At 37.9% G+C, this 226,853-nt stretch overlaps 48 protein-coding genes across 48 annotated transcripts; 27 read left to right on the plus strand and 21 right to left on the minus strand.

The window, feature by feature from the left end:
• Window positions 1-2,786: 2,786 nt before the first annotated feature.
• Window positions 2,787-6,469, plus strand: EAF02_002367 (uncharacterized protein). The gene is made up of 2 exons (XM_038898415.1): window positions 2,787-4,480; window positions 4,541-6,469. Exons 1-2 carry the CDS (start codon window positions 3,870-3,872, stop codon window positions 5,961-5,963), a joined length of 2,034 nt encoding a protein of 677 aa, XP_038762107.1. The 5' UTR covers window positions 2,787-3,869; the 3' UTR covers window positions 5,964-6,469.
• EAF02_002368 (uncharacterized protein) lies at window positions 3,506-3,700 on the minus strand (the record flags this gene model as incomplete). The annotated part of the gene is made up of 1 exon (XM_038898416.1): window positions 3,506-3,700. The coding sequence occupies one exon, from the start codon at window positions 3,698-3,700 to the stop codon at window positions 3,506-3,508; it is 195 nt and encodes a 64-aa protein (XP_038762108.1).
• Window positions 6,470-8,129: 1,660 nt separating the features above from the next.
• EAF02_002369 (uncharacterized protein) lies at window positions 8,130-10,939 on the minus strand (the record flags this gene model as incomplete). The annotated part of the gene is made up of 3 exons (XM_038898417.1): window positions 8,130-10,297; window positions 10,348-10,806; window positions 10,900-10,939. The coding sequence occupies 3 exons, from the start codon at window positions 10,937-10,939 to the stop codon at window positions 8,619-8,621; spliced, it is 2,178 nt and encodes a 725-aa protein (XP_038762109.1). The 3' UTR covers window positions 8,130-8,618.
• Window positions 10,940-11,463: 524 nt separating this feature from the next.
• On the plus strand, window positions 11,464-13,662 carry EAF02_002370 (uncharacterized protein; the record flags this gene model as incomplete). Its single annotated transcript, XM_038898418.1, has 3 exons — window positions 11,464-11,688; window positions 11,742-13,114; window positions 13,256-13,662. The coding sequence occupies 3 exons, from the start codon at window positions 11,464-11,466 to the stop codon at window positions 13,587-13,589; spliced, it is 1,932 nt and encodes a 643-aa protein (XP_038762110.1). The 3' UTR covers window positions 13,590-13,662.
• A 1,246-nt stretch (window positions 13,663-14,908) lies between these two features.
• EAF02_002371 (uncharacterized protein) lies at window positions 14,909-18,688 on the minus strand (the record flags this gene model as incomplete). Its single annotated transcript, XM_038898419.1, has 4 exons — window positions 14,909-17,823; window positions 17,906-18,239; window positions 18,291-18,603; window positions 18,654-18,688. 4 exons carry the CDS (start codon window positions 18,686-18,688, stop codon window positions 14,909-14,911), a joined length of 3,597 nt encoding a protein of 1,198 aa, XP_038762111.1.
• A 1,147-nt stretch (window positions 18,689-19,835) lies between these two features.
• EAF02_002372 (uncharacterized protein) lies at window positions 19,836-20,540 on the plus strand (the record flags this gene model as incomplete). The annotated part of the gene is made up of 3 exons (XM_038898420.1): window positions 19,836-19,948; window positions 20,023-20,300; window positions 20,353-20,540. The coding sequence occupies 3 exons, from the start codon at window positions 19,836-19,838 to the stop codon at window positions 20,538-20,540; spliced, it is 579 nt and encodes a 192-aa protein (XP_038762112.1).
• Window positions 20,541-20,993: 453 nt separating this feature from the next.
• Window positions 20,994-21,721, plus strand: EAF02_002373 (uncharacterized protein; the record flags this gene model as incomplete). Its single annotated transcript, XM_038898421.1, has 3 exons — window positions 20,994-21,106; window positions 21,171-21,454; window positions 21,527-21,721. The coding sequence occupies 3 exons, from the start codon at window positions 20,994-20,996 to the stop codon at window positions 21,715-21,717; spliced, it is 588 nt and encodes a 195-aa protein (XP_038762113.1). The 3' UTR covers window positions 21,718-21,721.
• Window positions 21,722-23,427: 1,706 nt separating this feature from the next.
• On the plus strand, window positions 23,428-24,393 carry EAF02_002374 (uncharacterized protein; the record flags this gene model as incomplete). The annotated part of the gene is made up of 1 exon (XM_038898422.1): window positions 23,428-24,393. The coding sequence occupies one exon, from the start codon at window positions 23,428-23,430 to the stop codon at window positions 24,391-24,393; it is 966 nt and encodes a 321-aa protein (XP_038762114.1).
• A 1,398-nt stretch (window positions 24,394-25,791) lies between these two features.
• On the minus strand, window positions 25,792-26,780 carry EAF02_002375 (uncharacterized protein). The gene is made up of 2 exons (XM_038898423.1): window positions 26,387-26,780; window positions 25,792-26,335 (listed from the first exon to the last, which is right to left on the minus strand). Exons 1-2 carry the CDS (start codon window positions 26,478-26,480, stop codon window positions 25,998-26,000), a joined length of 432 nt encoding a protein of 143 aa, XP_038762115.1. The 5' UTR covers window positions 26,481-26,780; the 3' UTR covers window positions 25,792-25,997.
• Window positions 26,781-27,899: 1,119 nt separating this feature from the next.
• Window positions 27,900-28,478, minus strand: EAF02_002376 (uncharacterized protein; the record flags this gene model as incomplete). Its single annotated transcript, XM_038898424.1, has 2 exons — window positions 27,900-28,113; window positions 28,165-28,478. The coding sequence occupies 2 exons, from the start codon at window positions 28,476-28,478 to the stop codon at window positions 27,900-27,902; spliced, it is 528 nt and encodes a 175-aa protein (XP_038762116.1).
• A 984-nt stretch (window positions 28,479-29,462) lies between these two features.
• EAF02_002377 (uncharacterized protein) lies at window positions 29,463-33,959 on the minus strand (the record flags this gene model as incomplete). Its single annotated transcript, XM_038898425.1, has 3 exons — window positions 29,463-32,719; window positions 32,767-33,761; window positions 33,817-33,959. 3 exons carry the CDS (start codon window positions 33,957-33,959, stop codon window positions 29,463-29,465), a joined length of 4,395 nt encoding a protein of 1,464 aa, XP_038762117.1.
• A 432-nt stretch (window positions 33,960-34,391) lies between these two features.
• EAF02_002378 (uncharacterized protein) lies at window positions 34,392-35,645 on the plus strand. Its single transcript, XM_038898426.1, has 5 exons — window positions 34,392-34,670; window positions 34,739-34,815; window positions 34,871-34,959; window positions 35,015-35,146; window positions 35,221-35,645. The coding sequence occupies exons 2-5, from the start codon at window positions 34,760-34,762 to the stop codon at window positions 35,394-35,396; spliced, it is 453 nt and encodes a 150-aa protein (XP_038762118.1). The 5' UTR covers window positions 34,392-34,670; window positions 34,739-34,759; the 3' UTR covers window positions 35,397-35,645.
• A 2,181-nt stretch (window positions 35,646-37,826) lies between these two features.
• On the plus strand, window positions 37,827-40,223 carry EAF02_002379 (uncharacterized protein). Its single transcript, XM_038898427.1, has 6 exons — window positions 37,827-38,150; window positions 38,204-38,282; window positions 38,332-38,547; window positions 38,594-38,973; window positions 39,032-39,497; window positions 39,577-40,223. Exons 1-6 carry the CDS (start codon window positions 37,941-37,943, stop codon window positions 40,017-40,019), a joined length of 1,794 nt encoding a protein of 597 aa, XP_038762119.1. The 5' UTR covers window positions 37,827-37,940; the 3' UTR covers window positions 40,020-40,223.
• Window positions 40,224-40,621: 398 nt separating this feature from the next.
• On the minus strand, window positions 40,622-40,876 carry EAF02_002380 (uncharacterized protein; the record flags this gene model as incomplete). Its single annotated transcript, XM_038898428.1, has 1 exon — window positions 40,622-40,876. One exon carries the CDS (start codon window positions 40,874-40,876, stop codon window positions 40,622-40,624), a length of 255 nt encoding a protein of 84 aa, XP_038762120.1.
• An 879-nt stretch (window positions 40,877-41,755) lies between these two features.
• Window positions 41,756-43,620, minus strand: EAF02_002381 (uncharacterized protein; the record flags this gene model as incomplete). The annotated part of the gene is made up of 2 exons (XM_038898429.1): window positions 41,756-42,541; window positions 42,607-43,620. 2 exons carry the CDS (start codon window positions 43,618-43,620, stop codon window positions 41,756-41,758), a joined length of 1,800 nt encoding a protein of 599 aa, XP_038762121.1.
• Window positions 43,621-44,524: 904 nt separating this feature from the next.
• Window positions 44,525-45,101, minus strand: EAF02_002382 (uncharacterized protein; the record flags this gene model as incomplete). The annotated part of the gene is made up of 2 exons (XM_038898430.1): window positions 44,525-44,938; window positions 45,069-45,101. The coding sequence occupies 2 exons, from the start codon at window positions 45,099-45,101 to the stop codon at window positions 44,525-44,527; spliced, it is 447 nt and encodes a 148-aa protein (XP_038762122.1).
• Window positions 45,102-45,429: 328 nt separating this feature from the next.
• EAF02_002383 (uncharacterized protein) lies at window positions 45,430-47,123 on the plus strand (the record flags this gene model as incomplete). Its single annotated transcript, XM_038898431.1, has 3 exons — window positions 45,430-46,233; window positions 46,283-46,661; window positions 46,720-47,123. 3 exons carry the CDS (start codon window positions 45,430-45,432, stop codon window positions 47,121-47,123), a joined length of 1,587 nt encoding a protein of 528 aa, XP_038762123.1.
• Window positions 47,124-47,604: 481 nt separating this feature from the next.
• On the plus strand, window positions 47,605-48,838 carry EAF02_002384 (uncharacterized protein; the record flags this gene model as incomplete). Its single annotated transcript, XM_038898432.1, has 4 exons — window positions 47,605-47,705; window positions 47,744-47,788; window positions 47,842-48,357; window positions 48,418-48,838. 4 exons carry the CDS (start codon window positions 47,605-47,607, stop codon window positions 48,836-48,838), a joined length of 1,083 nt encoding a protein of 360 aa, XP_038762124.1.
• Window positions 48,839-49,276: 438 nt separating this feature from the next.
• On the minus strand, window positions 49,277-50,079 carry EAF02_002385 (uncharacterized protein; the record flags this gene model as incomplete). Its single annotated transcript, XM_038898433.1, has 3 exons — window positions 49,277-49,366; window positions 49,429-49,608; window positions 49,663-50,079. 3 exons carry the CDS (start codon window positions 50,077-50,079, stop codon window positions 49,277-49,279), a joined length of 687 nt encoding a protein of 228 aa, XP_038762125.1.
• A 2,807-nt stretch (window positions 50,080-52,886) lies between these two features.
• EAF02_002386 (uncharacterized protein) lies at window positions 52,887-54,000 on the plus strand (the record flags this gene model as incomplete). The annotated part of the gene is made up of 3 exons (XM_038898434.1): window positions 52,887-52,914; window positions 52,972-53,069; window positions 53,170-54,000. The coding sequence occupies 3 exons, from the start codon at window positions 52,887-52,889 to the stop codon at window positions 53,998-54,000; spliced, it is 957 nt and encodes a 318-aa protein (XP_038762126.1).
• A 974-nt stretch (window positions 54,001-54,974) lies between these two features.
• EAF02_002387 (uncharacterized protein) lies at window positions 54,975-56,312 on the minus strand (the record flags this gene model as incomplete). Its single annotated transcript, XM_038898435.1, has 1 exon — window positions 54,975-56,312. The coding sequence occupies one exon, from the start codon at window positions 56,310-56,312 to the stop codon at window positions 54,975-54,977; it is 1,338 nt and encodes a 445-aa protein (XP_038762127.1).
• Window positions 56,313-56,762: 450 nt separating this feature from the next.
• EAF02_002388 (uncharacterized protein) lies at window positions 56,763-57,668 on the minus strand (the record flags this gene model as incomplete). Its single annotated transcript, XM_038898436.1, has 4 exons — window positions 56,763-56,859; window positions 56,917-57,308; window positions 57,376-57,429; window positions 57,483-57,668. 4 exons carry the CDS (start codon window positions 57,666-57,668, stop codon window positions 56,763-56,765), a joined length of 729 nt encoding a protein of 242 aa, XP_038762128.1.
• Window positions 57,669-58,348: 680 nt separating this feature from the next.
• On the plus strand, window positions 58,349-59,872 carry EAF02_002389 (uncharacterized protein; the record flags this gene model as incomplete). Its single annotated transcript, XM_038898437.1, has 1 exon — window positions 58,349-59,872. The coding sequence occupies one exon, from the start codon at window positions 58,349-58,351 to the stop codon at window positions 59,870-59,872; it is 1,524 nt and encodes a 507-aa protein (XP_038762129.1).
• Window positions 59,873-60,126: 254 nt separating this feature from the next.
• Window positions 60,127-61,930, minus strand: EAF02_002390 (uncharacterized protein). Its single transcript, XM_038898438.1, has 2 exons — window positions 61,711-61,930; window positions 60,127-61,658 (listed from the first exon to the last, which is right to left on the minus strand). The coding sequence occupies exons 1-2, from the start codon at window positions 61,800-61,802 to the stop codon at window positions 60,404-60,406; spliced, it is 1,347 nt and encodes a 448-aa protein (XP_038762130.1). The 5' UTR covers window positions 61,803-61,930; the 3' UTR covers window positions 60,127-60,403.
• Window positions 61,931-62,065: 135 nt separating this feature from the next.
• EAF02_002391 (uncharacterized protein) lies at window positions 62,066-62,898 on the plus strand. The gene is made up of 3 exons (XM_038898439.1): window positions 62,066-62,202; window positions 62,289-62,615; window positions 62,676-62,898. The coding sequence occupies exons 1-3, from the start codon at window positions 62,191-62,193 to the stop codon at window positions 62,760-62,762; spliced, it is 426 nt and encodes a 141-aa protein (XP_038762131.1). The 5' UTR covers window positions 62,066-62,190; the 3' UTR covers window positions 62,763-62,898.
• Window positions 62,899-64,056: 1,158 nt separating this feature from the next.
• Window positions 64,057-67,885, plus strand: EAF02_002392 (uncharacterized protein; the record flags this gene model as incomplete). Its single annotated transcript, XM_038898440.1, has 8 exons — window positions 64,057-64,165; window positions 64,259-64,292; window positions 64,342-64,601; window positions 64,679-65,651; window positions 65,704-66,336; window positions 66,397-66,477; window positions 66,542-67,663; window positions 67,716-67,885. 8 exons carry the CDS (start codon window positions 64,057-64,059, stop codon window positions 67,795-67,797), a joined length of 3,294 nt encoding a protein of 1,097 aa, XP_038762132.1. The 3' UTR covers window positions 67,798-67,885.
• Window positions 67,886-70,120: 2,235 nt separating this feature from the next.
• Window positions 70,121-71,384, plus strand: EAF02_002393 (uncharacterized protein; the record flags this gene model as incomplete). The annotated part of the gene is made up of 4 exons (XM_038898441.1): window positions 70,121-70,195; window positions 70,243-70,721; window positions 70,791-71,104; window positions 71,157-71,384. The coding sequence occupies 4 exons, from the start codon at window positions 70,121-70,123 to the stop codon at window positions 71,291-71,293; spliced, it is 1,005 nt and encodes a 334-aa protein (XP_038762133.1). The 3' UTR covers window positions 71,294-71,384.
• A 934-nt stretch (window positions 71,385-72,318) lies between these two features.
• EAF02_002394 (uncharacterized protein) lies at window positions 72,319-73,447 on the plus strand (the record flags this gene model as incomplete). The annotated part of the gene is given in 3 exon segments (XM_038898442.1): window positions 72,319-72,791; window positions 72,952-73,033; window positions 73,052-73,447. 3 exon segments carry the CDS (start codon window positions 72,319-72,321, stop codon window positions 73,445-73,447), a joined length of 951 nt encoding a protein of 316 aa, XP_038762134.1.
• Window positions 73,448-75,809: 2,362 nt separating this feature from the next.
• Window positions 75,810-76,161, plus strand: EAF02_002395 (uncharacterized protein; the record flags this gene model as incomplete). The annotated part of the gene is made up of 3 exons (XM_038898443.1): window positions 75,810-75,938; window positions 75,995-76,060; window positions 76,117-76,161. 3 exons carry the CDS (start codon window positions 75,810-75,812, stop codon window positions 76,159-76,161), a joined length of 240 nt encoding a protein of 79 aa, XP_038762135.1.
• Window positions 76,162-76,718: 557 nt separating this feature from the next.
• On the plus strand, window positions 76,719-78,602 carry EAF02_002396 (uncharacterized protein; the record flags this gene model as incomplete). Its single annotated transcript, XM_038898444.1, has 6 exons — window positions 76,719-77,163; window positions 77,226-77,548; window positions 77,606-77,935; window positions 77,987-78,037; window positions 78,087-78,167; window positions 78,216-78,602. The coding sequence occupies 6 exons, from the start codon at window positions 76,719-76,721 to the stop codon at window positions 78,600-78,602; spliced, it is 1,617 nt and encodes a 538-aa protein (XP_038762136.1).
• Window positions 78,603-79,650: 1,048 nt separating this feature from the next.
• EAF02_002397 (uncharacterized protein) lies at window positions 79,651-81,837 on the plus strand (the record flags this gene model as incomplete). Its single annotated transcript, XM_038898445.1, has 3 exons — window positions 79,651-79,734; window positions 79,796-80,605; window positions 80,653-81,837. The coding sequence occupies 3 exons, from the start codon at window positions 79,651-79,653 to the stop codon at window positions 81,835-81,837; spliced, it is 2,079 nt and encodes a 692-aa protein (XP_038762137.1).
• A 1,283-nt stretch (window positions 81,838-83,120) lies between these two features.
• On the minus strand, window positions 83,121-83,950 carry EAF02_002398 (uncharacterized protein; the record flags this gene model as incomplete). The annotated part of the gene is made up of 6 exons (XM_038898446.1): window positions 83,121-83,170; window positions 83,245-83,526; window positions 83,583-83,708; window positions 83,762-83,777; window positions 83,840-83,896; window positions 83,948-83,950. 6 exons carry the CDS (start codon window positions 83,948-83,950, stop codon window positions 83,121-83,123), a joined length of 534 nt encoding a protein of 177 aa, XP_038762138.1.
• Window positions 83,951-84,810: 860 nt separating this feature from the next.
• On the minus strand, window positions 84,811-86,573 carry EAF02_002399 (uncharacterized protein; the record flags this gene model as incomplete). The annotated part of the gene is made up of 3 exons (XM_038898447.1): window positions 84,811-85,424; window positions 85,474-86,251; window positions 86,307-86,573. The coding sequence occupies 3 exons, from the start codon at window positions 86,571-86,573 to the stop codon at window positions 84,811-84,813; spliced, it is 1,659 nt and encodes a 552-aa protein (XP_038762139.1).
• A 517-nt stretch (window positions 86,574-87,090) lies between these two features.
• EAF02_002400 (uncharacterized protein) lies at window positions 87,091-89,271 on the minus strand (the record flags this gene model as incomplete). The annotated part of the gene is made up of 2 exons (XM_038898448.1): window positions 87,091-87,200; window positions 87,363-89,271. The coding sequence occupies 2 exons, from the start codon at window positions 89,269-89,271 to the stop codon at window positions 87,091-87,093; spliced, it is 2,019 nt and encodes a 672-aa protein (XP_038762140.1).
• Window positions 89,272-91,460: 2,189 nt separating this feature from the next.
• EAF02_002401 (uncharacterized protein) lies at window positions 91,461-92,392 on the minus strand (the record flags this gene model as incomplete). Its single annotated transcript, XM_038898449.1, has 2 exons — window positions 91,461-92,239; window positions 92,290-92,392. 2 exons carry the CDS (start codon window positions 92,390-92,392, stop codon window positions 91,461-91,463), a joined length of 882 nt encoding a protein of 293 aa, XP_038762141.1.
• A 1,547-nt stretch (window positions 92,393-93,939) lies between these two features.
• EAF02_002402 (uncharacterized protein) lies at window positions 93,940-96,025 on the plus strand (the record flags this gene model as incomplete). The annotated part of the gene is made up of 7 exons (XM_038898450.1): window positions 93,940-94,124; window positions 94,173-94,582; window positions 94,635-95,060; window positions 95,103-95,333; window positions 95,392-95,646; window positions 95,696-95,813; window positions 95,878-96,025. 7 exons carry the CDS (start codon window positions 93,940-93,942, stop codon window positions 96,023-96,025), a joined length of 1,773 nt encoding a protein of 590 aa, XP_038762142.1.
• A 689-nt stretch (window positions 96,026-96,714) lies between these two features.
• On the plus strand, window positions 96,715-97,397 carry EAF02_002403 (uncharacterized protein; the record flags this gene model as incomplete). The annotated part of the gene is made up of 2 exons (XM_038898451.1): window positions 96,715-97,005; window positions 97,053-97,397. 2 exons carry the CDS (start codon window positions 96,715-96,717, stop codon window positions 97,395-97,397), a joined length of 636 nt encoding a protein of 211 aa, XP_038762143.1.
• A 38-nt stretch (window positions 97,398-97,435) lies between these two features.
• On the plus strand, window positions 97,436-98,249 carry EAF02_002404 (uncharacterized protein; the record flags this gene model as incomplete). The annotated part of the gene is made up of 4 exons (XM_038898452.1): window positions 97,436-97,569; window positions 97,620-97,794; window positions 97,962-98,075; window positions 98,112-98,249. 4 exons carry the CDS (start codon window positions 97,436-97,438, stop codon window positions 98,247-98,249), a joined length of 561 nt encoding a protein of 186 aa, XP_038762144.1.
• Window positions 98,250-100,953: 2,704 nt separating this feature from the next.
• Window positions 100,954-103,820, minus strand: EAF02_002405 (uncharacterized protein; the record flags this gene model as incomplete). Its single annotated transcript, XM_038898453.1, has 5 exons — window positions 100,954-102,095; window positions 102,144-102,336; window positions 102,423-102,430; window positions 102,482-103,370; window positions 103,422-103,820. The coding sequence occupies 5 exons, from the start codon at window positions 103,818-103,820 to the stop codon at window positions 100,954-100,956; spliced, it is 2,631 nt and encodes an 876-aa protein (XP_038762145.1).
• A 54,009-nt stretch (window positions 103,821-157,829) lies between these two features.
• Window positions 157,830-159,307, plus strand: EAF02_002406 (uncharacterized protein; the record flags this gene model as incomplete). The annotated part of the gene is made up of 2 exons (XM_038898454.1): window positions 157,830-158,311; window positions 158,365-159,307. 2 exons carry the CDS (start codon window positions 157,830-157,832, stop codon window positions 159,305-159,307), a joined length of 1,425 nt encoding a protein of 474 aa, XP_038762146.1.
• A 1,051-nt stretch (window positions 159,308-160,358) lies between these two features.
• EAF02_002407 (uncharacterized protein) lies at window positions 160,359-162,936 on the minus strand. The gene is made up of 10 exons (XM_038898455.1): window positions 162,273-162,936; window positions 161,812-162,212; window positions 161,663-161,762; window positions 161,506-161,614; window positions 161,256-161,453; window positions 161,082-161,197; window positions 160,874-161,032; window positions 160,727-160,821; window positions 160,590-160,670; window positions 160,359-160,535 (listed from the first exon to the last, which is right to left on the minus strand). The coding sequence occupies exons 1-10, from the start codon at window positions 162,716-162,718 to the stop codon at window positions 160,444-160,446; spliced, it is 1,797 nt and encodes a 598-aa protein (XP_038762147.1). The 5' UTR covers window positions 162,719-162,936; the 3' UTR covers window positions 160,359-160,443.
• A 1,403-nt stretch (window positions 162,937-164,339) lies between these two features.
• EAF02_002408 (uncharacterized protein) lies at window positions 164,340-165,213 on the minus strand (the record flags this gene model as incomplete). Its single annotated transcript, XM_038898456.1, has 2 exons — window positions 164,340-164,402; window positions 164,452-165,213. 2 exons carry the CDS (start codon window positions 165,211-165,213, stop codon window positions 164,340-164,342), a joined length of 825 nt encoding a protein of 274 aa, XP_038762148.1.
• Window positions 165,214-167,395: 2,182 nt separating this feature from the next.
• EAF02_002409 (uncharacterized protein) lies at window positions 167,396-169,658 on the plus strand (the record flags this gene model as incomplete). The annotated part of the gene is made up of 3 exons (XM_038898457.1): window positions 167,396-167,518; window positions 167,607-169,301; window positions 169,414-169,658. 2 exons carry the CDS (start codon window positions 167,396-167,398, stop codon window positions 169,107-169,109), a joined length of 1,626 nt encoding a protein of 541 aa, XP_038762149.1. The 3' UTR covers window positions 169,110-169,301; window positions 169,414-169,658.
• An 852-nt stretch (window positions 169,659-170,510) lies between these two features.
• On the minus strand, window positions 170,511-171,548 carry EAF02_002410 (uncharacterized protein; the record flags this gene model as incomplete). Its single annotated transcript, XM_038898458.1, has 1 exon — window positions 170,511-171,548. The coding sequence occupies one exon, from the start codon at window positions 171,546-171,548 to the stop codon at window positions 170,511-170,513; it is 1,038 nt and encodes a 345-aa protein (XP_038762150.1).
• An 823-nt stretch (window positions 171,549-172,371) lies between these two features.
• On the plus strand, window positions 172,372-175,091 carry EAF02_002411 (uncharacterized protein; the record flags this gene model as incomplete). The annotated part of the gene is made up of 4 exons (XM_038898459.1): window positions 172,372-173,056; window positions 173,101-173,525; window positions 173,576-174,189; window positions 174,237-175,091. 4 exons carry the CDS (start codon window positions 172,372-172,374, stop codon window positions 174,598-174,600), a joined length of 2,088 nt encoding a protein of 695 aa, XP_038762151.1. The 3' UTR covers window positions 174,601-175,091.
• A 127-nt stretch (window positions 175,092-175,218) lies between these two features.
• On the plus strand, window positions 175,219-177,457 carry EAF02_002412 (uncharacterized protein). Its single transcript, XM_038898460.1, has 3 exons — window positions 175,219-176,199; window positions 176,257-176,421; window positions 176,627-177,457. Exons 1-3 carry the CDS (start codon window positions 176,157-176,159, stop codon window positions 176,683-176,685), a joined length of 267 nt encoding a protein of 88 aa, XP_038762152.1. The 5' UTR covers window positions 175,219-176,156; the 3' UTR covers window positions 176,686-177,457.
• Window positions 177,458-213,957: 36,500 nt separating this feature from the next.
• Window positions 213,958-214,656, plus strand: EAF02_002413 (uncharacterized protein; the record flags this gene model as incomplete). The annotated part of the gene is made up of 1 exon (XM_038898461.1): window positions 213,958-214,656. One exon carries the CDS (start codon window positions 213,958-213,960, stop codon window positions 214,654-214,656), a length of 699 nt encoding a protein of 232 aa, XP_038762153.1.
• A 77-nt stretch (window positions 214,657-214,733) lies between these two features.
• On the plus strand, window positions 214,734-215,375 carry EAF02_002414 (uncharacterized protein; the record flags this gene model as incomplete). Its single annotated transcript, XM_038898462.1, has 1 exon — window positions 214,734-215,375. One exon carries the CDS (start codon window positions 214,734-214,736, stop codon window positions 215,373-215,375), a length of 642 nt encoding a protein of 213 aa, XP_038762154.1.
• Between the last annotated feature and the right edge of the window lie 11,478 nt (window positions 215,376-226,853).

Below are 226,853 nucleotides of genomic sequence, written 5' to 3' on the forward strand. Positions count from 1 at the left end.
TCCTTGAACTATCAGAAATGGAGGTATAGTATCCCCCTCACTATTGCTGTATATGATCGCTGTAGCTCATTTTCGATTGCCTGGCTGTATAGCTTTATTTCTATTGTATTTCTCAGTATTAGTAACAACTATACTAGTATTTATCATTCCTATTATAAAGTCTATTTCATCGAAGTTCTATAAATCGCAATCGAGAATACTATATTTCGCTTGCATATTCGATATAAATCGGAACCAGTTTTCAATAAGTATAGGATCTTTATAGAGAGCTTTTTGAAAGTCATAAACATATTTAAAATACATCTTTAGTTTTATATGATATTTGATAAATCAATAAGCCTAGAGCTTTCTAACTCTTTTTGTACTTCGAGATTCAAGAATATGATTTGCTATATCTTTCACTCCCTTTTATTTAAATACAAAACCTCTCAAATCTATATCAATTATATATTGAATAATGATTTCCTTTTCTAATTCCAAGAGATTTTGAGATTTAGGTTGAATTTCTATATAAGGAGGCATACTGTCAATTCTATGTTGTAATATTGATCATGGGATATTATATAATATTGCAACCTTTCAAATACTTAGCTTCTTATCTTTCTGAATAGCTACAATAACAAGTAATATACGGGCTTCTTTATTATTCAAATTCATCATAGATTATTGATAAAACGCATATTGAAATGAGGGAGTCGAATTAAGGTGAAAGTGGGCCACCCACTGATATGGGCCATGCACTGATAAACCACGTTAGTATGTATAGGTATTGTATGATGTGATGTGATGTGATGTGAAGTGGAAAGAGTAGAGTTTCGGGATGGTGGTCGGGATGGATTTCGGGATGAATGAGAATATGAAGGGGAACTCGGGATGGAAAGATGATGGATGTATTTCTATGTAATGAAGAAGAGGAGTCATTGTAGGTGAATGGTATGACTAATAATTTGAATCTGGATGACTTGATTCGATATGAATACCTAGTAGAATTCGACAATAGTTGATGACTAATTATTAAGGTACTCTGAATGAAGCGGTCATACTATCATTTCTGTTGAATTGGATAGGTAGGTACTAGTTATGAGAATCATAGATTAGAAAATGGTAACTCATTTTTCTTTTCTTTTCTTTTCTCCTCGTATGAAAAACATACATTGACGTGTCTTGACATGCCTTGACGTAAAAAAAAGCAATCGAAAGGAGCTGGGAGAAGAGCTACCTAGTAGTAACCTAGTTCCCGATGAAAGTTGATCCGTAATGAAATCATCGACTAAGAGAAAGCTTCCACATCGAACTAATGCAAGATACCGATGTCACGATCTGGAACGGTGTTGCATGAATATGCTGTACTCCACCGTCTTGCAGATGTTGAGTGATCACCTGAGGATGAATCTTCTTTTGCAGTCTCTAGGGAAGCAGTAGGTACCTATATCTCACCGAATGGGATGGACAGATCTGTAGGAGTTCGGAAAGAGATTAACGAGATTGTTGAGGGTTCGTATCGATTCTTCCATGATGGTGGGAAAGCTCAAGTGATCTGTTTACGATGTTTATCATGGTGGTACGGTGTAACGCCCATCGATGCATGTAGGAGTGAGGGATATGTAGGTGGGAGAAAAGTGTGATTTGGGTTGGAACGCTTTCCGAGCTGGTCAAGTAAGGGATGGTGGGATGGAGATATCGTGGCTCTGTATATGTCCCGACTTTAGATCTGGTGGTGTGTATTGGTACTTTTCGATGGATCGGGAATTGAAGGAAAGAGATTGGGAAGATGTTGGGTGGGTAGGTGGGTAGATAAGACAGGTTGGGATCTGATAGATGGGATCTGATGGATCTGATGAGATACTGTACGGGAATTGTAGTGAAGGATATCTGCAAGAGATATCTTGATCCGACTGGATGTGAATTATGAGGTGGTGTAGGTTTACCAAAGATATTTGATGTATATTATGAAGCGGTGCATATCTATGAGAAGTCTTGATATATATTACGAGGTAGTGAAATTATAAGATAGTGTAAATCTATATATTAGGTAGGAAGTAAGATACTGAGATACGGAGTAGTAAAGTAGTTGATAGGTAGGTAAATAGCTAGTAGTGTAAGAAGATTGATTGATGATTACCTGGTATATATTTATTTAGTATGTATCTATCTAGGTGGGTGTAATTGAAGAGAAAAGAGTCGAGGTTGATATAAAAAAAGAGTGAAGGTTGATATAAAAAAAGAGTCAAGGTTGATATAAAAAAGAGTGAAGATTGATACGAAAGAAGAGTATAAAGATTCCCAGGTGATATGAGAAAACAAAAACACAAAACTTATCTCTAAAGCAGCACCCACAAAATATCAAGCGGCATCCCCCCCAACAGCATTCAAGTGATTTGATTGATCACAGCAAGAATTCCATTGAAAAAGCTGGGATCGGATTTAACCGAATCTGGTAAGGCTGGTTCCTGCACACGATGAATAAAGTGGGGCGATCTTAACACTACCACCATAGCTTTGAGCATCGTCTTTTGACAAGCAAACACCAACCTCCATCGATCATTTTAGCACCAAATGCACGGCAACTCTCCCTCTTTTTCACAGGAACATCGGATGATTTTAAGTGGCGGATGAGATAAAAAAGAGGCAAAAGAGGCAAAAGAGGCAAAAGAGGTAAAAGAGGTAAAAGAGGTAAAAGAGGTAAAAGAGGTAAGATGTCATTAATACTACTTAGGTACTATGACTTTCCTCTCTATCATGAATTGAAGGAAAGAAAGAAAGAAAGAAAGAGTTCGTGATGGGGGAAAGAATGATTGAAGCCATGGATGGATATGAATGAGTGGATGAATGGATGATTGAATGAATGAATGAATGAATGTGATTGTTCATTCTGGGTGTACAAACAAAACAATCCTTCAAATCCCATCCATCTTCATCGATACATCCATCCATCCATCCATCCATCCATCCACCAATCCATCCAAAAGCAAAAGTATATATCGTTGGTTCAGCAACATATGCATGCGTCAACACAACATCAACTTCAACACGACACGACACTACACCACCTACGGGGTACACGACATTTACCACTTCCATATTCTCCCTTCTCCTCCAACTCACCCAAGCAATTTCGACCCAATAAATGTTCTCCAGAAGAAGAAAAAATTCCAATCGAATCGGGTCCAGATGAGTTGATCCAAAATAACTACCCGTAAATAGAGTACTAGGTACCGTGCCGGTGCTTCAAAAACTGAAAACCTAACCAACTTTCTTCTCTTACTTTCACCATTTTCTTCTTGTTTCCATGAACTTTGATTGACACAGACAGTTCTCGATACTTCTTAACCTACCTATCCCAGATTTATCATGGTATGGTGGATTGATTTGATGTGATTGGAATTGTCCTGAAAAACTATTATTCATTCATTACTTGATACTTCCCTTTCATTCCAAATCATTGTCCGTTGGTTGATTTTGATTGACGGATCATTCATTTCATCTCATCTTCGGCGAGATCCAATCAAGTCTCACATTCGGTCTCGGTTGACCTTTCTTCTCCATCCATCCATCCTCCTTTTCCCTCCCAGACCAGCCTACTTCTCCCTCTTCCAACTTGCAATTCACTCCATTGTCTTACTCTTTCCCACTGCGACTGATACTCTTGACTCTGTTCTATCCGAGTAGAATCACTGCTTTCACGACTTCTCGTCGACATTTTAAACTTTGGTCCGTCAAAAATTCAATCTCCATCAGAAAACCCCACTACTGCCCTAGAGCTTCTGCAAGACATATCCCAAACGCTTGATTTGTCCTTGAGTCAGGACCGGTGGGGTGAATCTTTCTGATCTCATACTACTGGGCGGCCCTTCTCCCCGGATCTTTCCATGATTCGCCTCTGTTCCACTACTAAATCAATTCTTGTTTTGACTACCTCTTCCATCTCTCTCAAACAAAGACATCAACGAATTGCCACAATTGCAAAGATGTCGCATTCCAACGTCTTGATTTATCTCATGCGCCGGGACCTGCGAGTGGGCGATAACCCTATCCTTCATTCTCTCATTGATAACAAGGATCATGGATTCACACATCTTCTCCCACTCTATGTTTTTGCCGCACAACAAATCGAAGTCTCTGGATTTATCACCCAAGATGGAAGTAAGAGTCCTTACCCAGAGGCCAGAAGTCAAATCGGCGCATTCTGGAGATGTGGTCCCCACAGAGCGAAGTTCCTAGCGGAAAGTGTGTGGGATCTGAAGGGTGGTCTCGAGAAGATTGGGAGTGGATTGGCTATCCGGGTGGGTATGGTCGATGAAGTGGTGAAAGATTTAATTGAAGGATTTGAAAAAACAGGCGGCAGCAAGGTTTCTGCAGTGTGGATGACTTCCGAGGAAGGAGTAGAAGAGAAACGAGAAGAGCGCTCAACAAAGAACCTATGCGATGAGGCCGGTGTTGACTTCAAATTGTGGCGAGATGAGAAATATTTAATTGATGAGTATGTTTTCACACCCATCATCCATTTCAACCCCCCCAAAATTTACTGATTTAAATTTAGTCGAGATATTCCATTTGAGGATCCAAAAGATCTTCCCGATGTGTATACGACTTATCGCAAGAGTGTTGAACCCCTTCGCGAAGCGCCTCGTCCAACTTTACCAAAACCTGAGAAGAATTCATTGCCACCCTTCCCTACTGATGTTCCACCCCAACATGCTCCATTCACGATTCCGACAAGTTACGAGGAGATCGAGAGTGCACTTCTCAAGCCAATCAATGCGCAACCTCTAATCAAAAATCCTCCATCCTACCCGGAGAATTCACTATCGGTACATCCTTTTACAGGTGGTGAATCTCATGCGCTGGAACGACTCGACCATTTGATTACTTCTGGCTCCATTAACGCTTATAAATCTAGTCGCAATGGGCTTATGGGTACTGATTTCTCTACAAAACTCTCAGCATACCTTGCTCTTGGTTCAATTACCTCACGTCAGATTCATTCTTCCATGTCTCTCTTTGAGAATGGTTCCGATTCTGACAATCGGTACAAAGATCTCGAGGGGTATGGCAAGGGTGAAAATGAAGGCACTTATGGTGTACGATTCGAACTTCTCTGGAGAGATTACATGCGTCTCTGCACTCGTAAATTTGGACCAAAGCTTTTCCAATTGGGTGGATTTAAGGAGGAAGAAAATGCCCATTCAAAGTGGAGTCGGCTAGATTCACCAAGAGATGGTGTTACAAAAGAGCAAATACAAGAGATTATTGAGAGATTTCTTAACGGTACAACTGGAATGGGATTCATTGATGCTTCTCAGAGAGAATGTTATCATACGGGTTATACCAGCAACCGCGCTCGTCAAAATGTCGCTTCATTCCTCGCGAAACATCTTTACATTGATTGGAGAATTGGCGCCGAGTGGTACGAATCTATGTTGGTTGATTATGATGTTAGCTCAAATTGGGGTAATTGGCAATACGTTGCCGGGGTTGGGAATGATCCTCGAGGCAATGATCGGATTTTCAACCCTGTCAAACAAGCTTTTGATTACGACCCCAAGGCTGAATATGTTCTGGCTTGGGTTGATGAGTTACGCGGCGTGGATGAACTAGGTCAAATATTCCAGGCTTGGACTATCAACGACCAAGAGAAGAAAGAAGAGTTGGGAATTGCAGATACTGAGATGGTGACGAATCCATTAAAGAGAATTGACTTTAAGATCAATAGAGGTAGAGGTGGGGGAGGTGGTAGAGGTGGTGGCAGAGGTAGACCACCATATAGACCACATGGTGGAGATAGATGGATGGGTAGAAGATCTGGTCCTGGGGACCAAGGACGAGGTGGGTTCCAGAGTGGAAGAGGAGACCGAGGTTTCCATCAAGCTCGAAGATTGTATAGAGGCGGTAGAGGTTCCGGAAGCGAATTGAGAACTGGAATGATGGACAAGGAGAGAGAGGCTGCTGTGAATAATGAGTAAGACCGACGGTTCACATTATGGCGTACGTCTATAATTGCGCAGCGAGACACGGACATGGACACGATTACGAATACGATCACGGATACACGAAGACATAGATATGACAACGTAATAAATGGATGTCATTGAGTTGACAGTGGTAATTATGGTTGAGAATTTTGGTAAATACGGTCGGTGGCTATGGCTTATACCTTGGGACGGTGAATAATGGTTACGGAGATATTTGCAATTATGGCTTTCGCTTATAATATGATCTGGCTGAGCTGCATAGGAGGATGGATTTAAAAAAAATAATGAGTGGTTCAGATAGGCGGATCATATACACATGAGTCGCGAACAATTCGGATACGTTTTGATTTCATTGTGCATGCTTGCTCTTGATAATATTGAATTTTAGGTAGTATAATAAAGAAAGAAGAAGAGAAATAAATACATTAGCAGTATCGCTCCTCTATATATCCAACCACTTTAGTAAATGAAAATTATATTGGTTTTCTAATCTCTGCGAATTTGGTCTGCTCTGCTCTACCGAATGATACTTCTTCTTACAATATCTCTACCTCTTTGATCTTTATTTCTGGAATGTTGATTTGTACTCTTGATTGTTATGAATGTTGAATGTTGAATGTTGAATCGCGAATGGCGAATGTGGAATAGCGAATATCGGTTTTTGATATCGATGTATTTAGTATTTCGAAAAGAAAAGGAGGAAATGATTCGATGGTTACTATACCTTAATTTATTTTATGTTATATTTGACATTATATTTTGTATTTGACTTCACACTTTACATTTACATTTACATTTTATACTTTATATTTCGCATTCCATATTTATATTCTATATTTCGCATTTTATATTCTATATTCTATATTTATACTTTATATTTATTAACTTGATAGCTTTAGAAATCAGTAATCTATAATTAACAATTTAAGATTACAGCTCATCTAACTCGTATGTCTATCTCACTTTGTATAAATTATTGAGAGAAATTATTGAGAGAAATTATTCAGATAAGATCTAATCCTATCTAGATACCTATCTAGGTATCTAGATATATATTTATATCCAAAAAGTAAAAGATAGTTTGATGTTGATATTGATATTCATTTCAAACTTCAATCAAAATTTCACATCAGACTATACCCCGCCCTACGAGAATATACTATACAAAAACACACCAAATCATACTATACTCCCCTCATACTCCCCTCTACTTCCCTACACTTCATATCACTTGACCCCACGCCCACCAGTAACTATACTGCAGCCCCTCTCCCTCTCTCCCTCTCTCCCTCTCTCCCTCTCTCCCTCTCTCCCTCTCTCCCTCTCTCCCTCTCTCCCTCTCTCCCTCTCTCCTCTCTCCCTCTCTCCCTCTCTCCCTCTCTCCCTCTCTCCCATACACTCAACCACCCAATCACAATATACAATTAACACACATCTACAGAAAACTCAATTTCGAAGCCCACCCCCAATACAAAAACACAAAATACATATATATATATAAATACACATACAAAAACACACATATAAATACACATACAAAACACACATATAAAAACATAATATACAAAAACATGTATACAAAAACATGTATATAAAAACATATATACCAAAAACATGTATACAAAAACATGTATATAAAAACATATATATAAAAACATATATATAAAAACATATATATATAAATATACACATATAAGAACACATACTACCCAGCCCATTACATCTACCCCTCATATACACTACACCGCATTTCAAACCTCAATCTCAATCTCAATCTCAATCTCAATTTCAAAAGACTAGAATATTATACCTAATACCTATATCCATCACAATAAACAATAAACAATCGACTATTGTAAAAAGACAGTAATACCTCCCTACCTCCCTCCCTATCTACCTACCTACCTACCTCCCTACCTACCTACCGACCAAGAATCCACGGAATCATACCAGAGTCCGGGATGAGCCAGAAACGAGCAAATTGCAATTGTTTTTCCACATAAATCAGCACTTCAGCTACTCGAACTCGGGTAAATCATCGTATATAGCGCATTTGAATTCATACCTATATCAAAAAGAAAAAAATTAGTGGGGCTTTACTTAGGCGAGGAAAGCAAAGGGGCCTCTACAGCAGGGACAATCACATACTGGTCTTCTTGCGACAATTTTCATATGTTACATGTATAATATTTGTGGAACCTGCATACCCGAAGACCTATACTATCTATTTCATGTATATGATTCTCTTCCCCTTTCTCTCCCTTCGCTCATCTCCTTCCCCGGCCCTAAAAGGACCAACTCAAGTACCCAATCATTATCCAATCCCAATTCAATCTTACCCCACCCAACCAATCCGACCGAGCGTAGTACTAACATCCTGTGCACTTGATACAGTACAAAAAACTATGTAGAAAAAATAAGTCATCCCCAGAAATCCCAACGCCAAATCAGTATACCACTTCAATCGCCAAACTAAACCATGATATGCCAAATCACTCCTCGCGAGCCATGTTTACAAAAAAACAAAAGAAAGCTAGTCATAGCGTGTGTTTCGTTATCATGACCACCACTTGATTGCCAATTTTGTTTCCCCATAGCCCCTTCATACCCGCATAGAACAAACACCAAATGCAACCCGAAATCAAATTATCTCGAACGCCCTGCAGCCCCTGTATATCTGTTTCTGATCAAGAAGGGACTTGGCATTTCATCCCTGTCAGGGTTCCACACCGTTGGCTCCATATCTCCAATGCTTCCTCCACTACCCCTCATTCTTCCTTCGCCCTTTTCCTTTTCTACCATTCTCACCCCGAATGATCTTCCCTTTCCACTGGGGCTCATTTCAACTGGTCTACCCCCAGCACGAGCTTGTGCTAATTCGACTAGAGTTCGTCCAATTGTTGGTGCACTTCCCGTCTTTGTATTATTCTTCATCGCCTGTTTGTGTAGGTCTGATTCAGATTTCTTTGTCAAACTCGACTTTCGTGTGGGACTTGCTGCCGCATCATTGCCCGACAAACTAGTCATGCTTGGTATTCTCGACAGTCTCTTAGTTACTGGGCTTTGTGCTTCCTTCTTACTAACCAATCCACCTTGATTTTTGGTTGCCAAAAAATTTGGTTGAGTATTCAACTTTTGTAATGGTGCTGTACGCTGTGAGATGAGATGTGGTCTCGCAGCACCCTTAGCAAATGGGTTGTTTTTAGATTTAGGTCGTGTAGGAGAAGGCACTGGAAGATCATCCTCATCTTCAGAATCAGAATCTAATAGAAGAGGTTGTAAGCGAACCTCGGCATTTGCGTTTGCAGCAGCAAAAATGTTTCGGTTAGTGCCAGGAGCTTTGGTTGCATTGTTCCGGCGTGGAGATAATGACAAGGAGGCAATAGAAATTGGCGATGGATCGGCCATCTCAATGTCCATGGGAGTGCCATGCACATTGAACATGGTTTGCGCTCGAGAAAATGGTGTTCTGGTGGATTTCTTGAATGGTTTACTGGGCTCCGGTGACATGGTGTGATCGGTAAAGTCTGTGGTCGATGAAAAGTCATCACCTGTGCTACCAACAGATGATCTTGGGTCGTCCAATGAGCTTGGCGAGGGACACAGCTCTTTAGCGGTCAGAGAGCTCGAGCTAGTATCGTTATCTGGATTCGATGATCGAGAGCTGTTGGCGGATCTTTGTAGCTCTTCTTCAACGCGGATTCGGACCTCTTCTTCAAATCGTTTCTGTAGATTCTCAACCTCTATTTGTACCAAACGATTGATCTCCAATTGTGCCTTGACTTCCCATTCTCTTCGCAATGATGAATCAATCTCGGCACGCATAGCTGCTTTCTGAGCCTCGAGCTTTTCTGTCCTTTCTTCAATCTCCTTGAATTGTTTAGCCGCCATTTCTTCTTTCGTCCTCAAAAGTCGACCGAGCTCAACAACCTCTTTCTCTTTCCTCATCAACTTTACGACAGGAAGATTAAGCAATGTAACGGTGTCGACTCGTCGATCGGGGTTGACTCTAAGGCAGTCCTTGATTACAGATGCAAGTTCTGGCGAATATATATTTGGTATTGGTGTGACTTTGCCCTCTTTAATCTTCTGCACAAGTTGAAAGTGGGATTTCGCGTTAAATGGAACTTCTCGTGTGCAGAGCTCGTACATAATGCAACCTAAAGACCAAATATCTGACTTTAACGTATATCGTTCTGCGGCGCAGATTTCTGGGGACATGTAGAATGGAGTTCCAACATATGTAGAAGCAAAATCGTGAGATTCCATCAATTTCGAAAGACCAAAATCTCCAAGCTTCACCGAGTTGCCTTCACCAAGGAAGACTATAAGATTTAGCATAAGAAACATAATTGTATATGCCTAGGATACTCACTGTTTTCGGGCTTCAAGTCTCGGTGTAGAATCATGACACCAGGCGCAGGCTTCTGTGGTTTTGCGGTATTTCCCAATCCCATAACATTGCTCCCAACTTCTGGTGGATCGACTCCATAGTGACATCTATACAATGCTGAAACCAATTGTGCGAATATGCTCCAAACGAAACCCTCTTCAGCATACTTGTTTTTTGCTTGTAAATCCTTTATAATTCTACCAAGATCCCCATTGCCACAGTATTCCATATACAAATGAAGGTCTTGACTGGACTTTAGATGCTCTCGATGATAGTATCCGACGATGTTTGGATGTTTAAGTGAGGAAAGAATGGCAAATTCGGCTTGTAGTTGTTCTCGTTCTTTTTGTGACATCCGCATGTAGTTAATCTCCTTCCTACATAAGATTTCTCCATTATTCTTTCTTCGGACCTTTCGAATGATACCAAAAGAGCCATGTCCTACAGAATAGATAGAGTATATTAGTTTTGTCTCACTTAAGAGTTGGCGCAACGAGTAATAAATCCAATATGAACCACGTTCTGCAGACTTACCTATCTTCTCCAAAACTTCGTACTTGCTTTCTTCTGTCATGATTCCGAAAGTATTATATTTAAGGGAGGGAAGATCTTTGCATTGATCTAAATAAAGAAAGCAATTAACATTAGTATTGTTGTAATTTATTCGAGGTTGGCGATGTTTTGTCGTTTTATTCAAAGTTGATGAAGATGGATTGTGAATTAATTCATTCAGGTTGGTGTTTACTTTTTGGTTGCCCTTCCAACCGTTTGACTATTTGATACCAAACTAGAATTGGACGTCACCCGGGGAAATTTTGATAATGCCAGAAGGCGGTGAAGGTTCGAAATTTGGATGACGGTTGAAACATCTAACTCCGATCCCTTATCCGGATTTCTTTTATCGATAAGCTTTCTTCCCCCTCCATGTGCTTGTGTCAAAATCGGCAGCTTCTCAACCTTGCCACAATTTTGTATCTTTATCTGTTTTATTATTATTATCACTACTGGGTCCATATCCTTTGCCATTCACTATCGATTATTCATTGCTCACTACTCCCATATCTTCTACTTCATACTCTTTGCACACATACCTTCAGAATGGTAAAACGGAAAGATGAGCTCGAAGTTCAACTGAAGGATGAGCACCAGCTGATCAAGGAAGGACTTTTGAGAGACGAAAGTCCCCTTGATACTAGTCCCGAATTCCAAGAGCTTTGCGTTGCTTGTCGAATTGGTGATGTTAAGAGGGTTCAGCAAGCAATTACTACTCCTGGAATCAATATCAATGCTAGAGATCCCTTTGATTATACGCCATTGATCTTGGTAAGCCTTATGTTATTCCTAATGCCAATTGGCCTCGCTGACAAACTATCAAGGCAAGTCTTTGTGGACACTACAATGTTGTTCAACTACTTCTCGAAGCTGGAGCTCTCTGCGAGCGCGATACATTCCAAGGAGAGAGATGTTTATACAATGCATTAAACGATCGGATTCGAAACCTTCTATTAAAGTACGAATATTCGAAGTCTAGGGACCCATTACAATCATTTGCTTCTCACATCACTTCTCTCCTTACTAGGCAGACTCCTGAAACTTCAGACATAATACTCAGTGCTGGATCAGAATCATGGAATTTACACAAGATGATACTTTCTGCCCGGTCACCATATATGCAAAGAAAGCTTTCTGCTGCCCCAGAAACCAAGTCATGGAAATTAGAACCTTCCATTCCCCCAGAATGTTTCCAGGTTGCTTTTCGATATTTATACATGGGTGAAGTGCCATCAGATCTTGGTCTTAGGTCTAGCAGCTCTGTGGACGATGTGCTCAAAGGGATTGATAAAATCAGCAAACAGCTTGAGATTGAATCCCTCTGGGAAGGGCTCTTGAGTGGGCGTGATAGGAGAATAGCTCGACAACGGTATCAAGATGAAGTTTTACGAGCAAGAAATCAGATGGAGTCTTGGTATCGAGGTAATGTTTTGAAGCATAAGATACACATCGATACCGTGAAGGCCAAGGATGTGAAGTGGACTAGGAATAATTCCATTTTTGCAGACGTTCTGTTACAGGCAAACGAAAACGTAGTTTCCGATGAGGCTTTGAGTTCAAGGCCAGAAACGCCAACACCTAACACAACTGTTTCCTCAAATGGTATTCCTATTGGCCCCTCGAGCTCACTGCCCCAAGAGACATCAACCGCCAATTCATCTCAGAAATCTATACTCTATCCTGCGCACCGCGCTATGCTTATACGATCAGAATACTTCCAAACGATGTTTAGTTCCTCGTTTCAAGAAGCGCAAGTTACTGATTATTTGCAAATCATCTATGTCGACTGCCCCCCTGCTGTACTAGAGCTTATCCTCGACTTTCTTTACACCGAGAATGTTGATATTCCTCTTGATCTCGCTATAGACGTTCTTCTTGCAGCAGACATGCTCTTCATTGAGAAACTCAAAACCAAAGCTGCAGTAGTAATTAGTACTCTCGGAAATGGTTCGAGCACACTCGCTGATCGCACACACACCGACAGTGATGAATTAGATGTGGAATTAATCAACCCTTATGATGTTATGAGAGCTGGATGGTTGACAAGAGTCCAAAGACTAGAGGAATTTTGTGCTAGGTACATGGCATATAGGTTGGAGGACTATATTGACGAGCCAGAGTTTGAGGAGTTGATTAAAGAGAGTGCTGCTAGAATTGAAAAGAGACAGGAGACTGACACTATTGAATTACTCGATGAGTATGTTACCCCAATTCCTCTTCTCCTTACCTTTAAGAATGTGGCTTTTGTTTAGAGAACATAAGAAAGCCTTGGGAGAAATTTGAGGGCTTGCATCCGATTGAAACACTGTCTATGGTATAATAACTGACATTTCTCTAGTATTCGCTTTTACCTATCCGAACGCTTCAGGCTCCGATTTGAAGACTCGGGCCTTGAAGATATGATGGATGAGAATATAAATGAGAACGGCGAAGAAAACGGAGATGAAAAGGGATTAATCGACGATGATAAATCTGCGAATGCTGTGAAGTCTAGCACAGTGGTTGATATAAACTCAACCCAATCCCCTGCCCTCGATCCAATGATGAATGGTCAAATACGGACTCTCAATGGTGAGATTGCAGGTGACGAGTTTGCCGCAGATGCTATAAACTACCAAACGTTACTTGGAAAGATAGACAACTTGTTAGAAAGATTAAAGTTAGATGCTTAGACTCTGTACGAGGAATTGGATATTATTTTTCGTATTTAAGCGAAGTTTGTATTTTAGAAAATATATTTATACTTATGTCCTCACATTTTTCACCCTTTGCGTTAGGACCAAAATTACAATCATGTTTGTCCTTGCATTTGACATCGAATATTAATTATCTTTTGGAGAGAAAGAATGCATCTTGTTCACCGCAATTTCTCATCAGCATCGCGCCTTATCCATACCCCTCCATCCTCACCTCATATATGGTCACTCTCATCACATAGGCACTAGATCTCCTGATCCTCAACTTCACCCTGCGCAATAGTATCTAATGCTATTCAAACATTGGACTCCGAATTAACTCTAATCTAAATATTGAGACTATATCGTCTCAAAGCTTCAGACTCTGTATATTTACCATATAAGTGATACTAACATTACCTGGATAACACGGCAAATGCACCGTACAATCTCTGTGCATTATATATAAAAACACGAAACATCCCAATTCTACGATTTATCCATAACGGCAGATAGTTATTTTTGAACATTTCTTTTGTCGTTTATCAATAAACGTTATATTGTATCGAAGCTGACTCTCCTTTCCCCCTCGCGTATCCACGATTTGCCCCACATTATCAATCAATATAAGGACATCTGCGGTCTGGATGAATGGGAATGGAATTCAGTCTAATACCAACCAAAAAGGACAGGAATGGTGTCTCAAACAGTTCCCCGTTTGAGAGAGCAAGAGAATACACTTTCTGATTTGCTCGAAGCTGCTGTCAATTTGGCCTTTTCATCACTTACCTATGGTTGAGTGGTACTTTGAAAGGTCGCCTATTAAATCAAAAGGATTCGATTCCGAGCTAAATTTACTCCAGGCTATTTCACTGAATGGCTAACTTGACTGGTATGTAGTACTGATTCTAGAGTATTCACCGTCTATTTGAGCCTTCAATCACTCGTAAATGAACAAATATCCCTCATTTTCATCAATTGTGATTATAAAGAGATAGTCTAATAATAGAAAGATTCCCTATTTTCCTGGGTTCTGTATTGCGAACTGATAAAACCTATAGCCTTACGCAAACCAGCGAATTAACCGGCCATACAACTTAGTTCAGTCTTTAGCGATCCTTCTCCTGATTGTACGCGCAACAGGTTATCGAGCGATCTAGCTTGGTAGACCAGATGTGAAAGCTTTTAACGTTTGAACATTGTGAATTTCTGGATATGATGCAACGCCCTGGAAAAATATTCAAGTCTGAAACAATTTAAATGATCCAGAGGATCCCAATATGAACACTCTTCCATTGTCCGACTGCAAACCCCAACTACTGCGCGCTTTCAAGCGTAGTTTCGAGCGCAGTTTCCGACATTTCTGTTTCCATTTCTCGAGCCAATAACATCTCCATTATCTCCTTGCCGTGCTTTACGTTACCCGCCACGAACCGAATCACTTCATTGTCAATCTTAACTGAATTGTACTCTAAAAACGCCTCTATCATTTCTCCATCCCAGGTGGACAATGCAAGGTTGATTACATCTGGAGCTATTTTCGTACGCGCTTTAAGTAACCATAGGATGTCATCTCGGCGGAAATCCACAGGTCGACCCAGAACAAGTGTCTTCCAATTGATCACTCTCTGCATACCTAAGATGTCTTCCATATGGATCGCTTCATCGAACAAACCACGATAATGTGAATACACATGCTTATTATAATCATCATAATGTGAATACACATGCTTATTATAATCATCATAATGTAAATACAGAAACTTATTATGATCAACGATCGAATTATTTTCATGTATGGACATGTATAAAAATGCCTCCGTTAAATGATGCATGAAAATGTTCTTATCATAAATTTCATGTCGAAAGGTCATTGCGAGTAGTTGAATCGATACGATCCAAGGGTCCCTAGCAGCTCGCATAATCCTGCTGTGGTGAGGCTCCATCGTATCCAAAATGACTTTAGCGATGGCAGCAACCTTGTTTTGTTTTGCAGACGATGTATCGTTTTCAACAGCGTCGAGAGGGGCAAAAGCATTCGCAATATTCAAGCTCACCATATCGAGGGGCTCCAGAATTAAAAAGCTGCATTCATTACATAATCCGATGCACTCATCGGAGGATTTAAATAGTGTTGATGTTATGTCGGCGTCGTTATTCTGAAGCATGAGTAGCGATGTGGGTCGCATCACTATTCGGGGTTCCGAGTGGTCCACGCACATCGTATCTTCTTTCGTTCGAATCTCCATTATTGTTTGGGCTGCCCGCCTGCTCCCGTTGTAGGATGCAATATAGTATGCAGAAGTCCAGTACAACTTATGGTTGAGCTTCATTGGCAGTATAGACGTCGTTATCTTGTGTAGTAGATTGATAGCCATCGAACTATCAAAATATGCTGAAGTTTGGACACAATTGAGACCCATCGAGTTTTTCTCAGTGAAAACGTATTGGGGATTTGCATGAGAAAGAAGCCGACTGACAATCTCATTGAGATCATACTTACAGACCAGAAAAACAGTCCAAATCAACAACGTCATAGTTCTATCCTTGATCCATGAGGGGCGCAAATGTGATTCATTTCCCTGCAGGTAAGAATCGAGCCTAGATTTGGCGAACCCAGAATTTCTCGATTCAAAAGGAGAAATTAGAAAGTCTACGAGTAACTCTCCTAAAGCACCCTCACGTCTTGCACTGGGAGCTGATTTCGCATAATTACCCCAAAAACATACTGCGTGGTTCCTAAACGTAGGCCGTTCTTGTGATTCTGACATGATATAAGTTAAACATGCTTCCGCGGCCATCAGATTTGTATCTTCAGCTGAGTATCCGGGCTGGGACTCAAGGTATTCCCGCACCGATAAATGAGCAAACTGAAACTTATCCGTCTCTTTATTATAAACTACTAAGTTGAAGCAGATGCTTAAGATTTCGTCATTTGATAATAGTGGGTGGCCTGCGTTATTCACAAAAATGGCTTGCGGGAAGGTTTTAGAGTTCAGAGCTTCGCGGGAGCAAAGAAGCCATTTTAATGCACGCGACGCTAACAGTGGGTTAGGATATTCGGCTTGCATGATCTGTGATATCACCACACCATATGACTTTCCCAATTCTTGCGGTAGGTGGTCGAGTGCATGATGCACGTTGGCTTCCGTTTTAACCCGATATGGATCACAAAGGCTGTCAATGTGCATGCTTGCTAGTCGAAACATGCCATTAGCTTTCTCTATCAACTTGTCAATGATGATGTTCTCCAAGTGACTTGAGACACGCCCGCAGAGAAGCTTATCTTCTCGAATTGCCTCCTTAATACGCGATTTGATGAACAATATGATATCCGCAGTATTGTCAGTCGCATGAATGTATAGGTTCGGGGAACGAGCTAGATGGTGAACGATGTCATGGTCATCTCTGCTACTGACAAAAACTTTGACGATATTGTTTGACTTCGTGATGATCTTTTGCAGGCCGAGAAGCAAATCATTTCTTTTAATAGGATCGCATTCGTCAAGTCCATCAATGACTATGGTTGCAGGATTGGATTCTAACAATTCTAGAATAATGTTAACCGTTTCTTCGAGACTGAGCCTCTCCGGTTTTCGTCCTCGGGCTTCCTTCTTCCGAGCAAGATATTGTTTTGACACAGGTTCCCTTATTGGGGTCTCTGCATCTAATGAGCACAACTGCTCTAGTATGTTTCTTAGTATTTCTGTTGGATTAGCCCTTTCAGGTTCATTAACAGTTCGAACACAATAGAAGTATGCAATAGGTGCAGAGCTTTGATGCTGTTGGGCTCGACTTTGGAGATATTCGATAACATGGCATACAAGCATGCTCTTCCCACTGCCGGGGATTCCATGGAGCCACAAGATGGAAGATGTACTAGCCTCCATCCATTCCTTGAATTCCTTCTTTCTCAACAGCCAATTGCAAGAACCAGATAATAAGCTCCGCGATTTTTCCCTGTGGTGGCTAGAGCTTGGTATCATTGTAAGCCACTCAAAAACCTTTACTCGCTCCTTTTCCTCTAGATTATCTTTTACACTAGATAGATCTTCAGCAATGCGCTGCACGGGATCCTTGAGATCGTTCAAGGCTTTGACCAAATGGTGTTCGATTTTGTTCCACTTGAGTTCTGCAGATGACATATCTTGTTGAATGGTCTGTGTGAGATTGTGCAATTGTCCAAGACGTTGTCCCAAGTCACTTCCCAGTAGATTCGTTGATGAAATCCCTTGCTGAAGGCTTTGTATTGATGTATGGCATACATCCATACATAGATTGTGTGAGAGCATTCATGTTTCTGTCAATCTTACCAAGGGATTCATCAGAGACGAGGCGCGTATATTTCTCAACTTCCAGTTCGTTTTGCTTGATGCTCGATATGAATTTATGTGTTGATTCTTCTGGACGAAAGAAGCTATGCGCAATTTTCTTCAGAATATGAGGCTCGAAGTATGCATGCGCTTGGAAAAGGTAGTCCAAAATGGCAGTATATAGCTTAACAATCGCATCGGCCAGAAGAGACTTCGCGCGCGATGCTTTCTGTAGGTGGAGATACTCCACGATCTCATACCGTGCTAGAAGATTGACAACAATCTCCATGCCTTCAAGGATAGCACCATTTGAGTTGATATCGCTAATAGCAGCCTGCGATGCAATTAATAACCAAATTTTAAATCACAGCGGTACATCATATACCTGCAATAGAAACCTGACAGCAGCCCATGGTAAACTCGCATGGATTGGATCATATTGCACAACAATATCCCCAATAGACTTGAACTTTTCAATCCAAATTGCAAGCTTAACAAAGATGTCGCGAATAATGATCACTTGACCATTTTTCTTTTTCCACTTCCATTTCCTTTCTTGAGCCTTGAGTTCCTGCTTTTGCACCAAATCCAAAATTTCTACCAAGATTTGTCGCCTTTCTAAGCCCGCAGCGACGAGTGCTGAGATATTTGTGAACTGGACTTGTTTAAGAGCCTCATTCCACAGGTCCTCAGATTGTCTGTCACGTCAGTAGATGTCTCTCAATGGGAGATGCAATAATTGCCTTACGTTTTGACATAAGGTGCAGCTCCAGGTGTGGTCATTTTGACTATGGTTTTGATGTTCTTCGGCGAATAATCTCCCTGGAATCAAGTCCGTTGAGGCTCTGCCCATCAGAATTTAGCAGTGCGGTATTGACTTCCACAAAACTCGATCTTTACTTAGCAATCAAATGTTGTGATTCAATGATTATGAAGCGGAAATGAACGAGCATCACTTCCTGGCATCAGAAAAATTCGGTGTGTGAGCTAGATTTAATTTTGCAAGAAGATGCCGATGAATTTCTGCATGTCAGCTCTACACAGCCTCCCAAAAGCAAGTACCTAAGTATGCCTCGGGGAGCCGCCCCTATGAAAGGTCACCAATGAAAGAGGTTTGGCTGAATTGAAGACCGGTATGTATGAAGCATTTATATCAGCCCCAATCGTTCATGTAGGGATGGTGGCCACCCATTTTTATACCTTTTCATTGGGCCGATTGCGGTTTATCAAGCAAGATCATCTGCGACGTGTAAGTTGCAATGCAATATAGCATTCTACATTGTGGAATCGTCAACATGTATGAATGAGGATGGACATGCTTATACTTAGCATTCAAAGCATCTCATGTGAGGGAGAGAAGAGAAAGAAATTTTAGGTAGACAGTGGGTAATTAATTACATGGTTGGAAATATTTTAGTGTTCCTTCACTAAATTTAATAAAATACATAGCAGGCTCTACATAAGCGACAAAACAGGCGGAAATTGAGTATCTTTTCGAAGAACTTTTTTAATGGATTATAAATTCATTTCAAATTAAATAATGAAATTTTTCTAAAAAAGCAAACGAAAATCTGAGTCTTCTTTGCATTGATATTCGATGTTTTTATTGTTTAATATTATATCAAGAGGAAATCTTGGTTATTGAAATTCTTTCGAATGGTGGTCAATTCCCGCCTGTTATTTCGTTGATGTAGAGGCGGGGTAGGCCGTGTTCAAAGCTTATCTATCAACTCCGCTGTTGATGTTCTATATGCCACTATATCCTCGGAATCTCCGAATTGTGTACGGAGTAATCAAAAGTTAAGGTTTTTGTTGGTGACTCAGAATTCACTATGACTCGATTCCGAGCGCCGTTAATACAAAGGGTTTAATCTCTCTTATATATAGCGACCGGCGCCATGGAGCCATTCGATTTACCTTCAGGATATCAATGGCACAATACGCAGCTCAATCTGAGCGTCTTTGGCTAGAGCCATTGACCGTAGAGGAACATCTCGATGGCTATCACAAAATGATCTCTGATCCGCGAGCTGCTTCATGGACGTAAGATGAACCCTTTCGATTTTGCCCACTCTTGACCTCCAAGATGGATATGTCTAACTCTCAACTCAACTTAGAAAACCAAGCGAGTCCATCGAGGAGAGTAAAGCATACATGATTGAAAGAATACCGAACCCGGAAAAGCCGTGGATTGAGAACTATGCAATTTTACTTCGGCCGACAACACCTACCCCTGCCGATCAAAAGCCTGAGCTCATTGGCGCAATTGGAGTGATAAGATTCCAGGCTGGGCACGGCGCGGAAATTGGTTATGGTATACATGCTGGTTATCATGGTACAGGCTTTGCTACAGAAGCTATGAAGCTATTTATGGGGCTTTACTGGAGTAAAGAGAGTATGTGAAATCGACTCCAGTTATGCTCTTTAGTTCTCTAACCGGAATACAGGAGAGGGAGATTGGAACACATTAGTGGCGGCTATAGACCCCGAGAACGTTGCCAGTCAGAGAGTAGTAAAGAAGGTAGGTTTTAGGGAAGGAGACTTGGAAGATGAGGAACACGAAATGTGGGTTGATGGGGGAAAGGAGAAGAAACCTGTGAGGCACAGAGAATGGTTGCTGTCGAGACCAGTGTGAATATTATTCTACCATTCACCGGTAGACGTGCTGGTTTACAAAGCTTTCCTCAACCACCAAAAAATCGTGTTAATCAATTGACCGTTGAAGTCGACTATTCGCAACTAATTATTCTTCACTGTTTCGTTTACGTTGAATAATCTCAGAAAGTCTATGCTATCCATATTCAACGTTTGCCGTCATTGTTCTTTGATACCAAGGTACACTAGCGTGACTGGTATCTAACCCCCAACTTCACCAAGGTGGGATTACAAGGGTGTAAAACCTGCTGACTGAAACAACCAATCAGGTAGGTACTTTTCATTACATGAGTCACTGCGCAAGTGGTATGTGCATCTCATATCAAACGAATATACAACCCTTTTCGCTGTTCATAAGACAAAGATTGAGAGACTCCCCATTGATATATTTCTTCTTACTTCACTATCCGTACCACTATCAATTATAAGAATCATGTCGTCACACACAATAAAATCTGACCGTCTAACCCTTGAACCTATTAATCTGGACAAGCACCTCCATGGCTGTCACAAGATTCTATCCGAGCCTCGTATCGCGGAATGGTCGTAAGGCTCCCAAGTTAAGCTGTGGAAGTCTAAAGTGAACCCCGACCTTACATGACTTTTGTAGTACCCGAGCACCGAATACTCAACTCGAGCAGACAAAAGAAAGGATCTTGGAAAGTATGTCCAGCGTCCAATTTCCTATGTGGGCAATCATGGCCCCGACTACATCGTCCGTTCCAGTGTCCGTGGCGGATGAGAGAGAAGGGCAAGAGATGGAAATGATTGGTATCATCGGAATATCCCATAAACCGGAGAACGTGGGGTATAAGATTCATCCAGACCATTGGGGTAAGGGGTATATGACAGAAGCGTTGAGATTGTTTGTAGAGATGTTCTGGACTCTTGAAGGTTTGTCACATTTGCTTGTTAGAATTTTGAGACTAGAGCATTGCAATGAAGCCAGGACTGAAATTAATCTAGAAAAGAAGTCCTTGCCGCAAATTATAGCGGCTTATACTCCTGGTAATGATGCCAGTGCCAGAGTGCTCGAGAAAGTGGGTTTCAAGACTGGGAAACTACTTCGTGGAGAGATTGAGTTATGGTTTAATCGTGGTAAAAATCGGAAAAGCGATATTCAATGCATGTACATAGATCGTCCTGGGTCTAATTAATAATTAAATGGTCAACAACTCCTCCCTTCTCTATATTCAAGTCTTTGGTGTCTTCAACTTGATGTTCGGATCGATTTCAAGTATATGGTGGCCATTCAAGTTTCACATCAGCAAGCTGTCCGTACTTTCTACTATCGAACCAAACAGGGCTCATAACACATGATATGTACTTCTATGCATACTATAAAATAATCTCATTACTTCGACATTATTCTGATGCCTTTGCAATCCATTCCTGGACATGATGGATGATATGATAATCATGCAGAAATAATATATCGCTATCATCTGTCTCAAATAACATCATCTCAAATCTTGGTACAAGCTTTGTTGTCGCAAAGTATAGCTTGGCGCGTGCAAGCTCGATTCCTAAACATTCACGACCGCTTTTGCCAAAGGCGAATTGGAATTTGTATCACTCGCAATTCTCTTCCCGCAAATAGTGTTCTGAATCGAGTTCAAAAGGATCTGGAAAAACATTTTGAGCGGTTCGAACACCGAGAATAGTTGTGCTGCTCTGAGTACATGGAGGAATGATGTAGGCCTGCCCGCATGCTTGCCCGACGCGGAGCTGACGTATTGCAAAGGAGCGTAAGTTAGCTTTTCTTGGGCAGTACATGCTCTTCTAGCTACGACTCTGAATGATAGGCGATTTCTCTCTTCAATCACTGCTCATAGATAAGGGAGTTGTTCCAAGTGAAGAATATTACATTGTGTGAGGAACAGGCTTAGAGCATCGCACCTTCTCTTATTAGGGTCATAGCTTGCTATTATGCCCACACCACCTCCTAGTGGAAGATTAGACAGCTAGTATTCATAGTTGTCCCTATGAGACGTTATTCATGCATATACTCTGTACAACATCCTGTGTGTGGAGCTCGTCTGGAATGACACAAATGATGAGGCCTGATCCGTGCTGTTACATTACCAAACGAACTCAACGGCATGATTGAAAAACTACCATATTACTCGTAGGGATCTTAGATCTTGAAAACATATATTTCCTGATGAATAACATGAAAGTAGAACTCATACCACCAAGCAATCGCAGGAAGCTTTGATCCCGGTATATATACTAGGAGATAAAGATGAAATCGACCAAAAAGACTCACCATTAGCAAACATCAATGATAGGACGACTACCGTCTCGATGCCTTTGATGGACGCCATCTGCTTGGTCTTATAGCTCAGAAGCGCAAAACCATTTCTATCCTTTCCAAAACTTTGTCTCAAGATAGATATGCAGATGATGATGATAAACTCAAATGTGCAATATGAGAATGCAAATCAAGATCCAAAGAGACAATGCATTGATAAAAGAAAAGTAGAAACATAAATTCCATCTTTTTGCAACGTAACACTCATCCAACTGTTGGAGAACTAACGCCGCTCAAGAGTTTGGCATCGTGGTTGAGATTACCCATCGAGAGAGAACAACGTTTCGTCGAATTAGAGCTAGCCCAACTACCTTCTTTTGTATTTTGATTGTCTTTTCGATGGCTTGACTTGACCAAATCGTAGAATATAGGCACAGCAGGCCCTAAAGACGGAGACCTTGATGTACAATGTCATGCCTTGTATATGAGGCAAAATAGCGGCATGGCGTCGGAAACTAGACCGAGGCACTTGATTAATTTGAAGCTTCCAAAATTGTATGGAGTTCAATAGTAGAGAGATCAAGGCATTCTTTTTGTAATAAATTGGCACAAAATGACTGCCAGACTGCCAATTCAAGCATTGCGTTCATACAAAAGTATTCTTCAACAACCACCGCACTTTTCTCAAACATATCGACATCCGTTCCGATCACAATCTCTCTCAAAATGGTCAACGCGAGCATATTCAACACCTCCACCACCACAGCCTATAAATCATAACATTAATGCCACCACCGAGCCTTCATCTCAATCATTACCCCAACACCGAGATCTGCGATCTCAATTCTCTTCTGGATCCGTCGCGCCAATAGCCTCACCTTCATCTCCCAAACGAAAACGATCCCTCCGTCCCACAATCTATGCCTCTCTTTTCCTCCTAATCGGACTCACAGCTGGACAATATGTCTCGCTTGTCCTATCTCCCCCTGCACTCCCCGAACCTTCTTCTCCCTCAGACGAACTCATGACCTCTTGGTTACACGCGCAGGCCTCAAAGATCCCACTGGTACAATCCCTAACTGAGGATCCCGTTTGGCAATCTTGGGATGCCTATTCCACATTCACACCCGAAGAACGTCCGCACCGACTTACTACTGGTCCATTGGGAGGATCTAGATCGATAGGCGGTTACCAACGAGTATTTTACAATTCTACCACAGGAGAGTTCATATCGATTGTATACTTAGGAGGGGCATTAGGAGGATGGCCCGGTGTGGTGCATGGAGGTCTTATAGCGACGATTATGGATGAATCACTGGGGAGATGTGCGATCAGACAATTGGCCGCGGGGACAGGTGTCACTGCTCAATTGTCGTTAAAATATTTGAAGCCAAGTGTGACCAATGCATTCTACGTAGTGAGATGCACACCAGTCATAGGAGAGGAGGGAGGTGGAGAAAGAAAGAGATGGGTAGAAGGACGTCTGGAAACATTAGAAGGGAGAGTTTGTGTAGAGGCAAAGGGACTATTTGTCGCGCCGAAGAATTATAAAACGAGGGTAATCACGGCGGGCTTTTAAGAAGCTCCCGGAATGTGGAATCTTTAGATGGAATGAAGGGTGTTCATGAGCACTGACTGGCTACGCTTAGAAGCAACCACAGGTTGCCAGAATTCGAACCAATTCATCGAAATGTTGAAGGTATTCTCGAGGCCCATTTTAAAATACTTGTAGGTCGGAATTGGTGATAAGTAACACCAAACTACCAAGCAATATGAAGACCCCACAAAAGATCCAGTTTCTTCGCTTTACCGAATTGTTCTATTCCTCTAAGAGGGAATGGTCTTGTACTCTTATATACTAGATTGCTGGTAAGTTTATCACTGATCAATAAGAATGCCTGTCACATTCGTCGATTAGTCAATTCATAACCGATTTTTTATTCTCTACACTATTCACTCGTGCCCAAACTCGTGTGCTATTTCAGTGATATTGGCGAAGCGGAATCTCTTTACGACTACTGAAAGGGCTATCTTTTCCAATTAAGAGTTTTCCTCCCACAATATAAACTTCAAATACATTGTCGTCGAGAAACTCGGGTATTTGCGGGGGGGTTCTACTGCAACGCTTGACATAAGTATCCACAAGAAGCGGGTACATTTAACTCTATTCGAACGTCCAGCTGTGTATGACCAATGAAATCTATAGCAATCTGGATCGTTAGGTAATTTGCTATCCAAATCTTCAAAGCCCCCAAGACAACTCATCATGATAGCGATCACAAACTAAAGAATGGTATGAAGAATCCTCGGGAAAAGACCCAGATAATTAATCTATACCTGGACACCTTCGAATTCAAATCTATCCATGATGCTAACAATAGCCACATTTGTCTTGTTATGGAGGGATCCGGGACATTTTCTCGAGAATATGTGTTCATCCTCATACATCGATAGAAGATGGTCCAAAACTCTCAGGCCATCTCCCAGAACAATCATACAAATAGATATATTTGTCTACCTCGGTTGAAACCAAATTGAAGCTTGATGTCATTGAAATTCTTCAGGTTCCAGTGCGCAAGGCCGTACCTTCACATATGCCTACAAGTATTGCAAGACAGTTCATCCACCACTGAGTCTAATATCTGTGGTTTAATGTGTCTAGTAAGCACCACATTCATCGTGCCCTGGAGGAAGTAGTCAGATTTGTGAAATTATGACATCAGGGGAGCTTCCATTTGGGACGAGGATGTTTTGGTAACCTCTACTGGGATTTCATGTAGAGGTGGAGAAGTAGATTAGGATGTGGAGGACTTTGTATGGAGCAGCGACACTTAGAACGTACAATATAGAAGATTGGGAAAATTGAGTTTCGCTTTCATCATCTCACAAAGTGCACATTTTCTAGTGCAAATACTCACGAAGTCAAATGTCAGTATATTTGCAGGCCATATCGGTTGCATCAACCAGGAAAAAAATGCCTGTGTTATGGCCAAGAGTTTTTATTTGGTAGTGGATGTTGCCTTGTAAAAGGTTATATGATAAAGAATGTGATTGGAGCTCCCTTTCATCGACGAAGACTTACTCGAGGACATGAAGCCTGCTTCCATTAATGATTGCCAGGTGACATCACAGTCTGTCCTCAGAAACTTTCATCTTCCAAAAGTCTTCCTCTCAAACTCTGAATTACTTTGCACCCTCCAATGCTCCAAAGACGCTTGCCAAACTAGAGTTGGACGCCACTCCCGGTGGTAAATTCGCATTGCCTGTGCTGTTCGACTTTTTTGCTCCACCTGTGCTATTTCCACCAGATGCACCATTCAATGATCCAATAAGCGCGGCCAAGCCGTCGGTTCCGTTTTTGTTGCCACCATTACCGGTCTGTCCTCCTGCACCTTGTTGCGGCTGATTATTAGCACTCGGTGCCACGTTGATGCCGCTCCCCCCTCCGACATTTGTAGAGCCATCGGGCTTTTTCGTTATTCCCGCTTCCCCGCCAAGATTGGTTGATCCATCGGCACCAACTTTACCGGCTATTAGCATCGTGTCGTCGAAATTGGAGAGACCGCACTAACCTGTGATACCAGCTGATTCCCGTTGCACAGCCGGGTTGGGAAGCGAATGGATGCCAGCAACCAAAAGAGAGATGAAGACAGTAGAGAACTTCATGATTGAGAATTATAATGATTATAAGTAAGTAGGTATGCCAAAGAAAGACGGTTAGCCAAGTCTATTGGCAATGAAATAACGTATCAAAAAAGCTTATTAAATGAGTGTTTTGATGAAAATTGTACTTAGAAATGAACCAGTCATCCAAAAAAAATTAAAGAGAGAGAACCAAGAACTGTCCAAGAAATACAGATCTTGGGGAGAAGTTCTGTGATCATATATCAAACTCGACTTCTAAAAATAGCCATCGAAATTCAAACCCACCATTCTTCGCCTTGCCGATCTAGACTTCTGGAGTAGTTTAGTTCGCAAAATAATCCCAATTATAACATTTGGCAGATGCAAAGCTTTCTGACAGGGTTCCAGGACGTAATAATAGACGGAACGTCTGTATTTTGTGGCTTGCCAAGATGTGTTTAGAAACATGAAGTGTAGTCGATTAGGTTCAGCCAAGACCAAAAGAGAGCACCTGGTGCACGTGATTTCATGCGATAAATATCAGAACTTGTCAACTTCCAATCATGATACTATCGAGCTACCTAGATACATCAAAGGCCTACGCAGGCGTCTTAATTCTCGATTAAGTTCTCGGTTCTCCTTATCTCGATTTGTCTATCGTACCTCAAACTTCCTGCTCCAATCTTATGAGCGAGCGGAGCAAGGACAATCACATAAATGAATTTCAAAGCCACTGCCATGTCGTAAGATATAAATAAAAATAACAAGATTGTTGTGAAATACGACATCCAGAAGTCAGCACTTACCGATGAAGAAGATCGCCGGAGGGTTTTTAACCGAAACTTTGCGAGCAAGTGAGGAGATCGATTGTCCTCAAGCTGCGTAGCATAGCGTCCAGTATCCACGCCACTAGCGACAAAGAACGAAACAAATGTACTTTTATTACAATCTTAATATTGCCTCAAAGCCTTGTTCCATATTCTTTTTACCAGTCTTCAACCGCCTAGGTAACATACTTCCAAGTTCCTCATGCTTAGTAAGATGCTAAAGGGCAACATCAGGAAACTGCTTCGACACAACAGAGCTAGAGGACTCGGTGTGATTTCATGTCCGTCCAATTTTCCTGCTCCCATCCTCTCTAAAAATACCGTGAACTGGCATAACGAGCATCTACTTCAATTCGATTTTCTCAACAGTATGCAGCCTGGGTCATGCTTTGTGGCAAAGAACCCCGTGAAGAACCCCCATGGAACCAAGCAACTATGACAGAATTCAAAGCCAATCTAGCACCGTTTGAAGCTGGGAATAATTAGCACGTTGCAACTGCATCAAGATGATCTATTTGCTGACTTACAGTTCCTAAAAGTACATGTGACGCTTAGACATCCCCCTCTCCTCTCGATCCTCGCATGGCATTTCGGGCAAGCTACTGTTATCTTCTCGATTTTCTTTTGTGACTCTTCATCCTTTTTCAGAGGTGAGGTCGAATTGCTTGCAGGTTAGACCATTGTGCCATGGAGTTTGGTGATGCACACAAGTCAAGGCTTTGCAGCTCCCACAGATCATTTCCGGATCATCCCCCTCGCGAATTTGACCAGATCCACAATTTGGGGCTAAACACCAAAAGAAATTCGGATCTGATCGTAGATGACTTTGCAATGCAAGGTCGCAATATCTGGAAGTTTTATTATTATCGGTAAGAACCACAAAGAAAAGCTAAACTTACGTTGTAAACATCGTCTTCGTACAATATATTTCTATGAACCACTGCTCTAACTCCTGTGAGCAGATTGGACAAGTGAGGATATGCGATCCTTCACTCATAGTGAACCCCATGCTTTCTTGCAAACAAAGCAAGCATACCTCCGTGAGATAATCGCATTCTACTGTTATTGGTCCAGGTTTGTTGTCTTCCAAAGCTTCTTCGCCGAAAAAATCCAAACATACTTCGCACTTCTGGCGTGATCTCTTCTCTTCTTGCTTCTCCTGAACCTCGGATGCCTCAATTTTCTGTTCACTTCTTGAATTCATAGAATCCATTTCGTGTCTATTCCCATGTAGAAGTATTTTGACTGTCATGAGGGGAAGGAATAAGGCTTAAATAACCATATTCAAAAACCTCATGCAAACTACCGTACTAGACTCCCGTACAAGACCGACCTCCCGTACCTGTCGGTCTTGGATCTCGACGAAGAGATACATGGCGTCACGCGTTGGAATCTCATCGCGTAATGAATGAATTTCCGGATTTACCTGTCGCATAGTTAAAAAACTGAGTGAAAATCCAACAGTTTGAAATTCTTACCATCAAATATCAATTTTTTTGCAGATGATAACCCAACGGTATATACCAAAAACTCGATATGTATAGAATTCTGAGTACAGAATACCGGCAGGCTTTGGATCGGAGTGCACATGAATAGACACATGAATACAGTAGTGTGAACATCATGGGGTTAACCAAAATGTTAGGTTTAGCATTTAACATTCCGAGAAGTTCTGGGGTATTCGAGAGTGAGGAATTCGAGGGACAAATGATCAAGCATCAAAGGGTTCGTTGAGTAAAAAAGAAAAAGAAAAGACATTAAAGAAAAACCAATCAGTTGATCTATCTTCATTATTACCGTGTTGGTTAATTGCTCTCCTGTGCGATTCAGAGGTGACGGCCAGTCCAAGCTGCTACGATGTCAATTTCGTCAGAGACTAAAGGCACTTGTAGACCTTTGCCCGATATCTGCAGCCCTAATATGGTGAAGTTAGAAAAAACTGGAATTGGCACTGCTTGGGTACGCAATTCGAAAGAGGACACTGATCATTGGAGATCAATGCATCATATTATTATAGAACACTATTATTACATATAAACAGAAGGTCATTTCAAAGCCCATCTAGCCTCACATTGCTATCCTGGGACGCCAAATCCATCAATTCCAATCACAGTTTGACCAAAATTGCAATTCACAAAATACCGTGCCATCAATTAAATCCGTTCGTTGCAGATCAATTCCAATCATCGTGATGATGTTAAGCAAGAAATGAGAAACTTTCCTCCTTTCTCAGACTACTCGGTTTCTTCTTAACGTTCCAATCGCTACTTCTAACTTGTTCAACTCGCTTAGTCAACGTAGAAGGAGTCCGGCCTAGGTCTCCCAAAGGAAGGTTAACATTTTCCCAATCGTCTTTTTCCTCCACTGGTACATCCCATTCTTCAACATCTTCCTTGTTGTCAAGTGCTTTTTTCCGCTCCAATGCGCGCATGAACTCAATCATGACACCGAGACTTTCTATCAGTCCCATACTAGCTTTATCTCCACAATCGCAATCACATCCACCAGGACATTCGCTGTTACCGGAGGATCTATACTCAATTAAACAATGCTGATGTGTTGCACAGCCGCATGATAAGCATGGTAGGAATACCGCGCTAATAGGTTCTGTGCAAATTGTGCAACAAAGTTGGCGCTGAACAGTCTTACAACGATCACATCGTCCGGCAGCACCGCCGATAGAACTTAAATGGAGGGGATCCAGACGTGCTTCGTGCTTGAGACAATAACCCGCAATGTCTAGACCTTGATCAGTCGATGAGGCATGGATATCCTTTTTACCCAGAACTATTTGAGATGGAGGCGATGCCTCGTGGATCACAGTATGGCTATCATTAGACATTATCGAAGCAGCGAATGACTTATTGTCGGGAATATCCATCTCAGAAGTATGACTCCTTAGTCCATCATACTTTAAGATTTCTAATCTAGCCAAAGGGAGCCCCCAACAATAAAGCAGTTCGGCGTAGGCTTGACGATAGCTCATGTGACGAGCCGTGTGGTTACTATCCAAAAGTGTCGTCCCCATGCATCCTTCATCGTCAAACCCATTTTGATTTTCCAATGTCATCTTGATCCCGATACAAACCTTTGGTTTGAGTTCATCCATTGTGCTTTCATCATCCGAAAACGCCATTTGTTCGTTACCAACTCGTTCTTTTACGCTGCCGAGTACTGTTGTATTTCCCCAAGTAATAGCACTAGGAGCCAAGCTCAACATGTGTTCAACTGGGCTAGGTCGTTTCCGACTTGGTGGTGGGTTTGGTGGTGAAGATGACGCAGTCATAGAAAATGGACGCGAAAAGTTTGCAGCAAAACTTGATGCAAGACTCGAATTTCCACGTCGGAAGGTTCTCGGGTTTTCTGGAGAAGTCGACAGACTTTGAGTATGTTGAGGAAGATTTTCCGAGCTTCCCCTATTTGACCTTAGAGGGGGGGTTTCACCACAAGAATACGATGCCGAAGCAGGGTCACTGCCCCAAGCGCCGGTAGAAGATCCCATAGACCCAAAGATTCCAGAGGGCGTGTTGACTAATTTTGGTGTTGATACAGCAGAATCTACTGGAGTCTTTTGATACATACTCCAAGCTGCGCCGTTATTTGGGAAATAATCAACAGAAAACGCAGGTGTTTTCATAGAAAGAGGTGTCTGCGGCTGAGACATGCCAGCACCGGCATTTATCGCATGCGATGGTGCACCAGAAAGAATCGGCTCGCTAAATACACAAGATAGCATTGCAAGCATTTGAATGTCACGAAGCTCTTCAAAGTGCGCGAAGAGGTCTCCAATCAATTGCTTGGCAAGAGGACTGCTTCCCCACTTGACTCTACCAGAGAAGCTGCCACGTCTACGGTGCTTATCGTGAGATACATCGATACCACTGTCTGAGCCGCTATCACGACGATGTCTCTTTGCCATGCTCTCAGCTATTACTAGCACAGGCTCACGGCGTTGGCTTTGTTCGAGAACTTCCAGAGGTATATCATTGTGTAGCAGCATAGCAGCATATCTCCATACATCAGCCAATTTAGAGTGACCGTACTTGTCAGCAATACTTGCATTATGTTCGCAAAGATACGGACCGTTACCAAAGATGGTATATTCCTCTGCAAGGTAAACCTTTGCAGGAAGAAGATCATTTACATCACACAATGATATGATGTTCTTGGGCTTCACAGATCGTACCCTACTAAAGCCAGCTCCGGTGGCTGTATTGGTTCCAGTTCCTGTACCGATTCCGGTTCCGGTTCCACCGGACCTTTGGGACATTATCGTTGGCGATCCTCTCAGAGGAAATCGACGATTCGATCGACGCCAGTACTCTCTCATTGCAGGATATCTAGTAATACGGAATTGCGAAGAATCAGTATCGCTGCTGTTTGAAGAATCATATTCGTCTGATACCTCAGAATCGGCTTTACTATCTTCAGTCATTGACGTAGCCTTAATGCGTGGTTGGGGTGAACTGTTGTTTGCCAATCTACCAAAGGCATCAAAATTAGGTTCGCCTCTCGGTCGGGAATTTCTGGAGTCGGTGATTTTCTCGAGCAAAGACTTCACTTTATCTTCTTTTGGTGGAAAGAAACAAACAAGCTTGCCGTTCATTGCAAATCGAGCACCGCAAAGTCTAGGTAGTGGTACATTGACATTTCGTGGTATGCTGATCGTTTCCGCCGTAACACTGGAATCCAGCTCTTGAGACATCATTGCCGAAGCACCTGGAGGAATATCACTATCCTCTTCATCACTTGAGCTTTCGTCCGCAAGACCATCCAAATCGTCATCGTCTAAATCATCTATGTCATGAAAAAATATAGTACTAGTCTCAAGATCAACCTCGCCAAGCAAATAACATAGAGCAGCTTCCAGACAACCTTGCTTACGACTTAAAAAACTTGCTGCAATTTGGTGTACTTCTTTTCTAAGTTTATTGTAGGTTTCATCGGGCATAAGGGACGTTCTGCCAAGTGTAAAGGTGGGGGCTTTGGTCTCCGGATACTGGTCAGGAAAGGTGATTGTTGTCTTGATATAAATTGGTGTACCATTTTCACCCCATGGTCCATTCATGGAAACAACGACTGTCCTTTTATCCATATCAACGCCATCAAATGTAATTTTTGGAAGCTGGTCATTGATGCGTATAATCTCATCGTGCAAAGTCTCCGGCTCGTCCCAATCACCATCCTCTTCGAATTCAGGACTCAGCAAAGATAATCTTCTCGACAATGATCGCTTACGCCGCATTGATCCGTTATCAGGTTTCGAGAACTTGATTCCGCTCATCCAGCCAATCTGAGACTGATTTAGGTCTTCTTGCTTCGCTGCCTTTTCCTTTCCTCGCATGGCAGGGGCGCGGATTGCGGTATGAGTACGGGATGTGTGAGGCAAGGTCATCTTTTTCATCCCAACACTAAACGAACTCAACTTAAGACCAGAACTACCAGGTCGAGGACCTGTAATTGTGGCGGTCTTTTATCGCCTGCAGATGTTTCCGTAGTACGAAAGGTTTTGTAGACTGCTCCTTTACGTGTGAGATTGAGCTTTCCGTGTACTTTTTTCCCTTTTACATAACCAACTCCCTCAAGTGTGTCATGGTCTACATGTTGCATTTTCAATTGGTTGTCCTCGCCCCACGAAACTAGCTGAAATTCTCTATTGTCTTCTCCCTCGTCTGTGATGCTTCCACGACTTCGCCAGAGAAATTCTTTGACTTTTGAATTTCCATGCCCTGGAAAGGTAATAACTGCTTCCGTGATAGTGTCGGTAGAGTTATCACCCGTGATACGCCGGTCATAGAGATGAAGGTCTCCGGGAGTGTCCTGGGGCATAGCTAAGATTCCCCAACCAAAAGGTGTGTGTCGAGCTCTCCAGACTGGGAATCCAGTATGTATAGTGCGCTCTGGGATATCGGATTCGTTCTCATAATCCCAAAATTTAATTGTTCTATCCAAAGAGCAAGTGACTAAGCTTGAGGCACGGGTACGATTCCAATCAATGCCATATATTTTTGATTCATGTGCATTAATGGACCTTAACGGAACAGCGCCTTTCCTGTCATCCCAGATCCGTAACCATCGGTCATGCGATGAAGCTAAGATATGCGAATCCTGACGGCTCCATTTAACCTGTGTTGCACCAGCAAACCAATCACAAAAGCTCAGAACAGGTTGCCGTGGTCTACGTAGATCCCAACAATGTACATATCCATCAACAGCACATGTTGCCAGGATATCAGGATGATATGCCGAGAAATTTATGTCGGTAATAGCTCTTGTGTGCCCATGGAGTGTGTGTTCAATTGCGCCATGAGAAGCGTCCTCCTGCATGTTCAAATTCCAGACAAGAGCCTTCTGATTGGCAGTGCTAACCACCCAGTAGTCGCGAACTGCGAAAGGGCACCATTGAACGTCAGCCACAAGCCATGGTAGGCCATGTCGAAGATGTCGCGGGGGATTGAGAGGGGAATCAAGATCAATTATGTCTAAGCCATCGGTTCTGGACAAGAGAAAAATCTTAGCATATCACGAAATGCGATTTCTGAAGTACTCACGAGGCTAAAGCAACGTCGCGTCCGGAAGGAGATATAGTAGCGGATCCGACTTTTCGGTCTACATGAATAGACACATCTGCATCAAATGTAGTGCTATCAAAAGCCGACCTAATGGTCTTCCCCTTTCTCGACTCTTCCATCATCTTGGTGCTAAAGTTTTCGCATTCTCCAAATCAATACAATCACTTCGTACGGGAATGACTACGGGACGAATTTGATGATCGAGGTATGTAAACTTAAAAAGTGCTATCTAATTTGGGTATAGACATTCTGCAATCCTTGAACGAACCTAACCGCATACAGTTTTGGGAGAGAAGATCAAAACGATATTGTTTGGCTATGACGATTAACGGGCATGAAGATCTCTAAGTTGTTTCAATGGCAGGTTTGGATGACGATAATAAGGCAAGAGTTTGGTATATACTTATTAGTAACTGGAGATGTGAAACTGTCGCAGTTAGTGCTACATACAAGGTGGTACTAGCGTTAACCTTAAACGGGAGTTGCCGTTCAAGCCTTTCTATCAGCCTTGTGCATGGGCTGTGCTGTTTTAAGAGATTGATAGGTACATCAAGATAGCATCAAATTTTTGAAAAGGCCTCTTCTTTCTTCCTTTCTTTATCTATCGCCCTAAACTCAGCAAACCAATCTCACGGTGACTTTTTTACTGCGAATCATTCCGTAGACCCTTCAATAGTTCGTTCAACTTTTTCCACGCCCACATCTGTGGTTTCCGAGACGTCCAGAACAATTTCCCTTGATAAAGTACCCCACTACCCGATCTGAACGATACGGTACCTCTAAGGTTATCTTATCAACATCACGAGCACGAAAAAACCCCTACCTTTATTGGTGTATGTTGAGCCTTGGACTCGATAACTGCTAAAAGAGTAATTCAACTAAGTGCAAGTTCAACGGACAGTCAAGACAGAACCCTATCGACATGGCGGCTTTACCAAAACGGATCATTAAGGAGACGGAGAGATTGATGCAAGAGCCGTATGTGAATCTTTTGTGTTGGATCGTGCATGCTGTAACTAATGAAAACATACAGTGTTCCAGGTATCAACGCAGTTCCCCATGAGGACAACTTAAGATATTTTGACGTCTCGATACACGGCCCATCCTCTTCTCCATATGAAGGTCGCTACACTACGGACAAGTTTTAGCACTTTCAGTAGGCTAATGTGATTTACAGGCGGTATTTTCAAGCTGGAGTTGTTTTTACCAGATGACTATCCGATGACTCCTCCAAAGATTAGATTCCTTACAAAGATCTACCACCCAAATATTGATAAGCTCGGCAGAATTTGTTTAGACGTTCTCAAAGGTATGTAGCCTCATTTTCATGTCCCATGTCATGACTTTGCCTCACATTCAGTCGACTGACTCCGACTTGTTCAGGTAACTGGTCTCCTGCACTCCAGATCCGAACAATCCTCCTCTCGATCCAAGCTCTTCTCGGGGCTCCCAACCCGGACGATCCATTAGCTCCAGAAGTAGCAAAGAGATGGAAAGAGGACGAGCCGGCCGCAATTGCGACTGCTAGAGAATGGACAAAGACTCATGCTATGGCTTAGATCTGATCTAGTCTCATAGTAGTGAATATTCATACACGAATTATGGTTTAAATGAAAGGATGCGAGAGGTTTTCAGTATGGAAAGGCACTATTGCTGTGCGAGATGGCGTGGATACAGCGCTGAAACGATTAAGCGGTTTTTGGTAGAAAAAAATATCTCAAGACATTGCGCAAGCCCTTTTTGTGATTCTATTAGCATAGTTGAGCCAATTTCAATCAATGAGGTTTTGCCTTTTTTTCGTTACTAAGGGTCTCCATAGTCCATTCTTTTCCAGGGCTCAATTTTCGATCAGATTTTCGAGATATTTGAGATGGAAACCCAGCTAAGTTATCCCTCGTTTGAGATTCTATCTCTGTTCCGACAAATTCCCCAGTGGGAAAGGAGGTTATCAAACCACGAAAAACATATGACTGATTCAGGATTTTGCCAATCTATCCCCTCTGATTAGTATCAACTTCTAGATATCTGACAAGGCATCAATCAGTTGTTTGTCAGAACAGTGCTAAGATTACATTTTATCGAGATATATGATGGAAATTGGTGCCATCCAAAGCAGCGGATTTTTATCCGATCAACGTACGTGACCAAACACTAAGCCCTGAATACAAGTCTAGTTCCCTTTTATGACCAAACAACAAAACACGCGTCGCTAAGCTTATATGGTTTGAGGCGACTGGTTGGCTTGTTAGCAAAGATTGGATCATTGAAGGTTTCGACCAACTGTTCAATACCTCGGTGCCCGAGGTTGGACTATAGCACTGATTCGCGGTTTATGGTCGCCAAAAACAACTCGGGACATGAAATTGACAAATGGTTGGGTAGAGTGACAATTTTTGCAATGCAAGTCATTTAGGCTAACACGTAAAATCTATCCTGGGTTACTGTCAACATGTACCTATCGACGGTCACCATGTACATGCACCAAACGCTCAACCCCTCGAAGAATCTATCAAGTATGCAGTACTTGGAAGGGAGACTGGACCTCTATCATCAAGAGATTTTGAGGATGCTAAAACTGGTAAGGAGTACAAAACCAACCACGCATCACGCGGAATAGGTATTGATGAGGCTATATCAATTGCGAATTGCATGCGTTCTTCAAATACTGTGCTGTACAATTGACGCGAAATAGCCGGATTGACATTTGGGCAAAGCCGAGAACCCATCGACAAAGTAGACACGGTCAATACAAGAATGATCTACTACGTATTCACGCAGACGATTCGAGCAAAACAGCATCGTATTCATTTGTCCAAGTACAGAATTCGGACGTTTCTATTTTCCCCAGGTTCCCCATCTTCGATAAACGACTAACCTGGCACCCAAGACTTTAGTGTTATTTTCCAATCCACTTTAGGCTTACATGTAACATGCCAGTCTTTACCCCGCGAAATTCCACATTTTCGACCGAGGAGTTTTCAAGGAACGGCTGATGATCCGTTGCATCATCATTAAATCTTCCTATTTTTGGATCCCTTTCTTCGATAGCCGATTGTCATTTCTGTGGCTGCGGGCACTTGTAATTCTGTCGAAAAATGAGAGAAAAGAACATTTCCAGCAGGCTACGAGCTTGTAAGCGACGGTCAGAAGACTTGACCAAAACTCCATGTCAAAACACATATCTTTCGTATCCATCTCAAGATTCAGCCAAGTTTGTATCGAAGCCTTTTCGAGACCCTTCTCCGGGATGTAACTCCTTCAACTTCACTACCCCAGATCAATTGATGACGATGCGTGGTTACATTGAGTTCAATTGGTGCATAGCTTCTTCACTCCCCTTGTCAGAGAGCAAGGGCCCCTTATCAACACATGGGCCACCAATCCAACGAATCTTACTCCATACATTATTGCAGAAATCTAGCCCAACAATCTGGTCAATTCAATATCGCAGCATGTAGGTAGTGTATGATTTGGAAAGAAAGGCACAGGAACTCAAAAATATCCTTGCGGTGTACAACCTTCGTTGTTAGTGTTCCGTCGGACCCGTTTATGATGGTGGGAACGATTTTGATTCAATTCGTTGGTTCGTTCGATCACCATGAGAAAAGGCCGCTAGGAAGGCCAAGAGGGAAGTCCCTCCTCTTCATTTTCGAAAGGAATGCATTTTATAAATTACAGGCACAGAATTGATGGGGAGCTTGAAAATTTATACCTCGGTGGGTTGCTAAAGAGGAAAGGTCTCAATTCAGATCGCTCGACTAAGGTCGATAGTACAAACCATCAAATGCGCCAATAAATGTACCGGTCAAATGAGGATCTTCTCGAGATTGGGGAAAACGCCACTGAGCTAGCTTGGAAAACCACATTTGACAAGGGTATTATCGAATAGTGGTCATGCACCTAACAAAGTATATGAATGCGTCTTGAGATATATGGAGATTAGCATGGCCCCTAGGGATAAGAAGGTAAAGATGCCCATGGTTTTTCTTCCAATTGCTCCAGACTTCTTCAATTCTGTTCCCTACATAAATCTTTCATTCTCACTGTAGGACCGTACAACCAGTCTTAACATCTCTCTTCTTTCTTTTCAATCCGATTATAATATGGCTAAAGAAGATTCTTCTCCTCCGCTTCAGTCGGACAATTCAATGTCAGGCTCACTCGATAAGGACATTGGCCCTCTTGGGGCCAATACAGCAGACCACGTGGAAGTTGTCCGTACTGTTTCCAGAGTCCCAGGAAATGCGCATTACTACGAGAAAGATGGCGTACGAACATACGGAGACGGTGAAGACCATGATCGTGAACCACCGGTAGGCATGCAGAAGATGTGTTCCAAGATCTGTGGCTAAACAGTGCTCCATAGATGACCATGAATCGAATGATGTCTTTAGTTGCAATGGCTTTCTTATGGACAGGTTCCCAGATACCAGTATATCTTTTCGGTAAGTTATTATGTTACATCAAAATCAGTTTCGATCTGATAGTATTTAGGTGGTATTCCACCATATATCTACGGCGATTTGGGGGGGTCAGACAGGTGGACTTGGTTTGTGTTATCCAATCTACTCGCTTTGGCAGCGGTTTGTCCATTTGTGGGAGCTTTGTCAGATCTATTTGGCAGAAGGTACATTGCCATCTTTGGTGCTGGTTTGATTGTCATTGGAATGATTGTTTGTTCCACAGCACACTCCATGAACGTTTTCATTGGTAGGTTTTGTGCCAAAATCACATCACAATATACTAATCATTCCAGGTGGTATGGCCCTTGCAGGCGCAGGCGCTGGCATAAACGAATTAACAGCACTTGCTGCGACCTCCGAACTTGCACCAACAGCAAAGCGTGGAAAATATGTCGCCGTTCTAATCTTCACTATTCTACCATTTACCCCATCCGTACTCTGGGGTCAGTTAATCGCATCGCATTCGAGCTGGAGATATGTGGGACTGTTCTGTGGCCTCTGGGCATTTATGGGGCTCGTTATAACCGCAATTTTTTACTTTCCACCCCCCCGAGTTAATTCTGACGGCCTCTCACGCAAAGAGATTATATCTCAAATTGACTTTGTCGGCGGGTTCCTCTCGATTGTTGGTCTGATTCTTTTCGTCGCTGGTCTTCTATGGGGTGGATATCAGGTAAGTAATCCTATCTTAACTTTTGCAAACTAGGAAAAAGCTCACCAACGAAATCCAGTATCCTTGGGCATCTGCACATGTTCTTGTTCCACTCATCCTCGGTGTTGTATTCATCGTCGCCTTCTGTTTCTGGGAGGTCTATGGCGCTAAACATCCCATGTTTCCTGCTCGACTCCGAAAAGAACCGCGTATCTTGGCTCTCACCCTCGTCATCACCTTTATCTCGGGTGCAAACTTCTTCTCTGTTCTTCTTTTCTGGCCCACACAAGCTTTCAATGTCTACGGACATGACCCAATTGGTGTCGGAATTCGAGGTCTTCCTGTTGGCTTTTCCATTCTCGTCGGAGCATGCGTTGTTCTTTGGCTCTTATCTGTCTTCCGCGGAGGAAACCGTATGCTCATGATTATCTCATCTTGCATGATGACCGCAGGATGCGGTGCCCTTGCTGCTGCTGACCGCAATAACATCAACGCGGTATATGGTATTCTCGTCGTAGCTGGCCTTGGAATTGGTGGTATCGTAGGTGCGTATTCGGCTTTCACGCTCAATCTCCCCAAAAGAAATTTCACCGCATGATTACTGACTTTCCAATTTGAATGTAGTTCCCGCCTCAATCATCACCACTATTATTTGTCCCGACGACTTGATCGCCACAATCGCAGCACTTACGCTCGCTATTCGTGTTGTGGGTGGAGCGATTGGTTACACAACCTATTATAACGTCTTTCTGACCAAATTCATTCCCGAACTTTCCGTCAAAATTGCTCTTGCTTGCTACAAGAATGATATTATCGACTTGGAAATCATCAGCCATATTGCGGAATTGACCGGCGCAAGTCTTCTAGACGAAATCTTGCCGCTGGTGGGTAACAATGTTACTATCTGGAATGAAGTCGTGCTTGCAGGTCAAGAAGCTTATGCTACCGCATACCCATGGGTATACTACGTCAGTATTGCTTTTGGAGCAGTTTCAATTCTTGCAAGTATTGGGTTGGGTGATATTAGTAAATACATGGATGATCACGTCGCAGTTGTCATGCATTAATCTTTTCAACGATGTATTATATGAGAGGTATATCCGGTTGATCAAGTGAGCGCCGGTATAGAACTTGAGTAGAGGGGGAAAAGCAGCATGCAAATGAGGTGTCAAGAACCTATTTGTATATAGCAATCAGGGCATTAATAGTGTCCATATCATGACTTAACGGAAACGATTCAATTAGATAGTAAATTTAAACGATAAACATTCAGAACTTCTTCTCCTTTCCTCCCAAGCGAGGGAATCATGTAGAGTCTTCAACGCGATTGATTCGCATCCCATCATTTTTATCTCGCTACCTCTACACCTTAATCATCCTTCAATAACTCCACTATTGTACAAGCACCTAAATAGGTATTCAATTACCAAATCCGAAAAAAACAAACAGTCACGTGTCCTAAGTGTTGGTCTCCAACACACCACCTTCACTCTCTCTATTCACTCCACATCTAAATATCAATTTCTCTTACAAATTCCAAGAGATAAACCTCTCAGATGAAACATACATGAGGCAACACTCTCCCATTCCTTTCATTTTCTCAATATGCACAAGAAGCTCAAGTGTGTGCTTAGCGCTGACTTGTGGCGACTTGTTGGAATTTTTGTATCTAGGTAGGAGTTGGTGGGATTAGGTAGGCAGACTTTGAATGTTGAAGGGTGAAAGAGTTGGTGAGATTGGGAGGGAGGTTGGGGCTTGGGGAGTTGTGTTGTGTGGATTTTTGTTGGCTTGAGAGGTGAGGGGAGGAAGTTTCTGTGTTGTGGGTTTGTGGAGTTGAGTTAGTCAGAGTGATTGTAGCCTTGGGATGTGGAGAGGATAGGGCTGGAGAGTGGCCGTCAATTTGACTTGTAAGTTGGAACGTCATTTTGTATCTGGAAATTTGGAATTTAGTGTAACATGGTCGATTCAAGAGATTTTGTAATATATATTTTTTGGGGGGGGGGGGAGGGATAGATGGTGAATTGTTGGAAATCATTGCTTTGAAAAATCTGAGAAACTCTCTTTTAGTATTTGGATCTTCAAAATGGCTTATCCTCAAGATATCTTTTTAGGAACTTTTCGTTGTATGATTTTATATAGACGTCATCTCATATTGCTGTTCGGTTAAGTCTTGTGCAGATGGTCAATTTAAGATCTCTGGTCCTTTGGAGAGAAAATCGGAAGTTTCTGGCCGTATGATACCTATATGAAGTATGCTTTTTGGGGATGATTTAGATATGATATTAAATTATTAACATGCTATAAATCTTCCGCTTGTGGAAAAAAACAAGATATATTCATGCAAAGCCACAAATATCTGTAGATCGTAGAGTTCTCACATCCTCTTCTTGAGCAAGGCAGTCAAATAATTATTTACATGGTCCGCGCTTGCGAAATGCAACATAAACTTATTAGGCACACTCAAGTTGCCTATTTGTACTACCAACTTTATGGGGCCGCGGCGTCGAATCCTGGGCGCGGCAGTGTTCTTTGGCGCCGGGAGATAGTTACGAGAAAAAGAAAAGAAAAAGGTGCCTAAACACACCCTGCCTGTGAATCAGATCTGCAACAAAATGTAAATGGTGTTTGGGTATCACGAGGTGGATTTTGTAAAGATAATTTGTGATCAGTGTATATTTTGTAGGCATTATTCAGGACCCCGTCGCCTATCTGTTTTGGTTCATTGCGTGGAGTCTACTTCTCATCCTCGATTACTAGCTGGTAACTTCTGTACATCCGTCCATATTCGTTGTTGTGTGCTACATCAACGTCCCCCAAGTTGTTCCACGTAGTACTTGTACTTAACAACCTCATACCTCACAAACTCACCACTCTTCATCCTTACCCCTAGCATCACTTTCCTGAATCTGTCAGATTCAACCGCAACTCCACCTACATGACCATTGATATGTGAGCCGCGTATAGATTTCGAGTCCCTATAAGACTCTAATTGTTCCCTGCTGAAGCACCTCAGTTCTTCATTCAATAGATCAGCTGATAGATCAGAGCCTTTCATATGGTTATCGTTGATACCATCGAGAACGAGGAGAAACTTCATTCCTAAATCTTTGTGCTCGAATCCTCTGTGGGCCATAGGATTGAAGAATTGATGGTTAGTAGAATTCTGATGGGCCTGAAAATAATCCCACATGTGAGGAAATGAGACGATGCATTTGACTTTGACCCAGCCAGTACATAGATTCACTTCTTCGGGAGAAGTTATATGTGATGCTTTAAACCATGATGCTGTATGTTCTCCCAGTTTTTGGAACTTATATATGGGCTTGGTTCTTCCGAGGGGATCATCTACGCCTGTAGTGAGGAAGTGAAGATTCTCAGCATGTTTTGATTCTTCGATGATGTAGAGCGAGAGCGAAGATGTTTGCGGAATAACTTCTAAGCAGAATTTGCGGAAACAAATCTTCGTGATAGGTGCCCTGTCGAGAGCATCTTGAACAGTCATTGGGACGCTTTGTCTTTTGGAATCGAGAGGCTGAAATAGTGGCCTTGGTATGGCGGAAGGCTTGGAGGAATCGGTCCAAAGATAGGCCTACACCATGATCAGTATGGATAACACTAAATCTAATTGAATTTCATTATAAGCATATGACTTACACATGTGGGAATCTGTCCGATTTTGATAAACAACCTGTAAAAACACGTTGTGTTATAACCTAGGTCCGATATCAATCTTGACGTTGTACGCGCTATATCCTTTGGTGGCACCCCATCCTGAGGGTTTGCTATCTGCATCCACTTTGACTGGATGGATGTTATACCTTCACCAGCTCTAACAAAAGACATCAGCTTTGCTAGCTCACCGTTGTATAATGAAGGTAGACACCCTTCAGTTGCTAAAAAGGAGTACTTAGCAATCAGGATCTTTCGAGCTTCTGGTTTGAGATTGTCCCGCACTTTGATAGCAGTGGAAACGTTCTTTAGCCACGAAATCCATGGCTGATATAATTTGGCATGAGGTAAAATATCGTTCATTAAAATTGCGTGTGTCTGAGAGATTGTCTTCTCGTTATTGTCCGCTAGTATTCTTTCTAGAACTTCCGCGAGATGCTCCGATTCCGTTGGCCCACCGTAAGCTCGAACATGACCCAGAACACTAACGTCCATGTGATCGTAAGTATCAAAACTTCCAGATTTGCGTGCGTAGTAGGTTAACCATTGTTGAGCAGTCTCGAGGTGACTCCCGAATTCTTCTCCGAGTGGGCGCCCCACAAATAACTTCCTTACATTGGCTACTGCTTGTCTGTAATAATCCGGGACGATGTCTTCGCCTGGCCAGATAAATGGCACAAGTGTTCCATCGTCTGCGAGATAGCAAAGATTGCCGAAATCTCTGATGAACGTCTCGCATATTTCGCAGGACATCATTCGACGCTTATTGGGTAAGCCGCGGGAAAACATTTCGTAGATGATGTTCATTCCAAAGTCCCTGCCTGTTGGATCTGACTGTCTAAGATCCGCATGGAATAGGGGCCCTCCTCTATTTCTTTCGTTTCGGGTGACGGTCAGCTGCATTGCTGCTACGAGAGGTTGGATTGCGCGATCATCTGCGCTCAGTTCGGAGATATGATATCCATCTGGGAGATCTATGATCTCAAACTCTTCCTCCATCTTGAAACAGTTTCCTATCTGTACTATCATGCATTTCTTTGATTTGGGATAGCATGGAGACCCTTTAATAGATTTAATTCTTGAAAGACGCCATGATACAGCCAGCAAAGGGTGTGCCGTAGAGAGCTGCTCTACGGTTCTATCACACTTGACACAACAAACATCTTTTCAATGTTGATGTTTTAGCCCATAATGAATATACAGGAGCAGTACAAATACACTTGTATTCAGGTTTGAAAGGATTCTCGAGACTACCACAATCAAGAAACTTCTTTTTGCGGTCTCAAAGTTGGTCCTTCGCCCACACAAGCGAAGTATATCGCACTCCAAGTTGACCACACATCCATCTCAGCTTATTATTTTGACATGACAAATATACAAACATGTATAGTATCATATATACCTATTCGATTGCTATTAATCCCTCTCTTATTGCGAGTCTTGCAATGAGTAAGTAAACGTAAGAATGATAGCAACTCAAAAGCACGTGTCAGTAACGTGATCGGGTACAGAATGTTTCCTCAATCATAACAATCTCGGCTACTGAAGAAATTATTAGTGGTCCACAGCTACTCTTTCGATCTATCGATGTTTTATTGCTGTTGATTGGTGTCAAAACAGTGATTTGAAAGATAGTCTCTTGGAACATGTACTGAACATACAGCCCCTTGAAAGCAGAAGCCATTCACATCATTTCCACGTGCGATCCCCGTATTTTAGTGGAGTCGCGGATGTGGAACGGAATATACCCTAAATGAAATTTGTGATATCTCGTGCATTTATTATTATTATTTCATCTAAATATATAATCTCGATTATGGTTAAGGTTAAAGTTATGGGCAATGATAATTTGTTCTCGCACGAGAGAATCGAACCCACCCGGGGACCTCGGGGACTTCCAATGTTAATGTGCTGCGAAGAAGCCAAGAAATTTCGAGACGATCTTTTTTGACAGCCAAAATAAGCTTACAACGTTGGAACTTAGCAGAAGTGGCAAATATATCATATATTTAGGTAACTTCCCAGTCTGAGGAATGCGGGCGACTGAATGCAGGTAATCAGATCCAAATGGATTAATAAAGTGCTCTGCGACTCTCGAGTTAACGATTTGTCCTGCCGGTACAGGGGTTTTGACCGGATACGGCGTCAAACTTTCTTCGTTGAAAGCTTGAAGCATGGCAAGTAAGCATTCCCGGCGCTTAAAATTGTGAATTACGCTCAATTGACCCAACGATCTGTGATTCCCCATATCCACTTTACCGGATGCAGTGCGTGATGGCTTGAAACCACTACGGGTCGTAGCACTAAAGTCATCCCACTGTTGAAGTTTGAATAACTAGCATACCTCATTTTCCAGCAGGCGAAATTAATTTGGCATGGCTAAATCATTCAATGGCCTCAATTGTCAGTGCCATGTCCAGAATTGTTGATTTTCCTCCTAAAAGAACACGGAGCCGAGTTCCCATCACCATTTCGATCATTGTTGCATGCTCCTAGCCAAGACCTTTTTTCTTGAACTAAACCATAGGAGTCTTTGGGGTCCGTAAGACTTCTTGGAACATCTCGTTTATTTTTTTTACGAGTATCCTTGGAGAGGTCCACATATGATCCAAGCTGTTGAGAAGCGCTCAAACTGATCAGCTGTGTGGGTCGTTGATGGGGAACGGATATCAAGGATATCACGGTCGTTCGCCCTTCTCATCGTATCCTCGCTTCTGAGCTTTGTCGAAGGAAGTCGTTTTATGAATACCTCCCCTTCCCTTTTCTTCGGAAGTACCCATACAAAGTTTCAACTTACGTGATGACCTGATGTCTGGACACAGCGAGTTGGAGGTTGTTAATCAACCTTTCGAATACTATGGTCCACAGCAGCATGATAAATTTAGTCCCGTTGTTGACGGCAGCAGGCAAATAGATGAGAATGGGCGCCCATACTATCAAGAAGAGACGAAGTTCATAGGAATGCCGGTGTTTCCTGCGGAACTTCCATTCGATAATTATAACCAGTCCCCAATCGCACTGTCGCACAGGACATCGTCAAATCTATCGGCCCAACAATATAGCGCTTGCTCGGAGGCTCCATCATCACCGGCACTACACAATGCACCTCTGATCAAACAGCCAGTGTCGACGGAGAAAGAGGCAATAGTGTATACCGAGGATACGCAGAAGAAACGAAAAGTATGGAAGTGGTATATCTTAGCCGGTGTCATTGGATTGATCGTAATCATAGCGGCAGTGGTTGGAGGAGTTGTTGCATCTAAGAAGAAGAACGTAGCTACTGTCGATGAAACATCTGGTAGTACAGAATCTTCTAATAGCTCATCATCCACGCCTTCGTCGACGAATCCATCGACAAGCAACTCACCCACTTCAACGAACACTGCATCATTGGCGAGCTCTACTATTGCTCCATTCCAAAGAAATGTTGCCGCAATATCCTACGAGTCCAACAACGTCAATAACACTAGAGTGTATTATCAAGACAATCAAGGAAACATACTGGAAGCACATAATAATGCATCGAGTGGGAACTGGTCGACAAGTCATGTTGTTACCGCCAGAAATGGTTCATCGTTTGCTGCCGCTGTAACGATGCCTCAAAACGATTTTGTAGGTTGTCATATTTCCGGCAATAAAGTATCTACTAACAGGAATACAGGAGATCACTCTATTGTACTCAGATTCTGACAATCTTCTTCACGACATCATATATAATGTCGCTTCAGATTCATGGAGTGAAGGAACCTTGTCTTCCGAGAAGTACATAGTGTCCGAGAATGCAAGTGTTGCGGTGATGTACTGGCAATGCAGATTATGCAGCAATACCACCATCATCGCTTTTCAAGATGCGAACAACAAAATGCAGGTTGGAAATCTGACTGCCTCGGGCTGGGATTTGACCCAGATCATGGTTGACGTTGTAGATAACACTGGTCTTGCCTTGCAGCCATTTTACCGTCTAGGCGAAGCAGATCAGATAAACTTGTACTACCAAAATCCAAGTAGCGTCATGACTATTTCAGCTTGGGAGTATCCCAGTAAGTTTTTTATTTTTAGAATTGTTTCCATACATTTCAGGCTAACGAGACCCTTTAGCTCAAGCTTGGAAGTTAGATGCCGCATCGTACTATTCCTTCACATTCAACATGCCAATCGCGGCATCTGCATCTTACTCACATGTTGACTGGACTGGCGACGTGAAAACCGGTTTCGAAAGCTGGGGGGAAACACTCGTACTATCGCGTACTGGTATTAAAACAAACACGTATTCAGGGGCTATTAATACTTGGTCGGCGATGGGGTCTCATCCATCAGCGATGGCAAACTCGACACAAAATCCAAAAGTATTCAAATCCATAGCAGTCACAGCGATTGGAGCTGCGTTTGCGGTTGTGGAAATTGATGGGAAAGCAGATGAGATCGAAGCGTACCAAGTGAAAGATGACGCGATAAACTGGGATACGGCTGGGACCGTCGATATTGGCGATATCTGGGGGTAAATGAAAAAATATATATATAATGTATGTGTTTATGGAATTATGGATTCTTGTACATAAATTAAATTCGAGGGTTCGGTGCCCCTTTCTTTCTTTCGCTATTATCGCCTTGGATTTCCATGTTAATGGTTTGATGTCCATTTCTTTCTTGATTTTCGATGTCTGTACAGGAGAATCGCAATCATGAATGAATGGTCGTATCCTGGGGTGAGCTGATTCCTTCGTTCGCCTCACCGAATCCATAAGCTGCATCATACCCTTGCAATCACCTACCAACTCGATAACGCCCTTTTTAGCAGACCTCGTAGCTTTAAAGCAGCGTAAAAAAGCTCTCTCACCAATATATGTTTATGGCTTATCCTCAGCAAGACCCTACGCCAAAATTTACCTCATTTTCTCTTGAAATCTATCCCGCTTCGAATTTTCATCGCCGCTCTTTCAGAACTTCAATATCATCCGCCCTTTTCGACGCCTTGCAAACAAAATGGACGGCAGCTACCACCTAACACCCGAGAACATCACCGCCGAAGCTTGGCAAGAATGGGTTGATTGGGCTTTCGCGAATCCAGTTGACATGGGCACAGAGTGAGTGGCTTAAAAAAAAAGCTAACTCATAGAAAAAGGGCGATCCCGAATGTAAAGAAGGCTGAATTGACGCACTATCTACTGTATGTACAAATTCCTTCTTGGCATATAGTATGGCTTTGCTCACAAACAATAGCCAATGTGGTTACGGAGCCGGGCTCACATACCCCAACACAACCTGCGCTACTTGCTCATCAGAACTCGACACATCAGGACTTACACTTTACACAACAACCCAGGAAATCTTTTGTACTAAAAGCAAGGCCCTCAATCATCCACCACTATCCTGTGTGCAAGGCTGTGCGTTAAAGTTTCATACATTGGAAAATCTCAGGGAGCATTGCAGAATTACCAATCATGAAGCTCTCTGCTGCCCCTTCCCAGGATGTATCGTTGCATGGAATGCTTCTTCCCATGGTGAACATCACCTGAAGAAATGCCACGGAGCAATACAACTCGCATGCCACCAGTGTGGGGGCGTATTTAAAAATATGGGCCATCTCGACCACCATGCCTATCGTAGCGGACATTCTGCATATATTTGTCGATATCCTGATTGCGAATCGACAGCTGGGAGACTCAGTGACTTGATTCGGCACCAAGCACGTCACGAGGAAGATGTTCCCCGCCATCCATGCCCCCATTGTTCTACGTAAGTACTCTCGTATATTTGAGTTGCGAGATGGTTGGATTTGTTAATTAACACGTTTAGATATCGAGGCAATGACGGGTTCAAGAGGAAGGATCACCTCAAGCAGCACATCGGAAATTATCACAAGATTGAGATCCGCCATACTGGCCTCATATTTCATTCTCCATTTCTCTGCAAACATGTCAATTGTCAGAGCCCTGCTGCGATTCGTACTCAAGATCTTAGATCTCTCACCGACCTCACCCAGCACATGCTTGTCGAGCATAACTCCTCTGCATTTATCTGCGATAGACTGTCCTGCGATCGGGTAGGACTAAACGGTTTCAACACAAATACGCTTCTTCGGGATCATATCAAGAAGGATCACCCCTCACCATTCCAGTGCACTCACCCCGGATGTGATCGGGTCGGTTCCAAAGGCTGGCTTCGAGAGAGAGACCAGAAGAAGCATATGTTCCAGAAGCACGGAATCAGTGTCTGAATGTGATGATGGAGGGGTCAGCCTGTCTTCTTACTCTTAACACCACTCGCATGTCAACGGCTGTCTGGGAATCTTTTTTTAATGTTCGTCTTTGTCTTGTTGTTCGATTTGTTACTCACTTGAGTCTCTGTTTGGTCTCTCATATCATGTCTATTTCATTACATTTGAACTTGCGTAACTCTTTCAATAAATCAATACACAAAAACAGAGGAGTGATTTCTGACTTAGCAAAGAAAGGAGGGAGAAGGACAGGGAATTTGAAGTGTTTTTCTTATTGTATTTCCTTGTGCTCTTTGTCTTTTTTATGGCTCTATTATGTTACGTTGTCTTTTGTCGTTGAATTATGGCCTATTAGATATAGATAGAATACAGTGACCTTTACAATTACCACAGCTTTCCTTAATTACTGAGCACTAAAGCACTCTTATACTGTATCATCTAATCGTTCAAGTTCATGCCGCACACCATTCTCAGAACCTTGCACTCACTCTTGTGACCTTGTTCATTCCACCCTTTAGTTTGACATTCCTGTATTCATAGTCAGCCCATCATCCACTCAGAAACTGATCTCCCCAGACATGAAAACATACCTTGCCACAATACCAAACTTCGCTGCAACCTTTACATCTCGAAAGCTGCTCCTCACTATCTTTCCTCTCACATGATTGACATGTCACCAGAACCCCTCGGCTGTCTTCTTCAGTACTTTCACGAGCTTTAATAAACCTCTCACTCATTCCTAACAGTTTATCCAAAGAGGATGGTATGATCTGCGATTCTTCATCAGCCTTGAATCAGGTCTGAAGAACGCAAAAATAACTCACAGTAAGATCACTCCACCCACACCTGATATACCCCTGTTTTCCTTCTCTGACCCCATGCCTCCTCGGATTCGGCACTACAACTGTGTGTCCTTTCTTCAATTTCTTGATATCAAAATCATTTCCATCTCCACTCATGCTCCCGTTTCCACTTCCCTCCAATTGCGCAGGCGTCAATGGCGACTGGAGAATAATCGTTAGCGCGAACGACGCGCTAGCAGAATCTGTACATATAAAAGTTGGTGTGGTGGAAAGCGTCATATTCTGGTAAATGGTTGCTAAAAGATATGTTTTTCGGGGGGTCCCGGGTGAAGTCTCATTAGGAGATGCAGTGGAGGAGGGATCGGCGGTGGGGTTGAGAGGACAGGTGGAGAACGTTAGGAAGGCGGGGGAGAGGAGGTTGGGGAAGTCGGGGGACATTTCGAGGAGAATTGATGTCGGGACGTGATTGTCGAATTGAATTCGTGAATAGTGAAGTTGGGATGCGAGGGAGTTTTCGAAATTGATAACAGCGAGACGACTGATGAGAATTTTGGGATGAAACACACCATGAAACGTGCTGATATGAAGGAGCTCAACCCTCAGGTATTTTGGCAAGTCATTCGATTTTTCTTGTTCGATTGATTGAAGATCTGTTACAGATGCTCAATCTAACCACCGACACGAGAAGACTGGACGAATAGTATCTCGTATCAACGATGATTGAAAAGATCATTCTCTTCACATGCTAATCACGTGTAGTACTGAAGATCGTTATCATGAAATGGAGTGGATAGGTTTTGATTTGACATGCAAAGCAAGTCAAATCCAGTAAGTTGAGTTGTTCAATGTAACGGGGGTGGTAGATCCCTCCCGTTTTACGACTGGGCGGAAAACATCTCTCCACCTTACTAACAATATGGCCACTCATCATTCCACCACGGAGACTCACCGGTAATCACCAAATTTTCGGTGGAGCAGCGGATCGAGTCAGTCGTCATACATGCATAACCATGATAATGACAGTGTACGACCCAGTTCTGATATTTGAGAATCAATCCCACTCACGTTTCTACAATCAATTCCGACGAAGTTGTTTCCAAGAATCAAAAAAGAGATATCAATATGTCTGCCGATTCAATCACCTCTACCCGAAGCGGGATCCCTCCCATCCTCAAATGCCCATACGAGATTAGGCTAATGATCTACCGAATCCTAATTCCTTCAATTGACCCTTCGGCAGACTTCGACTGGACATCGGCTTGGGATCCAAACCACCCGAAATCTCGCTGCGAAGAGCATAAACTCTACTCACCGCCGATCCTTCACACAAACCAAATGATTTATCGAGAAGTCTTGAACGAACTTTACTGTTTCCTACCTTATCGGACATCAATCAGCAATTATGGTATTCGATTCTTGGGCTACACATTCATCAAGCCGCCCCCAGCTTTTCAATACGTACACACCCTGGATCTCACGATTCAAATCAACAGCTACTCTCACTCAAAGATTGCCAACATCTTAAAATCTTGTGTGGAGACTAGCTGCGCAAACGGACACTTACGTCGATTACAAATTGGTCTCTCCTTTAGCTTACAATGTTTTCAATCGAATAGGGGGAATTCGAGTGATCTTCGAAAAATGTTGGAGAAGAATCTCTATCCATTACGGAGGAACCTTCGTCGCCTAAATCAATTCGTCATCAGGAGAGTATCGGATAAAGACATTTCAAGTTCCAATCGAAGTGTTTCGGGTTCGTTTCTGGTACAGAGAGAAGAGTTCTTGGATACCGTCCAAGGGTTTTTGAATCAGTTGGCAAGGGAGGTGATGGATCGGTGTAATCCTGCCAAGACAACTGAGTGCAATTGCAAGTCGTATGCTTTGCTTCAGAGATGAAGGGGGTGGCGTGGACATTTCGATAAAAATTTGTCTTGTTTCGCTTATTATGGCAAACTTCTATCCGTACTGGAACTTTCAACCATCAGACGACTGTGAAGGATGAGAACACTGGGACCTCAAATATTGGATTCTTCTCCGCATCTCTACACAAACTATATTCCGGATCAGTTCTACAGCATTCCGATAAATCCCAACGCACGTCGTGTCTGAAAGATACAATTGTTTGTTTCAATGAAGCCTACTTCCTGACATTGAAAGCTATCGTATCTCAACCTACCTCAGAGATACGCATTGTATGCCACGCGTACGCCTCGACTTGGTGGTGATGAGGGATATCTCATCTCATTCACATAGATGCAAACAAGAAAGAAAGTTTATACGCAATCAAATTTTTGAAGAACCATCTTGATTTGTTTCGAAAAGGTCCGAGAGCTGGTGAAGGGTTTCAAGTCACGATAATTGAAGGACAATGGACGATGTATGCGGGGGGCCATTTAGTTAAATTGAGTTTGAAACAAAATTTCTTCCAGAGAGCTTAATCAAATAGAGTAGATAGAAAGTTTCAATAGATTGTCTGGTATTTTTGTGTTAGTTATATTCTGAATTTTTCCCAAGCTTCACAACATTGAATTTCATTCTCCAAAAACAAATGTCCGGGCAATCCACGTGATATGTAAAAAGGCTCCGGCTTCATTCGCGCCACGCTTGAAGGCCACACCACCTCCGGTCTTGGTAGTATTAGCAATTAGCCTAATCCAAGCTCTTCACTGATCAAACAACACCACATGGATGCAGGCTTCGTGTTTACTCGGAATCACCCGACCGTTGAGATTTATCTACGAAATCTGTGGAAACCTCTCCAGAAAAAATACATCTGCACGGTGCTCGGTGTTTCTAATGAGACGACGTTTGATTCCTACATCAAACCATAGCCTCTTTTACGCGCTTTAAATGTCAGCAATCACTTGAAGCATGGGCTTGTACCTCATGACTATAGATTTTTGTCGGTCACAGCGGGGTTCACGAGAGGCAGAATCATTCTCACGAAATAGAATACCTTTTATCCATGAAGGTTACAATTGCTTCACATTTGCTCTAGTGTTTAGACCTTCAATAGGCCGTCTGATCAATCCATCCCTGTTTGAACGTTTGGCTGCATCTAGGCTGCGCAATACGTATCGATGATGTGGAACACCCCTCGTTGAAAAAATGTCCCCCAAGCGTCTGTCGTTACCACATAAAGACAGTGGTACCCCGTCGAAAGTGACGATGGCTTCCCCGTTTTCCCATCTCGTTTTGTTGCATTTGCGGTACAGATGCATTTCCTTCTTTATGCTAACATATGCATGGGCATTTTACTTTCATGCACTAATGGTATGTTTATCTGCATCGACACCCACTTTCATTTCTTTCTGACTAAGGCTTCTACAGCATTAATCTTTCCCAATGTAAACACTCGCGGGTACAATAGCACGAGATCCAATGACACAATATCTAATGTCACGAGATCTGAAAACAGCCTCAGAATTGTAAGCCCCCCTGCTTAAGATCTTGGTCATGGTGCAGACACTTTCGACTTGAGCCTTTGATTTCTTTGTCTCTAACCACTACGCATGCTGACTATCGTAGCAAGCTCTCGGCAACTCGATAACCTATGGCTTTTTATCTAGTGATGGGAATGGCTTTCGCCTTGGCCTTCGCGATCTACTCACATCTGCTGGAAACACCGTTCAATATGTGGGCTCGGTCCGAGCGGGCAACATGAGTGACAATTTCAATGAGGGTCATCCGGGAGCCATCATCTCAGAAATTGCTGAATATGCGAAGTTATCTCTTCCCGAGGATCCAAACCTGGTTTTGCTTATGGCCGGTACGAACGACATGAACAATTTCAACAATGTTACTACAGCTCCAGAGCGACTCAGTGGACTCATCGATGAGATTACTTCTGCAGTTCCGAATGTTACTCTCATAGTTGCTCAGCTTACCCCCGCTTCAAATACTACCGTAAATGCCGCAATGGTCGCTTTCAATTCCAAGATACCCGATATCGTTGCATCTAAAGTTGCCGCTGGCCAAAAGGTTTCCACAGTCAACATGATGGACTATGTCACTGTGAATGATTTGGTAGATGGACTTCATCCAACAGATTATGGATATCAGCAAATGGCGAAAGCATGGTTCGCTGGAATTCAGCAGGTACAGAAAAATGGGTGGATAGATTCTCCAATTTCCACCAACGTCACGCTGGCCCTTCAGACGGCGGTTGCAGCGAGTACTGGTACAAGCACTGGTAGCAGTTTCAGCGCCAGCTCCACTAGTACCCAAAACACCAGCACAACTATGGGCATCAGCAATAGCATGGCCTCTTCCAAATCAGCCTCCGACCGAAGATTTCATAACCCTTCGATTAGTACCGTGTTTCTTTTAGTTTTGGCCGCTCACTTTTTATACGCCTAAATACCTTGGATAATTACTTCGATGTCAAGATTTTCCCCTGACTAGGGTTGACTTCAGGAGACAACATTCAGGGATTGTTTTCAGCCATCAGATAATTTCTGATATTCTCATGAATATCTGACAGAATCAGGAATTACAAATCCTGCTCATCTTTTCACTAAGAGACGACTTTATATAGGTGCCTAGCACAGCTAGCGAGGATCTGACTCAAGTGATTGGCCGAGGACACTCTCGGGTATATAATCGAAAGCTCGATCATGAATAGAGTATGGCAAAGAAGGATCAGCTAGACTTAGTGGGAGATATCCAGGCGCAAGAATCTTTGTATATACGAGTATTAATTAATTGATAATTTTTTCTCCTTTCGGTTTTCTCATTTTAGTTTGAAGATTTCCATGGGTTACAGGTTTGCAGAGTACAGGATTCTGAGATATGTTTTTATAATTGATGAAAAAAGGCGGAGGGAGGGGTGATATTTCAAGCACATATGCTCCAAGAAGTTCCAGGTATGAACATAGCTAATTGTCCCTTATAGGGTACTACCTGCTTATGAAGCATCCAGTACTATGAAGTGTATGTAGTTCGTGGATGATAGGTTCTCAATTTCCAAAAGATTTTACTTGATAAACTGAATTTGAGTCTTGAAAACCAAGTGAACATTATCTCCACTCGAAACCAGGCATTGCATCAACCAAATTTTTTTTTTCAATACTGAAAGCCCACCAAACAGGGTTGCAACCTTGGCTATCAAGAATTTTGTGTGAATCTTTTTAAGTTGTGTGAAGAATTGTAACAGGAAACACCCAGATGAGAGTGAGATATAGTCGAGAAAGTTAGATCGATTCGTTTAATTTTGCCCAATGCTCTAGGATATTCTCAAAGATATCCATAATCATCAAACCCTATTTTTTCCTGGCTCCAACTCCAGCTTCAGCTAAAGCTTTTACCCGCCTCTCTTCTGCTAATTTCACTGCTTACTCATGGAACTGAATTTCCATCTCTGCCATAACTCCCTCTTCATCAAGCTTCTCTATCTCATCTGTAGTGTGAGCCTCTATCCACGCTTCCATCATTTCGCCTTCAATTCTCTTGATAGCATCTGCATTTTCCTTCTCCGCCATTTCAACCTCGAGTGCTCCTGCATCCAGATTCTTCATTCGGTTTTCATCAAACGTATGCTGTAGAACCTCTTTTCCCGCCCAATCGGGTAATTTTCTATACATTAATCCTACCCGACCCTCATAAGCACCTTTAAGCTTGTGATAAAGTTCTCCAGAGAAAGGTCTCTGATCGACTTCGGCTGTTAGCGTTCCCCTGAGCATTCGATCCAGATCCCCACTCAGATGACTCTCAATCGGATCAACATTCAGCAATTTCCCTCTCTCCTTATCCAGCGTCCCAAGAATCACGCCGGTACGAGCTAACTCGTACACCACTGCGGCCAACCACCAAACCTCGCCCTTCTTCTTCCTATCATGCGGTTCCCAGTCTTCATCATCCGGATTCGGCTCATCATATTCCTCGAGATTAGGGACGTGACCCCCTGGAGGCTGCGTAAACGCAACCCCAAAATCCCCAATCTTCACGTGCGGATATCCGGTTTCTCGATCGGGTCCCCATTGCAGAAATACATTCCCCGATTGCATATCATTCTGAAAAATCACATCGCGCCCTTTATGTTGACTCGTCGTATTATAATCCGGATGTTCATTATGCAGAAACGCAACCGCGCTCACCAACTCATAGAAGATCTGCCAGATGAATAATTCTGGCGGTTTGACACGATGAGTGCGAAATCCTTTCGCCAAGCTCGTTAAGCTACCCGCATCGCAGTATTCGAAATAGAGTCCCAGAACAGGTTTGTCATAACCGTATTCAGGTACGTATTGAACGAATGCTTCGAGATTGCATATGTGCGGATGCCCGCCTCTGATGAAGCGGAGATAGATTCTCGTTTCGGAATCCCGCTTCGCGCGGAGACTTAGTCTTTCGACCGATTGAGAAGAACTCTTGGTGGCTTCGCTGCTGGGCGTGAGAGGTGGTATAAGAGCACCCTCTGGAAGATCCAATTCGAATTTGCCGAGATTCCACTGGAGCTTCAAGGCGTAGGGCTTTTTCGTTTCTGAATTGACGACCTTTAGAACAACACCGAATCCACCGGTTGCAATGTGCCCCTCAAAATTGTGATTATCATGATTAAAACCAGGGTCGGCTCTCCATTTATTGCGGCGAATAGTTATGTTCTTCTTCCGGAGGGCTTTAATGTATATCACTGCAGCCGTGTCAAATGCAAGTGCTCCAGGTTGTGCCATTATGCTTCTGTGTTTAGTTGATACATTTTAGGGTCAATGTCATTCAGCGAACTGGAAGCTCAGGAAACAGTTTTCGAAGCATCAACGTGCCAAGGATCTTTGACATCAAAGAAAAGTCGGCTTTCCAAAAACAGATTCCTTTGTCCTAGAAGTTGAGCTTGGATGGAAATTGAAACGACACAATAACAACGATTCGAGGAAAGAGAAGTGTTGCATTTGACACGCTAACCAAATTTCAAACACTCTATCTATTAAAACCCGTCCTGCGGCTGTATTGGCGACCTATTCACGTTCCGAATCGGGAAAATTTAATTGAAATTATTCTGTCCTGGTATCTCCCGTCCTCTCATTTCCCCTTCTCTGCAACCAGCGCCAAGCCATGAATGTTACTAGGAAGAAGCACACTAGCACCGCTAAATTGTAAGGTGTTTTGAGGTTGGCTTCTTCTAGTCATAGACTCTCTTTATCCCCAACTGGTGGAATTCTCCCGATGAGGTACTGTTCAAGATCCTCAATCTCCGAAACATCGGCTGAATGCTCAAGACCTCTTTGACAGAGTTAGCACAAACCCTTGTAAAAGAACGAATCTTAGCATTGCACTTACGGATACATTTTCAATTCAACATCATAGCCTTCATCACGTAGCACCTCTGCCGTCTTGATACCCCATTCCGGTTTAACAAGAGGATCAGAATCTCCATGGCCCATCCAGATTTTGGTCTGCTTGTTGGAGCCTCCATTTGGGCCCAAAATTTCTCGAAGCTTGTTATGTAATAACAGATAACTACTCAGACCAAAGATACCTCCGAGTTGTGTTGGACATGTAATACCGGAGAAAATAGACATTGCGCCTCCTTGGGAAAAACCGCCGAGCACAATGCGATTGGATGGAATCTTGCTATCTTCTATTTCGGATTTGATGAGCGAATGGAAGTAAGCTTGGGAACGTCGAATTCCAGTCTCATCTTGCTCGGCCTGGAGGTCACTAAAGGTTGTCTTCATTAAAAGTGGTCAGCGAAATCCTTCTGTAAAACAAGGGTGAAGTATAATTGCAAAGACGAACGGAATCAGTGCGTCTTACGATATCATACCAACCTGGCATAGTCATGCCAAAGTTCTGAATGATTTATTAGCTGGAAGATTTCTCTGAAGATGGTCGGCTTATCATACGACTGAGATGGGGATGGCAGGCGCATTTGGAAATATGAATTTGACTTCTTGGAACTTTTGGCGACGACGCCAATTCTCTGCGAGCGAAACCCATCCAGCACCACTATCACCAAGACCATGGGCCATGATGACAGTTGCAGTGTGCTTTGTGACTGCGGGGATAGTGAGAGCTGATGGTGGAGGCATTTTGTGAATTGTGAACGTTGCAGATCTTGTATAGAAAGAAGGTGTTTAAAATATCAAGAGGTATCACAAAGATGTGCTTCTATGTTTTTTTTGGATCTGCAAATAAAAAAAGTTAGAGAGGAGGTTAGTTCAGATTGTTTGTGTTTAGCAATTAAAGTAACTCTCCGAGCTTTGCTCTCCCCGCCTTATCGCGCTAAAAGTATTAAGTCAATAGTGGTGCACGGATTCGTGAAACTCTTCTAAAATTGAATGGGAGAATTCACAATTAATTCGAACATCATTGAATTTCGATAAAAACCTACAATATAATTACATGATTCAAAATAGATAATTTTACCAAGTCTCGAAGCATTTGAAGCAATTGCGCAGAAGCTTTCCTCAAATTCAAGATTTTTACCCTCTCGTGAACCCCTGCACCCACTGTTGAGCAAATCCTTGCATGTCTCTTATCTTGAATATTAATACTCGGTAGGTATCTTTATCAAAAACTATCTTGTTTTATTGGTCGTCAACACGCGCATAACTTCTAAAATACTATGTTAATAATATTTTGAATTGTTGAATGTTCTATTGTGCGGCTTCGATATTCTGTAGGCCTCTCATAATACTTGGATGTGCCTGAGCTTCCAACTACTCCCTTCAAGCTTCACTTCGAATTTGTAAACAAAGCGGATTTAATCATGGCACCACCGACATCTCGACCACGATCCCCCTCGCAACGTCCCCTCCCCGGATCTCCAACTTATTCATATGCTTCCACACTTCCCCTCGCATCCACATTTTCCCTTGCGCTTCCACCTCCACCAGCTCCTCATCCACCCCACGCCGTCCTTACGAAAGCCGACCTGGAACTTTCCCAAATCGCCTATTCTGAACTCATTAGCACCGCCAAAAGCTATCGACTAGCACTCGCAGAGCTGAGCTCTTCTGCATCCGCTTTTGGTAGTGCTCTAGAAACATGTGCACGATTAAAAGAAGCAAGATCCGAAGCCTTAGCTCCCCCTGGTGGCAGTCTCAGCAACAGTTTTACTGCAAAAGGGAATTGTACTGGAGACAACCTGATGTCGGCTAGTGGGGTACACCAGTTGATAGCGAACCATCAGCAAATACTTTCAGAATGTGTATACCGATCATTTGAGGTGCCTTTGCTGCATGAACTAGACAATTGGGGTAGGCAAATAGAGGAAGAGGAGGTCTCATATCGGAAGGAAGTGAAGAACAGGAGCAAAGAAATACAAAAAATGGAGAAGGAAGGGCTAAAACTACACAAGCAGAGGAAGCGAGACGTGCGAGGGTTCCGAGGGCATCTGGTGGAATTGACTACAAGACTTGATGGTCTTACAACACTACACGGTGAACATTCAAGAGCATTATTGAGGGACTGTCAAGATGTGAGCACCAAGGTGGTCGAAGCTAGTTCCTCTCTCGTCCGCGCAGAGGTGGAAATATTTGAAGCCCTGGCACGAAAAGGTTGGACAGGAGGTGGTCTCGAAGATCTACTCGAACACGGTCAAGATCTCTTCTCATCGGAACCCCCTTCCACGAACACAGACTCAAATGGTAGCCCATCCAAGATTTTCAGCATTCTGCCACAAAAATCAATCCTTGTAGATGCCACGCAGCCCACTACCGATGCGCCCCATAAAAAGGTGAACCACAAGCGTAGCGATAGTCTCCTTGTTGACAACAATCATTACCAGTCACTAGCTGCAGTCGCAGATCGTGATATAGATAGCGGATCAATATTCTCCGAGCGAGACACCAGGATTCTGAACCGCTCCCGAGGCGTAAGACCCTTTAGTCCAGAGACCATCGAACGAAGCCTAGATCCACTCGAGTTGCCTCCGCCTAGTCAGATTCCTAGCCAACTTCCATCTCCCAGAGAAGAATATAGCGAGAGATCCAGATTCGAAGCTTTCGGCTCTGTCACACCCGAGATCTTTAAAGACGAGACTATCCTAGATTCGCAAGTCCCGTCACCAATTTCCTCGCCGGAAATATTTGCAGAAACGGAGACGGGGATGCAGACATTGACCCACGCAGTATCATCAGCAGATACTCGAGAAGAGATGTCACACGAGACCAGCAGTATGCACTCAGAGGGTACCATCCGCGGAGACGAGCGAATTTCATCACCAGAAACCGAGTCTGAGCACGATGAAGACAGAAGAGAGCGAGAATGGAACGATAGATTTTATGTTTAAATGTTTAGCACGTGGATTATAGCATAGCCTCAAGCGTACTAATACCCCTCTAGACCAATTTTGTTATCATTTTTTTCTCTTTCTGGCATGCGTATACGGGGATATGGGTATCGGGGTATTCGGTTTCGGTTTGGGATCTGGGAAGGAGTTATATAAAAATTGTGTATGAGACGATTTGGAGGTATGCTGACAAGTTTAAGAAGAACAAAGTAGAAAGGGAGAGCTGTGAGTAGTAGTTTCATATTTGATGATTGACAGAATGACAAAATAAACTTTCATGCTATATTCGCCGGGAAAAGTCTCGCGCCAAAACTCCTTTCCCTCAGTCACCCCATCATCCATACCCAATTGGTTGGCCGGTCATTTATTACATTTCTGTGCCATCTACGCTCTTCGTCTGTAATTTTTCGCGCAATCTCGGGTATAGTCTCATAGCTTCTCCAAAACAACCTAATCTGCTTCGTCTTCGCCTTCCAAGATGTCACTCTCGACAATCCGTTTCTCCATTAAAAGTTCTCCATATAATCAACTCTAATCATCTTTCTCTCCTCCCACAACTCCAAAAATCCCTAGGTATGTGTCGAACCAGTAGATCATCCTCCAATAAAGACTCGCTTTTGCCCAATCGAATTCGCCCGTCTCTGTTCTTGGCACTGTGTCCCCTATAATATCCGCACTGAACCAATTTAATAATGGTATGTTGGACAAAACTTGCTGTGTGTACGATTTTTGAGGGAGTAGGGCCTGATCGGCAGGAAGAAGTTGCAGTCGTTGAGCTGTTGGGATTTTGCGACAGTAAAGGGAAGGTGCCTCGGGAGTGGCAGAACCTGCAGAAGACGGCCGTTGTTGAAGGGCAAGGTTACCACCTGTGACTGTAGATGTCGTTAACGTAGTAGTATCGATTGTATGACTGGTAGCTTGAGAGCCTTCAGGAGATAGAGCGCGATCTTCAAAGTGTACGTTTCGACTAATTTGCGACATTTCAGGAGTAGTCCAGGAACGGGGTAGACCGGATTGTTGAAGTGGACGTTCGGCGCCTGGAAGGAATGGTCCAGGATCGAAGCGGTGTCTATTAGAATTGAGACGAGATGATCTTTCTGATGTTACTGTAGAAACTCCAAGCTCATCTTTTGCTGGTGGCGCACCGCGATAGAGTTCAGCGTGAACAAAATAACCCAGTACTGCTTGTGGAGAGGCTTCTATCGCTGCATCTGCTGCTTCCGCGGATTCGAACGTGATTTTAATCCAGTGCTTCCCGCCAGCATATTTCAAAGCTTTTGCTTTTTCTTCTATAGTCATCGGACGTCTTCGCAGAACAACAGGATCTCGGAGGTCGGTTTTGTATCTTCGTTGATCTAGAGGTGCATCGCGAGGATAATCCTCACATATGTGGCCAGCAATTCTTTCATATTCTGCAATAGCTGCCCATTGATGCTCTGGCGTGAAACCTCGTAGTATAACCTCTGTAGGCTCCTTGTGTACAAATCTCGAAGATTGGCCCGCATTTCCATCAATAGCTACTAAAGCATTGTTATCTCGAATATTGGTTTGCGACAATGAAGATGGTATCGAAGATTTGCGCTGAGGTGGTCCCGAGTCTGATGTCGCCGCTGCTCTCCTTGCAAAAGTGGCAGCAAAGATTGCGTCTGCAGCTGCCAAGGTCGGATCCTCCTTTTTCAAAGCTGGTGTGCCAGTTCTTGATCGAGATCGTCTTGTCGATTTACCAAAGGATCCTGTCTCTGGAACGGTTCTTCGAACTCTTGCCGCGGCTGGATTTCCATCATTTCTACTCGAATCAGATTGATAACCTTCCATCGTATGGACGGGGAAAAGCTTACCCAGGGAATAGCATAGCATAAGGTCTTTTAATACCATCTTCACCTACATAACACTCCTCCTCTGGAACATTGTGTAATATCAATGGCGGCATTATGTAATATTTACCTAGGTAAAGCAAGGGAGAAGAATGTGATGTGTCTCAAAAAAAGACTGGTATTATCTGGAATGCGTGAGGAGATAAATTTGTGGTGTTCTCGAATTCTTTAGGATTTTAAAGTCTCACGTCTTCTACGCGACAAATCAAAAGTCCTCGTTGCTATGGTACAAAACACAAAATTTACTGCGTAGAAATGGCAGGGATCAAGGATTCACCAAGGATTTATTTCTGATAGCACGGTACGGAGGGGAAAGCCACACAAGGTCAACACGGTCAACGTCATCTTAACTTTCAAAGCTTCAAGATTTCGACGACGTCAAACAACAGCATCTAAAAACGTTGACAATAATACCAATCAACATAATAATACACATCAGTCAAAATGTTTCGATTCGTAAGTTTGATTAAAGCTCTTATGGACCTCAATTCTTGATGGCAGATCATTATTATTAGACATTTACTGACATCGTTAATCCATAGCATAAAACTCTCGATGTGATTACTCTCTTTCACAAGGCAAGCTCTCCAGCTTCAGTAAGAGTTCATACTCTTTTGAAGCAAGCTTCTGCCAATGCTACTGAATCCGCGACGGAGGATCAAGCTAGCGACCACTCTGCTCAGACCAACCCAAAGAGACAAGAGTTCGAATTGGAAGTCACCGAATCTGCACCTACCCCAGATCAACTCAAGAGCATTCTGGAATATATTGGTGTATCAAAGGTTGGCAGTATTGTTACAGGTGCAAAGGATGAAGCAGACGCCGTAAGGAAGATCAAAGCCAATGAAGATAGCTTCCAAAGACCTCTGGTATGTTCCTTGCCGTGAAATGTATCTCATGGAATGATCTTTTTACTAATGTTTGAACAGACTGTGGATTGGAGCAATGGGAAAGCTGTTGCTGGAGATAGTAAATCCGAGATATTGACGATGCTCAATGCTCTTTCCAAAAACTAGCCTTTGCATTGTTTGCGCTGTACATCATCTCAAAAGTTTACAATACCAATTTCACAATATCAATTTGTTTAATCACATCTATTACTGAAGTTACTCCGCATAACTGACTATTGTGACATATGGGAGTGAATAGATGATTTTGAACTGGAAAGAAAAAGAGGTCCACTTATCTATAATGGGACACAATGATTTGAAGGGGTTCATCAAATATTAAAATTCGGGATAGCAGTTGGATTCCTAGACATTCAAGAAGTATGTTCCCTCGATACTTGTTCCTCACTCCATGCAGTTCACCACGCACAGTTTCAAGTGAAGTATTCTTCGAATGGACCTTTCACTTCTCGTGTTTGACTCCAGTACAGGGAGGATGGAAGTCTGCAAAACCTAAAGGACGAAAGTGCGAAAAGAAGAAAAGACGAAACTCTAATTTCTGGAGTTTTCATGATGTGCGATCTGGCTCCTTCCTTCTAACTCAGTTTGAATGGTTAGGCAGGTATGATACGATAAAGCCGGCGTCAAAATCTGCTAATGATAGCAAGACTGTGAATTATAAAATGCAAGCTCCAATAACATTACCTACTAGGTATATCATTCACTTTAATCACCTGAACACTCGTCATGAAGTTCTATTAGCGGTGCTAGGTAGTACTTGTCATTCTTAGCGTTCTTAGAAGGTGAATTAGTACGGTAAGGACTTTCTACTTTATCTCTCCCCCAAAAATTTCTCTTCTTCGAAAAAACAGTCAACCTTTCTCTTCAAGACTTTCCACCTTCTATTCTGAGAAACCTTCCGGTCTCCTCTTTCACATCTTGCACTTTTAATAACTCCCACCATAAACCTTTATATTCCATCGTTTCGTTACGAATACAATCTCTGCACTGTCGCAATCAATTCTCTCTCGTTGCATTCTCTTGTAGCATCAAACGGGTCAATTATTGTCGCATTGAGCTTGAAGCTTTCATACAAGTTGCGTTGCTATTGCTGGCAATAGCAATTAACACAAATCAAGACGCATCAGGAATTTTATAATAATTTTTACAATAATTCTATAACTGCTGAGGGAGAGCTCTCGCCGGCATCACTGGCAAATATTCTCGACTTTGAATTTCTGAACTCGATTGGAACATTCAAAAAATAATACAACTCCTCACTTCACGACTCCACGAAGAGAATCTGCCCACACCTACAAAGTCCTATTTCCAATCTTCGAACCAATATTAACAATTGAAACCCCCGCATCTACTACAATATCGCGGAACAATGAGCCGTCCACCATATTACCTCCCGATACATATGATGGAGAATTCTCGACCTCCTCAAGCTCCTCAGCCCACGGAAAGCAATCCTGAGAGATGGGACGTTCGAAATCTCCCTGATATGCCTGCATGGATCTCCACTGATCGTGGCCGCTTTCCAAACGCGAATCTGCTCCTACGGGAATCCCCTGCATTGTGCACTGTGACGTAGTTGCTGATGCCAAGGCTAAAGCTACTAGCTTATTTGACTTATATCCAGACATTGTTTGCTATGTTAGTAAGCCTACCAACTGGGATGACCTCTACTTTCTTTGGGATGCAGCCGATATACAATTGGAGAGCCCTGGCTTCTCTATTATGTCATGTTTTTTATTGGCGAGGAAAATGAGCGACGCAAACCAGAAATACAGAAGGAGATAAACGACGAAATCAATGAATATGCAGAAGCATGGGTCACAGATCATAGAGATTTGGTCTTAAACTCTGCTGCGGGCAGCATGTACAAGTATTTCTGCCAGGATGAGCCTGAGGAAGTTGCTCCGGAGCTAAAGTCAACGCTCGAAGCAGCTTTGGAGAATTGTCGTTTGCGCCTGTTACAAGCCACGACAGTTACTAATTCAGTCCCTTCTCATGATGCATATCAACTTTTGCATCCTCAGGTTCCATCACTTCGAGTGTCAGAGCTGTCTCAGGCAATGGGACTCGTCATATACAGGCTGGAAACCAAGTCAATCGACCAGCAATTGCTCCTATGATAGGAAAAGCAGCAGGAGTAAATCTTGCATCGCATGGTTGCAGGTCCATGCAACCCCAATCCAAGTCTAGCTTCTACACCAATAGGACTGCTAGTATGCCGTTGAATCCAACAGCTCAAAACCAATTGAAATATGCGAATCGAGGTGAAGCTGCCGCGGGAATGACACCGACTTATCCTCAGCAACAACCACAAAAATACGATCGCTTCATGAAGGATCAGCGCAGTATGGGCAACAAGATTAATGCTACGACTAGCTTGAATGCTTCCCCAACTCGTTCCGAGAGCTACCAAAACGAGAATGGGCTTCGCAACAAATCTAGGCATCGTGGAAATTCGATTGAGACTCATCAAAATAGAAGACATCAATGGACCGGGCCTCATGGAACTCAGCCACAAAAGTTTATGCATCCATCGCAGAACAATCAACAACAAAACATGTTCAATAGCACGCGAGGAAGCCCTCCTCGAGCTGTTCAGCCCGAGCCTATTTACTTCCATAATGAGCATGCTCCTGTCCCTTTTACTGATAATTTCAACCGTCGCATGGGCAAAGATAATTCGGTTGGTTCTCGTATGGAGCTTCCTAATGATGTTCGAAATCTCAAGAATTTTGGAAATTCTAAACTCAGTCAATCACTTGCCGAGTTAGGTGAAATGGAAGGAGATCCAAAGCTCTATAAAACAGACGACTTCTGTCTGTATACTTATGAAAATTCTGCGTCAAGAGGCTCCTCTGGCCGCACTCTATACATGACGGGTGCAGACTTGAAGATGTTTTACACTCATGAGTTGAAAAGTTTAATGTCCCAAGTCGGAAAAGTGGTGTCGATCAAATTTTTACTCAGGCCCAATAACAATGGTCCCATTTTCATAACGTGAGCTTACATATTGGCCCAAATAATGCATTAAAGCTAATTGTCATGATAGATTCGATGCCGATGTCTTAGCCATGGCAATTGAGAAATTTGATGGCTACAAGATGCCAAATGGGCGGATACTTACAGCAGGATATCCACTTGAAAATTCAAGAGAGCGATCGGGCAGTAACTCCAGCTACCACAGTTACCATGGAGATAATCAAAACCGCTATATATTTAATCCTGCGGCTGAAAGTCGAGCTTGGCCAAAAAAAAACTCCATATCCCAACATCGACCCTCGAAATCCCAGAGCGGTCAAAACCAATTTCGTTATCAGAATGGCAATCATATGACTCCAGGAAATATCTCTGATCCCTTTCCATATACACCAGATTCTCAATCTATCCCTCCCTATCTTTTGACACAAGCACCAGTTCAACAAATTCCAGGACATGGACTAAGTGCAGCTTTTACGGAAGTTCTTCAACATGAAAGAGGAGTAGGAGCATATTTCCAACAACAAATACCCAGTGCAGTATTGAACAACAGAACAAACACTGCCGGTACAGCCCCATATCGATCATATAGTGGAGCCCAGGCAGACCGTCATCGCAACGGCACAAGACCTGGAGCTGATCACAACATGGCAAATTTGCCCAACCGCCCAGTCAACAAAAAAGAGAATTCGCCAATTGAAAAGAAGTAAGCGAATATATGTTACGGAGGATTTTGTCATTTCAAAAATCGCTGACATTCAATAAGCTTTTCACAATCTAGGCCTAGTGGAAAGGATTCCACTAACAGTCCGGGTCGTCGACAGAAGAAGACAGTTGGCCAAGATACGTGAGTCTATGTGTTCGATTGAAAGCTCAAACTCGGTTGAAGCGTTGCACTAATATACAGATAGGCCAGCCAATACAACCCCGATTGTAACTCCCGTCAGATCGACTTTTCAAATTCAATTGGACGATCAAAATGCGTTGACCTCACCAAAAGCTTCATCAATCGAGGAACCGATAAGCCCTACAACAGGTCAATCGTTAACCACCGAGATCAAAGTAGACACAATGGCTGCAATAAAAACAGGAAATGTTGAACAAACACCGGTTGAGATTCTCGAGTCATCGGGCCCTGTCGACAGCTCCTTGCCAGAACCATTGGGTGGGACAGTAGCTGCAATGGATTCGGATTCAACGTCTCAAGGAAAGGCGAAGAAGTCCAAGAAAAATAAGAAGCAATTCAAATCCAACAACAAGGCCGAGATCGATAAGGAAAACAACATTAGCGTATTCCCTGCCATACTTTCGCCAACTGAATCGACAATTACAAATCCATCACTTGGCGGCGAAGACACACTGTTCAGTGGAGACTCCACCCGGAAACCAAGTGTCTCTTCGACTGAATCTATATCTAACGAAGCCTCGAAAGACTCTATTCTCCAACAAGCGACTCGAGATGTAACCGAAATTCCAAAAGACCGCGAACGAACAACTGGAAAATCCATAGACAATGAAGTCAAATCTGAAACCATCTCGACTCCAAGTGTCACTACGGCTTCAATTACTCCCAATGCACCTCTTGCAAAGTCCAACCACAAGAAGTCAAAGACTCACGGTTCCTCCAAGGATTTCAAGAAACAATCTCAGTCGAATTTTTCAGACAATAATAAAGTTTCTTTAACCACCAATAATGGACCTGCACGTAAGACGGAGCCCAAGGCAGTTAAACAACAAGGAAAGGTCTCTAAAGATGGTGATGCTGAATCTTTGGGGCAACACGAACAACCAAAGACGGATTTGAAGAACAAGAAGAAGCGAAGCTTGCCTGAGGTCAATCAGGAGAAGGGAAAGCCTACAGTCTCAGTTGACCCTACAAACTCTTCTGAATGGCCCCCTCTGACTCCTTCCAACTCTCCCCCTTCAAGTATTGCAGATGGAAAGCCACCACAATTACCTACTCTACCAGCCTTGAATCGCAGAACTAAGGAAGTAATATTACCGGCATTGCCACTCAAGCCGCACCGACAATCGTAAGAATTTCAAACCTAATATCCATTCGCCATGCGAGCTGATTCCGTGTAGGGATTATACGCTAGGGAGCAAAGCTTGGCCGTTCGTAAGAAAATGCAAACGAAAGGTCTCACCAGAAGTTAGCGGTGGATGATCAAGGTAGCATTACTTTTGATGGCAGGTCATGTCAAAATCTATATCTACTGATATTCACTCATAAAGACACTATCGATAGACAGGGTTGGAGATGAGAGTGATTTATTCAAAGTATAATTGTTTCACATCATTAGTGGTCATAAATTAATAACATTGATACTCAATAAGTTGGTGATTACCTCTCATCGTGTGAATCCGTTTCCCGACACTCACGATAAAAGCTTCTTTTGTATGTCTGCTTTTAGATCATGATCATTACTGTTGTGCATTCACCTTAGAAAAGTACCGAATGATTTATAGTAAAATCCATCCCTGATCTTTTTGGGTTCTTTGCTTTTGATCCTCTATCCATAACTCCAAATTGTAGGACCAGAGCCAGGTCATCTTTCAAATAGGGTTCTGATATGACCCTCTTTTCAGATTCCACTGTCATATGAGATCATGTTCACGATCATTTTTATTTCTCATCGGGCATTTTGATCATGTATTGTGTATATCCTGATTTCCCAAGCTTATAGACTGTACAAGTGATATATCATTCAATTTGACTACGCAACAATAATCTGCATCTGCAGATGATTTACAGATTGTCCGTTCTATGGATTGTTTGTGGATGATTGTGTTTACTCATTAGGTAGATGGATAGATAGATAGATTATTTGTGAGAACTATTGTTATTTGTTTATGGTATGGTTTTTGTGTAAATCTTTTGTACATTTAGGCTCAGGTTGATATTGATGGTGGATTTTTGAATTACGTGGGTATCTGGAGATGAGTTGCTTGCGGGTTTTATGTGATTTATTCTGTAAATTGATAATCTGTTCTGTTAGTACTAGTCGGGAGGTCTATATCTAATTAGGAATTGTACTGAATAAGATGTGATTGCGAAATTGTGTGATTGATGGAGTGGGATGGGATGGGAAGGATGTATAGATTGATTTGTTGGTGTGGTGCCGCGTGGTGTGTGTTTTTTTTTGGTGTGATTGTTGGGGTTGGGTTGGAACTTGGGTTTCGGGAGATGTTGGGATGGGTTTGGTGATGGGTTTGAGGGTTTGGATGGATTGTGGGTATATTGAGATGAGGTTGTTTGAAGGATCGATGCTCTTCTCGTCTTGGAAATTTGATTTTGGTGCTTGGTGGGTTTTGTGCTTGGTGGGTTTTGTGCTTGGTGGGTTTTGTGCTTGGTGGGTTTTGTGCTTGGTGGGTTTTGTGCTTGGTGGGTAGTTGGATGGGAGAGTGGAGTGTGGTTAGATATCCATAGGCTATAGTTGGTCAATTTCTTCCATGTTGATCGATCGCGAGGATTGAGGTTGTGATTGCAAAAGTTGCTGCACAGATGGCACCACCTTTGATGCCTGTCAGGGATATTGTTGGGACTAGAGACATCAATACGAGTGTGGGTCTAGAGGGAAAACTCTACAAGATCTTGCGTGTCTGCTGCCCCTGGATATCTTGAGTTTTGAAAAGATTACGCGAGTTCTCGTTACCGTATTTGGATCATCGCCTCTGTCTCTCGCTTCATTTGGAGGACCGTGTTTGGACAGCGCGGTTTGGGGATGTAGATGTACGGTCTTTTCACTATTGGGTTTTGCGGTTTAGAGCTGGTTTGTGGAATTCACCGTATGGATTCACTGTGATCAGTAGGTGCCTACCTAGCTATATTGGAACATCAGACTTGACCTGCAAAATTCACTCAAGATTTCTACTTTGACAGTTCCTCCCCCTTTGATCTTCCCCAGCAAAGGTTCAGTTTAGACCCGTCTCTTGCTTCAGTTTCCTGAATTCCTCACCTCAAATCTCCGTAATCGTCCTTGAGTATATACGGCAACTGATATCTATAGACCTCTACTATACTCTGTCTATTCTGATCTCTGCTTCGGTGTTTACGATACGGCTTCAGTTCATCCTCGAATCTTGATATATACGATGTATTTTCTGGTACATCAAGTTCACGGTGACATTCGCGACTGTCAAGTCCCAGAATGGCCGTACATTGTACGGCTCACTTGTTGATTTGACGACGTACTCGATGTCTACTGGTTCATTGGGCGCATCTCTCGATACTCTATAAACTTCTTTCTATCCCCCCCAAAACAGAACTTAATTTTTACCTATAATTTTACTATTAACATAGTAACATACCTTCTACTTCTCCAATCAATCGGAAATACTACCACAAAACTTTCACAGATCATCTATTCAAATATATCACCACAGAATTCCTACCAATCACTTCATCAGGAGTACTACCTGATTGTAACAGGATTATCAAACTGAACTGAAGCAGATCTATCACTCATTACCAATCACCGTCGATAACCATGTCGAACTTCAACAGAGATGTTGATCTTCCCGGATTTTTTCTCGGCCGTGGCACATCCGAATATCGGAAAGATGTTTTACAACAGATCATGGCATTTTTACAACAAACGGGTCACTCCAGATTCACAACAAGTCCCAGATGATAAATCATCTGAATTGGTTCCATAACTACGGGGACGTGACCCTCAACCAAATCAATGCCATTGAAACCTGGCTGCAAAGCGGTGCCACGGGTTCAATTGAGGATCATTACAACCCACGAAAAAGAGGATCCTCCCCTCCACCAGCACCTCGAGTTACGAAACGCGCAAGGACTATTAAACGTGCACGTAGAGTTGTGCGTGAAGAACAAGTTGTGGCTCCGGATCCTCAGCTGAAAGAATGTTCAATTTGTGCAGAGGAACTCGCTCTTGCCGACTTCCCTGATCGAATCACCGCCGGATGCGCACATGATTCGTCATGCTGCAATGGATGCCTCTCCCAGTCAATCTGTGTTCAGATTGAAACAATTCAATGGGACCAGCTCGCATGTCCGGAGTGCCCCGAGCTGTTATCTTTCGACAATGTGAAGTCTTTCGCCTCCGAGGCCGATTTCATTAGGTATGTTTATAATCCGACAAGCTAATCTCCCACTTTACCAATGCTAACATCTGAGATAGATATGACAAGAACGCTCTCCTATCTTATATCAGTGCTGATCCAAAGTTCACAAACTGTTTTGGGTCCAAACTGTGGGAACGGTCAGATCCACCAAGATGGTGATGCCCAACCAATCATGACATGTGGGACATGCAGCTTCAAAACCTGCTTCACCCACAAGATGCCATGGCATACTGGCCTCACTTGTGGCCAATATGATGTCCAACAGAGAGGGAAATCTAAGAAAGACAAAAAGAGCGAAAGACTGATCAAGAAGGCTACTAAGCCATGTCCAAACTGTCAAGTTCCGATCTTGAAAAACAAGGGCTGTGATCACATGACTTGTAAGTTTGAATTTTTCAAGATATGAATGATAGGTTAACTAACGATAAATAGGCACTCATTGTGACTATGAGTTCTGCTGGCTATGTATGGCCGATTATGAAAGAATCCTTGAAACTAGTAATGCGGCACATGAGCTAAATTGCTTTCACTATCGCCCAGATGGAAGTCGTGGTCCTAGGTATACTTGAAGAGGTATCTTGAGAGGAATTGCTATTCTCAACATGGTCCCCTGCAGGGAAAAGTTCACTCACATAACTGAGAATATCGAACAGCAACCGCACTACTCGGCCACTCAATGACTGAGTCCGTTGCAGATGGAATATATGATCTGGGATGTCTGATTAGACAAGGCGTGGCTGTGATTTAACTGTTGGAGAAGTATCTCTTCTGATTTGAGCTGGGAAGTTTGAAACTGAGCATCGGCGGTATGGAGGACTAGGGAGGTAGTAACTGAGATTTTCAATACCACGGGGAGATAGGAAAGATGGCAAAGTTGAAAACAGGTAAAGTTAGGACTTATGATATGCGGAATTTTTTTCAAAGATAGAACTATCAATTAAATCATTATCACTGCTGTACTTCATGTATATCGTGCTCTCCTTGAAGTATTCTCACGAAGAACCCGCTTCCTCGTAGTTGAACCGAATGTCTATATGATACCCAAGTTGACCAAGTAGCTGCGTAAATGATTCATTTGACTTGCTTGAGGACGTTGAAAACATAAGTTACAAGCAGATACCTAGTCGAACTCAGTTTGATTCTTCAAAATTCACTAAATGGTTCATGCACTGAAATATAGTGAATTAGAAGATCCTTAGCTTTGTGCGTCCCCTCACTTAGCTCGGTTTTCATTTTCTTTTACAAGTACTTCCATTTCTCCTCACAACTTCGTTTCTTAACTTCCTACCTTCAAATCTTTCTACTAAGAAGAGGAAAACTATCTGGGGGTTTTTTTTCTTTACCGGAGAATCATCATACTGCGGTCTTGATCAATTTGATATTACTGAATGTAAGTACTTGAATCCTATCTCTCCCTGCTTGGTCAAAAGACTGACCAATTTCATTAAGCCAAAATATCAATCCTCAGATCCCTTTTCAGGTAGATAACATTTTCTGCAAGAATATCGTAAGTAATGCAACTCTTCTGGTACCTATCATTTACTTTATGAAAAAGACTAATTCCCATTCCTTGATAGAGCCATCGTCAGCCAACATGACGACCACGACCCTTCCCTCCGCGATTGAGAATCAATGTGCTCATTGCAAAGCCCCAGCCCATAGAAAATGCGGTGGATGCTCTTCTCCGCTCGGCGAGGAGGCCGTTGCAACCATCTATTATTGCACCGAAAAATGTCAAGTGGAGCACTGGAAACTTCACAAGTCTGCTTGCAAGGCTCATCAGATGAAGAAGCTACTGTATCGTGCTGGCGAGACGCTTCAGGAAATCTTCTATCGTTATCGTGAAGTTACGTTTGACATAAGGGTTGTGAAGATTGAAGAGAGAAATGGAACGCTTTACGTTGATGAAAGCTACCCGAACGAGGAGAGTAAAATGCAAATGTTTCATGACTTTCCAGTCAATTTGGTCCAAAATGTGGAGGATAAGCATGCCTTGCTGGCACAAAATGCATGTAGTGAAGCTATTACATGGATGCAAGAGGTCACTGGACATTTTCTCACCGGTAAGTAACCAGGTGTTGCGCAGAATAAGAAAGAAAATAACTGACGGAAGGGAAGGGATTGCTGCCAAGATTACAGAAGTCGGTGTGACACCGAAAAACACAAAGAGAAGAGTTAAGCAGCTTCTTGGAACTGGCAAATACGATAATTTTGAGTTCCCACATAGCTGCTTCAAGGTCATTCTTAAAAATGGTGGTGGCACATACAGTCTTGATCTCACGAGCGCTCAATATGGCTATTATCTTTCAGTGACACCATGAGCCCAGTACCTCAACAATCGCGCCTCCTCAATCAACAGCTCAAATAACTTTGGTGAGGCAAAGAATAAATTCACAGACCTTGTTGATCATCTAGCCGACCCCGTCATTGAGGTTTGGCACATGAACCAAGGCTGTTCTGACGCAATGAAAAGCGGTACGGTCAAGTGGGAAACAGAAGTCGGCATGCCGATATCTAATTTCTTGAAACTGCCCCAAAGACAATTTGAACAAAAGCAAAAGAAACTTTGTGACTCCGTCGCTGGTTGTCTTCGTTCTCATCAGAAACGCACACTAGAGCAAGCAGGAAAACCTTCCCAGAAGCCAGGTGGTGCACCTAAGACTTCCTTCTCCCCTGAAGGAAGTTTGATGGATAGTATCTTCGAGTTGATGAAGCATGCCTAGTAGAGGTCATCACACATTGACTAAGTCACTGATCGCATAGGGAAGTTTCGATTTGTTCGGATAGAGAGGGGCTTAGTTGGGATTATTGAGATCATAGGCATTGGGTTTATTTGTAATTTAATTTGGTCAATCAAGTTATAAGAAAGTACCAAAAGCTCTGAGATTACTTCTAGATAGGACAGAATCATATTTGGTGGAGGCCATGATAGGTTGATTAAACAAATTCATATGATAATATTGAGCAGTCGATTAAGTGCCCGTGAATGCTCATGATAATGTTCCCTTTTGATCCCGAGACTTTGGCAAGTATCGCACCGTGGCTAATAATAAAAGCGCACCTGCCACATTAATCCGCAATTTCTTATGTCACTCCACAAAAAGCCAAATCTTAAATGACTGCCCTTCAAACATATATACCTTATAGAACTTCACTTACATTTGGGTATCTCTGCATGGAGACAATTTTTGATGAGCAATGAATATTCATTAGGTAAGTGAAGGTTCCATTGTTTGCACAACCATAGTTTGAGGGCGATTTAAAATAGTCTAAAAATGCAGTAGCGCTTTCGCTTAAGATGGTCTTTGTGAAATCTAGCTTAGTTTGTGGGGATAAGTAAAGAACTCTCGTCGCACTAGAAAGCTCTGAAGTAGGGCTGAGTAGTGAGGCTCTAGTTTGCCTAACAGAACGAGACCTCGATTATCATATGCAGCATCCAGAATATTTATTACTCCGTAGAAAACATCCCCCCACCTCGCTTATTGGTAGTCTACCACTGATATTAGATCAATCGAGTACTAATCATTAGCAGTGGCATGATGTCGTGGTCTAGTGTTACAGCTCAGCAAAGCCCATGTCTTATATTGAGGACAGCGCCCCATGCATGCCAGCAAGACTCCTTGCCAGTTGCGTTCAGATTTGGGTACACCAACCATAAGATTTCTGATTATATTCTGTTTCTCCATCAAACAATCTCGGTGAGGACTCATGACTAATGATATGAAGTGCACTTACTGTTTCCAAGTCCGTGAAGATTACTGTACGATTACGTGATGGGGCTTTCCAATACTCGGTACATTACAGCTGTGTCTCCTTAGGCTGACTACGCTAATTGAACTCTCGAAGTTCAATAACGCCAGTCGGGGCCCTGCTATACCGATTTCAGAGATGAAAGGCGCCGTTTATCGGTTGATACAGAGTAACTTAGGAGAGACGGAAACCGAAAAAGGCATGAGGCTTTCGGCTTTCGTTGTCTAGACTCTACTTTGAAGGGACAATACAAGGGATTATTGGCAGAACCCAACTAGGTTTGCCACGGTGAATTCCAGCACTGTGCATGATAACGAGATGGAGTATATCATCAAAGATACCAAACTAGCCTTCATAGGACCCAAGGAAAACGATGTTGTGCGATGTTTGACAGCGTGAACAGTGCTCCCAATCGGTTAAGTTATTTAGTCAACGTTGAACCAATCGAATGAATCGCTTTAAATGAAACCTGATGTCGAGCTACACTTGTTCGCCGAGAGAGTGATAGATACAACCCAAAACTCCAAGCTTTCCACTTAGTGCACTTTCTGCTATAACAACTGAATAAGTTGTGAAGAAATATACAATCACGTGCGGAAAGTTAAAAAGTCGCCGATTCGTTTCTTTCCGGCTGTACTCGGCCTAGCAGGTGGTAATACCACCTTTTCAAGTGGCCTTGTTCTTACCATAAAGGCGAACATTTTATCCTTGAATTTCTCCCAAGAAATAATATCCTTATCCCGAGGGCTTCCTTTACCTGCCCATCACACGAATCGGAAGACATGCCGGCAAAGCAAACGATAGAAAACAGATATGTGGATGTGGAAAAGCTCAAGGCTTTTCTGAAAGGCCGTTTCCCTGGGCAGAACTTTGAGGTCAAGGTCCGTCATCATGTTTCTGTCTTCAGCAGCTCTGGGGGTTTTGGGGGTGTTTTGAGCTGATTTGAATACACAGCTTCGACGTGGGCGATTTTTCGTGGAGACACCAGAGATTCTGACACTTGTTTGTTTGGCTTTTCCCCCTTCTCTTTCCTCTCACCAAAGTACGGGCACTAACCTGCGCAACGAAAGGATGAGATTAATTCTTGCACGGAATCAGCGGCAAAGGGTGGCTGAGCATGCAGAAGAAATCTGCCCGCATGATTTAGTGCTTACTTGTCTGTATCCAACTGGCTGAGAAATTCACCAGAGGAAAGAACGGCAGTCAGGTAGAAACAATTAAGGACGTTGATAAACCAATTTCTGCCCGCGGTTTTGTGACTCACGATTGCCTTTTTTTCTTTCACTGCCAAATTCAGTTGCCTTCTTTTCGTTAATTTCGTTCTTTTTTGTCGATATGGCTTCCACTGCGCGCTGTTTATCCCCTCAAGTCATTGATGGACATTATGTGGACCCTCGAAAATTGATTAGCCTGTTACAACGAGTGTATGGGACAGTTGATGGAAATAACAATTTTCGAGTGGAGGTAAAAATCAACTATTTACCTCTTCTCGTGATGAGAACTAATACCTTTGTTCTTAGTTGAGATTAAATCGCTACAAGATATATCGTCCTTCCGATGATGATAATGTTCGAACGTTGACTGAGGTAACAACCAGTCAACCAAAATATTCATGAAAAATCTATTTATTGATGCATTTTAGGAACAAATACAAGACTGTCGAGTATATAGAAGGCGCAATCGTTGATCTGGCAGGTGTCGAACAGGAAGAGCTTGCTCTATCTCATTTGGCATTTTTGCTAATTATGAGAAATCATAATTCTGCTAGTCTTCTCTTTATGGAGTATGGGTGTTGTTCTTTACCTTAAAAGAACTTTGGGAAAAATCGATGTCCGTTTCCAGGCTAGAGAGTTCATCATTATTTATCTTAGAATTGCAATTAAATTCAACGTTATAGATACGCTTAAAGAAATCATATAAAAGCTCAAAAACGGAATCGCTTACCATATTCTCAGACTACAATCTAGGCCAACGATTGAGATATTCATCGTAATATTAATCAGTAAACGACTATGGTTAAACATCATGATATTTTCAAATGGAAATTCCCCTCTTGAACGACGTGTTATCACAGCCGTCAGCTGCAGTGATTGTGCCCATATGCAAGGCTATTATGGGCTGTGTGCGGGGTCAATCTTTTCGCTTGGGGTAAGGAAATCATTTATCGTATGATTAGACACTCTATGTGAATATTTATATACTCATAGAGCGAGGAGTAGTGTCTGTCGTATCTGATATCTGGACATGGCTCAATATCTTCATCTTGACGATTCGAAGGCACTTCAATGCAAAATTGAAGCCAGAGCGAATAATCTATTCATCAAAACAGCGGAAAAGAGCTCCTTCCAAGTCATTAGGCTCTCCAAATCTGTCAACATAAGGAAACAGCCAATTATTCCCACTTTCCAGAAGAATCTAGATGTCTGTGAAGTTTCGCAAGTCAATATCCTCAAAGGGACGGATGATGTTTGTCAAATCTTCATTGTACGACACGATAGATGCTGGGCAAGGTTGAACATCGAGAGAGCACTATTTGAGCATTTCATTAACAGTTATGAGGTCTGCGAAGAGTTTTGGAAGTGCGTATTTGCGTTTGGGCTAAAGCAGAGAGAGAACGAGTTCGAATTTCCTAGATTAAGAAGCAGAATAAGAAAGAAGTTGGACATAACTGATCCATATGAGCCCAAAGGTAAGTCTCGCACCTTTTCAACAAAATTGAGATGGATGAAAGCTGAGATATTAGCTAAACAGATCTGATGTATGTGATTCGTCAGGTAGAGCTAAATGGGCGAGGTGGGACAAACCCTTGGTCTATTCGCCAGACAGCAGTTTATCATGGTAGGAAACCTGATGAAACTTCTTCGCTACCCATCTCGATCAAAAGCGCGCCCTCGATGCTCTTGATTATTGCACCTTCCTCTAATGCAGAGATGAGAATGACAGCATATCTCGAAGAAAGAGCCGCTGACAAGCGACAGACATCGTCATGGAATCTGCATAGACTCTTAGTATCAGATAGTCTTTCGGGATGGCCGGACTATATGGCAAGCCTTGAAGCAAGACTGAGAGAACAAGTATGCTTTCCGAATATTCAAGCTCGATGACCCAATTCTGACAACAAATTTCCACAGACAAACTTGATAATTTGCGCCACCGATGACATGGAAGAAGAATCTTCCTCAGCACACGGAATAGGCTTTGAATCACGACAGGAATTGAAGGTCTTAGAAGATTTTGTGCTTGACCTTTTGATGATACTTCGGACCAAAGTAGAAACCGTTACTGGCCTTCGGGACCAATGCAAGGAATATGCAAACGAATTTGGAAAACAGATGGAGCCTGAAGATAGAGCATCTCATTACCTGATCCTGAGAGAATTCGACGAGTATGTGAAGGATGCGGAGTCATATCTAGGTCATGCGAAAGACCTGAAAGATCGAGTTCAGTCAACTGTAACTTTGGTATGTGCGGCAAGTCAAACATTAACTTTCGTAAAAATTGACCTACTGCAGCTATCGGATTTCTTGAATCACGAAGAGAATAGATCAATGCATCATTTGACTGTGAGTATTTATGACTATACATCTGAAAGTAGAGCTAATAAATCTATAGGAGAGAAGCACAAAAGATGCAGCAGCTGTCAAAATCTTGACCATAATCACCCTTGTCTACCTGCCCACCACAATTGTTGCCGTCAGTTATCCGAGCATCAGGTTCATTCAATATACTAATTCGTCTTAGAATTTCTTCTCCACCCAATTTGTGCAAACGAGCGATAATGGACACATGACAATAACGGAGAATTCTTGGATATTAGCAGCCATTTCGATACCTTTGACAGCTTTAACCATATTTCTGTGGTGGGCTTGGGTTTACCTCACTGAGGTCAAGAAAGAGGTAATGGTATCTGAGAAATCAAATTCTGGCCGTCAAGACAGCTTTCGGTCTTTCATATCTTCCAGGAGAAAAGGCTTGAGTAATTTTTCTACATCGAGGAACCGGCTTGGAAGGTTAGATATCGAAGCAGGGGTTTCTTCTCATGTGACAGATATAGCTTCGCCACTATCTTTTGGGGACTCTGGTGCGGGAACTTGGTCAACTACAGCGACAACTATCAAGTCAGGCTAACCACATTTATCTCGCATTCGCTGACAGATAATGAGGTTATCTTTTGCAAATTATGAGGAGGGTTACATCGCATCATAGTATTGTAGCAATGCATATAACATATTCAAGGCCATGTCTGAGTTACGGCTCCTATTACTATCAGTGGTTGTTCCGGATTGCAAAATTGGTTTAAAGTAGCAGAAATGTTTCTATATCGGGTCACTCATCTATGGACTAGAGACAACGACCTGTGTGATTCATAAAAGCCCCGAAGTACCCCACTTCTTTACCCCAGTTCTTGCAGATCATATCTAAGAAATGGCTTGTTTCTTCCACTGGTAGGTTGAAGTTATGCGCAGCTTACATCTTGCTGGTTGTATTTTACTGGCCACTTTCGTCAGACAAATGATGAACCCGTGTAATATAGTCATGTTATTTACGAGTCATGACTGATTGAATTTGATATTTGTCTAGACCGTTTTTTCACACATTTCAAGGGAAGCAGATGCTAAGAAACAGCTTCTCAGAGCCCTGCCCCATTGGAAGAGGATTTCACATGCAAACACTGCGCCTTCCCTTTAACTGTCCAATTTCTACTTCTGATGAACTCGACAGAAACCATATTAACAGTGATGGTTCCAACTTCCGACACGAGAGATTGGAATCTAAACAGAAGTGTGGAGGCTTAGGCGCTGATACTATCTTTCAGGATCCATGATCACCACCCACATGCGAATGTGGTTTACAGCACCTTCCCTTTTGGGACACCGGCTTACTACCTCCAATAAAGGTATCAAGCAAAAAATGTATCAATGCCAATGACATAGTGAGCCTGTGCTGGCGACCCAAAACGCGACCTTAGAGCCTCATAAGTGTTGTATGTGGAGGCTTACAACTTTGCCCTCCTCAGCTGTTTTCGACCGATTAAATGAAGTATATAGTTTGCATAATGGAGGCTTGTACCACTCAAAGAATGTAATCGTGCCTTATAAGAAAGCACATGCGTTCATAAATAATCGCCACAACTTCGCATATCCCAATGGGACTTATTCAACTTCTTAGCTGCAACATGAAGCTTTTCGGCCGCTCGGCAAAAGGTGAATCAAGCACAAGAAAACAAAGACTTTCATCACATAACGGAGAAAAGCCCTCGGTAAGAAAGCTGAATGGTTCTCTTAGTGACCACCACTGACCAGTTTGCTGACACTACTTAGAGTGAAATAAGTGATGTGACTGTCAATCGCGACACCAATAATCTCCGACCATCCACAAATGGACGACCAGTCCCGATCCACACCCTGATTTCAAGAGAAAGTTTGACACCAAGACCAACATCTTCCATTCACAATTCAGACAAGATTAAATATGAAAATCATTCTGCTGGTGGAACCGAGCTAGGCGAAAGTCATATTGTCTCACTGAAAGAACGATTACGTAGCAGTCGAGAGGAACTTCGCCCGCAGTCGGGTCGACCTTTCGTTCCTATATGTCGCCAGGTCTCTATACTCACTGTCGAAGCAATTGAACACGATATACGCAGATGCGATACCACAATGCCAATTGACAGAGCAAGGTTTTATGCACAGTGGGCTCGCCAAAATGGAAGGAAATTATACGCGACCTTAGCTTACATCGAGAGAGGTGCGGATGTGTACCACTTTGCGGATCAGGGAATTACAGACAAGGATCTTCCTTTACATTATTTACAAGGTGTTTCTTCCCTAGGAAAAGAGATGCGAGAAAAGGGTGCTCTTTTCCTCAAAGAAGGGGTGCAAATAGAGAATCTTGATCATTGGAAGGATGAAACTTTGGAAGCGTTCTACGACATACAGTGGTTGATGATAGCACCTGTATTCGAGGACAAAACGGATCTTGAACTCGCCGCAAGGGAGGTTCTGCCCTTCATCTCATTTCATGGCGCAAATACAGATGCAATGAAGCCCAAGCAGGGAGCATACAGCGAGGTATCTCCCGTGCAAGTTCATCCTTCTCATCATCAATTTTGGAATAAAGAATATGTAACGGTAAGACTGAACTTTTGGTCGTTGAAATTCGTACTAATGTGATGTAGACAAAAGAGCCATTAGTAGCTGTGAAAAGATTATTTTCGAACGATGAAACAGAATTCAAGAAGGAGCGTGATATCCTGAGAACCCTCGGCAGTAAAAAGCCCCATCCTCATCTTATTCGATTGCTGGCCACCTATCGACAAGAGGAAGAATTTCATCTCATATTCCCATACGCAGGAAGTAACTTAAGATCTTACTGGGAAATTCGATCACTCCCGACGTTTGACCAGGAAACAGTCATGTGGTCTATGAAGCAGATGTATGGGATCGCCAATGCATTGTTTCGACTGCATGAGTTCAAAGTTACAATTCCACTGAAAATTGGTGGTCCTGGAAATGTGCGAGTGCAAACCGAAGACGACGGTCAAATAAGTGTACATGCAGGCGAGGAGATGTTCGGGCGACATGGCGATATCAAGCCGGAGAATATATTATGGTTTCCAGAAGGCCCTGAAGCACACGATCCACTAGGTGTTCTGAAGCTGGCCGATTTTGGCCTAGGAAGATTTCATGGCAGAGATTCAAAATCAGGGATAAGGCCTTCTGGAATACGCTCATCACCAACCTACGAGCCTCCTGAATGTAAGCTGCGCCGCCCGGTGTCCCGAGCGTACGACATTTGGAGTTGTGGATGTGTATGGCTCGAATTCATTACGTGGCTTCTCAAAGGTAGTGCTGGCATAGAAGAGTTTGCAGATCGCAGAAGCAATAATCCAGGACCCAATGAAATCGACGATGACAACTTCTTCACCATGATACCGAACAATCGCATCTTAGAGGCCACAATCCGAGATGGAGTTGAACAATGGGTTAAGCAATTGCATCAGCATGAGAGATGTTCCGAACTCATCCATGATCTATTAAAATTGACCATGGATCACCTCCTACTCATTGACTCAAATGAGCGTATTAAAGCTGGCGAGTTCAATCGACAAATGGCGGACTTTTATCAAGAAGCAAAGAATAATCCAGACTACATGTTGAAGCCAGCCCCGTTATTACCAGAAGATTCGAAAGCGATGTTTCTCGGGATACCGCGATACGAAGGATCTGGACCTCAAGTGTCTTTTAGTGATCCAATGAAGGTGAGCATTTCGCGTGAGTCCAGTGCATCCCGCAAGTCCGGAGACTTGAGCCCGAAATCCAAGAAAACTGTAACTTGGCCTTCAGATCTCGCCAAGAGGTGATGTGGAAATGCTTTTTGTTGATCAGAAACTCTTCGTTGAGCACAGGGCCAAACCGGCACCAGCCGTTTGCACTTCAGTTCGAAAAGATCAGATTCTTAGACCTTAAGCATTGGAAGCTTAACATTTATTTTGTCAGTCTAAAGACGCATGCATTGAATCAGGACTGAAGGTAAACACCCCCGGAATACTCTTAGTTCTCAATGCGAGCTATTTCTAACCTTTTTTTTTTTTTTTTCTCGAAGTAGGGCCAATGTAAATTATAAATGAACTCACTGCGAATCGTCTCGAAACAAAAGAAAAGATCTTAGTATCTGTTCTTTCCCTCCATTATCGACTTGTGTTACGGCGTTAGGAATACCAGGAAACTTGAGCGAAGGCGTTTTCATATTTTTTGAGCTGCTGTTGTAAAGAAATCCTAGGTAACACAAACCAAGAAAGAAGCCACCGTAATCCTTCTATGCTAACAGGGGTCTAAGGCGAGAAACAGCCGAGACTAAAGCACAGAAGAAAGCACGGTTGCGAGCAATAGATCTTAGAGAAATCATGTTGTGTCAGGCTTAGTTGTCCAGGAAATATCTAGCAACAGCAATCTAAACCTCTTACAAATGCAGTGATAAAAGCCTAAATAACCCTACGAACGTGTGTATCATGTCCGGAAAGATAGTCCTTTTCGTGCCAAGCCCAGCCAAGTTGACATCCACTTTACTACAGCTGAACTCAAGAGACATGTGAACTCCATGGTAGATTCCGGTTTGTTGTTGTTATTTGCGAATATCAGACTACCACGGAAACATGTCCATCCAAATACAAATCTCCGTTCGTGTACCGAAAGGATATCAACCAGAAACCTTGAGACTACCAGGTCTTGTGAAGCAGCGCAAAACTATGACAGGAAAAGAAAAGCATCAAACTTCCCAACTCTACGAGGAAGAACGAAAACGAATACACTTTATATCGGCTCGACCTCCTCGAAATAGCAATAGCAGAGCAATGAGGCCCAATTAGCACATCTGTCGTGCTTCAGCGTACACTGCGCGATCTGCATCTATTTCCTTCCTTTTGAGGCTCAAGTACATCCGCTAGGTAGGTACGTGGTGAGATTAAGAGTTAAACTCTAACTTATTACTCGCCTTACAAATTCGAGCCAAATGAAGGAAAGCTGAAGCCTTGATATTCACCATCATCTATAGAAGCTGGGTAGAAACTGAGCAGGCAGTAATCGGTAGCAAAAAAATGAATTGGGTAATCTGCATCTACTATAGCTATACACACCCTAATTACTATCATATTCCCGAGGTAGATCTCCCCTTCATAAACTCGACAAATTCCGTATCTAGTTGAAGTCAGGTTAGCACATATCCCACTCTGTATAAGTTCTTGGCCGCATAGAACTGTTGAGACGCTTACAACCAATTTTATCCTCCGCATCTACCGACTTCATTATAACGTTGTCAATCTCTGCATCACTAATTGTTTCTCCCAGATTTCCCAAAACTTGTCTCAGTTGCGCTGCAGTGATTGACCCTTTCAAAGAGTGATCATGTTCCCTCCACGCAGATTTCCACTCTTCCTCTAGATCTTCCTCACTCGAAACAGGAATCGCAGCCGACTCTGCTTTCAAATCATCTTCAATAGGCTTTGGATCATCAGGCTTTTGCCTTGTTCGGCCTGTCATCATGGCAATGAATTCTGCATGCATTTAGTAGATGTCCCCCTGTTCCTGCAACAGATTCACGGTATCATACCATCAAAGTTTATAGTACCATCGCCATCGAGGTCAACTTCCTTAATGATTTGTGCAAGTTCTTCTTCGCTTGGATTTTGTCCAGACTGTTTCATCACACGGCCAAATTCCTCTACGGTGATGTTGCCTGCAAAAACCAATCAGCCCTGAAAACGCTGTAGGTGGTCTCACACAACCTACCTCCTTTATCCGTGTCCTATTGGTCATATTAGTATAAAAGTTCACAACGCTAGTGCATATTCGCGGGTAAACACGTACATATGCATCGAATGCTTCCTTGAGAATAGCAACTTCTTCATCTGACAGTGGTTTGGCCTAATCATACTAAATCAGCAGGAATAGCGAACACATACTATTTCTACACACCATAATGATAGAAATTTCGGTAGATTTAGAAGAACAATAAAAGAGATGAACAGTTCTTCGAACGAGAAGCTATTTCGTGGAACTCATCGCATCTTAAAGTGGGATGAGGACATCCACAGACTGCCCCTGTGTCGATCATACCCACGTGATAGTATGATCATCGGCATAGATCGTTTCAGCAAGGACAGTCGTTTGATATCGCTGGATTCTAGCATCATTGTCTGATATAAGATACTCGAGTATCATTCTCTGCAATTGATCTAGTCAACGCCTACATAACCCTATGCTACGAGTAAGAAATCAGACCATGAAGCGAATGCAATGCCGGTCGGTACGTGATGTAAGCAATTAATTAGATGAAAACTCTCGCTGACCATACTACGGCCCATCAACTGAAGATTTACCTTTGTTCTCATCTGTTAAAAGACTGAAATCGTCCGCGACGTTCACATCATAAGATATCGCAGAGGTGTAAGTATCATCTGTTGCCTCACGTGACATCCCCGCAATATCTCCACTCATCCGTCAATACCCGTCCGAGCAAGAGCGACGAGGAAAGCAACCCCCTCAGCCACCAAGTGAAAGCCTTCTGCATTTCCTACAACATAACAAACCCCAAGAAACCCCAGGTAGCTCATGGTTTACAAAAACCAGACTAGAAAACCAAGCATGTAATCGTCAACAAGTTCTCTTTTCCCTTCAGAATTCAATCCAATCCGGTTCCCAGATTTGATGAGCAACGTAAATGTGATAAGGCACACCACTAATTTCATGACAAATCAACACATCTTATAGACCGGAATTTGTAACCGCGAAGTTGAACTCAATCAACAAAAAATTTGGTATTCATCTAATTCATCAATCTAAACAAACTTGCTGTCCTTGCTTACATACAAGTCAACATACTCATCCACTGCCATTGCCTCAAGTCTCTTAGAATCATTGCCCAAGTCAACCAATTCCTTGACCTTAGCTTCACTGAAATGTGGTCCCAAATGTCTCTTGTACTTGGCCAAAATTTCTGGTTTGGCTTCTTCTCTTCTCAATCTGTGACCCAATGGAGCATCAACGACAACCTCTTCCAAAACTTGTCCGTCGTTCAATGTGACGGTCAAAGCATTTGGAATGGTTCGCATGTTTTCATTGTGATAATCCTTGGTGAATTGTGGATCTTCGACACAAGCAATCTTTTGTCTGAGTGATTCAACCAAAGGAGAAGTAGCCGCCTCTCCGCCATCAGTATAATCTGTAGCTTCAAGACGTCCAAAAACGAGCATGACTGCAGTCATGTATTGGATGCAGTGATCACGATCGGCAAAGTTGTCCATAGGCTTGAATTGTTTGTCGATGATACGAACGCAAGCTTCGTGTGTTCGGCAGGTGATCTCCTTGATATCAGCGGCAGATTTTCCTTGGTCTACCAATTGTTGACGGATACGTTTTGCGGCTTCAATGGCAGTTTGAGAGTGGAACTCGGCTGAAAAAGATTAGATGACAAACTATAATAGAATGTGTGGATGACATACCTGGATAAGACACCTTGAATAAAACGTTCTCCATGACATAGCTGCCATATGGACGTTGGAATTCAAACTTGTTACCCTTGAAGAGAACATCGTAGAAACCCCAGACTGGAGCAGACAAAACTGTAGGAACACCAGGCTCGCCCTTCATGACCTTCAAGACTAAGTTTACGGCACGTTGGCAAGCATCACCAGCAGCCCATGACTTTCTTGACATGGTGTTTGGAGAGTGTCTGTATGTTCTTAAACTCTGTCCATCAACCCAAGCTTGTGAAACTGCATCTGCAGTTTGCTTCTCGCTCAATCCCAACAATTTGGAAACTACAGCGGCACTAGCAACCTTGACAAGTACAACATGGTCCAAACCGACCTTATTGTAAGAGTTCAAGAGTGCCAGACAACCTTGAATCTCATGTGCCTTAATCATAGCTTCCAAAACCTCTTTAATAGTTATGACCTTGCCATTGCCGAGATTTCCACCAGCTCTGTTTGTTCGCGAAATCCAATCTGCCACTGCGAGAATTGCACCCAAGTTGTCTGAAGGATGACCCCATTCTGCAGCCAACCAGCAATCATTGTAATCGAGCCATCTGATCATGGCACCAATATTGAATGCACCATTTACAGGATCGAGCTGAAATGGTGTACCTGGGACCTTTGTGCCATTAGGAACAATAGTTCCTTCAACGATTGGACCCAACAATTTTGTACATTCCTTGAATCGTAAACCTTCGAGACCGCAGCCTAGAGTGTCGAGGAAAACAAATCGAGCTGTGTCGAACTGTCAAAATCAATTAGCGGGGTAATCAATATTGTTGTTCTTTGGTCAAACTCACAGCAAGATCAGATTCAATTGGGGTGTTATGAACATAGCTGGCGATATCCTTAATCTCAGGATCGTACTCTCGAGCTTGGGGTGGTGGCGGGGCCCCAGATTGCAAAGGAGACATGGTGGAGAATTGTTTGAGCGATGGTGTTGTTCTTGTTGAAGCTCCGAAGTTTGCACGACTTCGCAGAGAAAGTGGGATTCTGAAGTTTCGTGATTGGGCTGGTAGTCGAAGAGTTCTGGATGCAGTACGAACACTACGATTAATTGTCGACATTGTTTTCTCTCTTTGCTTTTCTATCGATCAATGAAGACAAATAAATTTTTGACATCAAGAAATCAAAAGGTTCAAGAATTTAGTTTGGAAATAATGAGATTGTTGGATTGTTCTTTACCCGTACTCTACCTAGGCATTACCGCATTCCACGGGCCTTTGACCATACCACCTTCCCCACGGATCTACAAAATCCTTCTCACTTGCCTCGGTTAAGAGCGGTTTATCTCACGGCATCGGAGATAGAAACCACTCGATATGTGATTGATTTGGCAAATACCAAGAACGAAATGGAAAATCAATATATGTATGTATGCATGTATGTAATAGTTTGTTGTCCTACAGTCTGTAGGTTACTGATTCAGTTCTCAATTGTCATTAACCCCTTTCGCTACCGGCGCTATCAATTACCCGGGTAAGGAATCTCAATGTTTTCACCAACGAAACCACACGAGACTAAAAATAAACTACCCTCGCTCCCTTCAAGAAAAGATTCATATTTCCTTTACTGTTTTCCATATCACTTATAGAATCCGCTAAGTGCTCTCATTGGTAACCTCTCAGCTTGATCCTTCTTTTTGGCATGCAACGTTTGTCCATCAGGTTCTAGGTACGAATCTCCCCATCGGACTGCAGGTTTGAGAAGTCAGCAAGTAATTCTTTCATTGGAAAACCGATCCCAGAGCTTCTCTGAAGAAGTCGAAGGATGAAGCATCCCCTTGGAAATCTCACAAGTATCATAGCAAAACGTGATAAAGCAGCGATTAGGCGATGAGTTTGGGGGAAACATACCAAATAATTGTTCTCCAAAGTTTATATCCCTCAACGCTCTAACAGTGATGCGTAATTTCCCTGCCCAGACTTCCGAGCGGAATTCAACATTTGATGTTTGACTCGTGCCTTTATTAACCACCCTCGTCCATCCACCTTTGTGGCCAGTAATCAGCGTTGCGATCGGTTCTGTATTGGTGTCAATGGTCTTCTTCACTACAACATCCGGGTCAATCTCTAGAACTTTCCCAGACTTGTCGACGGCAGGTGGTGCATGAAAGTCGACAGAGAATGTAGAAGGACATTTGAAATCACTCTCGGTACCAAGTGGGATGAATTCTCCAAGGACTTCCGAAATGATATGACCTCTTGGGACATTTTGTAAAATCCTGACTCCGCGGTCAACAGAGTCAGCCACTTTGGACGTCGATTCGGAATGATATTCTTTGATCTCTACCAAGATTCGATTAAAAACATCGATCGTCTTGCAGCGACAGATTGGCTCCTTTTCAGGTGCTTTTTCTGCATCTGATTCTTCTGGATCTTCTGCATTTTCTGATTCTTCTGGCTCTTCCTGTACTTCTTCTTCTACTACTTCCAGAGGCCCCGTTCGGAGTCCACAAGCAACACACAACGGATAGTTCTTCCCCCATTCTCGACATGGATGCTGAATATCCGCAGGTGGATACTCCCAGCTTGGTGGCCATGTCGATGGGGGATCATATTGTTTAAAAATCTCTCTGTTAAATACGTTGGCCTTCAGATTTTGAAAGCGGAGTGGAACCACACGATTTTTCGCAGGTCCCAACTTTTCTAGGTTTTCTTTCGGGTTTTTGAATGGAAGCTTGAAGACACCCTGATGTACAGATTCGAATTCGCCATGAAGGGGCGTGAACAGACAAGGATAAACTGTTCCATCCCCTCCAAGGCACACTTCAAACGGATCTCTGATCGAAGGATCCAGCTGAAGATTCAAATTCGCTGGCCGCACATCGCCCTCAAACAAGTTCGCACCGCTGCGAGCAAAAACTTTCATATATGGAATATGTCGTGCGATAGCAAAGCCTCTAATGCTAAAATGTTCCAACTGGAGCTTCAATAGGAACTCGTCCCATCTAGTAGTGTGTGAGTACCCCTCTTGACCCTGCTTGGCGAAAGTTCCATCAGGCAATTCTCCATAAGTCAATGCGGTGCGGAAATTCTGTGAAAGCATGAGAACGCAAGCACTATCAGTGCCTATCCCTCTCGCATGGTCTTCTGGGTTTTGAGCCAAGAATAGAAATCGCAAGTATACCCCAGCAAGATCGTCAAACAACCCTTCATAAGGATCGTACGTATCGGAATTGATCAACGTAGGGTGCAAGAAGTGATATTGAAGATCCGCATAAATCTTCTCAAACAATGCCGTAGTATGGATTCTATTCCTCTCGCGCTCGATATTCGTCGTCATCGATTGCGATACTGGAACCTTCTTCCCCCGATTTTCCAAAAAAGTTCGTCGTCTCTTTGCGGCTTGGACGACAGCATCATCTTCATGTTTTCTCTTCCACCCGCGGTTTTCTTCCATAACCTTCTCTTGATGTTTCTCTGCCAACTTCTTCTTACGACTCGCAAATTTCCCTTTCAGCTTTTTGATTCTATTCTCATGCTGGACTTTCTTCTGCTCGTTATAAGCGATTCTCGCAGCAGGATCCATAAATCTTATTTTTTCCGCCTCTGTTTCTTTCTCTCTCTCTCCCATCTTCTCTCTCGCCAACCTTTCCGCCGGATTAAGCTCCTTCGCTCGTCTTCTAGGCGGTCGAGATGAAGATCTCGAGCGCGATCTCGAGCGCGAGTCAGAAGAAAGCCGTGAATCGCGATCCACCGGTCGCGGACGGGGCTGTCGTCCCCTCGGCTTTGCCCATGGGGCCCAACCGAACCAATTAGCCATTACGAGATAATTACGTCGTGGAGTTTCCTGAAACCGAGTAGATGATGGAAAGGTTCAATAGATGTATCAATAGTAAAACCAAGCTATAGCTATCACACTCAACATATCTTCCTTTCACCATCTGTCTATCCACGAAACCATATAATAAATCTAAATTCTTTGTGCGCGATCTAACACAAGATAACTTATACATGGTATGAAAGAAAATACCCGCATGCGGTTACAATCGAATTCAAGAACAAACAAACAAATAATCAAAGAATAAGAGTTGATTCTTTTCCTCGATAGTCTCTTTGAATATATAGAAATGAGGAATTTAAGCCGTGAACAGTACGGTTTCCTTACGACAAGGAGTCCAGTCCAGGTAGCATTAACCCATGATACTAACTACCTAGCTCGTGGATTTTGAAGGCAGTTGGTATGATCTACTAGTATATATATAGGAATCCTACCATAAAACCATCAACATCCTCACCTATGTTCAAATGTTCAAAAAATCAAATCAACATTCTCACAAATCCCCAAATCCCAAACCGCATTCCACACCATCACATCCCACCAATCTCCTTTCCTTTCCAAACATCCCACACAAAAAAGCCATCGCACATTCTCCCTCTACAAACACATTTTAATATAAACATGTCTAGTAACCAAACCCCATGATCTAACAACCCATCACATCTAATCAATACATATAGCCAACCATACTTCCCACCAAGCTCCCGGAATACAATACAATATCTAGATATTTTATATGTTATACACACCCGCGATAAATCCATAGAGCGTATCTCCAACACCCGACACGATACCTACCTAGGTAATCATCGCGAACAATTAGCGAAATGCGGGTGTCAATGCGATTATATGATGTATAATGTACGAGGGAAAAGCCAGCCACTCTAGCCATTCAACTAGTTGTGGATAGTTGTAGACGTCGAAGGTAAACGAGTCGAGTATATTGAATATAAATGAGGATTTGCAGCTAACGAGCGAAGGGTTTTTTTTTTTTTGCAATTGGTTGAATATCGACTGCGAGACGAGATGCTTTTGAATGGATACCTAGATTGGGATTGTATATTTTCTGGTTGAGGAAGATATCTCATCGATGCTGCGAATGTAATCTTACGTTCTATTTATGTGTAAAATTCATGATACATACCTAGGTACCGATACATACGTAACGTTGCGGCGAAATGTAAATATACATAAACCCCTCCCCCCCCCCACAACATTTCCAAAAGCCAAAGAACAAACCAAACCCCCAATCATTCCAAGGTTATCACTACAATTCTCGAGCTAAACTAAACTGTTATATAATGAAACAACATACCTACATAAAAACCACCACCATCTCGCAACCTACTAACCTTCTACCAATCGATTTCTTTTCCAAAGAGGGACTGCCCATTTAAACCCTTTAAACCATATCAAGAAACCATATCAAGAAACCATATCAAGAAACCATATCAAGAAACCATATCAAGAAACCATATCAAGAAAAGCAAATCAAGAAAAGCAAATCCAAAATCCACAACTCAATATAACTTCATCTACCTAGGTAGATACCTGCCGTTAAGTCCAACGTAGATATGTTCAATATTCTGAAAAGGGGGGTTGGGGTTGTAAAGAATCTGCGCTATTCCTGTTCGCCTTGACGTTGTGAATACAATGGGTTCTGACAAACGAGTTGAGTCTTGGATTATAAACATGATGGAGATGGAGAAAACGCTGGGTAAAGACTTGGAGCTTGTGGACATAATAGAATTGTGTGGTGGGAATGCTGGTTAGACTGCGATTGTTTCTTTACGTCGATTGACAGAAGATAAGCTCATAGAAATTGATAAAGGGGCAATCATCAGCGATTTATTCTTGCAAAGAGAAGGACGACATTCCTTTCAGATCAAACAAAGAAAGCACTTGCAATCACGGAGGCTATTGTTAGAAAAGCAAGAATGATTTTACACTGATTTGTTAGAACTTGTCCATAGAAACTAAATGATGCTGTAAGATAATGTTGTATTTTCCATCGTCACCCACAAGGGTGAAATGCTTTCCGTACCTACTGTGTATGCCAACACAAGAATCCTAATTGCCATGTTCCCCACGAAATACTCCAACCCCTTACGAAACGCCCTGATATTTGAAATACGCTCCAATAAGCATGGCTGCAATACACATGTCAAGATTCATTCCTCTTCACTTTCATCACTTTCTACCTGCATTAGCAGCTCCTTTTCCATTTCCGCCTCCAGATCAGCCTCAAGATCCATTACATCTTGATCACCCATGACTCCAGGGTTGTTGACTGGACTAGGGAGTTTCAAATGATCAACATCCTGGTTTTGTTCATAGATTCCATCGTGATCTGCATCTGCATCCTCGTCTTCATCACTGATTTCTTCGCTTGGCTCTCTCTGAAAAATTGGTGCCCTATACTCATATTGTTGATGCGAGCTCTGCCCATCTGGAAATTCAACCGTGAAACCATCATCCGAATCTTCTTCTTCTTCTGGTTCGGGTGTTGGTTCACGCGGTGGTGGTTTCGGCTTCTGTGCCTTCTCTGCCTTCGCGCGAGGGGCAGGTTTCGCTTTTGTTGCTGCTGGAGCCTTTGATTTTGGAGCCTTCTTTTGTGGTACTTTAGGTTGAGGTTCCTCAATGATAGCCTTCGTCGGTGGCTCCAGCTGCTCATATTGAGATTGTAATTGAGCGGCATCATCGGTCCATGGCGCGCTCGTCAAGTTCATATCGAATGTGGAATCAATGCGATCCAAAACCAAGACCTTCCTAACGGGATCGAATGTAAGTATAAATTGACCGTCTCCGGAGGTTCGAGCTCCAGTATATGTATAATCATCATTGTTGTCAGAAAGAGAGAGGTCGTAATTCGCAGAATTGGGATTGGAAGATGGTTTCAGCTGTGCTGAGTTCGCGGGGGCTCCGATAGAGGCATCGGGTTTGTGATTATCTAACAATTGTCAGTAGACGATTTCATTACATTGAGACGACCCAACTTGCATCTTATGCCAGTATATGTATTGTTGGTAGAATTTCCAAGCAAGGCATCGCTGAGAACGACGGGGTACTTCCCCGGCTTATCCCAATCTATTGCTGTGGTCATGGTCGCCCTTCGATGTAAAATGTGTTCTTCTTTGAAATAGTACCTAAATATCTAGTAGTATAGAATGACAGTAGAACAAGTCGAGGGGTACATCAGTTCGAGAAAAGAATGTATGAAGAGAAAGAGGAAAAGGAAAATGGATATGGTATGAATAATATTAAGATTACATCAATAGATTGAGTGAGTATTGGGAGAGTATGAGCAACAGGTGATAAAAATGTAACGGTATGGATAAGTTAATCTATGATGGAAAAGAGGGTAAGAGAATGGGATGAGATGGGGTGTGGATGTGGATGGGGATAGGGATGGAGATCTTATGAGCTAACAAACAGGATTAGATAGACTTAGGACGATACTTGGGTATGGATGTACTAGGAACACACAGTAGGTACTGGGTACCACCGAAATGAATGAATGCTTGACGGTCGATGAATTTCTCTACTTATTAGTACAGAGTCGATGAAGGAAGATAATGGCCATGTGGTACTAAATTAAGATGCTAAAAGATCTTTTGATAGGCTTTGTCTTGAAGGTACATCCCTTGGTATTTTCTAAGTAACTCATGGCCTATAGAGCGTACTGGTTCTTTGTATCTCACTGGGCAATCAATCAATCCAAGTGATTGATTGTACGGAGTTTTACCCTATACAGGATACACTATATAGGATACACTATATAGGATACACTATATAGGATACACTATACAATATTATATAGGATATATTATACAGAATACACTATACAGAACACACCATACAGAACACACCATACAGAACACACCATACAGAACACACCATACAGAACACACCATACAGAACACACCATACAGAACACACCATACAGAACACACCATCCATCATAGATTTCATGTTGGAGTAAGACAAAGAAAAATATCTAGTACCTACTAGGTAGTTATCAATAGAAAATTGTCCTTTGTAACGGCAGAGAGTACTTACTACATCGTAGTGTACTAACAGATCCTTATCTAATCCTTATCAATCTCACCCATAATTTGCTCGGTCCGTACTTTCATGATAATTGGTACGACGACACGTGACCATCAGATAGATTCCTAATATTCATCATCAATCCATCGTGCCATCTTCTTGAGTGATCCATTACAACACTCATACTTCGTATAGGCACGCAATTTCCTGATCTATCACTACCCACCTATTATGCAAGTGGCAATGTTAGTAATAATGCACACACAATTTATTCATCCGAGAATATCTGGTGCATGCTACCCAGGTACGTACCCAGGTACGTACCAACGATATGGCTCTCCCGAAGTCGGCAATTGAATATAGCCTCATGTGCGTGTATACCATGCATATGAAAAGTTATGCAATGCCGTTATGTGTGCGGGGTGGGAAGGGGACTGGAAGTTTCCTTAATTACAAGGTGACATAAGATATGAAAGTGGTCTGCTTTTTCTCAAATTCTCATATAGTCTGTACTATATACATAGACTTCCTTTCTATCATACCCCCGATAGTCTTTTTCTTAGATCCTAAGTCTTGATCTCGTTACTTCCAATTCTCAGCATGGCGCCAGATATTTCTCAGTCGACTGCGCAAAGCGACGCTTCGTCGAACATTTCTGCCGATGGTTATCAAATACCTGACATTACCTTTCGTGATCCTAAAAATCGACGCCTCAAGGTCCTCACAATTGGTGCAGGAGTTTCCGGGATCATGATGGCATATCACATCCAGAAACAATGCCAGAAGTAAGGGCACCAAATGTAACGCAAAGAGATCAATACTAAGTTGTGCAGTGTTGAGCATGTCATTTACGAAAAGAACCCTGACATCGGAGGAACTTGGTACGAAAATAGATACCCTGGCGCCGCTTGCGATGTTCCTTCACACGCATATGCATTTCCTTTTGCTCTCAACCCTGATTGGCCAAAATATGCTAGTGGTTCTAAAGACATATGGAATTATCTAGACAAGGTCTGCGAAGTTTTCGATCTTAGGAAATACATGACCTTCAATACTGAGATTGTCGGATGTTTTTGGGACGAGGAAACTGGGAAATGGGCTGTCAAGATGAAGCAGACATCAGAATCGGGCGAGAAGCAATTTGAGGAGACGTGTGACTTGCTACTTCATGCAACTGGCATATTGAATAATTTCAAATGGCCAGATATTAAGGGTATCGAGAAGTTCAAAGGAAAAGTCATTCGTGTGTTGAAATTTGCCTTTTGGTTCATGGAATGAACACTGACTAGAGATAGATACGGCAAGATGGCCAGATGAATATCAGGAAGAACAATGGAAGAATGAGTCGGTGGCGATCATTGGCTCCGGAGCTTCTTCGATTCAGACATTGCCTAAGATGCAACCCCATGTTAAGCATATCGATGTTTACGTACGTACTCCGGTCTGGTTCACATCGGTCGCTGGAAATGATGGAAGAAGCAAAGAATATACCCCGGCGGAACGTGAAAAGTTCAGGAACGACTTGCCTGCGCTTATGGAGCATACAAAGAACTTGGAAAATAGCATAAATGGTATTTGGGATTTATTCTTCGAGGACAGCACGGCTCAAAAAGATGCGCAAAGATTGTTTGGGGCACGAATGGCCGAAATTATCAAAGATAAGAGGCTGCTGCAGGGCTTGACTCCTAGTTTTTCTCTCGGCTGTCGCAGAATTACTCCTGGTGAGTGCTCTCTATAATTAATAGGCCAGGCTAATGATGTAGGCGATCCTTATATGACGGCCATTCAAGAGCCAAATGTAGATGTCCATTTTTCTGCAGTTGAGGAGATTACAGAAGACTCCGTTATTGACAGCGAAGGTCAGAAATGTAAAGTTGATACCATAATCTGTGCCACAGGCTTCGATGTCTCATATCGCCCTCGATTCCCAATAATAGGTCAAAATGGAGTTGATCTTCGAGAGAAATGGAAGAAAATCCCAGAATCATATCTTGGTAAGTAAAAACGATTCTATTCGCTTGTGCAAGGGAGGTGTTGGCTGACAAATCTCAGGTCTCGCGGTACCAGAAATACCCAATTTCATTACTTTCATTGGACCAACGTGGCCCATTTCAAATGGTTCTGTTTTGGGGCCTCTTAGCGAGGTAGCTAACTATGCTATCAAATTCATCAAAAAGATGCAAAAAGAGTTCATCAAGTCTATCGCTCCAAAGCAAGATATGACGGATCTTTTCAATGCACATACGCAAGAGTTCATGAAGAAAACTGTTTGGAGCTCAGGCTCAGGTTGTCGTTCTTGGTATAAAAGTAAAGCCTCATGTTCATCGCTTGTCTCTCAGTTACTAATTTTGAAAAGACAATGAGACAGGACGCGTGAATGCGATTTGGCCTGGTAGCTCCCTGCACTATATGGAGGTAATAGAGGACCCAAGATACGAAGATTACAACATAACATACCAAAACAAACATAATCCGTAAGTTCACCTTGACATTACAACCCGTCGTAAGCGAGCTATTCAAGTACTCACCTAGATATAGATGGGCATACCTTGGCCTCGGCTTTACAATTTCCAATCGTACAAAAGGTGCTGATATATCGCCATATCTCAATGAAGAGGCCATCGATCCGGAGTGGTTGGAAGTTATGAAATCTGGTGTTCTTGCAGTAGATCGCGATACAAAATAGTCAACATTCTCCGGAAAGTGATATAACATTAGCAGATTCTGTTGTTTCATTTCACCATTCCACCTCATTTCGACTTAGATACTCTTAGCGACTTCAATGTTTCAACGACAGATGAACAACTCTTAAAGTTAAACTTACCCTATAGAGTGTCGTGAAATGGTAAGAGGCGGTATTTGAGGTAGGTGCTAGCCGTTGAATAGCTTCCTCTAACACATTGATCTTGAAAATTCATCAATCCTTGATCGATCGAACATATTTATTCAATGGTGAAAAGTCATTTCCCTGTCATCCACTAGCACTTTACGTACACCTCGCTTCATATGAACATCATTGGGACAGTCAACACAGAGAACTTTTCATCATAACGATGACATGTTAACACTGAGTGTTGTTCATTGCCTAGATTTCTTTGGTCGTTTCTCCGGAAATCTTAATGTCAATAATTCAAAATGGAAGCTTATACTCGTGCGCTTATCTCTGTCATTGTGGGAACATAGAGTGATATGGGATGAAGGATGGTGATCCCATCTCCATACGTTTGTGGCACCTCATCTCGGCAAAGCTTGTCTCGACATACATTGTGGCAACTACAAGATGTACAGGGCAAAAAAGCAACAGTCTACGTGAATTGCGAAGTATGACAAATCTCACCCGCCCCACTTTAGCTTCAGACCTTTATTTAATAGGATATGAGATCTTTCTCGAATGTGATCAGAAACCATGAAGATAATGAAATTGTGACTTCCGTCAAGAGAAACTATCCGGCTATGGGATCCATTGATTCTACCTCCGATTTGGGGGAATTCCTCATTCTTGATGATATCGTAACTGTAAGGGCAGCCGATGTACATCAAGTCCCCATTCTTACCTACCTTCAGCCTGGCAAGGGCGTGGCTGATTTTCAACTATTTACTGGCCAGAATCTGGACAGGTTCGTTGATCAAGCTACCAAAGAATATATACGATGTGGTTGTGCACCAGTGAGTCTCTCCGGTTATTTAGTTGAAATCCGTATTAACGAGATCAGGATCAAGGCCAAGTGATTACCCCTGCAGGTCCATCCGATGTCGATCATGTGGTATCGTTATTCGCATTGAATAGATTAGGATATACCGTTCTGCTCCTTTCCCAAGACTTGCAGTGCGCACCGGCCATTACAAATCTTCTCAAGATGACAAATTGTGATACGATCATTTATCCAAATCTATCTATGCTCGTTTCAAACTTATCGCAAACCAAGAAAGATTTTCTTCCCAGAAAACTGAGAATGATTTCTATGGCGACGCGTGAAATATTCGACAGGTCTGAAGTACTAGCGGAACCTCGTTTTATCAGAAAGTTTGACAAGCATGAGGAAGGAAGGTGGCGATAATATGTCATTCTTCAGGCGCAACGGGTCTCCTGAAATTAATGTATCAGCTTCACAATCGCTTCATTGCTACGGTTTCTAACAGAGAAGGAACTTGTGGATTTGCAAAATTTCCTCTATATCATAGCTGGGGTAATAAACATATCACCAATACGATGTGGATCCGAAAAACTATGTATTTGCATAGTGCTACAGTGCTAATGACAGTAGATGGAATAGTTGAAGTCGTGCAAAGATCAAGTCTTCTGTTTTATATGATGTTCCATATGCATTGAAACTAGGTACTTGGAGACAATCGAAAGGGGTTGAAGAGATGGCGAGTTGTTCGGAGGTTCTTTACTCGGGAAGTCAATGTCTGGATAGTCTGGGTGATTGTCTTACAAGTGATCAGTTTCTATTTGTTTTTGGTATGGAATGTATTATTATATGTGGGAATTGATCCAGTGGCTCCAGGGAGGTTTGGATGTTGCTGGGATAGAGAGATGTTTGCTGATTTGTTTACTCATTAGAGGTGTGATTTTGTATATGTTGTTTGGCGCGTAGGTATTCCTGAAATACAACTCACAGATTGCTGAAAATGAATCCAAAACAGAGTTCGGCTCTTTTGGTTCAAGTAGAGGCCGTACGCCAGGTGATCATAGTTGGAACTATCTTCGAATCATGCCCTCAGACAGACCACATGTATATGAAGCCGATTGACAACAACACATACGAAAGTGTCTTTCTATCATCTTTGTCACAACAGTAACAGCAAATTCGGATGATCCATCGGGTTCCTATCATTTTAAAGATATCTTCACACCTCATCCTCTCATTCTCAATGCTTGGAAATATCTAGGCAGAATCGATAATTAATTATATTGATCAATGGAGAGAAAGTGTTTCCAACACTGATAGAAGGACGCATTAGATACGAATTACTTGTAAAAAAGCAGTGGTCTTTGGGATCGATAAAGCTTTACCAGATCTTCTAGTCATACTCAGAAGCCGCACAAAAATGTCGGATGAGGAGTTTATTAATAGCATTTGGCTTGCAATTGAAAAGGCAAATGCAAACGCAAAGTTTCTCTCATATAAGTAGAGAAATGATACTCCCTCTCCCGGCTGGCACTGACTATCCCGTAACCGACAAAGGATTATTATCCGCACTCAGATGTATCGCCAATTTGCCGTTCAGATAGAAGAAGTCTATCGACGATTCGAAGAAACCGACACGGGAACTCTAGAACTCGAAGAATCGGAACTGGAATAATACATCTTGAGGATATTTGTTGATGATTTAATTTGGGCATCCAGCTTTCGGGTCCCGAAAGTGAGACCTTCACTACTGGAGGGATAGTCTTGAGGCGATTCAAGCAAGAAACTTGCTTCTGAAAACCTTTCCATGGATGGTAATGGTAATGTTCGACATCTTAGTCAAAACGTCGTGTTTGAGAGTTCTAACATGTAAATCGCTGGGTTAGCGAAGAAAATATGTGCGATTCGTATAGGAGGAGAGGTGACGAATACCGAACCGAAGATGTGTTTGAAGTTATGAGAAAATCAGTTGAGAAATACTCGAATTCCAAATCACATATTCCAGACACGAATAGTTTTGAGAAGAAAATCGTGGGACGGTATCCTCGACTCTCGGGAAGAATAGATGTTGATAAAATACAGGTTTTTACAGCAGTCACAGGCTTCCTAGGCGAGAATACGAGCGCCCAATTCTTGCTTGATGATGAGGTCCATAAAGTTTATTGTTTGCGCGAGGTAAACATCTACATGCGCGGATGAAAGAATCTTTGATTCAAAGAGACCGTGATGGAATTTCCTCCGATGCAAGACAAGAATCATAAGATTCCCAAGCAATCTCAGTAATCCTCCTCTCAGTCTCAAGAATTCGAACTCAACACTCCAAGACCTCAAACCCAAACCACCCACATGATCCACGCAGCCTGAATCATAAACTTCACCGACGCTTTCTCAGCTTTCGTTAATAATCTCGCTAACCTCCCAATCCCATTCAGTGATCCCTTCCTCTCTCCCTCTCCCCAACCCCCACAATTTTTCTCCTGCTCCTCTGCTCCTCCATCTCCATAGCATTGTATCCCAATTCCCCTTGTTCAGCCCTCATCCCTCAACCCTCATCCCAATTTCCCAATACTCACACGCGCTCTAATGGGTCGCTGAAAATCACCTCTATAGACTATAGCGACTTCCCAATATACTGCTCATGCACATATTACGTATTGGAAAATCGACGACGATATAAAGTTAGGTGCGTATCTGGAATGATATAGATACAGATACAGAAGCTATATCACTTGTCGTCAGATCTGAACTTCGGAAGGGAAAAGCCCTACTGTTGGATTGTATGTAGGATTCTATTACCAGACATATACTTATATCCTATCATGTCATCCCTCTCTCTCCCCAAACCCAAAACCCAAACCATCCTCCAAACACCTCTCAGCAATACACCGGTACCTCCCTCCCCATCAACCCCCTTCCCTCCACAATCCACAATCCTCAACCAAACTTCCTCCTATATCCCCCGTCCCCACAATCCATCTACAACCTCGTTCCCCCACCTATTCTCCTGACACAAACTCTCCTCCTCTTCTGAAATACTGCGGTCTATATTTATTTCATTTCATTTCATTTCATTTCATATTTTGTTCTGTGGCGGAATGGTTTGAAATTGTTTGAAATTCGTAGATAGAGTGGGAGGAGTATGAGGAGTATAAGTATAAGTATAAGTATGAATATAAGTATGAGTATGAGTATGAGAGGGTTTGTGGGGAAAATCCGATGGTGAAATTGCTGGGGTATTAGGGTATTATGAGAGGGGTTGTGATGAGTGAAATTGGAGTTGGAATTGGAGTTGGAGTTGGAGTTGGGGAGATACATTAAGAAAAGAAAAAGAGATAGTAGAAATTTAAGAAATACACTAGATTAAGCAGAAATGAGTATTTAAGAATGATTATAGAGAAATAAAAGGAAAAGGGGAAGGAAGGGGGGGGAGTAAGTTGATATTATATCAAATCATTTGTGAAAAGGAAAGGAAAGGTATGAACATGGATCGGGTTATATACCTATGTACCTACCTATATTAAGAAGAAAAATGGAAGGAAATACCCCAGCCCAGCCTATCCTATTCCGTAGGGCTCCGTCCATCTCGCAAACAAGTGATCAAACACTTCCTCAAGAGTCCAGCTATACGAAAATTTAACTATCAACAGCCAGCATCTACCTTCTCCATTCCACTCTATACATAGCTGTGATTTTACTATTACAAGGGAAACAGTGTGTTTATTTATGAATGATGTATGATGTATCAATTTATTTTATTTTAATTCCATGACGATAAATGTATGGATTAATATCCCTACCTATTTAGTATCTAACACGTAACCTTATCATGTAACGCGAAACGAAGCATCCTCCCTCTAAACACCCCAAACACCCTAAACACCAAGAACCCGAGCCCCTCTAACCCAAACCTGTAGTGTAGCGCATTCTCTTTACGCGAGCGAGGCGAAGCAAATAACAAAGCTTCAAAAACCTCACAATGCCCTCACCACGAAAACGTCATAAGCGCTGGATTCAGAGCAATAGGTAAGAGCAAATGACTCCCCGTAACGGTCGCCATGGGCAAAATGGCCACGAAATCCTGAATACGCCAATCGAACGGAACGAAAGATGCAGTGGCCAGGATGACAATGCAGGAAATGCCAAGGAGGGAAAAGATCATGGAGAATTTGAAATTTTTCAAGACCTTTGGGATTTCGATGAAGAAGTTACTGAATTCTGCTTCTTTGGATGTGGAACCCCATGTCATATCGATTTCGAACATGTGCGAGAGGAGGGCTTGGGAGACGTGGAGAGAGAGGCCTCCGAGAAAGATGGCCAACATTAATGTCCATTTGAAGTTTTCGTAGAGGGAGTAGCCGAGACTGCGTTCGCCGGCTCGGTAGCGCATTCCTGCTAGGGCGATGTTTCCAAGACCGTTAAACACGATGACGATGGAGAACCAAACTTTCCAGGAATCAATATAGTATTTGTCAAGGTATCCATTGAACCATCCGATAGCGAAGTAGTTGGCTGTGGTTAGGATCCAGGCAGCTCCAATAGCATAATAGGTACCGATGTATGAGATAATTGTGATCTTCGAGGTGAATCGTATATTGGAGAACAAGAAGCTTCGGAAGAGAGGAGTAAATGGTCCTCTGTAGAACCACATACGCAATGGGTGAAAGAGAAGTTCGTTGCAACCATATGCATACTTCTCCCATCTAGCAAGTTCATCGTAAACGGTCAATGACACACCCTCTTTAAATCCTTCACCAGCCCATGCAGCCAAGCGAATAATGTACCCATTTACTTGAAGGCGAAGAGACATATCGAAGTCTTCAGATACATGAGACTCTGACCAGAACTTTTCATATCCATCCTCATCTACATATGAAACCTGCTGAATGGCTGCCCAGCGCAAAATAGCGTTGTGACCAACGAAAGGAGCGACATCTCCGTTCGAAACAGTATATCGGATAGCAGTATAGATCAAGTTCGTGAAAAAAGTGATACCATTTTCGAAATAAGTATTGACAACCTGCATAACACCAGACGAGAATTGCATAATGCCAACCTCAGGAGATAATTCCATTTCAGTGCAAGCATCCAATAAACAATCCGAGGGGACGCGAGTATCAGAATCGACTAAAGCATGTTAGATGAGTCTCTTTGTTGAGATAAATGAAAACCTACTCAGCAGGATGTAGTCGCCAATGCGAACATTTCCATCAGCCCAAGCTCGGCCATTGTCTTCCAAAGCTTCTGTCAAGCATCTTCCATATGCTTGTGCTTCATCTGCTTGAGTCCAATCCAAGGGTCTTTGAATCAAGGCTAACTTCTCCTCAACCATACAAGAAATATGAAGTCCGAAGTTCATGTTGGAAGCCTAAGAAATAACGTTAGCATAAGTCATAACGTTTGAGTAAATTCACCGCAGCAAATAATGACATCAATGGCGTGATGGCTGCTTACTTTCTTGACTGTTTGAGTATTAGCGAAGGTACTTCAAATATTTTCGAACGGAGACTTACATTTTCCTCTTCTGGTGAAATTGTCTCCATGTCTTGGCCGAGCAACCCATCCAATACTGTGATCAGCATAGAAGTCAATTCTTGCTTGTCGTTCCTTCGCACCAAGAATTTGAAGACCATCATCGTTAATGAACATGTTGGCTGAACCACCTTGTAATTCATACGTAGAAATGGCTGCCTTGATGGATTTCACAGTGGGTGCAATAACGGAGTCTAGTCCCTCTTTATAGACGGGGCACTGGATTGTGATGTGTGGAAGATTCCCTTTGAGAATACGTGGTGGTGCTTCAGCGGAGTAAAACTTGGAGTTGGCTTTCATTTGTCGTACGGGTCCGAAGAGCTGAGCCAGACATCCCACGATGGCTTGAGCGAAGAAAAGAGTGAAGAACACCTGGACGGGGGTCAAAATCAGGAGTGCCCAACGACTGTACTTTTTATCGACACTGGTCTCAACGGTTATTTGACGAATGCCAAGACCCAGAGTTGTGATGATCAAAATGAGGGTAAGAGTGACCAAAATTGTGTTTTGCAAGTGTAGTGCACGCGTTTGTGGTAGAGGTCGGCCAGTTTCTACGTCCATTTCCACAGCGGTAACATCTAGAGCTTTCCTTTCTTCCTTGATTTCTTCCTCAAGCTTCCAAACCAATTCCATTAATTCTCCTTGAATTTTCTTGGCTCGTTCGATTAAATTTAAGGCATCATCATCCCACACAACTAGCAAAGCATCAGATGCAACAAATGCAGCAAATTGATGTTTCCTCGCGCGAGGTAAATCCTCCATTGCTGGTACAATTTGTATCCTGAGACCATTCAAAAGCGGGACATCAATAGCCTCTGGCGAGCATTCTAGAAAAGTCTTGATAACTCGAGAATTTACTGTCATTGCGCACTGTGTATATTAGCAACCTGTGAGCTCAAATGATTTATCAGAGTTTCTTACTTGCACATTAAGACTTGCACATGCTGCCGCAAAGGAAGAACTTTCTAATTGTGGCGGGCAAGCCAGGTATGTACCTCTTGTCTTCCTAAGTACAACACCCTCATATTCGCCACTATCATCACTGACCCAGAGATTTGCGCATTGTTGTTGATGGATGTAGTTGACCATAACCTCGTATTTTATACCCCCAATCAAGTTTGAGCCAACATTTGATCGATTCGAGGTGGAAGTTCTTGTCGATGATTGCGAAGCAGGGTTGTCATTCATAGGTTGAAGCAACGAGGCGTTATTGCCTGTTTGTGGGATCCCAGTAGAAGCTTGCTTCTCATTAATGGTAGAAGATCCTGCTCCAGTCGCCGGCTCAGGCTTCTTTGGTTTAAAATAGTTTCCTAAACCCATCTTTATGAGATCCTAGTAGTCAAATGGAGATGTTAAGAATTCTTGTCGGTGGTTTTCGCAACTGAGTCCGGAAGGAAATTTATACAATTGATTGTTAATTTCGATCTTGACGTTACAAAAACGTGGAAAAGTGTTACTTTGTGACACGAGTGACTGTTTATCTTATCAGAAAAATGCTCCCACAAGGCTCTTGCATCTGACTAGGAGTACATCAGAATATGAATACATACAGAGAGTGTGTCAAGAGTTTTCGGGAACCTGAAAACCGCCTTGTAGACTTTTCAAATGCCCTTGTACAGTTACACGGTATAACGAAGGTCAGATAATAAAAGAGTGGGTGATGAAGGACTGAGACACCTGTTCACAGTAGATTGTTGGAATGATGGATGTTGAAAAGATTGAGAAGAAAGATTTTAAATCTTGATAACTATTGAGTACAACCCTAAGCTTTTTAGGAAGAAAGATCTAGGCTTGCTCGAACCTGTCTGGTATGGTTCTTAGTATAGATCTAGTCGTGAGAACGTCTTATCTATCTATGCGTCGCAGCTCTAAATGAAACTAGATCGTGAAGATCAATAGATTCTGTGAGGACGATTGTCAAGAAAGTCTATAGGCGACGATTTAGCTGACGCTTCCAGGAAAAGATTGGGAAAGTCTCTTAGCTCATGCTGTTAGGAGTGTTGGGTCCAATGGTCTGCCTAGTAGCTCATGATAGAGTTCAGTGCCTCGGGTCTTTTCACGCACTTGTGTGGTCAATATGGAATTTTTTCTCCGACGAGGAAGACAATACTATCACCCAGGTGGTCAATATCTGTAATGTATACCTAGTTGTAAGGATTCTGCGCCATGCTATGCTGTGCGACTAAACCAAGTTATTATTCGGCAATATTCTGGTATTCCTTCTACCGGCGAATCATCTGAATTTGCTTGTGACGTTAATGGGTCGTCCTTCCAAAGGCGTTGCCGGTTGTTCATTTGGAATCCAGTATGCAAACACAATACTTGGTAACTTGTTCATGGGGATGTGATTGGACAACTATATCTTAGGGAGTGACGACTAGGTAGTAATCTACTGTTTGTTAATATTTGACAGTGTGGAGTAGTGATATTGATATCCATTGCGGATCAACGTGATGATAATCAAGATATCGAAAAGACAAGAATGTCGTAACCTTACCTAGTGTGTGGTGGTTTGATTTTCTCCATGAGGCTTACTAGGTATTGAAAGGTGAACTAAGAGATCTAGCGCCTCTCTTGGCATTCAAACCGTTGACAACCGAGGCAACCTGGAAGTACTAGGTATGCACAACATAAACGACGGTATGATTCTATTGGTTGACCAAGTTCACCTAGGTAGGTAGGATTTCAGTGGCTTATATAAGTAATGCAGGTACATAATGTTCAGCCAAAAGTTGAAAATTTCCATGATATATGATCAATCGATTGAGTCATTGCTTCGATAGCTCGGAGGAGAATATCATAAAGACAAAGTACCTACTAGGTGTTCTTGCCTTCGCTCTCCATTAGCTGGCATATATTACCTAGGTAAGTAGATCGATGCTCAACAATTTTATTATGTTATACTAGCCTCACCTTTGAGTCGACAACTATTCAATCTGGATCCTGGTAACATTACCCCGGAGAAATAGAGCGAATGGTGGAGATGATGGAGATGGTGGAATAGGTGCTCTCCAAAAGGCGGAGAAAATCGGATCCCTTCAATATCAAAAGACACAATAGAGTGCTAGGTAAGCATCTCACACAAGTCTTTCCAGCGACCACAAGTAAAAGGAGAAATTAATAAATTTAATACTGTCACCCTGAACATATTCCCGCAACACGAAGTCTACATTTTGTCTTTCCATCGGAACGTGGAAAAAGGGATTTGACAGATCTTCTCAATTCTCCCTTTCCTTGCCATGATCTACACGTTTTCGTTTGTCGACAGATTCATGCTCTAGGTGAGAGACGGAATCTTGCATGAGAAACATACATAACATGTTGCCGATTGCAAACGCATGGATGACCTACCCATACCGAAAATCCCATGCTGCTAAGCGTTTGTGGCACACAGATATCTTACTATTGCCCGCTTCAAACTTTCACATCCATCCATCTCATGGGAGGCTTGAAAATTTGAAATACCATGAGGAAAACCTAGTATGATATTGAAGTCTCCATCCTTTATCTTGGCAATAAGTTCATTGCCGATCGGGATATATCTTGCCGAATGCAACTCATCAAGCCTAAAGTATATGCATATCATTCTGTGTGGCCATACCTAGTATCTACCTATTTAAAGATATACTTTGGAGACTATACGCACAGACAGATACCAATATCGATCTCTGGCTCTGGAATACATACCAACACCTACTAGACTCCAATCGCTCCATGTTCAAACTGTCAGAATTGAATAAGCTCAGAGATCATCAAAGATCTACAATTCCATCCACCTTTCCTGAGAAGCTCAAGCTCTAGATTTTAGTAGTCGATCTTTTCAATAGATACTTGCAGGTTGACAATCAGGACTGACTATCTATTAGTCTGAACTAAGTAGATATCGAATTATAATTACACGTAGCGCTCAACTCTTCAGAAAGTATCGACAACTACCTACCACGTATTCGCATCCAAGATCATTTTCTTTTCTCTTTTTTCACTCATTCATCTATCTATCTACATACTAGAAGAACTCCATACATCACACTGATATAAATACACATCCAAACACCAACTTCTCTACGATATCAAAAAAACAATATGTTTCCTCGGCACACCTATCTATCTATCTACCTAGTATACACCATACCAATATCCTCAAGCCAAAATCTCATTCTAAATTTCTGATACAAACACACAGTATACATACTAATATCCATATGGAAGTATATATCCTTTCATCCATCTTTTCATTCATCTAGATCCATCTCCACATCAATTCTCGCTACACACTTAAGATGTCTGAACCTTATCCATCCATCTATTCATCCACCTCAAAATATCAAAGAAAATCACAAACCCGAGGAAAGCGTAAATCTAAGAGAGAGATGATTCTAAAATTCAGATTCCACTCCGACACATCAGCATTCGTAGAACAAACATAATTATATTCATTTATCTATCACCTTAGTACACCTACCTAGGTAGCTATAAATGAATCCAGAATCGAGCAACAGCAAAGATTTTGAGACTTGAAAATTCCGCGGTGCTCACTCATACCTATACTTATACGATATCGAGATAGGTATATAGGAGGTATCATCTCGCTTTCATCCATAACAGTTTTTGAATCTTTGAATATTTGATATTTTCCCATCTCTCCTGTCGAGGTGAGTATATAGTCGGGTATGTATGATTTATTGATATCTATCTATCTACATATATACCTACTTCTACCGATATCTACCCCGCTCTAACATATTCATATACACTCCACGAGTAAAATAATCTCAAGTCTATTTTATAAGATCTTCTATATATATATATTACAGATTCTATGTTAAAACATCAATCATGTAAAGTACGAGTACCTACCCAGAATCACATTTCCTAGTGCCTTTCTAATATCTAGATAGATAGGTAGATCTAGAATCCGTCTTCTATCTTCTATCTTCTATAGCATACTAAGTAGTCACACAGTCGCATAGTCACACCTGGAAAAGAGAAAAGAGAAAGAGTTTCATTTCGTATATACAACTAGGTACCTAACTGAATTAAATCTCAAGAAACCAATTTCCACATACACACCCACATAGGTTAAAGAAAAGAAAAGAAAAGAAACTTGTAAGAAATGATCGGATTTCCTTATTTACTATATCTATTATTATTCAATAATTTGCATATTTGAATATCTAGCCTAATATTCTAATCTAATATTCCTATCACTAACTTCTCATCTATAAAAATCCAATCGCAACAAACTCCCCCCCTTCTCCTCCCTTTCCGAATCTTCAATCTCCAATCTCCAATCTCAAGTCTATATTATAATATAACACCAACCTAGGTATAATATAACATAACATAACACAACATAGCACAACAAACTCAGCCCCGATTTCAGCCCTGTATATAGTACTACTTACTACTACACTATCAACAGCAATATTAATATAAATACCGATACCAAAACCAACACCACATCAATACCCATACCAATAGCAATATCTCAACCCCCCTCTTCTCTTCCTCCACATCTTACTCCCTCACTCCATCCACAATCCACAAACTACCCATCCTATGAATTTATACCCCATACCCCGTCCCGTACACCATACCACTTACCCTCCTACTCTATCCTACATCACGTATCCTACATCATATATCCCACATTCCAAATCCCAACCCCATCTCATTGCTATGCTGCTAATCTGATTCCTGGACTTAGATTTAGATTGATAAGTTGTAGGATTGTATGATATAATATATATGTGTCATGTAGTATAATATAATTTGAAGTTTGCAGATGATGTAAATGAATGAATGAATGGATTAGTAAATAAATAGATGATTGTAAAGGAAAGGTGATTTTTTTTTATGTAATCTTATTAATGACTTTTTTTTATATTGTATTGAGCTTGAGGAGATATATATAGATAATAGATAGATAGATATATTGGTATGTATTTTATAGAGTAATTATTAAGAAAATATTTATATAAGAAAGATATATTAAAAGAATAGAGAGATAATATTAAGATAAATAAATAAATAAATAAGTAAATAAATAAATAAATAAATATTATAGAAAGATATAAAGAGAATTAAATTCATTTACTATATATAATCTTATAGAACAACTTGACTACACCGGCCTGGGATATATCGGAATCTTGAATCTATTGGATTTTTTCTCATTTTTTCAGAAATTCATATGAGAATGTCGGAATTTCGATCAAAATCAATATATCGAATACTTTTTTCACAAATCCGATATGAATTTAGATAATAGATTTAGCTGAATAAGCTATATTTTGAATAAGTAAGCTTGATTGACTATAATCATTGTCACGAGAGAATATGCCTATATAAACCCAATTAGCTTAATGCTATCGGTGATATCACTTTTAGCGTGATAATCATATAATATTTTTTCGAAAATATCGGGATTTGAAATAGAAAACGGATATAAATTTTGACTAGGAAGCTCGGATTATCATTTTATATATCAAAATTATAAATATATTGGATTTGATTAATCGAAAATTTCAGTCCGGTATAATCAAGTTCTTTCATATCTATATAAACGCTAAAATATATAAGAGTTTAGGCCCCGACTTATCGCATACTGTGACGATTGCATCATTTAGAATACTAAGGTGAAGAGCTAGAAGAGCTCTTCGAAAGGAAGTGGTAATATACAGAATTGTGGATTACATGAGGACCTAGCCGATCCACTAATATAACAGGATCGTCACACATACTAAGCGAAAATATAGCAAAACTCTTCATTTATTCAATTTTTTAATTATATAAAATTTTAATAAATGATTCGATAAAATGATTTGAATTAAGATCTGTGATATATATTTATTGAAATTATTTAAAAAATGAATGAATTATTTTTAATAATTTTTTCACATAAGATTGATAATTTTTAAACTTCAAATTTACAATTTTTTTTAAAAAATCGATTTTTTTATATAGGCAAAGTATTATATATAATAAATTTTAAAAAATTTGAACTTTAAAGACTTATAACTTTATTTAAAAATTTATAAAAAAATCTTTTTATTCTTAAAATTATGTATATAATTATTTTAAAATCTTTCTTTTTATTAGAAGATTGGGTGGAAGAGGCCTCTATATTGACTATATAGTTATGCGTGTAAGCATATTGATCTCCCCATAGTATTATATGAGGGGATCAATATGCCTGTCTATGGTTTGTCTAATCTAGCCCGTTTAGGTAGCTGTATTATTAATCACTATATATGCTTAGTATCGGTAACTTCTATTTCTTTTAACACTCTTCTATAGGAGTTATTACCTTTGATTTCCCTAATCTTCCGTACCTCTACTATTTCAATCCCAGTATGTTTTTGAACTTTTCGAATGCTATTCTCGCTAAGGGTTTAGTCATTCTATCTACTACTATATCTGATATATTGATGTAACTAGTTATCATCTTTTCTTTTTCAGTAAGATTCCTGATGAAGTGGTAGTATATATCGATATGCTTTGATTGTTTATATAAATGCGGGTTCTTGGTTAAAGCAATTACTTCTTGATTATTGCCTAACAGTTGAACAGTATCTCCGTATACAGATATATATTCAGCCTTTCCAAGATCTTTAAGCACTTGAGCTAACCATCTCTTTTGCTTGATGAATATCGCTATTGATATATATTCGAACTCAGCACTTGATATCGCTATTGAATTCTGCTTTTTATTAATCTACAATATTAGTCCGTTATAGAATATAGCAACTCCTCTAGAAATACTTTTCTAATTATATCGATTATTTGCTCAGTCTGTGTTAGTAAAGACTTTTATAGTATCTACTGGTAGATTATATTCCTTTACGATTTGGTATTGTACTCCCTCGGGTCTGTATTTGAGTTTCTGAGTAATTGTAGCTCTCAGATATTGCATTAAGTTCTTTACTCCTATTCTATAGCATTTCGCTGGCTTTGCCATGTATTGTGATAGTTGGTCTAACACGAAGGAGATATCTGGTCTTGTATACACTATTAAATGAATAAAACTACCTATAACTTATTAGTATTCAGTAATATCAATTAGTTTGTTGTTTTCTATAACAAGTTGTAGATATAAATAATCAATAGTAGGTATCTTTTTAGTATAATACTGAACATATAAGATTCCGAATTTTATAAGTATAGCTTCTAGATATTCTTTTTGATTCAATGTGAGAGATTTGTTTACTCGATCTCTTATAACCCTAATACCTAGAATCTTACTAATTTCCCTTAGATTCTTGGTATTGAAGTGTAATGAAAGTATTATAGAAAATCAATTGAATTGATCTTTTGAGGTTGAGGAAGCAATTATATTATTGATGTATATTAGTAGATTGAGTTAACAAGCAGCGTATATATAGAAACACGGATCAACAAGACTTTGAATAAAGCTTTAATTGATTAATTGAGATTTTAGAAGTTGATTTCAATCTCATCCAGCTTGTTTAAGATTATACAAGCTTCTTAATACGTGTAAGACACGTTTATCTGATACCTTGAATCCCTGAGGTAATACAAGATATATCTCTTCTTTGAAATGGGATTCTATAAAAGCATTCTTTATATCAAAATGCCAGCATTCCAAATTCTCTTTTGCAATAATTGCTAAGAACAAACGGAGCATATCGAGTCGCACTATAGGAGCAAAGATTTCATTATAATCTTTTCCGAGAATTTGACTAAAACCTCTTACTACTAATCGTGTCTTGAACCTTTCGATCTTATTATTCTTTGTCTTTATTGTGAATATCCATTTTGTTAAAACAAGATTCCCTCTTTTTGATAGAATATACTCTTCCCAAGTACCATTTACAATCAATGAATTAATCTCTTCTTCAATAGCTTACTTCCATTTTTCTCTATATTTGGGATCCAAAACTGCTTGATGATATATAATAGGAATAAGGATTTCTAGAATCTGTTCTGTAGAGAAAACTGTATCCTCGTCTGTAGGGTTTCCTAAAATTACTTACAGGTTTTCAGATAGTTTTGTTTTAATACTTATATCAATCCTTGGTGTAAGCGGTATAAAGATTATAGTATATTCGATAGCATTTCTATCTGGATCTGCTATAAACATTGCTATTATTGCTTTAATCAGTTTCTGGATATACTTATCTGATCTATTATTATCTTGTTTGTGTTTTCGAAAAGAGTATCTTTCAGGAATATCTATATCTATAGGTATAATCAGGGTTTCAATTAAGAATTGAGTTGTAAATACAACATCTAATATCTCTGTTTCTATTATTTCTGGAGGTAGTATTGAATTCTCAAATAGATTGATCTCGATAATATTCCCTTCGCTATTTTCATTGAATTTCTAGATATTGTTTATCTTAAATATATTAGAGATTATTACCTTTAGGGTTTTAGGGATAACAATATCTTATAATAAATCAAATAAGCATTCTGGTTTTTCTTACACTTTATAAAATCTACCTCTAGATTTCCTATTAGAAACAATATTCTCTATATCTTGAGAATCTGATACTAAATTCCTTATTCTCAAGTCTAAATCTTTTTCCTTTTTGGATTTGTTTATAATTATTTAACTTATTTATATAGTATAGCCTAGTTCCAATAAATACACTCTAATGTGTTTATTGATTATAATCAAGTATCCCACAAAGATACCTTCTCGAGCTATATTTTATAACTTATTGTATTATTAATCCTTTAGGATTATCTTTAGATTGATATATATATAGTATTTACTTCTTTATATTCTATAATAACTAATATCCAAAATTGATTTTGTAAACACTTCAATCAGACTAACCACACTATCATTGATAATCAGTTCAGTATTTGTTCTATTCCTGTAGTATGTATTATATTCAACAGCTTCATCCCAGAATTCTAGTAGCAATCTAGATTCCTTTAGTATAGCTTTTATATTGGCTTCGGTAGTATTAATATTTCTTTCGACAGCTTTATTCTGATGAGATAATGCTATAGTTATTAATTCTAATCGGGTTTCAGAATTCTATTTTTTAATAGCTTAAATTAGTTTTGATGTATTATTAGTTTAAATAGCTATTATCTTATTATTAATATCGAGTTCCAATTCGGTTTTCTATTTCTTTAATCTTGATATAACTTTATCTTTTGTTTTTAAAATCAAAATCTAATTCATTTTTATCTAGCTATTTATAATCAATAGAAAATAATAGTTTCTTTGTAATAATTTTGGGAATGGATTAGTAATATCAAAGTGAATAAGCTTTAGTCTTTTTGTTTTATAAAAACTGAATTGTTTCGGAATTAAATTCTTTATTTTGGTAAGTACACAAACTTTGTATACAAGAATCTTGAATAGGATTTTGATCGACTTTCCCAATATAATAATTTTATAAAGATTCTGTATTTTCTTTGGGCTAAAATGGTTAAATCGTTTGTACTATAATAAATAAATTTCTAGATTCTTTTTGGTTTTGTTTGAGGAGGTATTTAAAGTAGTCTTATTTGATTCAATATTATTAATAATCTTTGTATTTGGTAAAGTGATATCTTTGTATTTTTTTGTAATATTCAAAATCATATAAATTCCTCTATCCATTTTTACTTTAATAATATTTATTCCATTCTTTTGAAAATATATACAATCTAAATTAAATCTACCCTTGAATCTAGCTTTATAGATCTTCTTGCCAAAAAAAGATTAACTCCTAATCCCGATATATACAATGTTTTTGAGAATAAAACCATGCCCCCATTTTCCAGCTCCATTATAGTAATATCTATCTGATTACAGTATATTGTCACGGTGTGAGCTCACATGATATGCTGGTTCTATCGAAGAGGATTGAAAGGAACACTTGCATCGGAGTACAAGTAAGCTAGGGCCTGATCGGGCTAGTTTGCTATAAAAATTCTGTATATCTTTAATTCAGAAGATTCTATATTATAACTTTTTAAGCTACATCTTAATCCTCAATCTGAATCTATTACCCGAATCAGTATAGCCTTACCAAATTAAAGCAAAGTTATTAGAACCCTATCCAACCCGTTTACTTTGTGATACTATGTAGCTTCTACCCATTAAAATATCACTTTCGCAATAACTACTCCACACCCACCTAGCCGGCCTGGGGACTTCTCGGAATTTAGCGCTTCGGTATTGGAGGACCCCCAGGTTTGATACCAATATCTCCAATCGGCATTTATATATTATGCCGAGTTGGAGGAGATTAATAGATTACTCGAACACAAAATTTCTGAATCCCTAGTTTGCAAATATATTCAAGCTGTTTTGCACGAGCAGGTTGCTATTCAAAACGTCTGTCTACTCGATCGCCTTACCAAATCCATGTTTATTATACCTACTCATTTGAAAACTGTATTCCCCAAAACTTTTGCTAACTCTATCCCCGAACCTACTATACCTACTCTAACCATTCGATTAAATGAGTGTATCCCCAATCCAAAAGAGTTTAATGGTATCCGTTTCGATTTGTGTAGATTTATTCAACAAATACACAGAAAATTGAATATAAATAATAATAAATTCCCAACAACTTCTACCTGCTTGATTTATATTACTGGAAGACTTATTGGAAAGGTATACAAGCTTATACTATTTAAGATTTCCCATAGGATTTTTTAGTTCATTGATTATATCGTACTTCTCGAATATTTCGAAAATGCCTTTAGAGATCCTGATCGAATACAAAACGTATAGAATAAATTATATGTATTGAAACAAAGATATCTCGATTTTAGTACCTTCTTCACAGAATTCCAGAAATTTGTTTTAGAAGGAAAAATACCTGATAATACTCTAACCCCGTTTCTATTTCAAAGAATCTCTCACAAATTACAAGATATACTATTACATAACCCCACTCCAACCTGTGAATTTCGTCAATATGCTAACCACCTACAACAACTCGATAACCGATTCTATCAATATTAATAACAAGTCCACCATATTCGTTTTATTGCTTTTGAAACTTTATCCCGGAGAATAATTGTTATTCCGCCTCTACAATTCGTTAACCCGAAATCTATTCCTAGAGATCTAATAGATTTGAGTTTAGGAAAAAAAGGAATATATTGCTAGAAACCTAGATTCACAACAGGAATGCGACGAATACTATCACTACAGTTTTACCAGCTACCTGATACAAGACTACCTGTACCCCGATATCCATCCTATTCAATTTCGAATTACCACTACTACAATCAGCCCTACAAGAACCAGCCCTGTACCAAACAATCCTCCAAGGGGCTGAGTCCCTATCCATTCCCCACCTCACTCTCCTTCCTGCTTACCAACTAACTCAATCAATTCGGGAAACGGGATACACCTAACCTAAACCGCGATCAGGACAATCCTCCACGTACCCTCTATTTATCTGCTACTACTATTTATAGCCTTTCTTTGGAAGATAAATTAAACAATTATACAGATCTAATAATTCTATTCGTTATCCTACTCTTGGAAAAAGACACCCTCCCGATATATGCTATGGTTGATAGTGGATGTGAAGGAATTGTCTTTGTAGATTGAAGTTAGGTATCTTTTCAGAAAATACCAGTATATTAACTATCTACGGCGTTTGAAGTTATAGGATTCGATGGAAATACTCTGTCCAACAATCGAGTTATCTTTTATATTCAAATAAAACTCAGAATCAATAATCATATCGAAAAAAAGATTGTTTTGTATATAACCGAGCTAGCCTACTATCCTATTGTACTAGGGATAGTTTGGTTTAAGAAATACAATCCCTGTATCGATTTTACAATAAACTTATTCCAATTCGATAGCTTGTTTTGTTATGAATTTTGTAACATTCCGTTCTACCTGTTCTGTATAAAAGCTCTATCAGATGTTTTTCCAAAAGCTTGATTTGTATATCTGTTTACCTGCTTTGAAGGGTTAAAGAATAAGGATATAATCGCAATCTCCCTAAAAGCCTATTCAACTTATACCTGCCGGAAATATAAAATGTTTTAGATATTGATCAAACAAATCGATAATATTTTAAATAAAAAGAAGAAGATATTCGATCCCAAAGATTTATTATTCGAGTTCTGAAATTAAAAAGATATCTTTTCCTTAAAGAATATAGAGAAGCTATCCCTTCATCAACTGTACAATTATGAGATTCGTTTTAAAGAAGAAGCTGTTTTTCCTTTTAACGCTTTATACTTTATATCCCACCCCGAATTAGAAGCCCTAAAAGAATGGCTAAAAGAGAATCTTAGAAAAGGATTCATCCGGCTGAGTTTTTTCCCCGCCGTTTCCCCTGTTTTGTTTGTCAAAAAAGCTGATGGAGGTCTTCGATTTGTATAGATTACCACACTTTGAATAATTTGTTGGTTAAGGATCGATACCCCTTGCTATTAACAAAAGAATCTCTGAACAATCTGAAAGGAATAAAATATTTCAGTAAAATCGATATTATCTCTGTCTTTAATAATATAAGAATAAAAAAAAGACAGAAATACCTGATTGCATTTCGTATCCAATTCGAACTATTCGAATCTTTAGTTATACCGTTCAGGCTGACAAAGGCTCCCACAACCTTTTAAAGGTTTATCAATGATTCCCTACAGGGATATCTGGATGTATTTTGCACCGCTTACCTGGATGATATTCTGATATACAGCCGAATTCGAAAGGAACACATCCGCTATATCCAGAAGATCCTGTAAGCACTGAAGGAAGCCAGCTTATTCACTAAATTCGAAAAATACGAATTTCTGAAATCCGAAACTAAATTCCTAGGTTTTATTGTAGAAAGCGATGGTATCCGAATAGACCCAGAGAAAATCCGAATAATTGTGGATTGGAAATTGTCTACTAGTGTAACCGATATTCAAGTATTCATTAGGTTTTCGAACTTTTATCAACAATTTATTAAAGATTTTTCGAAAATTATTAATCCAATAATAAACCTGATTAAAAAGAATGTTTTGTTTTTGTAAAGCCCTACCTATCAAAAAACATTTAACTGATTGAAGCAAGCGTTTACCAAAACATTTGTTCTGGTTTTCTTTGATTAAGAAAAAGAAGTGATTGTAGAAACCGATGCCTCTGATTATGTATCCGCCAAAGTATTCTTCCAATACAATAATGATAGAGTATTTAGACCTATTACATTCTTCTCTAAAAAACACTCGGCAGTTAAATACAACTATAAGATTTATGATAAAGAACTACTAGTTATTATCCATTACTTCAAAGAATAACATCCCGAGTTGGAAAATGCTGTATTACCAATTCAAGTGATTACCGATTATAGGAATCTGAAATACTTTACCACAACAAAAACTATTGAACCGCTGTTAAACTTGTTGGTCCGAATTTCTGTCTCGATTTAATTTCCGAATCATTTATCGTTCTAAAAAACTAGATGTCAAATCCGATATGTTGATTAGGAGGTTAGAAGATTTCCCTAAGAAAAGGAATAAACACCTCCTGCACCAAAGCCATATTATCCTGAAATGAGAGAACCTGGATTTCGACCTGTTTCCCACTGCTGTTACCCTAATCGAATTCAAGATTGCTAAAAGAATATACTTCACTATAACCACCTATAGCTAGAGAAACCCCGATTTTATTGATATTACCGATTATTTAGATTTCAATGATACTATAACTTTGCCAGAAAATAGCAAAGTTATAAAACCTGCAATCCCATGTGCTATATCTATACCCAACCCTACGATATGACTAGAGGACCCAGAAAACCCTCTAAACCTTCCTGTCGATCTGTTTACCCTATTCCACGAAGGCTACCAAGCCGACCCTGTACCCGAATCTGTCCTGAAATCCCTACGAGAAGGATTTCTGAAACACCCGAAAATCACTTTTGCCGAGTATACCGAAAACAACAACCTACTGTATTACCGAGGGAAACTATACATTCCCAACCACGACCCCCTGAAAAACCTACCTGCTCCGCCTATACCACGAATCGCCCACCACTGATTATCCGCATTGTACCCGAACCTTCGAATTATTGTTCCGAAATTACTATTAGTCTGGATATTACAATTATATTATATAATGGGTTTGTAACTGCTATAGTTGCTACCGCGCTGCCCCGAATTATAGAAGCTAGAAGAAAGTTCTCCATCCGTTTTTGATCCCACAAAAAGCTTAGCAAGATATCTCAATAAATTTCATTACACACCTACCCGAAAATACTGGTTTTGATACTATTATAATAATAATCGATTGATTAACAAAAATGAAATATTTCTTGCCCTGCTATAATACCTACAACTCCAAAAAGGTTGCCCGCCTATTCCAGAAGAATATCTGGAAACTCCACAGCTTATCCTTAACCATTATATCTAATCGTAAAGCTTAATTTGTCTCTGAATTCTAAAACATATCTACAAGCACTTAAGTATAACCGCCAAGCTTTCAACCGCTTACCATCCTGAAACTAATAAACAAACCAAAAGAACTAATACAATACTAAAACAATACCTCCAATTATATATAGCCTATCTACAAAACGACTAAACAGAATAACTCCCACTCGCCGAATTCTCTATCAACAATACCTAATCCAAAAGCACCCAAATGACCCCATTCTTCTCGAACTACAGATTCCACCCCCCGCCTAGACTTCGAGCCTACACTGTCCCAAAATAACCATCCTGCTATACAAGATGCCGAAAAATTCGTCACTAAAATGGAAGCCATCTCCTCACACCTACAAACCAAACTAATTGCCAGTCAAGCCCGATACTCGAAGAATACCGATGCCCGCCGTTCCCCTGCCCATAAATACCTACCCGGTAACCTAGTCTAGCTAAATGCCAGAAACATCAAGACCCTACATCCACAAAAGAAGCTCGATTAGAAAAACCTCAGGCCCTTCAAAATCCTAAACCCGATAAGCCCCTATACCTATAAACTGAAGCTCCCGGCCTTGATAAAATTCATCCTGTTTTCCACATCAACCTACTATATCCTACACACAATAATCCTATTCTTGAACAGTATAATCCGCTACCACCCCTATAAAAATAAACAACCTCGAGCGTTTTAAGGTTACCGAAATCCTGAACTCCCACTAAGAAAAAAAAGGTCGTAGAGGACCTCGCCTGAAATACACTATCCATTGGATCGGCTACAATACGCCAACCGAAAAACCTACAAGCTATCTGGAAAACATACAAGAACTGATCCACAACTTTCATCGTAGATACCCTGATAAACCCGATCCCGCTTGACCGGACCCCGCCTGCCTATAGATTGTAAACTATAACATATCACCTCAACAAAACTCGACCCTTAAAAAAAAGATAATATCACAATATAAGCTCACATAATATACTAATCCTATCAAAGAGAACCAAAAAAAGCACTCACACCGGAGCACAAGCAAACTAGAACCCGATCAGGCTAGCTCACTATGAGAATTCCGTATATCTTCAATTCAGAAGATTCTGTATTGTAACTCTTTGAACTACATCTTAATCCTCAATCTGAACCTATTACCCGAATCAGTATAGCCTTGCCAGATTAGGGCAAAGTTATTAGAACCCTATCCAGCCCGCCTGCCCCGTGATATATATAACTTTCTTATTGATTTTTATTATTTTTTTCTTTATCTTCTTGATATTTCTAAAAAAGAAAGTTGGTTAGATATATATAAGGAAATATCAGTATTTGTATACCAATAAGAAAGGGTGATCTTATGAACAAGCTTTTTAGATATACAATACTTTTTGTTATTAAATTCTTCTTCGCTTTCTGATGAATTGAGATTAACTGAAAGGCTTTTGCTATTTACAAGATAAGCTTGGTTGCTCTTCTTAGAAAATGATATTTTAATTGTCTTTTTAAGTGTTGCTTTTTGTTGCTGGGTTTTATAATATTTATGAATCAGAGCTTATACAAGTGAAAGATCTTTATAATTATGTAAAAAGTGTTCTTCTTGCTTATATAGGTGATAAAAGAGGATTTTATATTATCATTTTGTTCTTACTTTTCAAATAGGCTTAATCCTTTATATTCTCTTTATTGATTCGGGATTATATACTTTCTATTAATAATATAAACTTATTTTGTTTTTTTAATACTGAGTTTTTTAATTGTGAGATACTTGATTTTGTTTTGATTACTAATATACTTTAAATGCTTATAGTATCGATTGTTGTTTGGTAATTAATTGGTAGGTTTTTTGTAAGGATTAAAAAGAGAGTTTGATTTTTATATGAATCTTTAAATGCAGGATTAACTATACCGAGCTTGTATCGATATTTCTTGAGCTTATTTCAAACTTTAATAATAGTTATCTTTAGTTGATTTGAGGATTTGAAGGTAAATATTTAGATTATTGTCAGGTACAAGTTTATTATAATATTACTTATTCTCGAGTATTTGGATTTCAGATAATTTTATAATATATATACTATATTGTATTCGTCGACTAGTACTTTATTATTATTGCTAAATGATTTGTATATATATGAAGTGCATTAGCTTTATTCTTTAAATATACAGTTTTCTTTTCAATATTGAGTTTGATATATATTGTTATAATATCTTTAATAATCAAGAAGATCTCAGTGTTATTGATTTCTATTCCAAGTTTTCTAATCTTTACATGATTTTGAAGTGTGAATTCAATTATATAAAACCAATCCTTTTCTCTCAATTGTATTTTCATTTACCAAAATCATTTCTTATAAATCTCTTGAATAAGAGTTGGGATACGTTTAGCTTGTTCCTTAATATTGTCCATTTTGATGTTTGTGTAGAGAATTTGTAGAGTTTTTTTTTTTTTTTTTTTTTTTTTTTTTCTTTTTCTGTATAGACAATGCTATATAGATTTATGATTGTAAATATATAAGTATAGATAATATTATATGCTCTTCAACTTCGCGAGTTAATAGTAATGATCGATTGTAGTACTATATACTGATTGTAAGGTAATACTATATATTTTTCAATTTTGCGAGCTAAATATAAGATAATACTGTATACTCTTCAACTCTGCGAGCTGGATATAATATTGATTATATCATTCTATCCAGAGACCATGCTAATCGGGTCTTATAATCTATTAGAAGATTGGGTGGAAGAGGTTTCTATATTGATTATATAGTTATACGTGTAAGCATATTGATCTCCTTATAGTATTATATAAAGGGATCAATATGCCTATCTATAGTTTGTCTAATCTAGCCCGTTTAGGTAGCTGTATTACTAATCACTACACGTGCTTAGCACCGGTAACTTCTATTCCTTTTAATACTTTTAATTATTAAATAAATTTATATAGAAAAACAACTTTTTATAGGGATCTTGTTATGAAATAAGATAGTATATAATAAGTCGAGGCTATAACTCTTATAACTATATTGTCACGGTGTGAGCTCACGTGATATGCTGGTCCTATCGGAGAGGACCGAAAGGAGCGCTCGCACCGGAGCGCAAGCGAGCTAGGACCCGATCGGGCTAGCTTGCTATGAAAATTCCGTATATCTTCAATTCAGAAGATTCTGTATTGTAGCTCTTTGAACTATATCTTAATCCTCAATCTGAACCTATTATCCGAATCAGTATAACCTTACAAATTAAAACAAAATTATTAAAACCCTATCCTGCCTGCCTGCTCTATAATACTATATAGTTCCTACCTATTAAAATATCACTTTCGTAATAACTACTTTGCACCCACCTGGCTGGCCTAGGGATTTCTCAGAATTTGATACTTCTATATCGGAGAACCCTTAGGTTTAATATTAATATCTTTAATCAGTATTTATATATTATACCAAGCTGGAGGAGACTAATAGATTGCTCGAACACGAAATTTCCGAATCTCTAGTTTATGAATATATTCAAGTCGCTTTGTATAAGTAAATTATTATTTAAAATACCCGTCTATTCGATTGTTTTATCAAATTTATATCTACTATATCTATTCATTTGAAAACTATATTCTCTAAAACTCCTGTTAACTTTGTTCTCGAATCTACTATATCTGCTCTGATTATTCGATTGAGTGAATATATTTCCAATCCGAAAGAGTTTGATAGTATCCATTCCGACCTGTACAAATTCGTTTAATAGATACACAAAAAATTGAATACAAATAATGATAGATTCCTAATAATTTCTGCTTACTTGATTTACACTACTAGAAGATTTACTAGAAAGGTATATAAACTTATACTACCTAAGATCTCCTATAGGATTCCTTAGTTCACTGACTATATCATACTTCTCAAATATCTTGAAAATATCTTTGGAGATTCTGATTGAATATAAAATATATAGAATAAACTATATATATTAAAACAAAAACATCTTGATTTTAATACTTTCTTTATAAAATTCCAGAGATTTATCTTAAAAGGAGAGATATCTAATAATATTCTAACCCTATTTCTATTTTAAGAAATCTCTTGCAAACTATAAGATATATTGTTGTATAACCCTACTCCAACCTATGAATTTTGTTAATATATTAATTACTTATAACAATTCGATAACCGATTTTATTAATACTAATAATAAGTTTATTATATTTATCCTATCATTTTTGAAACTTCACTCCAAAGAATAATCATTACTCCATTTCTACAATTCGCTAATCCGAAATCTATTCCTGAAGACCTAATGGATTTGAGCTTAGGAAAAAAGGAATATATTATTAGGAATCTAAGCTTGTAGCAGGAATATAGCAAGTGTTATTGCTGCAGCTCTGTTAACCATCTGATATGAGACTGTCTGCATTCCAATACTCGTTCTGTTTAATTCCAAGTTATTACTATTATAACTAGTCCTATAAGAATCAGTCCTATATCGAATAATCCTTCGAGGAATTGAGTTCTTATTCATTCCCTATCTCGCTCTCCTCCCTACTCACCGATCAGCTTAATCAGTTCGGAAAACGGGATATACTTAATCTAAATTGCAATTAGGATAATTCTTCATATACTCTTTGCTTATCTACTATTACTATTTATAGCCTTCTTTTGAAAAATAAATTAAATAATTATATAGATCTAATGATTCTATCTATTACCCTGCTTTTGGAAAAAGACACCCTCTTGATATATGCTATAATCAATAGCAAATGCAAAAGAATTGTTTTCACAAATCAAAGTTAAATGTTTTCCCAGAAAATACTAGTATACTAATTATCTACAGTATTCGAAATTATAGGATTCGATAAAAACATTTTATCCAATAATCGAGTTACCTTTTATATTCGAGTAGGACTTAGAATTAATAATTATATTGAGAAGAAAATTGTTTTGTTTATAACCGAACTAGTTTATTATTTTATTATACTAGGAATAGCTTGGCTTAAGAAATATAATCTTTATATCAACTTCATAACAAACTCATTCTAATTCAATAACTTGTTTTGCTACGAATTTTGTAATACTTCGTTTTATTTATCCCATATAAAAAACTCTATCAGATATTTCTTTAAAAGCTCAATTTATACACCTGCCTGCCTATTCCAAGAGTTAAAAAATAAAAATATAACCACAATCTCTTTAAAAGCCTATTTGATTTATACCCATCGGAAATACAAAATATTCCAAATATTGATCGAATAAATCGATAATATTCTAAATAAGAAAAAAAAGATATTTGATCCTAAAGATCTATTATCCGAATTCTGAAATTGAAAAGATATTTTCTTTTTAAAGAATATAGAAAAGCTATTCCTTTATTGATTATACAATTATGAGATTCGTTTTAAAAAAGGAGTTGTTTTTCCTTTTGATATTTTATACTCTATATCCCACCCTGAATTAAAAGTCTTAAAAGAATAGTTAAAAGAGAATCTTAGAAAAGGGTTTATTCAGCCAAGCTTTTTCCCTGTCACTTCCTCTATCTTATTTGTTAAGAAGGCTGATGGAGGCCTCTGATTTTATATAGATTATTGCATTTTGAATAACTTGTTAGTCAAGGATTGATATCCTTTGTTATTAATGAAAGAATCTCTAAATAATCTGAAAGGAATAAAGTATTTTAATAAAATCAATATCATCTTTGTTTTTAATAATATAAGAGTAAAAAAAGAGCAGAAATATTTGATTATATTCTATATTCGATTTGGATTATTCGAATCCTTAATTATACTATTCGAACTGATAGGGGCTTTCGCAATTTTTTAGAGATTTATCAATGATTCCCTATAGGGATACCTGAATATATTTTGTACTATTTATCTGGACGATATCCTGATATATAATCAAATTCGAAAGAAATATATCCGTTATATTTAGAAGATCCTATAAGTATTAAGGGAAGCTGACTTGTTTATTAAATTCGAAAAGTACAAATTCCTGAAATCCGAAACCAAGTTTTTAGACCTTATTATAAAAAACAATAGTATCCAAATAGACCCAAAGAAAATCCAAATAATTGTAGATTGAAAACTATTTATTAGTATAATTGATATCTAAGTATTCATTAGGTTTTCGAATTTTTACCAACAATTTATTAAAGATTTTTTGAAGATTATTAATCTAATGGTAAACTTGACCAAAAAGAATATTCTATTTCTGTAGAGTTTTGCCTATTAAGAAGTGTTCGATCAATTGAAGTAAACATTTATTGAAGTATCTGTTCTGGCTTTCTTTGATTAGAAAAGAAAGTGATTATAAAAACTAATATCTCCAATTATATATCTGCCGGAGTATTCTCCCAATATAATGATAATGGAATACTTAGACTTGTTGTATTCTTTTCTAAAAAACATTTAGTAACTAAATACAACTATAAGATTTATAATAAAGAACTACTAGCTATTATTCGTTATTTCAAAGAATAGTATCCCGAATTGGAAAGTACCATATTACTAATTCAAGTGATTACTGATTATAGAAATTTGGAATACTTTATTATAATAAAGCTATTGAATTGCTATTAAATCTATTAATCCGAATTTCTATCTCGATTTAATTTCCGAATTATTTATTATTCTGAAAAGCTAAATGCCAAACTCATATACTAACCAGAAGATTAGAAGATTTCCCTAAGGAAAGGAATAAATGCTTTTTATATTAAAACTATACTATCCTGAAATAAGAGAATTTAAATCCTAACCTATTTCCCGCTATTATTACCCTAATCGAATTCAAGATTGCCAAAAAAGTATATTTCGCTATAACTATTTGTAACTAGAAAAACCCCGACCCTACCAATACCATTAACTATTTAGATTCCAATAATACCATAACTTTACCAGAAAATGGCAAAGTTATAGAATCTGCAATCCTATATACTATATCTATACCTAACCCTATAATACAACTAAAGGATTCAGAAAATCCTTTAAACCTTCCTGCCAATCTACTTACCCTATTTCATAAAGGCTATCAAGCCGATTCTATATCCGAATCTATTCTGAAATCCCTACAAAAGGAATCCCCAAAATATCCAAAAATCATTCTTGCTAAGTATATCGAAAACAACAACCTGCTATACTATCAAAAAAAACTATACATTCCCAACCATAATCTCTTGAAAATTTATCTACTCTACTTATACTACGAATCACCTGCTATTGATTATCTGCATTATATCCAAACCTTCGAATTATTATTCTGAAACTATTACTAACCTGAATACTATGATTATATTATACAATAGATCCATAACTACCATAATTGCTATTGCGCTACTCCAAATCATAAAGGCTAGGAGAGAGTTCTCCATCTATTTCCAATCCTATAAAAAGCTTAGCAAGATATCTTAATAGATTTTATTATACATCTGCTTAAAAATATTGATTTTAATATTATTATAATAATAATCAATTGATTAATGAAAATAAAATATTTCTTATTCTATTATATACCTATAATTCTGAAAAGGTTGCTTGTTTGTTCTAGAAGAATATCTGGAAGCTTTATAATTTACCCCTAATTATTATATCTAATCATGAAGCTCAATTCATCTCTGAATTCTGGAAATATATCTATAAGCGTTTGGGTATAGCTGTTAAGCTTTTAATCACTTACCATTCTAAAACTAATGGATAAATCAAGAGAGCTAATGCAATACTAGAACAATACCTCCAATCATATATAGTCTATCTGCAAGACGATTGGGTAGAGTGGCTTCTATTTGTCGAATTCTCTATCAACAACATCTGATCCGAAAGTATCCGAATGACCTCGTTCTTCTCGAATTACAGATTTTATTCCTACCTGGATTTCGAGCTTGTATTGTCCCAGAATAACTGTTTTGTTGTATGAGATACTAAAGAATTCGTTGCTAAAATGGAAACCATCTCCTTATACCTATAGATCAAACTAACTGCCAATCAAGCCCAATACTCGAAAAATACTGATATCTATTGTTTCCCTGTTCATAAATACCTATCCGATAACCTGATCTAACTAAATACCAGAAACATCAAGATTCTGTGCTTACAAAAAAAGCTCGATTAAAAGAATCTCGAATTCTTTAAAATTCTAAACCCAATAAGCCCTTATATCTATAAACTGGAACTCCCAGTTTTAATAAAGATTCACCCTATTTTCTATATCAACCTACTATATCCTGTACACAATAATTCTATTCCTAAACAGTGTAATCCACCACTACCCTTTATAGAAATAAACAACCTCGAATGTTTTGAGATTACCGAAATCCTAAACTCCTGCTGGAAAAGAAGAGGTTGTGAAGGATCTTGTCTAAAATACATTGTTCAATGGGTTGGCTACAATACGCCGATCGAAGAATCTGTAAGCTATCTGAAAGACATACAAGAACTGATCCGTAACTTCTATTGTAGATACCCTAACAAACCCAGTCCCGTTTAACCAGATCCCGTCTGTCTATAGATTGTAAACCGTAACATACCGCCTCAACAGAGCTCGATTTTTAGAAGGGGGATAATATTACAATATAAGCTTATATAATATGCTAATTCTATCGGAGAAAACCGAAAAGAGTGTTCGCACCGAAACACAAGTAAGCTAGGACCCGATTGGGCTAGCTCGCTATGAAAATTCTGTATATCTTCAACTTAGAAGATCCTATATTGTAACTCTTTGAGCTACATCTTAATCCTCAATCTGAACCTATTATCCGAATCAGTATAACCTTGCCAGATTAGGGCAAAGTTATTAGAACCCTATCCCGCCCGCCTGCCCGTGATATATATAATATTATTATTATTATTATTATTATTATTATTAGTAATTTTCAATCGGGCCGTATAGGCGAACCTGTCACGGTGTGAGCTCATGTGATATGCTGGTCCTATCGGAGAGGACCGAAAGGAGCGCTCGCACCGGAGCGCAAGCGAGCTAGGGCCCGATTAGGCTAGCTCGCTGTAAGAATTCTGTATATCTTCAATTCAGAAGATTCTGTATTATAGCTCTTTGAGCTATATTTTAATCCTTAATCTGATCTATTATCTGAATCAATATAACTTTACCAGATTAGAATAAAATTATTAGAACCCTATCCCACCCGTTTGCTTTATAATACTATATAGCTTCTACCTATTAAAATATCGCTTTTGTAATAACTATTCCACATCTATCTGACTAATCTAAAGACTCCTCAGAATTTAGTGTTTCTATATTAAAGAACCCTTAGGTTTGATATTAATACCTTTAATCGGCATTTATATATTATACTGAACTAAAGGAGATCAATAGATTACTTGAACACAAAATTTCCGAATCCCTAATTTACAAATGTATTCAAGCCACTTTGTATAAACAGATTGCTACTCAAAATGCCCATTTACTTAATCGCCTTGCTAAATTCATATCTATTATATCTATTTATTTAAAAACCATATCTCTCAAAACTCCTATTAACTTTATCCCTAAATCTATTATATTTATTTTAACCATTCGATTGAATAAGCACATCCCCAATCCAAAAGAGTTTGATAATATTCACTCCGACCTATATAGATTTATTCAATAGATATATAGAAAATTGAATACAAATAATAATAGATTCCCAATAACTTTTGCCTACTTGATTTATATTGCTGGAAAACTTATTGGAAAGATTATATAAGTTTATATTATCTAAAATCTTCTATAGGATTCCTTAGTTTACCAACTATACCGTATTTTTCGAATATCTCGAAAATGCCTTTAGGAATCTTGATTGAATACAAAACATATAGAATAAACTATATATACTAAAACAAAAACACCTCGATTTTAATACTTTCTTTACAAAATTCCAAAGATTCGTTTTAAAAGGAGAAATATCTGATAATATTCTAATCCCATTTTTATTTTAAGGAATCTCTTACGAACTACAAGATATACTGTTATATAACCCTATTTCAATTTATGAATTTTGTTAATATATTAATTACTTATAATAACTTGATAACTAATTCTATTAATATCAATAACAAATCCATTGTATTCGCTCTATCACTTTCGAAACTTTATTCTGGAAAATAATCACTACTCCACCTTTACAACTCGTTAGCCCAAAGTCTATTCCTAAAAATCCAATAAATCTGAGCTTAGGAAAAAAGGAATATATTATTAGAAATCTAGATTTGTAATAGGAATATAGTGAATACTATCGCTATGGTTCTATCAATCATTTAATACGAGATTGCTTGTATTCCAATATCTGTTCTATTCAATTTTGAGTTATTATTATTATAATTAGCTCTACAAAACTAATTCTATATCTAACAATCCTTTAAGGAATGAATCTCTATTTGTTTTTTACTCTACTTTCCTCCCTGCTTATCAACTAGTTTAATCAATTCGGAAAACAGAATACACCTAACCTAAACTACAATCAGAACAATTCTCTATATACTCTTTGCTTATCTACTACTACTATTTATAGCTTTCCTTTAAAAGATAACTAAACAATTATATAGATCTAATGATTTTATTCATTATCCTACTCTTAGAAAAAGATACCCTTCCAATATATACTATAGTCAATAACAAATACAAGGAATTGCCTTCACAAATCGAAATTAGATATCTTCTCAGAAAATACTAATATACCAACTATCTATAGTATTCGAAGTTATAGGATTCAATAAAAACATCCTGCCCGATAATCGAGTTTACTTCCTACATCCAAATAGGATTCAGAATCAATAATCATATCAAGAAGAAGATCGTTTTATATATAACCAAACTAGCCCACTATCCTATTATACTAAAAATAACTTGGCTTAAGAAACACAATTCCCATATCGATTTCACAACAAACTCATTCCAATTCGATAATTCGTTTTTACTATGAATTTTGTAATATTCTATTCCACCCATTCCATATAAAAGCTCTATTAGATATTCCTTCAAAAGCCCAACCCTATATACCTACTTGTTGCTTTAAAGGATTAAAAAATAAAGATTATAGTATAAAAGAGTAGAAGGTGGTAGGGTCGTAAAGTAGTCCTTTGTAAATACCATAGATAAGTCACTGAGATGTAGCGCCTTTGGTGGAGGAGAGGAGGAGAAGGCTCTACATAACGCGTTATAAAATATACGAGAAGATGAGTGGAACTGATTGCTTTCTCTAAACTACACAAAGAAGACCTATAAATACTAGCTACAGAAAGAGGTCACGTGACCAGTACCAAGTTTCGCTCACAATAGCCACAATCTCTCTAAAAGTCTATTCAACTTACATCTACTAGAAATATAAAATATTCCAGATATTAATTAAACAAATCGATAATATTCTAAATAAAAAGAAGAAGATATTTAATTTCAAAGACTTATTATCCGAATTCCGAAATTGGAAAGATATTTTCTTCCTAAAGAATACAGAGAAACTATTTCTTATTAATTATATAATTATAAGATTTATTTCAAAAAAGGAGCTATTTCTCCTTTCGATATCTTATACTCCATATCCTACCTTAAATTAAAAGCTCTAAAAAAATAATTAGAAGAGAATCTTAGAAAAAAATTTATTTGGTTAAGCTCTTTTTTTATTGCTTTTCTTATTTTGTTTATCAAAAAGACTAATGAAGATCTCTGATTTTGTATAAATTATTATATTCTAAATAATCTTTGATTAAAAATTGATACCTCTTATCATTAATAAAGAAATCTTTAAATAACCTGAAGGGAATAAAGTATTTTAGTAAAATTGATATTATCTCTATCTTCAATAATATAAAAATAAAGAAGAATAGGAATATCTGATTGTATTTTATATCTGATTTGGATTGTTTGAATCCCTGATTATATTATTCGGACTGACAGAAGTATTTATAACCTTTCAAAAGTTTATTAACAATTCCTTACAAGAATACTTAGATGTATTTTGCATCGCTTATCTGAATAATATTCTGATATATAATCGAACCCAAAAGGAATATATCCATTATATTCAAAAGGTTCTACAAGCATTACAAGAAGCCAGTTTGTTCACTAAATTCGAAAAATGCGAATTCCTGAAATCCGAAACCAAGTTTCTAGACCTTATTATAGAAAGAGATAATATCCAAATGAATCTAAAGAAAATCAGAACCATTATGAATTAGAAACTGCCTATTACTATAACTGATATCCAAGCATTCATCAGGTTTGCGAACTTCTATTAACAATTTATTAAAGATTTCTCAAAGATTATCAGCCCAATAATAGATCTGATCAAAAAGAATATCCCGTTTTTGTAAAGCTTTGTGTCACGGTGTGAGCTCACGTGATATGCTGGTCCTATCGGAGAGGACCGAAAAGAGCGCTCGCATTGGAGCGCAAGCGAGCTAGGGCCCGATCGGGCTAGCTCGCTGTGAAAATTCCGTATATCTTTAACTCAGAAGATCCTGTATTGTAGCTCTTTAAGCTATGTCTTAATCCTCAATCTAAATCTATTACCTGAATCAATATAACTTTGCTAGATTAGGGCAAAGTTATTAGAATTCTATTCTGCCTGCCTACCTCGTGATATTATATAGCTTTTATTTATTAAAATATCACTTTCGCAATAACTATTCCACACCCACCTAGCCAGTCTAGGGACTCCTCAGAATTTGGCGTTTCTGTATCAAAGGACCCCCAGGTTTGGTATCAATACCTTCAATCGGTATTTGTATATTATACCGAGCTAAAGAAAACCAACAAATCGTTCGAATATAAAATTTCCGAATCCCTAATTCACAAACATATTCAAACTGTTTTATATAAACAGATTGTTATTCAAAATATCTATTTATTTAATCGCCTTATCAAATCTATACTTATTATACCTGCTTATTTAAAAACCATATTCCCCAAAACTCCTATTAACTTTATCCCCGAACCTATTATATCTATTTCAATCACTTGATTGAATAAGTATATCCCTGATTCGAAAGAATTTGATAACATTTGCTTCAACCTGTGTAGATTTGTTTAATAGATATATGGAAAATTGAATACAAATAATAATAGATTCCTGATGATTTCTGTCTGCTTAATTTATATTACTAGAAAACTTATTGGAAAGGTATACAAACTTATATTATTTAAGATCTTTTGTGGGATTTCTTAGTTTATCGATTATACCACATTTCTCGAATATTTCGAAAATGCTTTTGGGAATTCTGATTGAATATAAAACATATAGAATAAACTATATATACTAAAACAAAAACACCTTGATTTTAGTATCTTCTTTACAGAATTCCAAAGATTTATTTTAAAAGAAGAAATATCTGATAATTGTCACGGTGTGAGCTCACGTGATATGCTAGTCCTATCGGAGAGGACCGAAAGGAGCGCTCACACCAGAACGCAAGCGAGCTAGGGCCCAATCAGGCTAGCTCGCTGTGAAAATTCCGTATATCTTCAATTCAGAAGATCCTGTATTATAGCTTTTTGAACTACATCTTAATCCTCAATCTGAACCTATTACCCAAATCAGTATAACTTTGCCAGATTAAAATAAAGTTATTAGAACCCTATCCCGCCCGCCTGCCCCCGTAATACTACATAGCTCCTACCCATTAAAATATCGCTTTCGCAATAATTACTCCGTACCCGCCTAGCTGGCCTAGGGACTCCTCAGAATTTGATACTTCTATATTGGAGGACCCCCAGGTTTAATACCAATACCTCCAATCAGCATCTGTGTATTATACCAAACTGAAGGAGACCAACAGATCGCTCGAATACGAAATTTCCAAATCCTTAGTCTGCGAATGTATTCAAGCCGCTCTGCACAAGCAGATTGCTACTCAAAATGCTTATCTACTCGATCACCTTGCCAAATCTACGTCTACTATACCTGCTCGTTTGAAAACTATATCTCCTAAAACTCCTGCTAACTCTGTCCTTAAACTTACTATACCTGTTCCGATCACTTGATTGAATAAATGTATCCCCAATCCGAAAAAGTTTAATAATACCTACTCCGACCTATATAGATTTATTTAATAGATATATGGAAAATTGAATGCGAATAATAATAGATTCCCGATGATTTCTGCCTACTTGACTTATACTACTGAAAGACTTACTGGAAAGGCATACGAGCTTATACTACCTAAGATCTCCCATGGAATTCCTCAGTTCACTAACTATACCATACTTCTCGAATATCTCGAAAACGCCTTTGGGAATCCTAATCGAATACAAAATGTACAGAATAAATTATATATACTGAAACAAAGATACCTCGATTTTAGCATTTTCTTTACAGAATTCTAGAGACTTACCCTAAAAGGAGAGATATCTAATAATGCTCTAACCCTACTCTTATTTCAAGGAATCTCTTATGAACTACAAGATATACTATTGCATAACTCCGCTTCGACCCGTGAATTTCGTTAATATACTAACCATTTATAACAACTCGATAACCGATTCCATCAACATCAATAACAAGTTTATTATATTTGTTCTATTACTTTCAAAACTTCACTCCGGAGAATAATCGTTACTCCACCTTTATAACTCACTAGCCCGAAGTCTATTCCTGAAGACTCAATAAACCTGAGTTTAGAAAAAAAGGAATATACTACTAGAAACCTGGGTTCGCAATGGGAATACAGCGAATGTTATCACTACAGCTCTACCAACCACCTGATATAAGACTGCCTGCATCCTGATACCCATCCTGTTTAACTCCGAGTTATTATTATTACAACCAGCCCTACGAAAACCAGTCCTATACCAAACAATCCTCCGAAAAACCGAGTCCCTATCCATTCCCCATCTCGCTCTCCTCCCTGCTTGCTGACCAGCTCAGTCAATTCGGGAAACGGAATACGCCTAACCTAAATCATGATTAGGATAATTCTTTGTGTATTCTTTGCTTATCTATTATTACTATTTATAGCTTTTCTTTGGAAAATAAATTAAACAATTATATAGATCTGATAATTCTATTTATCACCCTGCTTTTGGAAAAAGATACTCTTCCGATATATACTATAGTCGATAACAAATACGAAGGAATTACCTTTGTAAATCAAAGCTGGATATCTTCCCAGAAAATATCAGTATATCAACTATCTACAATATTCGAAGTTATAGGATTCGATAGAAACATTCTACTCAACAATCGAGTTACCTTCTATATCTGAATAGGACTCAGAATCAACAATTATATCGAGAAGAAGATTGTTTTGTATATAACCAAGCTAGCCTACTATCCTATTATACTGGGGATAGCTTGGCTTAAGAAATATAACCTCCGTATCGACTTCACAATAAACTCATTCCAATTCGATAGTTCGTTTGCTATAAATTTTGTAACACTCTGTCCTGCCTGTTCCATATAAAAGTTTTACCAAATATTCCTCCAAAAGCCTGATTTGTACACCTACCTACCCACCCCAAAGGGTTAAAGAATAAGGATATAACTATAATCTCCTTGAGAGCCTATTCAACTTACACCCACTGGAAATATAAAATATTCCAGATATCAATCAAACAAATCAATGATATTCTAAATAAAAAGAAAAAAGTATTCGACCCTAAAGATCTATTATCCGAATTCCGAAATTGAAAAGATATCTTCTCCCCAAAGAATATAGAGAAGCTATTCTCTTATCGATTATACAATTATAAGATTCATTTCAAAAAAGAAGCTATTCCTCTTTTCGATATTTTGTACTCCATATCCCACCCCAAATTAAAAGCCCTAAAAGAATAGCTAGAAAAGAATCTTAGAAAAGAATTCATCCAGCCAAGCTCTTCCCCTACCACTTCCCCTATTCTGTTTATCAAAAGGCCAATAAAGACCTTCGGTTTTATATAGATTATCACACTCTGAATAACCTTTCGATTAAGGACCGATATCCTTTACCGTTAACAAAGGAATCTCTAAACAACCTAAAGGGAATAAAGTATTTCAGTAAGATTAATATCATCTCTGCCTTCAACAATATAAAAGTGAAAGAAGAGCAGGAGTATCTGATCGCATTCTGTACCCGATTTGGACTGTTTGAATCCCTGATTATACTGTTCAGACTGACAGGAGCACCCGCAACCTTTTAGAGATTTATCAACGATTTTCTGTAAAGATACTTGGATATATTTTGTACTACTTATCTGAATGACATTCTGATATATAGCCAAACCCGAAAGAAACACATCCATTATGTCCAGAAGGTTCTGCAAGTATTATGGGAAGCCGGTTTGTTTGCTAAATTCGAAAAATGCGAATTCCTGAAATCCGAAACCAAGTTTCTAGGCCTTATTATAGGAAGGGATGGTATCCGAATGGATCCAGAGAAATCAGAACCATTATGAATTGGAAACCGTCTGTTACTGTAATTAATATCCAAGTGTTTATTGGGTTTACGAACTTCTATTGATAATTTATTAGAGATTTCTCAAAGATTATCAGTCCGATGGTAGATCTGATTAAAAAGAATATCCTATTCCTGTGGAGCTTTGTTTATCAAAAAGTGTTCGATTGATTGAAGCGAGTATTTATCGAAGTCTTTATTCTGGTTTCCTTCGATTGGGAAAAGGAAGTCATTTTAGAAACTGATGTCTCCGACTATGTATCTGCTGGAGTACTCTCCCAATACAACGATGAGGGAGTATTGAGACCTGTTGTGTTTTTCTTTAAAAAATATTCGGTAGCTGAATGTAACTATGAGATTTATGACAAAGAATTGTTAATTATTATTTGCTATTTCGAAAAGTAGCATTCGAAGCTGGAAGGCATTATCTCCTCAATTCAAATCATTACCGATTATTGAAATCTAGAGTATTTTATTATTATAAAGCTATTAAACTATTATTAAACCTGTTGATCCAAATTTTTATCTCAATTTAATTTCCAAATCATTTATCGCTTTGGGAAGCTAAATGCCAAATCCGATGTGCTGATTAGAAGATCAAAAGATCTCTTTAAGGAAAGGGATGAATACCTTTTGTATTAAAGCTATACTATCCTGAAACAAGAGAATCTGAATCCAATCTGTTTCCTGCTATTGTTATTCTAACCGAATCCAAGATTGTTAAGAAAGTACGCTTTGCTGTAATTATTTGTAATCAGAGAAACTCTGATCCTATTGATACTATCGATCATTTAGATTCCGATGATATCGTAACTTTGCTAGAAAATGGTAAAGTTATAGAGCCTGTAATTCCACTTACTATATCTGTATCCAACCCTGCAATACGACTAGAAGACTTAGAAACCCTTCTAAACCTTTTTGCTGATCTGTTTACTTTGTTTTACAAAGACTATCAAACCGACCCTGTATCCAAATCTGTTTTGAAATCCCTATGAGAGGGATCCTTGAAACACTCGAAAATCATTTTTGCTGAGTGTACCGAAAACAACAACCTGCTGTATTATCGAGGGAAACTATATGTTTCTAATCACAACCCCCTGAAAACCTATTTGCTCCGTTTGTACCACGAATCGCCCATTGCTGGTCACTCGCACTATACCCGAATCTTCAAATTACTATTCCGAAACTATTACTGGCCTGGATATTACAATTATGTTACACAGTAGGTCCGTAACTGCTATAATTGCCATTGCGCTGCCCCGAATTGTAGAGGCCAGGAGGGAGTTCTTCGCCTACTCCCAATCCTGCAGAAAGCTTGGCAAGATATCTCGATAGATTTTATTATACACTTACCCAAAAGTACCGATTTTGATACTATCATAGTAGTAGTCGATTGATTAACAAAAATGAAACATTTCTTGCTCTGTTATGATATCTACAACTTCGAAAAGATTGCTTATCTATTCCGAAAAAATATCTGGAAGCTCTATGGCTTATCCTTGTTTATTATATCTAATCATAGAGCTCAATTTATCTCTGAATTCTGAAAACATATTTGCAAGCGCTTAGATGTAGTCACCAAGCTCTCGACTGCTTACTATCCCGAAACTGATAAACAAATCGAAAGGGTTAATGTAATACTAAAACAATACCTCCGATTGTATATAGCATATCTACAGAATAATTGAGCAGAATGACTTTCACTTACTGAATTCTCTATCAACAATATTTGATCCGAAAGTACCCAAATGATCCTATTCTTTTTGAATTACAGATTCCATCTCCACCTGGATTTCAAGCCCGCACCATCCCAAAGTAACTGTTTTACTATACAAGACATTAAAGAATTTATTATTAAAATAAAAACTATCTTCTTACATTTACAAATCAAACTAACTACTAGTCAAGCTCAATATTCGAAAAATATCGATATTCATTGTTTCCCTATCTATAAATATCTATCCAATAATCTGATTTAATTGAACACTAGAAATATTAAAACCCTGTGCCCATAAAAGAAGCTCGATTAGAAGAACCTCAGGCCCTTCAAAATCTTGAATCCGGTAGGCCTCTATGCCTATAAACTGGAGCTCCCGGCCTCAATAAAAATTCATTTTATTTTTCATATTAATCTGCTATATCTTATATACAATAATCTTATTTCTAAATAATATAATCTATCATCATCCCCTATAAAAGTAAACGGCCTCAAGTGTTTTGAGGTTGTTGAAATTCTGAACTCCTATTGGGAAAGAAGAGGTTGTAAAGGACTTTGTCTGAAATACACTATCTGTTGGGTCAACTACAATACGCCAACCGAAGAACCTGTAAGCTATTTGGAAGATACATAAGAACTGATCTGCAATTTTCATTGTAGATATCCTGACAAACCTGGTCCCGCTTGATCGGGCTTTGCCTGTCTGTAGATTGTAAATTGTGATATGCTGCTTTGACGGAGCTTGACCCTTAGAAGGGGGGTAATGTTATGGTATAAGCTTATATGATATACTAATTCTATCGGAGAGGACCGAAAGGAGTGCTCACATCAGAATGCAAGCGAATTAAGGCCTGATCGGGCTAGCTCGCTGTGAAAATTCCGTATATCTTCAACTCAGAAGATCCTATATTGTAGCTCTTTGAGCTATATCTTAATCCTTAATCTGAATCTATTACCCGAATCAGTATAACTTTGCCAGATTAGGGTAAAGTTACTAGAACCCTATCCCGCCCGCCTGCCCCCGTGATAATAATACTTTAACCTCATTTCTATTTCAAGAAATCTTTTATAAACTATAAGATATATTATTATATAATCCTATTCTGATCTGTAAATTTCATCAATACACTAATCACCTATAATAACTCGATAACCAATTTCATCAATATTAACAACAAGTCCATTATATTCATTCTATTGCTTCCGAAACTTTACCCCAAAGAATAATTGCTATTCCGTTTCTACAACTCGCTAGCTCAAAATCTACTTTTAAAGATCTAATAGATCTAAACTTAAGAAAAAAGGAATATATTGCTAGGAATTTGGGTTTGTAATGAGAATATGGTGAATGTTATCGCTATAGTTCTGTTAGTTATTTAATACAAAACTGTCTACACTCTAATACCCGTTCTGTTCAACTTCAAGTTATTATTATTATAACTAACTCTATAAAAACCAGCCCTATACCAAACAGTCCTTTAAGAGATCGAGTTCCTATCCGTTTCCCATTTTGCTTTCCTCCCTACTCATCAACCAGCTCAATCAATTCGGGAAACGGGATATGTCTAACTTAAACTATAATCAGAATGATTTTCCGTATACCCTCCGCTTATCTACTACTATTATTTATAGCCTTTTTTAAAAAATAAACTAAACAATTATATAGATCTAATAATTCTATTTGTTATTCTACTTTTAGAAAAAGATACCTTCTCGATATATACTATAGTCAATAGCGAATGTAAAGGAATTGCCTTTACAAATCGAAGCTAAATATCTTTCCAGAAAATACCAATATATCAACTATCTATAGCATTCGAAGTTATAGAATTTGATAGAAACACTCTACCCAACAATCGAGTTACTTTTTATATCCGAATAGGATTTAAAATCAATAATCATATCAAAAAGAAGATTGTTTTATATATAATCGAGTTAGCCTATTATTCTATTGTATTGGGGATAACTTAACTTAAGAAACACAACCCCTATATCGACTTTGCAATAAACTCGTTTTAGTTTGATAGTTTGTTTTGCTATGAATTTTGTAATACTTTATTTTGTTTGTTCTGTATAAAAGCTCTACCAGATGTTTCTCCAAAAGCTCGTGTGACGGAAACGGTGTTGTAGACCACGTGGATCAGATCATGTGATGGTCAGGTATTCATTATATAGAATACTCCGGAGCGGAACAACAATAACCGGATCGGCCACAGAACCGATCACCGCTCCCGTAATCGGTACCCGAAGATCACCCAGTATATAATCCAATCTCTTCTCTACAAGAAGAGATTAGTTCTAACTATAGATAAGGAGATATACACATTCTTATACTTATACCATTATTATCCAATTATTCCCCTCCATCGTGATATACTATTATCCTGTACAATAGTTATAAGCCCGGTTTGCATTTAAATACAGCTATCTTGCCATAAACCACTCTTATGATTAAAAATAAGTATATTACAATCCATATCTGAAAATCCAAATTTTCACTGTTCAAATACCCAAATCAATTATATCAACACAACATACACATCCATCAATATATCTTACCACCCAATCGAATTGACCAGCTTAATACAATGTTCTTAAGATTAAATATCAGCTAGAAGATATTTGAGATAAGATTGATCCTGAACTTCTATCAAAGACAAATCCTTTAGCCTCTCTCTCCTTAGAATCATTATTCGAAGTGATCGATTGGCTGACCACAGCTTCACTTGTTCCTTCAATTCTCGAGAGTACTCAATAGGAATAGGACAGGGCCAAGCAGTATACCTATAAAATAGAGCTCGTTGAATATTATGCTAAGTACTTTAAACAGAAAAGCAAAGATGGGGATATAAAAATGAAGGAATCAATTGATCATTTAGTTATTCCTCCGCTATCATCTGAGTCTACATCTATATCCATTATCGATATAATTCCCTTGTTTATTATTTTTAATAGATTATATTGTAATAAGAAAATGATATATAATGACAAACACAAATCCTATCGAAAAGTCTATAAATGAATCCAATCAATCATTAATCCAACTTATCTTATGGAATTATCCTTTTCAAATAAGGGATCAAAGGCTTAGCCACTTCATAAAGTAGTCCTCTTGCTTTATAACAAACTGGCATCATCCCACCAAGTTATTGAAATAATCATTCAGTCTGAATACCATGCACTGATTGCTTAGGCATTTAGTAGATAAACTAATCCAATCAAATGGTTTCGGGATTGGGGTATTGCCTACTCAAAAGCATCCGCATACAAACTTCCAGATACTTATAGACCATTAGCTACCCGTACTTTCCTCAACGCTATTGGGATCAGGATAGCACCTTCGTGGGCTTAACACAAAATCGATAAGATCAATAAAAAGATTCACTTAGGCCAAGAATATTAGATGCTTTAATAGGTAGCTACGATATTCGGGGGTATTATAAGCTGCGATACTGTATTACCTAAGGCAAAAGGAATTTATACTATCGAGCAGCCTAAATCATCTATTCTGTCCAAAGGAATTTCATAAGATCAATTCAAAGGTTTCCATTTTAACAAGAATATTGGGAAAGCAAAATATCCTTGCATATTTAAGAAAGATAGATAAAGATATAATTTTTACAAATAGAATCCTGAGAATTGTAGTAAAATAGAAATTGCTTTAACCAGAAAATGTATTGATTATCCAAGTACAATTCTTTCCACAGATCAGATTAAAGAGATCAGGCAAAGGATTATGAATAAGTGGAAGTATCTTTACAGTACTTTCAGGAGTAAGGGATAAATAAAAGGATCATTTTATGATACCATTCCATTTATTGCTAGAATGCCAGACAAATTTATAGGTGTTATTATACTGAAAGTGTTTGTAACCAATTCGACTTCAAGATTAGAGTTTGAATTCTATAACTCTACCTTTCTTGATAGTTGTGGAGTATTACATATTGTCAATGATATATCTCTTTTGGATAACCAATCATACTATCAATCCTTCAAGGATAATCAGGTGGACTCAGGATTAACATCCTATCAAGTTGTTGGAAGAGGTTAGAGAACGATGAGAGGCATTCTTAATAGTAAGGATTTGATTCTTACAGACATTACTCTGATTCCTGGTTTCCATATCAATATTGTTTTTGAGGCACAATTATTTAAATTAGGTTTATGGTTTAATGGTTTCAATACTACTCTACACTTTGGGGACATAATGGAAAATGAGGTATATGCTCAGTATATTAGATACAGTAATCTTGTATTCTTAGAAATGAAGCTTTATTCCTTTTATTCTTTTATTCCAATTTCAAATTGTAATCTCATATATTTTACTACTTCTTGTAAAATCAACAAATCCTTTAGACGATCAAGGGATACCCTAATCCCAAAAAAGGATCAAGCAGAATTATAGTATGAGAGAGTGGGATATCTTGAAAAGGAAGTGCTTGAACACTTAGTATTTGCTGCAAGAGGAATAAGGATCAAAGGCTCTCTGAGATAAGAATGCTTTGATTGTATATGTATACACACAAACAAGTGATTTTCAGAGTATCTAGTGATTATCAACCACTCAGACCATTCTATAAGATACAATGAGACTTGTTTGACTTCCCTTGTGTACTCAATAGAGCAATATAACTATTGATTATTAAAGAAATATATAACAGAAAGCTATTTAGCTATTTCTTAATAAGAAGGATCTATGATAAGGTGTTTCTGATTATCTAGAGTTATTTTGTCTAGGTTTATAGAAAGTATGGATTTTTGATTATAATAATCAAGTAGGATAATAACACCTTTATTATTGAAATCATAGGTTACATAGCATTTAAAAATAGATTGAGATTGAGGGAATCGAGCTTAAGCTCTCCCCTAACTATATTTACAAGATTAATAAGGAACTAAGCGAGTGGGGCAAGAGTTAATAATCAAGTAAATCAAAATGCGATTATCCATAGAATTACTAATCAAGCTTTAGGCAGAGGCTATAATAATTGCTACCTATCTTTATAACATTAGTCCCCTGAAGGCAAGATTATTCAAATTATCGAATCAAGTGTTAAATGAGTGGTTCCGATTGTACCTGAAAGAAGATAATCTGTTATTTATTACCAAGATTACTGATAATCTTTGATCTGACTAGAGTTCAATTTACAGATATGGATACCAAGTGTATCCCTTGGATAAGGAACGCGAGGCTGAAGTATTAATAAAATGGTATAAGACGAATCCTCGAGTATATATTGAATATTAATTAAGTATATTCCTGGTATACGGATTTATCATATCTGAATATCAATACTCAATCGGGTTATTATTTCTCGGAATATTGTTTTTGATAAAATGTTTATCTATAAATAGAATTACTTTAGTTAACAGATTAATACTATACTCGCAAATCAGCTGAGGCGATCAGTTAGATTGTTGGATATTACTAATCATATAGATATAAATAGAACCCTTATCGAAAACGATGATAACGATATAGACACCTTTACTGTATTGATAAGTCAACTATTATCCCTAGACTTATTCACTACGTGTATTTCAAATAATCAATTATCTTCTTTATACTTTAAGAATTTTGAAGAAGGTAATTATCTAAAGAATAAAAAGCAAAGAGTAAGTAAAACACTAAGCAAAGGGAAATTCATCCAATTTGTCCCCCGGACCACCAGACAACTCTTCAATGCTAGGAGATAGTAAGGATCTATAACCATATATTACTCCGATACTAGGAGATGTGAATAAAAGACCGGCTTTTGCTATTTCTACAGATTACAATACTCAAATATGAATAGGATATAGTAAGCCTGTAAAATTTAGCTACTTAGAAACAAGAGATAACATACCCAATCCTGAGAGTTTCATTAAAGAAGGTAATAATAGTTTGAAGGTAATAAATACAGAGGACACAGGGGTTCCGATTGTAGTACTCAGAGCAGAGTATGAAAGTGACTCTGGCTTTCCATTGACTGATTATTCACTCTACACCTAACACCGTGCAGGGCCTTCTCGAAAAGTAGTAGACTGAAATCCAAATCCGGAATATACTATAGAAAAGCTTAATCGTCAGAATAATTATCTAATCAAAAGCAATCGAGCAATCAAAAGAAGTTTTAATTTTTCAGAATGATTATCTCTGAAAAAGAGCTTACAATATGATAATAGAGATTTCTAAAATTAATCTAAACCCATCTCATATCAGTCATTTACAGATAATCAGCTAGACTAAGCACAATTAATCCTTTTCAGAAGAAATACAAATGGAATAATATATTCTATACCAATATTTCTGAGTTTGCCCAATCAAGAATTAATCCTGGAAATCATAATAGAATATACAAATCCCTATATGATTTCTATTCTACCTTTTAAACCTAATCTCGAGGAGATCAAGAATTAAGAGAAGAAATACTTCTTTATAACATGCATAATATGATTGCCGCAGTGGTTGCAATAAAGAACATTCAGTTATCTTAATCCAATAATTCCAAATTCAGAAGATAATCTACATATTCACCTTCTCTTAAACGTTCAAATGCCCAAGTTGATATTAACAGCTTGACAAGCACATCCTAAAACCATGATTTAAGACTAATTATCAAAAGGAGATCGATAACCTGTATTCAAGGGAAATGTAGTGTGAAATAGACTCTGGATCAGAGTTTACCAAACCTATTCCACTGGTTTGGGTATTCAACTATAAAAGTAATAATCAGGGCTTTATCACTCAATACCAATCACATCTTGTAGTAAAAGGAGATCTACAAAAGAAAAACTACAATTGAAAGTATATATGCAATAACACTTGCAAATCAATTGTTTTGTATCGTAATGTTTCTAATTACGAAGTATAATCTTGAAACCAAGTAATACGATGTAGTTAACACTTTTGTGAATATACAACACAATCCAACTAGCAATCCTGTAGTATACTTACTACCTAATGGATTCAAGAAACCAGAAAAGGATATAATCATTAATAAAGCTTTGTATAGACTCCATGATTCACCATCCATTTGATTTAAGGATTTCATATCAACTCTGAGATTAATTGGAATAATTGGATGTATAGAAGAACTGTGCATTTATTTTAACAAAGAGCACATTATGCTAATTCTCTTCTTTATCGATAACTTTCAGATTATATATTATAAGAATAACAAACCTAGTATTGTAAAGATCACTAATCAGATCAAGTTAGCTTACAAACTCAAGGATCTAGGTGATATTAAATAGTTTCTAGGGATCAAAGTTTTGAGAAATAGATTTGCAAAGAAATTTTAGCTAGTACACAACATTTATATTGAGAAGATCGCTAAGAAATTTAAGCTTAATAGAGATAGTATATATACACCACTATCAATTATCGAATTTGTCAAGTTTGATGAAACAGTTGTTATATTAATAATCAAGGAATATCAAGAAAAGGTAGGATCAGTACTATATACAGTAATCACAATTCGTTTTGATATTGTATTTACAATCTCTTAACTAAGTTATTTCCTTATCAATCTATCTCCTGATCATATAAAAGCTGTTGATTATTGTATCATATATTTATAAAATACTCGCTTTTTATTTATAGAATACAGTTCCCAGCCAATCCCTCAACTTCTAGTATTCTCAGACACATCGTTTACAGACAATAAGGAAACCAGAAGATTATCTCAAGGGTATATCATATCACTTTTCGGGAAACCAGTTTCTTGGAAAGCATCATATCAATCTACTGTAACCACTTTTATAATCGAAGCAGAATTGTTAGGTGTAAAATAAACAGCAAAAGAAACAATAACCACTCTATGTCTTTTGAAAGAGATCGATCTTATAGTTCAAGAACCAATAATCATTTTCTGTGATAACGTATAATTAATATGTCTAGTAGTTGAGGAGAATAAATAGATTACTATTAAATTTAGATATATTGATATATAGAATATGTGATTACATTAAGAATATACTAAAAGAAGTTTCAATATCATCTACTTACCCATTATCGATATGATAGTAGATGGATTAACCAAGAATCTATTTCGATAGAAATTCGAGTGTTTTCGATTAATGCTTAATTTACAGAATATCAGTGTATGGATTAAAGAGTTAAATTAAAAGGCCAACTAAAAATATATTTATTTCTTCCTTTTGATTAAAGATTGAACTCTTCCAATTGATTCGGCACACTTCCTGACCTTTTCCTTTTCAAAAGTAAATCGAGTTCGTGCTGTTTGTCCTCAATAAGCCTTTTCGTTTTATAAGCCTCATTCTTAAGATATCAAATGAAAACTAGCAATTTATTTTTGTTTATAGAAATCTTCGAAACCGAATCCTTAGAAATATACTTTTTAATAAAAGAGTCCTTTCTTATAAGATCGATTATGGTAGCTTTACGATTAGTAGACTTGCGAATCTCAGATTTTGCTAAAAGCTTTCGAAAGATTCTGCGGAGTTTTTCCAGTCTTTAGCTTGACTATCAACATTATAATCGATTGGGGGTGGAAATAAGTATATACCTTTTTATCCTATATCTTGTAAACATCAGTACAAAGTTTTCCTATAGAGATTATAGTATCCGAAGCAATCTCATACACGTGTGTTTTGCAATTCCAATAACGAGTGCTTTTGGTATAACCGAGATCCTTGTAACAATTATTTGAGGTTTTTGTTTATTTAGAAACCAGGACTTTATGCAGTCAAGACACAAACGATCGTTTATTAGCTCTTTGGTAAACTCATCAGATTATAAGGACCGAGCTTTGGCAGATACTCTTAACGGATCACTTTCAGTCCTTATATACTGAAGATCTGCAAAAAGCAAGTCGTTATCGAGATTATTATTGGAAGTACGGAAATCGTAGAATCTATACTTATTGGGATTGTTGTATAAAGGAGAAGAAGCACAAAAATAGTTGTTTGGATTGTGAGAAGGATAGTATTTAGTAGGTGTGGCGGTGATCAACTCAGATTGGCTATCGAGAGGATTAAGGATTCCGAAGTCATCCGGATCCTTATATTTGATTTTAACCAGTTGGCAACCTTTTCTTGATCCTGTGGGAATTGTAATAGTCTTTTGAGAATTAGGAACAATCACTCCTTCCAAGCTATAGAAGGAATACAATTCAGGATTGTCATGACAAACTCCTGGGGTAATACTACACAAGGCATACTTTCGAGCGGACCATGTTTAGTTTCGAATTAGCATGTGGTTAACCCAGGAGCAATAACAATATCTACTTCTAGTGGGGCTACAGGTAGAGATCCTTATTGTATAATAATAGGAACAAAAACAGAAAAAGTAATAATAACAGAAGCAAAAGGAAATATAGGGTTAATAGTACTTCCTAATAGAGGATGTTAGCGGACTTGATACATCCAAGCAAGGAAGGCAGTATAATTGGGATCGGCAAGGCTATTATTCGACAACAGAATAGAAGGGAATAGTTGAGGAAAACCAATTGAGGGATTTCCAAGAAGGTTTTCAGAAAGAAGTAGCTGCTGAGTCAACAATCGATCAGCAACAGGGCTTATAGAAACAGGGACAGAATCAATGATAATAAGATCACTCGGACAAGCAATCAATGGTATTGCCGGAGAATCAGTTGCTGCTGGAATAGGGGACCTTGGGGGTAAAAGTAAATCACGCTTAAATGTAGATTCAGAAGAGAATTTATTATAAATAGAAGGAGAAGAAGGAACAGCAGAGAAATGCTTTCTTGGCCGACCACAGCGCCCTGTCTTTTCAGGGTTTTTGGGCCGACCAGGACTACGTTTGTTAGGAGACGGGTGATCTATTCGAAAGGAAACAAAATATAATGATATTGATATCTAGAGAAAGAAGAGTTCGAAGGAAAGGGTGTGTATTATAGATTATATCTACCCTGCATATAAGTAAGATCACTTGATCAGAGATTGCCTGGATCTTCTAAATGTTTCTGGTAACCTAACGCCACTATTGTTATAATCATCAATTCAATTACCCTATCCGGATAACAATACTGACATTGCAATATACATCCGCGGATACGAGGATTAGAACCTGTATTCTCTATTTGTAACAGCAGATCAGTAGATATATATAGTGAAGTGAAGCTTCAAGAAAACATCTACCCGCAATCCTTTGAAAATTTTCAGGTAATATAATGGAAAATGAGAGATATCACCCCATAATGCCTGAATCAAACGACTTATCGACGGTTAGGGGCGTGTCAAAATTTCCTTTGTATCACACTCTTATACCGATTATATAGGGAATGGACATCAAAGCCCTGCCATAGTAGAGATAAGATAGTTTCATTGTATAATCTAAACCATATTAAAGCTCCAATAAAGCGCAATTGCACTAATTTCCTTTATTTGTTTATACAGATCATTGCGATCTGGAGGGTATATAACAGAAATAGTATTGTAAACCATATAAATCAGATTATATAATGGTCAGGTATTCATTATATAGAATACTCCGGAGTGGAACAACGATAACCGAATCAGTCACAGGACCGATTACCGCTTCTGTGATCGGTACCCGAAGATCACTCAGTATATAATCCGATCTCTTCTTTACGAGAAGAGATTAGTTCTAACTATAGATAAGGAGATATACACATTCTTATACTTATACCATTATTGTCCAATCATTCCCCTCCATCGTGATATGCTATTGTCCTGTACGATAGCTCGATTTATATACCTACCTGCCCACTCTGAAGGATTAAAGAATAAGAATATAACTGCGATCTTTCTGAGAGTCTATTTGGCTTATGCTCATTGGAAATATAAAATATTCTAGATATTAATTGAGCAAATCGATGATATTCTAAATAAGAAGAAGAAGGTATTCGATTCCAAAAATCTATTATCCGAGTTCTGAAATTGAAAAGATGTTTTCTCCCCAAAGAATACAGAAAAGCTATTTCCTTATCGATTATATAATTATGAGATTTGTTTTAAAAAAGAAACTGTTTTTTTTTTGGTATTTTGTATTCTATATCCCACTTCAAATTAAAAGTTCTGAAAGAATAATTGAAAGAGAATTGTCACGGGATCACTTCTGGGAGTATTCAGAAGCTTTACCGCTGAGCTAAACGCCCAAAAGACTAGGAGGTAGAACTGGAAGTTCTACCTTACTCTCACATATATAGCAGGACAGGACAGGACAGGACAGGACAGAAAGGGCTTAGTGTCACCCTGTGACACCACCCCCCTCCTTAAGGTATGGTCTCCATACCATCACCTACTAGGAGGTTTCAGGATTCTGGATTCTAATGCCTCAGGCATTCAGACAGGCAGACAGGATCTATATATGCTAGCCCCCAAACCAATGAAGGCTTGTAAGCTATAAGTGGGCCCCCCACACAGCTCCACTTATAACCAAGGGTAGTTCTACCTAATGTCACGGGATCACCTCTGGGAGTATTCAGAAGCTTTACCGCTGAGCTAAACGCCCAAAAGACTAGGAGGTAGAACTGGAAGTTCTACCTTACTCTCACATATATAGCAGGACAGGACAGGACAGAAAGGGCTTAGTGTCACCCCGTGACAAGAATCTTAGAAAAAAGTTTATTTGGCTAAGCTCTTTCTCTATTGTTTTCCTTGTTTTGTTTATTAAGAAGGTTAATGAAGATCTTTGGTTTTGTATAGATTATTATATTTTGAATAATTTATTGGTCAAGGATCGATATTCCTTATTATTAATAAAAAAATCTCTAAATAATTTGAAAGAAATAAAGTATTTTAATAAAATCGATATTATCTTTGTCTTTAATAATATAAAAATGAAAAAGGGATAGGAATATCTAATTATATTCTATACTTGATTCGGATTATTCGAATTCTTAATTATACTATTTGGGCTGATAGGGGTTTCTATAATCTTCTAGAGGTTTATTAATGATTTCTTACAAAAATACTTGGATATATTTTGCACTACTTATTTGAACGATATTCTGATATATAATCAAATTCGAAAAGAATATGTTCGCTATATTCAGAAGGTTTTGTAAACACTAAGGGAAACCGGCTTATTTGTTAAATTCGAAAAGTACAAATTCCTGAAATTCGAAATTAAGTTTCTAAGCCTTATTATAGGAAGTGATAATATCCGAATAAACCTAGAGAAAATCCGAATAATTATGAATTGGAAATCGTTTGTTAATATAATCAATATCCAAGTATTCATTAGGTTTTCGAACTTTTACCAATAATTTATTAAAGATTTTTCGAAGATTATTAACTTGATAATAGATCTGATCAAAAAGAATATTCCGTTTCTATAAAGCCCTGCCTGTCAAAAAGTGTTTAACCAATTGAAATGAGTGTTTATTGAAATATCTGTTCTGGTTTCTTTTGATTAGGAAAAGAAAGTAATTATAGAAATCAATATCTTTAATTATATATTCACCGAAGTATTTTCCCAATACAATAATAATGGAGTACTTAGACCTGTTGTATTTTTTTCTAAAAAATATTTGATAATTGAATACAACTATAAGATTTATAATAAAGAACTGTTAGTTATTATCTATTGCTTTAAAGAATAGCGTTTCGAGTTGAAAAGCGCTGCATTATTAATTCAAATGATCACCAATTATAGGAATTGGAATACTTCACCACAACAAAGCTATTAAACCATCATCAAGCCTGTTGATCCGAATTTCTGTTTCGATTTAATTTCCGAATCACTTATTGCTTTAAGAAGCTAGGTGTTAAATCTGATATATTAATCAGAAGATCAGAAAATCTCCCTAAAGAAAAGAATGAACGCTTTCTATACTAAAGCTGTATTATCCTGAAACAAGAGAACCTAGATTCCGATCTGTTTTTTATTGTTGTTATTCTAATCGAACCCAAGATTACTAAGAAAGTATGCTTTATTGTAATTACTTATAATTAAAGAAACCCTGATTCTATCGATATTACTGATTACTTGGATTCCAATGATATTGTAATTTTGCTAGAAAATGGCAAAGTTATAGAGCCTACAATCCTATATGCTATATTTATATCTAATCCTGCGATATAATTAGAGAATCTAGAAATTCCTTTAGATCTTTTTGCTGACCTGCTTATTCTATTCTATGAAGGCTATCAAGTCAATCCTGTATTCAAATCTATTCTGAAATCCCTATAAAAAGGATTCCCGAAATATTTGAAAATCATTCTTACCGAGTGTATCGAAAACAACAACCTACTGTATTATTGAGGGAAACTATACATTCCCGATCACGACCCCCTGAAAATCTATTTGCTTTGTTTATATTATAAATCGCCTATTGCTGGTTACTCATATTATACCCAAATCTTTAAATTACTGTCCCAAAACTATTATTAGCCTGGATATTACAATTATATTATGCAATGGGTCTGTAACTACTATAGTTACTACTGTACTGCCCCGAATTGCAGAGGCTAGAAAGGAGTTCTCCACCTACTCCCGATCCCGCAGAAAGCTTAACAAGATATTTTAATAGATTTTATTACACACCTACCCGAAAGTACTGGTTTCGATACTATTATGGTAGTAGTCGACCGATTGACGAAAATGAAACATTTCTTACCCTATTATAGTACCTACAATTTCAAAGAGGTCGTTTACCTATTTCAAAAGAATATCTGAAAACTTTATGGTTTACCTCTGACTATTATATTTGATTGTAGAGCTCAATTCGTTTTTAAATTTTGAAAACATATTTGCAAATACTTGGATGTAGTTATTAAGCTTTCAATTGCTTATTACTCTGAAACTGATGGACAAATTGAGAGGGCTAATGTAATATTGGAATAATACTTTTGGTTGTATGTAGCCTATTTGCAAAACAATTAAATAGAATAGCTCTCACTTATCGAATTCTCTATTAATAATATTTAATCCAAAAGCACCCGAATAACCCCATTCTTCTCAAATTATAGGTTTCACTCCTACCTAAACTTCGAGCTTGTATCATTCCAAAGTAATTGTTCTATTGTACAAGATATCAAAGAATTCATTGCTAAAATGAAAGCCATCTCCTTATATCTATAAACCAAATTAATTATTAATCAAGCCTAATATTTGAAGAATACTGATACTTACTGTTCCTCTATCTGTAAATATCTGTTTAGTAACCTAATCTAATTAAATACTAGAAACATCAAGACCCTATATCTACAAAAAAAACTCGATTGGAAGAACCTCAGGTCCTTCAAGATCCTAAACCCGATAGGTCTATATACTTATAAACTAGAACTCCCTACCTTAATAAGGATTCATTCTGTTTTTCATATCAACCTGTTATACTCTGTATACAATAACCCTGTCCCTGGGCAGTGCAATCCGTTGCTATTATCTGTCGAAGTCGATGACTTAGAATAGTTCGAAGCCGTTGAAATCCTGAACTCCCGCTAGGAAAGAAGAGGTCGTAGAGGATCTTGCCTAAAGTATACCGTCCGCTAGGTCGGCTACGATACACCGACCGAAGAATCTGCGAGCTACCTGGAAAACGTATAAAAACTGATCCGCAATTTCCATTATAGATATTCTGACAAACCTGATCCTGCTTGACCGGGCCCCACCTGTTTGTAGATTGTAAACTGTAATGTGCCGCCTTGATAAAGCTTGATCCTTAGGAGGAGGGTAATGTTATAGTATGAGTTTATATGATATACTGATTCTATTGAAGAGGATCAAAAGGAGTGCTCACACTGGAGCACAAGCGAGCTAGGGCCCGATCGGGCTAGCTCGCTATGAAAATTCCGTATATCTTCAACTCAGAAGATCCTGTATTGTAGCTCTTTGAGCTACGTCTTAATCCTCAATCTGAACCTATTACCCGAATCAATATAACTTTGCCAGATTAGGGCAAAGTTATTAGAACCCTATCCCGCCCGCCTGCCCCGTGATACTTTGTCTATTAAAAAGCATTCGACTAATTGAAGCAAGCGTTTATCAAAGCCCTTATCCTGGCTTCCTTCAATTAGGAAAAGGAAGTCATCTTAGAAACTAACACCTCCAACTATATATCTGCCGAAATACTCTTCCAATATAATAATAAGGGAGTATTGAGACCTATTACATTTTTCTCTAAAAAATATTTGATAATTGAATATAACTACGAGATTTATAACAAAGAACTATTAGCTATCATCCACTATTTCAAAAAGTAGCGCCTAGAACTAAAAGATGCCGTTTCCTTAATTCAAGTTATTACTGATTATCGAAATCTAGAGTATTTATTACTACAAAACTATTAAATTATTATCAAACCTGCTAATCCGAATTTCTGTCTCGATTTAATTTCCAAATCACCTATCACTCCAGAAAACTAAATGCCAAACCCGATACACTAATTAGGAGATTAGAAGATCTCTTTAAGGAAAGAGATAAACACTTTTTATACCAAAGCCATATTATCCTGAAACAAGAGAACCTGAATCCCGATCTGTTTTCCATTGTTATTACTTTAACCGAATTCAAGATTACCAAGAAAATATACTTTGTTATAATTATCTATAATCAGAGAAACCCCAATCTTACTGATATTATTAACTATTTAGATTTCAATAATATTATAACTTTATCAGAAAATAGCAAAATTATAAAGTCTGCAATTCCATTTACTATATTTGTACCCAATTTTACAATACAACTAGAAGATTTAGAAATCTTTTAAACCTTTTTGTCAATCTACTTATTCTGTTTTACAAAGGCTATCAAACCAACCCTATATCCGAATCTGTCCTGAAATCCCTACAAAAGGGATCCCCGAAATACTCGAAAATCATTTTTGCCGAGTATACTGAAAACAATAACCTACTATATTACCAAGGGAAACTATACATTCCCGATCACAATCCCCTAAAAACCTATCTGCTCCGCCTATACCACGAATCGCCCGCTGCCAATCACCTGCACTGTACCCGAACCTTCGAATTTCTTGGAGGTTAGCTTTTATAATAATAAGGAATAGTATTATTATAATGATAGTGGAAGATCTAGTCAGTTTAAGCTTGAGGGATAAATCGAATATATAGAATAAGAGTTGAATTGAAGTCAATTTAGAAGAGCTAGGCTGAGTTGAGATGAATTGCTTGCTTTTTCCTAGATTTTCTTTAAAGAATATTCTAGGTTTATATAGTTTATAATGAAATTCCAGTATATTCTATGCTTATAAATAAGATCGATTTAAATCGTATCTTATAGAATCATTTTAGATAATAAAAAGAAAGTACAACCAATCAATTTAGCGATATTTCCTGTATACTTCCATCTAGTTCCATTTCATTCTATTCCATTATAAATCAATTTGATAAGAGATACTATTATACAACTATATGATAATATGATTTTATAATATAAGATCATATTATATGTGTATTAGTCATCAAGATATCCCTTATTTAGTAAGATATTAATAAGTGATTTAGTGGACTTATTATGAATCCTCACAGAATTATTATTCTAAAACTATTACTAGCCTGGATATTATAATTATATTACACAATGGATCCATAACTGCTATAGTTGTCACCACACCACCCCGAATCGTAGAGGTTAGGAGGGAGTTTTCCGCTTGTTCCCAATCCCGCAGAAAGCTTAGTAAGATATCTCAATAGATTTCATTATATACCTACCTGAAAATACTGGTTTCAATACTATTATAATAATAGTCAACCGATTAACAAAAATGAAACATTTCTTGTTCTATTATAATACCTATAATTCTGAAGAGATTGCTTATTTATTTCGGAAGAATATCTGAAAGCTTTACAGCTTACTTCTATCCATTATATTTGATTGTAAAGTTCAATTTGTTTCTGAATTCTGAAAATATATCTACAAGCGTTTGGGTATAGCTGCTAAGCTTTTGACTGTTTATTACTCCGAAACTGATAGATAAATTGAGAGGGCTAATGCAATGCTAGAGTAGTACCTTTGATCATATATAGTATATCTATAGGATGATTGGGCAGAATGGCTTCTACTTGCTGAATTCTCTATCAATAACGCTTAATCCAAAAATACCTAAATGACCTTATTCTTTTTAAACTACAGATTCCATTTCTACCTAGGCTTTAAGCCTATACCGTTTCAGAATAATTATCTTGCTATACGAGATGCTAAAGAATTCGTTGTTAAAATGAAAACTATCTTCTTGTATTTACAAATCAAACTGATTATTAGTTAAGTTCGATATTCAAAGAATACTAATACTTACTGTTCCTCTACTTATAGATGCTTGCCTAGCGATCTAGTCTAATTGAATACCAGAAATATCAAGACCCTATACCCACAAAAGAAGCTCGATTAAAAGAACCTCAGGTTCTTCAAAATCTTAAACCCGATAGACCCCTATATCTATAAACTAAAACTTTTAATCTCAATAAAGATTCATTCTATTTTCTATATCAATCTGCTATATCCTATACATAATAATTCTATTCCTAAATAATATAATCCATCACCACCCCCTATAAAAATAAATAATCTTAAGTATTTTAAGGTTACCAAAATCCTAAACTTTTGTTAGAAAAAAAGAGGTTGTAAAGGATCTTATTTGAAATATATTATTCATTAAGTCGGCTATAATATATTAATCAAAGAATTTATAAGCTACCTAAAAAACACACAAAAACTGATTTGCAACTTCTACTATAGATACCCTAACAAACCCGGTCTCGCTTAATCGGGCCCTATCTGCCTATAGATTGTAAATTGTAATATATCGCTTTAATAGAGCTCGATCTTTAGGAGGGGGGTAATATTACAGTATAAGCTTATATGATATACTAATCCTATCGAAGAAGACCGAAAGGAGTATTCGTATTAAAGTGCAAGCGAACTAGAGCCTGATCGGGCTAGCTCGCTGTGAGAATTCTGTATATCTTCAATTCAGAAGATCCTGTATTATAACTCTTTAAGCTACATCTTAATCCTTAATCTGAACCTATTACCCGAATCAGTATAACTTTGCCAGATTAGGGTAAAGTTATTAGAACCCTATCCCGCCCGCCTGCCCCGTGATAGAACCTCCCAGGGGACATTATGGTTGGGCTAACTGTGGGATAATCTTTAATTTATATAATCCCTCTTTTCTAAAAGTAAAGTCTCAATATTCTCAGTAGTCTTTTAAGCAATAACTAGTATACTTGTATTTTTGTTTTTGATTCTTTGAGCATCTTTGTATATATTTTCTAATCTTTTATATAATATTTTGATTGAAAACTGTTTTATTTTATAAAGGTAGTTTTTGTATATATTTTAATGTAATATAATATATTATATATATCGATTTTGTTCTTTATAGTCTTATTATATTAATTGTCTTTTATTCTATATTTATATTTACCTAAATCGATTAATCTATTTTTATTTCCTTTTCTTATTCTTCTGATAACATTTTAAGGTATATATTTTTGTAAAAATTTATTATAATAATAAATTCAGTAAACTTGATTGATATATATATTAACTGTTTCAATAATCATTTTTAAAACTGTTCAGTTATGGGGTGGGTATTTGAACTTGATATCTGGGGGTCAGGTTTCGTAGATCGCGAGGACTTTGCGGCAATGCACGATATGCTCGGGGGATTAACTATATAATATACTCATTATAAATATAAGAGAATAATAAAAATTAATTAAGTTGAGAGATTTAAGTATGAATAGATAAATACCTAATAAATAGATAAAGAATTTTTCAATTAACTAGAGAATTGAAGTATATATTAATAATTCACGTGATATGTTCTATGTTATATAGGATTATCTATCTACGGATTGTACTCGATGCTTTGAATTTGGATTTGTTGGGAGATTCTTGTCTGGCGAGTCTGGGATGGGAATTTTAAGGTTGGGGGATGGTGATGGTGATGTGGATTGAGGAACTGAGATTTTTCTTGTCTGATGTGGTTGTGGTGTGATGGAGAGGGAGAGGGAGCGGGAGAGGGAGAGGGAGAGGGAGAGGAGAGGGAGAGGGAGAGGGGAGGGAGAGGGAGAGGAGAGGGAGAGGGAGAGGGAGGGGAAGGAGAGGGAAGGGAGAGGGAGAGGGAGAGGGAGAGGGGGAGGGCGAGGAGGGGGGGGAGAGGGAGAGGGAAAGAAAGGATGAGATTTTTGGGGGGATTTGGGTATTTAGTAGGTATCCAGGGTTTAGAGGTATATATGGGATTTTTTATGGTGTATATCAATTTAAACATTACAAGAACTCAATAACCAAAGAGTAAAACAATGAATCCGCAGAGATATTGATAATCTCCAGTCTACCTACCTAGCTAATAACAAATCCCAACCAATTTTCATTCATTTATTCATTCATCCATTCCTCCTCAGCTATCCCCTATCCCCATCCCGCCTCTACGCACCTTTTTCTTCATCCCAATCCGAATCCGAAATGCGATGTCGATATTCTGTTTTGAGAACTGTGTTGTCCGAGCCACGGGTAGAGATTTATCGATATCTCGAAACGCGATTTCCGGGTGCGGTCGGATATTTTTGGGAGTCTGGGCGTGCGTCGCTAGGTGGATGGGTATGGTTGGATGTTAAGGTTGGATGTTAAGGGGAATGTCAAGGGAATGTCAATGCTGATTATTTACCGGGGTGGAATGGGATTTGTGAGATTTGATTGGGATGGATACGAAAGGGGGATTTATAGTACTCTGTAGGTAGGTAGGTGGGTAGGTAGGTAGGTAGGTGGGTGTTCGCAGCTACATTGGATTGGTACACAAGCGATGCTATGTTAATTTTTCTGTGTCGAAAAAGGTTCTTTAAGTAAAACTTAAGAAATGTATATTTATAGTTTGACTTGGTTGATTAGAACGATCTGTCATTTGGTTGAAAGACTTGACGTGTACTCCAACTTTAAGTTGATCGATAAGTAACATCAAATAGGGAGTATGTGGTTAACTTTAGCAACAGATACCGATTTATTGGATCCGGTCGGTTTGAGTCTTTCAGCCTTACTTGTAATGAATGAATGATAAAATCGGGTCGTTCATCGGAGAATAAAATTGTATGATTTTCATGATTTTCGTGATTTTCGATCTTAGTCAATTAACTAAGGTACCTACCTACCTACCTAGTAATAACTCACAGATTTCACCTTCCTACGCTTATCAATAATCGAGCAAAGCGAGAAAAGCCTCCCACGGCAGTGGCTCCCAGAGGGCCAGCGGAGCGTCATTGCTTGATGGAGATTATTGAAATGAATATTGGTAGGTAGATAGGTAGGTAGGTATTCAGAGTCGATAATGGGAAAAGTCGTGAGCGGAGGGAGTGGTTGAAGAAACTGATAATGTTGAAAAGGGTTTTAGAGTCCGTTCGCCAGATAAGAATTTGCTTGGCTAGGTATCCATGAATAGATATTTTTATATACTCGTTCATCCGATGAAATGGGTGATCGACACGGGAAGCTGCATGCGAATGAGGGGCAGATTGTGGATTTGGGTTATGAGGTTCATGAATTGAAGTTTGATATTGTTATTGTGTACTAAGATACCTAGGTAGCTGACGAGAATGAATTTTTCTTCATAGTGTCAAGTAAGTGCAAAGTCGACTTTTCTTATCGTCATTTTATTTTTACGAGATTTGAGCTGAGATTAGGAAATGCTCATCGGAGGAATGATATCACGTGGGAAGAAAGAAGTACTAGGGAGATACTTGGTAGGTACTAGACAAACTGGTGACTCTCTAGAGTCAATCAATGAAAATTTGATACACTGGTGTCTTTTTGGGTCTTGATAAGCCTTCTATTAGCTGAGGAAGCTGTGTGATTATGTCGCCATTGAATAAATCTACCTAGGTGCCTAGTAGTATCTACCTTTGGGGGAAAATACTAGAGCTCTGATGAAAAAAAATGGATGTAAGTCTTACAAGAAGGGAAATATCACTAATTTTAGATTGAGAGTAACAGTCGGTGCCTACCTACCTTGAACACTCAATATTGGATGATTCATTGGGTAACATTTGATACAATTGATACAATTGATATTAGGTATTGAAAAAAGATACCTGGGTATTGTGAGGTCGGTTACTGTGAGGTCTGATATTGTGCAACATCATACATATAAAATCTGTAAGTAACCATCCGTCGTACAACCTTAAGCGACCGTCCCTCTGGTAAATTTCCACATTTTCACTCACTTGCCCAGATATCACGATTAGTTTAATTAAGAGTAAACATGAAGGAATTTTCTCTTCCCTTTTGGGTTCGTGGCTTTCTTCGCTCTTCCCCTCTTCCCTTTTTGGGTAAGAACTACCGATGGAGCGAGATACTGTTAGTTACCCCACGGGCCTAGAAAACATCCACTTTGACGAGTGAATACCCAGTGCCCTCAATACTGCCAAGTCTTCCATTCATCTTATCCATCTTATCCATCTTGTCCATTTTTCTATCTTTTCCATCATTTCCATCATTTTCATACGCACTACCCTTACGCACTACCTTATCTAGCACTGCCACCAAAAAAAATCATGGGAAAAAAAATAACCTCTAGTCCGCTATGATCTTCCCACTATCTCTTTTTTCCTACTAGTCATCAAAGCCTACATGTCAACTAATCCAAGGTCCAGATGAAGCTGGATGAATCTAAAACACTTCAGTCGATAATCCATCCAATCAGTTCAAACTATCTTTCTATCATCGTTCTCTTTACCTCTCAATTCTCAAGGACCTGCTTGGAGTAGGGCGGAAGCCAAGGAGCTATACCACAAGAAGCTTATCCTTCGTTTTCCCTTAATATAGCTCTGCTACAAAATATTTCTCCCCCTCCATATCTTTCAACCTCTATTTCTGTACTCTCTTCATTTCTTCTTTCTATCCATCTTCTACTTCTCTCAACCTTGATCGCATTCGTTTCTGAAAGTCATCAGTTCAATTGCCTCACGATCATCATTACAACATTTCCTACCATATCATAATCTTAATATTTCACAAGTAATTCTTTTCATCTCTTGACACACAAGATGGATCAACAACCTACACTTAGAGGTCACGCACCTCAATCATCCATTGCCACAACACCAAGACCTGGAACACCTGAAAACATCAATCCATTCGGTGCTGATGACAGTATTCAACCTTCTCCAACCCAAGACAGAGCAGTCAATCCTTTCGCTTCCCCATTCGCTTCAAGACCTGGCTCTACTTTCGGTGCATCATCTTCGGTAGGAAGAACATATGGCACACGATATTTTCATTCCAGAAGAGTAAAGAAGGGAGAAGTTGATCAACCATGGAAAGCCAATAAAGACCCAAAGGAAAAGTGGGTTACAATCATTCCAATCATTGGCATGCTCGTAGGTTTGGGAATTGCGGGATTTTTGATCTATGATGGAATAGCTTCAGTTACCCATCACAAATACTGTCCAGTTATGAGTGATGATTTCTCAAGTGGTACACTCAACACCGATATTTGGACTCAGGAAGCAGAAGTTGGTGGCTTTGGGTATGTGCTTCTTTCGAAATTCTGGTGATTATCTACTAACTCACACTTCACAGTAATGGAGAGTTTGAACAAACTACACTTGACGATGAAAACGTTTTCATCAAGGATGGAAAGCTCGTCATCAGACCTACATTACAAGATGCAAAACTCATTGAATCAAATACGGTTATCAACCTTACATCTGATGGAACATGTTCATCCGATGTCCTCACCAACTGTGTTTCAGTCACCAATACTACCGCCGGTACAATCATTCAGCCTGTCAGATCTGGAAGAATCAATACCAAGAAAGGTGCCACTATCAAATATGGACGTGTTGAAGTAACTGCCAAGTTACCCGCTGGTGATTGGTTGTGGCCCGCGATCTGGCTATTGCCAGTTGAGAACACTTATGGACCTTGGCCTGCATCTGGAGAAATTGACATTGTTGAAGCCCGAGGAAACAATCACACCTATGCACAAGGAGGAAATAACATCATCTCGTCTACTCTTCATTGGGGACCCGATTCTGCCAATGATGGTTACTGGAGAACAAATGTCAAGCGTACTGCACTTCATACTACTTACTCTGACGGATTCCATACATTTGGCCTTGAATGGTCTGAGAAGTACCTTTACACCTACATCGATTCTAAGCTCCTTCAAGTACTTTACAATACCTTCAGTGAACCACTCTGGCAACGTGGTGATTTCCCCGATTCCAACAGCAATGGAACTAGAATTACAGATGTTTGGTCTCAAACCGGTCGTCACAACACACCTTTCGATCAGAGATTCTACCTCATTCTTAATGTTGCAGTTGGTGGTACCAATGGATGGTTTGCTGATGGCAAGAGTGGAAAGCCTTGGATTGATGCTTCTGCTACTGCCAAGAATGATTTCTGGAATGCGAGAGATACATGGTATCCTACCTGGACTGCTAATAACAATCAAGGCCAAATGGAGGTTAGCAAAGTACAGATGTGGCAACAATGTGATGGAACTGAGGACCTTTAAGTGTTTTTTTTTTCTTCAAAGGAGGGGGAGGAAGGTTAATTGTTGTAATAAATTGTTGTACAATATAGCTGGCGTCAGGTTGGGGATATATATCGTCTTGATTGATAGGGTCAGACCGTCAAAGAGATCGGGTAGGATTTTATTTAATCATGTTATTTCTTTCTCCTTGAAATCTCTTTCACTACCTAGGTGGGTAGGAGTAGATTAATAGATATGTTTATTATTAGTTAGTTAATCAGATTTATAAATTGAATTGTCCAATTTCTTTAGATGGTTAATGTGTGTATATGTGTGCATTATTTCTGGGTGTATGTGGTTAAAATTCAGCTTGAGGTGAGATAAAGCGGGTTTGACAAGGAGGTAAGATGGGAGGTGAGATGAGGGGTATTTGAGGAGTGTTGGGTTGGTTGGTTGGCTGTACGGTATGTATATGTATTATGTTATATAAGTATGGTATATAAGTATGGTATATAAGTATGGTATGTGTATTCGTTATATAGAAGATGGATAGGGATGGGATGAGGGATTGAGAGATGGACAGGGATGTAATGAGGGATTGAGGGATTGAGAGATGCAATGAGGGATTGAGAGATGGGATGGGATGGGATGGGGGATTGAGAGATGAGATGGGATGGGATGGATGAGGGATTTTGTGTATATGTAGATAGTAGGTGGTAGGTAGGTAGGTAGATGGATGAGTGAGTGGGTGGGTGGGGAGAGATATTATGGGGTTATGGTTTTGAGGGGAAGAGAGGAAGGAGTTTTGAGAGATGGGTTGGGAGAAGACTTTTTTTTTTTTTTTTTTTTTTGAATAGATGGATATAACCTCATGTACCTAGGTATCTTACATGTCAAGTTTATCTTGTATGAATATGAAAAAGATGAATGAGAAGAGGAGAGAGGAAAGCAAGTCATGTGTGTAAAGGTGCTTGAAAATTTATTTGCGGGGTTAATGGTGAGTATATGTAGGTAGGTAGGTAGTATGAGGACCTGGGGAGTTTGCATATGCAAAAAGACTACGATTTTTTAATTCAGGAGCAGAGAGGATTTTCAGAGTGAATGTTTTAATTTTTAAGCGGAGATGCGAAGATACGAAACTCCTAGGTTCTCAGAGGATGGTATCACTTTCCCCAATCTCAAAACGCGACTTTACCTGTCTTAACACTGAGTGGTCGATGAGATGCTTCCAGAACATGTTTTACCAAATCGATAAGATACTCATCCGTTCCTGGAGGTGTCTGTCAGAGAAGTTTTTAATCGTTCGCTCTGTGGATTATCTCACCTGGAGCACCTAAGAGCATCAAGCCAACCGGTTGATATTCTTTTGCTCCCGTAACTTTCGAATCGTAGAGTGATTGTCCCACTATAGTTTTGCGTTAGAATATCTCGAATATCTTGAATATCAGGGTGGGAGAATACCAGGAATTGAGACTGCGGGTCCTCCACCAAGTGATGAAAATACAGTAATCGGAACGTTGAATCCTTGCCACGGCGCGCCGGATTCTTCAACAGAACTACTTCAAAATTAGTTCGAGAATGTCAGCGACTGAGAAACTCAGAACTGACCCAAAATACCCATCACGATAAGGGATATCTGGTAGGGCGCAAGGCAATAGCATGACTCCACCATCATTGAAGAGATGCGCTTTCATGAAAGTAGAAAAAAGTTCTTTCTCTTTCAATGCTGTCGTGAGTTGATCTTGTGTTAGTTTTGCACCGAGATCCCTATTAGTTTGTTAGCATAGATGCTGATACCTCGGAAAGAACGAAATACCATTTGTAACGGAGTAATGGCTCTGCATACGGCTCTGTGCCAAATTTCTTCATATAATCTTCTCGGAATGGGATGGTATTGTTGTAGTGTCCGTAAAGTTGGATATGTGCCAATGTCTAGACACTGCAATTAGAGAGAAAATACAGGATATCCTTTGGTACCAAGTCTACTTACAGTTTGGAATGTCTCCGCAAAAGTCTTTTCAGACGAGTCTTTTGGTGCATGTGACTTCCACAGCTCATCCATGGTGGTGGTCTTACGCTGAAGCTGGGTGGCCTTCTCAAAATCTTGTATGAAATCTTCCATGACCTTTTTCATTTCCGGGGCCAAGCTCTCGTACCTTTCCGACAGGATTGTCAATTTCTTGGGCATCTGTGGGAGTACATCTCAGTGGAAATTTCAAATTCTATAGGGTAAATATTACCACAGAGGAAGATTTTGGATCAGAATCATCAGACGCTCCGAGCCATAACTTCGTGGCAGCATGGAAATCTGATATATCCCGACTGAAAATGCCAGGTGTATCAAGATGTCTATGTTGTTAGTTCAAACATCCCTAGTACTAGAAGTAGATGACTTACGATGAAACCGGAACAAGTCCCTCGCAAGAGATACGACCGTGAGTGGGCCTGATGCCAAAGAGTCCATTGTCCGCTGCGGGGCTGACCATACTTCCGAGTGCTATCATATATGTCAGTCAGGAACTATCTCCGTGAAGTCTCATACTCACAGTCTGAGCCAATAGTAAAGTCCAACCATTCATATCCAGCAAGTGCAGCTCCACTTCCGGCACTGCTACATGAAGTATCTAGATAACCACACCCCCGAGGATTGAATGGTGCTTGGTAATCTACCCAATCTCTTGGGCCCATTCCAGATGAAAAAGGAGTTGTCTTGACTTTTCCGGTGATCACAGCTCCTTTATCGATTAGTTTCTGTATTGATGGAGCCGTGGTGCTTGATACATCTCGAAGGGCTTCGTATGCTTTGCTGCAGACAGTAGTTTTGACACCTTTGAGGTCAATAATGTCTTTTACTGCTATGCGTTTACCTAAGAGGGGTTGAAGATGAGAAGGGGAAGAATAAAGTCGAGATGGAACTGGAATATAACTCATAGGTGTTCTTTGGTAGCTGGTAAACACCATTAGTATTGACAGTTAAATGTTAGGAATGTTAGGTATATCATCATACCGATTGCTACCTGGAGCAGTTGGTATAACGCCACAAACGAATGCACCGAAGGGGTCTGGGTACAACTTATAAATTCTATAAATTTTTGAGCCACTCAGAATATAAGGACCCTCAGGTAGAAAACCTTCATATTCGAAAGATCTCAATGTGAGGATTTGTGATTGACCAGAATTGGCTATGAGGCGTAACACTCCTGGAGACTCTTGCGCCAAAACATTACGAGCAAAAATGTCACACCATACATCGTCTTTTCTAGAGAATTCTTTCCATTTAGAATCCAACCATGATTGGGTGATTTGATCATTATCCACATCGACAGAAAGAATGGTTAGCGGCACCTGGCCTTCAGTAGTTTCAACATTAATGTTCGTGGACACGCCATGTCCGAGGAGGTATGAATTTGTGCCAATATTCACTATTGAAGGATGGATCACAGAAGAATCCATGATTGTAAAATTGAGGTTGTTGAATGCACTTCACCGGAATTGTGGTGGAGATATCTTTCTGTAGACGGTTCAATGCCACGGCTGTATCGTTACCACTGACTGGCTCTGTATCAGACAATTCGATTTGAGGACTTCCTTGATCCACTGGGCTCAATAGATTGGTTCAAAAATTCAACAGCGACGATTGAGAATAAAAGGAAAATAATATGATGTACTAGGTAGTCACACGTCTTATCGGTGATTGAGAAAGGAAGCAAGTGCGGGGTGCGGGATGAGATAGATACATGCATAGATGCCTTTGGCCATTGATTTCTGACAAAAAGGTGACTCACATCAACAATCTCTCATAAGCAGAGTGATATGCATATATGAAGTATTTGACACTCTCATTTCTGGCCTCCGAAAACATGGAAGATCAGCAAATCCAAAATTTGTCGAATGATGTCCCAACAATCGACAACCCCACCTCCTCATTGGGCACAACAATCACATAACTTCACCACGCCACTTCTGATGCCCGCCCATTAGCTCTTACTGTAAGGAATGAATCTCAGAATAAATCTTTTGGTGGAGTCGTGGATCCAGATTTATCTATTGAAGAATAAGCCCAACAACTTGAGGCATGGAAGATATCAACAGCTGCGAGGGAAAATGCTTGGCTTGTGGTTATTCTTAACGACAGTGGGGAATTGTCAAGAACTGATGGTTTGGAAGATTTGAGAGTTTATGATTGCATTTTGATGGGCATAAAGGGCTTTAATTCTTTGCCGATGAAGGAAGTCGAAATCCTACAGTTCAAGGTATTCTCGTTCGTGATACTGGAGTGTTCATTAACTACCGATTCGCGAGAAAGGGGTATGCTAAAGAAACTTTATGTGCTGTTGTTGAGTACGGATTCGATGAATTAGCTTGTGGAAAAATCACATTTGATACTTATGCATCCAATTCACCATTTTGAAATCTGATGAAAGCAGTGGTTTGGAAGATGTTATGATTCTGAGAAGGATTGGTGATGGTTCTCCAGATGAGGAGGGGCATTATGATTTGGTGTACAGACATGGGGTATTGTGAAGAATGATATGATTTGCGATGGGATATGGCCTTCATAATTCGTGTTGATTCTTTATGAAGAGCTTCGAACTTCTTTCAAATGCTTGCTACGCAAAATGAGCTCAGCATTTCAAAGTAATTCCTAATTTTTGGCTGCCGTTTCGATATCTTCCCGTAACACATTTCGCTCTACTTCATGGACACTCCTGCATATACTGGATCATCTCTACTATACTCTGAAAAGAAAGCCGTATAGTTCCTCAGACCTTCCATTGTCTAACTGAAGTCCGGCTCATCGTGAACCCTATCCCACTGAGCTAGTTTGGCAAATAGTTGAACATCAAATCAAAATCTAGAGACATGATCCACCAGTGATCACAATTCGCGATTTTGCAAGTTCAATAACAGGAAAATGTAATTCAATACGTCCATTGATCATTCTAAACAGGAATTCAAGAACATTGTAGTTGCATACCCCGGACATACATATTACCACCAAATCCAAATCTCTGTCTTTAACATACGACGGGAGTGTTTCCTCCCGCAACTCAATTCATGATTCCTTCTGCATTCATCTCTTTGCCTGTACAAACACGTACATGGACTTTGGTGCTTTTGTAACAAGGAATTTCATCTGATACATGTTGATGGTTGAATTGCGTGATTGGATAAGCTTGACTTACCTTAGGCTTTTTGTCCTTGTAAAGTTGATCCCAATCCTTCACAGTCAGGTTGTCACGAGGCTTGGAATAGCGGCAATGTAAGTCATACTCTGTCTTGAAACGGCAATGAAGATAAAGAGTTTGCAGGTATTCCGTATTCGTGAATTCTTTAAGCCCAGAGAAAGGTTCCGTAAGAAGTTGGTCGGGACAAGCGCCTGATGCAACGGACAGATTTCGTACTTTCATCATGGCCGTAGTCATATCGCCTCCCTTTGCAAACTCATATTGTTCAGAGGTGAAGGAGGGGACACGACCAAGTAATACGAATGCCGCTTCCATGCCTTGAATTTCTAGGACATCTCGCCGTAGGTCAAAATAGACTGGCTGACCACGAATTGGGTCAGTGAAGATGACAGTGTAGAAGCGCAATGAATATGCTCTCGACTCGTGGTTGATGTGAAGTAGCACAGGAACAGTGACAACTTTGCATCTGGCTACTTGGGTGGAATGATATTCATACAGGTTCGAAGGCAGGTATACAGGTATTGCTCTTCTAGCGAGGCTCTCCCAACTTCCAAGGCTGGAGTTATAAATTTCGATCACACGCGGGGCTGGTTTGCAGAGCTTATAGATCATGTTTCGAACGTCATCTGGAAGAATCTTGAGGACGTTTTCACCAGGAGCATCCCGAGACCTACGTCTTTCTTTGCGAATTGGGATGGTAGCTTTGGTTTCTGGTGCATAGAAGCCAGCCTCGGGAGATTTAGGATTTCTGCGGGTCATGGTGAGAGTGCTGTTCAAGTTAGGGCTACTGGAAGAGAAAGATAGTTCAGATGGACTTACAAATTTACGGTATAACTAGAAGCTTTTATTGGGTTACTTGTCGTTTCAAGCTTATTTATGAAAGTTCTACACACATTAGTGTAAGTAGAAAACACAATCATGAAGATAATGCAACTCGCCTTATAAATTGAATCCACAATGACGAAAGGTAAAAAGACAGGAAGCAGATATTCCAGGAGGTAGATATGATTGTAATCAAATGATACCCCGAACAGTATGTGATAACAAAATTCTAGTCAAAGGACGAGAAAATAGACTTGATAAAGATTTTGAAAGAAGTTGTGTTATGGTCCTTCAATATGTTGTGGGTGTAACATAAATAGGATGTGCAGAGTCGAGACGAAATGATTTATAGACATCAAAGGCTTGAAGGAACTTGCCAGATCACCCAAGAACGACGCGATTCCTAATCAGTACAACTTTGTTTGATATTTGTTCTCTAACCCTAAAATGAACCGGGTGCTGGAGTAATGAATAGACATGTGAGTAGACCAAGGGTTTACCCATAGAATCTCATAGAGTTTTTGCATCATGAAGACCTCTCCAATCAGTCTCTTGAATGGACACTAACATTTAACAAATCAACAATATTCTTCAACAAAAGTGTTAAGAAACAAGACTTAACCTCGAAGATAGATAGTTAGTTACTTCCAAGTTCAGTAACAAAATCCGTGAATTTCGGCTCACTTTAAAAGATATGATGATTTATGATTGTGGTACATGAATTTTGTTCATGTCAAAGTGATTTGACCTGGAAGCTGTATACATATATAGTAATTGAGTCTTAATCATCCTAGCAAATGCACTATGCCGCATCACCCGTCATATTGGAAACTTCCCTAGGTGAAAATAGAATTTGTAAGAGTTGCTTCTGACTTCAGAGTTTTGATATGTTGGTAAAGCAGAATACCAAGTGTCCCATTTGGAAATGGTGATTTTTCTTTTCAGGAAAATCACGCAGGGTCTATACCCGGAAATGACCACAGGGTCTTTAACGAATAGGCTCACATTGTGCCAACCAGGAGTATCTGGCTTAAGAACACAGCTTAACTACTCCAAATACCTCGAGAAATTGTGTTCTCCCTGAAGATTGCACTCCCTTAAATTGTTGTAAAGTTATATCCAGTCTGGCTGCCTGTGCTATCAGAACTCTTGGGTAAGAGAGAATGCTGTTGATGAATCGATACCAGGTATTTAGGCATGTGCAGGTTTCGTGACGACATCGAGAAGATCATGATAGGAGTATGATGGCCATCAAGTTCTGAATAATAAGCCATACAGAAGAAGGAGATATGTGATATACCTGCTGGTATTTGAACGAGCAATCTACTTCTCCCCGATAATGAATGTTAAAGGGGCTCGCTTCTGCTAGACTGTCTCATAGTGCGGAGTTTTCCCGAACGCGGAAAGCCAAAGAACATGTTACCAACACAGAAAATCTAGACTGCAGGAAGGCGATCATTTATAGAAAGTGAAATGATGTGTTTGCTCTAATACTATCAGGTTTCTCTGCCAAACATTTCCAAGAACAAATATGATCAAAGATCGGCTGATGGAAGCATAATGGGTCATTCGAACAGCCGATCTCTGAGGCTGTGACAGTTTCTTTATAGAACAAACTAGAAATACTTGCGCCGCCTTTTGAGACTCTAGAGAGATCATGTCAAGCTTTGGTCGTTAGCATATGTAGGTACAGAGGCTCATTATGATTTGAGGCGCTGTCCAAGATTCTAGAAGTGACCAATGATTAGTGGACATAGGTGAAGTCGAAAGCGGGGTGAAGCAGCTGTAAAGGTTATTTAGACTTATGACCAAGGCCTATGATTGAAATTCCACATGATTGCGTGTCAGAATAAAAAGAAATATCAATGTGGAAGTTAGAAGTGATGAATGAGGTTAGGTTAGGGTAGCCTTACCAGCAAATCGAATAATAATGGAGCTTGTACCAGCTCCAATGCGGCCGCATCTCACAAGGCGGTGAAGTCGACGGCAGAATATTTTGTTGGCGGGGCAGTTTCAACACCTAGTTTTATACTACTTCTACATGACTCACCTATCACCTTCACTGTAGTATATATTGAGTCTTCTTGTTATAAGTCACTTCATAAACTCATATATCATCATGTCAAAAGTCTATCTTCTTGATTACGTTGCTGGTAATGTGCGTAGCTTAGTCAATGCCATCGAGAAGGTAGGCTATACTATTGAATGGATCAGGTCTCCAGAAGATGTGCCAAAGGCAGATGTAGGTTATCTCGTTTTTTGAGTTCATTCTTACGAATCTAAGCTTTTTCTTTCGTTTTGCCTACTATTTCTAATAAATTGCAATTCAGAAACTCATTCTGCCTGGAGTTGGTCATTTCGGTCACTGCATGACACAATTCTCCAAAGCCGGATACCTTCCAGCGATACAAAAACACATTGATTCAGGGAAACCTTTCATGGGTATCTGTGTTGGATTACAGGCATTATTTGAGGGCTCTGCGGAAAATCCAGCAGTTCCTGGGCTTGGGTATGTCAAGGCGACTCTCGATCGATTCGACGATAGCTCGAAATCAGTACCACACATTGGATGGAACAGCGCGAACACATCAGGCAAGGAAGTCTTTGGATTGAGACCAAGCTCGAAGTATTATTACGTTCATTCGTACAAGGTTCCATATAAGCAAGGAGAGTTGGAAAGCCAAGGTTGGACCGTCGCAACCGCACGCTATGGGGATGAAGAGTTTGTTGGAGCGATTGCAAAGGGAAACATATTGGCGACACAATTTCACCCAGAAAAGAGTGGAGTTGCTGGATTGAGGGTGATTAAAGCTTTCTTAGACGGAGACAACAGTAGTAGCGCAGTTGAAGGCTTGGTCGCTGCCAAAGAGGGCTTGACTAGAAGAGTTATCGCATGTTTGGATGTGCGAACAAATGACCAAGGAGATTTGGTGGTGACGAAGGGTGATCAATACGATGTGCGAGAAAAAACTGATGGTGGAAATGTACGAAACCTAGGAAAGCCAGTTGAGATGGCCAAAAAATACTACGAACAAGGAGCCGACGAAGTTACATTTCTCAATATCACAAGTTTCAGAGATTGCCCGGTAGCAGATGTACCGATGCTCGAAATATTACGACAGACGTCAAAAAGTGTATTTGTTCCATTAACAATTGGAGGAGGCATTAGGGACACCATTGACACCGATGGTACAAAGATTTCAGCACTGCAAATCGCAACAATGTATTTTCAGAGTGGAGCAGACAAAGTATCCATTGGATCTGACGCTGTGACGGCAGCAGAAGAGTATTACTCAAGAGGAAAGAAATTGTCTGGAACAACAGCCATAGAGCAAATATCTGGTGCTTATGGCAACCAAGCAGTGGTTGTGAGTGTGGATCCAAAGAGAGTTTACGTATCGAAACCCGAAGATACGAAACATAACACTATTCGAACAAGACACCCAGGACCAAATGGTGAAGAATATTGTTGGTATGCATGCACGATTAAAGGAGGCCGAGAGACACGAGATATGGATGTCGTTGAGCTTGTGACTGCTGTTGAGGCAATGGGAACAGGCGAGATTCTCTTGAATTGCATAGACAAAGACGGAACAAATAGCGGTTTTGATTTAGAACTCATTGACCAAGTAAAGAGTGCGGTGAGCATACCAGTCATTGCTTCCAGTGGAGCTGGAAACCCTGGTCATTTTGAAGAAGTTTTCTCGAAGACTTCCACAGATGCTGCCCTTGGAGCCGGTATTTTCCATAGAGGAGAATACACGGTTAAGCAAGTCAAAGATTCTCTTGCCGAGAAGGGCTTGATGGTTAGACAATTTGAGAGCGATCTCTAAGCGATATAATCAAAATGAAGAATATTTCCAGTATTTATTCCGGTAACTTAAGGTGCACTTCTTTTCATGAAAAAGAAAGAGAAGAAAAAAGTGATTGACAATATCAGCTCATTGTTCCAGATCTTTGTGCTTGAGAAGAAAAGTACTCTCTGGAAAGAGAAGCGTGTATTTTTTGGTGATTGGTATTCATGAGTAAGTTAAACTATCTTTGACTACTTTTGTTGTCCTCGTTTCTTTCACTACAATGAAGCTATTCTTACCTTTTGCATCCAACACGTTTCTCATGGATTGCTGATGACCAAAGATATTCACCAACCGCCCTTGTCCGAAAACCCCTCTCCCTCCAAAACTTCACCTTAGCTTCTCACTCCTTAGATAATTTTTCCTATGCATCGAAGCCACAGACCCATCAACCCAACTACCGATTTTTTCCTCTACACCATACAATCTTCTACTTGGGCTATGGATGTGATCTCCTCATGTTGATAACAATGCGATTTGAAGGGGGAGCGCGTAGGATTTGTTTGATGAGTAGTTATAATGTTGGAAAATTATCGGGAGGGTGGAATATTGGAAGAAGAGGGTATTGTAAGTACTGGAATTCTGTGAGTTTTCTAATTAGGGGTTTCGGGGGTACAGCTGAGGGGGAAGAGGGGGAGTAATGCTCGTTAGACCTTTGGAAAGTTGGGAAAATAAGGTTATTGTCCCGATACTAGAGGATATTAGAATATTGACGTCGAGAATGAAAATGTTGAGATTTAGAAGGAAAATCACGGAAAGTATTGTGACTGGTTTAGTTACTTCTAGGCTCTTGAGGAATTGTGGATTGGGTATGGAGGTTTGTATGCTGTGGGCACATTCAACTAGTTTCCAAGCTCTAGGTTGTGATGAACAAGTAGAATGGATCTCCCACTCATTAGTTCTGAGAAAGCTTAGGCTGTGCTTATAAATAGTAGATATTGTAGAAGCGAGGCTGTTGGGGAAAGAGGAGATTGAGGATGTGCCGGTGGGGGAGATAGAGTTGACTGGGGATAAGCAGTGTGAGAGGAAATGTATCGAGTTGTTTTCGCAGGTGCAGGGTAACAAATGGGATGCATCGAATGTGTAATTCTGAGAGACATGGTGGTAGAGAATGCGAGGGTAAAGATTGGAAAAACATCTCCTGAAAAGTTAGACGTGAAAAAGCGGTATATTCAGAGCTTTAAAGCATTGCAAGGTCCGTTTGTTCTCTGCGGGTGATCAAAGTTCTCGGAACTCATGACGCTATATTGTGGGAGGGATAATAGCATGGCTGTTTGATGGATACTTGGGAATGTTTACTATGAGCATGTTCACATTCTAGGCATGACGACGATTATCGAACGTGATATCTTTGATTTCCCAGACCGAAAAAGAAAAGCACTAGAATCCCTTCAGATATTTGTGATCCTCTGTGGTTTCCAGAACCTTGAATTTCATTCCCACAGTAATCGGCCCATCTGACCTAGGTACACCCAACATTCCAAAGCATGGCTTCCATTTAATACCTTCATCTACACGTCTATAGCTCACCAATGTATCCCATGGCTCGTGTTTATTCTTTTCCGCAGTTTCTGGGTTCACATTTGGAACTTGGCATCTTGCACAACGAGCCTGGATATCAATATCTAACCCATTTGAACCCATTGCAGTGGATAAAAGTCCCGATTCTGGCTTGTTGATTATTTTCACTCGCTTCCAATTATCTTCTGTCCATGCGGCGGGTGCGGTGTCATCGATGTTTTTCTCGTCTTTACCCCTCACAATGATGTTCGGACGAAATCTTTCAATTGTGATCTCATCCGCTCCTTTCTTCGCCAGTCTTTGATTTAACTCTTGAAGGGAAGCTTCATTTGCAATCAAAACTGGCATCACATCTGGGAAGTTTGTGCTTTCCTCTCTTCCCAAGATTTCTGGTGCTCCGTTACCCCGCAGGATTCTGGGCGTTGGTCCCTTGTATACCAGCTTGACATCTTTTTCAAAGAAATCGTTGAATATGCTGTTTATCTCATCCTTGTATACATATCCATCTGTTTTGTAATCCCAAATGTCCACTTGTGTCAAGCTTGTGTTATCTTTCAACCATTGTTCTGTAGGTCGCGCGGGGACCATGACCTTCTTATCTGTATTCCTAATACTGATGACCAGATATTCAGCATCTTCACTGCCAGATTCAGAGGGAGATTTGGCTGTGGCAAAAGCGGTATCAATCAAGGTCATAGAGGAGATGTCGCGGATTGTAATGAACTTATGGTCATCGCCGGAAACGAACATCCAGCGTCTGTCAAGGTCGAGGCCATGAGTGGTAAGGCGGGACGATTTAATTGAGATACCTCGACAAGACTTGATAGGATAAATGAGAAGGTCGGTGATTTCGCTAGTGGTGGAGGGAGATGAAAAAGGATTGAGATTGTAGAACATGGTGGGCAATATGGATATCGATCGAAATGCGAGGCTTGTATTGTGTTTTGAAGTTGCCGGTGCTATACTTTTTGTGAGAATTAGACTGGCTAGTAACAATTTAAGGTTTAGAAAGATGGCGATCTTATCTTGTGGCGGGGAAGGGAAGGGAGGGATAGGAATTTAGATTGCCATTAGTATGTATCTGAATGTTTGAATGTTTGAATGCCAATCTACCTTCTTAGGTATGTATCTATGTGAGAGACTACGCTTTAAAATGTTGGATATCAAGCAAAGAAGAATCAGGCTGTGAAGTAGGTAGGTAGTTATAACAAATTGATTGTAAAATCATAAATCCTCATCTATCTATCTCAATTGCCTACCGAGTAATTATCCATGTTTCCAAATGTCGACTTTTAAAATGCATACAATAAAAACGTGATCTCTTTGACCCATCGCTTACGTCATCGTTTGTTTGTCTTGGATTAATACCTTCCTGCCTACTGGTTGCTCTGCGCAACCATTCCAAACCCATCTCAAGCGCTCTTTCCCACAAATAAACATCAATTGCCAAGACCCCACCTACCTTATGCAAGAACAGGTACTTTAGAGCACTTTATTTTGGGGAATTCTATGCAATCGTGGAGCCAGGACGTTCACATTCAACGCTTCATATTCAATCGTTTCGAGCCCCGCCACTCTGCACTCGCACTTGTTCTTTTTAATACAACCTTCTGCGAGCTTTACGTTTTGTGATTGCTCCGTTCCTTCATTAGTCTGAAGTGCGTTGTCATTCTGCAGAGTTATTCGTCTTAACAACCAATCCGCGAGTAGAAGTCGAACAATGTCCAGCTTCATAACCAATCTTTTCCCCTCCGCACAAGCTGGGAAACATGATAATATCTTGCCAGTTCCCCCACCACCTTTGCATACTCGCTCTAGTCAAAATGAAAGTTTTGGTGATCGGCCCAGCACTCCTGTCAATAGAAGCAACTTCATAAATCCAGTCTCAACACCCCAAGGAAGTCCAAGCAAGAACCGCAATCCACCTGGAGCCAACGAATTGCCTACAGCTTTCGATTCTGCTATGAAGCTTACTCCTGCCAATTTGAGCAGTCCAACAAAGACTGGTCGCGTTCCGATTGGCAACCCATTAACTCCTGGAAAGGGAGCGAATGCCAACGCAGTCGATGAGTTCTTTGGCAATTCGACCGGTGATACTGATGAGAGTATCATCCAAAAATCATCAATCCCCTCAGGAAGCCCTGTACGACGACAAGGTAAAGAGAACAATACCCCTCAAACCGCAAGACAGACAGATTCTCCATCGCTCAATCCAGCAGCGATCGCTCGCGATTCTCCTTCCCTAAACCAAGCAGCGATTTCACGTCAGGAGCTCTATCAAACTCGAGAAATTCCACCACCACCGACTAGAAAATACAACACGCAACGTGGATTGACTGCAGAGGAATTGGAGATTTTGCACAAGCCAAATGTGAAACGCCTGGCCAATGTGACTCAGCTTGTGAGTATTTAGTTGTCGTTCTATAGCAGCACTACTAATTATAAGCAGACTTCCTTGATTACTATTATGACCTCTTGAGTTACGTCGGATCGCGTCAAAATCGACTCAATCATTTCAAGGCAGAATATCCCGCTCCCCCAGAAACTCCCGAAGAAGAATATATTCCAGTTTGGTCAAAATATGCTGGTAGAGAGCGTGCCAATTTGCGCAAACGTCGAGTTCGTCTACGCCAGGGCGATTTCCAAATTTTGACACAAGTTGGACAAGGTGGTTATGGACAAGTCTTCCTTGCTCAGAAGAAGGATACTAGGGAAGTCTGTGCCTTGAAGGTTATGAGCAAGAAACTATTGTTCAAGCTGGACGAGATTAGACATGTTCTCACAGAACGTGATATTTTGACCAATGCCAAAAGCGAATGGCTGGTTAGATTGCTCTACTCATTCCAGGATGAGAAGAGTATATATTTAGCTATGGTAGGACTTAGCTCCTTTTCATATGTGTGCACAAAGCTAACTATTTTTAGGAATATGTCCCAGGTGGAGATTTCCGAACTTTACTGAACAACACTGGTGTTCTTGCCAATAGGCATGCTCGATTCTACATTGCCGAAATGTTTTGTTGCGTGGATGCTTTGCATCAGCTCGGTTACATTCACAGAGATCTGAAACCCGAAAATTTCTTGATTGATTCGACGGGACATGTCAAACTCACGGATTTTGGACTTGCTGCAGGATTCCTTGCTCCAGGCAAGATTGAGTCCATGCGAGTGAAGCTTGAAAAGGTCGGAGAGACATATGTTCCATTTGGAAAGCCTATCGAAGAGCGTACTGTTGCGGAACGCCGAGAAGGTTACAGATCCTTGAGAAACAAAGACGTTAATTATGCCAAGTCGATTGTTGGATCACCTGATTACATGGCCCCTGAAGTGTTGAAAGGCGATGAGTATGACTTCACAGTGGATTATTGGAGCTTGGGGTGTATGCACTTTGAGGCTTTGACAGGATTTCCTCCATTTGCTGGCGCTACCGTCGATGAAACCTGGAAGAATTTGAAGCATTGGAGAGAAGTGTTGAAGAGACCAGTTTGGGAGGATCCAAATTACTTTATTAGTAATCGTACTTGGAACTTCATCACCAGGTAATTATAATCCTTGATACTAGACAAGCATTTGCTAACAGAAATAGCTGCATTACATCTAAGGTCAAGCGTTTCTCCACTATCTCAGAAGTCTATGGACATCAATACTTTGCCGAGGTTGACTGGAATACTCTTCGTTCGCAACGTGCTCCATTCGTACCAGAGCTGGACTCTGAAACTGATGCAGGCTACTTTGATGATTTCAGCAACGAAGCTGATATGGCTAAATACAAAGAAGTCCATGACAAGCAAACGGCTTTGGAGAATATGGCCGATCGAGAAGATGCTATGAGCAAGAGTTTGTTCGTCGGATTTACATTCAGACATCGTAAGCCAAACACAGACGATGATGGGAAGTCTAGCCCAAGAAAGGCCATTCCAACCGATGGCACTTTTGGCACTATGCTATAAGCACATTATGATCTTGATGATTTTCGACATTCAATTTATGACATAGGGAGATGAAAATGGTGGGCTGGAATGGAAAGGGGCAGGACTGGAAACACTGGAAGTGGCTATTATGGACGGAAGGATGGGATTGCGGAGTAGCGGTTATAACAAGGCATATCTGCGGCGTTGAGAGTCAGCATTGCTTGACTTTACACTGTAAAACTCTTCCTGGTGTCTCCGCGGTTCTCGCGGCATTTGCTTATCGCGCTCGTTTCTGGAGTTTTTTGTTTGTTACATGATAATGCATACAAGTGGGGGTTAATTATTGATTGTTAGCATGAACCTGACACAATGCACACGCGAATGCTGTAATAATACGTCGAATATAATATATCTCATAAAAGTTTCTCATGTTTCATTTTCGAGAGCAAGCACGCTCGACGGAAAGCGGGGTTGATATCGTCTTATTCTTATCAGACAAAATAAAAAATTGAGAGTACTCATTTGGTTGCTCTACTTGGCCCCTCAAGTGTCAATGTCTGTTGAGATGTACATTTTCCTTATTGGTGCTTTAAATCAGAGTCTTATTTGAGAATTCCATCTTGTTTCAAACATTATTATGCCATTTCATTCCATCATCACGGAAAGCAGGGCTCATGAGCTCAAGCGCGGACTTTCGGTACTCAAAGGGCGGCTCAGCCCGATCCATCGACCCGACAGTTCGGTACCACTCATGTTGGTTGGTGAACCGGCTAAATGGACTCGGCGATAGAACAAATTTTCAATCAAGTCTTCTGCAATAATGCGGCGCGGATGCAGAAATGCCTGGTGTTTAAATGGGGCAGGGTAAAATGGTTGGACGAGCGGGGTTCATTCGTACGACGTTACACACCTATTGTGTGTTTTGGGAGTAGGTTAGGCGATCGCGAGTAATTTTGTATGGGTTTTCGAACCGTTTGAATGGGTTTTATGCGTTGGCATGGGGGTTGGCGGTGTTGGAAAGGTTAAAAGAGGGGGAATGAAATGCAATCGCCGAGATTTTGCGAAGGAATGTTAATAAATAGAGGGGGCTATAAAGATGGGTGTTATTTCCATCATTCGTTTTGACTGATTTTTTTGCTTTTTCTAGTCCGCTCTGCTGCTTTCAATGCTGGTCTTCTAACGCAATATCGAGGCGTACTTGAGCGAGAAGAAAGCCTCCCTCATCTACCTCATTTCCGATTGTCTATGATCTAGCGGGGTAGATACACTCGGATTCAGCGTTATCTATTTTATCAATGTTACACCAACCGTTACAATAAGCTTATTTAACTGTTTGATTCTTCCGTTACATTGTACCGAAGCCACGCCTCTGTGTATGTTGTTTATATAACAGTTGTACGAATCTTATCAGATTGTTGGCTAAGCTTCCATGACGCCTTCTTCTCCTGTGCTTATCCCCGTCATTTTTTACCGAGTTGGTGGCGTTGATTAGAGTGGTGGAAGAAAAAGCTTGATTACTTCTTATATATCTTGTTTTTGTTGCTTCCTTGCTTGCTTGTCAATTGTCTAATTGATGAGTCGGAGAGGTTATATCCATGTCTTCTATTAGAAGTTCAACTTTTGGATTGCAAATATCTGGTATGTAAAAACTTCAATGTTGTGCAAGCGGTACTTGCTAATCGATGCATTGATTAGAAACAATGAGATGTGCCGGACAAGCAGCAAAAAGTCGGAGAGAGAAGAAATCCCAAAAGAGAAATAACATGGCGAAAATTCGATCGAGATTGGGGAGGGTGTTTGGGAGGGTGTGGGAATTTTGGCATGATTTCAAAAAGTGGAGAAGAGATGCTGAAGAAGCGAGTAAGTATTTTCTTTCTTATTGACAATCTGGTTCAGAGAACTGTTGTTAGTTGTTCAAACGTTGTGTGTATAACATCTTGGGCTGAAGCCTGATCATGAATGGGTGGCAGATGCAACTTTTTGATACGGAATTGAGATGGCCAACACAAGCTACCGTGAGAAGGTGGTTTTTTGGGTGTCATTAAGCTAATCCTTAATTCTTTAGGACAAAGACGAGCGGATAGATACGATAACCATATGGTGAATCCTGATGATATATGGTGATACTTGGACGAAAACTCATCTGCAGTCTAGAATGGCTTCACATGAGACGAGAAAGAGTTACGCACTGCACCATAGAACTCGAGGTGGCATGTGATGCCCTAAGCCCAACAGCCGGATCGACATTTATAGAGCATGGCCAGATCCTCATATTCTGATATTCTATGGCCTGGGTTGCGGCCCTCGTATGAGATACCTCGTCCATGCCATTGCTTGTTAGTATTCGAGAGACAGCAGGATTGTGTACCGTCGGTATCAGCACTTCTAAGACAAAGAGACAAACTTGTTTATTGAGAACCTTCTCAACGTGTAATGCTATTCCGGGGTACACGAGCAGGCCTGAGAACAAAGTATTGCCGCGTCAGAAGCCTTGCTATTACCAACTACGGAGTACTACCCTCTCCATACACTTGTCTGGAGAGAATTCGGCTATTGAGGTTCTCTAGATATCAAATCTGGAGAAGTACTGTTTGGTTTGGTTTGCAGATAAATCCGAGGGAAATGAGGAGGAAAATCGTTTTAAAGTTTAAGACAAAGCTTCTTGCATGCGGTTTTTGCAATGGAAAATGGAAATAGAATGGCTTGATTCGGTTAAATTGATAGATATGTATAACGTGGACAATATCAGTGGAGAAAGGGACCTGATCAATGTCAGCGAAAATCTTCTACGATCGTCTCGCTCTGATATGGCGACGGTGGGTGCATGGACTTATGAACGTTGAAGAGGTTTAGCTGAATGGTACATACTGATTACATAGCTAGTTTCTTGCACAATTTAAGAGTTTTAACAATGGCTCATTATAGACCGAACAATGTGATAAACTTTCTAGAAGGATCAAATCGAGCCCAAAGAGTTGCGTCAACCAAGGAGTAATATTCAACCTCCATGCAAATAAAAAAAAACTGGTACGGATGTAGCTCTCACGTGGTGGTATACAGTCGATCAAAGAATTTATCCATGCTTCAAGTTTACACACACAACGAAAGATCGCTTACAAAATTACCGAGATCTGAAGAGAAGAATATCTCGGGAAGAGCTGTATCTATTTACGTCATTATAATCTCAAAAACTGGAGACACTAGCGGCCCTATGTCTTAATAAACCCAGCTGAGAGAATTTACTCTTACTGCCGGCAGTAACTTATTGATGACACCTGCTATATTCGTCGAAGTGACTCCTCGTAGAACCAGTTATTAGAATTCTTAGGAGAGCATGTATCCTCCTCTCAGCTCCGTGAGTTCACGCGGCGCTGCTGAAAATTTTGTTCCGACCAGAATATTAATGGTGTATGGCGATTGCCGTGTCCATTCGAATTAGTGCTGACATTTCTGTTCTCACCGATCACCTTGCATGTGCTTTATCTTGCTAATCATGATATTGATTGCAATACACCAAATTCCTCGACGACAATGTTCATTCGAGCAACAATAACGGATGTATCGCCATCAGTCGACCTCAGCTGATGTGGTTAATGGCTTGCTTTATAATCGAAGTTCCCGGCATTATTCCTCGGGATGACTGGTCCACAGAATGCGCGAGGAGCTGCCCTATACTCACCGAAGAAGAAGTCTTATGATGCAAGCCATGACGTATGTTTGCATATATTAGGTTAAAGCTCAATCATAAGACAGTGGTGAAAACTGTTCCTATCAGAAACTAGAAGAATTCCAGACATTTTATAATCCACAAGCGAATTTGGTACTTGTATCGATATTTTGTGGTATATAACATTTGTCAAACAGATCGATGAACTCAACTGAGAAGGCTGAATTTACTGCCACATGGCGGTGAACGTTAACCGATTTCCCCACTATGTGCACGTCCCTACTACGTGCACGACTTTGAAAATATCAACATTATAACTTCAAACATCAATGATATACCTTTAAAGGCTTGTATAAAACTTGTATTAGATCATTTGAAAAGGATTCAAGCTCCTAAATATATCTAAACAACTAATTTCTTTAAAATTGATTGATCCACACTCTCCCGATAACATAGAAATAAAACCACCTCGAAAAAACAATTCCTTTCCGATACGAAACAAACACTTTCTAACAATCAGAAGAAGATTTTAGTTGATCAAATCAACAAGCTGATATAAAGATCTATCCCTTCTATAAGCTATATAATCAGAAACCTTACAGAAAAAATCCTAGACAAAGAGATAGGAAAGAATTAGACTAACAATTTTATCAAAAAGCATTCAACACATTTTAAAAGTTGATATCTTCATTACATTAATAATTTATATATAAAAATTAATAATATTACTATATTTGATTACTTTTATAATCTGATTTGAGCTATTTTCTATTGTTATTGATTTTTATTACTTAAAATACTTTTATTAATACCCCTCTTTTTTTAATTTAATTAATAAAAGTAATTATAAAATACAATATATAGTCAAGAGATATATACAATTGAAATGAGAAGGGCTTTATAATCAATATAAGGAGGATTATAAAGAGGATAATAAGTGCTAGCGCCTATAATAAAAGCAGAGTGACAAAAGCTAAGCAAGATGGATTAAGAGAGTTTATTACCCTATTAGCAGCTATATGTACTGATGGGATAGCTCTCTTTTCCGTTTTTATTTATAAAGGAGACTCAAAGGATCTACAAAATATATGGGTTTAGGATGTAAAAGAAAAGGATAAAGCCTATTTTAGAGTCTCAAGTAATAAATGATCATCGAATGCTTTTAGCCTATATTAGCTTATAAACATATTCAACCCTACTACTGTCAAGATACGGGTAAAGACTTATATTGTACCATAAGGGTAGAAAAGCTATGGAAGAGTGAAGCCCTACTTATAGGAAATAGGGCGCGCTAGTATACTGTGCCTGAAATATAAAGGTAATTATAGATTATATAGTTGGCGCTATAACAATACCCCCCACTCAAGGCGATCGGTTCATGATTGTAATACTAATTAACCTTTTAGAAAACAAAATAATACTAAAATACTCTAATTTCTATTATTGAATTAAAATGAACTTTTTTAAAAGTAATAATCAATTGCTAAAGCTTTTTAGATCTACTTTAGCCTCGATTCGGGAGTATGCTTGATGTAAATACTAGTAGGGGATTAGAAGTAATAGATCTTTTGAAGCCTATCCAAACAAACAATTCTAGCTTATTTAGATTTGCTAAATGGAAAGTGATAATCGTATCTTTCTAGCTATAAAGATTTTTAACAGATTACCAAGATACTGAATGATATTTCCATTTAATTTAATAATAAAATCCGTCCTTGTTATAATAATCAAATAGTTTATCGAATTCCCATTATTCAATTTCCTTATTCGTTTCATTATCTCTTTTTAGAATATAGTTTTGGTTTTAATGGGATTTGGCTTTATTGATTGCTTTTTGATTAGCTAATCCAAATGAGTGGTAGAGTAATCGAAATAATGAATTATAGAATATTGGAAAAATCTTAAAACTAATGAGAAATTGAAATAAACAGATTCGTTTATAAACTTTTAGAATCTTATAGAAGCTATTTCATTTATCATTATCTTTTTTTATTGAGCGATTGGTTTTTATATTCTTAATATTAATCTATACTTTGTTATCTTCTTTATATAGAAAGATATTAATACAAATCTTATTAGTATAATCTTTATATCTCTGAATGGATTAAGCAGCTAAAGCTTTCAATTTTATTAGAATAATATCAAATTAATCTGCAATCTCGTTAGTCTTTAGAAACTCGTATTTGCATTGATATAATAAATTTGGGAAAACAGATGAAAAGGGCTTAACGCCGAGGTATAAGTGAAAACTATAGTTAGTGAAGAATAAGAATATATCGATAATCTCTAAGGTAATATTATTAAATATAAACTCCATAAGTAGGAGCCAATCATATCAATCATTTTGATAGAAATTCATAAAAGCCCGAAGATATTATTCTATTATAACATTAATCCTCTTTGTTTATCCATTAGACTCAGAGTGGAATAAGGAAAATCATTTCAAAGTGATCGATAGATATTTGAATAAATGCTTTCAGAATTCTAATATAAATTATAAACCTTTATTGGATATTATATTATCAAATGTATTGTATAGACAATAGACTTTTTCAACAAACCAATCAGCAAGCTTTTCTGCGGATAGTCCTATAACCAGAATGAAATAATGTATTTTCGTTAGGCGGTAAACAATTATAACAATATATTGATGTTTTTTGCTATAGCGTTTACTGATTGATAATGATATAATATAATCAATGAAGATATCAGATTAGAGACAGAATAATACTAGTAGGGATTCTAGGAATCCGGATGTGGCAAAACGGGAGGCTTTGGTTTGGAAATAGAGTTGATAGGCTTATATATAAGTTTCGATTTCTCTTGATATATTAAGCTATTAGTATATACAGAAGACAAAATCAATAGTTTTAATTCAACCAGAATGTTCTGCTGGACTAATAGAATGTATTCAATATATAATCTAAATGTAAAGTTCAGTAAAAGGGGAAACAAAAAGATGGTTGTAATAGAAAATTTTATTATTAATTAATCTACAATCTTAAAGAATGATTTAAAGGTCTTTTCGGATTGATAGCAGCTAATAATAAGTAATTGGGTTTTGAAGTGTTTTATATATAATAATAACCAATTCGAATAATTCGTATACTTTATTAATAAGATTATCGATCAGCTTCTCAATATCAGGGATAATCATACCTATAAGCGCCACGATGAGATCAATATTGTTATTTGTTTGTTGAATAAGATTTTTGAATATAGTGATATCGAATATTCTTTTTGGAAGGACTGTTTGTAAATGATTTTTGATTTGATTATTATTAGGGTTAGTGTGTATAAGGCAATCTTTTGTTTTTTTATTTAATATATCGAAACGAATTATTTTAAGACCTGGTTTATATATAATATAAAAATTGAAACTAGTCAGGAATTCAGTTTATTTAATTTGTTTTTGATTCAATATCTTTATTGATATGAAGTATTCTAGATTCTTATAATTAGTAATGATTTTGAACAGCTTTTGAATTCTATATAGTTTAGGTCTCCATTCTTTTAAGGATTTGATGATAGTTAGTAGTTTCTTATTATAAATCTTGTAATTGTATTTGGTAGTATTGTGTTTTGAGGAGAAATATACAATCAGATATAGTCAGCCTTTATCGTTATATTGAGAGAGTACTTCGCCCGCAGCCTAGTTGAAAGTATCTGTCTCGATAACTATATGGCGGTAGTAATCAAATATTGTAAGGATTGAAATGGAGGTAAAGGTATACTTTAGGTTTTCAAAAGTATTCTTTTAATTAATAGTTTAATTTTATATATTCTCTTTTTTCAATAAACAATTTAAAGATTCCATAATTTTAGAAAAGTTATGAATAAAGTATTGATAGAAGTTGGTAAACTCTAAAAAGTGTTAAAGGTCTTTTAGCTTAGTTAACAATTTCTATTTGAGGATAGTCTTAATCTTGTTAGGGTTCATCTCGATATCACTAGGAGTAATGATTAGGCCGAGATACTTCATTCTCCTCATTTCGAATTCGTATTTGTCAATATCAATTTGTAATTCAGTATTAATAAATCTTTGAATAACTTCGCGAACTTGTTTTCAATAATTTATAACATTCTCAGAGTAAATCAAAATATTATTTAGGTATATTGTATAATTCTTATTTAGGAGATTAAAAAGAATATAATTGATATAGTTCTGAAATAAGGTAGAAGTATTGTAAAGGCTAAAAAATATTATTAGGGATTTGAATAAGCCAAAACAAATTGTAAAAGCGATCTTCTATTTGTGACCTTCCGCGATTTATAGTTTATTGAATATAGCGATAATATTCAATTTAGTATAAACTTTAGTATAGTATAAGGCATTGAGGGTTTCTTTAATTAATAGCAATGGATAATGGTTTTTAATAATAATATTGTTTAATCCATAATAGTTCTGGCAAATTCGAATGTTCTTTCTAGGTTTTGTAGCTAGAAGGAATAGGATAGCTAATCGGAAACGGGATTTGCAGATAAATTCTTTATTTAGATTATTATCGAGCTATTTACAAACAACTTGAAGCTTAATTGGGGATATTAAGTAATCTTTGTTGTACAGGGGCTCTTTGTTTAGTATAATCTTGATCTTATGATTTTAAGAGTATTATAATAGGAATTTATTAACAAGGGAGGATAAAAATCTAGTAAACAGATTACAAAGCCAGAATAGTAGTTTGCTCTAAATCTTTATTATAGATAATACGGATTAGTGTCAAGGTACGGATAAAGACTTATATTGTACCATAAGAATAGAAGAACTATGGAAAAGTGAAGCTGTCACGGCGCCAACTACATGATCTGTAGTTGCCTTCGTGCCTCAGGCACAGCATACTAGCGCGCCCTACTTCCTATAAGTAGGGCTTCACTCTTCCATAGCTTTTCTATCTTTATAATACAATATAAGTCTTTACCTGTACCTTGACAGTTTGTATTATCTTCAAATAAGCTATTACAGCTTTATTTCTTATTTTATTTCCAAAGCTCTATTAACATTTTGTTCCGATCGCGCCGATCGCATTTACTATTGATTTATTGTATACCTTGTTGCTGATATTTTGAACCTCAAAAAGTGCTGAAGATGGATGAACAAGTATCTGCATTAGAAGCGCCTACATCTGGTTTACCTCTGCAGTTCCTTTTCTTGAATCACGTTCTCAACTCTGCCGAAGTTGATATCTCTCCCTTTACAGATCTATTCAATGATCCAAACACTATATACTTCGCTACTGCTCAAACTGTATTTGAATCAATCGAATCGATTGCAGGCTCATTATAAGCCTAAGCTGTTGCTGCTTAGGCTCAAATCACCGATGCTCAATCAAAGATTGTTGAATTGAAAGACACAATTGAGACATTGAAGATTGCTGTTTGCAATAATTCACAAGCTTCATCTTGTTGCAAGTATCTCACTACCCCCGAAAAATTCAATGGTAATAAGCAAGATATCGCAAAGCGCCAAGATCAATACACGATTTTTCGTAATATAATCAATCATTGCTTGATTGTAGATTACAAAAATAAATTAGAATTTCAGAAAATCATATTTCTTGCTAATCTACTTTCTGGCTCTACTTATATGAATAATCAGATATATTTTGATACAATTACAGACAACACATATGATTCCGACCTTTGGCCTTTTGGATAGTATATTATAGTAGGTATCTAGTGTGAATTAAACAAATAATATCAGACTCTAGATCTCTTATACAAAGTTTTCATGAATTATGATAAATATAAAATGAAGAAAACCCCATTTGGTAACTTTATTATCGAATTCAAGTAGCTTGCTATCAAATATAAGAAGATTACTGAATAATAAATTGCTGATCTTAAACTCAAAATCTCATAAAAACTAATTGATACTTTAGTTAACTACTCCAATAAACCTTCTGCTATCGATATCAATATATAGATAGTCTAATAGCAAGGTATTTACAATGATTTAGAAGAGAAGATTCATCTTGACAATCAATATAAAAACCAAGATACCAATTTCAGTGATCAGAAAAAACCCAATGAAAAGAAGCCTGCTATTGCTATTGTAATACCTATACCTGATTTCTCTGGAAATCTTATACAACTAGATACTGCTTGTTAAGGCTAGCAACCCTTATTATGTTATAATAGAGAACAATATCTAGATCTTGGCTTTTGTTTTATTGCAAAAAGCCCGGTTTATATCAAATTCAATTGTAAAGAAAAGCGATATAACAATACAAAATATAATATCAACTCAGGAACTATACAATACCCCGATTGTCCTTCTACTATAAACTAACACGTTCCGAATATTCATCGTTTTTCTGTTACTAATTACTATCACAATCCTGAACCCTATTGCAATGCTTATAGCCCTACTTACCAAAATACATTCCCGTCTACTAATCGTTTCTCGACTGCCGCAGTACTATTTCGATACACCTCTCTAGTTTCTACTGATAGCAGAGATTTGAGCGGATTTGTTAAAGGCTTTATACATTTGGATAATAACGGAAATTCAATTCTCTAGTTAAGTATATTAAAAGACTAACTTCAATTCATAATCACAAATTGAGATTCGTTATGGAAAGTTTGTCTTTGTAGATTAAAAAATCGATTATATCTAAGGATCCTTTATATCTTAGAATAATGAATAACAAATCTCTTAAAATCTCAATGGAAATTTTCCTTGTACCTAACGTGATTATCTCACTCATTAACTTAATAGATAGTAAAGCCACAGAATATGAGTTTATAAATAGAACCTTTATATTCAAGCTTGATATCCCTATACATCCCCTCCCTACTACCCACAACCTATTACTTACAGACAAAAGGACTTCTAATATCCTATCTCAATATATACTATTAGATTTACGAATTAACAATTATAAAGAAATTGGCTTATTCTATATTACCAATCTTTCTGATATAGACCCTATAATCCTCGGTCTTCTATAACTTCAGTACTATAACCCTACCATTAATTGGGCAACAATGATTCTTAAGTTCACATTCATATATTGCTCCAGATATTACTGCTTAGTTAACTTTACTACAACTATTATCCCCAATCATAACGATATACCAACCCCAGCAGATATAACACTCAATTCAATACTATATACACCTATTAGGAAATCTATTTTGAAATCTACTTCGAAGAAATCTACCTCAACCCCATATTATACCTTTACCGAAGAAATCATTAACAAAAATCTTTAGACTTCCTCTTTTTTATCTCAAGACTAATCGATACTTTTGAAATACAATCCTTCGACTCTAATTATAAAAAAGAATACTGATAAAAACCTCTATAATATAAATCCTACTAATCCAATACCACCCAATTCAAACTATTATTATACTTATTGAATCAACAAAAAAACAGAGATTCGTATTAAGATGATATCAAATCAGCTAATCCTGAAACCAACTCTAATACAAATCATTACAGATTCTAGGATACACAAAAGACCATCACAAAACCAAAACGTTTTATCCCTATTGAACCCCTTATTACTATAAAAGCCCTTTGAGGAACCAACTGATGCCTTACGAAATATCCGATAGAAAATGAACGATATAAAGTTCCTTACAGTTAATAGCTTTATTCAATTCTATAAAGATTAAAAAGCTTATATCACAAAAGTAACCTGAGATGAATTAGATAGAGCTTGTGAGTTATACTATATAGTAACAAACGATTCTATTTAACTATATTGCAGTATTATGGAAAGCGATATCAAGAAGTTTATGGAAAAGACCGACCGACCCATACTATCTACAACAGAGATTCAGAGCAAGCTACTATTCTGGCTTTGTAATTTGTTCGCTAGGTTCTTACCTTTTCTTATCAATAAGCTCTTACCACAACGCTTTTGGAATCACAAGATCGAGATTATATCAGACAAAGAGCTTTTGTACAACAAAGGTCGTTTAATATCTTTAGTTGAGCTTTAAGTTATTTACAAATAACTCAATAATAATCTAAATAAAGAATTCATTCGCAAATCCTGTTCCCGATTAGCCATCCCACTCCTCCTAGTTGTAAAGCCTGGGGGGGATATTCGAATTTACTAGAACTATTGTGAACTAAATAATATTATTATTAAAAACTGTTATTTGCTATCACTAATCAAAAAAACCCTTGATGTTTTATGCTATGCTAAAGTTTATATCAAATTGGATATTATTGCTATATTCAATAAACTATGGATTGCAAAAAATCACGAATAGAAAACTGTTTTTATAACTCGTTTTGGCTTATTCGAATTCCTGGTAATGTCTTTCGGCCTTTGCAATACTCTTGTTTTGTTTCAGAATTATATCAATCATGTTCTTTTTGATCTTCTGGATAAGAATTGTATAGTATATCTAAACAATATCTTGATCTATTTTGAGAATATTATAGATTATCGAAAGCAAGTTTGCGAAATTATATAAAAACTTATTAATACTAGATTACAAATTGATATTGATAAATGCAAATTCAAAACAAGGAGAACGAAATACCTTAATCTGATTATTACTTCTAATGATATCAAAATGGATCTTGATAAAATTAAAACTATTCTCAAATGAAAGTTGTTAATTAAATTAAAAGACCTCCAATACTTTCTAGAGTTTACTAATTTCTACTAACACTTTATTTACAACTTTTCTAAAATCATAGAACCTTTAAACTGCTTATTGAAAAAAGAGAATATATAAAATTGGATTGTTAATTAAGAGAATACCTTTGAAAATCTGAAGTATACCTTTATCTCCATTTTAGTTCTTATAATATTTGATTACTACTGTTATACAATTGTCGAAACAAATACTTCCAACTAGACTACAGGCGGAATACTCTTTCAATATAATAATGAGAGCTAACTATACCCGGTTATATACTTCTTCTCAAAATATAGTATTACTGAATGCAATTACAAGATCTATAATAAGGAACTACTAATTATTATCAAGTCCTTAGAAGAATGGAAACCCGAACTATATGAAACTCAAAAGCTATTCGAGATCATTATTGATTATAAGAATCTAGAGTACTTCATATCGATAAAGATATTGAATTAAAGATAAACTAAATGAACTGAATTTCTGGCTAATTTCAACTTTCGTATTATATACAAACTGGGTCTTAAAGTAGTTTGCCCCGATGTATTGAATAGAAAAACAGAAGATTGCTTTGTACACACTAATCCTAATAACAATTGAATCAAGAATTATTTATAAACAGTTTTCCTGAAAAGAGTATTCGATATTGCTACATTCAAGAACCTTATCCGACAAACAAATAACAATATCGATCTTACTGTGGCGTTTATAGGTATAATCATTTCCGATACTGAAAAGCCGATCAATAATCTTATCGATAAAGCATACAAATTATCCGAATTGGTTACTATCATGTGTAAAATATTTCAGAACCCAATTACTTGTTATTAGCCGTTATTGATCCAAAAAGACCTCTGAATTGCTTTTCAAGATTGTAGATTAATTAATAATAAAATTTTTTATTGCAATCACTTTTTTGTTCCCCTTTCCATTAAACTTCACATCCAAATTATATACCGAACATATTCCACTGGTCTGACAGGACATCCCGGTCGAGTTAAAACTATTAATCTCGTTTCCTGCATATACTGATGGCCTAATATATCAAGGGAAATCGAAACTTATATATAAGTCTATCAACTCTACTTCCAAACCAAAGCTTCCCATTTTACCACACCCGAATTCCTAGAACTCCTGCTAGTATCATTCCGCTTCTGATCCGATATTTCTATTGACTATATTACACCACTACCAATCAGCGAACACTATAACAAAAAGCATTAATATATCATCACAATTGTTTATTGTCTAACGAAAATGTATCATTTCATCCTGATTATAGGATTGTTTGCAGAGGAGCTTGTTAATTAATTTATCGAAAAAGTCTACTGCCTACACAATATATCTAACAATATAATATCCAATAGAGATTCATAATTTATATCAGAATTCTGAAAGCATTTATCCGAATATCTATCAATCACTTTAAAATAATCCTCCTTATTCCACCCTGAGTTTGATAGACAAATAGAAAGGATCAATACTATAATAAAATAATATCTTTAGGTTTTTATAAACTTCCATCAAGATAACTAATATAATTAACTTCTACTCACAGAGTTTGTATTTAATAATACCATTTCAGAGACTACCGACATATCCCCATTCTTCATTAACTACAGTTTTCACTCACATCTCAATATTGAGCCCTTTTCACCTGTTCCCCCAAACCTATCATATCAATACAAACACGAATTCCTAAAGGCCAACAAGATTGCAAACCGATTTAATATCATCCTAACAAAATTGAAAACTCTAACCGTTCAATCCATTCAGAGATAAAAAGATTACATTAACAAGACTCATACCGACACCTCTCTATACAAAGAAAATAACAAAATATAGATTAATATTAAGAATATAAAAACCAATCGCTTGATAAAGAAAGGTGATAACAAATGGGATAGCCCCTATAAGATTCTAAAAGTTTATAAACGAACCTGTCTACTCCAGTTCCCCACTAGTTTTAAGATCTTTCCAGTATTCCATAACTCATTACTCCGATCACTCCACTACTTACCTAAACTAACTGATCAAAAAGCAATCAACGAAATCGAATTCTGCTGAAATCAAGGCTGTATCCTAAAAAGAAATAACGAAACAAACAAAAAAACCAAACAATAGAAATTCGATAAACTATTGACTGCTATAACGAAAACGGATTTTATTATCAAGTCAAATAAAAACATCACCTAGCATCTTGGCAACCTGCTGAAAATCTTTGTGACCAGAAAGACACAATTATTGCTTTCTATTTAACAAATCCAGATAAATCAGAACCATTCGTTTAAATAAACTTCAAAAGATCTACTACTTCTGATCCCCTGCTAATACTTATACCAAATGTACTCCCGAATCAAGGCTGAGGTAGATCTAAAAAGCTCCGGTAATTGATTATTACTCCCAAGAAAGTTCATTTTAATTTAATAATAGAAATTAAAGTATTTTAGTATTATTTTGTTTTCTAAAAGATCAATTGATATTACAATCGTAAACCGATCGCCTTGAGCGGGAGATACTGTCACAGCGCCAACTACATGATCTGTAATTGCCTTCGTGCCTCAGGCACAGCATACTAGCGCGCCCTACTTCCTATAAGTAGGGCTTCACTCTTCCATAGCTCTTCTACCCTTATGATACAATATAAGTCTTTACCCGTACCTTGACAGAAGCCCTATTTATAGAAAGTAGGGCGCGTTAATATACTATATTTGAGGCATAAAGGCAATTACAAATCATATAGTTGACATTGTAATAATACCCCCCGCTCAAGGCAATCGATCTACAATCGTAATACCAATTGATCTTTTAGAAAACAAAATAATACTAAAATACTTTAATTTCTATTATTAAATTAAAATAAACTTTCTTAAAAATAATAATCAATTACCGGAGTTTTTTAGATTTATTTTAGTCTTGATTTGGGAATATACTTAATATAATATTAATGGGGAATTGGGAGTAATAGATCTTTTGAAGTTTATTCAAGCAGGTGGTTTTGGTTTATTTGGATTTGCTAAATGGAAAGTAATAATTATATCTTTCTGGCCATGAAGGTTTTCGGCAGATTGCCAAGATGTTGGATAATATTTTTATTTAATTTGATAATAAAATCTGTTTTCGTTATAATAATCAAATAGTTTATTGAATTCTTATTATTTGGTTTTCTCATTCGTTTTAATTATCTCTTTTTAGGATATGGTTTTGGTTTTAATAGGATTCGGTTTTATTGATTGCTTTTTGATCGGCTAGTTCAGGTAAGTGATGGAATGATTGGAGTAATGAATTATGGAATACTGGAAAGATCTTAAAACTAATAAGAAGCTGGAATAAACAGGCTTGTTTATAAACTTTTAGAATTTTATAAAAGTTATCCTATTTGTTATTACCTTTTTTTTATTGAGTAATTGATTTTTATATTCTTAGTATTAATCTATATTTTATTATTTTTTTTGTATAAAGAAATATCGATATAAATCTTATTAGTGTAATCTTTATATCTCTAAATAGATTAAGCAGCTAGGGCTTTCAATTTTGTTAGAATGATATCAAATTGGTTTATAATCTTATGGCCTTTAGGAATTCGTATTTTGTATTGATATAATAGGTTTGGAGGAATAGATAAAGAAAGCTTAATGCCAAGATATAGATGAAAACTGTAATTAACAAAGAATAAGAATATACTGATAATCTTTAAAATGATATTATTAAATACAAACTCTAACAAATGGAAGTCAATCATATTAGTTATCTTAATAGAAGTTTATAAAAGCCTAAAGATATTATTCTACCATAACATTAATCCTTTCTGTTTATCCATTGAATTCGGAGTAGAACGAGAAGAATCGTTTCAAAATAATCGATAGACACTCGAATAAGTACTTCCAGAATTTTGATATAAATTGTAAATTTCTATCGGATATTATATTATCAGATGTATCGTATAAACAATAGATTTTTTTCGACAAATCGATTAGCAAGCTTCTTTGCAGATAGTCTTATAATTGAAATAAAATGATATATTTTATTAGACGATAGATAACTGTAACAATATATTGATACTTTTTGCTATAGTATTTACTAATCGATAGTGGTATAATATAATCAATGGAGATATCGGATTAGGGGACGAAATGGTATTACAGAAATTCTAGGAATCTGGATATAACAAAACAGAAAGCTTTAATTCGGAAGCAGAGTTGATAGGCTTATATATAAGTTTCGATTTCCCTTGATATATTAGATTATTAGTATATACAGAAAACGAAATCAATAGTTTTAATTCAATCAGGATGTCCTGCCAAACCAATAAAATGTGTTCGGTATATAATCTGGATACAAAACTCAGTAAAAGAAAAAACAAAAAGGCAATTGTAATAGAAAATTTTATTATTGATTAATCTACAATCTTGAAAAACAATTCAGAGATCTTTTCGGATCGATAACAATCAATAACAAACAATTAGATTCTGAAGTGTTTTATATATGGTAATAACCAATTCAAATGATTTGTATATTTTATTGATAAGATTGTTGATTGGTTTTTCAATATCAGAGATAATTATATCCATAAACGCTGCGGTGAGATTGATATCGTTATTTGTTTGTCGGATAAGGTTTTTGAATGTAGTGGTGTCGAATACTCTTTTTGGGAGGATTGTTTATAAGCGATTCTTGATTAGTTATCATTAGGGTTGGTGTGTATAGAGATAATCTTCTGTTTTTTCTATTTAATATATCAAGGCGAATTACTTTAAAACCCAATCTGTATATAAACGAAAGTTGAAATCAATCAGGAATTCAGTTTATTTAGTTTGTCTTTGAATTCAATATCTTTGTTGATGTGAAGTACTCTAGATTTTTATGATTAGTAATAATCTCGAATAGCTTTTGAGTTTTTATATAATTTAGATTTTTATTTTTCTAAGAATTTAATGATAATTAATAATTCTTTATCATAAATCTTATAATTACATTCAACAGTATTATATTTTGAGGAGAAGTATACAATTAAGTATAATCAGCTCTTATTATTATACTGAAAGAATACTCTATTTGTAGTTCAATCGGAAATATCTATCTCAATAATTGTATGGTAATAGTGATCAAATATTGTAAAGATTGGAATAAAGGCAAAGGTATGCTTCAGATTTTCAAAGATATTCTTTTGATTAGTAGTCTAATTTTATATATTCTCTTTTTTCAATAAGCGATTTAAAGATTCTATAATTTTAGAAAAGTTGTGAATGAAGTGTCGATAAAAGTTGCGAATTCTAAAAAGCATTAGAAGTTTTTTAGCTTAATTAACAATTTCTATTCAAGAATAATCTTAATCTTATTGAAATCTATTTCAATACTATCAAGAATAATAATTAAACCGAAATATTTTGTTCTCTTTGTTTCGAATTTGTATTTGTTAATATCAATTTGTAATCTAATATCAATAAGTTTCTGAATGACTTCGCAAACTTGTTTTTTAATGATTTATAATATTTTAAAGTAGATCAAGATATCATCTAGATATACTATACAATTTTTATTCAGGAGATTAAAAAGAATATGATTGATATAATTCTGAAACAAGACAAAAGCATTGCAAAAGCCGAAAGGCATTATTAGGGATTCGAATAAGTTGAAACAAATTATAAAAGCAATCTTTTATTTGTAATCTTCCATAATCCATAATTTATTAAACACAGTAATAATATTCAATTTGATATAAACTTTAGTATAGTATAAGATATTGAGAATTTCTTTAATTAATAATAATGGATAACGATTCTTAATAATAATATTATTCAATCCATGGTAATCCTAGCAAATTCGAATGCCCCCCTCGGGCTTTGCAGCTAGAAGGAGTGGGGTGGCTGATTGGGAACGGGATTTGCAGATGAATTCTTTATTTAGGTTATTATCGAGTTATTTGTAAACAACTTAGAGTTTAGCTAGGGATATTAAGTAACCTTTATTATACAAAAGCTTTTTGCTTGGTATGATTTCGATTTTGTGATTTCAAAAGTGTTGTGGTGGAAGTTTGTTGGTAAAGAAGGGTAAAAACCTAGTGAATAAATTGCAAAATTAGAATGGTAGTTTGTTTTGAATTTCTATTATAAATGGTACAGGTTGGTTGGTCTTTTTCATAAACTTCTTGATATCGCTTTTTATGATATTGTGATGTAGTTAATAGGATTGTTTGTTATTATATAGTATAACTTGTAAACTTTATTTAATTTATTCCAGGTTACTTTTGTGATATAAGTTTTTTTAATCTTTATAGAATTAAACAAAGTTATTAGTTGTAAGGAATTTTATATTATTCATTTTCTATTGATATTTTGTAAGATATCAATTAATTCCTTAGAGAGCTTTTGTAAACAATAGAGGGTTTAATGAAAATAAAACATTTTAGTTTTGTAATAGTCTTTTGTATATCCTAGAGTCTGCAATAATCCATATTGGGGCTGATTTCAGGATCGGCTGGTTTAATATTATCTTGATACCGGTCTCTGTTTTTCTATTGATTTGGTAAGTGTAATAATAATTTGAATTGGATAGTATTGGATTAATAGGATTTATATTGTAGAGGTTTCTATTAGTATTCTTCTTCATAGTTGGAATTGGAGGATTGTATTCCAAAAGTATCAATTGGTTTTGGGGTGAGAAGGAGGGAGTCTGGAGATTTTTGTTAATGATTTTTTTTGGTAAAGGTACGATATAGGGTTGAGGTAGATTTCTTTGAAATAGATTTTAAAATAGATTTTTTAATGGATATATGTAATATTGGATTGAACGCTATATCTACTGAGATTGGTATATTGTTACAATTGGGAATAATAGTTGTAGTAGAGTTAATTAAGCAGTAATATTTGGAGTAATATGTAGATATGAATTTAAGAGTTATTATTGCTCAATTAATAGTAAAGTTATAGTGTTGAAACTATAGAAGACCAAAGATTATAAAGTCTGTATTAGAAAGATTGATAATATAGAATAAGCTAATTTCTTTATAATTATTAATTCATAAATCTAATAATATATATTGAAATAAAATATCAGAAATCCTTCTGTCTGTAAATAATAGGTTGTGAATAATAGAAAAAGGATGTATAAGAATATCAAGCTTGAATATGAAGATTCTATTTATAAATCTATATTCTATAACTTTATTATCTATTAAGTTAATAAATAGAATAATTATGTTAAACGCAAGGAAAATTTTTATTGAGATTTTAAGAGATTTGTTATTCATTGTTTTAAGATATAAAGGATTTTTAGATATAATCGATTTCTTAATTTACAAAAACAAATTTTCTATAAAAAATCTCAATTCGCAATTATAAATCGAGATTAGTCTTTTAACATACTTAGCTGAGAAATTGAATTTCCGTTATTATCTGAATGTACAAATCTTTAACAAATCCGCTCAGATTTTTGTTACCAATGAGAACTGGAAAAACATATCGAAATGGTATTGTGGCAATCAGGGAAATGATTAGTAGATAGGAATGTATTCTGGTAAATAGGATTATAAGTATTGCAATAAGGTTTGGGGTTGTAATAGTAATTGGTAACAGGAAAACAGTGAACATTCGAAACATATTAATTCATAGCAAAAGAACGATTAGGGTATTATATGATTCCTAAGTTGATATTATATTTTGCATCATTACATCGCTTTTCTTCACAATTAAATTTAATATAACCAAGCTTTTTGTAATAAAGATAGAGACTAAGATGTAGATATTATTCTTTATTATAATATAATAAAGATTACTAGTTTTGATAAGCAATATCCAGTTGTATAGGATTTCTAAAAAGATTAGATGTAGATATTACAATAATAATAACAAGCTTCTTTTTATTAAGTTTTTTCTGATTGCTAAAGTTAATACTTTGGTTTTTGCATTGATTGTCAAGATAAATCTTTTTTCTAAGTTATCATAGATACCTTGTTATTAGATTATTTATATGTTAATATCAGTAACAAAAAGTTTATTGGAATAGTTAATTGAAATATCAATTAGTTTTTGTAAGATTTTGAATTTAAGATTAGTAACTTGTTATTCAATAGTCTTTTTGTATTTGATAACAAATTACTTAAATTTGATAATAAAGTTATCAAATAGAGTTTTCTTTATTTTATATTTATTATAATTTATAGAAACTTTACATAAAAAATCTAGAGTCTAATATTACTTGTTTAATTTACACCAAATGTTTACTATAATATACCATCCAGAAACCAAAAATCGGAATTATATGCATTATCTATAATTATATCAAAGTATATCTAATTGTTTGTATAAACAAAACCAGAAAATAGGCTAATAAGAAATATAATTTTCTGAAATTCTAATTCATTTTTGTAATCTGTGGTTAAGCAGTGATTGATTACACTATGAAAAGTTGTGTACTGATTTTGGTATTTTGTAATATTTTGTTTATTACTATTGAACTTTTCGGGGGTGGTGAGATATTTGTAATAAGGTGAAGTTTGTGAATTATTGTGAATAATAATTTTTAATATCTCAATTATGTTTTTCAATTCAATAATCTTTAATTAAGTATTAATGACTTAAACTTGAGTAGTGGTAGTTTAGGTTTGTAATAAGCTTGTGATTGATTTGATTGATTCAAATACAGCTTAAACAATAACGAAGTGTGCAGTGTTTGGATTATTGAATAGATCTGTAAAGAAAAAAATATTAGCTTCGGTGGAGTTGAGAATGTAATTCAAAAAAAGGAATTGCGGAGGTAAGCCAGATGCAGGTGTTTCTGGTATAAATGTTTGTTTATCTATCTTCAGCACTTTTTGAGGCTCAAAATATCGGCGGTAGGGTGTACAATAAATCAATAGTGGATGTAATCAATGCAATCGGGACAAAACGTCGATAAGGTTTTGAAAATAAAATAAAAAATAAAGTTGTGATAGTTTATTTAAAGATGGTATAAACTATCAAGGTATGGGTAAAGACTTATATTATATTATAAGGGTAGAAAAGCTATGGAAGAGTGAAGTCCTATTTATAGGAAGTAGGGCGCGCTAGTATGCTGTGCCTGAGGCACGAAGGCAACTACAGATCATGTAGTTGGCGCCGTGACAATTAGTCAGTTTTTTTTATAAACTTTCTTGATATTACTTTTCATAATATTATGATATAATTAAATAGAATTGTTTGTTATTATATAGTATAATTTGTAAGCTCTATCTAATTCATTCCAGGTTATTTTTATAATATAAACTTTCTGATCTTTATAGAATTAAATAAAGCTATTAACTATAAGGAACTTTATATTATTCATTTTCTATCAAATATTTCATAAAATATTAATTAATTCCTCAAAGAGCTTCTATAGTAATAGAGGATTCAATAAAAATAAAACGTTTTGGTTTTGTGGTAGTCTTTTGTATATCCTAAAACCTGCAATAATCTATATTAAGGCTGGTTTCAGGATTGGTTGGTTTAATATTATCTTGATGTGAGTCTTTATTTTTCTATTAATTCAGTAAATGTAGCACAATTTGAATCGGGTGGCATTAGATCAGCAGAATCTATATTGTAGAGGTTTCTATTAATATTCTTTTTTATAATTAGAGTCAGAGAATTATATTCCAAAAGTATTAACTAATCTTGGGATAAAAAGAAAGGAGTTTGGAGACTTTCGTTAATAATTTCTTTAGTAAAGGCATGATATAGGATTGAGGTAGATTTTCTTCGAAATAAACTTCAAAATAGACTTTCTAATGGGTATATATAATATTGAATTGAGCATTATATTTATTGGGGTTAGTATATTATTATAATCAGAAATAATAATTGTAGTAGAATTAATTAAACAGTAATATCTAAAGCAGTATATGGATATGAACTTAAGAGTTATTATTACCCAATTAATGATAGGGTTATAGTATTGAAGTCATGAAAGATTAAGGATTATAGGGTCTGTATTGGAAAGATTGGTAATATAGAATAAACCAATTTCTTTATAATTATTAATTCATAAATCTAATAATGTATATTGAGATAGAATATCAGAAGTTCTTTTGTCTATAAGTAATAGGTTGCAGGTAGTAGGGAGAGAATATGTAGGAATACCAAGTTTGAATATAAGGATTCTATTTATAAACCTATATTCTGTGGCTTCACTATTTATTAAATCAATAAGTAAAATAATTATATTAAGTATAAGAAAAATTTCCATTGAGATTTTAAGAGATTTGCTATTTATTGTTTTAAGATACAAAGAATCTCTAGATATAATCAATCTCTTAATCTACAAAAACAAACTTTCTATAAAGAACCTCGATTTGCGATTATGAATTGAGATTAGTCTTTTAACATGCTTGACTAGAAAATTGAATTTCTGCTATTATTTGAATGTATAAAGCCTTTAACAAATCCGCTTAGATTTTTATTACCAGTAAGGATTGAAGAAATATATTGAAATAGTATTGCAGCAATCGAAAAACGATTAACAGGCGGGAATGTATTTTGGTAAATAAAACTATAAATATTACGATAGGATTTAGGGTTGTGATAGTAATTGATAATAGAAAAACAATGGATATTCAAAGTGTATTGATTTATAGCAAAGGGATAATCAGGGTATTATATAATTCCTAAATTGATATTATATTTTGTATTATTATATTGCTTTTCTTTATAATTGAATTTGATATAACCAGACTTTTTATAATAAAAATAAAGGTCAAGATCTAGATATTGTTCTTTATTATAACATAATAAAGATTACTGACCTTAACAAATAATATCCAGTTATATAGAATCTCTAAAGAGATTAGGTATAAATATTATAGCAATAATAGCAAGCTTCTTTTCATTAGGTTTTTTTTGATCACTAAAATTGATACCTTGATTTTTACATTGATTATCAAAATGAATCTTTTTCTCTAAATCATCATAAATACCTTATTATCAGATTATCTATATATTGATATTGATAGTAAAAGGTTTATTAGGATAGTTAATTGAAATATCGATTAGTTTTTATAAGATTTTGAATTTAAAATCAGTAACTTATTATTCGGTAATCTTCTTGTATTTGATAGCAAGCTACTTGAATTTGATAATAAAGTTACTAAATAGGGTTTTCTTCATTTTATATTTATTGTAATCTATAAAAGCTTTGCATAAAAGATCTAGAATCTAGTATTGCTTATTTAATTTATACTAGATGCTTACTACAATACACTATTCAAAAGACTAAAGGTTGGAATTATACATATTGTCTGTAATTATATCAAAATATATCTGATTATTTATATAAACAGAACCAGAAAGTAGACTAATAAGAAATAAGATTTTCTGAAATTTTAATTCATTTTTGTAATTTATAATTAAATAGTGATTAACTATACTACAAAAAGTTATATATTGATTTTAGTGTTTTATAATATCTTACTCATTATTATTGAACTTTTCGAAAACAACAAAATACTTACGATAAAGTGAAGCTTACAAATTATTATAAACAGTAATCTTCAATATCTCAATTATATCTTTCAATTCAACAATCTTTGATTAAATATTAGTGACTTAGGCCTGAATAGCAGTAGCTTGGGCTTATAATAAGCCTACAATCGATTCGATTGATTCAAATATAACTTGAACGATAGCAAAGTATACAATATTTGGATTATTGAATAGGTCTATAAAGGAAAAGATATTGGCTTTAACAAAATTAAGAATATAGTTTAAGAAAAGGAATTGTAGAGATAAGCTAGATACAGACACTTTTAATGCAAATACTTGTTTACCCATCTTCAGCACTTTTTGAGGCTTAAAATATTAGCAATAAAGTATATAATGAATTAATGATAAGTATAATCAGTGTGATTGGGATAAGGTGTTGGTAGGGTTTTGAAAATAAAATAAGAAATAAAACTGTAATAGTTTATTTAAAGATAATACAAATTATCAAGATACAGATAAAGATTTATATTATACTATAAGGGTAGAAAAGCTATAGAAAAATGAAGTCTTACTTATAGAAAGTAGGGTGCACTAGTATGCTGTGCCTGAGGCACGAAGGCAATTACAGATCATGTAGTTGGCGCCGTGACAACTACATATCGAAAAGCAGATAGAAGATATCGTTTACTTATTGTCAATGGTTATTCTAATTATATCAATATAGAATTCCTTTCAAAATATAATAAATTAAAGATTATTATTTTAATTCTTCTTTCTCATTTTATATATCGATTATAGCCTCTCGATATTGGAATCTTCGGTATTTTTTTAACAAATTATAGTACATTATTGAATGATTTGATGTATAATAGTGAGGGGATTGTTGATATGATAAAGTGTATGTTTTGAGGTATATTTAAAAAGGCTTGGGAGCTTATTTGTATGAAATATAATATCTTATAATCCTTTGAAAAAACGGGTATATATTTTATGAATAGGAGTTTTATGATCGATTGTATTGTTCTGAAAGCTCCTTTTATGTTATTTACATTATTTAAAACTCATAGGGATATTTTTGTTATATTGTATATATCAAAAGCGATGTGTAGAATGAAATTAGAATTTCGTTGTACTTTTATCTATAAGATTACTTTAAAGTTTTTTAAGGCTATAACTATATTAGGAGTTGAAGCTTCTATATAGGGGTATAGATCTAAAGGTTTAAAAGAGATTCTAAAGCTTGAAAAAAGGAAAAGAGTTTGTTCAAAGCATTTAAATCTTATTGGAGAGGAAGGGAATGGTATGTTTTTATGGTTATCTTTTGCTATTATTAAAGCTAGAGTATATTAAGAAGATAAAGCACTTAAAGAGAAATAAGAGAAAAAAGCTAAACTTTAGATAAAAGCTAAAAAGAAAGCTGAAAAGGAATAGAAAGAGATTAAGACAAAAAAAGGGTATTGCAAAAGGAGGTTGATTATCAGATTGTATGTAATACGAAAGAGGAGGTTAAAAAGATTCTAAAATCAATAAAATCTTTAATCAAAAGAAATAAAAAGTTCCCCAAAGCTTTTTTTACTATAGATCTAATATTGATAAAGACTATAGAACTCTCTGATGCTATAGAGACTAATAATTTGAAGGGGAAGGAGGAGGAGGTTATATTGCGATCTAGTAGAGGGCGAGCACTATGAGTTCTATCGAAATTCAAAATCTGAAGATTTTATTATGTTTTTAGATAGTATTGTATCTTATCATTTATCAATTAAATTGCTAGCTCTTTATCTTATAAATTGGAATTGTTATTAATTTTTAAAGTTATTCAAAAAGGGTGATCGAGATCGTGCATATAGCAGGGACGTGCACGTAGTAGGGAAATCGGTTAGCGCTATCCGCTCTCCTCTTCATGACACTTTCCACATCTCGAGCAGATCAAACACATCGATCGGCTCTTGAATCATATATATAACACCCAACTTCCCATTCTTCCAAGCCAATTTAATCTACAAGAAGCCTTTATTCACATCAATGAAGCTACAAATTATGCTCACTTGTTTTGCAAACTTGGTTTTCAGCAATACCACAAATGATTATGCAAGAGGTCGTTCACGAGATAAGAACTCTCGATTATCATTTAAAGAATACTTACTTCTTATGATATTTTTGTATCATTAGTACTTCATTCACAGGATTTCGTCGTCATATGAAGATCTCTTCGTCCTAAGACGTGTCCTTCGGGAAATTCGCGTCTTCCAAGATTTCTTTACGCTCTTGTGTTGCCAACATGTTTCAAGCGAACACCATAAATTGTCCTGGAACCGGTGTCTTCTTTTGTGTGGTGACTTATATTCTAGTTTCTGCCTCACTTTATACGAGATGCATTTCAGTCTTTTCCGCTACTCGAGTCAAGAAGATTCCCATTTGAATCGCCGCTCCTCAGTCGATGCAGCTAGCCCTGCAAGGCCATATCTAACCCCTGAAAATTGGCTCTGTACTTTGCAAGCAGGTATTCTTGAAATAGATCATTTTCCTTCATTTGACAGAAGTCCGAATAAGATGAACGATTACATTTTCGTTGTAGTTTTCAGTGAAATCTCGAATGCGATTGCATCTAAAGCTTCCTAGTTTAACATTGACCGAGGTTTGAGACTGATTTCTACAGATCATCTCAAGCTCACTAGTCATGCAAGGTGATGCAGTCTCAGCATATGTTCCCACGCCCATGAAATCGCACCTATGCAAGCTTGTCCCAATTTGTCTAAATCACCTTTGGGAGGTGAGCTGAGAGACTATTTGATGATAGCGACTGTCAATTTATCTCGGCCCTTGGATAATTGTGACTCGCTAGCCTTTCAAGTACTTGAGGCAATCTGTTACTCATGTATGAATTACCCAACATAACTTCCTTGTTCTTTTAAAACCTCCTTCGCTCAGTGTAGGCAATAGTATTTCCCGTATTTCGTATACGGGTTAGTTTAGTGGTGCGTATCGAATTTTTTCGAAATACGTACGTATGTGGTATAGAATTCAATACCACTGAAAGTATTCAATATCATTTAGTTATTCAATACTATTAGCAATATACTGAAATACTGGAATCCAATATAAATAATACATTCCTATCCAAATTAGGCTAGAAATAAGGGATTCCCATTCAATTTGAAATCAGGAATGGAATTTTATTACCTAATTAGGATAGGAATGTATATTTTATATTGGATTCCAGTATTTCAGTATATTGCTAGTATTCTTTAGGCATATGAATATGTACGAGAGTGGTATAACCTCCTTTCTATACGTACTAGCTGCAATATCAATATGCTAATACGCGCCATAGTTTCACTGTAGTATACTATTGCCTACACTGCCTTCGCTTTACACTTAGTTCTCGAGTTTACACTCAAGGATGCTTTTATGGGATCATACAATTGTCAAGCTAATTGTTGAAGAAAAAAGATACTTAGATCGAGAGTGCCAACGACAATAGTAAGCGCTCAAAAGCCCATCCTTTCGGAAAGACCTTGAACATTATATATATAGACTGACACAGACCGAACTTACTAGCTACACGAATTTTAACTTGTGCGAAATAGCTTCACAAGATTACAGTTTGACCATCTTCTGCTACCTGGAATAGACATGGCGATAGACATTGAAATTTCAGAACTGCCTCGGGATTGTGGAAAGCGATTGATTGCTCATTATATACATCAAACTGCCATCGATGAGCCTCATCGAGTGTGCATTTCTAGGCCCTTGACTTCCGAGCCACGTGATGGATTCGAGGACATCACATTCAGTCATTTAGACAAAGCCATAGATGTCGCGTCGAATTGGTTTGAAAAACACGCTGGAATTGGGAAAGACTTTGACTGCATTGCCTATATCGGTACGCATGATCTGCGGTATATACTCCTGATGATAGCGGCGATCAAAACTGGACACAAGGTCTGTCACCCTATTCACACCTCGTTCACGTCGACTTACTTTTGGTAGCTTTTTGTGCCATCCCCACGGAATAGCTTAGAAGCACATACCAAACTACTACAAGATTATAAATGCGAAAAGTTTCTATTTGCAAAGGATTCCCCGATATCTCGGAAGATTTCTAACGACATTCAAACTTAGGTTGACCTTCAAACCATAGCTGTTCCCACCTTAGATTACTCTTTTCATCCTGGATTTGATGTAAGAATTGAGGACCCGGCTTATCGCACACCACCCTTTTTCATAACAAAATCCCTGCAAAAAAATCGTTTTCTTATATAAACTTATTTTTTTTATAATTTATTTAATAATTCAAAAATTGATTCGAAAATCTCTTATATAAGAAATTACTATATTTGAGATCTTAAAAAATGAATGAATTATTTTTAATATTTTTTTTTGACATAGTTGTAACGAGTCACATTATCTAGTATATAAACTCTCTTCTTTAAGATCTTTTGATCTTAAATTATCCCTTTTAGGGTTGTATAGTCTAGTAATAAAAAAGAAAGCTTTAGATCCGTCATATTATTTAAAATCTACTTAGTTCGAAATTTAGTTCGATTCAATCATTAAAGATCATACTAATATAAGTATATTCTCCATATAAAGATACTTGAATCTAAAACCTCTTCTAGATCGAATAAGGTTGTACTAGTGTAAGTATATTCTCTACAAAAAAGAGGACGCCGCGAGAGCATTCAAGGAGTGGTGGGACTTAATCCCTCAAGACAACTACTCTGTATTCTCAGACAGGTCCGAACAGCACAACGAAAACGGTCATCGAGTGGGATACGGCTTTGCGATATACTGTGGCAAGCAATAGATTGATAATGATTATAGCCAAATATACGAACAATCGTATATCTTTGACATTGAGACAATCGGCGTGTAACGGGGGCTAGAATATCTCCTGAGTATTATTAATCGTTTCTACCAGGGATAGATATAGTTATGTATTGATAGTATATTAGTAATCTAGGGAATGTGAGAAAGTATAGCTGTCTTTTCTTAATAGGTATATTACAAGTACCATTAAGCAATATAATATTATGATATTGTAATCAGATAGTTCTTTAGGTATATTAAAATTGAGGGCAATAAGGTAGTCGATTGCTTTGTCAATCAGAGTATAACTGGGCTGCTTGATCCTGACTCTTCCTGTTTTCCTATAGTCAGCAGCACTTGCTTTATTCTATGTGTCAAATATTTATACTTCGAGAGCAGATGGTGGAAGGAAAAGAGAGGCCTAATCTTCAAAATATATAATATATGGAAATCGGTATATAATACTTCAGAATCGGAAAACCTTAAGCTTCCCCACAGGATACTCCACAGACTCATAGCGATGAGAACCGAATACAATAACTTTGCAGCTTATCATACCAGATTTAATTACAAAAATAGTATGAATATCTATATATACAAAACTAAGAAAAGCCCACTATACTTCTTTTAATACCTAATCAATAATCAGACACACAGTAACTAACCACTTACACCAAATTGTCTTCAATCCAAATAAAATATAATAATATATATCAACCATATTCTGCAAATACAAAACAGTTTTACTGATTTCTTTATCAGATCCAGGTTTTATACTAGAATATACCCAAACTATACGAAATCACACGAATACCAACTTGCTTCGACACCTTGAAGATGAGCTCTCCACCCCGAATAACCTAAGACCCACACCAACTAACTATACATACTCCAAGTACACTCCCGATCAATAGCGATCGATCTGATCATTTACCGATATCCGAATGATATACGAAACAAGATCCTCTGAAAAAGGATTACAAACCCTTAAACAGAATAGTTGTAGTGTGACGATTCAGTCCCTTTCAGGTTCCTTTCTCAGTCACTTAGCTTCTAGGACCTTAGCCTAGCACGTGACTCATTGATGTATATAGTCCGGAGCCCTTACAGTTCTCTTCTTATTCTTTTCTTCCTTCTTTAGTTTTAGATTCTAAGGTAGAATTGAATCCTTTTATAACAGTCCTTCACATTATCTAAAACTTACCTATACAAGTCTTTGCTAGTGACAATATACCAAATAATATCTCACCTTTTCTTAGACCACCCAAGCATCGATATTGCATAAACTAGAAGAACCTATACCAGAAAACAAGGAAATATTTCTGAAGGATAATTAATTAATAACAATCCTCTAATCCTTATACCAATTCTTTAAAAAAATCGAAAAGAGTCACAAAAAAGCATACCTAAATTTCTCCTTACGATTCCGAAGAATTCAATATAATTATAATCTTTTAAAGCAAAGAACTACTATATACTCCTCTTTCTCAAATAGAAACTGGCCTTTCCATTTCAACCTCAAATCAATTTGCTACCCTCAACAATAACGAAGAAGATTCGGATTTCCCCATTCCTGGAATAATTATACTATAAAAAGGCAAAGAACTAAATAAAGAAGAGCCTTCTGCCTAGACCAATAATCTTCTCAATCTTATCACTCAGCAAAATGCTACTATTGCTGAATTGAGATTAGAAATCAACAATATTTATATCTTTCATTCTTTTAAAAATAACTCTCGAAATCAATCCCCTACTCCTCAGGAAGCCCTATATCAATCAGTCCTTGATATAATTAAACCTATAGATCCTACAAAAACCATTATACACTCTTTATACAAAAAGAATATTCATCTTATTCCTAATTCGATCTCTCCTCGACAACCCATATTTGATAAGCAAAATACAACTTTCTCCATTCCCTATAAAATAAAGAAAATCCCCCACCTTATAGAAAGCTTTCAGATAGCAAAGCCTTAAAGCCCAAACTATAGAAATATCTGATTGAATATAACCTGAAACAATATGCATATACTTTTATTAGCGAAAAGCAATATAGGATTTACATTATCACTAATACCAAAGGCATAGCTCGTAATCATTTGCAACCCCTACTCCTTGATCCATCTCCTGAATATAATGCATAAGGATTAATTAAAGCCGCTATACAAGTTACTACTGATTCGGCCGAGCAACAAATAGCATTAGATCAATATGAAATATTGAGACAAGGCGCAAATCAGCCATTTTGGGAATTCTATCAAAAATTTCGACAATTAGCTAATACTACCGGAATTCAAAATAGCTTTACTCTTCTCAATAACCTTCGGAATCGAATTAATACCAGATTAGTATATACTTGCATTACGGAGTTTGCTAGTTTTCGAAGTGTTAATGATTATGCAGCTCTCCTTCAAATTCATGATATGAATTACTAATCTATTAAAGCTAGGGAATATGCAATTACATCGGCCACCCAATCGAACCCTGCTAGCAATTGTATGACTGCTTTATAACAATCACGCTTTATACCTAAAACTAGTCAAGAGATCCTACAATATTTTGCGAATACTGTTCCACCTTGTTTATCATTGAATTATCGATTCAATATAGTTTCTATTTCGAATAATTCTTATTATAATTCCCAATTTTGGAAATTTAATAGTCTAGCAAGAAATTCGATTCCAGCTTAATCCGATTCCCGAATTCAAGAGATTATCGGTGTTAATGAACTTTTTGGCGAATCTACTAGTAACCTTTCTGATACCCAATAGTTAATGGATTTTGTTTAGGAAGAAGAAGTAATAAATACAAAGCCTCTAAAAGACGAATTTTAGGAAAAGTCTCTCTTTTAGAGTATCTGAGAGATATAAGATATTTTGATTTATAAAAGCTAATGGGAGGTCCTTATATAACTATTCCTTATACGATTTTGAAGCAAGGAATTGCTTTTTAAGTTTAAGTCCTTATTAATTCCAGAGCTAATAGCTATATATTTATTAATGAAGCTCTTCTATAATAAATCTTCTCAATATTCATTATCTTTATTATTAAACTATTTGCTCTGATACCTATTAAAGGGTATAATAATACTATAGGTAAACAAATTACTTATTATACTTGTTTTACATTTATGATTAATAAATGTATTCAATTATACACTCCTTTTCTGATTACTATTTTTCAGAATAATGATGTTATTCTAGAACGATAATAGCTAGCTAAGCATTCCCTTCTTCTTGATTGTAAGAAGCAGAAACTGCTTTGGCCCCATTCTTATTCTCCAATTCTTTCTTTCGCTTTCAATTGTATTCTCTTTTGAGAAGATTTCAAATCTAAGTCTTTAAATTCAGTGATGCAATTAGACGCTGAGTGAAGAGATCGAAAGTTAGATCAATATTGGAGAAGACGAAAATCCTCTATTCTTAATAATATATATTATTCTTCAAATCTAATTTCATAAGTTAATTCTGATTATAAAATTACTCTTTCGGACAATTCAATAGAATTCAATATATCCTTTGATATTCAAGTATTAGAAGTTTCTTTTCAAAAAAGCTTTAAAGTCTTGAAACCTTTAAAAAAAAACTTTGAAAAGATTTTAAAGGAGATATCCTCGATTCTGATTATTACTGGCAATACTTTCAAGAAATCAATAACCAGAAGTATTAAGCGAATAAATGAAATTCTGAAGGATTTATTATACAAAGTCTTAAAGGATAATTCATCTATATCTATATTTCGTAAAAGGCGCTTTTCTACTCTGCATTCTTCAGATAGCTTTAAGTGCCTAATCGAATTGCTCTTATTATAGGCTCTGCATTCCATTTGATCTGTATATGTTGATAAAACGATGAATTATTCATTAGCTCTTTCCACGAAATTAATGAATTAATCGATTAATGCTCTAAAGAAAGAGTATCAACCAAATTAGTTGATATTGTATTGTAAGATCTTTGTTCTAGCCTATTGCAAACGCTATATAGCTGTACACTCGTTACTAGCTTCATTATCTGTGCTGGACGCAGAACCTTCCATTTCACCAGAATATGAAGACTATGCCGATGTATTCTCGAAAGCCGAATCGGATATACTATTACCACATCGATTATACGATTATAAGATTATCTTTGAAGGTAATAGTGAAAAAGCTTTCAAATATAGCTCTCTTTATAAGATATCTTTTAAAGAGCTCGAAACAATCAAGAAGTATATTATTGATAATCTTCATAAAGGCTTTATTGAATTTAGTCAAGCTCCGTTTGCAGCCCCTATTCTCTTTGTGAGAAAAGCAGATGGAAGTCTTCGATTCTGTATCGATTTTCGTGTATTGAACTCATTTATCCGAAAGGATCGATACTTTTTCCCTTTGATTGACGAAATCCTTGGTGTCTTACTAACATTAAGATTTTTATTAAACTCGATATTTGTTAAGTATTTTATTGAATTAGAATGGATTTCTTAATCCAAAGAATATACGACTTTCCGTATACATTATGGAGCCTACAAGTGTTGTATTCTTCCTTTTGGCTTAATTAATGATCCTGCTATCTATTAATATTATATGAATAATGTTCTTTTCGATTATCTCAATAACTTCTATATAGCCTATTTGGACAATATCTTGATTTACTCTTCAGATCCTTTGGAATATCAGATCCATATAAAAAAGGTCTTACAATACTTAAGAGATACTAGTCTTCAAGTCAATCTAAAGAAAAGCGAATTTAATATTACTTGTACTAAATACCTTGGCTTTATAATCTCTACAGAAGGAGTTGAAGTAAATCCTGAGAAAGTTGCTATTATATGCAATTAAGCGTATCCGACTACAGTTAAAGGAATCCAGTCCTTTTTAGGATTTTGTAATTTCTATTGCTGATTTATATGCAACTTTGATATATTAGCCAAACCTTTAATCAATCTAACCAAAAATAATATCTCCTTCTAATTCGATAACAATTGTATACATGCTTTTGATACTCTTAAGGATTTTCTTATTTTCTTTTTGTTTTATAGTATTATCAATAAGACCTTGAATGTATATTGAAAATAGATGCCTTAGATGGAGTAGTGGCGAGTGTTTTTTATAAAAGCATAGCGAAGACTAGCTACCTGTAGGATTTTATTTAAAAACTATAGCTTTTGCTAAACTTAATTACAAAGTCCACGATAAAGAGATGCTCTTTATTGTGAAGTCCTTTGGATATTGGTATGCTGAACTCACTAGTACATTATACCAGATTCGTGTTTATACCGATCATAAAGTACTAGTTTATTTTATAATTACAAAGCCTTAATTCCTGGCAAGTATAATAGGCCAAACTCCTGGTGGACTATAATTTTGTAATATGCTATTGTCCAGGAAAAGACAATCCATTAGTCAATACTCTTACCCGCCGTATTAACAAACTCGATGACCAAAATCAAAAGAAAAAGTTGCAACGCCATTAGCATTCCTGAAAAACGATCAAATCGATCCTTTTATCCTGGCTTGCGAGCTTCAACCAGATCCTTCTAAAGAAGCTCTTATTCGAACCCTAGACCTAGCTCCGATTTTCCCAGCTCTACGAATTATCGATTGTATTCTACTCGTTAATTGCTATACTTCTTTTTTGAAAGTCTTATAGAAATAAGTATAGAAAGATAATAATCACTTTAGCCTTAAAGATGGACTACTATTATATAAAGACAAACTAGTAGTTCCTGATATAGATAATCTTTGCACTCTTTTAATCCGAGAAGCCCATGATAATATCTCTATTGTATATCCAGGTATCCGAAAAACCCTGAAGTTATTAATTGATTACTATTACTAGCAAGGAATCTCTCAAACAATAGCTCAATACTATCGAAATTGCAATACTTATTGTAGATAAAATGTTCCCCGAGATAAAACCCCTGGTTTGCTATATTCATTGCTAATACCAAGCTGACTCTGGGAACATATTACTATGGATTATTGTAGCTTCAATAAAGACAAATATGGATATAACAATGTATTTATTATTATCGATTGATTTAGCAAACAAGCTATCTCCATTCCTTGCAAAAAAACGATCGATTCAATTACAAGCAGCCAAATTATATATTTATCATATTTATCGCTATTTCGATCCTTCTTTTTCCATAATATCTGATTGTGGATCCCAATTCATATCAAGTTTTTGGAAAGAATTTCAAAAGATTTTAGGTATTAATATTAGCTATTCAACTACAGATCACTCTTAAACTGATGGACAAACTGAGATCTATAATCAGTATCTTCAAAAGAGACTCCAACCCTTCATTTCCTATTATTAAAATAATTGATCAGAGCTCTTACTAATAATGGATTACGCACAGCTTATCTTATCTTATAATTCTTTTAGTAATATTTCTCTATTTAAAGTTATATATAACTATCCTCTACAAACCTTTTGGAATTAGAAGTTCCATAACACTAAAACCAAGGATAAGCTTAGTATAAACAAAGCTTGTATTGTAGCTCAACAATATTATAATATATGGAAACTTGCTATAAAACAACTTTACAAACACTCAAGAAAAAGCCCAGCTCAAGACTAACGCACATCGACAATCTGTTGATTTCAAAGTAGGCGATTTTATATAGCTTAATATATAATATTATCAAACCGAGCGCTTTCAAGAAAGCTAGATTTTCTAATAAACGGTAAGTTCCTTATTATCAAAAAGGTAAGGCATTCCTTCAAGTTAATGCTATCAGATATAATGAAAATTTTAATACATTCCTAGCTGAAAAGCTACGAAAAGCTGTGAATAACCTTTTTTCTGATCAAATAAATGATTCTGACCCTTCAATCAATATTATTAATAAAAAAGAATAGGAAATCGAATAAATTATAGCTTTGAAAAACACTCATAATAATATTTATTATTGAGTACAATAATATAATTATAATATTGACCTTACCTGATACGCTACTGATAATTTCAAATACTCTCCTTACAAAACTCAAAGAGTATTACCTGGTTAATCAAGATCTTCCCGGTCTGCCTAAAATATTACCTTAATGGCTGAAATACTACAAAAATGGTGATAATAAGTATAATAATGTTATTGGAGATAAGAAAATAAATAAATGCTTGAGGGCGAGCTTTTTTAGATGGGGGGGTAATATAACGATTCAGTCCCTTTCAGGTTCCTTTTTTAGTTATTTAGCTTCTAGAATCTTAGCCTAGTATATGACTTATTGATATATATAGTCCGGAGCCCTTATAGTTCTCTTCTTATTCTTTTCTTCCTTCTTTAGTTTTAGATTCTAAGGTAGAATTGAATCCTTTTATGACAGTCCTTTACATGTAGGATCGCTACGAGCAATACTGAGCGGAGGAACATTAGAGGCAACAAGCTTTTAATTAATTAATATTATACTATATAAGCAGTGGGAATATCAGCGGTCTGTAGGCCCGCTCCTTAATACATCTAGAATATCCTTTGGGAGGTTAGACATTAGACATTAATTACTATAAATAAATAAATAAATATTCTCTACAAAAGTACCTAAATCTGAAACCTTATTCGATATTAGGGCTAAATCATATTAGAATAAATACATTCACTTTACAAATATTTGAACCTAGTTGTGATTTGATTAACTAAATGTAAAGCTTCAAAGAATCTAATCTTCTAAGAATATTTCTATCAATTATATATTAACTATATATTAGAATATCAAGAAGCTAGAGCAAATCTGTATATATTCTTATAAGTAATTATTACTAATCAATCGGGGGATCGATCCTTAACAAGGGGATAATATGACAAGTCACATTATCTAGTATATAGATTCTCTTCTTTAAGATCTTCGATCTTAAATTGTCCCTTTTGGGGTTGTATAGTTTAATAATAAAGAAGAGAGCTTTAGGTCGTTACAATAGTTATAGGTTTTCAAAATTAGAAATTTTCAAAATTTATCACACATAACACTTTTCTCATACAAAAAAATCGATTTTTTTGAAATTTTGGAAATTCTAACTTTGAAAACCTGTAACTACCTAGTTATATCCAAAAAAAATACCAAAAATAATTCATTCATTTTTTTGAATAATTCAATAATTAATTATAATATAACGTGGTTTATCACCGAGTGGGCCATATCACCGAATGGGCCACTTTCACCTCAATTCGCACTCTTCATATTCAATACGTGTTTTATTAACCATTTATTATGGAATCTACAAATAAAGAAGCATGTTTACTTTTAGCTATCAAAGCTTTTCAAAAAGATAAAAAATTAAGTATTCGAAAGGTTGCTAAGCTATATAATATACTTCGCACAACGATTAGTTATAGAATGAACGGTTTAATTCTATGTATAGAGATTCAAGTGAATTACTATAAGATTATAGAATTGGAAGAGGATGTGATTATTGAATATATATTTGATATGGATTCAAGAGGATTTTTATTTAATATCAAAAATATAGAAGATATGGCGAATTATATTTTTAAATCGAGGGGTTCGAAATATATTGGAAAGTTTTAGGTATATTGATTTGTATAATATCAAATCGAATTAAAGATATATTTTAATTATATTTATAATTTCCAAAGAGCTTTTTATGAAGATCCTAAGTTTATTAAAGATTAGTTTCGAGTAATTATGAATATAAAAGCAAAATACAGTATTTTGGATGGCGATTTCTACAATTTTGACGAAATAGACTTTATAATAGGGATTATATCTATAGTAATAATTATTATTAATACCAAAAGATATAGTAGAAGTAAATTAATATAGTTAGATAATCGAGAATGGGCTATAGCAATAATATATGGAAATGGAGAGGGTGAAACTATTCTCCTATTTCTAGTGGTTCAGGGACAAGTTCACCTTTCCAATTGGTATATTGAAATCGATCTTCCTGCGGATTGGGCTATTAAATCTATATCTAATGGATGGATAAATAATGAGACAGGTTTAGAATGGTTGAAACATTTCGATAAGTATACTAAGAATCGAAGAAAGGATAGATATCGAATATTGATACTAAACGGGCATAAAAGCTATGAAGCAAGAGCTTTTCAGGTATATTGCAAAGAGAATGATATTATATGCTTGAATCTACTACTGCATTCAAGTTATTTAACTCAATTACTTGATATAAACTGTTTTAGGAATCTGAAATGTTCATATAGTGATCAAATTGATAAGTTTATTAAGGCATATATTAATCATATTTCAAAGGTTGAATTCTTTATAACTTTTAAAACTGTATACAAAGAATCAATTACCTCTCAGAATATGAAATCAGGGTTTAGAAAAGTAGGTTTAATACCTTTTGATTTTGATATTGTACTTTCGAAATTGGATATTCGAATTTGTATATTTATTCTCTTTTCTTTGATCTAGATTAATGGATTTCTCAAATCCTTTACAATCCAATTGAAGCTCTTTCTCAATCAATTTTAATGAAATCTCGAATAACTTGATATTAATTAAGCTTTTTTATATTTATATTCAAAACTGTATTAACTTAGCTAAAGGTATAGAGAGATTAGTTTATAAGAATACACTTTTGAATGCAAAGATTTGTATACTTCGAAAGGCAAATAAAGTATTAAGCAAATATCGACATACAAAAAAAACCCAATTGCATTAAGAAGGAGTATTTATTGGATAAGAGGCTCTTAATATATTATTTTAATAAGAAGTTGATATTCAGATTTAATGTGATGAGTATTAAAAAGAAAGGAATTCTAATAAAAAAGCACTTTTTATTCAGTATTATAATAAATATGGAAAAACAGGTTATAATACAAGAACCTATCAAAATAATATAATAGATTCTAGATTATTAGATTCTTAATAGTTTTAATTAATTAATTCAATCATTATTGAATAATATAGATTTGAAGGTGTAAATTGAGATGAAAGTGGCCCACTCGGTGATATGGCTCACTCGGTGATAAACCACGTTATATTAATTTCAATAATTCAACTTTTATATTTATTGAAATAATATATAGTTCAAAGTTAAAGAAATAAAGGTTTTTAATATGTTTTCGGCTAATATGCAATAAGCTGGGGCCTCAACTCTTACCTCACTATAAGTATACCGCAACATATGATGAGGCGAGATTTCAGCCGCTCGCTGCAATGCATACATCCGGAACTATAGGAACACCCAAGCCTATTGTCATACCACAAGGTGTTATTACAAGTCTGGATGCCTCTCAAAAGGCTATTTCACTTTATGGTGTTGCCACAACATCCGATTATTGGCGAGGCTTACGGTGCTTCTTAGCGTTCCCACTATTTCGTAAGTAGCCTTCTTTCCTTCTGGGTGCTCAGCTTAAGACTAGACTCTAGATCCATGTTTCATATTTATCACGTACTTTCCAATTTCAAGAGTTTCAAAGAATATACCACTTACAAGTTATCATGAACAGATGCCGCGGGATTCTACAGGATAATGACTGCTCTATACTTCAAGCAGATAGCGGTGCTTCCACCGCCTGTCCCATTGACTGCAGAGTTAGCAAATGAGGTTCATATACATGGTAAAGTGCAGGTCGCAGGTCTCCCTCCTGCCGTGTTGGTGGAAATATCGAATGTCCTGAGTATTTAAAGAACCTTCGTCCTGTCAAATATATCATGACTGGAGGTGGCCCACTACCCAATGGCCCTGAGATTCATTAATTCTAGTACTCAATTGTTTGCGGGGTTTTGGTTCAACAGAGACAGGACATATTCAAGCGGCTTTACCACCTGAAGAAAATGTAACGATTTCACACCTAAAATTGTTTTTCTGGATATTACTTTCAGGTCGCCCAGTCTTGATTAGATACCTACTGACTCTATCATGAATTAGTGGGACTACTTTGACTTTTCTACATCATTTGGTGTTGAAATGTGGCATCACTCAGGCGAACTCTATGAGCTCGTGATCGTTCGTGATCCATCGATAGAAGCATATCAGGGCATTTTCTATACATTTCCAGATCTTCAGAATACAAAAACTCGGGATCTATTTTCCAAGCACCCTAGCAAGCATAACCTCTGGCGCCATGAAGGTCGTTCTGATGATATTATCGTCTATTCTACAGGGGAGAAGTTCAATCCAATCAGCATGGAAAATGCTTTGAACTCTCATCCTAAGGTTAGATCTGCCATAGTTTATGGTACTAAGAAATTTCAGTCGTCCGTACTGAATGAACCAACCGATCCCGAGGGCTCCAAGGATGTCCTATTAGATGCATTATGGCCAAACAATAAAGACTGCAAATATTACTTGTCCCGCGCATGCGCGGATAATGAGCAAGGACTTCATCGTATTCACCAAACCCTGATAAACCATTTCCCAGAGCTGGGAAAGGTACAGTGCAACGAAAGCAAGCCGAAAAACTATATGAAACAGAGCTCAATAGTCTTTATGAAACAAGTACTAATGGACAGGTATTCAACAAGGAAATATAACGAGATCAGCTCTTTGGATAAGGGGGCGAGCTTGACGTACAAGGTACCATCATTAGAAACCATTTCGAATTTTCAAGGATTCGAAAACTTCTCTGCGTCTGAAAATTTCTTGAGCATGGACTGGACTCTCTAGGCGTGATCTCATTAACAAGGGCAGTGAATTCGGCGTTCGAATCACAAGATCCTCCACGGGATTTGATACGCGAGTCAATGATACATGCATCTCCAAGTCCAGAAAAACTAGCACGCACCCTCTCAAATTCTGCCAAAGACGAAAATGAAAATTATGCCGAAATGCAAGAAGAATATGAACGTTTCGTTTCTGACCTACCTATTATTGCCAGGCCATCGGCACCAGTCACTGGACCCAAAGTATTTTCATTGACTGGGTCTACTGGGTCTTTGGGCTCATACATCTTGAGCAAACTGCCTGAAGAAGACAAGACATGCAAGGTTTATTGCCTCGATAGAGGCAAAGATCCCGAGAAACGTCAGCTGAATTCCAGCTCGTCTAAGGGCTTTTCAACAGATTTTAGCCGTGTCCGTTTTCTCAGCATGGTCACTGGTGTTACGGAAGGATGGCTAGGAATAAAGCTTGACCAATACAAGGAGCTACTCAATGAAGTAACGCACATTATTCACAATGCTTGGCAAGTTGACTTCAACTTGTCTTTTAGCCAAATGGGTGTAATGCATATTCGTCGTGTTCGTCAGTTAATTGATTTCTCCGCTCACTCAAGATATGGTGCTTCCATTCACTTCATATCCAGTGTTAGCACTGTTGGAAATTGGGACCTCAACAGATCAAATACACCCAGCTCCTCCAGCCATTCCACGCCATCACAATCATAAAAGGAGCCAATATTAATGCAACCCCGTGTTCCCGAGATTCCGTACGAGGATTGGTCGCTGCCACAAGGCTTGGGTTATGGCCAATCAAAATTTGTTGCAGAGCGGCTGATTACTACTGCCTGTTAGATTGCCAATATTCCTGCTTCGATCTACCGAGTGGGTCAAATTGCTGGTCCGAATTGATTGATTGATTGATTTTATTAACGTCCATCTTCAGTCCAAAACTATATAGAACAGCTAGGCCCTAAGGGTCTAACGAGTAACTTTTTAATTTACAATATTGGATATAATCTAATTAAAAAAGTAAAAACAAATACTAGAGAATAATGCCCGCTCATTATACACATTATATATAATAAGAAAATTTTGAAAATCAAGAAATTATAAAAAGATTAAACCCCCCTCTTATTTTCTCAACTATTTTTTCTTTATTCTTTTTCCTTTTTCCTTTTTTATTACTAACATAACTTGACTAGAAGTGGGTCATGTTATGATATGGGTCACAAAAATCATATTTTCCTATTTGACCTTATCCTACATACTATAAGATGATCTACAACTATTACTAATCCAATTGAACTATCACTATCCTCTTTCTCTTTTATCTCCCTTTCTATCTAATCAATTTAATACTTGGATGATCTACTATATCATCGTTTTGATAAAGGTATCTATTCAGCCTCTTCAATAATTTTCAATACTTTTTCAGTACTAAATATAAATTCACCTTTTAACTTTATTCTCTTTCTACTTTTTCGTTTCTTTTGTGTTTCAAGTAACTCTTTATATTCTTGAAGTTCCTTTCGAAGAATAGTATTTTCAGTATTTAAGCTTTCAATCTGATAAGTTATTCGCTTTGCATATCTCTGTACTGGAGAAGTAAGCAGATTATTAACGAATAAAGCTAAATTGAATACCTTATTTGCTTATCACAGCTCAATATCATTCGGGGGAGAGCTATTAAGTAAAGAGAGATCTAGATCTTCTGGGTTTGCTGGTGTATTTGGAATGGAAGATAGTAGTAAAAGCGGGGTTGAAAGATTATTTAGAATTTAATAAGGACTAAATAGATTCAAACCTGTTTCTTTCCATTCGCTTTTGATATTTTGATAACTAAAACCTTTTTCTCTTATCTTTTGAAAAAGCTATACTCAATCAGATCGTTGTATTCGTTATATTCCTACTTGAAAGTATCGATCAATCTTTTGAGCATGATATTGCTTTATTAATCCATACACTCCAACATCTAATAGCTGAAGTAGATGCAAACAATAAGGTAATAGAATAAGAAGATTAATTTCCTTTTCAATACAAAAAGCAATCAAACTTTCTATAATATGATTAAAATAACCATCCATAATCAATAATCAAGGCTGATCTCCTAATATTTTTCGAGATTCTGGTTCAAAAACCTTATATATCCATTCAAAGCCATAACTATTAGAAGTCCATCTATTATTATTTGTTAAGAAATACCAGTTTGAAGAAATATTAGTTAGAATCTATATAGTGTTAATATTCTGAGCCTTAAAAATAATCATAGGAAACAAAAAGCCTCTATTTGTATTCACATATTCCAATATAGTTATTTATTCTTACCTTCCTACTATAACCTTCCAATTCGATTTGAAAGTAAAATCCACAATTATACATATTGATTCTATTTCTCCAACTACATATCCTATTTCATCCATATTATATATATTCTTGAATTCATAATGTCGTTTTTCGATTTGTATTTGAAATGTTAAAAACCACACTGAAATTATTTCAAATGTGGTTTCTTTATATCTTGCAGATTTCAATTTACAAAAATAGATTCCTTTAAGTTTGGAATATCAATCTAAAAACCTATAGATCTATTGTTGATCTATATAATTTGATTGAAAGGATAAAGAGGTAAATAATAACACAAAAATGACACGTTGATTTAGAATTTCTTGGGTTATTTCTTTTAACAATCTAGGAGTTGTAGGGTATTCAGTAGTTATCAATTGTAAGATCTATTATATTAAAATCTTCTCTTCCGTGTTGAAAAGTTTTTGAAAGGATTTGTAAGATTGAGAGTGTGATTGTTGTCCAGCTATTCGATTTATCAAGATTGACTTCGGAATCTTAAAATGAATAGCAATACTTCGAATTGAAGTAAATTCTTTATTTTTTAGACTTTCTATAGCCTTTTGAATATTATCTTCCGATTCACTACGATTTAATAACTTTCGATCCATTGTATATTGAATAAACGCGTAAAATAAAGAAATGAGGGAGTGATTTTGACCCATATCATGACATGACCCACTTCTAGTTAAGTTACGTTATTCTTTTTTTTATTACTTCTTATTCAAAAGTCCTTATTAGATGCTATACCCTTGTAGCGATTTTGATAATATTGATAAATTTGATAGCTAATTCGATACCTATCTTTGTATATAATAGAAATTGTATAGTGATTTTGGATAATAGGATTTTCTTAAAGATTTCTTTTCTTTCTGTTTTATATATAGGATAGCTGATAAGGAGGTATTGTAATGCCTCAATATTGCTATATATATATTTGTTATTAATGAATTTGAAATAATATAAATAGGATTTGATATATCCATAATCTAATTTGAGTTGAAAAAAATACACTAACAGTATTTCGAATAGTTCTGCTTGATAGCTTGATCTTAAAACTTATTTTCTATAGAAATAGCTTCGAGTAAGTTGATAAGGATTGGTTTAATCTGAGTTTGTATTGATTAAGAATATTAAATCATTAATCTGAAATATATTCTTTGATAATTATATCTAATAATTCAAAGCTTGTTTTATTTAAAATGGGTTGTATTGTGGTTGCTTTTTTGGCTAATTTATTTGCTAGCTCATTTCCTTCAATTAAGATATATCCAGGAAACCCAATTTAACAAGATTTCAGCTCCTTTTGCTCTAATAATTTCTGCTACCTTGATTACTCTTATTTGATTAACTTGTTCTAAATAATCTGAAGTGTCACGGGATCACTTCTGGGAGTATTCAGAAGCTTTACCGCTGAGCTAAACGCCCAAAAGACTAGGAGGTAGAACTGGAAGTTCTACCTTACTCTCACATATATAGCAGGACAGGACAGGACAGAAAGGGCTTAGTGTCACCCCGTGACATGAAGAAGTTTTTAAATGATATAGATCAGTTTGATTATCCGAATAGATTTTGAACTTTTGATTAGTATAAGTAATTGAGCTAGTATATTCGATAGCTCTTGTAATTCTAAAAAGCTCTTTATTATATACCAATTGATTAGTATCAATATTGCTTTGCTCTTAATATAGAATTCGATTATTTGACTGTATAATTATTATGCCTACCCCAATACCAATTTCCTTTTTGATGAAGGAAGTATTAATATAAATATAGATAGTATTCTTATCTTTATATTTGAAAACAATATTGTAAAGAATAGCAGTATCTTCTTTTAATGAATTGCTAATATTAATTTGAAAAGGGGTTTCTCTTTTTTATAGGGGGAAGTTAAAATGAATGATCTTTTTAAATAAGGAAAGGTTGAAATCCTGATTTGTCGATTCCCTTATTTTATTTAGTTGAGTAGGTTTATATCGTTTTTTCCAAGGAATAGGGATCGTATTCAAATTGGCTTGATATTGAATTAGTAATACTTTTTCGATATTGATTGGATAGTTTGTTACAAGTTTAGCTAAACGGAATATATATTATCTAATGTTCGAATCTAATCGAATTTTTGAGGGTTTTAGGCTTGCTTCTACTTTTATTGAAAGAATTGGGGTAGGTAGTTTTGAAAACTCCTAATATCTTTCGAAGAGCTAGGTTTTGAAGTGATTGTATTATATTCTTGAACTGTATTTGGCCTTTCCATTAAATCACTAATTTGTAATCAATTATACTAATCACATATACTATATATAGCTATCTGAAGGCTTTAGAACTAAGGCCCTTTTCGATATTAGCTAATCGAACCATTTGATGGAAAACTCCTTTGACTTGTATGATTCGAATATTAACATGTTGATCGAATTTGAGGCTCGGATCGAACCATATTCTCAATTATCTAATTAGAGATTGGGGTATAATTGTTTTCGAATTGGGTAATGTGATTAGATAGTCTTTTGTTAAATTGAATAATAAAAAATACATTAATTTAGTTTTTGCTAAATCGAATTGAATAGCATTCTTTGAACTGAATTCATATTAATATTATACACCAAAAACACATAATCAAGGGACGATTCATATATACTCCTTATTTATTTCCCTTGCCCCGGCAGGCTTAATCCTATCAAACCTTATAATCACAGGAGACTCTCATTATGCCGATGGCGATGTGTGCTTTTGGTGTACTAAACAATTCCTCAATTTAGAGGGCGCTTCCTCTTCAAACAGTTACTAATATCTTAGAGGCTGGTATACAGCCCCTACCAATTATAAGATTGCTCACAGGCTCTACTCTTGGTGTAATTAAGGAACAATTCGAAAGAATCGATAAGATAAAAAGAAGAGATGGAAGGTGATTGAGGCATTCGCGGTACTAACAGATAAGCTTGTATAAGAATTCTAAGGTTAACAATGCAAACTCACCGCAAAATTTAAAAGTACAATTATCTCTACTTTGCTAGGAGTAATGGAGATTATTCTTGATTAAGGGAGAAAGTCTATAACAAAGTAATTATAACCAGAAAGCAATATGCAGAAAACCTATATTGATACACTAAAAACTCAAATGAGGTCTAAGATAGTAAGCCTTATTACAGGCTTTATTAATATAATACACTCTGCTTTTAGTGAAAGTATAAACACTGATTGTTTGGGAGCATATAAACTCAAAAGGGAGAATAATCGGATTGAGAAAACGATTCTTATAATAGCTAGTGGGGAAGCTTTGTTTTTAGAGATTAGTCCATTTCTATTAAGACTCAGAATAAAAGAGATAGTTATTGGGATTATACTAGTAGAGATCCCCTTTCTTTAAAAGAACAATATAGGCTGGATATTAAAATATAGTTCTAATGCTAGTCAGAAGAAGATTATAAAAACAGAAAATATCGAGTGGGTACTTAAAACCCTTTATATAATAAATATATATAGATTAGAAAAATGATTTATGTATACAATTCCACAAATACTATATGATTTTTATTATATTAAAGATACTCCTGTTCCTATATTCACTAAGCTTATCAAAAAGGAGATCACAACTCAAATCGGCAAATAGCCAATCAATTATAGATTGGCATATAGTTATCACGGGGGCAGGCGGGCGGGATAGGGTTCTAATAACTTTACCCTAATTTGGCAAAGTTATATTGATTCGGGTAATAGGTTCAGATTGAGGATTAAGATGTAGTTCAAAGAGCTATAATACAGGATCTTTTGAGTTGAAGATATACGGAATTTTTATAGTGAGCTAGCTCGATCGGGCTTTAGCTTGTTTGTGTTTCGGTGTGAGTGCTTCTTTCGGTTTTCTCCGATAGAATTAGTATATTATGTAAGCTTATATTGTGACATTATCTTCCTCCTAAGGGTCGAGCTCTGTTGAGGCGGCACGTTACGGTTTATAATCTATAGGTAGATGGGGTTCGGTCAAGTGGGATCGGGTTTGTCAGGGTATCTATAGTGAAAGTTGCGGATCAGTTCTTGTGCGTTTTCCAGATAGCTTGCAGATTCTTTGGTCGGTGTATCGTAGTCGACCCAATGGACAGTATATTTCAGGCGAGATCCTCCACAACCTTTTCTTTCCCAACAAGAGTTTAGGATTTCGGTAATTTCAAAACGCTTGAGGCTGTTTACTTTTACAAAAGGTAATAGTAAATTACACTACCCAAGAACAGGATTATTGTATACAGAATATAGCAGATTGATATAGAAAACAGAATAAATCTTTATCAAGACCGGGAGCTCTAGTTTATAAGCATAAGGGCCTATCGGATTCAAGATTTTGAAGAGCTCGAGATTCTTCCAATCAAGCTTTTTTTGTAAGCACAGAATCTTGATATTTCTGGTATTTAACCAGACTAGATTGCCGGGCAGATATTTATGGGTAGGGGAACAATAGGTATCGGCATTTTTCAAATATCAAACTTGACTAGTAGTCAGTTTGATTTGTAAATGTAAGAAGATGGTTTTCATTTTAGTAACAAATTCTTTAGTATCTTATATAGCAAAATGGTTATTTTAAAACAATACAAACTCAAAGTTCAGGCGGGGGTGAAATTCGTAGTTCGAAAAAAACAAAATCATTTAGATGCTTTTGGATTAGGTATTGTTAATAGAGAATTCGGCAAGTGAGAGCTACTCTACCCAATCATCCTATAGATATGCTATATACAATCGGAGGTATTGCTTTAATATTATATTAGCTCTCTCGATTTGTCCATCAGTTTCGGAATAATAAGCAATCGAAAGCTTAGCGACTATACCCAAATACTTATAAATATATTTTTAGAATTTAGAGACAAATTAAACTCCGCGATTAAATATAATAAATAGAAATAAGCTATAAAGCTTCTAAATATTCTTCTAGAATAAACAGATAACCTTTTTGGAGTTGCAGATATTATAGTAGAACAAGAAATGTTTCATTTTTGTTAATCAATCGATTATTATCATAATAGTATCGAAACTAGTATTTTCAAATAAGTATATAATAAAATCTATTGAGATATTTTATTAAACTTTTTATAGAATCGAGAATAGACGGAGAACTCCCTTCTAGCCTTTATAATTCGGGACAGTACAGTGACAATTATAACAATTACAAACCTATTACATAATATAATCATAGTATTTAGACTAGTAATAGTTTTGAAACAATAATTCAAAGGTTCGGGTACGGTGCGGGTGACTGGCGGCGGGCGATTTGTGGTATAGGTGGAGCAGGTAGATTTTCAGAGGATTGTGGTTGGAAATGTATAGTTTTCTTTGGTAATATAGCAGATTGTTGTTTTCGGTATACTCGGCAAGAATGATTTTCGGGTATTTCGGGAATCCCTTTTATAGGGATTTCAGGATAGATTCGGGTACAGGGTCGGTTTAATAGTTTTTGTGAAACAAGGTAAATAGATTGGCAGAAAGGTTTAAAAGAGTTTCTGAATCTTCTAATTGTATCGCAAAGTCGGGTATAAATATAGTAAGTAGAATTACAGGCTTTATAACTATCGTACAGGACAATAGCATATCACGATGGAGGGGAATGATTGGACAATAATGGTATAAGTATAAGAATGTGTATATCTCCTCATCTACAGTTAGAACTGATCTCTTCTCGTAGAGAAGAGATCGGATTATATACTGGGTGATCTTCGGGTACCGATCACGGGAGCGGTGATCGGTCCTGCGGCCGATCCGGTTATCGTTGTTCCGCTCCGGAGTATTCTATATAATGAATACCTGATCATCACATGATCTGATCCACGTGGTCTACAACACCGTTTCCGTCACACACCCCCCAGATCGCGATGATCTGCATAAACAAACAAAGGAAATTAGCGCAGTTGCGCCTTGTTGGAGCCTCAATGTGGTCTAGATCATACAATGAAACCATCTTATCCCTACCATGGCAGGGCTTTGATGTCCATTCCCTATATGATCGGTATGAGAGTGTGATACAAAGGAAATTTTGACGCGCCCCTAGCCGTCGGTAAGTCGTTTGATTCAGGCATTATGGGGTGATATCTCTCATTTTCCACCATATTGCCTGAAAATTTTCAAAGGATCGCGGGTAGATGCTTTCTTGAAGCCTCACTTCGCTACGTATGCCTGCTGATCTGCCGTTACAAACAGAGAATACAGGTTCTGATCCTCGTATCCGCGGATGTATGCTGCAATGTCAGCATTGTTATCCGGATAGGGTAATTGAATTGATGATCATAACAATGGTGGCGTTAGGTTGCCAGAGACATTCAGGAGGTCCAGGCGATCTCTGATCAAGTGATCTTGCCCACGTGCAGGGCAGATGTGATCTATAATACACGCCCTTTCCTTCGAACTCTTCTTTCTCTAGACATCAACACCATCATGTTTTGTTTCCTTTCGAATGGATCACCCGTCTCCTGACAAACGTGGTCCTGGTCGGCCCAAAAACCCTGAAAAGACAGGGCGCCGTGGTCGGCCAAGAAAGCATCCCTCTGCTGTTCCTTCTTCTCCTTCTACTCATGATGAGTTCTCTTCTGAACCTGCATTTGAGCGTGGTTCACTTCCACCCCCAAGGTCCCCTGCTCCGGCAGCGACTAATCCTCCGGCAACACCATTGACTGCTCGTCCGAGTGGTCTTGCTACCGTTGATCCTGTCCCTGCTCCTGTGAGCCCTGCTGCTGATCGACCGTTGACTCAGCAGCCACTTCTTCCCGAAAACCTTCCTGGAAATCCCTCGATTGGTTTTCCTCAACTGCTCCCTTCTGCTCTGCCGTCGAATGATGGCCTTGCCGATCCCAACTATGCTGCCTTCCTTGCTTGGATGCATCAAGCCCGCCAACACCCTCCACTAGGAAGTGCTATTAACCCCGTATTTCCTTTTGCCCCTGTTGTTGTTACTCCCCCTGTTCCTGTTCCTGTTGCTACACAACAAGGATCTCTGCCTGTAGCCCCACTAGAAGTAGGTATTGTCATTGCCCCTGGGTTGACCACGTGCTGATTCGAAACTAGACATGGTCCGCTCGAAAGCATGCCTTGTGTGGTACTGCCCCGGGAGTTTGTCGTGACAATCCTGAATTGTGTTCCTTCTATAACTTGGAAGGAGTGATTGTTCCTGGTTCTCAAGAGGCTATTGCGATTCCCGCAGGATCAAGGGAAGGTTGCCAACTGGTCAAGATCAAGTGTGAGGATCCGGATGACTTCGGAATCCCCAATCCTCTCGATGGCCGATCTGGGTTGATCACCGCCGCGCCTGCTAAGCACCGTCCTTCTCGCGATCCGGACAGCTACTTTCGCGCTCCCTCTCCCTCGCACAACAGTCCCGATGAGCATGGGTTCTACGATCTCCGTACTTCCGATAGTGATCCCGATGACGACTTGCCTCTTGCAGATCTTCAGTACATGAGGACTGAAAGTGATCCGCCAAGGGCGTCTGCCAAAGCTCGGTCCTCACAACCTGACGAGTTCACCAAAGGGCCAGTGAACGATCGTCCGTGTCTTGGCTGCATAAAGTCCTTGGTCTCTGGGCAAACGAAGACCTCAGGTGATTGCCACAAGGATCTCGGCCGCACCAAGAGCACTCGTTGCTGGAGTTGCAAAACACACGTGTGTGAGGTCGCTTCGGATGCCATAGTCTCTGTGGGAAAACTTTGTGCCGATGCTTACAAGGCACAGGATAAAAAGGTATGTACTTACTTCCACCCCCGATCGATCATGGTGTTGATAGCCAAGCTAGAGACTGGAAAAGCTCCGCGGAACCCTTCGAGAGCTCCTAGCAGAGTCTGAGGCTCGCAAGTCTGCTAATCGTAAAGCCACCACGATCGATCTCACGAGAAAGGACTCTTCCACCAAGAAGCATGTTCCTAAGGATTCGGTTCCGAAGGCTTCTGTGAACAAAGATAAGTCGCTAGCCCTCGTTCGACGTCTTGAGAACGAGGCTCGTGAAGCGAAGAGGCTTGCCGAGGACAAGCAGCGCGAACTCGATCTGCTCTTGGAAAAGGAAAAGGCCAGGAAGCGTGCCGGGTCAACTGGAAGAGTTCAATCTCCGGCCAAGAGGAAGAGATGAATGTATTTTTAGCTGGCCTCTTAATTTAACTCTTTGATCCGCGCACTGATATCCTGTAGATTGAGCATTGATCGAAAGCGCTCGAACTTCTGTCGAGACAGATTCTTGGTTAATCCGTCTGCTGTCATATCGGCAGTGGGTAAGTAGGTGACATTGAAACTTCTTTTGGCGTATTCTTGACGTAACCACATATTCTGTATATCAACATGCCTGAGTTTAGTAGTGATCCGTTCGTTCTCCCCGACTACTAGGCGTATTGATTGTGCGTTATCACAGAAAATGGTTACTGGTTCTTGAACCATAAGATCGATCTCTTTCAAAAGACGTAGAGTGGCCATTGTTTCTTTTGCTGTTCGTTCCACACCTAACAATTCTGCTTCGGTTGTAGAAGTGGTCACAGTAGATTGACGTGATGCTTTCCAAGAAACTGGTCCCCCGAAGAGTGACATGACATACCCTTGAGATGATCTTCTGGTTTCCTTGTCGTCTGCGAACGATGCGTCTGAGAATACTAGAAGTTGAGGGATTGGCTGGGAACTGTATTCTATGGATAAAAAGCGAGTATTCCATAAATACATGATACAATGATCAACAGCTTTCATATGATCAGGAGATGGATTGGTAAGGAAATGACTTAGCTGAGAGGCTGCAAATGCAATATCAAGGCGGATTGTGATTGCTGTGTACAGTACTGATCCTACCTTTTCTTGGTATTCCTTGATTACTGATATGACAGCTGTTCCATCAAACTTGACAAATTCGATGATTGGCAGCGGTGTACATGCACTACCTCTATTGAGCTTAAATTTCTTAGCGATCTTCTCAATATAGGTGTCGTGTGCTAGCCAAAGTTTCTTTGCAGATCTGTCTCTCAGAACTCTGATCCCCAGAAACCACTTAGTATCACCTAGATCCTTGAGCTCGTAAGCTGACTTGATCTGATCAGTGATCTTCGCAGCACTAGGTTCGTTGTTCTTATGATATATGACCTGGAAGTCATCGACGAAGAAGAGAATTAGCACGGTGTGCTCCTTGTTGAAATAAATGCACGGTTCTTCTGTGCATCCGATCATTCCAATTGATCTCAGGGTTGATGTGAAATCCTTAAACCAGATGGATGGTGAATCACGGAGCCCATACAAAGCTCTATCAATGATCACATCCTTTCCTGGTTTCTTGAATCCATCAGGTAGTAAGCATACTACAGGATTGCCAGTTGGATCGCGCCGTGCGTTCACAAAAGCGTTAACTACATCGTATTGCTTGGTCTCAAGATCATACTTCGCAACTAGAGACATTACGATACGAAACGATTGACTCGCAAGTGTCGCTGCATATGTGCTCTCGATTGTAGTTTTCTCCTGTAGATCTCCCTTACTACAAGACGTGATCGGCATCGAGTGATAAAGCCCTGATCATCACTTTTGTAGTTGAATACCCAAACCAGTGGAATAGGTTTGGTAGACTCTGATCCAGAGTCTATTTCACGCCACGTTTCCCTTGAACGCAGGTTATCGATCTCCTTTTGACAATCAGCCTTGAACCACGGTCCTAGGATGTGCTTGTCAAGCTGTTGATATCGACTTGGGCATTTGGGCGCTTGAGAGAGGTGAATACGTGGATTATCTTCTGAGTTTGGAATCATTGGATCGGATGGCTGAACGTTCTTCGTTGCAACCGCTGCGGCGATCACATTATGCATTGTTATGAAGAAGTGTTTCTTCTCTTGGTCCTTGATCTCCTCGAGATTAGGCCAAAAGGTAGAATGGAAA

This window comes from Botrytis sinoallii, assembly GCF_014898435.1.
Source record: "Botrytis sinoallii strain Bc 23 chromosome Unknown BSIN_003, whole genome shotgun sequence".
Lineage (NCBI taxonomy): Eukaryota > Fungi > Ascomycota > Leotiomycetes > Helotiales > Sclerotiniaceae > Botrytis > Botrytis sinoallii.

Excerpts from the sequence above, each read along its gene's own strand:
- EAF02_002391 (XM_038898439.1), top strand. Across the intron at positions 62,616-62,675 it reads ATAGCTTCCAAAGACCTCTG|ACTGTGGATTGGAGCAATGG; the intron begins GTATGTTCCTTG and ends ATGTTTGAACAG.
- EAF02_002412 (XM_038898460.1), top strand. The coding sequence starts at position 176,157 with ATGTCTTCTATTAGAAGTTCAACTTTTGGATTGCAAATATCTG. Across the intron at positions 176,200-176,256 it reads TTTTGGATTGCAAATATCTG|AAACAATGAGATGTGCCGGA; the intron begins GTATGTAAAAAC and ends TGCATTGATTAG. Across the intron at positions 176,422-176,626 it reads AAGAGATGCTGAAGAAGCGA|GACAAAGACGAGCGGATAGA; the intron begins GTAAGTATTTTC and ends TTAATTCTTTAG.
- EAF02_002379 (XM_038898427.1), top strand. The coding sequence starts at position 37,941 with ATGGCTAAAGAAGATTCTTCTCCTCCGCTTCAGTCGGACAATTCAATG. Across the intron at positions 38,548-38,593 it reads CTCCATGAACGTTTTCATTG|GTGGTATGGCCCTTGCAGGC; the intron begins GTAGGTTTTGTG and ends TAATCATTCCAG. Across the intron at positions 39,498-39,576 it reads TGGAATTGGTGGTATCGTAG|TTCCCGCCTCAATCATCACC; the intron begins GTGCGTATTCGG and ends ATTTGAATGTAG.
- EAF02_002367 (XM_038898415.1), top strand. The coding sequence starts at position 3,870 with ATGATTCGCCTCTGTTCCACTACTAAATCAATTCTTGTTTTGACTACC. Across the intron at positions 4,481-4,540 it reads GAGAAATATTTAATTGATGA|TCGAGATATTCCATTTGAGG; the intron begins GTATGTTTTCAC and ends ATTTAAATTTAG.
- EAF02_002407 (XM_038898455.1), bottom strand. The coding sequence starts at position 162,718 with ATGGATTCTTCTGTGATCCATCCTTCAATAGTGAATATTGGCACAAAT. Across the intron at positions 161,454-161,505 it reads ATCCAAAATCTTCCTCTGTG|ATGCCCAAGAAATTGACAAT; the intron begins GTAATATTTACC and ends GTACTCCCACAG. Across the intron at positions 161,033-161,081 it reads CCATTACTCCGTTACAAATG|GGATCTCGGTGCAAAACTAA; the intron begins GTATTTCGTTCT and ends ACAAACTAATAG.
- EAF02_002375 (XM_038898423.1), bottom strand. The coding sequence starts at position 26,480 with ATGAAGTTCTCTACTGTCTTCATCTCTCTTTTGGTTGCTGGCATCCAT. Across the intron at positions 26,336-26,386 it reads GGAATCAGCTGGTATCACAG|TTGGTGCCGATGGATCAACC; the intron begins GTTAGTGCGGTC and ends TAGCCGGTAAAG.
- EAF02_002390 (XM_038898438.1), bottom strand. The coding sequence starts at position 61,802 with ATGCCGCCATTGATATTACACAATGTTCCAGAGGAGGAGTGTTATGTA. Across the intron at positions 61,659-61,710 it reads TATGCTATGCTATTCCCTGG|AAATGATGGAAATCCAGCCG; the intron begins GTAAGCTTTTCC and ends TGATTCGAGTAG.
- EAF02_002378 (XM_038898426.1), top strand. The coding sequence starts at position 34,760 with ATGGCGGCTTTACCAAAACGGATCATTAAGGAGACGGAGAGATTGATG. Across the intron at positions 34,816-34,870 it reads GAGAGATTGATGCAAGAGCC|TGTTCCAGGTATCAACGCAG; the intron begins GTATGTGAATCT and ends GAAAACATACAG. Across the intron at positions 34,960-35,014 it reads ATCCTCTTCTCCATATGAAG|GCGGTATTTTCAAGCTGGAG; the intron begins GTCGCTACACTA and ends TGTGATTTACAG.